At 38.2% G+C, this 288,358-nt stretch overlaps 3 protein-coding genes across 11 annotated transcripts; 1 reads left to right on the top strand and 2 right to left on the bottom strand.

Moving 5' to 3' along the window:
* Positions 1 to 40,492: 40,492 nt before the first annotated feature.
* Positions 40,493 to 55,062, bottom strand: PSAT1 (phosphoserine aminotransferase 1). The gene is made up of 9 exons (XM_054287837.1): positions 54,965 to 55,062; positions 52,774 to 52,834; positions 51,896 to 51,965; positions 50,573 to 50,778; positions 48,956 to 49,128; positions 47,752 to 47,921; positions 44,009 to 44,137; positions 41,373 to 41,510; positions 40,493 to 40,754 (listed from the first exon to the last, which is right to left on the bottom strand). The coding sequence occupies exons 1-9, from the start codon at positions 55,031 to 55,033 to the stop codon at positions 40,649 to 40,651; spliced, it is 1,122 nt and encodes a 373-aa protein (XP_054143812.1). The 5' UTR covers positions 55,034 to 55,062; the 3' UTR covers positions 40,493 to 40,648.
* Positions 55,063 to 59,997: 4,935 nt separating this feature from the next.
* Positions 59,998 to 112,662, bottom strand: CEP78 (centrosomal protein 78). Of its 9 annotated transcripts, XM_054288634.1 has the most exons (20): positions 112,304 to 112,662; positions 110,199 to 110,285; positions 109,324 to 109,466; positions 94,871 to 95,012; positions 82,174 to 82,450; positions 81,786 to 81,961; positions 81,099 to 81,171; positions 80,475 to 80,578; positions 79,541 to 79,715; positions 77,634 to 77,747; positions 77,318 to 77,382; positions 74,525 to 74,633; positions 73,902 to 73,919; positions 72,806 to 72,941; positions 71,837 to 71,882; positions 70,657 to 70,803; positions 65,947 to 66,024; positions 64,065 to 64,231; positions 62,098 to 62,251; positions 59,998 to 60,821 (listed from the first exon to the last, which is right to left on the bottom strand). In XM_054288634.1, exons 5-20 carry the CDS (start codon positions 82,424 to 82,426, stop codon positions 60,294 to 60,296), a joined length of 2,343 nt encoding a protein of 780 aa, XP_054144609.1. In that variant the 5' UTR covers positions 82,427 to 82,450; positions 94,871 to 95,012; positions 109,324 to 109,466; positions 110,199 to 110,285; positions 112,304 to 112,662; the 3' UTR covers positions 59,998 to 60,293. The 9 variants fall into 9 exon arrangements, with proteins under 9 accessions (XP_054144609.1, XP_054144668.1, XP_054144618.1 ...); XM_054288693.1 differs by lacking the exon at positions 73,902 to 73,919; XM_054288643.1 differs by lacking the exons at positions 110,199 to 110,285; positions 112,304 to 112,662 and having other exon boundaries at positions 109,324 to 109,822.
* A 594-nt stretch (positions 112,663 to 113,256) lies between these two features.
* On the top strand, positions 113,257 to 226,340 carry LOC128940157 (guanine nucleotide-binding protein G(q) subunit alpha-like). Its single transcript, XM_054281464.1, has 7 exons — positions 113,257 to 113,780; positions 152,847 to 153,031; positions 191,854 to 192,008; positions 204,885 to 205,013; positions 205,953 to 206,082; positions 218,460 to 218,613; positions 222,197 to 226,340. Exons 1-7 carry the CDS (start codon positions 113,645 to 113,647, stop codon positions 222,385 to 222,387), a joined length of 1,080 nt encoding a protein of 359 aa, XP_054137439.1. The 5' UTR covers positions 113,257 to 113,644; the 3' UTR covers positions 222,388 to 226,340.
* The last annotated feature ends 62,018 nt before the right edge of the window (positions 226,341 to 288,358 follow it).

Genomic DNA, 288,358 nt, shown 5'->3' on the forward strand with positions numbered 1-288,358 from the left:
TAAAGTGAATAACAGCACGTATCTTTTATATTGACAAAAGTGAGGAGGAGTTTTTTAATTGCTTTGGTTTAGACAAGTCATTTACAAACAAAAAGCAAAGCTGGCAAATGCACAGTGCCCTGTTAGAAGGAGACAGAGGGAAGTTAACACCTATCAGTGTTAATTAGTAGTTGGCATATTTACACTATACTGTATTTACTATTGCCACTTTTTTCATCCTTGCAATAGATACATATGCAGGTAGCAGAGAAGTGAACACTGGTTTAAACCAGTGTCCTCTTCCTTGTGGTGACTACAAGCATGCAGCCAGGGAGAAGTAAGAAAAGGACCAGTATATCCCTGTGTCTCATTCTACCACATATTTTTTGGTCACTACATGCCTCCACATGAAACAATTTTTTTAATACAATTGGAAATAAGCAGCACAGTTTCAGAGACCAAAAAGCAGAATATTACATTGTGCCAGGAGCATTCTCAGTTCTGACGCTTTTCTTACAGTTAGACCTACATGTAAATCTCTCAAGACCCTCTTACTCCACAGATAAAGTAAAATTGCAATGTTTTTTATTGAATGGGCTTTGGAAAGCTACATATCAGGAGAAACTGTAAATCATCTCTGCAATTTAAGAATTTGGCTTCATTCTCAGACTTGACTTGATACTATACAATTGCTTGCAAGACCTTAATTTCTGGACTTGATTTCTTAAACACAGAACTTTTCACTCAGACTTGTTAGCATAAGCCAAGAATTCTTCTATCTCTGTCAGAAATGCACTCACAGACCTGAATTTGAGGGCAAGGTAAATGGAGGGATAATTTCTTCAACTGAACAAAATAGCTCTGCCTGGACTAATGCTTTTTAACATCTGCAAAGTGAGGCCAAACTTCAATAGCTGACAGAGCATTGTGTTGAAAGAGGTGACAGGGCAACAATTTAATTTTTATTGAACCGTGTTTCAAAAAATCAGTATGGGCACAAATTATAAGCTAGTACTCACAGTGAAAATAGATCACCAGGTTTCCAGCACAATTAGCACCTACCACATTCTTCTCCAGATACAACTGAAATATTACAGGTGACATTCAGCAGCAGTTTTTCTTCAGTGTCTAGTATGTGATATAAAGAATGTATCACAGGTTTTTTAAACCTCTGCTCAGGCAAGAAACAATACAAAACAAAACCACAGCCTTTCTCAAGCTGCCTACCAACATCTCCGTATCAGCTGGGCAAAGTAAGAGCAGCTTTAGGGACACTTTAATATTCAGTATCCATGCTTATTCACATATTGCATGTTCTTCTGATCCCATGATCATGTGGCAAATTACTCTCTTTACTGTCACCCCTGTTATTGTGGGGAACAGAACTGCCTCATGTTTCCTGGCTCATTTCATATAGATATCAAATGAAATATTTTTCAAGTAGGGACTGCTGAAGAAATCATTTGCACCTTTATTAAAAGTTAACAAAAGCTGCCAGCACAGGAATGCACATATGTAACTAACTTTGTACGTGGTCAGTAAAAACAAGTACTTGAACCCCTCACAGCTCATAGTGTTTCACTACAATATGTATTTGTGTAAAGATGCCTTTTTTTCTTTTAAGGCATCTTCTCATAGGTTGTTGACCAGAACGGAGAAATGGAGTCACTTCACAGAACCTTTAGATGGATTTTCTTGATTTCTATTTCCATTCTCTTAGATTTCCACATATGCTACTCAAAAGAAAATCTGAATTCAGTAATAAAATTAGGTATTAAATGTTGAGTTAAATTTGAATATGTTTAATTATTCTGATCCATTGGAAACTTAAAATCTATTACTCATGAAACAGACCACAAGATTTAAGACAGAATTGTATTCCTGATGGGCTTTAATCCATAAAACTAAAGACAGAGAAACAGTGATTTGACCAGTGATACTTCCACCTCAGGCTGAGCTGGCTAGCCTTTATTTTAGCCCAGTCTTCACAGCATCAGTTTTGTGTAACATTTTTAAGAGATTTCTGGTAGAGCTCGTTAGAAAAATTATTTTGGACATAAGTTCTTCATTTTGATGGCTGAGCAATAAATCACTATTGTTACACTGCCAGTGTTTATGAAGTTTTTATTAACATTAGAGTCCATTTAAAAGTAAAATTTCATCTTGGTGAGAGAAGAAAATTTGCTGTAATCTCTGCATTTGTCATGAAAACCTCAGAAGGGAAACAACCTTTTCTAAATAGATGTTCTTTCATTCTACGCCAGCTACAGAAGGTGCTAACAAAAGAAAAACAGCAGTTGAATACGTACGAAATACCAGACTCCAGGGCAGCCCAGGACACAGTTGAGGCAGCAGGAGATTGCAACTAGCTTCTCTTCTGAGCTCATGGATAGTTTTCAAATATCAAGGGCTTTGATCTGGATTGTTCTATCTCTTGAAAGACTACATTTTACCACCTCTGTTCTTCATAATTTTCAGTCTCATCACAAAATATAATTCTCTGGATACTTACTTAGATCTGTAAATTATATGTAGTACAGTGGGTGGTAGAGGAAAGTTGCATTCTTTGCACATTGTACCCTAAAAGGCACAAGACAGGCTAAAGTCTACCAGGATATATATGACTGACTTTTATCAGCTCAGAAGCTGAGCACTCACTGTCATTAGTGGTACAGGATCCTTAGAGCAAAGAGAAATTCTTCTTTTGCAAATAAGGAGCCTTAAGCAGAGGGAGTGTAAGTGATTTCCCCAGGTCACAGGGAATCCATGACACTCTGCCAAGAGCTCTCTCTGAGCCTCCTCAGATTTCAGTTCAGGGCACTGAGGTTCTTCCACCTAATGGCCACCTCTCTGGGACACTTGCAGTCTTTCTCACTTTTAATTCGTATGTGGCTAGTTAAGAAAAAGGCTAAGGGATTTTTCAGACAACTAAATCTGCAACATACCTAGAGTCCTTTCAAAAAGCATGCTTTGAATGGAATGGACAGCTACATCAGAAGATATATGCTATGATGAGTTGAAGAATGCAGGGCTCAGATGATTCATTTGTCATCATAATCACCTCTGGAAACAGAGGGGAAAGGGTATTTTATTTTTAAATTTAATCTAGGTAATATCTAGTGCAGCTGAAGAATGTTTGCATTGTCTTCCACTACATGTGTGAGTAGAAGAAAATGAATGTGAGGTTTCTCATGTTTTCTGTGTGACAGAAAAAGACAGAATCAAAAAATGGTTTTGAATCTATATACAGGAGACCATTTATCACAGGACTTATATTTTGAAATTGATTTAGAAGAGCAAATGCTGACTGGAGCTTTTCCCTAAAAAAAAATCTAATTTTGAGATTTGAAGGAAAACCTGGTTCAGAAGGATAGAAGAGAAACAAGCAGATTCCCTGTTCCTTTCTGCTCCTGAACAGATCAATATCAGCAATTACTATTCATTCTGACAGCTTTCACAGAACTCTCAGCCTCATGTTTCAAAATCACGAACTACACATAGCTATGAAACTTACTTGAATTAGTCCAAAACCTAAAAACAGACAGGAATAGAGGACCTTGACAGGTGTGGCACAGCACTGAATAAAGAAGTCCTAAAAGGAGTTTAAAATAAATAAATAAATAAAAATTTAAAAATTAAAAGTTTTTAAAAGTGAAATTGGGGAAATAAATGGAGCAATTATTTACCAAAAATACTTTTCTCTACCTTTTATTTACCTAACTATAACCAAGAGCTCAGAGCTATGCTGGCTACTTAACATGTGTGAGGAGCCAATTTATTCGTCTCAACCCGGGCTGTCTGCGGGGGACGGGTTGCACGTGTGCCACGTCGCGGAGACAGCCGGGAGAAGGAGGAGGAAAGCCTTGTCTCTGGGGGTGCCTTTGCCTGGCACCATTTCATGTCCCACGGGGGACAGGCAGTCAGCAAGGGAACCCCGAAGGCTCTGTACCCAGGGACGCTCTCCCGCCAGACGGCAGAAGGTCTCTGCCCGCGGGCTGCGCTGGCACACCGGCCTGGGCCATGCTCTCCTGTCCGCAGGCGGATCTGGGGAGGAGTGGGGCGCATGAAAAGGAACCGCACCCGAAGCTCCGGGGGCTGTTCTGTCCCTTGCCTTTGGACTCTCTTGGGAGGGCTTTTCGAACTCGCTTTTGGAGTCCTGCCTCGCTGGCCCTCGCGTCTGTGCCGCCGCCCTGAGTCCCTGTCCAGGCCCGGCCCGCTTCGTCCCAGCGCCCTGTCCCTGCGTCCGGCCCTGCCGCCTCCGAGCCTGACCAGGCCGCTCCTGGCCGCCACCCTGCCCGATCCCTCCCCTCGTGTCCCGCCGCCCTGCCCGGGCTCCTGCCCGATCCCTCCCCTCGTGTCCCGCCGCCCTGCCCCGGCTCCTGCCCGATCCCTCCCCTCGTGTCCCGCCTGCAGGGGCCGTGCCCAGGCCGGCAGCTGCACAGCGCCGCCTCATCGGGGACATGGCCGCACCTCCGGGGCTAACGCCCTCTGTGCCCTCTGCTCCTCTCGCCCTCTCTCTCTACAGCCCCGTTCCTTTGCTATTTTTCTTCCTCTTGCTCTGCCTTCTCTAGGCCTCTTAAGTAGGGTAACTCCGTTTTCTTTTTGTTTGTTTGTCTGTCTGGGTTTTGGTTTTTTTGGTGAGGTTGTTTGTTTTTGTTTGTTTGTTTGTTACCAATAAACGGTTCTCAGACACAAGGTTTGCCTCGTTTTGCTTAATTTCGTTCCTGACCATCTATTTTTAAAAGAACTTCTTGTGGTTCCTCACAGTGGAATGCGACAACTTGCTACTTATTCTACTGTAAAGTAATGTCAAGTGATACAATTCAATTTGAACTCACACAGCATGACCATCAAGGCAAGAATACTTACAGAAGAAGCAGTTACAAAATAAACAGTTACCTGATGCTGAAATTATGGTAATTTAATCTAATCTAATTTTGGGAGATTGCTAAACTTGTGTTCTTGCTCAGCAATATTTCTTATAGGAAACTGGCAGAAATATGCTTATATAATTAGCAAGTTATACCAGACTTTCCTTGCTCAGTCCACCCATGCACCCTCTACCCTGGTTTGAGCCCTTTCACAATTAATTTCAGCCCCTTTTGCTTCCATATACATCCACTGCCATTTGAACCTTGTGGTTCTCAAAACCCCTGTCTGCAAAATCAATTTTAACCCATCCTGGATGCAGAAGAGCTATTACTTGAAGGGAGTTTTATGCCCTATTTCCCTGCTCACCAATGTGAAGACATCTGCACTCCTCTGACTGTTCTCATTCCCACCAGCCAGCCTCAGCTGCCAGGGAAAAACCTGTCCACTTTGGGAACAGAAAGGGAAACCATTCTCCAGCCAACCACTCTTTATCATTGTGTTAGTAACCATGTCCCCATCTGTCCTCCATGTCCATCTGCTGTCCTCTGTCTTACACTGGGCTTGGACGGTCCTTGGTGAATGCATAGCCCTTGGTGACTATATTTTTGTCATACTTCCAAAAAACTGGTTAGACTAAGCCTTGATCCATGCATAACAGATAATTTAAGAGAAAGAGAAGGAAGAATATTGTTATACAAAGACCCTTGTCCCCTGCACACCATAGTATGGTCCCAGAAAGGCCACCAGCTGTCTGCTCCTGTTCTGAGAAGGGAGCTGAAAACAGGATCTCGTCTATCCCATTCCACCTGAGCACCAAACTAAGGACCCATAGCCACTTGGTGGGATGTAAGTCAAATGGATTTTAGGGATCCTGAAGGCTGCCAAGGTGGGGCAGCAAAATGACTGGCCAAAATACATGAGTGAAAAGAAAGAGAATATTTTGAATGAAAACAGTGTGGGATCCATAGAAGATTTCATATTTTCCCAGGGGAGGTGGTAGGTAGGAGGGAGGGATTGTGTTTGATTTTTTTATGGATCAGTAAATGTGGCAAAAGCAAGGACCTATGTTGTACCTATAGCCAACAAGTATCAGTGTGCTGGAAGTGTTTAGATTTATGGGTATTTTTTTATGCCTATTTCAGTAATGGTGTGTAAGTCTTTAGATAAATGAATTTATAAGACCCTGATACCACAGTTTTAACAATATTTTGTGTTTCAGCCCTTTCAGCATACCCACAGGACAGAGTAACATTTGCAGGACAGTGACCATGAACTATTGGAAATTCTCAGGATAACACCCTAATTTCCATGATTAAAAAAAAATCTGTCATTCTAAAGAGATGAACCAGAAAAAAATAAAATACTTTTTCTCTCCATCAATTTATTCTGATAAAGTTTCTAATTTATTCTAATATTCTGTTACTATTTCTGAAATCTGTAAATATCACAAAATGTGCAAAGACAATCATGTGAAATGCAAAAACCACAGGCAGAGCGTTGTATTGCTCAACCCATTGGAATCTGTCACTGAACAAAGGAACCCAAAAAAAAGAAAAAGAAAAAACCCACTGTGTTGGAGGAAAAAATGTTCATGCAGATGCACAAACCAATAAAAGCAAGGAAGTTCTGAATCCAGGTCACTGTGGAGTCCTAAACACAGGCCTATTGTGTTTTGATGCAGCAGAAGCCCATATGGTCTTCCATTAGAGGGTCTCAAAGCAATGGGCAATGTTACCATACCATATGTGCTGATTTGAACTACTGTGATGATTTATGTTAGTGAGCATAAGGAATTTTTTTGCCTTCCCATTTTTTTTCTTATTCTTGTTCTGTTAGCAGAAGCCTACAAATGGACAACCTTGTCATTGGGGGTTTCCAGCAATAATACTAAATATTTCTCTGAAAAAAATGACCAAAAAAGTATAAGGCCAACAGAGCAGGACTTCATGTTTAAAAGCGAGTTCTCTAACCTGGAACTACAATTTTCCACCAAATGAAAGATCCCAGTTTCTACTTCAGTTTCACACTGCTTCAAATCAATTCCCTGCTAGGAAGCTACAAAAAGGCAGTGGCCAAAAATGAACCTTATGGAAATTTACCTCTCAGAATCTGAGCCCTACAATGCAGGTTTGTTTCTCAATTTCGCCTTCTAAAACAAAGCAACTGGAAAGATAATCAAACATTAAAAGTATCAGTGAATTAAAAAAAAAAATCTTGCTTTCTGGGAGAAAGAAACAGTAATGTAGCTAAACAAAGCAATAAAAAAGCCAGCATCATCTCTCTTTTTATCCAAAGTACAAACCAGAGCTATCCATGACTTTTCTACCGTGGATCGGTTCTGTCTATAAAAGTCACCACACAACACCCAACAAACATGCCATTCATCCTGTTCTGCTGAGTATTGCATACTCTGATGAAAGATCATAAAAAAGACAAAACAGTCCACTAAACAGAGGAGCAGATTTCTTTCTCCTTTCCATGCTGTTACAGCTCTAACTACCCCATCCCACCAAATGCCATTGTCAAGTGTAACCGCTTAGTGAAGACACTGGTTGTAATCTATAGACTGAACCAGCTGAATAATTAATTCAGCTGACAATTGTTGCTTTTCCATATTTATAAAATATCAAGACAAAAATGGCATAGAAGGAAATTTCAACAGCACAAAGATAGGAGATATTCAATCCCTTATATAATCCTGGGCAGCTGCCAGCCAGCCAGCCATAGCAATTGCTCTCCTCCAACTCAATGCAACCCTCCCACTTAATTTTCCCTACACCTTTTTCTAAATCTCAGAAAAACACCAGGTGCTCCAATATCAGATGGTGCTCTGAGCTGTTGATTTAAGAACGTGGAGGGGGAAAATTGAGATAACTCACCCAGTTATATGTACATGGCTTTGTGCATAGACATGCATATGGACTGTATGGGCAAACACACTGACAAGAGGTTGTGGTAGTTTTACAGATTCTTTCTTTATCATCAGCACATTTGCAATTGCCTATACACCATGGGAATTAAATCAGAAATCAAATAAGCTGTTCATATATTTTATAGAATTGACTAGCTAAAGCAAGGCACATTCTGCCAAAAAGCCAGTTGCAAGAAGGATCCACACAATCAACCCAAGGAAAACCCATGGGGGTTTCTGTTAGGGCCAGATGAAGTGAACTGGGCAAAGCAGAACAGACAAGCCAGAAAATATGTGGTTGTCCTGAAACATATGCAAAAAGAAGTGCTTAGGGCCAAAGTGCTGGCTAGAAAGTCAGCTTGCTTACCACAGGCAGAAAAGCAGACTCATCTCATCCAGGAAATGTAAATAATGTAAATCATGTCATTCCACTAAGTTACACTGAATCTACCAAAAAGTGCTCTTAACAGAATCATTAATCCTTGTGTTTTGAAGCTGTTTAAATCCTTAATCTATTGACTTCCAAGTCCCAGATCTCAGGAAGGACAGAGCTCTGTTTGGTGTGAGGGGATGGCAGGGCTGGATGAATGCAGTGTATTCAACAGAAACAGCAGAGCATCCTTCTCCTGGAGTGAAGTCCCTCCCACGGTAAATAACAATCAGTTATATACTTCATCTCTATCTCCACGCAAGTGATGTCCCTTATGGGTCCATGCTGATGCTGTTGCCTTTTCCAACCTAGAAATGAAACTCAAGATAATTTTAATATGGGAGCTAATATAAAAGTGGATCTTTATTGAAGGCCTTCAGGGGCAGTTATGGAAAGGTGCCCACAGAAGCCCGCCCACATAAGGTGAATACAGTTTTTATATGTTTAGCAAATTAGCATAATTGACAAAAAAGCACAAGTTAGGGGGACAAATGATGATGGAATTTCCCCCCAGGTCAAGCTCCTTCTCTGGAGCCCCCCACCTTGGCGCTAGCTCTACTTTGTTAATGAAGATGTTTCTTGAAGAGTTGTTCTCAGCCTTGGTCCCAGGAAGAGAGGGAGAGCTAGGATAGGGGTTTTGTATCTCCCAGGTCTTGGAGCTCTGGAATTTGTTTTGTCTTTCTGCCTAGGAAAAAGTCATGGAAAATTACTGAGAAAAATAGCCACTAATACAATAGGCTACAGACCTACAAATACATGTGTGAAGAATACAGAAAACAATACATATAAAAGGAAAAAGGGCAAACCAAAACAGCATCAGCACCAGTGTTATTTAAAGTCTTCATTAATGATGTAAATGAAGGTATCTAGTACACCCTCAGCAAATTTGCTGGGGACACCAAGCCAAGTGCTGATGTTGCCTGAAATACAAATGCCATCCAGAGGGACCTGGAGCGGATCAAGAAGTGAATCCATGGCAACCTCATGAGGTTTAACAAGACCAAGTGCGATGTGCTGCACCTGGGTTGGACCAACCCCTGGTTCTAACACAGGCTGGGGGAAGAACAGATGCAGAGCAGCCCTGGGGAGAAGGACTTGGGGGTTCTGGGGGAGGAGAGGCTGGACATGACCCAGCCATGGGCACTCCCAGCCCAGAGAGCCAAACGTGTCCTGGGCTGCATCCAGAGCAGCGTGGGCAGCAGGGCCAGGGAGGGGATTCTGCCCCTCTGCTCTGCTCTGCTGAGAGCCCACCTGCAGGGCTGCATCAGCTCTGGGGTCCCAGCACAGCAAGGACATGGAACTGATGGAGAAAGCCCAGAGGAGTGCCACAAAAAGAATTAGAGGAACTGAATACTTTTCCTGTGAAGAAAGGCTGAGAGAATTAGGACTGTTCATCCTGGAGAAGACTTTGGGGTGACATAGTTGCAGCTTTCTAGTACCTGAAGGGAGATGCAGGAAACATGAAGAGAGACTCTTTACAAGAGTATGTAGTGACAGGATAAGGGGTGATGGCTTCAAACTGAAAGTCGGTAGGTTCAGGTCAGATATTAGGAAAAACTTTTTTACTGTGAGGGTAGTGAGGCACCGGAGCAGGTTTCCCCAAGAAGTTGTGGATGCCCCATCCCTGTGAGTGTTCAAGGCCAGACTGAGCACTAAGCCACATGGTCTACTGGGAGGAGTCCCTGTTCATGTCAGGGACAATGGAACTAGATGGTCTTTAAGGTCCCTTCTAACCCAAGCCATTCTATTTTTCTAAGGTTCTATGATTCCATGACTCATTGAGCAAGTCCTTGACTTGGCAACCAAATAGATAGGGGATGGATGGATGGATGGATGGATGGATGGATGGATGGATGGATGGATGTCAATTGTCCACCAAGCTTCTCCATCACTTCTGTCTTCCATAGAACATGGGGGAGAAAAATAACACAGAGAAAAATATTGTGGGTAAAAATAAATGCAACTTAATAAAGCAAAAACAAAGATTATGCACAGAAGCAACGGAAAAGCAAAGTTTTGTTCTTTATTTCCCATCAGCAGACAATGCCCAGTTGCCTTCCAGGAAGTAGGGCTTCCAGATGCATAGTGGTGGCAGTAAAAGACAAATGTATTAATAACAAATGCCTGCTCCCCTCTTCTCTCTTTCTCTTAGTTTATATTGCCAAGCACATGCCATATGGTATGGAATATCCTTTTGGTCAGTTTGGGTCAGCTGCTTTGGCTGCATTCTCCTAACATCTTGCCCATCCTCACTGCTGAGTGGAGAAATGTTGGAAAGCCAGCAGTGATGCTGTGACAGCACTGCTCAGCAGTAGCTAAAACACTGGTGTGCTATCAACACCTTTCTGACCGCCCGTGCAAAGCATGGCACTACAAGGGCTGCTGTGGGGAAAATTAGCTTCATCTCAGCCAGAGCCAATACAGTGGATCAGTCCAGCCGCAGATTACTTCTTTCATTCATTTTTGCATTACGACAGAATGCCTCACAGGAAAGCCTAAATAACTCCATTTTATCAGTTCTTAAAATAGAGTCAAATGTCATGCAGAACTTAATGAACTTGGAAAAGAACAGTAATCAAGCTGCAAAAAAATCTGATTTATTAATCCCTTTTTATTTGATCCTAATCACTGTGTGCTATAGGCGGTCAGTAGACACAGGATTGGAAGATAAATAAATGCACCCTGGCAGCTGCCTCAGCTGCCACTGCAAGTGCTTTCTGACACATAATTGGAAAACAAATGGAAGATTAGCTTAATAATATTCATTAGCATCTAGCGAAACCAAGAGCGTTTCATGTTCAAAGCATGTTGGGCTTTTTAGATGAGTTTAAGAAAATTCTGTATTTCCACCCTTCAGTTATGAGAAGACTGGGGGATGGGGAAAGAAAGGGAGGGAGGAGAGGTGGGGGAGAGAGGGGGAGAGAGAGCTTGCACAGGGTTAACTCCTTTCTTTCTTGTCCATGCTATTTATTGATGTGGGTTTTTTCCACAAGTCTTTCTGCTAATCTTCAGGGCAGGAATAGTTAACAGAAAAGCAGGGCCTCCTTTCAGGCATTGTTGTTTTTCCATGCTCCCCTTCTTTTTTTTTTTTTTTCCTCAAATTATCCTAAGTAAGGATTTTAATGATATTCAGAAATCACGGCTGTCTTGCTGAATCGCTGTAGGACTGACCTCCCTTGACAGTTCTTAAATTATTCAGCTATCAAGGGCCTGCTAAACATTAAATTAAGCATCCTCTCTCCCCTGTCCTAAACCATTAAGTTATGCAAATGCACAGATAATGGGGCATATGACAGCTGGAGGCATTAATCAGGCAGCTCTGTCTCTGGGCTGTTGTTATGTAGAAACCGCATCTGCCAACAGACAGAAGAGACACAATTAGACCTCACTTAATGGAATAAGAAGAAACTACCGAGCTCTCTACACTCCTGTTAGGTTGTAGACCTGGGAGGGAATAAGGCACTTGGGAAATCTCACTCGCTCTCTGTTTCTCTTGCTCTCCTTTTTTTTAATACCTGTTCTTCCAATTGAAATGAAAAATTACCTGTAATTGTTATCATTTGCAAACAAAGCCTGTCAGAAGACCCACCCGCTGTTTACAATGGATGTTTTTCTTGTTCCTTGCTAAGGTTCTTTGGGGAATTTTCCTTCATTTGTTTTTTTAACTAATGCTCTGTCTTTTGCTGGAGGAGGGTGGAGGGGGGAAGGAAGCAAATAAATGGGTCTCCCTTTACACCATTCAAATTACTGCTTTGAAAATGAACTGGCATGCTCAATCATAGCGAAAAAGCATATTGCTGAGGCATGACTCAGTTTGCCATTTTTACATATGTGATGATTTCTTTCTTATTACTTGCTAATTATTGGAGACCAGTCTTTGCAGGCAGATTTTTCTGGCACTTTTTAACACATTTTCCCCCACAAAATTTCTTCTCCGTCTAATGAGGTGGGTGGGGGTGGTGCCCAGAAGTTTTGGGATGTCTTATGAGTTTCTTAAAGCAGTTTGGAAAATAGTCTAAATAATTTGATGCAGCTTACTTTAAGAATGGCTTTAAAAATCCTTGTTCAAAATTTGGGCTGTGATTAAACATGGATCAAAAAATACTGAGTTAGTGGGTAAGTGTGCACACATGACTCACTCTGTTAGAAAGGAACCTCTTTCCTATAGAGACTAACCTTATGTAATCTGCTGGAATTTCTGAAAGCCTTCATTATGAATAAAGTATATGATGGAATTTTCTTACTACAAAGATCTTTCACCCATGGTAAACTCTTCCCTCCTCTCTGAAAGAATACCGACTAAAACAACTTCATTAAATCCTTTAGACAAAATCTTTAATATAGGTATTTTCTCATGGAGAAGTGTCTTGGTTTGAAAAAACGAGTGTCTACTAAGGAAGGCAGGAGCCTCTCTTGAAATGGAAATGTAAACCCCCTCCCTCCGAATTATTATAGTTTTGAAATTAAGGGGCTCTTAGGCAAAGATATGGGAGCAGGAATAACAGTTCTTTATTAGGAAAATAAAAATAAAAATGCAGTAATAGAAAACAACACTGACAGAGTTAGAATACAAACTGACACCCTGTTGGTCAAGATGTTGGTAGCAATCCAATTAAATGGTGGCCGCAGTCTTTTTGGAGCAACAGATGTGGCTCTGTTGAAGCAGTGAGCCTGTAGAAGGGTGTAGTTTTTTTCTGAAGGTTCAGTCATGGTGCAGATGAGCCTGGTCTTCCTCTGGGAATCCAGTGGGAAAAGGCTGCCTGTGGTATTCCAAATCTCAGATTATATCCAAGTAGGAATGCTTGGCTCCCCCCACCCTGGGTGGAGCATCTCCCAATGGGATGATGTCATTTTATCAGTCATGCAGTGAGACTCAATGGCCCATAAACAGCAGATATCTCCTCGGAGAGAGGATGGGTCATGGAAGAGATAAAGAAAACCACTCCACCTGGCTTTAACAGCTGACCTACTCACAGAAGATAACTGCCCCACCTGGTTCTAACAGATGGCAATGGAATACACACCCCCAGTCACATCTTGCATCACAACCTTAGATAAGACGCTGATTCCCATTTTAATTCCCATTATGTGTTAACTTATTTAATAAAAGCAAAGAAATCAATCTTTACTGTTATCAACTTTGATTTTAGAAAGCAGTGACTTTTTTCTGGGACTAATGTGAAGATTAAAATTTATTGAAGTAGTGGAACAGGTTAGTGAGCATACATCAGATTGCATACTGCAACTCAAATAAGCCCAATATGTGCTGCATGCAATTAGTAACACAGATCTTTTTCTGCCCAGCTGCCATGATCAGAACTTCTGCCAAAGGTTTTACAAGCCAAACGGCTACCTGAACATATTGGTTGAACATCTAAAATTGATCTCTAACCCCAAACAAAAAATAGTCACTACCTCTTTCACTACTGAAAGCCTGAGACCTTATGAGCTTAACTGTCACCTACAGGTGAACAAAGCAAGAACCCTATATCTAAGGAGGAAGAGAACAAATCTCAGAATCCCAAAACACCAGGTCTTCCTTAGGAATCCACTTTGGGGGCAAAAAGGAAGCACTAGGATAAAAATTATAGATGGTCACAGCTGCCAGATTTCCACATTTAAAAGAAGAGAGAATGATAGAAAATGGAAGTTGCTTCTCTTATTCTGTGACTGCGTCTCTGACAAGCAGCTGGAGATCTAAGACCTTAAAACAGCACACCAAGAACCAGTACTAAATTAATAATGTGATTCTCTAATTACTTCCATTAATTTTGTTTTTTCTGTTCTTTTTATCTCAGGAGTACTGGGAATTTGGGCCAATATACTTCATCTCTATCTCCACTTTTTATGCAGAGGACAATTTTTCCTACCGGTCCAACAACCTTCAAGGTAGGAAAAAAAGAAGCCAGGTAGAACATAACACCACCAAATCTTATTACTTTCATTTTAATTTTTGACAATCATGGTATTTCAGACGTTACTTCAGCTGCCCAGATTGTTTGATGTGTTTGCTCCCAGCGATCATGTAGACACAGGTATCATTTCTCTTGTTTACAAAGTGCTCCCAGAGATCTGGATTATGAAGCTCTTTATAAATTTCTCAGCACCAAAAATTACATGCTAGCTTCATGTTCATTTGTTCATTATTGAGATGTTGGATGGCTTCTGATTTGGGTTTGCAAGTCTTTATTGAGGTATTTTACTTTGAAGTCAAGTGTGTGGTGGTTTGACAGGAAATGGGATTTCTGGGATGGTGTGGTCAGGCCAATGGGTGCTCAGATTTTAATATTGGGGCCTGGTTTGGCCATTGGGACATTGGATCCGCCTCCGAGAATGCAGGATCAAAAGCAGGGCTCCCCCCCCATGGCAGGTTCTCTTTGGATTTCTGGGGAAGGCAGCAGGTGAGACCTCACCTGCCCAGCTCTCCACCGCTGGGCGGGGGACGGGAAAGCCACTGGGCCTGGGAGAAGGGGGCCTGACCCTGAGGGGCCCAAGGGTGGAAGCATCGAAGAACTACTGAGAGGTATTCCCCCTCCCCCCTTCTGGGAGACTGAGACAGAGAGAGAGACATAGCCGTGCCTGGGAGTTACCTTGAAACCTGATAAACATGTGCAGCAGCAGGCAACACGGCTGAGAAGGAGGAAAGGGGGGGGGGGGGGGGGGGGAAGGAGGCAGTGATGTGTCCAGCCATTGCTTGTGGGAGCTTTTAACCCCTTTGTGGACAATGAAAACTTTACAGAACATTAACCCTTCCTAGAGGAGAGATAAGAGTAGAGGATGAAGAAGGAAATGGGCAAGTGATGAAGGTCTGGGCCAGAGAGAGAGATGTTGGAGGAATGGAGAAGATGGAGCGGCATTTTTTGCTGGACTCTTTCTTGTACAGCCATGGACTGTTTCCTTGTGATACAGAGACTGCTTCCAGGGGGAGGCAAGGCCTCAGAACCAGGAGGGTTCAGTGTGGGTACCCCTCAGCCCCAGGGGGTGCAAAAAATGTGGGGGGGACAGGAGTCCCAAAGTTGAAACTGTGCCTTTTTTGGAATGAGACAAGGCATCCTTAAAAGAGGAACCCTAGAAGCAGCTCTGGTCCATGTGCAGTGGTGAGAGCACTGGACATGGAAGGAAGATGTCACGATGGCAAATGATCTCAGGGTGGTGCCACATGTGACAGGAAGCCCATGGCACAAGAAGGACTCCTTCTCCTCCTGATGAACTGAGGATTGATTGTTTGAAGGGTGGTGCCAGACTAAGAGTTGTTGATTTGGGGAATGTATTATATTGGAGAGTTGGGGAGGAGGAAATGTATTTGTGAAGTTTTCATTTTCTTTGTGGTTTTTTTTTTTCCCTTCTCTTGTAGTTTGGTTATTTTCTTGTAGTTTGGTTAATAAAGTCTTCTTTATTTCTAAGTGAGAGCCTGCTTTGCTTATTCCTGGACACATCTTACAGCAGAAACCAGGGAGAGGGTATTTTCATGGGGGCACGGGTATTGTGCCAGTGTCAAACCATGACAAAGTGATACACAATTAACATCTTAACTTTTCTATAAGGCTAGAAGTATTGTGCCAAATCAACAATATGTGTATAAATTATTATGCACAAATTCTATATCTATAAATTGCATAAATTTCTGAATCCTTCACTGGAGAGGATGGGACAGATGCAGATAATCAAACCCACTGTTTGTCCCATATTGTATGCTTTGAGGCATTTAACTACTTTCTAGTTCCAGTTCTGAAATTGTGCTGACTATGAAGCAGCATGCCATTAACAGTAAATAAAGTTATTTTTGAAATTCCTCCCTGCCAATGCATACTAAGTTTTCAGTTGTATTTTTCAGAAGAAGCTAAATAAAGGTATCTAACCAATCTGAGTGCTTGTTCTGCGTTATGACAAGATAGATATGGCATTGTAATTAAATGCCTCTATAAAAATGCCTGAATAAGGCATATGTATAGAGCACTTACAACTGTTCCAAAATTTATCTAAGGTAGTCTTGGCCTATGGTACTACTTACAGTCTAACTACAAACTTATAAAGAGATATTCGCCTTTTCTGGCCACTGGTTATATTTTGACAAACATATGTGGGGATAATTTCCTGTGTGATCCTGTGTAGCAGGTGAACTGTAAAAAGACATAAATATATATTGAATTCTATTAGAAGAGACTGAGCATATCAAGAGATAAAAAACTTCATGATGCAGAAAACTTTTTCTTGCATGATGGCATCATACAGAAACTAGAGATCACAGCATACACTGGTGTTTTAAGTAAGAAAGTACATGCACATGGTTGTTGTTACTGCTCTAATTGGTGGGTCTCAATTTAGTAAAATGTAATAAGATATTAAATAGGTTGCAGTAGCCATTCATGTTCATTCCTGTAATCACCTTGCTGTTTGTTTGTTTCTGGCAGAGTTGCAACCATACAGGCTGCTTTAGAAAGGAGCGTGGCAGCACTGTCTTCACAGTCTCTCTTAGGGGAAAGTGTGTGTTCAGCAACACTTCCTTAAGTGAGACAACAGTGGAGAGAGCAGCACTGAAATTGTTGATTTGTGGAACAGCTATCTCAATCTTGTTCAAGAAAGCTTGTCCTGAAATGTTATTTTAAATTGATTTCTAAGCACCATAATTGATAAGCACCACTACAATAAGGTATTCTGCCAGCATTTAAACACTTGGCGTTTTTAGTATTTGGAATCCAAAAAAAAACTACTGCCGTCTACATATGTGTTTTACACCATATATGTAGGTACATTTATTTTGAGATTAACTGGGAGCTAAAAATGTGCAAGAGCAGTCCTATGCTGAATTTCTAAATTTGAAAAGAGAATTTGCAACATGTTCTTCGTCTTGAATGTGCAAGTGCTTTTTCATATATGCTGAGTGGTAATATATCAAGCTAGGCCTGAATATGCAGATTACTTTTTGAATGTAAGCTGACTATAAAGTTGACTTTTGAATGTATGTTGACTATGCATACATACATGCAAATAAACTCTTTGTTTTGTAATTTATCCATCCATCCAATGCCTATTACAGTGTAATTACTGGACTGTTGTTTATATTTGCCCCTCCTTCAGAGACAATTTTTTGCTACTTTATTACCTGGGACATAGCCCAGACTGGGATGTTTCTCTGAAATTTAGTGCTAACTTTCAGAAATTCAAACCTTCTCTCACAGCTTTTCCACCAATTTCATGACAATAAGACTGTACCTAGTGTAGTAATTTAACACAAAATTACATTGGTTTAGCCTATTAAGGCAGTAAACAACAGCTTTCACTACTATACAGTGAGAAACAGTCACAAATAGGTCGCAATTTAAGTCATCTACATCAGCAGAATTACTATATTGGTCATTCATGCTAAGCTTATTTCTGATATTAGCTGTTTTTTACTCACTGGCTCCAAAGCATAACCTGATAATTTCCTGCTCTGATGCTTTCCTTGATTGCTTTGACTGATTACCTTTTTCTCTATTCAGTACAACTTTTCTCCTCAAAATTAAGAACTGTCCCTGTGTCTTTACTTATTTCATATGTTTTCAGGTCTGGAACATTATAGTTTTCGAGCTGCACTTATTTTCTACTGAAGGATATTTTATACATGTCAGCATTTCATACAGATTGCCATCTCTATTAGCAATCTCTGGTATGTTTGGATTTTATTGTTCTGAAAGGAAATACATGCTTTTGCACACGTTGTTTGTCTGTGGACACCATTAGACCTTACTTACTGTTGCTCAGACACTGTATTTTCTTTTCAGGTCTGCTTTTTGTTTGGCTTTACAAAAAGCCAGTTGTTGAAATCCTGGTCTCTGATGACTTCTGCCTACACTTTGATAAAGGATTTTCTCACTGTCACTTACCAGTTCCCTGAATTTCCCTTGCCACTGCTCGCCTTTGTCCTCACCTTTATACATTCTGTCAAGGCTTGTCTTTCCAAAGCTATAGGGACAGGCCACGTTTCTCCATTCACTCTCCTTTGGGAGTCAGCCTCCACCTGAGTACTCATGGCCCACCTGCTTCCAAAGGCATCCAAAGATCAAGCAGATCTGCAGTTTACTGTCCAGAGAAATACAGTATTGGGCAGTTGCCTGTCTGGACAGGAGGAACAAAATTACCACTTGTGCTCATGGCCTATACACACAGGAAAATACTGCTGGCAGGTTTGCCTCAAGACTTCCTCAGTGTGAGTGCTTCCTGGACACTCACCAGCAGAATCCTCATCACATCAACAGATGCATCCTTCTCAAACTTGTCTCTGGTTGCCTCTGATTATTCTGCTTTTCACTGCCATCAGTCAACAGAAATGAATGCAAATCCACTGGTCTTCCACAAACTGATGATCCTTCATCAGTCATTCAGATCCACCCCAATAGATCAAGCAAGACCAGCTTCTTATCAGGCAAGAAATTTGGCCCTTTAATTAACAAAACTTTGCTGTACCTAATTTCACCATGACAAGGGAGTTTTTTTCCATCTTATGCAGAGTATCATGGCACCGTCTCTTTTGTACTCACTCCTCACACTGCACTACAGTGAGAACTCTAACCCTGCACATCCTGGGCTACAGGGGACTTTCAAAACAGTCTGTCAGTCTGCTAAAAGTGTAATTTTCTAAGATGCGATCCATGAATCTTTTAGTAGTTTGCATTTGAATTTACACAGAATTCTTTTCTGGGTTTCCATGTTTTCTATGAGACTTTTACAAATTTGTTAAACCATCCATTGGTCATTCACTTTCTATTTTCACCTGGGTGATTGATTTTTATAATGTCCCAGGCAGCGGGAGATTTCCAGTAAACACAAACTGGCTCACATGATTTATTTCACTCCCTTCCACCAGACCCCTTACTCATTGCTTTCCTCAGATTGTTTTATTTCTGATAATATTAGACATTGAGATATCCCCCCCCCAATTTTTTTTAGTCTGTGTTCCATAATCACTGTAATCTATTATCTATATAGTTTGTATGTACAAGGAGATATAAGATATTCACAGAATAAGATTTATGAGATAAAAGATAGCTTCTTTGTATTTTGTATAAAATCTGTCAGATATACACTTCTATTATGTATCTCATATATAATACATTTTTATGTCTTGACACCCATGTTCATTATAGATATCAGCACTTCCTGAGTGGAGAGAAGCTGAACTCTGAGCCCTCCGGCCTCCCTAAGTCCGGGGGCATACTGAAAATGATAATAATCCATGGTTTGTTTTGCCATATTACTTAATTAATCCAGCAGCTCTTGAATTGCATTCTTCTTTCACTGGATATTAAACCAACTTGTCAATTGTAATTGCAGAACTCCTTTTGCCTTTTTTATCTCATTCAGGCCAGTCCTACTGAGTCCATCTTTTCTTGCATGATATTGCTTTAGTTCAGTCATTTTTAGTCCAAAGGAAATATATGCTATAGAGAATTGAAATAAAAAGAAAATGGCCGGCAAGTGCATGAAATAATACTTGTAATCCATACATAAAATCAATTCATATTTCAAAATATTTTCATTATAAAGCTGTATCTGTTAGAAACATAATAAAACTTGTACAGATTGTTCTAATACATCAGTAGTCAATAACTTCAAGTTTTTAGGAAGTTTCCACTCTGATGTGTTAAAGACGCATGAGTCTGTTAAAATGGAATGCCACTTGCGCAGGAAAACAAGTACTTCCAAGGAATACCAGGTAACATTCAGTACTTGTAAAGTTGCTTCTTTCTCTGTGTACAAGCACACAAAGTTACTTTTAAAAATTAGTTGCATAACTTTCTTGTCATCATTTAGTTTTTGCCTTCCCTCTTCTATTGATGCTGAACAGGAAAACATATGCAGATACAAAGGAAACACAAGCAAAGCATTAACAAATTAGGGTAAATTAATGACATTAGATCCATCACTACTTGAACCACAGGAATACCCACCTGGACATGGATATTCCTGGCCTTCAGAGAGACATAACCTTTGTGTCATAATTTGTGTTATTTTGACCACCACATATTCTAGAATCAAGACCTGTGAGTAGCTCCCTTTAGTACACAGAACTTCAACCTTTATCATAACTGTGAGTGAGATCAGGCTCAAACAAGCAGATGTGTAGTCACATAGTTTTGCCAGCTAGAGTCTGTAAGTGAGCATTATCCTTTTTTGTCCTTTTTACAGAACAGTCCCCATTTTCATTCCTTCTTGAAAGATGTGGTCTTCACAAATCTTTTCAAGTATCTACATGTCTGATGTTTAACACCAGTAATTTTTTTTCATTTCCCAGGGAGCTGAAACCTAAAAACTACTGAATCAATGCTAACATGTGATCTGCTCATCTTGTTTATCTCTCTGCGCATTAGTTGTATTTATTTTCTCAAGCATATTTAATGTGCAGTCTTGGTGGAGAATTATGTATTTCTAAATGATGCAATATTGCTGACAGAATTTAAATGACGGAATCACTGATATTGATGTGACAACCTTAATGTCTCTCTGTTTATTATTATGAAATATCTTTGCTACAATGCAGAAAGTAGTATTCCTAATGCCCTCTTCACTCTACATGATTATTTCTGCTGCCCTAAAATAAAATCTTAATTCATTCTGGATAGTGACAGTGATCTTGACAATCAGTAACACTCATCCTCAGTGTGATATCCATTCACTGACTATTCCTTTCGTTCCCCTTTCTATGAAGCAAAATTCCAGACTAGGCAGATACCTCCAGTACTCACTTGAGTCATCCGCATGGACCGCAGGCAGGCAGGGTGCCCCAGCCACGCAGGAAGCATGCTGCCACAAGGCACTAAAGATACTGTTACAGACAAGAAAAGGAAACCTAAACATCATAAAAGGGAGAAACTGAAGTGCTTATGTTACCCAAAGTGAGTTTTTTAGCATTTCTTAAGTGTTGTCTTAGCTAGAGCTCAGCAGAGCTCAGCATCATCATCTCATGTAGGCAGGAAGGCAGGTGGGAACTGTCTACAGTTACCTTTTCTTAAAATTTCTCACTGGTGCAATGGTTTTCTTGTAGTTCTGCCTGCCTGTTTATGGCTAAGATTTTTAGATGCACAGAACTCAGCTGTCTAAAATTCCAGCAGATTGTGCTATGCTAATCACTATTGCCAGCAAAGATCTAATGCAGAACTGACATAGCAGTTGCTTCATTTTAGAAAATGGACTGTAGAGAGAGTAGTACTGGCTCTGCCACTTACCCCAAGTAGCTATTCCCAGACTGCTTGAGAGCTCATTTTGCTGTATATGTTAAAGGTATGGGCTCTGGTTATGCACTGTTTCAGCAACAGTAAATAAATAAATAATAATAATAATAATAAATATCTCCAACAGATCCACCATCAATTTACAATCAATATTGTTCTTGTTTAAGGAACAATTCCCGATGCTGCCTCTCTTACCCAGCTGCGGATTCCCCACCCCTGGAAGTATTCCGGATCTTGAATGGGCCTCTGACCAGTCTTGCTCATGACAGGAGGGTTGGAAAAAAATTATCTTCATGTCCCTTCCAGGCCAAACCATTCAATGACTCTATGATTTTATAATCCTATGATTCTGCTAGAGTACAGTGAATTTCTCTGCACTAAAAAAAATTTAATTTTAGTTTGTTTTGTTGATCTAATAGTCACAGAGATGCTGCATTTGTGTAGTCCAAACTCAGCCACAGACTTACACTAAACATCTGGCTTGCATTTTCTTTTCAATAGCATAGAAGTTAGCCACGTTTCAAGAGGTTTTAATTGTCCAGTAGAGTAGTCCTTTACTTTATTTCTGTATATTTCTTGTCACTATGAATTGCTTTCATGTGTAGAAGTAAGACAGCTCTTTGATTCAGTTTGGAAATGTTGATTTCCTGGTTACAATTAATAACAAGACAAAACAGGGTGGGTGATTATGGATCTGAAAGAAGGATGTAAAATCATCCAGAACTGAACTGGTATCTAGAGTACGGAGTGCTACTGACGAATCTACCCAAATCATCACCCCCTGAATTTAATTTTACCTTGAAGTCCTTGGAATTATTTTTACACAATTTTACTATACCAAAATGTAAAGATGAATTAGTGTTATCATTTTAAAATGCCATAAGCAGATGTAAAGCACAAAAGCAGTATTACAAGGCGGGGGGGTAACCAACTTGGTAAAGCCCACATAGAAAACAACTCCTACCATTCAGAAGTTTGTCCACATTATCACTTTTTTGACTTATCATATCCAGCTCTTTTCCACCATCTCTAAGTCAATTGATAGGATTCACTGCCAGTCAGTTTTGTTTTCTTTACTATATTGCTGCAATGAAAAGTCCATCCTGTAACTCTTGGTTGCGCAGTGTAAGAAGTCTCAGTTCAACTCTCAGCAAGTAGGAAACCATAGAAGCAATCAGAAAAATGAGCTGACCTTCAATCTCAGCAGACAGACCTCGTGTGTACGAAACGAGGAAAATAAATTCAGGATGGGCTTCTTCAGAGATATGGCTAGCTCACACTGGCAAAGCCAGGCATGTTGTTGTGCTTCTGCTGCAGGGAAAGAGGGCTTAGCTTTCCCAGGTACCAAACATCCAACATTCCTCAGCTCTGCTCTCGCTGCAAACTACAGAAGACTGTAAAAGTTGTGCAGTCATGGCTGGCTAATTGTTTTATGCCAAGAGGCTTTAAAAGACAACTGCTTTGAAAATCTTTATCATATCAGCTCTTTGCTAAGCGTTCTCAAACAAAAGAAAGCACTGCAAACACTACATGCTCATGGCAAATGGTGCTCATTTAAAAAAAAATAAGTGCGTCTTCCTTCAAATATTAGTGGCACAATCTGCAGGGGAAATATAACTTTTATGTGATTCAATGTAATTTTTCTATTGGCAAACATACCTCAATGTCAGCTGTAGGCAGAGACAAGGGAAGTCTATCCATGATATCAGTTCCAGAAATAGGCTAAGAAATTATCACATTTGAAGCAATTAATAAAGGAAAAAGATGTAGGGTGAACTATTTCTCAACAAATAATGTTAGGGGGCAATTTAGAAAGCAATATGATATATGATAAAAATATTATTTTAAATCAAACACACTACTTGTAAATCACTCTACCCATTTTTTTCCCAAAGTTTAGCTTTTAAACACATTTCTGCATCTATCTTAACCAAGTCTTTGTCTCCCTCCTGTGTTCAGACTGTTATTAACATGACTTTGACAGAAACAAAGATCTCTTTCAAATATTTACAGTCACTGCTTTAAAATAATTCTTTTTTAACTCAAGTCATATGTAAAGCCACTTTCATCTGAGAAGTTAATATTTCTCAGATGAAGTAAATACTTCACAGATAAAGGCAAATTCACATCTGATAAAAACAGGTCAGAAAAAATGGCAAACAACTTAACAAAATAAATTCATCCCTTTGCAATTTATGATTGATTATTTTCCCCCCTGCTAAGATACTGCACCAAAATTTCTTGGTACTTGCAATATACTAATTTTCAAAAACTTGTCCAAGACCTCTAAACCTTTCTTTTAACTGTCAGACTGCTGAATTTACATGGTGTCATCAAGCAATGACTTTCAAAAGCATTAACATCAGAAGGGGGAGAAATGATTAATGCATAGATGAAACATATCATTAAATCTTAAACTAATCAATTATTAAATTCTGCAATATCTAAGTAAAGTTGCTTGTTTTTATTTCCAAAGGGATTATATGGAGCTAAGGTGGATATATCATACATTTTTGATGCACACACACATCTATGCTTCACTCATTAAGTAGTGTGAGACTGCTTTAAAATAAATATACTGCTACATGGGAAAGACCCTTAAACATGTCATATAAAATCTACCCATTGATTTTTCCTTTATTTCCCCTTTATTTTCCTTTTTCTCATATTTTCAACAGCCAGGACAGCTGTCTTTGTGAAATCAGTATGTATGAACTAGTATGTATGTAGTTTGTTGCTGTATTTTTATATTTTCTAGTGCTGAATGTGTTCCCCTTTCTAAGAGAATCTATAGAGCAGAGTCTTTCTCTTTTGCTGTAAGAGAACAAGTTCCCAAGTCAAATCACATTATTTGGAAGGCACTGCATCTGATATTTGAATATTTGAACCTCCAGGGCAGTAGGAAAAGAGTTTCCAAATAATAAACACCGTTTCATACAAACCTTTAGAAATTTGTAGAAGAATGCTCCAAATATTTAAAAAAAAAAAAAAAAAAAAAAGATGATACACATGAACAACTACTGTCCATGTATTTGGTGTAAAAAGATGTTTAAGAAAAGCCATAATTTCAATCTATTGGAAGTGTCGGATAAACCCACAACATGACACCTGTCTAGTTACTTGTCTCTTACTTGCTGTAAATCTATTCCATCAGCAATGGCTTTTAGTCTTCCATTTCTCTTTGCTGCTATGTGTCTATCTCTTTCCAAAAGAAGAATGAAGACCTTAGGCCAAACCTTTTACTCATATCTGCTTTAGCCACACTCATGCACCTCAAAGTCGAGCCTAGTAGATTCCTTTCCAATAAACTGAGGCTGATGATCCAATTTTAAAAGTATTTAAAGCATTAAAAAATACCTTTTAAAATTAAAATTACTTTTGTAGCCCTTTTGTCAAGCTTGGATATATTTGTTATCATTTCTGTTCCCACTTCTTGACTGCCCATGAGATGACAAAAAACTTCTAGATAATTCTTGGTTTGGTTTGGTAAAATAAGAAGGAACTGAACAAAAAGGTCTTTAGGCAAAGAATCTTTTATTTTAACCACCAGACTGTAAATAATTTGCTATAACATAGCCAATAATTATCTAAAACTTGCACACTCTTGTTATTATTGTGAATTACTTAGCATACATTAAATCATTGCAAACCTTTTGGGGATTGTACTCTAAAATGCTACCTCATGCTTACATTTTTGACCCAAAGGAGAAGTCAAAATTTTTCCCCTGTGTCTAACTCTCAGTTGGTCTTCCAGAAAATATTAGCAGTTTTCAAATCCTTCTATTTTTTTCAGTCACTGGAATTCTCTCTTATTCAGCAATCTGTGATCTGATTTTCTATAAACCTCTACCTTCACTGACTTCTACAGAACGGTACACATCTCTCTGAAGTTGTAACCCATCACCCTGGTATGTTATCACCATTCCTGTTTCAAGGAGAAATGAAATAGTTGTTAGTTTTATGGCTTTGAAAATCCCTCCAATAGGGGAATAGAGAGTACATTGAAATGTTTCTCACTATAACCTTTTCTCACCTAGCTGAAGAGAAAGGCAGTGTAGTAGAGCTAGAGTAAGTCCTGTTCACAGAGATTTTTCAGCACTTATCTTCTATAGCATACCTGCATTTAAATATATTTTGTCTCCCTGAATCTTTGCTTTCCCCCTTTTCCATTTTCTACAATTCAGAAGGTAAACACAACCACAATAATGTGTAAATTGGATTTGTAACCCATCCCGAGAGGGTGAACACTAAGTAGGTCACAAGAACACAGATACTGATGGGGTGAAGAAGAGCTCCTGTGCTTCTGTCACACACCTCTTCTAATGCAATGTGATAGAATGATCTTAGACAAAATGTTGAGTCAAGTAGGTTTTTCTTTGGCCTTCGGAGATGATTTTGCTTAAGTGTTGACGTACTTAATCCATCACTCAATAATAGTCTTGAGTAGTAACATTACTGAAAATTAGCTTTGAAATAAGCAGTAATATGAGTGCTTTGTTTGGCAATAGATGTTGCACAAATTCAGCTGCAGTTAGACCAGCCAAGGTTTCAATTACTGCAGACGCCTTGGTGGAAAGAGGACCAGCATGTGGGCAGTAATTTTCATTGTTTGCTTTACTCCTGTATCCTTTGATAGCCAGCTGGTGATGGATGGGAGCAGTGTAATGATGCAGACTCTCTCCTCTGAAAGCCGTTTTGTACAGCAATCCAGATACTAATAAAACCCCATGAAATACCACATTTTTACGAACTGCTAAAGTGATATGACTGTTATATGTTGATAATGATGAATTGAAGGAGTAATTGGCAATAATTTATTACCCTTTTCCTTGTGAGGAAATTACTCATACAGCTAAATTATACCAGTATATTATGAAAATGAAGTCATTCTCTTCCCAGGCAACTCCTCTTACAGCTAGAAGCCATGTCTGCTATTTTTACATCTTTCACTACTGTTCAGTTCTGAACTCCATGCAAAAAGAACTGCTCTTTTTCTTCTTTTTGTGGTACACAGAATGCTGTGATCTAGACAAGGATCACAGGATTAAAATCTTTTAACAGAAATAATAGCTCCAGAATAATTTTGTAGCCTAAGGAGATGGAAAGAAAATATTTCTTTATACAGCATATAATGATACAGTCTAATTTCCTGAACAAGTAACTGATTCAAGATAGTAAAGCAACAAATATCCTACTGAGGAAAAAAGTTCAAAATTAATTAAAGAGGCAGAAAGAAATTATCTGAATAATTAAAAAGTCATCTCTAGTTGTTCAAAGCGAGATAAGCATACAGGAATATCTCTTTAGTTCTCATCTCTGAAAACAGATCAAAGATTACCTCCTTGGGATGAGAAAGAAATTCATTAGATCCTTAGTCATTCAGTGGAATCATTCACTTCAACAAAATTTGTCTTCGGTCAAGTTTGTAATTGCAGAGATGTAATAAATACACAAATAGCATGGAACATCTTTCAAAGAGCCAAAGGAAAGCTTTTGAGAGCCACATTGACAGTGGCATGAGGTCTCCTGAGCATTCTTTTTTATAGGAAATGTTTAATTGCTTTTTATTGAGCAGAACCTTTCCTTCTGCTTGTAAAAGAAATTATTGCTTTCTGCCTCTGGTTCAGTCAGAGGAAGTTAATAGTCCCAGTTTCCTCTGGCAAAAGACACAGTTAATGACTGGAAGACTATCATAAACAGGGTTTATTGCCCAAATTACAATCCAGTTCCTAACCAGCCTTCTCATTTCAAATTGCCCTCCTGGTATTTTGGTGATTTTGTGTCTTATCTGGTACACAGATAATAAGTTCTCTGATATTTTAAAACTTTACGTGCTTCTTTTTCTTCTTTTAAATTTTCTTTTAATTGTATTCACATTGCTGGAAATTGTTAAGTTCAGTGTGAAAGGTATATTTATTGACTTCACAACACCAAAGTGCTTCTCAACAGAAGTGATTCTTCAGTGTGCAACAAGACCTGTGTCCAAATACAAAAAAGAAATTATTCCTTCTCTGCCCTGAAGCTGCTCCTTCTGGTGTAATATTTAAGGGCAATTATTAGGGCATGTATAAAAAATACGATTGTATAGGAAAATATTTGTGAAATCTTTAAGGTAAAAAAGTTAATAGAATACTACACATGTGATAATTATTCTTACTATGACATCATAAATGTACAGAGATTTGCAGTTAAACTAAAATCCCTGCTTTATAGTGCTATCAAAGAAGTCAAACATATTGACTAGGTGTAGCTGGTACTATGGTTGGAACATATTGTGAAATGACAAGACATAAAGAAAAATTAAGGCAGATTTTCTGTAATTTACCAATTTAGCAATGAGAAGTGTTATACAAAAAAATGCTAAAAATTGTGTTTCTTTGAAGGGGATTTCAGAAAGGAAGATTTTGGGATTGCACACTAGAGAATTTCTTTGCTATTACACCTCATACCAAGGTGTCAGATTTTCTAAATAGATAGATACATCCAAGACAGACATTTACTCAGAGTGAAATACAGTAGCAAGAAATGTAAAAGCCACCTTCCTGCCAGGACAAAGACATAATTACAAACACTGCATAAACCTAATCAATAAGTTGTATTGTCACAGATTGTCACAGAAATAACAAAAGTCTACAAAGAAAATAGGTTTGAAATGTGATCAAGTCTCACCATGAACTCTAAAAGCCATTACTGCATTTATATCAAACAAGTCTCTAGAATTTTACATTATTAAAAAATAAAAAACCAAAACAAACAGGATAGAGGGAAAAAATCTTAAATTGTGAGAGAAAACAGTGATTATTTTAATTATATCACCCACTCCCTAAACTTCTGAAGCATCTGAAGACTTCCAGCGCTATCATGGCACTTCAATGATGCTGTCCTTTATATTTCAGACTGGTGATCTTTTAAATTTAAGTGTTGTGTAACCATCAGCATTGCAATTCTGAAAATATTTACTATCATTGCATCAGGATTTTTACATCTTATATTGGCATTTTTATACTCTAAACAAAAATAACTATATAACTTTTAATTTTTCATTGAAAATGAAGTGTCTGTAAAGGATTTCAAGACTGACAGGAAAAAACCCATCTATGTAGAATAGAGATAACATCTAGCTTGCTTATGGCTAAGGATTCATTCAAGGGTATATCTATGTCTCTGTAAGAGGTGTTTAAACAGGCACAATAAAGATAGTAAATATTTTGAACAATCAGGCTAATTTATTAGAACACCTAATTAATATTAATAGAGCATTTCAACGTCACTAACTGTAGCATACTACAGGATTGAATTAGAAATCAACAGTAGCAACTGACAGAGGAGTGTGTAACCAGGGCATAAATGGAGAGTCTTCCAAATACTGCTTATTTTTTTAGCTATAGTAGAGATGGTAAAAATGTATTTATTATTTCTAAAAAGCAAAGAGTGCTTTGAAGCACAGAATTTTGTTTAAGTCCAGTTTCAGCCTCACTATATTCTTTCCTTACTGTGTCAGTATTCTCTTTGGCTCAGAAGCTATTCTGTGCAGGGGAGATACAGAATAATAATGCAGAAGACTGCAGCTGATGACCAATCCCCTAACATTTTTATTTTGTGTTATAGCTGTGATATATAATCAGTGATTTCCTGAGTCTGGTACCACACCAGAGAGTCATGGACCATAGTGCATGTACAGAGTCTCCAGAAAAGCTGTCCCACTCCCTGGTTTCTGCCTGGGAATTGGAAGCTCTTCCACAACATCAGCAACAGCTGCAGCACAAACATACTACAAGAGTTACATCAATCTGTGAGAAAAAGCCACTCTAAATTAACCCTGCTGAGCAGTGCCACTTTCAAGAGAGCTGTCCTTCAAATAAAAGCCATCAGACATTAAATTTGTCACTCTGTGTCTTTCAGCAATCAAGTGCCATCATTTCACTTTGACAGCAGAGAGAGGAATTAATCTCTATGAAAAATATCAAACAGACATACCTTGAGTAGTCCATGAAAGTGAAGTTGAGGGCTGGGTTGTTTTCTGCAGCAGGTACTTATTTCAACAATTCCAGCAAATGGAGAGAAAAAGGATATCGGAGCCTTACAACAGTAACGGAATGGCCACTTCTACAGCATTTCTACTCCAACATGTCCATTTTAAGACTCTCAGTCTATATTTCAACCTAACTAAATCCTAAAAGCCTTCTCTGAGTGACAAGTAGACAATCAGAGGACTCAGAAATCATAGCCTCACATGGGAAGAAGCATGATACAAAGATAGCACCTTGCAGAGCACCCCTCAGGACAAAACTGCACCCTGATTTTTTCAGATCCCACAGTCTGCATAACACTTTTACAGCCCCATCTTATGTCTGCCCTACTCACAAAAAATGTCCCAGCACTCCACGCACCTACAATGCAGGCAATCTGATGATTGTCTCATAGCACAAACCTGCAAAACAGGAGATAAATAACATGAGGTTGTGGGAAAATAGGAGAAGAATAACCTGGGATTGGTCTCTCTCAGAGGAGATAATCCCTAGAACGGATTAGTTCTACATACTCTGGCACTTGAGCTCCCTCCTCTCATCCGGGACACAACAGATTGGCATTATGGTAAACTCAGTAGCCTGTAGCTCTGTTGGTAAGAAAGGCAGAATGTGTGTCACAGCTCCTACACTCTACAATTGCTTTATGCATACCTGTTATGGGACCTTTATTTTTTAAGTGAAACAAAATCCAAACAGATTAATCTGATTTATCAGCCTTATAGCTACCATATGTTGGATAAGAAGATAATTGGTTTGGAGTTCTAAGAGTCATAAAGATCTAATTTATATCCACTTATTCCTGAACTAAAAGGATATATGTGGTAAGACAGTATAAAGTATGGTCTAATGGACTATTAAGAGAAGCATGCTAAAACTGTGTGGCAGACAGCCTTTACTTTTTATCACTAAACACTTCATTAATGACCAATTAAAGAATCCCCCTGAATTAGCTCATTTGGTGCTAGAGGTAAGTTTTTAAACAATATTTCAGAAAACTAAGTTGTTACCATGCAGCATATTGGAAAACATGGTGCATCAGAAAGATGCGCACACTATTAATAACATGTCAATAAAGTCCATTATCATCCACCCAGTTACAGTACCAGCAGTACTGAACATTACCTTGGGAAAATCAGATCTGGAACATTAAACACTCCCCTTAGTGACAGGAGTGGTGCAGCTGCAGCTAACAGGGACACCACAGAGCAGGCTGTTGCTATCTCTCATAAGGAAGGAACTGAAATAACTTTCAGTGACTGCAACAAAATACACTGTCTTGTCTAAAGCCTTGCTTCACTGAAACACTTACAGATATCTTACATCAATGCCCATATGCTCAGTCTCAAGACTTCGGGTGATTTCATGGCATATTTTCAATTATTGTCCAAGGAAAAAAAGCACAAGATGGGCATCACAGTTTCAATGCAGGACACAGAGATTCATCCCCCTCTCTACAAAACAGCAGTCACAGCCATAAAAAGCCCTCAGCTGTGAAGCTGAGCTATCTGCCCTTTGGCCAGTTTATCCCCAGTTGTCACAGATAAGGAAATAATTAAGAGAACAAAGTAAAAAATGCATGTATCAGCAAAAGAATAATCAGGTCATTTGCTCTACAGCTCTTGCTAAAAGTGCAGCGCTACAGTCTTCTGAAGAGCAGTTTTTCCCTACAGGAGCATCCCACAGCCTGCTGCTACCTGAGCCGTGAAGAGACTGGTCCAAAGCATGCGGCTGGAGCCTGTCTCTCACCCCTTGACTGATGGCAGATTCACTCTGTCTTTATACAGCACTATGATGAAATATACCTAAATTTTTGGCATTTAAAGCAGCACCTCCCCAAGAGCATTGAACTTGAGAGCACCTGGCTGACCAATCAGCAGCAGGAATGGCATTTGCTTACACTGGCACCCAACTTCTCACCCACTCCACTCATTCCTTCTCTTTTGCACTTCATATCAGTCTCCATGTTCCCACACTGCAGCCACCTAGCCTTGTATCTCCTGCACAATTTTGATCTATCTCCCTGCAAAGGGAACACTCTCTGGGGACCTAAGCCACCAATGTGACTTCTGAAAAATTCATAGCATGCCCAAGTTTAGGGAAGGAGCTTCAGCATTTTGTTGCAAGGACTTTTACAACTCCTGCACCAGAATATGAGAAGTTGCCATACCATGTCAGTTAAGTAACACTGGTCATCTCTTCTTTTTCCTTACTGGCAACAGATCTACTTTCTTTCTGGAATTCAGAAACAGCTTAAGAATTCCTCTCATCTTTGCTACTATTTCCAGCTCAGTTTCTGAGACTCCTATCTTCTCTTGCTCAAAATATTGTCCTAAGTGTGAATTGTAACTACCTCTGTCTTAAATATAACTACCTCTGTCTTAAATACCTGTTATTGAATAATGTTTTTTGTAATAGGATAATAAAACACTGCACCATATTTTGTCATAGGCAGCACAGCTGTAATTTATAGTGTGTTTTATGCTCATTGTCCCTCAAACAATAGAAACTGCTTTTCATTCTCCTTTACCCTAGCATGGGACATAGTGTGTGTCCAGCCAAGTTCAGATTGTGTTGCTCTCTCTTCATTAGTCCTCATGTATTCCACTCACTATAACCAAAAGTGGCAGCGGCAGTGTTGAGAGCAGCTGCAAGGTTTCTGGGATCCTTGTTATGGCTGTGATGAACTGCAAAGTATCCTGCAATAAACTGTAATCACTAGCACACCATCTTCAGCCAGCTAACCTGCCTGACCGAATGTGTGAATGGGGAAAGAGATTCAAGGAGTGCCATGACTCAGAACATGCCTGGAGTAGGACATACCAAGGCCCACTGCTAGTGAGGTCTCTGTCTTCTCCACTAGAACTTCACATCTTGTTGCTAAAACTTACAATCTAGTATCAGTTCTCTTTAATAGCAATGTAAAATAGATGTAATCCAAATAATTTAAATGAGCATAAGTAATGGAATGAGGGACATAAAATTCATTTTTATCCTACATTTTCACAGTAATTATTTTTCTTCAGAGAATAATCACCACTTTCTAGAACTGAGCTTTTAATAGTATTGCAGTAATTTAATATAGGGACTGTAATTTTTGAGACTTCATTTTAGACAACATAATACTCCTTTCAGATTTTAAAAAAAATTTATAAGGTAAGCTTCACTCTAAGAACAAACTCCAAGCAATGCCCACACTCAGCAGTCTGGGACATTTTAGCTCCTTTATAGCGCAGGTTTTGAGATGGGTTGCTAGATTAATATATTCTGTAAAAAACAGCCTAAAGATAATCCAAACGTAGTCAGACATGTAACAACCAATTCTGTAACTGCCATTTGAATACTTAAATGAAAGAAATTGCTCTTTCATAGTTTCATGCTGCAGTACCAGGAGCTCATGGTTTCTCAGGGATGTACAGCAAATTGTCCACCAATTGCCTGTGGTGATTGGAATCTTTTCCATTAGTGAGCCACATGGGTAAACTGAGAAAAGAGATTCAGGCCTTGCAAGTCACATCAGAGCTGTGGCCATCTCTGGTGATGCCCTGATTCAAGTAAAGCACTACTTATCTGGATCTTCACTCTTGTGCAACTTATGAACTCTCTTCTGTGTTCCTGGACCTCCGCTCTACACAGAGCTGAATTGGGCTAAGCTATTAATTGTCCACAAAAGAAGATTTCTTCCCAACCTGAACTATGATTTGCTCCAAAACATTTAAGTTTGAAATGTGCACTAAGCCTTGAAATGTGCATTTTCTGACACTTTTTGACCTTGCCTGGAATTGAATTTTCCAAATTCACTCATACCGAAGCACTGATCATTTGCTTTATACTGAGTAGGGCTCCATCCCAATGTCTTTCACACAGACAGGCACACGGAGTGTTTGCAAGCACTTGAGCAGAGAGCAAGAAGAGGCATGATACTGTAAATCAGTGACCCCCTTCTGCTCTTGTGGATCTTAACCATGAGTATCTCCTGAGACAGAGAACTTCCCAGCCTTTCACAGATTTCTTTCACAATTTTCTAAATGGTTAGCCTGTTTCTTTGGTTTAACCTGACTGAGATCAGACTGATATAGAAGGTTATTCTTTGTGTGAAAAGACATTACAAGGAGCCTTTCAGATTCTCTGGGGGTTAACACAGAGGATAATGGGTATCAACACTCCAGACTGTTTATGCTGTCGTCTAGCATCTTCCTCTGTGAATACCATTTTATTATTTACGACATATACTTCTGGCTCAGTCTTATTCCAGAACTAAACTGCTTTAAAAGATGCTTTTTTGCAAAATATCCTTCCTTTCACAGACATGTGAGAGACACACAAAGTGTGTGCTGCTTCATATCTCATCCACAGATATCTGATCCTTTAAGTAAATTCCTCAATGCTTTCCATTCTGCATTGACCATTCTTAATATAATAAGCTCTGTATTTCCTACAATCAGGAATGAGAATATTAAGTGAATTGCCTAAACAAAGGTTTTAGGAAAGTGAGAACTGGAAGCAAATATACTGAGCACAAGAGTTTTCCACTGCTGTTTGTTTTCCTTCAGTAAGGATTTAGCAACGCTCAGCAACATTTTAGCTCAATATTTAAAAGCATTATTTCAGTATTGCAGAGTAATACTGAATTGGCAATTCTATGCTGCGAACTTCCCCTATTATTCATTTTTCCCATTCCGAACATCAATTGTCACACAAACATCTATCATTTTGCCAGGTTTCACACTGATTGTGGTATGAATCTTGAACTGAGATTTACACTAGCATTTCTCCAAAGTAAAATGTTTGCTTCATCACAGAGTGGTTTGTGTTGTAAGGCGCCTTCAAAGATAGTCTATTCCAACTCCTATCCCTAGTCCTACTCCTTCCACTAGAATAGGTTGTTCAGAGCTCCATCCAAACCTGAACACTTGAACTTCTTCCAGGGATGGGAGATCCACAGCTTCTCTGGGCAGCCTGTTCTAGTGCCTCACCACCCTCACCATAAAAAATTCTTCTTTATGTTCTATCTAAACCTAGCATTTTCAGTTTAAAGTTTAAAACAGTTATCCCCTTGTCCTCTAAGTACAGATCGTTATAAAAAGTCTTGCTCCGTATTTGTTATAAGCTCTCTTTATATACTGAAAGACCACAGTAAGGTCTCCCCAAATCTCTTCAGCATCAATGGAATAACTGTGGAACTATTTCCATATTGGATAAATAAGACACATTTAAGGGTATATATAAAATCATGGGAATCAGCACGATCAGAACACAAACTAAAACATCACAAAACAAGGGTATCTAATATTCATCTATACATGGTATATTTTAAAATTTAAAGGATCTGTGGTTGAGTTTTGAATGCATTTCCTTGCATGTGTATCACTGAATGGATACGACTGGAAGGCATCAGGGTAGATCATGTTTCAACCTTCCTGCTCAAACAGGGTCATCCTAGAGTACAAGGCACAGAATTGTGTCCTGATAATTCTTGAACGTTTCCAGTGGAGGAGACCCCACGACCTCTGTGTGCAATCTGTTCTAGTGATCAGTCAAGTTCTTCTTTATAGTCGAAGGAAAGGTCCTGTGCATCCATTTGTGCTCATTGCCTTCTGTCCTATTGCTCAGCACCACCAAGCAGAGCCTGAATCCACCCTCTTGACACTCTCCCTTCAGATACTGATTGACATTGATCAGGTCCCACTCAGTCATCTCCCCTCTGGGCTGAACAGGCGCAGCTCCCTCAGCCTTTCCTTGTAAGAGGCATGCTCCAGTCCCCTTGTCACCTTTGCTGCCATCCACTGAACTTGCTTCAGAAGCTCCATGTCTTTGTTGTGCTGAGAAGCTCAGAAGTGGACACAGCACTCCAAACGTGTCTAACCAGGGCTGAGCAGAAGAGCAGGATGATCTCCCTTGACCTGCTGGCACTGTTCTTCCTTGGACACACCAGGACACCATTGGCCTTTTTGGCCACAAGGGCAAAATTTGGGGTTTTTTTCCATTCAGGAGCAGTTCAGAGCATCTACCAACCAGCACTCAGATGTCAAATCAATCAAAACTTGGCAGAGAGCTACCATCAGCATTCCAGATGTGGTTGTCTTCTCTGTGTCAAATGTAGTAGGGACAGAAATAATATTCTGGCTTTACACATACAAATGTGTGAACTTTGCATGAAAAAGCTAAAGGTTTGATGTTAATACAGTGGATTATTTTTCACTTACTAAAATGCACACTCTACTGCCACTTAAAGATTCTGACTAGGGCTGTCAAACAAGCAATTTGATTTCAAAGTAATGCTGTAATTAAAACTACTGCTGGTGGGCATCTGGAACACAATGGGACTGCTTCTCTCATCATAACAGAGACGTAAAGAAGTAATTGAACAGAGAATTTTGTTCATCTGCAGCTATCGCTACAATACGGATCAAGTAAATTATACATTGGGGATACATTGTGTGCTTGTACAGGGGAAGTGAGAGTGTAGTTCAATCCTTCATTTAACTGACACAAGAAGTATGTTCTGCCTTTCTTCCCCATCTAGCCAGGTTTTTGCTACAGCCCTTATGGTTATAGAGCCCCAAAATAAGCAGTATTCCTCCCAGGTGAAGAGGGTAGGGAAGCAAGGCAGAGGGCCATCTCTCCAAAGTGGTACACCAATAGGTGACAAAATAATAACTTAAAGTTGTACTATATTCTTATTGTTTTTCTTCTGTTTCTATTCCTCTCCTTTAAATTTACACAAACTAGCTCTAAGCCTTGCAATATATCCTCCTATTCACCAGCAGCCACCCAGATATACCCTACTCATATCCCACCACTAACGTCCGACGCTTCCTTCAGAAGTCACAGAGCACATAGCTCTGGTGTCAGCGTCACCCTTTCTCTTGCCACACCTGAGGACACTTCACAGCACCATAGCAATGTCCTGTCTTGCACCAAATTACTTCATATCACCAGACAGGTTTAGGAAACTGAAGACAAGCTTCCATGATGTACCAAACAAGAAGAGGTACCGTGTAGGTGGCTTAGTGAAATACCTCCACAGACAAAATAATCTATTTCAGTACTGGGAGACTAAAGCTGACAATACAACTCATATTACTGTCACATGTACTGTGACATCAGGCAAAGCACAAAAAAATCACAACTGAGTCAAGTACTAACATTTCTAACACTAAGGCCAAAGGGTATGTCTTCACAATAAAAATGTGCCCAAAAGCAGCATGATTGGGGCTGTCCTGGAAAGAAAGAAAAGCCATAAGCCAGTGTGACCCTATCATACTGGCAGGCCACTAGCAGCTCAGAGGCTTTCCAGCTTTTTTAATTCTTTAGGTCTGGTTTGCCAAGCTTCAAAACTTAGCACCAGAGTGTGAAACTTCCATATTGTTTCAATTCCAAAGACTACTGCTTACTCTATGGAAGAATATTTACTAAGTTTTACAGTAGAGAGTTTGTTACTACCATCCCTAATTCTAGCAATACGTCTCCCAAATCTCTTCAGATTACATCATGGAACTACAATATAGAATTATATCCAGATTGGTTTGTTACATTAAAAATTCTAAGCAGTTTAATGGCAATTTCTCTTATAATAGTTTAGCTATTTCTCATGTGATTTCTTTACATCTCTTTTGTAATTAATCCATTTACCAAAATATACAATTTTTTCTTTTTATGCATAGTGTAAAGGTACGAGATATAAATTCAAATTTTCTCAGATTTCAGAAGATGTACAGCTTTTGGTTTCCTTACATCAAAAGCACATTTATTCTTCAGCTACTTACAGAAAAATAAATCTATCCTTGCATCTCTTTGATCACTCTCCTCCAACCATTCAGTAATCCATCAGTAATTATAACTTCTTACTTTCTTTAGTCTAAAAGAGTGTTATTTATCACAGATTGTCATGAGTCCTGGTTTTAAATTATCAAGAGTCCAATTGCTGACTGGAATGGGGAATCTTCTTTCTAATTAAATGGACTGATTTAATGTAAAAACTTACAACACTTTAATTAGGTATATCATTATTACGTACAAAAAAGATCCTCCTCATTTTATTTTCTACCCAGACAAGGAAATACAGTGAAAATTAAGCATATACCAATATAGTGCCAGACCTAGTAACACTTTCAGCATACCTTTGCAACTACTAATACATCAGTATATGATGTCTTTAATTCCTGTTTCATTCCAAAGACTTACTTGAATGTCAGGAATAGGCTTTTTTTACATCCAAACATTCCTGGGTATATTGAAAAATATTAAGTTACGAGTTGAAAAGAAAAAAATGGGATTCATTTAAACAGAAACAGGAAAATATAGAGCACCAGCTTACAGAAGAGCAGGACTCCCGCACACTGCTGCATGTATGAATCATTTCTCTCCACTGGAATTGCTAGTTAAACAAGGATGTGGCAATCCAGACTTCCAGTTCTTACTGAAGTCTTGCCTGGCTTACAGATGTTAACTACCATAGGAAGTTCTTATTGTAAACAACTGACAGGAATCTCTGGGACATTATACCCTCCTGAAGGACAGTCGACACCTGGACTAAAGCATCTCTCACTGAACACTGCAGATACAGAGGGAGCATGCAGCTTTCTCCTTTTAGGCCACGTCTGGGAAAGACAATGGCCAGAGACTTTTTTACTACAAAGGAGAATGCTAGAACGTGCTTTTGTGAAATCAAACACAAGAGCTAGGAGATAGAGATGATTCATTAGAAAAGGAATTCAAAGAATTGTTCATTGAAGAACCTGCCTTATGATTCCCTCTCCATTTGGGCCAACTCAGGTGAGACCAGTATTTTCTTTATTTTTTAACACCTTTTAATGTCTTCAGAGTATTCATATCACACCAAAAGAGCCCTGCTTCCAAACACTGGAATTACTAACCCAGTTTGTAAGTGCTGATGAGAAAAAAAGACCAGGAGTCTCAGCAACAGGTTGCTGAAATTCCTCCTACAAATCTGATATGGGAGAATCAGGATTTAGCTGTCCAGAAGGGCTCAAAACCCCAAATACAGACAAACGGCTTGGAAGGCTGGAATTGCGATATGGATAAGTCTGAAACAAACCTCAAGTAAATAATTTATTCAGAACATGCTTCTGTATTCCCTGTATGCCCCTCACTTGATATTCAATCTACCATTGTCTGCTTAATGCAGTCTTCACTCTGTATTTTATTTCTACAAGATTTTTGCCTTACTGAGTTAAAAAAATTGACAAGATGCTAGGCACAATTCAGAAGCAGCAAGAAGTTCCTTGTCAGACTCATGAATCAGCTGCACAAATCAGCGCAAGCTTTTCTTGTAAACACACACAAAAGCATGCTTGCTAAGAGGAATGCAAGTCTACTATAAAATGCAAAGGTTGGCCATTTTTTAGAAAGAGATAAGCCAGAGTTACAGCTGGAAGCAAGTACAAAAAACTCAGAAAAAGAAATTTATGAAATTAAAAAGCTTAATATGGAATCCAAATTAGATATTTGTAATTGGCAGAGCAAAAAGGGTTCTTTAAGCATTCATAATAATACTTTTGTTTCTGTGGCTCCTATAGGAAAGACTCTTCTTGCACAGAAATAAAACATACAGGAGGGAAGCTTGCTTTATAGGGAAAAGGAGTATACCAGAATCTAAAATTCTAACACACATTAGTCTTGATTTTCATCCTGAAAATGAAAAAAAATCAAGAAGTTTCAAACACAAAGGTACTTCACATCATGGCATGATTAGATTTTATTTTTTTCATATAATTTACTTACTTTGAGTAAGACTAAGTTGACAGAAATCTCCAAATAGTAGTCTTAAAATGATGATTTTTCACATAGGAATGTAACTCAACCCTAGCACATTCCATCGACTTGTTCTGAGATTCCATCAACAAAGGGATAGTACATCATTATCATTAATAAATTGTTACCACTGTACTGACGTTACACAAAAATTAAAAAAAAAAAGAAATCCCCATTGTGTGCCAAAGAGTTTAGTCTGAAACCAGCTGTAGCAATACTAAACACTCTGACAATAGCAGATAGCTTCTACACAAGTTAAAAGAGGAGATTAAAGTCAATATATGGACATTGGCAGTAAAGTCACAAGCTGAGATAAAAGAATAACTCAAGGGTTCTACAAGAGGAGATCCTCTGAAAATCTTTGTATAACCACAGTGATCTCTCTAGCCCAGGGTATCAAAGTGTGCAATAAGCTACAAGGACCAAGTGAGAAAGTGGGACCAAAATTACACGACAGTGTCAGGAAAAGGCAGAGAAGACTATTATTTACTCCAGCTGGACAAAGTTCCACGTAAAAAAGGCTACACAACTGAAAGAATGAAAAGGTAGAACAAACACTGGAGCAAGTAGAGAGGAAAAACACTTAAGAAGTCTGCTGCACTTTGGGCTCAAAGTCAGTGCACAGAAAGTCACAGGCGCATTGAGTGGAATACAGCAATCCAGTCTGGCACTAGGTTAACAAATTAAAAGAAACTTTTTTGCAGCAGCAAATATGCATGCCCAAAAGTAACAATAACAACCTAGGAGTTTAATATACAAAATGCATAGAGAAATAAAAAACATCTTAGAAATTTATTTAATCAGACTCATGAATCTTAGGTTTAAACTAATAAATGCTAGTAGGAAAAAAGGCCCAGTCCTGCAGACCTTAACCACAACTAATTGCAATGGTTATGAAAGTACTTGTAGCATTGGAGCAGTAGTCGAAAGGCCAGATTCTCAAGTTAGGCATGCTAGTGTTAACTCCTAAGTACTACTGGTGTTACACTGTTGGAATATACCCCATAAATCAATTAGATGTCCCTAGAGGCTGTGTCAGTTTACCTTCATTATGCAGTCAGAGAGTATTTGTAAAGCATTACAGAGAGCTTATGACAAATTTAGCTTCCAGAATTTTACTAAAAAGGAGGCATTGCTGAAGTCACTTGTAACTAGAATTGAGAAAGACTCAGATCCATACCATCTTAAAATGTTATTCATGTTTTAACCACACATTTTCAAATTTTGCCATCAATCATGATCAGTCTGGGGATCCTCAGCAAAGCCAAAGTTGCCACATCACTGCAAGACTGGGCCTCTGTTCCATTCAGTTAATTAATATTGTTACAGGAGCTAAAAGAAAATAAAACTTGTGCGCTACAGCTGTGCAGTACCATAGTCATGTTAAAACCCTTTAGCTTTTATTTCATAGATGTGCAGCATGGCTCTAACCCATGGGCATTTATGACTGATGCATCTGCATGAAGCTTCTCATGAATGTTGCAAGCTTCTGAACATCTTCTACAGTCACTGCATTATATAAAGAGGCACGGATTCCTCCCACAGACCTGAATTGCAAATAGGAGAGAAAAAAAAAAAAAAAGAACCAGAAAAGTTTTGTATATTCTAAAAAAAGACATTAGTAGCAGTCATAGAAATTTAAATCTATTCCTACTCTAAAATTATAAAATTCACATTTATGTGCATGGGAAGCAATATTTAATTCTTCAAGGCAGGCTTGCAGTCTAGAGAAGCTTAGTATTTATTAGTTATTTACTGCTCCAAAGCTGTAGCCCAATAACATCAAAAAACTAATCCCACAAACACTACTGAACATTGGAAAGAAATCTTGCAACCAGGCAGACAAGCCATCTGAGACATTTTATACACTGATACAATCTGACCTCAAAAGATATCTTTGGCATCTGCACAGAGACAGATTTGCAGAAGAGAGCAGAATTAACGATAAAGCTCTCTGAAGCCCCCCCTTCACCTAAGCAGTAGCTGAGCCACCAGCAATCTCTGATTACAATCTCTAGACTGCTCATCTCAAGTGTCGCCAAACCAGTACAAGGAGCAGCTTACGCGTGAGAGAGGCTGGTAAGTCAATGCACAATGCCTGATGCTGTACCACTGCAGTAACAGATTGCTTTGCACAGTACAGAGACTACTTGACTAATACTTACCGATGTCCTTTCAGAGATATCATGTTAAGTTCCACAGCCTTCTCAAGGAATTTCTTTTCCAGGGCTTCATCGCCCTTGACACTGCCAATGCGGAAAGGTACATTCATTCTGCTTCGGCTCTTTCTCTCCACTGGACATCTAGAAAGGTTGCAGAACGTAATGCTTAACCCACTTTGTGCTAAATTTGTATTTCAGCTATATGCAGTTTGAGAAATGAATAATCACACCTGTTTAAAACCACAATCGATCCTTCACAATCAAAACTGTCATTACTTTCTGTGAAAGACAGCAACCTTCCTTTTTTAACCAAGTACAATAATGGAAGTGGTAAAGTGGAAGGCTTATTAACCCTTCCTGACACACTCAGAATTGTGCCAGAGGAATGGACACAAGGCTTGTACACAGACAAAATTAAATTTTAAATAAATAAATAAAAATTAATAAACAGTTACTTTGGCTAGGTGAGGTAATTACAGGGAATTTTGACTAAATCTAAAGCAGTTTCTTCTCTTCCTCTTCGAAGATTGACTTCTCAACTAGCCAAAAGTGCTGCCAGAATTACACTCAGCAAAACAGAACTAAAGGAAATACAAGAACACAGCATAAAAAAATTTTCACAGATATTAGAAACTTCTGTTAGTGACTTCAGTGCACCTTCTAAATTAACATTACTCAAAATCATGAAGCAAAAAAGAGGTATCTCTAGAACAAATCTTGCAGTGCATACATGGCCACAGCATTACAGGAGATGCATCACAACTCCTTAATTTCCTAAAAATTTATCTGAAGTGGAAAACTCAAGATCTGTGTAATTTCTCTTCAACTATTTTGTGAAGCTAAGAAATAACAGGGGAGGAAAAGAAGATTTAAATATCTTTTTTAGTGTTTCTGCTTATAAAGGAGATTTGAAGCCTTCAGGTTTATTTTTTTCTAAGTCTGATGATGTAGATTCTTGCAGACATTCAATATAAATGAGTGTTCAAAAACTGCAGGTGGATTTCATACCTATTATTATGCTAATTGGAAATAGCATAGTGAGAGAGAATGAGTATCATTCTTTTTAGTTCCTCTCTTATTCCTTTGTCCAGATGTCTCCATGATGAAAAGAAAAGAAAAATCCATCGTAACACCTGCTGGTGCAAATCTTCTACTTCAGGTTCAACCAGGAAAAAAATGTTCAAAAAGGTCTATGCTTCTGAGCACTCCTATATCGGAATTACTGCAGCCATGCTTTAGTTTTAGAATATACAGTTGCTGCTAGGCAATCTGATGTAATTCAGTGCACAGACATTGAAAAACAAACTACAAATGGCATAGAGCACTTCATGGAAGAAAGGTTCCATTTGCTAAATGGCTTGTCACATGGCTTACTCAGGGAAGCACACCACAGATTAAGTGCCACGTTACAGCTGGGAAGGCAGCTTCAAATTAAACCTTCCTTTAAGTTATAGACACAATTTAAAAATTCACAGTCTTAACTGTATTGCTTAGGAAGATGCATACAGCTCAGTTAGTGAAGCTTGTTCTGCTTTCCCAACTGACTATTTACCATCCAATTTGCATTGCATTTCCCACTCATTGCCTTACAGACCAACTTGCCAGATACAGATTTTTGTTTGTCACAAAATGTTTTTTTCAAGGCTTCATTTGCTTACTGACGTCTGTGAAAAACTCCCAGGATTTCCCTGGAGTAGGATCACAATCCTGATAATGGTGATACTAAAGGGAAAGCTGTTTTCATTAACTAAATTAATAAGAAGAGTGTATTAAATATTATGATGAAACTTTATCCCTGACAATTATGACTGCAGACAGCTTTAATTTAAAATCCAAATTTAATTTGCGCTATCCTAACTTGGACTTGAGAGTAAATTAGGTCCCCACACTGTTGCTTTTACCCTGAAGGTGAAAGAAAATATTTTGCAGTTTCATGGTCAATTAGTAGTCTGAACTTGGCAAATAATAAAATTATTACAGTACCAGCTTTTAACTATGCACAGGTTCTATGAGCTCAAAAGTACCTTGCGATTCTATGCAAAAGTCAAAAGGGTTAAATCTGCTTTGGAAAGCCAGCAAAAATAACTGAAGAAAATCAACTGTGCATAAAGTACATAAGGAAAATGTATTCCATTTTGAGGTCTGATCTTTCTATTTTACTTCAGGAAGTGTTTCAGAACTTAACATAATTAGCAATAAAAATGTTCTGCTTACCAGAGGCAAAGCAGAGTCTTTGACTCCTGGAAGGTGGTAGGCAAAATACAAGGCAAAGGGGTCTCTACAATTTCTTACAGGCAATTTTCTCTGTTTTGGTCTACATGCCACCAAGAGATTCCATAAGCATACAAACCAGCATCTGCCTATCTGTTCTTTGTATACTCTTCTCCCACACTCCTGTTTTATTCAGTTTAGAATATGTTTTTAGTAGGGTTCACTACTAATCAACATGATAAGTTGAAATAACTTCCTACTGGAATGAGACATCCTTGGACAGTTACCAAGCGAATGGTTCGCTCAAATGGTATCTCTAGGAGTCCTCAAAAAAGGTGACTTCAAAAATACAATTAAACTCTCAAAATTTATGAATGTTTGGTTATGTAGCAAATATTGAAGCAAAGAGGAAAAGCATAGGAACTTACGAATAAAATCCATTAGATTTGTCTATAATATCATAAATCATCCGTGACTTGATTAAACTGTGTTTATCCATAGCTGCAGCTCCACCATTATTCTTTATCCATTCCAGTACCAATCCCATGATATAAATACTGCAAAAGGAAAGAACATTTTTCAGTGAAATTATTCAAACAGGAAAAAAATAAGTCTTGTCTAATAGTTCACAAAATCTTTCAGTAACACAATGCCGTGTTTGATTTAAGGGCACTTAAGACTAACAAATCAAAACCTAGACTATTTTACAAGTTATGACAACTCAGATAATGTTTTCTGTACACAAGATAAAATATCCTGAAATTCAAATGTCACACATATCTGTTGGACACATTTTAATCCTTTGCACCATAGAAGGACATGCTTTCAGAAAGCAGGCTTTCTGCAGCCCAGCAGGGCTCCCAAAGACACCCCCAGACACGCTACATGCGCTGCCAATTCATTGCCTACACAACTGCCTCTCAGGTCCTGCCCAGAAGGACTACACAACTGCCTAGTGGGAGCCAGATTTAGCAAAAAAGTTAATAGCATTTGCCCTGCAGCTGCTCTAGCAAAAATGCAGGAGTAAATCTCAAATACATGTACATTAATATGCCAGAAATGTAACCATATTTTCACAAATGTTAAAAATAAGAACTCTAATCCCATTTCTGTCTACAAAGACCTTTTGCCCACATGAACAGTGAAGTTTGGTGAAACAAATTATGACGTATCACACTTGACCGTTACCAGTCAAGTTCTTAGTAGAGATCTGGAAGCCTACTGGCATCACATGGCTTGAGACCAAGAATTTCAATGCTAGTCACTAAGTGCAACACAAAAAATCCTTAATGCCTTTTGCCTTTGTGCTTTTGCTACAAACAGCTTGTTCAAGTTCAGACATTTCCCACGACTGCAACAATTTACATAAAAACCTGCTCACAAGTTTTTATGGCCTATATCCAACAAGTTCATTCTTATGAATCCCTTCATTATTGATTCCAAGGGAGTGCTCAGAGAACATTACCTTAGAAGTTTCCCTAACACATATCTAGTAGGAGGCTGTTTAAAATTTTGCTGCTTTTTATTTCTAAAGGGATGCCAGTACCAAATCCTTGAACAGTTCCAAAAAGCTGCAGAATAACCAAGATTACAGACTGCCATTTATAGGAAGTACCTTACTGCACTGAGAGCACAATCTTGCCACATTTATGACAGGACACTATCAACTATTCCAGTGTAAATCATTTAAGTGAAGCATAGACTATGCCCTTGGCAAATATACAGAGCCACATTCACATCTTGCCCTCACTTCCTTGAGCAAAACTTTTTGGACAAGTGAACTCCTGGAAGCCAGCCTTAGAATCATTCACAAAACCCCAGACAGCTGAAACCCTTTAACCTTCTTTTACATCAATCAAAATAACGTTTCTGGAACAACTTTAAGCACAAAATGCATTTCAGAGCTTGCAAATGAGATTTTTATAGCAAATTCATCGTTAATTTTAGCTAAACAGATTAGGGTCAAAGAGTCAACTATGTAGTGCCATGAGGTTAAAGCCATTAGCATCACCTTAATTTAATTTAACATTTTACTGAAATAGCTTTTGCAAATTCAGTTAATATTTCCTGCCTGTTTGCCAGCAAACCATTAACAAGTGCAAGGAAAAGAGTACAGAAAAAGAGAACTAAGAAGCTTTGCCAGTTCCTTAAACTGGAACAGGCAGCTAGGGCCAAGCCAAACAGATGTGCATCCTGCCAACATTTCAGTCTGCTACATTCTGGATTCTGGAGCGTACTCCAATGTGAGTCTGTAGCATGAAGTGAAATTCGGCAAGACGGCGATGAGAAAGGAGAAACTGTTAGTTCAACTTCATTTTCAGCTCCCTTTACCACCCACTACTCTGTTAAGGCTAGTGTCAGATACTGAGTAACAACTAAAGCAGCACTTTCTTTTCAGAGGTTCTTTGCAACGGCTAAAATAAGGCTGCAGAATTTGATTTGTTTTGCTTTTCAAATCAGAGAAACAACACTGTGTCCAAGTACTGAGATTAAGCAGAACTTCAGTTTTTCAAATGGAAATAGCTTTGTACTTGGAAAACATGAATGGCTGGATTTAAAACCTGGCATATTCAAGTATACAGTGTCCAAAAACAGTATGTGTGACTTGGCAGTCAGGCACATAATCGATCATGAAATAGAGGTTTCATCAAGCACTGGAAAAGACATACATCCTGCCTATGCTACAAAGCTACATTGAGCAGACCAAAATCTGGAAATATTGAATAGCTAATTCTTACTGGTGTACCCAGCCAACAGGGCAGACAGGCTGCCAGTAAGAATGCACAATTACAGCACTACATACTGTAGAGTATGCACACAACTTGGGGGAACAAGTTCGGCACTGTAACATCTGGCGTAAACAAATGTTCACAAGATTTAGTGTTCTGTTGAGAGAGATAGCTGCTCCTATGTCATGGCAATGGTACACTGCAGTGACAATCAGCAGATTCAGAGATACCTAAATTGAGTAAAATTTGAAGTGATACTAATTGTAATGATGGAATTAACTTACAGGGTTTATGTATGAGAATCACAGAACTTTGGGCCTGTGCAGTAAGTGCATTTAACTTGTGTTGGAGATCACTGCAACCTAACTTTGCCATTCTGGAACATGCAAACAAACTATAAGAGCTGAGACTAATTATCAGTATAAAATTTCATTATGAAACTATCCTGAAAAGGGAATCTTTATTTTCAAAGTAATTTTAAAAGCTTCTGGGGAAAAAATGATAATTAGACAGAAGATTTTCTTTAAATACTCATTTCAGAGGATGCTGGCATAAAAACTCTTCAGGATAAGAACGGGTAGATACTACTAGCTCAACAGCTAAGCATGCTAGTAGCAAAGCATCACTTCACTAGTTATCAGAAGCTACAAGATAGCTACAATTTAAAAAAGCATGGTATAGTCTGATCTGCTTCTTGCATAATGAAATCATCAACCACACGGCAATTTTATGATTTTGATTGCTAGCAATGTTTATAAAGCTAGATAAATTTTATCTTTGGATGTCAAACCAAACACTGAGATGGTGTCAAAGAATTATGCAAAACTTTACAAGAGTAAAAGCAAAGCAGCTATTAAAATGGCTTTTAAAAAGTTCTTATACAGTTTCATTTCAAAACCAACAGTAGTGAAATATGTAGAAAGGACAAGAAATATTTTAAAATATTAAAAGAATACATATTCTTGTAATATCATATACTATTTAAAACTTTAATCACAGTATTATTTACCATTTTCCAGTAAAGAAAGTCAGTGGGGATCTGGAGGTTCAAATGCTCAGAACAATGTCAAGAAGAAATTAAATCAAGCTATATTTGGATCAAGAAGCAAGTCTAAGTGCCAAATTACCTCCTTGCAACTGACTAGTGCTGTGCTCGTGTAAACTAGAACTACATCCCGAAACTTCTACAATGGAGCTATGACATATAATATTAACTTTGAAAAAGGCTACATCTTCTGTGGCTGAGTCGCAGCAGGCAATGCAAAGCCTACTAGTCCCACAGCTGGACATTTCCCATGTTCTCACAGGAATCACGTGAAACACTCCAAGGTATCAGTGGCTTGAGGGCAAACACAGAACTTTGGAAGCTTTTCTGGACAAGAGCGGCAGGTGGCAGTGAGGCAGCTTTCTGATAAAGGATATCACACAGCAGGGCGAGTTACCTGTAGCATGGTGGAGTGTTATACAATGAGCTATTTGCTGCCTGTGTTTTGTAATCCAGTACAACAGGGCATTCCTTCAGTGCAAATCCCAGCAAGTCCTCACGTACTATTACAACAGTAACTCCAGCACAGCCAACATTCTTCTGAGCACCAGCGAAAATCACACCAAACTTTAAAAGGAAGAAGAAAAGAACTTGGTACATGCATTCACTTGTAGATCTCATTACTGAGTAATACCCCAGGCACACTAGTCAGCTGAACAGAGAATGTGTTGAAAATTAGCAAGTTATACGTTAAAAGAAGAGTTAGCAGAAGTTCTGATTTGAAAGTGCACTTACACCTACTCAACTGAGGAAGATAATCACAAATTTCACAACAGTTTGCTAAATGTTTATTTAATAGCTGCAAATAATTCTCAAGGCAGCCTGTTGCAATTTCACACTACTCCAAGCAATTTACTAAAAACAAATTCCTACACAGTTCACACTATTTTCAATCCATCTGGAGTTTCAGAACAATCATCATAAAATTCACCTGTACAAAGAGGCAGATCAGGAAAGGCCAAGTTGAATGCATTAACAACTACTCCATTTTGCTACACACAGGTAAGAAAGGTCAAACATGCTGTTTCATTAGTCAGTAACACTTCTACAAATAGTATACTTTACAAACATAGTAACTGCCTATGTTCTGTTCCTCTACTATCTGTGAAACAGACACCATAATCATGAGGCAGAGGAAGCTTTAGGAGCTTAAAAGAGGTTACAGATTTTTCATGACAGAGGCAGGATTCAAAAACTTATTAACAGTACCCTGCTGTAGCCATACATTATCTGCAGGGTAAATATTATTTAGAAAACATTTATTTTAGCAGTTATTTTCTTTTAGCAGGTACTTTCTTCATCAGTGAAGATCACACAGGAGATAAATAATCTTGGGCAACTATTTACATGAACAATGTCAATGTAGATCAGTATGTTTTTATGAGAAAAAGGAAAACAGACATTGAAATCTCAAACCTGAAATGTCAACACTTCTATCTATCATCAGACACTCAATTAACAAAGCACAACTTCTTTAATTTCACCGCTCAGCATCTCTAGCTGAGATGCCGAGACATTCAAATCCAGACATTCCAAAGTGCTTCACTATATGCATTAAATTTTGAAAATGCTTTGTGCAGTCACTATGTCCAATTGTTTACCTTGGAAACATCCACAGGTTTGGACAGGAAGTTTGATGACATATCACAAACCAAGACTGCTCCTTTGACATCAGGTACAAAGTCAAACTCCACACCATGAACAGTTTCATTAGCACAATAATACACATAAGATGCATCCGGATTAAGATTCCAAGTGCTTGGGTCAGGAATGCCTAAGAACCAAAAAAGAAACCCAGAGGTCACAAGTAACTTTCTTGGCATGCAGTTTTACCTGAACATGAAACTTAAGTGTAAACCAAGAACAATTTTACCATATAGACTATTAATCATGTTGTTCCCAGGAAGATAACGTATCTGCAGAGTCAATACACCAGTCCATTCCCAAAATTCCCTGGTGAGACATCATTAAGTTTGCAAAACTTTTTGATTTTCACCCCTTATTCTTCAAATTATTTTCCTCCCATTGCAATTGCAGACTACAAACTACTGGCCTAGGGATTCAAAACAGCATTTCAGAGGAATTCAGACACTAAGTCCAAGAATCTTCCTGCTGCCTCTGGAACCACTGAAACACCCAAATTCTCACTGACAAAGTTCTCTAAAATTCTGTTTCTGTGCAATCCCAGAAGCATTTAAGTCTTGCCCAAGCTCAACAAACACAAGGTCACCCACCTTCCTCCCATTTTAAGCTTTGCAACTGATTTACAAAGCTAAGATCTCCTCTGTCAACAGGCAATATACAGGCATGTCCTGACAGCACAGAACAGGTTTGGCATAAACCTGTTGCTCTCCCTTTCTTTTCTCCTCCAGGACCTGATGGGAGGTGGAGGGAAAGGTGGGAGACGGTACCATTGCCTCCATCATTATTTACTGGCTCTCCTCTTATCTACAGCCATGAAACGATGAATTACACTCCCCCAGACCAGAAAGTTGTAGCTTCAATTCCTTCCTGTGCCTCACAGAATATAAACTTACTTTCCAAGTTAGTACCCTAATTGCCAGTTAATACACTAACTTGTATGGGAATATTCTTTGTCTTCTTGCCACTCTTTTTAGTTCAAGTGCTGTAATTTGGACCAGAGGGAAGAAAAGTGAGCAAAAGTAGCAGGAATAGAAACTAGAACTCCTGTATTCCTGCTCCAAGAATTATTTATGTATATTTACTGACACATTGGTGGGAAAGATAATAATTTAGGAATCCTTAAAAGTGGGTAAGAGAATTCAGGTCTCCCATGTCCTGGGTCAACAAAGTTAAAATCTCAGACCTGCTTCTGAATTTTAGAGCATTCTTGTTACTGAGTGTTCATGAAATTGAAATATCTCACAATATCCCTGTGAATAGCTTAAGAACTCAGTTAAATATTAAAAAAAGACCTGAGTGAGCCCAGACAATTTCCCTACTTAGACACTTTTGTCTTGACACTTATTTTCTGGCATCTGCTCAGCCTCACTTCACCATTTTTTTCTGGTGGAAAATGTTAAGCTATTAAATAAATCTCCCAGTGTTGAACAAAGAGGGGCATGGCAGACATTCTTTCAAGTGCTGGGCAGTCAACTCTAGTTAACATTCAACAGCCCAACAGCAACATTGGATCCATTTTTAGAGCGATTCTAAAAGCTACGCATTCACATGGACAGATGCAATCATCAACTTACTTGTATAGGCTCCTAGTTTGGGATGAACAATATTTACTTTGGCATACTTCTCTGCTTCTTTAGCTGCTTTTGCTGACCAGCCTCCAGTAACCACATAATCTGCCTGTCTTGCCTCCTTTAAACCAATAAGGTTAAGCGGGACTGCACTGAACTGAGCAGATCCACCTCCTTGAAGGAAAATAACTTTGTAGTTGTCCGGTATATTTCTGCATTAAAGAAATAACCATTTATGTTATTCCCAGGTTACACAGGATGCATACAACTTGATATTATGCATTTAACTGTAACTGAGGAACAATGCTGCCATTTTAGAAGACTCTTTGCCTAGAGGTTAGATCAATCCCACTAACTTACCTCAGCACTGGTCTTGAGAAACAGCTTGTTTAATAAATATGAAATATTTAATAAATATGAAATATTTAAATATTTAAAAGTACATGCTATGAATTTTAGTGATTCCTGAAAAAAAGCTTCCAGCCCTGGCACTGCATGAAACAAACTCACTCCTGAGTAGCTGTACACACAGGCTTGAGAGATATTCCATCACAATTAATGCTGACTTTTAATTTATCTATTGGAAGCTTCATGACTTTTCTGTCATGAAGTCACCAAAGTGCTTACAGTAGCACTCAGCTCTGAGACCCTTCAATTTGGAAGTGCAACAGTACAGTGAAGTATACATGCAGAGCAAGTGCAATAAAGAGTTGCTCATACAATCACAAAAATTAGATATCCAAATTATTCATTAAAATCCCTTTGTCAATGATTCTGGCTGGACTGAGGGTCAAGCATTTGTGTTAAATGGCCGACATTATTAACTACTATGAGAACAGTAATTCTAAACCATTATATATTCATTTCAATTTTTTAAAAATGTGTCATGCTACGAGTAGGAAAAGGGCTCTTGCTTGGTGATTCTAACACTGATCCACAGAGCTTTGTTAATAAAACAGGACTTATGGACAATGTTCAGATCACACTTATACCACCAGAGAACTGATTTTTATTGTTTGCACTTATTTCTTTTAGTTCATGTCCTTCATTAATTCTATGAAGGTGACAAAAATCAAAATTTCAAAACAAACTCAGCTAGACATGTAAAACACATCATAACCTAATTAAAATCCATTGTCACATTCAAAAACATAAGCATCAAATTTACATATAAGAAGATGGATGTCCTCCTCAAAGTTATTACTCTGCAACACACTCATGAAAAATGCCACCAAAGGGGTGCTTTCAAGAACAGGTCTCCATATTAGACATTAGTGATGCAACTAGCACACGCATAACATAAAAATAAGCAGAAAGTAATTCACTTACAGCAATTCGCGCATGAGATTTTCAGTTGTATTTAGAATTTTTGTGAAATCTGAAGACCGATGGCTCATTTCTTAGGTGGAATAGAGAGAAGAAATAACATGAAGACGGTAATACATTAATTTGATTTTAAAATCGTGTTAAGCTTTAAACCTTTTACACTACAGACCCAAAATGTCTGAAGGTTGTCCTTCCCAGTTCCTACTCTCTTTAAGTACATAAAAACTACTAAATACCCACAGAAGACTCATACCTGCAGTCTTGTCCAGATACAGGCAAATCCCATTCATCGACACTTGGCACCCATATGACCTTATTACCAATAGGAACAACCATATGTGTGGGTAAAAAAATAGTCTCTAGAAAGATTTCATTCTTCCTCATGCTAAGAACCGTCTCTGCTGCTAATGCTGTAAGAAGTATATAATAAAGCACAGGAAGAGTACAGGTTTTGTTCTCTTACCTTTAGCAAGGCTTCTTCACACAATAAAGCTAATTAAACATTAAGGACAATTACACAGTAATTCCTTCTAAATCCATAGGCTGTCTTCCACGTGTAAGTGTACAATTTAAACATTAATCTGAATTGTGCAGAGACAGCTGCACGTTCTACTTTTAGCAACTAATAATATGCTCACCACCTTGATGCATAAATCTTTTGTGCAACTGAGGCTGAAAAGCCAGCCAGCAGGAGAGCACTGCTTTCCTAATGGGGAGGATGCTATACATCTACGTGGTATCTATACACCTATATGGTATCTATACACATCTGTACAGATACACAGGTATTAGAGACTGAGCCAAAAAGACCAGGAAGTCTTATTAAACAATTCAGCTAAACAACAAAATAATGAAAAATGTAGATTTTTTTTAAGTCTTACCAAGAACACTTATACCAAGTCCTTTGTAGTCCACCAATTCTTTCTGTGCTTCTAATAGCACCTATCAAAATAAAAAAATCCAGAAATAAATTAAGGGAATTTTCCACTATCTGGAGTGTCTGATGCATCATGCCTATGCCAGCTAGCCCATATTGCAATAACCTGACACTTGTCAAGTGCGAGTAACAGAAGTATAGTTACCAATACAATTTTGCTGTACCTCCTAGCAGCTTAAGGCTTTTCATAAGATAGCAAATTCATATAATATGCTTGTTGTGGAGACCATGTTGTAAGTTATTATTTCAAATTCTACATTTCCAGATTTGTGAATGATTTCTAGCAGTTGAATGGAACTCTTGGAACTCTTACATCTAATGTTTGCATACATACTCTTTCTAAGCATGCATCCTAAACACCCACTCCCACCACTCCATCCTGTGTCCTTTCACTTGACTTGAGCAAATAGGACAACCAAAGTACTGAAGAAAACATAACAAGAAAGATCAGCTTGGGGAATTGGATATCTCAAACTGAGCCAGCATGACAATGACTGGTTTCACCAAACGAAGTTCCATACTTTCTGAAGACAAGCCTCCATCTTATTAAGAGTTAAGAAAGAAATTAAGCAAAATTTTGAGACAACAAAAAAAACCAGGTCACCAGCCAAGCAGTGCTTCAGCCATTCTTTTTTTTTTTCTGCCTTCTCCCCTAGCTTTTAAATATGAACAAAGTAGCATGAGATTCTAACCGCTGGATTTGCAGCTTCTGATTTTGGTAAATTCTTGTCTGAGAGCCAGAACAGTCTTGGCTGCTCTTAAAGGAAGCAGGAGAAGACGGAGCCCCAGTAGAACCAAACAAATGCTGCACACATGCACCCTGACAAGAAACTGCACACTCTAGGCAATTTCAGGAATAAGAAATCTACCTTGCTGACCCGGTATCTGCATGGCCTGTCAACTGTAACAGCTGGCTACCAAAAGGTCAACTAAAAGATTCTGAAGTTTTAACCACCACATTTTACAAGCAAACTTATCCATGCCAGAGAAGGAAGGAAAAAAAGTAAGGGAGAACACACAGACTGCTAGAGTAGTGCTGGCTAAACTGCTTGATAAAATCCAATTCTGTCAGTAACACTCTTAATCTGAAAACCTGCACATGCCTCACAACAGACATCTATGACACACATTATAGTCTATGAATTGCTCCGTTTTTTGCTTTACTGAGTCTGCGTGCTTCATGGGCAGCATCAGCCCACAATCAAGAGGAATAAATCATCGAGGTGATACAACAGTCCACACAAGAGCACTGCATTTTCAAGAGGGTAAACAGATTAATAATAGGGAGCTCAGCTGTGCCCACCTGCACTCCTCCAAACTTAAATCCAGTTTTTAATCATCTCTGTCAGAGAGCTGGGTATGGAGGCAGTGCTGTGAGAGCCCCTTTGGAATCTAGAACTTGACACAGAACAACAAATTTCTTCGCAACAAAAATTTTTGCAACCTTATCCAGAAAGGGCATTTCCTCGAGAAAAGAGATGGGAGGGAAAAGAAACACAAACAAAAACAAGAAAGTTGCTCCGCAGCAAATCTGTTAATCTAAAGAATTTTTTAAAAGAATTAACACATAAAATAACAAAGAATATTATGAAGGATACTAAGAGAAGAACAACAACAAAAACTCCACAGCAGATAATCCTTAAACTGAGAGTGAGGTACATACAGTTCGGCAGAAACCACCCCTCTCCATATGAAACTGTATAATCCATGGCTGCTGATGCAACTTTCCAGAGGGTTGAGTGTACATTATAACTTCTTATAAAAAGGCGTCTCAGGGAATTACCATGCTATTTATCAACTGACAAATTTCACGCTCCACAGAACGATCTTTGCGCGCTTAGGTCCTACTTCCCATCCCAAAACTAACGATATAGGTGCTGGTGCCATATCATCCAGCACTAAAAAAACCCCAAAAACAAAACCCTAGAGAGTATTCGAAGAACCACACTCGAGCTCGTTTGCAAAAATCCGAGTTTATCAGGGAAGCTCGTTGTAGAATGGAAGACAAGAGGTTTTGGCGCTGCGCGGGTAAACTCCGGTAATTACATTTATCCTCCTATCCCTCGCTTTGCAGCCGGAGACCCGCGGGGAGCCGGGGGAACGAGGACACCCAGCCCCGCCGTGCCCCTACTCACGGAGCGCGGCAGCTTCGCCGGCCCGGCGCCGAAGTTCGCGACCTGCCGCCCGCCCTCCGTCGCTGCCATGCTGCCACTCCTCCTCCGTCTGCCGCGGCCGTGCCACGAGCCCCTCCGCTATAAACCCGCGGCCGCCGGGGCAGGCACTTTCCACCCCTGTCCCGGCCGCCCATTGGCAGCGCTGCCGCGGCGAGGCGGTGTGAGGGGAGGGGAGGCGGTGTGAGGGGAGGGGAGGCGGTGCGAGGGCCGGGCCGGGCCGGGCGGGGAGGACTAGGGGGCGCCCGTGGCGCTCCGCGGGGTCCCCACAGTGGCGCGCCCCCCGCGGGCAGCGCAGCGAGCCCTGGCTGATGCAGCCGCCCACGCTGGGTGGGCGTGCGGACAGACAGACACAAAGACACAGACACACACACAGAGAAACACACACACGCACACACACGGTGAATGCACATCCTACTGTAACTTCCTGCCTATGCTTTTCCCCCACGCGGGTGCTGTAGCAGCGCTGGGATGCTTGTTGCCCCAAAGCACTCTGGGTGAATGCGTGAGGACTTAAAAAGCAGCGACCCACAGTTACAGTGAATTTTTGGAGATCCATATTTCATATTTCATATGAAATTACAAGAGGCAACGGACAGAACCTGATGTACAGAAGTTCCACCTTCCTTACCTTAAGAACTTAATTGTACAAGTGACCATGCACTAGAACACATTGCCCAGAGAGGTTGTGGAGTCTCCCTCACTGGAGACACTTAATCACCCAGGTACAATCCTGTGCAATGTATTCTAGTATGTCCCTGATAAAGCTGTGAAGCTGGAGATCACTCACTTTATCCAACCAGACTGTTTCTGTGATTCGTCTTGAAAGAGATGGGTTTACAGTACCCAGATCTATTATTTTGTGTGAACTACTTGCCTTGTAGAGGAGGAGGATCCTAGCCTTCTATAAGCCAACAAGTGTCCGCATGTTGAGCAGTTTCCCCAGAAAGTCTGTTGCAGGCAAATTGCTATTTGAATTTCATCAGAGAGTAAAAACAGGAGAGCTGTGAAACTTGATCACCTTCACATAATGGATAGCATAGCTTGGACTTGCCTTGAAGTTTGCCAAATCCTAGGTTAATATCCCTGAGTACTAAAGCATTCCTCCCTCAGGTATCTATGGAACAGATCTGCAGCATCTTGATTATTTGAAAATACAGAAGTAATACAACTGAACTGTTGTAATTGAGAGAAAGAGACTTTTAACTCATTCTGTTTTCCAATTGTTTCAGGCAGAGATATTCTGCCCAGGTCAGTTTTCAAAGTTATTTTAAAGGCAGTAGCAGTAAACCAATTTTGACAAAGCAAGCCATGAAGTATGACTGAAAAGAGATGGGCATTGCAGAGCCCCATAATTTCTAAGTATCTTGGGCAAGATTCACAATTCTCATATGTAGCTGTATAAAGCACAGCTCTTAAACACATCAGATTGCCCAGTCCTTTCCTGTAACGCTGGCCCTATTTTAGTCTCATGGGTGTTCACCAAGCTAATCATCAACATTAATCATCTGTAGAGAAAACTGCAAGTATCGATGTGTGTTATTTTGTGAATTCTGAGATGTATATAAAATACTATCTTTCATTACCAATTTTTTCACTGAAGAAATACTGACTATGTGAATTTGTTCCTTTTCCTGTCAAGCCAGGTGATACCTGGAACCACAAAAAGAATTTATAGACCACAGCCTGATCTGGTATTTAGTTGAAAGATTTTCATCTTAAGGAAGTTGTTTTGTTCAAAAAATTGTAAACAGAAACATTGGTATTAGAGCAAAGATAACTTTCATTTCAATGATAGCTACAGCTTAAGAAAAATCTATCAAAATTGCTTTCAGACACCAGAATTCTTAAGAGATAATAGCAAACTTCACAGACGACACAGGCTGGATACATTATCTTAAAACACCAAGGTATTTTTAAAGTATGTCTCACACCACAATACCAAGAACAACTCTGTTAATTCTTAGTTATAATTAAACAGAAACTGCTACTGAGATGTGTAACAACATAGATGTGACTAAAATTTTAGTTATTTTTACTAGTATCTGTAGGTAGAAGCAAGATCAAAAGATACAGGTGTCTCATATAGGCTTTTTTCAGTATTAAACCTGAAGTACCTGTGTAGGCCCAGACAGGCAATTTAAAACTCCAGTTTGGCTAGGAAAATGGTATCCAAGGTAGTAAGGAGTAGTGGAAGCAGTCAGAAATAGTGTAGGTTGGGCATTCAGGTCAGGAAGCCTGCCTACTACTACAGAAAGTGCTTCAACATCCTGCCAGATCACTCTTGAATCCTAACTGTGTGGCACAAGGGAAATTAAAACTTTGGAGTTAAAAATGTACTTCAAATGCTGACACAAAGAGCTAGAACATGAAAATAGAAACATGGCAAGCTACTGCTGGTATCAGCTCAGAGCACAGGTGGAAATACCAGTATTGGAGTTTTCAGTTCACAGAAGTCTTATCCTGACCAGAAGGGTCAAAAATAGCAGCTCCCACGAGATCAGAGGACAACTCCACTGGAAGCCTTGTCACCGGGAAGCTTTAGAAAACCCTCTACGTACCGTGCATTGATGGGAAGTATATAAAATCGGAAAGAATGTATAAATGTGAAATTTTTGCTGTGGACAAGGAATCATTATGCTTTTGCAGATGGAAAGAATAAAGAGAAACAGTACAGGTCTCATTACAGTTTTGTTTGTATTGGATTGAGATTTCTCCTATTTTAGTATTTTGCCAGCAGCAATTAAGATTTCATGTTTCAATTACATCAAAACCCATGAATTCCATCATGGAATCATACCAATATTCATAGTCACTCAATATAAGCTTTCAAAACCATGATTTCCAGGAATGCTTCTGATTTCTACCATTTGACTGAGAATTTCAAGTGCCACAATTTCAAGTGCCATCAGTCTGTGCAGATGAACCTGGATTTGTGTAATTAACACAAAAGCAAAGAGAGCAGTATTTATTATGATGCATAACTGGAAAAACAAGACAGATTAAAAGCGTAAATAAGTCTTCAGAGTTTTCAGTGAACTTTTATTAAGTTCATTGTGACTTCATGTTATGCTGGACAGCAAAACCTTGATCAACTACTGCTGGAAAAGAATCAGCTCGCTCAAGGAGAGCATACGTACACGAGTTCTCTGTCTGGTACCACAAATGGACGTCATTATTAAAAGATAAATAATGCTGACTACATAGCAACCTGGCAAGCGTTTCAGGAGGCAGTTGGCATGTCTGGTCCAGCAAACTAGTGAGATGAGCAAATTTTGGTGAAACCTTACACTTTGATGGTTCAAACAATGGTTTGGGGCTATTTATTTTGTTTTTCAGAGATCGAAGTCCTGAACTGTGAAGAGTAGGTCTTCAGAAGACTAAGTGAAAAGAGAAAAAATATTGAGCTTTATGAGTAAACAGTAACATGTTCTCTAGCAAATAGTTGGCCTATTGATTTCAAGCTTTTAGGTCAAACAAGAACCCAGACAATTATGTAAAACATTAACTAATAGCAAGAGAATGAAACTGTTTCTATTCCAAAACACAGGGTAGAAAATGGTTTCCTAAAAATTTAAAATAAAAATATTTTTACTTTTTATTAGAATACTTTATTGTTAAATATATATAGAATACATATGTTTATATGTGTAAAATACTTTTTGTAAATGACTTTTTAAATTGTTAGAAAAACCTTGGAAGTTCTGATGTATTCATGACAACCTCAAAAAGAATACTTCTCCCCAGGCAGCTTCAATCCACTGTCTCTGCCAATTTCAGATCCAATTATATATAAAGTATGCAGTACAGATTCTTACAGTGAGAATGCAATACCATAGCAGCAGTAACATGAAGAATCCTTCATGTTTCTGATTTGACAGGAAAAAAAAACATTAAGTTAAAAAAAAAGGTTAATCCACTGAAAAAAAAGTATGCCCATCTAAATTGCAAACTGCCAGGTCCATTTTTACTTTAAAAGATGATTTTTGATGCAATTCACACTTTAAATGCAAATATTGAAAAGCAAGTATGAGACAGAGTAGAGATCCATTCTGAATTAGGTGAAGTGTCTAGGAGAGGTAAAAAGTCTGTGAGGCCAAAGCTGAAGGAAAAGTCGGATGCCGGAGACAGCAAGACGACAGAGAAAGAAAAACAGAAATGACCACAAGGTCAATTTGCCCCCGACCTAGGAATTCCTTTGATAAAGAAGAACTGGCGATAAATGTGACGCGGAATGCATATGTATGAACCTATTGTGAAACTGTATGCATATGCATTTGGAAAAATATGTGAAAAATAACAGATTAATATATTACCTTCTAATAATCCGAAATGACAAAGTCTGTACAAAGAACATACTTTCATTGTGCAATTACTTGTGCAATACTGCAATAGCTAAGGTAATCTTGTGCTATTTGCTCTGTAGGATGGAATTTGAGGATTCATGGGTTTTTTCATATTTGTCACGCAACTGGAGTCAGTAACTTCTACAGATCCTATGTGTTCCAGAAATTACATAGCAGATGACTGAGTAAAAAATAGTTACGGGCTGCTTTTTCTCCCAGTTCAGGCTAAATCATCCTGTCTAGTTCCTGTATGTAATAAGTATATTCTAGTTCAGAAGCAGCAAACCAGCTGCCTGTGCACAAGGACAAGAACAAGATGCCGGGACTAAATCCCAGAGTTTTAAAACAGTGATAATTCTCTTAGTTTTACATTCTCACATTTCTCTAGGTCCTGAGAGCAATCTGTGTTAAGACTACACATCCTCCAGAGGCCCCTTCCAGCATGTGCTATTCTATGACCTGCAGTCATAGCACTAATGATGGCTGTATTTAAAGGCTTCCTATAGCAATGTTTCTGGGCTCATTTTTGACTCTGAAACTTCCGCTAATTTTCGGAATGTCATACTCACACACTGTTATGCAGGAATTGATGTTTGCCCCAAAACCATTTCTGCACTCCCACTGAAATACACTGAAAATAAACACTAGGAAAAAACTGTACTCAAATTAACTTTATTATCTCAAAAATCTGTGATAATGAAATCTGTATGTCGAGTCCCTCATGCGTAGTACAAACTCATGGGTACCATTTTAGTTGCATCACATGTTTTCAAAACTAAAAATCTAGTGACAAAGAATGTAAGCATGAAACAGGAATACTGAGCAGTATGCAATGCTTTAAAAAGTCCAAGTCTACAAAACTTTACAAAAAATTCACTAATTATACTGAGACATCCAAAACATAATCTTGCAAGTGCAAAGAACAGCTCAAACATTTTAGAACCACTTCAAATGCTGTTAACACTTGGTATACTTTCCTGTATTTCAGAGACAGATCCTACAGTATCAGTTCCAGAGCTAACATTTACTATCTGCAGTCTACTTTTGTCTCCTCTCACTCCGTTACTTGGAGCTGCTGTTTCATTTGCTAGAGGAATGTGTTTCTTAGAGGAATAATTTTTGCTTTTTTCACAAGGAATACCATTTGATATTCTGCTATCATCACTTCTAATTTGTACACTGGAATCAGCAAAGGAATGCAGACTGGTAGCCAACTGCCTTGCTGAGTGATGTCCTTTTGCTTGTTCATTTTGTTTGACTCTTCTCTCAGATAATACTGGAGTACTACTTCGAGGCTTATTCTCTTTATTTTGGTTAATTGTTTGAGCTTCATTTTCCCTCCACAAACCTGGCTGGTACTGCTGTCCAGCAGCCTGAAGTTCTCTTTTTTCTTTAAGTGATGAAAAGGCATTATTCACAATCATCTGGGATTGAAATGTGCCAGGAAGAGGAAGTTGGATGTCTCCACCTCTGCTCTGAAATAAAAGATTCCAATGAAAAGACAGGCAACTAGAGGAGAGGGACAAGGAAAAAAAAAAAAAGCCAGTTTTGCAACTGCCACATATACTGGAGTCTGCAGAGCAAAATAGAGTCTTTACCTAATACAGGTAAGAGACAGAGTAATAGCAATTGAATGATCTTTATCACCTTTCAAAACAGATTTCTGAAGATTGCTAGGGTGATAATGACAGAGAGTAGGCACATTACAGTTTCACATCTAGCTTCAAATCTATACCAGAGATGCATCAGTTACACAAAAGCAGCCAAAACTTAATCACATCTATCATCCCAAAACACCTGCAATTCTTTATGTTTACTAGCAATTCACAGAAGTGTAGTCTCAACACTCCATACCACAACACCTAGCTGTTACAAGAACCCAAACTTGTAAATCACCAGTATTGGGAGGCAAGAAAAAGAGTCTTCAAACGGCAAAACTGGAAATTCTCTCCACACTGTTAAAACAACCCCCAAATTTTTAACATTACATTTAAGGATCTCATGTGTTCTTGAGAAAATTAAAATAGAGTGGAAGACTTTGGATATAAGAAACACACTGGAATGCAGAGTGATTCTTGGTACAACAGTTTTATTCAACTTGGACATAGCTATAGGCCTCCAGTATCTAAATTTTTAACAGCCTTTAAAAAAGCCTGGGGTTTTTTTTCTTTCTTACAGGAATTTTAATATCTCCTTTGAAAAATCCTCAAGGTTTACTATTAATTCACAGAGTAGAAGGTCAAACTTTATGCAATATTTACAAATATTACAAATTTATAGTTGCCTGAAGCTCATGCCATGGCCACAGAGAAATCTGTCAGGACCAGACATATACACTATAATTACTTACAAGAAAATTTATGATTTTCAGTAGGTACATTGTATAGCCTCTCCTATAAGACCAGGGTTCTTCAAAACACTATACTTCATTACTAAATGTTTCTAAGAAACCTTATCATGGTATTTTCCAATTTGAATGGATGCATTCCACTACTGGAACTTCCTATTTCAGACAAGGAAACAACAGAATTACCACCAAAGTTTAATACGTTACAAAGTACTGCAGTTCATGCTCCAAGTGGTAAACACTTTAAAAGCTTACTTTAATCACTGAATTATTATGATCTGTATAAATGCAGCTACAGCAAAGGGTTGCAGTAATAACTTCATGAATCAGGGGGATTAACAGCGAAAAAGTACATTAAAGAGTATAAAGTAGAATTGCCTCTAGCATTCCTTATAAAGACTTACTTTGTTATTCTCGGTATGTTCCTGTCTTTCTTCTTCAAAAGACTTCTCCTGTGCCACGTTCACAGGCTTACTGAGAGTAGCATTCATTTGTGGATGCCCCAAAATACCAAAATCTGATTGGTCTATCCCAGCTAATACAGCAAGCTGTCCAAGCCTGTAAGGTAAATGTTTAATATAAAATCACACAAACTATTCTTACTTTTTGAAAGGCTAAACATTCAAAACCAGAAGCAGAATCTGTTAAAGCTTTGAACATAGTTTTCTATTACTTTAAGTGAAGCTCAGAGTATCTTAACTTAGACAAAAACAAGCAGCGGAAGGTATTTTCTTGTCTTTGCACAAATTAGCCTGCAGAATCAAAACAAGTGTTACAAGGCTGAGAATGAAGTTCTCTAGTTAGCACTGAACTCAGAGCAGCATACTGGCAATGAGATTCCATGTCAGGCAGAACAAAGATTAAAACTCTGTCCATTCAAGCAGAAATTGATGCACATCTCCAAATCGCATAATCTCTTAACATGTCAAGGACAAGCTTCACAAATACAATGATATTGGGTCACCTGCCACCTTGTAAGTTGGCCAAACCAATCACATGTGGGTTTTCAGCCTCAGTAAAAAGCTGCAGTCATTAACTGATAGCATAGCATATGATAAAAAGAAGCTTACTGAGAAGAGCATTCTTTATGACTGGGATCCTGTAATGCTCAATGAAGCTCCTTATTTACTATGAATAGACATAGGGCTGATATAAAGAAACTTTTTTCATGCAGTGAAATTGTATTTTTCCCTTCCTGAGAAATCTGAAACTCCTGTAGTAATGGCAACTCTACAAACTAATTGTCACAAAAATTAAAACACAGCCTCAGGGTGAACTTTACTAAGTCAGAATCATTGAATCATGGAATAATTAAGGTTGAAAATCATTGAATCATTAAGGCTGAAAAAGACCTCTTAATATTATCAAGTCCTGCCATTAATCTAACACTGCTAGGTTCATCACTAAACCATGGTCCCCTAAGCACCACATCAAGATGTTTTCTGGACACTTGAAGGGGTGGCCATTTCACCACATCCTTGAGCAGCCTATTCCAATGTCTGACGACACTCTCAGGGAAGAAATCTTTTTTATGTCCCTTCTAAACCTCACCTGGCGTAACTTGAGGCCATTGTCACCTAGTTATATCACTACAATTTGCAAGTGGGAAATAGGGAGGGCAAATAAAGTCTTCTGTGATCTTCTCTGAATCCACAAAGTAGACTACAACGCATATTCATATCATTCCATTCTTGTGGATGAGACTGCCATGCTTGGTCATACAAACTTTACAAGCTGGGTTCAAGCTGAAATTCTTTGAAAAATGGGAAGGATGAACCATCCCCTGACAAATTGCAAATACAGTGGTAATACAAACTTCAATCAATTTTCTGTAGCAGTAGTAGTAGTAGTACTACTACTACTACTATTACTACTAGTAGTAACAATAAATACAGACTTAAAATACAAAGGCTGGAAATACAAATCCCATGTAGATTTCCATACTTCAATTTGTGAATGGAGAGCACAAGGTAACAGGACACTCTCTGAAGGCAGTTCAACTGCATTTTGAGCCTTTCATATGGTGGGAATGTTAAGAGCCACAGGTGATTCACTAAAGACCTGGAAATAGGCTTTAATAGAAGCTTTCTACTCTTTTGGAATAGGCTTCTTGAAAGCCTTTCCTGAAGACAGATGCATGAACTTAGCTGAACAGTACTTAGATCATGCCTTTGCCACTAGGAAAAGACTAAACAATAGGTAATTTATTTAAACATTGGTCATTTATTTTAAAAATGGCTAATTTATTTTCCTTTGCTCTCTCAGACTACACACCTAGAAATCTGGCAGGGTAGCAGGCAGCATACTTCATTGTGAGGATAATTTTGAAAAAATTTCAGGAAAAACAGCAAGACTAAAAGTGACAACCTACCCAGCATCTTTAAGGAGGTCTAAAAAAGCATGAAACTTTTGAAAAGAGTTCTCAATGCTGCCTAGAACACCTTCATCTTCCAAAATCATGTTGGTTACTGACTGTGCATGAAGAACCTCGGATAGGGAGATATTTAGACTCCTTAATCTTGCATTTTCAATTTCCAGCTATGCAGGGAAAAAAAAAAAAAAAAGAAATTTCTTTCATTTTCAGTTTAAAAGACCCCAAAATATCAAACCTCACCTGTGCGCCTAAACAGCAGCATCATAACTGATGTAACAAGATGCAGAGTTTGCTGTACCACACACTTTCAGGGCACTGTTGCATGAGCTCTGTGCAGGTCTGCTTATCCACAGTTCTATGCTTCCATAGATATTCCTGCAGGCACTCAAAGCCACTGGCTTAGCACTGTCTTCAATATGCACAGAATGTTACGGATCAAGTACAAGCGGAAAAATTTAGCTTCCATATTGTTTTACTTTGTATGTATTATATGACATGTTAACACCAAAGAATTTATTTTACCATTAAAAACTTTAAGGAAGGCCAATGCCCGCCTTATATTCACCCCTCTATATTGGGAGTATTATGCATACTACTGTTAACTCTCCCCTGCACTGTGCATCCCAAAACTGAAAGTTTAAGATTATTCAATCTTTCTCTACAACGACCAGTAATCAAATTGATGATGAAACTGAAAACTGCATGATCACTACAGGATATACACCATTTTGTGTTCGAGGGAAGCATTAACTCACTCATTGAAAATTACAGCTATGCAATCAAGTACTAACACAGGCTTTCTGTCTTGTATTTTTTATGAGAGGATGAAAAAATTACAGACTGTCTAGTGCACTGTAGGTGATAAATAAGCAACAAAATAAACACTTTTAGAGATTAATGCTACTCGTTTTAGTCCATCTCCTGGTTCAAGGTGCTAAATCCAACCAGCCTACCCTTGACAGAGGAAGATTTCTTGTAGGGGGTGTTCAGCCTAAAAAGCATTTAAGGATCTAAACAACAGACAGGTAGCAGAGCCCAATGGTGCACATCATATTACAGGAAGATGGAGATAGTCACACAAGAGGGCTACAATCTGTCTTTCAGAAGTGGGGAGTTCTTTGTGGGTATCTGCTGCGGGGTATCATCTGTTGCTAATATTTCAAAGGGTATCACCGCTTTCACTTCCCCCAAATCACATGTAAGGACCAAATCCCTTTGCTTACACTACCTTACACTCAACTACATTACGAAAAATTCTGTTTATTCAGAATTTATTCAGAATTCATGCAGAAGAGTATTTTTAGGTCAGCAACAGCAGAGGGGAAACAGACCTCACAATTCAACTGTGATAAGTTGTTCAGTTTTGTCAAAGCTGAACTGCACTTCACAACAAGTGACATGCAGAAAACCATCCAATATGGTTAATGCCTGCAGAAGTAAAACTTAAAAACCAAAGGTACAGAATAAACCAAACTGAACAACAGTTGCGACACACAGCTTTCAGCACAAATCATGGTTAGTGAGCTGGGAGACAAAGAACTATCTATGTGTACATACTGCAAATAGATTTAATCACTTTCTTGAGAAAAGCAAGTATCAGGATGTCCCAGACCATAAGTGTTTCAGAAAATTAATAAAACACATTGAAAGAGTAGCTTGAGCTGGAGTTCAAGGCTCTGGAACAGAATCAGTAGAACAAACATTACTAAACACAGATTTCATCACTGCCCTTAAGAACAGTAAACGGTCCACGTGACTTTGAACTGAAAATCTGGAAGTTACCACATTAGCAGTCATTGATAATTACGCCTAAGCAAGTGCATTCTCTGAGCAGTGCCTCCTTTAAAAGTAAATATCGTCAATAGTTAAGTATCTTTACCTCTAGTAATCGTTCCTCAGCCTTTACTCTAGCTTTCTGTTCTTCCTTTAGTTTTTCCATGCATTCTTCCAGCTCCAACTATCAAAACATAGATAAACTATAATGAAATTTATCTCAAAATGTCAGATTAACATGCAATAAGAAAAAACTTAACAGCTAGCAAATGGTATTCCAAACATACCTTCTTCAAAAATACAAGACAGAGGCCTACCAGTAGACCATCTAGGATGCAAAATATTAAGACAGAGAAGTAGAAGTAAGTGTTATTCACTTAACAGATTTGTAAGACTGCAACAGATCACATGAAATTACAGTCCAAGTCTTTTTGGTCTATGACATAACCATCAAGAACATATGTTCTTCTCTACTTACCCTTCATTTTTTCAAGCATCATCTTTAACTAAATATATCTATATCATAAAGCTCAAATTGGGCTCTAACAAGAAATCCTTAGCAGCCATATCTAGATTTTCCAACTATACTCTTTAGCCAGGATTTTATTCCTTCCTTTATCCCTTCTTATAATTATAAGAATACAAAATTCTGAAGAACTGTACTCTAAGTAGTCAGAATACAAAATTCTGAAAAGAACTGTACTCTTTCTAATTGGTTTCATTAGCTCTTCAATAAAAAGCTTTTCACAATTCTAAGGTTAGTGTTGAGTTAACAAGAATAGAAACAAATCCAAAACACCTAATAAAATATATTCTAGTCTTATTCATAAGATGCCTGAACTTATATTTTAATTAAAATCTCAATTTCAGTAAGAGTAGTCAAGATTTGCAATACCACATTTTCTTGCATCCCAGCTGAGCATTATTGTCTTTAACTACAGCATTTGAACTAGAAAAACAAGCAAGAATTTTTGTTCTTGTACACCTTAACAATCTTCTGATTTAAAAGGTGAAAACTGTTCGAATTATCACACTATTCTATTTTTCAGAGATTAGACTATACAAATTAACAGTATACAAAACTTCTCCCTTTCACTTTGTGTACAAGCACATATATGTAAAAGGACACTGCATTTTGTATGCACCATATCAACCAGTTCTAAGGAGAATCAAAGATTCAAGTAGTACTGAAATAGTTTGTTTACTAGTAAAACTTTTCCAATGCATACTACTGCACTTCATGTAAGTAACCAAGTGGGAAAATTAGTGTGCAACAGAATGCATAGTAAAAATAAACCTTCTACAAATGCGAAGGTGTTGTAAGTTGCAAGGTACTTTTGCAACTGGTTCCAAGACGCAGGTTCTACAACCACTCCAAGTGACGACTACGGGTCTGTCACTATTCCAGGGAAGCCCACTCCTAAAATCCCTAGACTAGTATCAACCAAGCAAACGCTGCAAGTAGAAAGCTAGTCATATTTTCATCATACTCCTATTTGAGCATCAAAGCAGATTTAGCACTATGTCTAATCTGCAGGCACAGGGTGGGGGGCAAATATCTAAGGAGAACCATCCACAAATATCATAATCTTACTGCCATCTGTCTTTGAAGATATGGAAATAATGGGAGCTACAAAACCTCTACATACACAGAAGCACAGCACAGAAAGTAGAAACCGTAATGTTCTGCACTGAAAACTTGGCAGTCCCCCAGCCTAGCTTTGAAGACCAGTATTAGCTATCACAGACTGAAGAATTCTTACCTTTCCATTTATAGTGCATGTGCACATGTATAATCATTCATATTTTGAAGTTTCTAGGATGTAGGCTAGAACTCTACTTTAGAAACCATAGCTCTCTAGTATTTTTGTTGTGGATGAATTTTAGATAATTTTAAAGATGAAAGCACTGACCTTTTTCTTCAAATTGTTGGTTTGTAATGCTAAAGGTCAATGGCTTAAGCAGTAATCAAATTATTACAATTTTTTAAACAGAAATGTAGATGTTTTGCAGTGATGTTTAAACTTGATTTATCACACTCATTTATCACACTCTATATGTACATAGTATTTCATGGTTATAGACTGAGTTCATAACAAAACTGAACACTGCAATTGCATCTCCTCATAAGCAGTAGCAAAGCCAGCATTTAAGGAAACTGATTTGTCACCATTATGTTACAACTATATGTACATTTTAATCTGTCATTTGCTTTCAAGAAATTCACTAGTTTACACACCCCCCTAGTCTCTGTGAAGGAAAAAAATATTAAAATTGATATCAGAGAGGTAAATGTACATCCAAGCTACAAGACTAAGCCTTCAAGTATTACAGCCCAGAAGGATAATACTGATGGACTTTAAGATGAAACTGAACATCAAAAATACAGGTAGTCCTTAGAATTACCATAAGCAGTATGTCTGTTCAACACTAGACAGAGGTATAAAACTGAAGTTTAAAAAATTATATTTTAAAAAATTTAGTAACTGATCAGCCATGTTCTTTTATTTAACTGCATCATACTTTAAAAAAAAAAACAGTTACAGTGTAATCTCTACTTCTTTGCAATTCACAAAGTAGTGAGATGTAGAAAGAGTTGCCCTGATAACTAATTAAGGGTAAAGTTCACCATTTAAATCCCTAGTTAAAATTTAAAAGTATGGGAGTTACCTCAACTACATACTTCATCAAAACCAACTGTGACATTTGATTCCCTCTAGTGGAAGGAGAGAGTATTTATCAATTATCAATTCTCATTTTTCATTTAAGCAGATACTAGGCTTTCACTAGCCAAGGCTTTTTTCTTTTTTTAATGAAAACACAACTAAGTACTACTACTAGTTATATTAAGTAGTATGCCTAAAGCCCCTTTTTCTGCAGAAGGATGTAGAGAAGTTCTCCAAAACTTGCATACTTAAGTGAAAGTCTGGTCCTTCAGTCACATCAAGAGATGCCTGGAGAGCTTTTTGTTGATAAAGCAGCAGTTTAAGGAACTCCCACCCCTTACTGTTTATTCCTACTCTGCATTCCCATTGTTGCTCTAACACAACTGGTAGTCCCATTAACTGAAAGGTCTGCTACCACCAAATACACTGGACTACTTTTCAGTTGGATTAGTTCCTCAAGGCATGTCCCCTCACAAGCCACTGCACAGTAACAGCTGTTTAATGACAGTCTCATGATCAGACAAATGTTAAAAAAGGCACAAGAGAAAAAGATTGAAGCCAGAAATGAAAAGGCTAAGAGACAGAGGGAAAAGAGACAATTCAGCGAGGCCAATTTGATAGTTTGATTCTGCTGTAATGTGAAACCTGCTTCTTGTGAATGTAACAAAAACAACGGGTGAGGCACAGAATCAGGCGCAGATTGCTTAACTGGTGCTATCTGATAAGCAACCATGGCCTAAAAAAGTATTTTGGTTTTCAAATTCAGAAAGTCATGAAAATCTGGACCTTTACAAGCACACAAAAATCAAAACTTGGGTAGGTTGCCAAAATTTGTGGGTTTCTCTCCAAGGAAGTTGAAATTAATCATAAATTGTCTCTTCCTTATAGCTGCCTTACATGTAGTACTACAGCTAACACCTATGTGTTAGCTGTGGTATGGTCAATATGACATCCTAGTGGTCAGTATGACAGCCCTTCCCCAGAGCACAAAACACTGCGTGTCTCTGCTGTGCCTTATGAATATAATATTCTTCCCTCTCCAAAAAGCAAGAATAAATACATCAAAAGCTTTCTGCAAGCACAGTAGTTCCTACATACAGGTTTTTGGAGCAATTTACGCATGACATAGAATTCTATGATTTCAGACAAAGTGCTCTTGGTAAGAGTGTTGAAGCCACCACACAGCACAATGTCAATACATTGCACACTAACAGCAAAAGTTGCTATAAAACTAATTTCCAGCAACATGTGAAAACCTTGAACAAGAGTTCAAGGGAGAAGAAGGTCTAAAGAAAAAGTATACATCAGCTGAAAAGGCTGGTAGTTATTCATGCAGTATTTGTACAGTCCTTTTGCTTTCCACAACTCTATCCCACCCGAAACATTCCCACTATTAATAAACCTACAGCAAGTTAACTTCACTCCTCATACACAAAGACAGGTATACAGTCCAATATTTACACATACAAACAGCATATTCACCCAGCGTGGTGCTCTGACAACGACCTACAAATCCAGACTGACTGTATATCTTATTTACAGAAGTAGTCATTGCTTTCTCTGAACAGAATTAAAATCTCAACACTTTAGAAACAGTTAACTCATTTATTCTGCCTGAGGGTGTTCCCTTATAATAGTGCTAGATTACCTCAGCAGCATTACAGAGCCACTGATATACACCTTTTCTGCACCCCTTTCTTTTATAAGATTCCCAATCAAGATATTTGCACAAATAGTCTGTTTCACTACCAGCTAAGTTTTTTAAGTATCAAAGAAGTAGAAGGAATAATAAAAAGCAGATGAAAAAAGTTTACTAGGTTCAATTATAAAATGAAATTCAAACATTTTCAGCTATTTCTGTAATTATTTTTAAACAACAGTCATTTCAATATTTTAGCTCTTAGAAATAACACTAAATTACTTTTATAAAGGAAATACTTGAAAGAAAATACTACAGGCAATAACATCAAAAGATCTGTGCACTATGATGCAAGATTGGAACAGAGAAATTACACATACTGCAGTTGTATTAAGTTATTCTGAAATCCTCCTCCAAAACTGGTTGTTTTATTACAATTTTCTGAATAAAACATAGTTTAATTTATATAATTTGCCTTTACGGAGTCTAAGGCACTGAACATGCTTCTTACCTGTAACTGTTGATATTGTGCTACATCAGTCTTATCATCTAATGATTTCAACAAACCATTCTGCTGGATAACATCCTCTAAATCTTCTGTGTCTTCAGTTTCAGATGTAGAAGCACGTTCTAGTGTCACTTTCACAGGTACAGCTGTCTAGTTACACCAGAAAAGAAAACCATGCCCACTCATAGCATTACAATGTTTAGCAAAAATCAAGATTAAATCATATCAAAAGCTTAATTTAAATACAGTTGTTTCCCAGAGTCCTTTACAATGTATACACATTGCCCAGCCATAAATCTATGAAATAAATTTGCATAAAACAATATTAAAGAAAACAATCCTATGTGTGCCTATGTTGAGTATTTGTGGTGAAGATTTAGCAGCAGAGTCAGCCCCTGCAAGGCACAGCCAGGACTGCCACACACAGGACACAGCCAACCTCAGCTGACCCTTTGCAAGGCATAAAATGCCAGACAGGCACAAGAGGTGGGAACAAAAAGTGTGAGAAAAAGTAGAGGGAACATCAGGCTGGGAGCAGGAAGACGTGTTCCATGGTGGAGCCAATACCCTCATTCCAGCCAGGGAAGACCTGTGTCAGAGCAGAGGGATGGGTCAAAAGAACTGCTGCCCACAGGCATCCTATGATACCCATGTTTTCCCAAAGGGCTGCAGTCCATGGGAAGCCTACACCAGAGCAGAGGATAACTGGTGGCTTCTGCAGCCATCAGATCCTTCTGTGATGGAAATGAGATACAAAGGAGAAGGAAGAAAGATGGGGTTTTTCTTCTCCTGGTAGAGCAGCTCAAGCTCACAGAGAGGTGCAAAAACAAGCATATAATCCAAATCCAAGTCAGGAAAGATGGTGCAGAAAGCGTTCAAAGAAAAATGCTGTTGGTTATTCCTATTGCCTATGGAGGGATTGTGCCTATACTTCAACTCAGCTAGCTCCTAAGACTAAGAACCCAAAAGATACAGAGATAGAAATTGAAGTAAACTAACTATCAAAGAAGATTCAACCAAAGGCTGATGTAAACTACTTTTTTTTATACACCTATGAGTGATAATCTTTAAAAGTATGTTCCAGTCTTAGCTTTCAGACAATGAGAATGTGTTGAGAACATTTTCCTCTTTTTTTCAGGCAGCTACCCACTAAAATAAAACCAGTGTGTGAGAGAAACAGTACCTGAATCTTCAATGGCAATTCCCCAGCACAATCCGCTGCCCTGCCTCTGAAGTTCAGAAAAAAAAAAAAAATCAAAACCATACTTTTGAGGAAAGTTTATAATGCTCCAAACACAAAATTCTAGGACAGGTGAAGCAGAAAGAGTAAATAAACAGCATCAGACACTGCACTATATCCCTTTAATCCTCATTACATTCTCATTTTGATTAGTACTCCCTAGTTAATAATGATTTAGAGCAACACTACTGGATGCTAACATTAATATCTTCAATAGGCATCTTGCTTAGTTAATTATTTTGAACTAAAGTCAATAGGAGAATTTGGTGTTCAGTATTTTGAAAAACAAACTTAATTACCACAGCTGCAATATAGCATTAAGAAATATTTTTGTTTAAATAATTATATAGTCTCCATTTTGAGAGGACAAGATCTAGGGAATGGATTTATAAAACAAAAACAAACAAGAATTGTTTCAAAAGACAGCTTTCATGTGTAAGTTTTATTCAGTTCTATTTTAATTTACCGCTCTCAGATGATCACAATAATTATGCTGGTATTGAGTGGGGTGAAGCAGAAAAAAGAGGCAGGAAAATACCTAAGCACCGTGGACTGGAGCTCAAACCAACTATACTAAAAGTTTAGAATGCTAAACGTGCCTTTTCAGCTATGATACATTTGATAAATCATAATTAACAAAAGAACAAGCACAGAAGGTAGATTTGGTTGTGGTGGGGTTTTTTGCTGCATATGAGTGGCTATCATGTATTTTGGTGTATTTTAAATCCTTACTAGAGAAGAATTTATGTAAAATCCTCAAAATTTATATAAACAGAAAAAACTCTGACAACAGTTACAACATTCTGTGTGTAACTTTCAAATCATATTTTAAAATGCTAACATTGCTCTCTACTGTATTTATCATGCAAATTTTATGGTTTAGTATTTTCTCTTGTACTATGAAAACCTCACCTGTATCTCTTTGCACGTTCTGCAGTCCGCCAAGGAAGGAAGCCCTTTGTGCCTGGTGGTAGAGGTTTTGGTGAGTAACTCTCTCTCACAGTAGAATTTTTCTTCCCAGGACTTACAGATTTTTTAGATGATAATCCTGAATTGAAGAGCAAGACCAGAAGAAAAGATAATTCATGATACCTTATTATTCACATGCAAATTCACAGCTTACTGTTCATAAAATTTTCTATGTGATAAATAAGGACTGTAGGAAATATGCCATTCAGTCTAATTTTGCTAAAAAAAAAAAAAACTTGATCCAAAACCTTGAGATTATAAAATGGTATACTTAACTGCTGTTAGGTTGATGCAAGACAAGCTGGTTTTCAAAAAAGGAGGCAAAGCTTTGTAGCAGAAGAGCTTAGAGGGTTTTAGACCATCCACCACAGACAGTAAAGGCATCTATGTGTTTCAAATTGCCCTCTAGTGGCTTTAGAGTGAAGAACATTAATTTATTTATGGGCAAAATAATTAAAAATAAAGCTGATACTCATGCAGATCACTTGTACAGGACACCAGCAATCTCTTCCTTTCAGAGCAATAATAAGAAAAAGTAGGGTTTACTGGTCTGGTATTTTGCTGTTTAAATCATACAGCATCAAAGTAGACTGAGAAAGAAACCTAATGTGGATCATCATTAGAATATCTACCAGGAGTAATTAAACTTTTTATCAGGGCAAGAGGAGCCTCCCATTCTCTCTAAGCCAGAAACCGGTAAGTCTTGAAAACTAATCATCTTATATTTCCTACAGTTAAACTAGTGAGAACCCAGATTATTGTTTTTCTGAGATCAGTACAATAACTGATTTTGTAATGGTTTAGAAATGCATCACTTTGTTAATAGGATTCAAAATCTCAACTCATTCTGAACATAATAAACTGGATAGTTTTCACCTTGACTTTGTCCTTCTCTTAAAAAAAACAATCCCAAAGCACATAAAAACCCCACACACAACAAACAAGCCCCAAAACAGAAAAAAAGACAAAAAATCACAAAATCCTTCACAACCACATTTGCCAGGCATTTTTTCCTCCCACTACCACCCAGATCACTTACCTCTCTGCTTCCAGATAACTAGAGTGAAGACAAGAGACAGTGAAATGTATTACAGTGAAATTTTTAGTAGTTTACTGAAAAATGTTGAGTATCATGAGTATGAGTACTTAATTATAAATATTCAAGATACCTATGTTATTTTAAACATACTATTTATAATACGTTTACATGAAGTTAAAAAATGTCTTAGAACACTTTGTACATCAGTTAAAAAATGCATGTTTGCTTGTTCTGGCAGAGGATAGCCTGCTACAAAAAGGTTACAACAGCAGGAGAACTAGACAACTTACAACTGCCAAGCTTTGCAGAAGTGAAAGCTTGTAGAGATACAGAATAAATATGTGCAATGCTTCCACACATTTTAAAGTCAGCATATCCTACTATTTTTCCAGCCATGTTTCTAGCAGCACTAGAAACAAGAGTGAGTTTCCTACAGATAGCAACGATAACAGAAGATGCATTATATCATTAAGAAGAAACAATTTTTTTTCTATTTGGAGACAAATGTTCTGTAAAACATTAATATGTAGACCCATCATACTTTTTTTTAATTTAAGCTCTTAAGCATTAAGATAAAATTTTCTAGACAAAATGTACTATAGGCAGAAAAAACAAAGAATTACCAATCCGAATAGTAGCTTTTCCTTTCCGACCGCTTCCTAGGACAATAGTTCTTTTCTTTGGCTTAGTTTTCAAAGCATCTTTGGAAGACGGAGACATCAGCCACTTAAACTAGAATTTGGTTTATTTTTTAAAGAAAAAGAAATCTGTTTAGCAACTGACAGTTGAAGAGGTGCTTATTTAAAATTAGTTTGTCAGATCTAGAGAACACTGTACTTACAGGAAACTTTATAAGCTGTAAAATCAAGAAAAAACAGAACTCTCACAAGGTCCAAATTTAAGCAGATGATAGTGTACATTACCAGAAAGTGTTCCCAAAACATCACTACAATATCCCATCCAGTATTATCCTTTCTCCTGTGGAAAACATTCTCCTTCTATAGCAAAAATCTCTCAGCATCAACCCTATAAAGAGGCAACTCTGGCCTTTGCACTTCATTCTCAGATAACTGGCTTGATAGGAATGACTGGCTCAGACCAAAGCTCTCCAGAGTAACAAAAGCTTCCCCAATGCAATTTTGTATTACTGATAAAGTCAGTATTTTAAAAAACACAAAGTTTATTATTATCTGCCTGTAATGAAAATTAATCCTTACAAAGTAAAAGCCCCAAAGTAAAATTAAAAGACAGTGATGATCGAAGGCCACGGCTGTACTTCAAATTTCACTTCCTTACAGCAAGAGTTCTATTCCTAAAGGCTCCCCTTGCCCTGATAAAAAGTTTAATTACTCCTGGCAGATATTCTAAAATTACTCTGCTAAAATTACTTACTTTTCAGTGTGCATCACTAACACAAAGTCTAGTGCTGGAGCAGTCATTGAATAAAATACAGATGACACTAACACAAAGCTTGTCTCAAATGGCCCTAAATCCCACAGCAGAGTACTAGAAACAGTATGCCAGAGCTATTCCCATCCAAAGCATTAGAATGATTAAAATGCCATTACTGTGCTCTAAGTTTAATTCAAATTCATCATTGTCAAGAAGATCTTTTTCTTTTCACATTGGATACAATTAAACCTTGTATATATTTTGCTGTGTCTCCAGGTGGGTTTGGTCCCTGCACAAGCGAATTGATCATTTTAAACTAAAACCCACCCAGAAAGTGTAAAATTAATTTGCAAGCTTCTAAGAGCAAAAGTAATTTTAATTTTGTTTTGCCTGACACCTAAAAGAGCAGCGTTACTAGGTTAAATCAAAAGTTCATCTAGCACATAGCCTGTCTCATCTCTGCTCTTGCTGTAAACCATCTAAGCATCCAAGTATAAAAACAGCAAAATATAAAACCAGTGCTCTGAAAGTATCCTGTTTTGTAGACACCTTCAATGGATTTTCCCTTGAGCTATTTATAGTCTCTCAGAAACCACACAAACCTTCATCACCTATTACACTTGGACATACTTATGATTACATATCTACGATTTCACCACTACACAGTGCTGCTAGAATATATAGCTTTTGTTTTAGCAAAGGCATCAATTAGCAGTAGACAATTACTCTCGCAAACCTCAAAAAAAGGTCCAGAACAGAATCAACTACATGCTACTGAAAAACAAACACCCACTTTTTACACAAAGCAGGATGGAAGGAAAGACAGATGTGACTAGCAGAAGAAGCAAAGCTATGTAATAAGCCAATGGAAGTATTTCTTCATCCGTGTTGTTCATGAAGTATAAAGAATTACTAGCAGTGCTAATAAAACTTAAGATACCACATTAACTGGTTGAACATAAAACTAAAGTCTTGAGTCAAGTAATCTTTTAGTATATGGGAGATTTCCCAGAGTTGCTTCTTTCCATGGTCTGGCTTTCCAATTATCTTTAGCATTTCCAGGTAGATGCTATTTTCACGTGATTCCTGTGATATTTTCTACATTTTAATCCCATCTGCCAAGCAGAAAGAGTACTTCTTCACAACCAACTTCAACTTCTCAAAACACGTCTTCTAGAGATTGAAGTGGGGAACTGTAATAATCCTCCAGAAATTCTGTACACAAACTTTCAGTTAATTTGACAGTCTCTACACATCAACAGCTCTGTCTTTATTTAGTCTTTTCAAAAACCAGAAGAGCATTAAATTCCAACACAAGAACTGGGATTGCTGGGACTTCTTTGAGAACTGAATCACATTTCTGTATATTTGAACAGTATACCTAATGATAAACGGTCTAGATATTCAGTTTATGTGCATTACTGTGAACTCTCTGTGGACAGTTAGACCAAGATGAATGGGGGTAATGTACTTAAACTGAACTCTGTTTTCATAGATGGTCTGCATTGAAAGAACAGGCTTGAGCAACTTTAAAAATTTTGGGTTATGGAAGTTAGAGACAAGAAATAAGTTCTAAAATAAATTAAGTGCTAAATTCCAAATTGTGGTTTCCTTTACTTTTTAGTTAGAATTTATTATTACCATGTTGACAAGGCCATATGTTGTAGAAAGCCCTCCAGCAGTCCTGGAGCAACATTTAATTAATATTCTATGGCAATACCCAAATACACACACATTTCCATTTTTCTTTCCATTAAATGGATATCCAGGTTTTATTACGTGCGACAGTTTTAATTCCATAAGAAATCATACATGGAAAGAAATACAGAAACATGTTCATTATAGTGGTTTTAGGTTTCCCCCTAGAGAGTGGTTTTTTTTTCATTTGTACTGAGTCAAACTTCTGTTTAGAACCAGAATAGCTGTTTCAGATTCATTCTGAAAAAAGTCATCCTTTAAAAAAATAAATGCAATGGAAGCTACAAAGAAAATCCCAAATTCACTCCAAAATGTGTAAAACACACCTCTGAGTCAGCACTGCTTCCATTCTTGAGAACTCTTTCAATTATCTTTTTCATTAGACCATGACCTAGAATGAATTAAAACACGGTTTTAAGAATTTTCTGTAAGAGACAATGCTTTTTGTGAACAAACAGATCATTGACTAGTAAGTAGATATTACCTATCCTGGTTGTTTTCTTATGTTAAAAATGTTTAGCAAATTATCGTGGCATGTTCTTTTTTTCTTGAAAGTAGTTTACCTTTCCCCATATAGTTAATGAAGAAGAAAAAAAAACCAACAACCACACGAAGAGAATAAATACAGACACAGATACATACCAATTAATGGATTCTTTCTTACGTCAAGTACCACTAATGTTGTGTTAGTTTGAAGAGCATCTAATAATGACCTTGCTCCTTCATTGGATATTCCACACTGCTGCAAATCAAGCGCTAAAATGTTTAAGGAGGGGAAAAAAAAATCAGTAGAAGTAGTATAGCATTTAGTTAGTAATTTAATTTAATAGTTAATATCTAAAAAAATTAATCCTGCTGAAAACCTCCATTTCATAGAAAATGAAGCATGAGAACTGAGGACATGATGATAACAGTCATCAAAAAAGTGTAAAAACCGGAGCATTGCTTTCAAAGATCACAACTAGCACTTTTCAACATTAAGAAACAGCTGTTAACATCTGCAGAGGAGGTAATATGAACCACTCTACAACCACTGTGAGCAACCTGTGGCAGTGTTCAGTCATCCTCAAAGTAAGAGGGTTTCATCATGTTGAGAAAAAACCTCCAGTGTTTTCATCTCTACCCACTCCATCTTGCCTTGTCCACAGGTACCACTGGAGAGAGTCTGTCTCCATTTCCTTTACATCCTCCTTTCAGATATTTGGACACCTTTATTCTACTCTGAGCCTTCTCTTCTCCAAGCCAGAGTCCTAGCTTTCTCAGCCTTTCCTGAAATCGGAGCTGGTTTAGTCCCTTCATCTTAGAGGCAATTCACTGGACTCTCTCCAGTAGCTCCAGATCCCTCCTGTACTGCACATTCCATGGCCTCACTTGTGCTGAGTAAAGAGGAAGAATCACCTCCCTCAACCTGCTAAAAAAGTCTTTGCTTAATGCATCCCAAACACTAATGGCTCTCTCTGCCACAAAGGAACTTCACTGTTTCATGGACAGCTTACTGTCCACCAGGATCTGCAGCGCCCTTTCTGCAAAGCTGCTTTTCAGCCACACAGTCCCTGCATCTTCTAGTGCACAGATTATTCCTGTCCAAGTGAAGGACTTTGCATTTCCTTTTCTTAAACACCATGAAGTTCCCATCAGCTCATTTATCCAGACAGCAGAGGTCCCTCTAGATGGCAGCACATCCTTGCCTTTCTAGGGATCCAAGATATACTGTAGTTTCCTGAGTCCTTCTTCCCAGACTTCTTGAAAATAGGCAAGACATTAGCTATCCTCCTCCAGTCCTCAGGCACACTCTCCCAAATCACCATGATCTTTCAAAGGCTACTGAGAGTGACCTCAAAATTACATCAGCCAGCTCCCTCAGCACTTGTGAACGCATCCCATTAGGGCCTATGGATGGCTGTTTGTCCAGTTTAAGTATTCTCTAATCTGATCCTCTTACATCAGGATGGATGTTATCTGTAGACCTGCCTCAAACTAGAAAACAAAACTATAAAACAGGTATTTTATTCCACACACAGAATGCTATGATTTACACCAGCACTATTAGTAATTTTGTAAAATTACTAGGTATAGCAATACATATATTGCAGAACAAATTCATTCTCAAAGATACTGACAGACAATACTAAATAACACAACAGTATTCAGATACTTCAAAAGAGGAAGAGAAATTTCTTTGGGAAAAAAAAAGAGTACTCTTCCCAAGCTACACAGTAAGCTACTCCTCTGGCTGCAACTGTTATAACTGATAATTTTAAGTCTTCTGCCTGCCACTACTATATTTTAAGAGATGCAGTAGTGAGATATAGAGATAGTAGAAAAGATATTAGTAGAGATAAAGAGATATGGAGATCCTGCTGAAATCCTTACAGCAACTAGTAACATAGTAACAAGCAGATATGCGGTATATCGGGAATTTGCTGGTATAGACCAAGTTCCACATTATATGGAATATCTCATTACATATACATTAGTATGTCTATAGTTACTACGTAAGGAAACTCCTGAATTACTCTGCTGCTCATTAGTAAAAGACTTAGTAATACCTTTTAGCCAAAGGTCCTCTCCTAGACAGTCCGCAAAGGCACTTGCTCCTCTATCTCCAACAAGCATGTTGCAGTTAAAAGTAATCCGCCTCAAACCTGTCATATATTCAAGGTCAGGTCTCCTGTAACGTAGGCTGTCAGCCCAAGCTTGATCATGTCTTCTTATTGCCTGGTGCTTTGCAAACAAAGAAGCTGTTAACAAGTGAAATGGCAAAGCCATAATTGAGGACAGGATGACAAGTTACCTTTTTCTGTAAACCATGTTCAATGGCTTGAATGTTGGTATAAGAAATATATGCTGGTATAAGTACACCATTCCTGAGTTCAAGAAACATAACTAATTTTTAAACCTGTTAAGTCGTAATTGTTGTGAGTGCCCAGTTTGCAATGCAAATTATTAAACTTGCTACAAATTATTTTATCACCTTCTTTTGACAGACACTTTCAAGGTACATGGAATAGGAAATAAATACATACTATGAAAATTTTGTGCTTTCACAGAAATCACAATTAACACTAATTAAAACACAGTACCAGGCAGAAATCTCCTGATCATTTAATCAGCAGCTTCTGAATTGTAAACTTGATTATTCTTACTCAGAATACTTGAGACATTTTTCAAAATTATTGACAATGAAAGAAACACCCTGAAAACAGGTGTCAGATGTTTACAGGCCTAGTCCTTATTTAAAGAAAATACTTTATTATTTATGTTTTTTTCTAAGAAATAGCAAATTTAAATTCCACACCAGTAAACTAAACTACTTTTGTCATACAAATTCACACCTTTCATAAGAACATACACTTAATTTTGGTATTCACACAAGCTCCTCATGAAGTGCTTTAACTGATTTTGGACTTTAAAGCAGAAGTAAAAAATTAAATTTATTAAGTTCTTACTAACACTCTATTCTAAGAAAGTTCATTAAATTACCTTTAATAAATTTGCTATATGTTCTGCCCCTCGCCACGTGAGGCTACATGCTGTGAAGTTAAGAAATCTGATAGTAGCTGTATTCTTTATACTCTGACAGATTGCTGAAGAAAACAAAAGCACACATGTTATCTACACACAGCATTTCCACATTATCAGAACATGCTTTTTCATCAGCCTATTAAGAGACAGCTTTAAGAGCCAAAAGCTTTGACAAAGAACTAGTGTTGAAATACAGACTATATTTTCAATACAATTAATGTGTTCTAAATTCATACATTTCTAGTGCAAATGTTCAGCAAAGAATATCTGAACAAGTTAGAAAATATTTGATTTCAATTTACTTATAGAAGCTTAAACAAATCAGGAAAGGGTAAAGAAATACAAATGCTGTTTTAGATAAAAGTATAAACAGCACTATAAAGTAGCATATATATTTACTAGCCTGAAGTGAAGAAATTCAAGTCTTTAAATGCTACTGAGTTATGTAGAATAAAGTAAAGATTGTTCTTATAATCTCCATAGACAAATTTATAACAGGAATGGAAATACTGAAAATTTTGCGTACCTATTTGGAAACGTAAAAGAGAAAAGTATATTTACAGGTTTTGATTCTGAACTTACTTTCCAACCCTCCATCTCCAATTGGACAGTGGGCTAAAGAGACATTTTCCAGAGATGAAGCTGTGGCCAAGCCCTGAAGAATAAAACAAACAACGTTGTTACCTGGTTGAAAAGATGAAAGAAAAAAAAAAAAAAAAAGACCAAACCATTCATCCTCTGTTCCTTACAAGAAACTCTAGGGGATTCAAACAAAGGTCAAAACCAGCAAACATTCACCTTCAGTTTAAGTGTGTTCATTTCTTTAGCTTGCAGAGGAAGCTTGCCTGTGGGCAACCAGCAGCAACCCCCCCCCCAGAAGTCAGTCATGTGCAAACTGGAGCTTTCCAGTAACACATCTGAGGATCACTTTCTATCTCCTTGGTGTCCCACAAATTCCCTTCTACCACATACATGCACAGTGGTTTCAGTCATAAGTCTCTGTCGTACACCTCAAGCACATGGCAGAGATGTTGCTAAGATCTTTCTAGTAAGCCTTGTGTTTCTGAGACATTCAGTTAAGACCAGGTTATGCTGAAAGTCTCAGCAGAATCATTCTTTATGTATATGTAAAGACTACATAAGATATCTTTGCATGTATTGTCTGCAACAAATACATGTAAAGATTAGTTGCTACTATTCTCTGTTCTGGGCAATTTGTATATTTTGTACTATATGTACTATGTATTTGTACAACTATTATATTCCCACCTTTTTTAAAAGTGCTAGATCTCTTTCCCTCAGAAGCAAACCCTGCAGTTCTAAATGTTTTAGTACATCTGATATACTGAGACAGCCTTTCACAGCTTTGCATAGTTGGCCAGTCAAGTCTTTTGGCAGAGTTGCTGGAATTCTCCTTCTAAAGTAAGTTTTGTATCTTTCAACACCTAGTGAAAAATAAAAACCATACATCAGTAAAATCCAGTCTGTATTGGCTTAAAAGCAATTATAATCATACCTTCCTTGTTTTTTGTACTTTCTTAAATTATAGCAATTCCTTAGGCATAAGAATTCCTCCCTCCATGTATTCAATCATGCAGATGTTTTATGCAACAAGTTTTAACATGCATACATCAACATACTTATCTTTTATACAGACCTGATTCTTCAAGACCATGTTGATGTAAACTTCTTATTTTAATAGAAGCCAAAGTCTTATTATGCCTGAGAGCATCCAGAAGTGGTGCCCAATCAGTAGCTTTGATGTGATCCACAATGAGATCAATAGCATCACGAGTCACGTTAGCCTTCACAGCTTTCAGAGGGAGAGAGCCTTGAAGTTCACAAAGATGTTCATAATGTGAGAAGAAATCCAGCATGCACTGTCTTCTTAATTTGACAGACTCAATCATTTCTTTTATGTGCTAAATTTCTCTCTAAAACAAGAAAGAGGAAAAAAGCCATAAACTTTTTTTTCAATATATAACTGTCATGCATCACAGTGCCAATTCAACACACATATTCAAAACATGAAAATGTTCCTGGATATTCTCCAGCATTTACTAATCTTTAATGTGTAGCTAAAAACCTTATGTCTTATGATGCTTACTACCTGCGCAAATAAAGTTGCATGAGTAAAGGGCTAAGGAAAAAATTCCAAACACCAAAAAACAACTCATCTGTATTTTTATTCTCCTCACTCTAACAGGTATAACAAGAACACAAAAGCCCAGATCTTTAAGTACTGACTATTGTAGAGATCTTGCTTTCATTTTAAGATTTAACTTTGTAGCATCAAGGTCTGCCCAAAAGCCTTGGACACTCCCTGACCCACCATCAAGGAAACATACAGAGCCAGTTGTGAACTTCTCTGCTACTTCAGTTAAGTCTAAATTATCATCATACATAATAAAATTTGATTTCCTAAATATCTTTGCTATTGCATACCGGATATACATATCCCAGTAAAATTCACTAAGCACTTTTCAGGCATAAGGTTTTGTTATACTTTAGTACCCACAGAGAATAACACTACTAACTTCCAAACAGAATCTCTAAATACTGCTATGACATAGCTATTAAGAGTTAAGTAATTCTACTGTCTCAATAGGGACACTTGTCAGAATATTTAGAAGATACATCTATTTATTTATTTATTTATTTATTCTCAGGACAACATTAAGTATTCCACACACGATATCACACATTGCAAACTTTTTTTCTTATTGTCACAGACTAGAAAGCTTTAACCAATCTTCTCAAATATTCTGTATGTCAAATTAAGACAAGTTATACTGGACACATGAGGACAGCCATTTGTAAAAGCATAATTTAGAAAAGTAATATATTGTTAGCATCTAAATGACTGGAAATATAGTAAGATATTAATTCTAATAATACAGTTCCTCCACACACTTTTACCTTTTCTTAGGTCTGATTTACTAGCATTTAATGACCACACTGTGGCCACAGGAACAAAAATTACTGAATTATAATCTTACACTTTGGGTTGGGAAAATGACCATCAGGTTTAAGGCACCAATGGCTTCTGGTAATGTATAAATGTGCAAAATATTAGCCTTTTTTTCTCCAGAGCTTAAACAATATTCTTTTCATGGAGGCTTTCACTGCAACATCTTAACACCCCACCCCTAACTGAAGAAAGGAGCTCCTGGCCCTACCACTGAAGTTTAACCCACTTGTAGGAAGAGACAAAAAGAATAAACTAATCAGACCCAAAAGCTTTCCAAAAGGAAAACTATATAAATTTGAACTCTTCTGCACTGAAGGTGCAACCAACCTGATACCACCTTTGACTTGAGTGGTTCTTAGAATGTATACAGACGATACTTATCTACTCAATACGGATCCAAGAAATCACACTAGCTGGCCAAAAATTACGAGAAATATACAGCGCACAGTAAAACTGAAAAATCCAGCTCCGTGTAAGGAGTTTTCTGGAACCTGTGAGTTTGTAGCGATTAAAATAACCCGCTGGCTAAATGTACACAGGGCGGGCAAACGGCACCCAGGAGCACTGCCAGCAACAGCCACGGCCAACGCCGACCTGCGGGGCACACGGGGAGGCCGAGCCGCGCTCACCCTGGGCGGGCGCGCCTTGCCAAGCGCGGCCTGGGGCCCTGCCGGGGCCAAGCACCCGTCACTGGACCTGGTGCACAACTGCGTTTAAGGATGTAACACGGCACCCAGCGACAGACAGCTACGGTTAGCACCGGGGTAATAACAGCGGGGCTTTTACGCTACACCGACTCAAGACCGACACCGATTCAGGGAATCACTTCAGACCGCACACCACTGAGCGGGCATCACCAGGGGGCTGGGCTGTCCGCCACCACCTCGAGGGCTCTCGCCAGAGGCGGCCCAGAACAGACATCAGCAGGGTCGCTCCCGCGCCCACAACAGCCCCGCCATCCCCGGCCCTGACGGCCCCATCTTCCCGGAACCGACTACGGCTCGCTCCGCGGGCCCCCCGCTCCGCCTCCGCGCCGCGGGCCCGCCGTTACCGCTGTTAGGCGCCGCTAATCGGCGCTGCGCACCGTTACCCGCCGTCACCCGGCACTGCGCAGCGTTACCCGCCGTCACCGGGCAGTGCGCACCGCTACCCGCCGTCACCGGGCGCTGCGCACCGTTACCTGCCGTCACCGGGCACTGCGCACCGCTACCCGTTGTTACCCGGCAGTGAGCGCCGTTCCCGCACCCCGCGCCTGGGCCCGGCGCCGTTGGAGCGGCCGCCGCGTGGCGCGCGAGCCTGGCCCCCGATTGGCCGCCGCCCCGCCGCCCTCCCGCCCGCGTTCAAAATGGCCGCGCCCGGCCGTCGCGACGGCGGGGGTGTTACGTAGCAACAGTACCGCGCAAGAGAGTACCGCTTCCCTTTCCTGAAGAAAAACAAACAAAAACAGAAACAAAGACAGAAAAAAAAAACCCTAACAAAAAAAAAAAAAAAAAAACCAAAACAAAAAACCAAACAAAAAAAACAAACAAAAACCCAAAAACCCAAAAAAACCCAAGAAACAAAACCAAACACAAACAAAAAAAAACCACCTAAACCCCAAACTCATAAAACAAACCAAAAGCCAATGAAGCAGTGCTAGAAGAAAGCAGGCACTGCTTCAGCTTTCCGTCAGCAAAGCACGCGATGTAGGAGCTCCACAGGTAGGGAAACGTTTTGATATACAGCAGTAGCCACAGCCAGGCGGCCTGAGCCGTCCAACAGGGTAACAAACTCGTATTTCACAGCCGTGTTTCCCATTAGGTTGCTAGGTTACACAGAGTTTTCATTAACATTCAGTACAGTGCATTATACGGTGTGACATTTAGGGCAGAATAACTCAAAATGGAGTCCAGGTGCTGCTCCTAGGACTTGCAGCTCATTCACGGATAGGGACACCAGCTAATTAGGAAAAATTTTTACTGTAGGTTGATGACTAAGAGCAACTTGGTTATTTAAAAGATTGTGCTTGTAATCTGCTCGTAGGCAGCGGGATTTAAACTCTTAAGGTGAGCAAGCTCCAGAGAGCTTTCCACAGAAACTAGACAGGATGCTAGGACATTCAGAGGACACTGTGTTTACGCAGATGCAATGTTACTCGCTGTCTCTGACTGACATCAGAAGCAACTGAAGCACCTTAATAGCTATCAAGTGTACCAGAACAAGACTTATTTCAGTAAGTCTGACATCACCATCTGTACAAATGTTTCACTGTGACATTTGAGGAATTCAATGTAAAAGACAACAAACATAGGACCATTATCAGTGAAATGGCAAAACCAATGTTTCCATAACTGTATGACAAAATATTTCCTGTGCTTGCCATAAATCTTGGTGTCACAGACTAAACTCAAGCAAAATTAAATTAATATATTTTCAAGAATCTTTACTTTTAAAGGTTTATTGTTCATGCTACTTAGTTACACAGATATCTCCAAAACTGAAATTCAAATTCTTGCTGAGAAACTGCTTCAAGTTGCTCCCTACCAACCTTGGTTTTCTTTAAAAAATACTGTTAAGTGTCCATTTCCTCAGCATTTGATTCAGTGCTTTAGATTTGTTTTCTATTTGCAACTCTATTTTTTTTTGTTTGAGTTACGTTTGGGTGGGGGTTTTGGGGCGATTAGTTTTTTTTGGTTGGTTGGTTGGTTTTGGTTTTGTTAGCTTGGGGGTAGGGGGGTGGTTTTGTTTGAGGGTTTTTTTTTTGTTGTTGTTTGGATTGGGTTGGGGGCTTTTTGCTACACAGAATTTTGGTATACATGACACAGAGCTTTTGGTACACCTTCCAAAAGGGAGGATTATCAAAAGTGTTCTGTGTATATCAATCATTGAGTAGGCCCTAAACACAGGCTTTGTGTGGTACTTGTGATGATGTCTCCTTCTGCATTCTGGTCTCCCACGTGTGGGCCTTGCAAAAAGCCCACAGACTTGTTGCAGAACACACCCAGTGCAGGTAGCTTGAAGTCCTGCACTGGCTGCAGGTTGTGCCCTAGCTGGTGGGAAACAGCTGCAGCCCCAAACAACGAGCTTTGAAGGCACACTGACCTCCTGCCTAACAAAGGGCACAGTCCTGGAATGCCAGCCATCACCCAGAGCCTCTGCAGGGCACAGTGAACAGGGAGAAGAGCCCATGTACTACATAATTTTTACTGTTGTTTTATGTTTTCTCTCTGGCTAGAGATCTCATTTATTTTGGAATATATCCTATGTATTGCATTTGCAACTATAATCACTACTTTCTTTTGCAGTCAAAGGCAGTTCCCTTTGCTGTTTTAGAGCTTCAAAAGCATAAAGTAATTTGGTGAGATACCAGATGTCTCTGGAGAGAACAGTCCCAAACAGACCAAATTCTGTCACTTTGGCAAATGATGTCTTCTTCGCCAGTCATCATTTTGCTGAATTTGTTTAAGTGATTTTTGTTCTCACTGTTTTCTTCCTGTATCCTTCTAGGCCATATGCTATTGCGAATTTTTTTGTTAATGTATAATTTGATTTTTTTATCTGATTCAACAGTACAAGCATTTCTCAGTCTCAGACCATAACCAATGTTATCTTTCTTGGAGACATCTGGAGACAAAAAGGGGCTGTGCACTCTACCCTGTTAGTGGGTGGGCAGCAGATGTTTTCTCTTGACTTTATGAGGATGTCTGGAAGGTATCCTACTTGATTGGTGTTCTTCCACATTATCACTTACTGCCTAGTAAGGATGTGTTAAAGGAACCACTTCACACTGTCCTTTCTCTTTTTTTTTAACTCCCCTATCTAGCCTTTTAAAGTCTTCTTCCAAGCTGGCTTTAAATAGCTGTCTGATTCCAAAACAAAATAACTAAAAATTATTTTCCTCTGTTCTGCAGAATGCCAGTGGGGTTGAATGCTAAGTGCAAAAAAGGAATAAAACAAAATTTCCAGAAATATTTGACAAGTTTAAAAAGTTGCTGACAGGGCAGCTCTGTATAGCTTTTGTCCAGAAGCCTGCGAGGGTCCTTTGTTCCTAGATAGCAAGGTTCATCAAGCAAAGCTGTATTGGAAGAGCCCATAAATCTGCTTAAAGCATGGAGGAAATAGTTATTTCATTCTGGCATTATTAGATAGCTTTATCATATTTTATTGGAAGCTCATAGTTGCATAAGTACCCAGTGCTCCTTATTATTTGCATTATACCGTAACAGGACTTGACCCTTCAACACACACTAAATGTGACAAACTGGCAGAATTTCAATGTCTACTTCAGGGCAACCTAAAAGCACATCAAGTTAAAAATAAAAGTCATTGTTTTCACACGAAGGGATCCAAAAAGGTATGAAACTCGGTTTGAAGACAGAACTTTTTCTGGTAATCCTCAATTGTACAAAACCTCTTGCAACATGGACTGGGCACTAGAAATTGAAGCAATGGTAAGAAAATATGCTTCAAAAAACCTGAAAGGAAAGAGGAAACTTGGCCAAGATGGAAGTAGAAAATACTTTATGGACCAAGGAGGGAAAAAGTGCTGAATATTCCTTGTCTTAGAAATCTTGAGTTGGACAAGATTTGGGGCATAGGCATAGATTCAGTTCTTGTCTCCCAGCAGAATCTGATGATTCCCTCCATTCCATGTATTAGCACTTCTTTTCGTAGCCTTGGAAGCTCCACATCCACGTAACAATGACAGAAATGCAAAGCAGGACTTGTTCAGTGGAAATCGATCTTTTTTTTGTATTTATCTACCACTGGCTTGGCTTGTGTTCTCAAAAGATTGTTGTTTCTTTCACTGTCAGATATGTACAGAAAACCTTTGCTCTCCTTTTGTCTCTTCTTGTTATTCACTATCTCCCTTTTTCCTACTTTAAATTTATTTTCTCTTTTTGAAAATTGCTGTTTAACTATATCAACAATCTAGATACAAAAGTCTTTGAAAAGAAATGATTACTCCTCCAAAAGTTGCACTGAAAATTATCTAGATGAATTCTGAAAGTCATAACTGTAACAAGATGCAACACTGAAAAACTCACCTAGAAATGCAATTCCCTAAAGTTAGGAGATAAGTAAATACTGAGTATGGAGGATATAGAAAGGCAGCATGAACAAAAATAACAACATTATGGACCATTGCAATAATATATATTCAATAAAATATCATACATACAATATATATCATTGTATAGAGAAGAAAATATATAACATGTATAATTATATACAATTGTGCACATAAGCATATAAATTAAATATGTAATATAACATATGTGAAAGAACATCTTTTTTTCCTTCTGAAGTTAAGCTGAAAGGTCTTATGTGCAGGAAAAGAACACGCTTTTAGCTAACTGTCCTTGATCCTAAATTTTCTCCTATATTGGGAACAATTTCAGCAGTTTCATTGCACAAAGTTTGTCATTTGCTTCTGATTCACTACACAGATCTGCACAGTCTCAACTGCCAGAGTAAGTAACAGCAACAGTAGTAATTACTATACACTAATTTTGAAATATATACTAACTTTCAGAAACAATGCTGAGAAAGGATAGAAAACATGAGTTTTCATTAAGGTAGCTGTCAGATATTATAAAATCATAGTATGGTCTAGGTTGGAAGGTACCTTAAACATCATCTAGTTCTAGCCCCCCTGCCTAGGGACATCTTTCACTAGATTTGCTTGCTCAGAGCTCCATCCAGCCTAGCCTTGAAAACTTCCACAGGGATGGGGCATTTGCATCATCTCTGGGCAACCTGCCTCAGTGCTTCACCACCCTCAGTAAAGGATTTTTTACTAATATCCAATCTAAACCTGCTCTCTTTCAGTCTAAAGCCATCCCCCCTTGTCCTGTCAGTATATGCTCTTGTAAATAGTTTCTCTCCATCTTTCTTGTAGGCTCCCTTCAGGTACTGGAAGGCTGCGATTAAGTCACCCCAAAGTCTTCTCTTCTTCAGGATGAACAGTCACAATTCTCTCAGCCTTTCCTCACAGGAGAGGTGCTCTATCCCTCTGATCAACCTGGTGGCCTCTCCTGGACTCTCTCCAATAGGTCCATGTCTTTCCTGTGCTGGGACCTCAGAGCTGGATGCAGGGTTCCAGGTGGGCTCTTAGCAGAGCAGAGCAGAGGGGCAGAATCCCCTCCCTGGCCCTGCTGCCCACGCTGCTCTGATGCAGCCCAGGACACGTTTGGCTCTCTGGGCTGGGGGTGCCCATGGCTGGGTCATGTCTAACTTCCCATCCACCAGCAACTCTAAGTCCTTCTCCCCAGGGCTGCTCTCCATCTGTTCATCCCACAACCTGTGCTGCAACCAGGGGCTGCTCCAAAACAGGTGCAGAACCTTGCACTTGGTCTTGTTAAATCTCATGGGATTGCTATGGGTCCAATTCTCAAGCTTGTCCAGGTCCTTCTGGATGGCACCTTCAGATGTAGCAACAGCACCCCTCCCCTTGGTGTCATCAGCAAATTTGCTGAGGAAACACTCAATCCCTTTGTCTATGTCATTAATGAAGATCTTAAATAACGCTGCCCCAATAAGGACTGGTGAGGGACACCACTTGTAACACAGGACTCTGAGCCATTGAGCACTACCCTTTGGATGTGACCATCCAACCCTAAAAGGCTGCCCTCAGGGACAAAGATGTGGAATAGAGCTGTCAAATCATTATGGAATTAATCTATAGAGCACAAAAACTATCAATCCCCAGGAGTAAAAAATGATGCAAGGAAGGCAGGAGACTGGCATGGTTGAGCAGGAAACTGCTGGTCAAAGTAAAGGAAATGCAGACAGTAGGAACAAGAATAGGTGACCTTGGAAGCATATAGAGATAAAATTCAGTTGTGTAGGGATGGAGTGAGGAAGGCCAAGGCAAAGCTGGAACTGAACCTATCAAGGGATGAAAAGAATAACAAGAGGTCTCCTACAGATATATTAAGCAAAACACAAAGGCCAGAGACCCTGATAAACAATGGAAAACTAGTATCAAGGGATGAGGAGAAGACTGAAGTAATCAACAGGATTTTTCTTTCAGTCCTCAATGGCAACGTCTTTTCTCACATCTCTCAAGTGGATGTACAGCAGGATAAGGACTGAGGGAGCAAAGTCCCTCCCACTGTAAATAAAGATCACGTTTGTGACCATCTGAGGAACCTGAATGTATATAAATCCATGGAACCTGATGAGATACATTCCAGAGTTCTGAGCAATTTCACTGATGTAGTTGCCAAGTCATTCTCCATGCTGTTTGAAAAGTCATGACCATCATGTGAGGTCCCAGGGGACTGGAAAAGGGGAAACATTGTACCCATCTTTATAAAGGGCAGAAACAAGAACCCTGGTAACTATCACCCTGTCAGCCCCTCCTCTGTGCCTGGGAAGATCCTGGAACAGATCCTCCTGGAAGCTGCACTAAGGCACAGGGAGAACAGGGAGATGACTCGAGACACCCAGCATGACTTCATCATCAAAGACCAGTCTTCCTGACCAAGCTAGTGGTATATGATGGAGTCGTTACATCAGTGGACAGGGGAAAGGCTACAGATGCCATTTATCCGGACTTCTGTTAAGCTTTTGACACAGTCCTGCCAACATCCTTCTCTCTAAATGGAAGAGAGATGTATTTGGTGACTGGACTGTTAAAAGGATAAGTGGTTGGATGGTCACATCCAGAGGGTAGTGGTCAACAGCTCTTTTAAGAGATAGATATACCAATGACTTATAAAAAGAAATATGTTTTTTATCTGCTGGTTAAATGTATGTAACAATATACTCAATCACATAGAATAAAATAGGTATATATAAAAATATATACTTTCAAATAGAATTTTAAAGGAGGAATATTGTCTGTCCTCATTCAAGATTTGTTACATTAACAAATAAGATTATGTTGCAAGGGGATTCTAAAGCCTGAAGAACACCAAGTTTTTGAAGTAAAACATCTCCCAGGCACTTTAAGGAAGCAAGACACCCAGAGAGCTACTGTAATTGGCACTGCTGCTGAACAGCCAGGTATCCCCTCTGAATGCTGTGGCCTTTGACCAGAAGAAGACCAACCAGAGGCAACTATCAGCACAGGCAGAAAATGTTCTAATATGACTTCCATTGCCAGACCTGGAGTTGCCAGAGCTATGCTGGGTACGATTGGACCAAGTCAGGAAATGGAATTAATTAATTAACTATTTAGTGCATAATTACAATAATACTTTTAGTTCTCCTGTTCACCATTCCATCATTACTAGTTTAATTACTTTCGAAATTTTACTCAATATATATTTGTCATGATTTAGGAATGGTTTTCCCCTATTTAGTGTTCCCACTGAAGCAGTCAAAACCATGCACTGCTCACTCACTACCCTTCTCCTCCACCTCCCTGTGTGGGTGGCTGGAGAGAATTGGAAGTTCAAAGGGTAAAGATCACTGGCTGAGATAAGTACCATTTACTGGAAACAGCAAATGAAACAGGAAAACAAACAATAACAGCAACAATATTAATAATAGTGTATGAGAGACAAACCATTCAAACATGATTGCTCACCACACAACAATACCCCACTACCACCAAGCCACCCAAAACAGAAGGGCCCCTTCCATCTGAAAAAATTATGTGAGGCGGTACAGAATAATTTTCATGCCCTAGCCATTCTTCCTCCTGGCATGAAGGACTTGGGGGTGCTGGTGAATGAGGAGTTGGACATGACCCAGCAATGCGCACTTGCACCCAGAGCAAGCAGCCATGTCCACCCCTTCCAACCGAAACCATTTTATGATTTGCAAAAATTAACCCTGTCCTGGCCAGAACCAGGACAATATTGAATTCTTATTTTCTGCTAACAGCACATGCCCATGCAACATTAAATGACCTTGCTCTGACTCAGAATTTTTTGCATACTTTCTGAGATTTCCTGTCAGGGTAATCCATTGACCATTTTATACTTCTAGATACAACATTCCATCAAAAAGAGAACTAAAAGATCACTAAATTGAGCTGGTCCTTCTGATTTCTACTTGCAAAGCAGCTGCTCCACCACATGACTGTTTCAGTCACCCAGTCTCTGAGTTTTCCCTAAGTCCACAAGATACTTCTTGCCATGGAAAAAACTGCAATGGAAATTGTACCTGCAGCCCACAGGCTCATTTAAATTTAGAACAAATAGGATGGATTCTGACCTATTTTCAGCAACCTTTTGGTGAATGTCAGCATTCAAATGGCATTTTCAGCAGCTAAAGCACAACTAGCTGATAATCAATGACAATTCCTAGAACTCCCTTTTGAGCTTGAAGTTTGAGTTAAGCATTATAAAAGCATCTAATCATGTCTTAGTGTATTTTGCATTCTGAGTAAAATAATTTTTTGGTGCCAAATTTTCCTATGCTTCCTCATTCAAAAATAATAAGCTCCCATGAACACCTATTTTGTTGAAAGAAATACCTCTTCTGTGGTAGTCTTCATCTTTGGCCTATACTTTATGAAAAGCCATTTGTTTGAGTTCAGTGGTAGTGGTTTTTCAGAAAGAAGAAAAAGACAAAATGACAACAAAAATGGTTTTTAATATGGAATCACTTTTCTTCATATAATACATATAATAACAAATTTTCTGGTTATTAGCTCTCTTCCAGGGAAGATTTACCTTCTTTTTATTTACAGAGGATTTTAATACTGTGCTCGATGCTGTTCTAGAGGTCATACAATATTCATCTAACATTTCTTAACTATTAAAAGAGCCTGAAATAACACTGTTTTGGCAAGATGAGGCAGTTGGGGTGAAGTAAAAAAACTATAGCAAAATTTTAATATTATTGTTTAAAAGCCTTGGAGGAGTGAAGTTTTTCAGAAGTAAGAGCTGGCATTATTCTATAGAATCCAAACTAAAAACTGAACAAAAACTAGATAAGGAGACTTTGTCTATTACAGTAAGAAAACTCACTTGATTCACTAAAGGTTCTGCACTACTGCTTGAACTTTCTCAAGATGATAGTCATATAGAAAATTGGAAGACTGGGAATTTAGAAATTAACCAAAATGTATATATGGTTGATAGCATTTAGAAAACAACAAGAAAAACATCCAATTTTCCCAGAAAAGTAATATTTTTTTCAAAATTGTAGGCAAGGAAAAACCCATTTTCACAGTAGTGATATATTAAATTACCAAAACATTTGTCCAGCTCAGAAAAAAAAGTACTCTGGCACCCAGCCAATCTTAGGGTCATTTGGAAAGTGTTAAAGGACAAAATCCAGCATCACATTCAGTTCACATGGAGGTAGGAGGAGACATAGAATGAAGAAGTGAGAGAATAGATATAGAAGACTAGGAGTATAGAAATGTAGGAGTAGGACTAAATAGAATAAAGTGTCTTTGTTTTAAGCTGGTATTTATTTGATGGTCCTTAAGAATTGCCTAAACAAGTAAGGGGTTTTTTTTCCCTTGGATTTCACTGCCAATAATATCACAGTCTGGAAGTAGATTGTTCTTTTCTCACTCATTTTTCCCCCTGTTCTGCTCAACGTCATTTCATGGCCTTTTCTCCCTGCTTTCAGCTTATTCAGCTTGAACACCCAGTTTCATTTTTCTCTAGAGAAGTCATACATAAATCTTTGTACCGACAGAGAAAAATATCAAAGAGGAATCCAGTCCAGTGCAATCCCTAGTAAAATAGAAGCTGGGCAGAGAATGGATCAAGGCTAGCCCTGCCATGAAGGACTTGGGGGTGCTGGTGAATGAGGAGCTGGACATGACCCAGCAATGCGCACTTGCAGCACAGAGCAGGCAGCCATGTCCACCCCTTCCAATCCAAACCATTTTATGATTCTGTAATTCTAGGAAAGGCATTTCTGTGTGTTCTCCACCATGTGTTAACTGCTGAATATAAATCCACTGTATGAAAAACCTTTTGGTGTATTTTATGTAATGTTATTAATAGATCAGTTTCTTTACATTATTGAGCACCAATATGTAGCAAATTCAGATCTCCAGCTTGCTAGGAGAACCAGCACAACACTGCAGATATAAACTATACTGACATTGTTTCTGATGCATTTTAAAGTTTAACGACATGGCGATGCTGGAATTTTTAGTCATTATTTAAATTATTTAGTTGTTGGATATAGTGCCAGCTCATTTGACACTACCACATTAAAAGTCTAACAAAGGCTCAAGTTTTAGTCCACTTGGCCCCCATGCTGTACATGTTGTATTGACCTTGACTAACTGCTGGACACCCATCCTACACAGGTGCTCTTTCACTACTCTTACACACAACGAGGGAAGATAAAATAAGACAGAAAAGCTCATAGGCTGAGATAAAGACAGAGTTACAGCTTACTGATGATTATCATAGGTAAAAGAGACTCATCTTGAGAAAGATTAATTTTCTTGGTGGTAAAACTCAAAGACACTTACCTACCCCTTTTCTTCCCAGCTTCAACTTCACTCCTTCATCCTCAGCTCCCCTTCCTCCTCCCACGTCAAGTTGCATGAGGCAACACCAGTGCCTGTATTTGGGAAAATGTAAGTCATACAGGATTCTCAGTCTTTGAAGTTTCTGAAAAGTAAGAACAACTCCAAAAATATAGTTTCTAATTGGCCATTGTTCTGGTTCTGGCCAAGACAGGATTAAATTTTGTGGTAGCTAGGAGGAGCATGGCTAAGACAAAAAGGTTATTCTCTATGACCTGATATAATTGACAGGGCAGGGTAAAGGGACTCTCTTCTGGCAAGATGGGGTTTCTTCCAGTTGAGAAAATGTAGCAGAAGCCACCTTGTGTTAATTGTCATGGGGTCTGCAGTGAGCATTTTTGCATGTGAATCACACTGTTTTGTATACTTCTATTATTAATATTGCTGCAGTGACTGTTTGTTCTCTTATCTCATTGCTGTAAATTGTTCTTAACCCATGATCTTTGCCTTTTGTGCCTCCAGTTGGATGAAAGGAAAAGGGAGAAGCATATGTTTTTCTTTTTTTTAGTGGGAATATTAAACGGGGGAATACCACCTCTAAGCCAGAACTGCCATATACCTTTAAAGATAACTTAATATCTGTATAACAGAGGCAAATGGATATCTGCTGGAACAGCATCACCAGGGACAGTATAGAGCAATTGGTAGTGAAAGTCAATACTGCCCACTCTATTACTAGCCAGGTCAGAGGAGCAAAGCAAATTTAGAAACAGAGTGAATGAAACATATACAAATTAATGCAGTAGCAGGCTGATTTGTTATATAAAATCTTTTTGGACAATGAGTTACATACAATTGCCATCACGGTTGTAAAAGATCATGTTACCCCAAAAAGTACAAGAAGAGAATATCCTGCACTGAGTAGTAAATAGAATCTCTATTATTTTCTCAAGGGATGATTTCATTAATTAAAAAAAAAAGAAAAAAAAAAAGAAAAAAAAAAGAGTGAGAGAAAGCTAGAGCTGGGAAGATGCATGTAGAGATGTGCAAGTATGCAATCCTGAGAAAATTGGGAAAGAGCAGTAAGGCAGGAATGAATCAAAGCACCTGAAAAGTGGTTTGAATGCAATGGCTCTTGTCACAAGTAGGTAGATAGCAACATGAAATCATTCCACTGTCACAACATGACATCATTGTGAAGACTACACTGATGCTGTCTGACCCAAGATCAAATGTTCTCCTCTGACTTGTTTCAAAAACTCCAAAGGAAGGCATACTTGTTTGGAACCATATTTCCTTAAAAATCTTCCATCATATTTCAGTCTTTCTTTGCAGGTAGGTTTTCTTTCTAACTTTAGCTTTAAAGTTAATGAAACAAATTGACAGACTAGCAGTCAATTTTGTGGAAAATCAGTAGCTTCAATATGGAGGATGATGCATTTTTTTCAGGGAGGTAATAATAACTGTTAAACTTTTAATTTTTTCTCATGTCTGGTAATAAGAGATGCTTTTTTTTACTCAAATTGATCAAAGTTATTATCCATATTGATGATGCTACTGTAATTACTGTAGAGAGAAAATGCCTTTCTCTACTACCAAAATAGGAATGCAAGCACTGAACTAAGTCAGTGCACTCAACTGTGTTCATACATTTTCCTGACCAGCAGAAAAATGTTGATTTGGGGTTTTAGACAATGTCTGGCTAATATTGGGTAGCTAATATTGAGTAGCTAATATTGGGTAGCTAATTCTATTGATCGAAGTAACTGTCTAGGTTCCAAGAAGATAAATACAAATTAAAAGCTGTGATAAAATACCTTGGAAAAGGATTCTAAAGAAGACAGGGACCTGGGGCACAGAGTCTGTTGAATTCATGTGCCCCCTACATGGTGAATAAATAGCCCACGAGCAGACACATTAAGCTGGAACATCAAAAAAGTCCCTGACCAGTCAAGCAGCTAGATACTAGATTCTGCTTCCAGCAGTGGAACCAAAAATGGTTTCCTGTAAATTTGAACTCCACGTGTTTATGAAGGTGGTTATATTGAATTCCCAAAAGGATTGCACAAAGCTTAGTAATTTGCTTTGGGAGTGGAAAGTGTGTGTTCAAATCCCGGGTCAGAGTCTGCAGCTAGTAGCTCTTTTCTCAGCATTTTTTTTTCTTTTTATAAGTAAGAACATGGGATGTGTATCTTCCAACAAAGGCATGCACATAGCCTATGACTCCGTGTTAGATTTTATATTAAAACATTGGCATTTCCTGGCAAGCAGGAGAATGCCTGTTATCACGAAAGAATTACATCGACTTTGTACAGAAATCTGGCTGATCCAAAAATTAGAAGGAGGAGGGGCATGGCCTCACTTTGTCAGTCTAGAAAGTGAATTAATAACAGAATCATCAAAACTTTGGTCTCAGAGAAGATGCATATGAACCTGGAGAAGGCTGTTTTGCAATGGTTTCAAGAGTAAAGGATAAGAAGGAGGAGCCTCTTGCTAGCCCGGTCTGTGTTGGTAAGCTCGCCATGACTGATGTCGATCTGGCGGCTCCGCTCTGCGCGGGGAGGGGGGAGCAGCATCTACCCTTGCCGCCCCCATTGTCCCCTACACTGGTGGGGTGGGCAGGAGAGCTGCCACCGCCGTCTGTGCCCGCCGCGGCTCTGGTGACAGCAGCGGAGACAGTGGCAGGGCCGCCACAGCCCCCGAGCGGCCCGACGGGGCAGAGACGGGCCAAGGCTCGGCCGGCGAGCTGCAGCGCCGCGGGAGCAGGCCCCGGCCGGCCCTCAGCCCCGGTGACACCCCGCGGAACAGCATGCGCTGGAAGTGAGCGCGGTGCTTCCCACACAGATAGCTAGCTCCTCGGAAAATGAAACCGAGGGCAAAGCTGCTGCAGCCACTCTAGTGAGAAGGAAAAGGGGGAAAGCAGCCCAAGAGGCCATGGAAACACCCGACTCAGTAGCAAAACATATCAGATCTAAATAGGAGGAGTCAGAAAGGGAAGAGTCTGCCATACAAGCACCTTTAGGCTGAGCTGTTGGGAATCAAAAGGGTAATTTTCATAAAAACACTGTTTTCTCTGGTAGAACTGCAACAGTGGAAAGCCTCACTTGGACGATAAAGAGACAATCCAGAGAAGCTAGCTAATCTTGTTAATGGGGCTGTCAAGACACAAAACCCAGATTGGAGTGATCTGAATGTAATGCTAGACACATTATTAGATGAAACAGAAAAAGAGATGGTTGATAAGGCTGTTATATCTTCTACAGAGACTCTAATTACAGCTGGAAATCTTCAACGGCCAGTTAACAATAGTTTTTCTTTTAACTGACCAAGGGTGGGACCCTTATGTGGCAGAATAAATGGCAAAGTTAAAATGTTATCAGAATTGGATAGTACTTGGCCTAAAATATGCCATTCCTAAAGCAGTGACTTGGTCGAAATTATATGAAGGCACAAAAAATAAACAAACAAACAAAACCAAACAACCAACCAAAACAAAACAAAAAAAACCAAACAAACAAACCAAAAAAAAAAAAAAACAAACCCAAACCAGAAATAAAACCCTTACAGACTTCTTGAGTAGGCTTAAAGAGGCTGCATGAAAACACACAAATCTGGACCTCAAGGCACCTGCAGAGCAAACCCACCTGGCTTATTTGTTTATAGGCCAATCTGCAGATGGCATAAAGAATAAGCTGTCAAAGATGGGTGAGATGCGTGACATAGGTAAATTGTTGAATACAGCCTGGAGGATACATCAAAATAGAGATTCAACAGACAGGAATAGATGCCAGCAGAACAGAAGGGGTGATCAGGGAAAGTCATCTAATGTGTTGAAAAGGAGTACTCTTCCTCTAGACAAAGGGTACTCCCAATACCTGAATTAGCTGTGAATGGGAACTGATGTGGACTGAAGGGACTATCCCGCCCAGCACAATCTTTGGTTATAGTTAAGCTGGGGAAAGAGGATGTTGAATTTTGGTAAATACAGTGGAACATATTCTGTGTTAAATACTTTAAAAGGGAAACTGAGTCAAGGTACTTTAAATGGGATTTGTGCCACAGGGCCTCCACAGGGTCAGTGAAACAAGGCCTTTCTTCTGTGTCTCTTTCTCGGCTGTTTTGATGGCCTGGAAAGGCTCGGGGAGGCCTTGGGACAGCCCGCGCTCCAAAGGATGAAAAGAGTCTTCAGGTTTTTTCTCGGTCTTCAGTGTTTATTAGTTTTTATCTACAAGATTTTCTCTCGGCCCGACAGAGGTCTGCACAGCATGTCAGCCATGGACACACTGACTGCCCTCGGGCAGTATCTTTAAACCCAAAACTACATATAAGATATTTACCTATTTTCCCCAATACTTTTCACCCTTATTGACAAGTGCACTTTTAGTAAGAACCAATCCCAAAGTGCCACCACCACCACAGAAGATGGAGGCCAAGAAGAAGAAGAAGGAGGACAGGACACGCCCCAATTCCTCCATCTTACTTCTCTAGACCCCCCTGTACCGAAATTCTGAAACCTGTGTTTCACTCTATAATTAACCTATCCCTTCACCATTTATCCCAGTGTGATCCTCCCATCCTCATACAGGTGTCGTCTCCTGTGCAGGATCAAAGTCCAGCCACCAGACACTTCTGGCAACATTCCAGGACCTCCGAGCCCCCCAAGGGTTTTCTCGGTGTCTCTGCACATCAGGGCTGATGTGCTGAGATCCCACACTTCTGACCTTCAAAATTTAAGTTAGGAAACTGGGTGGCTTACCAATTCCTCTATAAGCCAAAAAGCCAAACACCTCAAAGCCATTAATAGGTACGTATTTACTGTAGAAATTAGAAGCAGAAATCACATTTTCCAAAGAAGGTGGGAGTGAAAGTTATAATTCCTAAAACTAAATTTGTCAAAGCAGCTATTTTCTTACAGGAAAATTATGGCAAAATTCCCAAATCCCAAAATTCCCATCTTCATCTTCAAAGAAGTTGAAGATGCTGTCATTCTAATAGTGTGGGCCAATGATTTTCCCAGGACATGCAAAAGAGCTGAGCCTGTATTACACTCAAATTAGGGTCTACAATGGCAAGGCAGAAACAGCACCCTTTGAAGTTAGAAGGCCATAGGGGATTAGAATCTATAACTAAGAAGTTTGTTAAATTTGGGTTATTAGTGGAATATGAATCCAGATACAACACGTCCATTCTTCCAGTAAAGAAGGCTGATGGTAAGAGTTATTGATTAGTGCAGGATTTAAGAGAAATTAACAAAATAACAGAAGATATATATCCAGTTGTGGCAAACCCCTACATTCTTTTGACCATGCTGACAGATGATTTAAGGGTGGTTCACTGTTTAGATCACAAGGATGCCTTTCCCTGTATTCCTGTGCATAAGAATAGCCAAGAACTGTTTGCTTTTGAGTGAGATAATCCTGAGACAGGGAGGAAAACCCAGCTCACTTAGATGGTTCTACCCCAGGGTTTCAAAAACAGCCCAACAATATTTGGAAACCAGCTCGCAAAGGAACTGGAGGACTGGAGAAGACAGGAACCAGGAGGAGTTATTCTTTAATATGTTGATGATATCTGAATTGCAGCTAGAACACAAGCTGACTGCATCCAACTCAGTGTAAGTCTTTTGAACTTTCTGGAACTAAGTGAGTATAGAGTCTTGCAAGAGAAGGCATAGGTTGCCAGGGAAACAGTAGTCTCCTTGGGGCTAGAAATATTCCATGGACATCAACAACTCAGCAGAGAACAAAAAGAAGACACTTCCAGAGCTCCACACTGTGAGAGAGATGCAAGCCTTCCTGGTAATGGTAGATTGGTTCTGCTTATTGATACCAAATTATGTACTACTGGTAAAACCTCTGAATGGAGCCCTTAAGGCAGCTGAAAAGGGAACCATCATGTGGACAGAGAACACAAGGGCTGCAGCAGCTGAAACGTTCCTTGATGTCAGCCCCAGCTCTGGGGCTGCCAGAATTAAGTAAACCTTTTTGAATTCTTCACATATGAGTGACTGAATATTGCTCTGAGGATACTGGTGCAAAACCCTGGAGATCAACAAAAGGCTGTGGCCTACTTTTCAAAACAGCTAGACAAGGTTAGTCAGGAGTGGCCTGGGTGTTTGAAAGGTGTGGCAGCTACTGTCATCCTGATACAAGAAGCCCACAAAGCCACCCTTGGGCACAAATTCAAGTATGTGTCCCACACAGTGATCACTGTACTGGAACATAAGGGAGGACACTGCCTATCTCCTAGCAGAATGCTTAAGTATCACTCAGTGTTGTTGGAATAGGATGATGTTACCCTAAAAACAACATCTGTTGTAAATCCTGAAATGTTTTGTTATATACATTAATTTACATCATGCCTGAGCATGACTGTTCACAGATAATAGAAGAGGCCTATTCCAGCAGACCAGACCTGAAGGACGTGCCTCTGGAGAATCCAGACTGGGAACTGCATACAGAATGGAAGTAGCTTCATGAGAAATGGTAAGCAAATGACAGCTACACAGTAACAACCATGGGTAAGGTGACTGAAGATCTGATTTAACTCCTTACACTGACAAGAGCTCTAGAACTCAGGGAAAGAAGGTGAATATATGGACTGATTCCAAACATGTCTTTAGTGTTGTCTATGCCCATGGACCCCTTTGAAAGGAGAGAGGGCTATAACTCCTCAAGGTAATGAAATTAAGTGTGAATTAAGAGTATTTGGAAGCCTTCAAAGGTAGCTATTATGCATTGCAGAGGTCATCAAAAAAGGAAAACAAGTCCCCAAATGGGAAATTGCTTTGCTGATGAAACTGTGACTCAGGGTTGGCCCAACAATTTGTATGGGACTTTAGTCCAAAATGTATCCAAAGCTCCCAATAAGAACAATTACTGGATTTATACTCAATTGCTGCCTTTCAATGAGAGTAGTAACTGGCCACTGATTGGTGTTTTAATGGAAGCAAACTGTACCAAAAGGTGGTAACAAGTCAGTAAGACTCTTCTGCCTCCTATACCCCTGAGCAGTTTAATAGATCACAGGAACGATACAGTTCCTTGTGCAGTTAAAAACGCCATAGGAAAGACCATTCTCCCTTCATACTGCCATAAGACTAGATTCATGGAAAAAATAAGCCCAAGAACTGTGAGGAAAAATGGAATTGACATCACGGAGACTAGTTCTACCACTTAGGACAGAGTGGTATTGGATATGTGACAATAAGGCCTGGAAAATCCTGCCCAGAGATAAAGCTCAGGTTTGTGCCCTTGGGCTGTAAATCCAAATATAACAATATCTGATCTATTTGAAAATCCAGATGGGACGAGGAAAAGATTTGTTAGTCCCAACATTGAATGTCATTGAATGTCTCCATGATATAATCAGAACTCTCATTCCCTCTTTCAGAATAATCAAGCTGGAGAGGGCAGTTATAAACATCTTAGCCATTACTGAATATATTTAATGGCAGACTCTAGATGCAATTTCCGTCTTACAGGAAGAAATCCATGGTATGTCTTGTGTTTGTGCAGAACACAATGGCTCTCATTTCATACTGGCTGCACAATTATGTGCTATTTATGTGCTATTATTAATACCACTGTTCTTATGCGGACCAGATGGTAACCTCATGGTTACCAAACTGGGCCTGGATAAAAGAATTGTTCATAATAGCTGTAGTTATAATTGACATCTGTATAATCACAATAACTAGTGGGATAGCCAGCTGTGTAAACTGGTGCTGTGGTTACATACAGAGTAGAGACTAGACAAGATAGTCTTGTTAGTCTCTAAAAAAGTGCGGAAATAACGCCATATTGATTTTTGCTATTTTTTCTTTTATATATTCTCTATATTCTTTACACAAATATTTGTAGCTCTATAGTCTACTTTTGTAACTTAACTTGAGTATTTTCCTAGGGAGAAGGACAAAACACATTCCAAGACCCCAATGCTATCCTTAGAAACCAAGACTGAGACCAGCTCTTCAAGACATATTTTTTACAGAGCTTAGGCCTCATCTGAGGGGGACGATTTAGAAGATACCAGAGCACAGGGGCATGACTTCACCAGGCACGCATCTAATTGGGGATTCTTGCATTATGCAGGGTGTGCATCTTCAGCATTTTCCAGCTGGTGAATTGGGTACCTGAGGATCCTTATATAAAGGATAACCCCTTTTGATCTCCCTGTGTCTGGCTCATATTTCTAGGACCAGAGAAAAAGGCATCAGTAGGTGCTAAATAGATACCAAAAAAATGGAGAGACAGAAGCAAAATAGATCCCAAATATTCACTAAGGAAACAATGTCCTGAATGAAACAAGTCATATTTGTTTAGTAACAAGGGAACTGATAACTCATGGTGACCTTTCACTAATAGTGGTGCATGTAAATTTGGAATGAGTTACACTCTTATGGGGAGTGTGGCTGATATTTTCTCCAAACTGAGTTCTACTCCTTTCTGTGCGGTCTATGTGAATAGATGGAAGGATTTGATATAGCAGAGGGAAGAAAACATACCTGTAGAGAGAAATTCTGTGGTTGAAATACCTGTATTAGCACACAGGGCTTTGCATATGATTTTTTCTTACAACTACTATCCACTAGGACTGGAATCCCAATGGTCTGGACACTAAATAGAATTACAGAAAAAAAGGATATATACTCTTAAACTGTTTATGCTTGTAGTCTATCCATATGCATGACAAAACAGATGTGGTACTAAAGCATAAAAATATGCAACATGAACAAAGCAGTCAAATAAAAGGATGGAGACAAAATGGGAATGTAACAGATTAAACAAACAGTAGGAGCTACATTTTATAACATAGAATTCTAGCAACAAATAATACTCTCAGCTCACTGCTAGAACTGGCTCTTCTCAGCATGGTCAGCTGTTTGAAATATTGTATCCAATGTAAGCCTCCAAGTAGGACTTGATAAATCTTTTGTTAAGACCATGGAGCTGTTTTATTCAATTCATAAAGGAAAAGACAGAGCAAAAGTAATCATTAAAGTGAAAGAAGATTAATTGAGCATGTAAACAGCAGGAAAAAAGAATTAAAACTGCAGTTAAATTGAACATCCCTTGATCACAGAATCAGTTAGATTAATCAATAATCTGAGATTATCAAATCCAGCCTTTGACCAGACACTACCCTGTCAAGTAGATCATGGCACAAAGTGCCCCATCCAGTCTTCTCTTAAACACCTCCAGGGATGGATGACTCCATAGCCTCTCCAGGCAGCTTGATCCAGTGCTTAACAGCTCTTTCTGTGAAGAAGTTCTTTCTAATGTCCAGCCTGAACCTCCCTGGTCCCTGCTTCAGACTGTCCTCTCATCCTAATTGCCTGGGGTCGACCTCACTTGGCTACAGCTTCCTTTCAGGTAGTTTTACGAGCTGATAAGGTCACCCCAAGTCTCCTTTTCTCCAGGCTAAGTAACCCCAGATCCCTCAGCTGCTCCTCAAATCACTTACCTCTAGACTCTTCACCAGCTTCATTGCCCTTTTCTAGACAATGTAGGGAACAGAAAAATGGTGAACGATCTGAGGGTAAAAACAAATGTCTTCATGAATCTTGGAGTGCTGTCTCTCTAATGAGACCATGAAGTGGCATCAAAAATCAATCACTTTGGTTTACTGGTTTATTTTCTCATAAACTATCACAAAGGAGCAATGTGATCCTTGAAAAGAGTGCAGGTAGATACTGTACTGGGATCCTTATGGAAGACATTAAACCTGAGGAGCTGGTAATCTTGCAAAGGCCACATTTCTCCTATTGGAACTTGCACTTGAGAATGCCATGTTATTAATACGATTTGTAAATTACAACATATATTTGGGAAAGGTAAACTGTATAGGGATCAAGGGATGGAATGCATTGATCCTGACTGGGAGACAGCTGTACACTGCAACTAACATGGGATGGCACAGGCAGCTGCCTGCGGGCAGCTCCTGCTCAGCACTGCCATGATATCTCCTGCATGGACTTGCCCTTAAACAGACCTGTTTTCTTGTAAGGAAATTATAGATGATATCAAATGACCGAAAGGGTGAGTTTCTTTCCCCAGACAGGATCTGCTCTGTGCAGTGTGCCATGGGAAAATCCACTGGGGCACTGTTCAATGCTTCATGGAGTGCCTATCACCTGAGGAGATGTAAGATGTTGCTATCTCTACCCCTCTTCTCAGCCTGTCTTTTTGAAGTAACTTTATTAAGCCACTTGTGGTTGGGGTTGTTGGGCCTTTCTCACCAAAATTTAGCAAGACCCCTGCACCAGCTCATTTTCACCTCACCCCACACCTCTAAGTGGAACAGATGGTATTTGGTGTTACCAGGCCAAAGAAATAGAGGTTACTTTAACTACTTTCTGGAAATCATAATGGTAAAAAAGAAAGATTATTTCATTAGAAGAATTTTGAACTCCATAGGGAAAATCAAGGAGAAGTACCAATACATATATGATACACTAGAGAGAATTTTGACTTTTTTTTTTGTTACAATGCTACCACCTTAATGTCATCTATAATGAGACTAGCAGAGACTCTTTATGAGAATGGGTATAACAAGACTTGAAATAATCAGTACATTAATATTTTTCAGTTGTTAAAATAATGAAAGCACATAACTCCAAATAAAGCTCAGCCTTTGTGCAAAGACCGGATTTTTTTTCTGGAAAAAATTAAGTGTTATTTAACAAAGAAATACTAATAAACAGATAAAAAGTGCTTTGATCATGAGCACTGATGATGAACTCATAAACTATACATTACAGACAAATCTGGCCATTATGAGATTAAACACTTTCAGTGAAAAGTATTTGTTATGTCAATCAGTACATCGCTCAGAATTTTAGTTCTTAAAGTACTCTTTATAACTTGCAATGGAAATAATGTAAAAGAACTCAAAAATTAGATTTAAAAGTAGTAATTCATTAAAAATTGCAGTGGGAGTCCCCAAATCACTTATCTGAATAAATAATAGCTTTTTGAAAGCTTTCTGGAAAAGTAAATTAAATTAATAATTTGTATGAATATGCCAATATTTAATAAGTTCTATGATCCACCAATTTCATGTAAAGGGAACAAGATTAAGCGTATGCATATACAAACACTAAATCATATCTTTGCACAGGAAACTTGGAAAACTATTGTATATGAAGGTATACATTGTCATGCACATTATGCTGTGAATGCCAAAAACCTTAAGAGTTCTAACAACTTGGGTTCTCTCCACTGTTAATAGAACATTATCAGAAACTTAAAATAGTACTTCTGTGTTGTTAAATTTCTCTTCTATCTGACTGATATTTTACCCATCAAAACAAAATTCAGGTTTTCCATCTTTTTGGATGGAAAGAACAGTAGGGGGAGCTCAAAGCTTTTTTTCTTTTCTTGTAAATCTCAGATTTATGACTAGTTTCTTAGCAGAAGCAGGTGTTAATGACAAAAGTTTTCCCTCACAAATACAAGAGATTTGAATATCCTATATAATTCAAAATACATCTATTACTCTCAGTATTCAAACTAAAATTTAACCACTGATTTTTCTGAAAATTTCCTAGTCTCTTCAAAGTCTCAGTTCTGTTAAACACTCTTTATTTTGGAGTAAAAAAAATTATCTTCTTTCAATCAAAACAAAACCAAAATTTCAGAGGATTTTTATTTAGATTCTATGTAAGGCAATGCAAACCCACAATTCAAAATACAACCAGATTAGTAAGCAGTCCCATAGAAATACAGTACCCTGACAGCTTGCTTCACAATTATACCCACACCAGGGTAATGCATGTATTTTATCCAAAGTGGTATTTAAACAATCTTAGAACTCTATCAAATTCTCTATATGTCCAAACCAGAATTTTCTAAGTGTTGAAAAGTCTCTCTTCTCTGTCTCTTAGGACAAATGAAACAAACGTTATCCTTTTCCCTACTAATGAATTTCTGTAATTCCCTTAAATATTATTATAGATTCACCAATCTTCCTTAAAAGTATAGAGCACTATCTAAATTCCATGTTAACTGCAGGGGAATAATAACAGTAATCTACTATTAGCTCTACATCACAGGCACAAGAGTTATTTCTATTTCTGCCCAAATTCAAATTCACGAGTCATCCCATACTGATTGAAGAAACATACTATCTGGCTATCTGAGGTTATAGGTATAACTGAATTTATATAACTGTAATTATAGTTATACAATTCAACCCACATTTTTACTTCAGTTTGTAACTGAGTGCTTTGATTCCTGCTCACTACTTCCTAAAGTATTAAATGGAAGCCAATTATTTTGCTGTCTTCCAACTCAATTTTCTCCATTACTTTAAATACTTCTGTGGAAATACTACTTCTGTCAAGTATTTGTGATGGCTTTATATAAGACTTAATGAGGACCATTTTTTTAAAGTACCACAAGCTTTTCTAATAGATTTTCATACAGAGAAAGAAAGATACTTCCCTTATTACTGTACTTCCACTTAGAGGAAAACACTGATTACCTGCTGTCTTAAGATCCTTCTCTGCATTCACTTTAAAACCATAAATACTTGAAACAATCTCATGATGGGCTTCTGCTATAATGTTTTTAAATTATATATATCAATAAAAATAATTTAATTGCTCATCTGAAAACACAATTGACTGGGTCATAATTTTTATCCTTATGTCACTTATCGCTCATGCATTTGCTTATGATTTTCATTAGAAAATCTGGTAGTAATGTGCAAAATATATTGATGCTCCTATTAATATAAGACATGAATCATATACAAAATACAGAATTTATTCCTAAAGCATCTAAATTCTTGCATTTAATTTGTGTATAAATTGCATATTGAAAAGATAATTTTATGAACTACTACTACTACATGCAAGTGGATCATTATTTTCTGTTCATCTCCACTGGAAAAATAATTTTTCAGTTTACATACTAAAGTTTGGTACAAGATTGTGGGAAGTATTCAAGAATGCTTTGATTTTGGATTAGTCTTCCATTTTAAAATTATGGGCAATGAGATAGTTATCCGTGGTCCTTCTAGTGACGTACTTTGGATTGCAAGAAAATAACCTCCTCTGACGCACTCTTTGGATGATGGAAAGATTTATAAATAATAATTTTCCATGAAATACCAAAAGAACTACCTCTGTCTGGGTGATGTGTAACTCTTGCCTCCCTGTCCTGTGACATAGTGAGAACTAAGATGGGAATGAGGGCGTATCAGTTTATGCTTTCCAGTGGTTAGACTATTCTGAAGTTTTGGTTTTTTCCTTACAAACTGGAGGAGTCACACAATTACAATGTGAATGTTAAATATCTTAAAGGAAGCTCACTGTCTGACACTACTGTGTATGATAATGAAAAACAATTCCATTGTTTTTCAATGGTGCAATTCCATTGAAAATGATGGAGTTACTATGCTATGAAACTTATATGAAATCAGAATTAGGAAGCATATATCCAAGAATAGACTGTAGGGTAAGAGTAAAAGCTAGAATAGAATGTTTGAAGTCTTAGATAAATAATCCAAACATACAATACCATTAACCTAGCAGAGCATGAGAAGCCCTACTGATGGCAAATGAACTAGACATTATACAAAGTCTCTCTAGGTTAATAAATAGGTGTGATTATATTTATGAATAACTTACTTTGGACTTGCACAAAAATAAAAAACCCATAAAGAATGAAAGCCGCCTTGTTAAAAATTCAATGACATGAAAGAAAAATGTGCTTGAATGTGACATAATAAATGCACATGAAAGGTATTTTGACAGAAGCAATAGTATTACTATGATGCCAAAATATGAATTTATAATTTATGTCACGGAGGTGGAAGACTAGTATCCTCCATACTATATCCTGGGCTGAACACTTCATCACTGGCCTTGCTGAAACTTTTGGGAGGAGATTTTAACCTCTATAACTCTCAAATAATAAAAATACAAATAAGCCCGGATCCATAATTGGCATCCATTTCATGGTAAAAGCAATAGAATAGGACAAAAGTAATCAGAGAAACAGCTGGTGCCAATACTGAAGACTTAAGTATTCATTTTCGGTGAGTGGCCATATTGCAGTACTGTCAGCTCATACTCCACCAATTTATTAATGTAATTTGTGTCATGTCAAGCGTGATGAGATTTTTTGCTTTGTTTTGGGTTTTTGGTTTTTTTCAAGGTTGAAATTTATGATCCTGTTCCAACAGACTTGTGCAGAACAATACAGGAACAACTGGCTCATGCTAGTGATCCAGCAGCTAATTCCCACAGAAGTGGTGGCCTGGATCACACTGTGCCGACTAGATGCTTCCCATGAGCAGGATTGAAGGGTCAACTGAAACTTTGTGAAAGACAATGCAAATCCTTAAACTAACAGCAAACTCTGGGAAAATACCCAGTCAAGCAACCAAGCAAGGAACCAACCAACAAACCCTAACGACCAAGAAAATTCGCACCCAACACAATATACCAGGATCAGTTCTGCACGCAGTTAAATCATGCAGCTGGCAGCCTGTCCTGCTGGAGCGGGCGAGGAGCACTGCAGACAGGATGCTGGCTCCTGGTGCAGGTGCCTGCGGGTCGCTGCTCTGCACAACACCCCTCTTCTGCTGCCTGCCGGGGCAAAATAATATTAAGAGATGAGTCTGAAGAACAAACGTATCTTCTATAAAAAAATACTTGAGCTTTTTCAGATAGGTCATTCATAAGAACCTCGACATACAAACAGGTAGAAGGAAGGAAGTTTCTAAAATTCCACATAAATCAGGTGAAAAAACAGGGGATTAACTCTTCCCTAGTCCTTAGTCTATACCTTAGCACCTTGGCGGGCACCTTTTGCTTTGAAATAAGTAACACTGAGAAACATTCAGAAGATAATTTGTCAAAACTGCACACACTGGAACAAATGGATATCTGTTGAAGAAAATTGCAAAAACTGGATGTTATTCATTAAACAGCAGAGAACAGCTGATAATTTTTGGTGGTTTTTTCCCCCTTTATAAAAACAACCAACCAGAAACCAACCAACTAACCAAAACAAAAGCCAAAAAAACCAACTCACCCCCCCCCCCAGAAACCCAACCAAACAGAGGAAAAAAAAAACCACCAACAAAAGGAGAGCCCCAACCCAAACAAAACCAGCAAACAAAAAGCTGATTAGGAAGGCATACTGGAAGGATAATTTGCTCAACTTAGACATACTGACAGCCTCTATATTTACTGGAAACATTCACAAACAAGACTGGGATGTACTTCTGCATAGCACTGTAAAAATGTCTTCTTAATGCACAGTGGCAACCAAAAAGCACTCACAAGATATCCCATTGGTTAAGATGGGAGGCTTACTCATTATGAAAATCCTATGATGTTGCTATTCACAATCTTCTCTGTTTTACTGTCATGTGAGTACCAAGTTCAGGTACCATTTGGAACCTGTCAAAACATCACAGAAAACCTTTCTTAGGCAGAAAAGACAGAGGAAAGTGACAATAAATATCTTTAGGCATATGGAAGGAAGAAATTGAAAACTGGGATAGATTAGTGCAAAGAATGTTATGGACATGGTTAAACATAGTGGTAGTTTCCAAATCTTTAGTGTCTTATGAGTAAGAATACCTAAGACACAAGGTGTTTTATACCATATTTTCTCCCTCTGTCAGTCTCACTTTTCATTTCCTGTAGCTGTAAGCAACATCAAAATGTCTCACAGGCAATGGGTTGCTATGACATGCACTGGAGACTAGTTGGATAGAGGAATATGAGATTAGTGCTATAGGGAGGCTTATCAGGAAGTATCTATCTAGGATTAGGGAACAGTATGGATATCTATGGTATCTATGGATAATAATTATGTGCATAGGCAATAAAGATTTCTGTCATTTACTGATAGTTGTTATTAGGATAAAATATTTATAAAGGATGTTTCACATTTCAAAACAAAAGGCAACCATTATGGAATTGAGGTCTGGAAAGAAATTTCCTCATAGGTTTTTTTATCATGTAATTATCCATAATGGGATTCTTCTGACTTCCACTAAGTCATGAAGCAAATGAGTAAAACAGTGTATAATGGCTATCTGCTGATGCCATACTCAGGACTAGATGGCTCATTCATTAAAAATCTGAAGTTATTTATTCTGTAAATATTTGAAATTCAGTTATGTCAATAGAAGTGGTACATGCAGATTACAGTTTTGGTCTTTAGGGTGTCTTGTCTCATTAAAAATGCAAAATTAAATTACAGTTCTGCATTTGAGATATACACTGTGTTCATGCCTTTTATACTGAGCATATAAAAGTATAGTTAAAAAAGTTTAGTCCAGCTTCTTCTACTGCAGACTATTACAGTTTTTATTAGAACAGTGTGCCCTCAGTTTTGGAGAGGATACTGATTCAGTTTACCTAAAGGTTGGAAACTCATTGACCTGTTCCTAACCTTTATTCAAGATGTGATTCCTGGAGATGATTGCTGTGGATTTGGGCACAATGTACAAAACATCCAGCAAGTATTTCTTGTGAGCTTTACCACACTCACCGTCACTCTTTTGGACTCTAGCATTTCTAAGAAAACCCTAGTATTTATCTAAAAAACTCTAATAATTATTTTCTTGAAGTAACCTCCCCCTCTTTTTTGTTACTTGTTGTCCCTGTAATTCAGTGTTGGCACTTTAGAAATCTTAATTTCATGTAATATTAATATATCTGGGACCAGTACACAATACAGGTGAATACATAGATACAATTGTATACACACAGGTTTTAAAAGAGAGAATATGCTTTGAGTGAAATCTAATCTATTCTTAGTAGCTGAAACTACCCAATTTTGACTTAAAGTCATTGACTGGAATTAAAAAAAAAAAAGATTCCAAGTTGTACCAATCATTTTATACACTATATATACCAGTACAGTATATATCTACATGAAAATGATGCATTTTTAAAATATGTAATGGTTTTTTTTATGCTCTAAAAAATTGATTGAATGTGTTATTTTCTTGATTGGTTTATTATCTTTATTTTTAATTCTATCATCGTCTTACTCTTTACAGCAGACCTTACTTAAATAATTTTGTCGGTACATATGGAAGCTTTTAGGAAAGAGCATATGTTTTCCAAAACAGATGTCAGCAGGTGCTGGTGAGGTATCAGACATGGAGCTAGAAGATAGAAAATGATGTGCCTTTCTACCCATTACCTAGGCTAGTACCAGATTTACAGCCGATTTGGCAGCATTCCTAGATACAAGTAGGTTAAAATCGAGGTGGCCAAAGGAAGTGCAGGTGTGGGAATTCCGTGAGGCGTTTATGAATTCACAAAAAGCAGAAGGTGCATCAGTGCGTTCTGCTCGACTGTATGCCATCACCCTGAGCGCTACCGAAAGCTACATGGGGACAGCTTTCCAGGGACTGGGCCTGCGGCAGGGGCTGGGGCGTAGGGCGAACAGAACTCACCGCAGCCCAGTATCGGCCACACTGGTGGCGTTCCGTGGGGTGTCCCAGGCTTTGCTTTCCCAGCAAGGAGTCGGGGCTAAACCTTCCGGGTGCCTGACGGTGTGCGTGTATCCCGCTCTGCTTTCCCATTCCGGCCAAAGGTGGAAAAGGAATTATTTTCGGCTCCTTACTTCTTCCTTCCTTTCAGCCGGCCACATTTTCCGCCCGTCCCTGCCAACCCAACTCATCTGTCCTACGATGGGAACCGAATAAAAATGTGTGCCCACGACTAAAAACAAAGGAAGCGAAAGCAAACAAGGCGTTAGGGAAGGCGCTGCCCGGCAGAACAAACCGGTGCAGGCACAGCTCCTCGCAGCCATTTGGAGTGAGAATCCGTTCAGTCTCTTCCCGCACCTCCGGCCCTCCTCCTCGGCCGCCGCAGGGCGGGCGGCGCGGCCCTGGGGGGCGGCACAGCGCGGGCGGGGGCTCGGCTGCCCCGGCCGCTCGCCCCCACCGCGCAGCGGGGCGGAGAGAGAGCGGGAGCGGCGGCGGGAGACGGGCCGCCATATTCCTGCCGCACCACGCCCGCGGCGCCCAACCATTTAAAAGCCGGTCGAGCTCGACCCTTGCTAGTGCACTCGTTTCCCTTTTCGCTGCTCCGTCGGCAACGCGGGCAGGGTCGAACCGAACGGAGCCGAACACCGGCAGCTCTCTGACAGCGAGCTCCGCTTTCCCTCACCACCACCCCCGCCTCCTTCCTGGAAGGGCGAGCGGCCGAGGCGGCGGGAAGGAGGAGCGGCCGCGGGGAAGCTCTTCCTGCCGGGCAGCGGCGGTCTCGCCCACCCCGCAGGAGCTGGGCTCCCGCTCTGGGGGCGGAGAGCGGCGGGGAGATGTGTGCGTGTGCGGGGCGGGGGAGGGATTAGTGGGCATTAGCGCTTCCACGGGGGTGGGGTGGTCGCGTCGGGGGTGTCGGCGGCCGCCAGGGACACTCGGGGACCGCGTAGGCTGCGGGCGGCGGCGAGGGAAGGGAAGCAGCGGGACGAGGGGCGGCTCGGCTGGGTAGCGCTGCTGCTGCTGCCGCGGTGGATGTTTCCATGTTGTTCGGTGCATGATTTAGAGGAGAGGAGGAGTTGGCAGCGGCGGGTGTCAGCGGCAGAGAGCGGGGATCCGCGCCGCCAGCGGCCCTGCCTTTCTTCTTGCCCCTCAGTGATATCGAGGCTGCTCTGCCTGCGTGCTTGCCCTGCGGCGGCCCCCGGGCCCTCAGAGAGCGCCTGTGCCCCCCGGGGCCGGAGCGGCGGCGGGGTGCGTGTGTGCGTGCGGGTTTAGGGGGGGTGGGGGCTGTGTCTGAACCAGTTAGGAAGAATGACTCTGGAGTCCATCATGGCGTGCTGCCTGAGCGAGGAAGCCAAGGAAGCCCGGCGGATCAACGACGAGATCGAGCGGCAGCTGCGTCGGGACAAGCGGGACGCCCGCCGCGAGCTGAAGCTGCTGCTGCTGGGTGAGTGCGGGGCTTCCTCCTCCCGCCTCGGGCCGCCGCCGGCGCGCACGCCCCAGGTGCCGCCGGGCTCCAGCCCGGGCATCGCCGCCGGCGCGGTCCGTGCCGGGCGCAGGTACCCAGCGGCGGGGACGGGGCGGCAGCGGCAATGCCTGCGGTGTCTCTGGGCGCTCGTCGCCCCCGCCGCGGGGAGCCGCAGGCCGAGCCCCCGCCGCGGGGAATGGGGCGTGTGTGCCCGCCCGGGGGCATCGTCGGCGGGTGGGTTCGGTGTGGAACGGGAAGAGGCCTTCCAAAATGGAGAGGGAACGGATGGCGGGTGAGAGAGGGGGCTGCGGGACGAGGGGCAAATGTCGTTGTGTGTGGGAGAGCGATGGTAGCGAAGCAGATTAAGGAAGGGGTTCGCAAGGGGAGTCGCTGTGCAGGTCGATGCTGGCGGGTGTGATATCTGCATTGTTCCGTGGGCTTCGGGAAGGTTGTTAGCTTACCGGTTAAATTTTTAATTGTGATTTTTATTTCTTGAGGTAAAGTTGGATAAGGGGCTTGTGCTCAGCTTGCATACCGGTTTCTATAAAGAAAAGGGAGCCGCAAAGGCCCAGATGCACATGGCAAGCTGAGGGGTTATCTGAAGTGTGCTGAATGATTACAGGATCTTTAGTACCGTTGGCATCCACCCACTGGATGGTGGAAATAAAATCAGCTGCATCGTTTCTCCTTAATTAAAATAGGTTGCTATTTTAGACCTGCAAGTGTGTGGAGGTGGCATTTATCTAATAGAAATTTGGCTTATCTTAAAATAAGGCTTTTGAATTAAAATATGCCTGCCTGTGTCCAGTGTGATGCACTGTGTCGTGTAGCTCTCTGGTAATAGTTCCTGCCTGGACTCGTAGGCCTTTGTGTTCTAGCACTACTGTCTGGTGTGTGGATGAGTGAGTGTGTTCTAAATGGATGTGGGATATTTACGGGGAAGATGTTTCTCTTGGGCCACGTATATGGAAGTAGTGGTTGATACTGGGGAAATAAACTGCCTATTCAGTGAGGTAAGGCAAGTTGGAAGGAAAAGTTTTGATATGTTTTAGTGCTTCCATATGAATATGCTGTTTCCTGAAGGTTATCTTCTGGATGTAGAGAAGGTTGGGATTTCTAACTGATCTGGGAGAGAAGTAGTGGACATGGATGCAGCACTCACAGTAATAATGTTCTGTTGGGTTTTGGTCTGATTTTGGTTTATGGCAGCATCTGGTGTGATTTCCAAGATTCACAAAGAAGATTAAATAGGTTGCCCTTGCTTAATATTATGGATGTCTAAGTATGATTAATGATAGACACTTGCTTCAGGATAGGCAGTTTATGCATTTGACCTATTTCTCAGGTCCAGATTTTTTCTGCGTGTTCTGGATTTCTCTTACAGTAGTGCTAGAGGCTTCTCCCAGATTTTGAGAAATGTATGAAATCCATTGAATGAGACTGAATGTACTACCTAGAATATATTCCACTGAATATATTACCTAGAGAAGAAATTCAGAGATTCACTTCTGCAGTTAGGAACGCTGAACTTGAGCTGCTTTGCAAGGTCTTCCCACCACTAACATGAAGTATTGGCGTAGTTGGTGGTAGACTGGAGTCCAGTTACGGCATCACTTTGGACCAGGTGATGTGTGGTGACTTGCAGAAGAATGGGGGAGAAGCCACCCCATAGAAGGAACTGGGGAAAACTCTGTGGAGTTCCAGTATAAAAGACTTCTGCTTTCATCATCAGTGCCTGCTAACAGTTCCAGCAGGCTTGTGAAAGTAGAGGCATGATATAGAGAGATCTGGAGGGATGAACTTCTGGGTGCATGTACTTAACAGGACATCCATATACCTGGGTAATAAAACTAGTACAGAAATTGTTACTGTGCACGCATTTTTTGTCTTTTGTTTTGTCAGCCTCTGTCATATGTTTGACTGAAAGGAGTATGTGTGCATTTGGATCAACACTTAATGATCTTGTCTTGTGAAATGCTGTGTGTAGTGAAGGACTCTTGGTGTCTTCGTATTTTGTAGACTCCAGTTTCAATTTCTGAAAGAAATTTAGGGAAACTTCTTTCATTAGTAGGTTTATCTTAAGTACCTTAGAGCAGGTTCTTTTTAGTCACTTTCATTGCTTCTGGGCATAAGCAAATGCTCAGTTACTAAGTTTGTTGTTTGTTTAGGTCATTCACTTGGTTATGAGACAGATAAAACAGTTTTCAAATGAAAATATATTCATTAAAAATGGTGAGGCTGGTAGCAGGAAAACCATCTGAACATGTTTAAAGTTATCTGATTTTTTAAATACTGAATAGATGTTTACTGTCCCATTACATCTCTTTCCCCCTCATTATTAGCGAGAAAATCACTAGTACAGCTTAACTCAAACATGTTCACTTATGCTTACATAAAATTTTCTTCCTTTTTTTTTTTTTTCCTTGAAGTGCCAATTTCTCAGTCCCACTCTCTCAATGGGTCTGAAAAACATAAGTGTGTTAAGGTTTTTAAATACGGGACTAAGGAATAACCTTTGACTTTTGAAGACAGTATTAGTGCAGTTTAAACTGAACCTTGTTAAGTGGCTATGCGTGTTCTTCAGACTAGTTGCAAGTCCAAAGTGAAAGGTATTATCAACCTCTAAAGGCACAAACAAGTGTGTCTGTGCTAGGTTGTTTTATTATTACACTTGCTTTAAAATTAGATGTACACACATAAAAATGCACATAGGTAGCAAAGAAAAAATTAATCTTTTTGCTTCAGAGGAAAAGGATTTTTTCCCCTCCTTAACTTGTGAAAGACACAGTCCCTTCATGGTTTTCTCCTTCTTGCCTTCTTAGTTTTCTCCAAATTGTTACTGTGTCACGCACGCAGACACACACACACACTGCTTAATGTGCTCATGATATCTTTTTACTTTTCATGAAATGAAAGAGCTCAAAGTTGGAAGTAATTTGTGTAAAACTCACTGTGTGCTAAGATTAATTTTAGGTTTTAGTTTAAAAATAAACACTCTTTGATTAAACATTAAAATATCAATTTTACATAATTTTTTGTACATCATTATTTGATTTTTTTTAATGTATTAGAATAGGACAAAGTATTTTTTACAATTGTAATTGTGGAAAGCCAGAATCCGTAAATATGCAGTGAAGCATATTACTTAGTAGTTTCAGCTAGCACAACTTGCCTATAGTTTTTTGAGACACTTTGGAACAAATTCAGTCTTCCACTGAATTTGGTTTTAATCTGTATTTTAACTCTTCTGGATGTCATTATTGATGAACACTTTGTAAAATGCTGTGATTGTTCTCCAGAGCTTACAGTTGTGAATATCCATCTGTTGTTTGCTGTTATCTGTAAAAAACACATTGTTTTTATAATTAGGGGAGAAAATGAAGAGGTGTTCTGATGTTTTATATTTGCCTGTGCCAATGTGTTCTGCGTGCTATTATTTTAAGCATTTATGTATGTATTTATATTAAAGTAGTAAGAACTATATACTTACGGATAAATTTTTTTGGTCATACTTCTGTATGTAATTTTTTTCCTGCCATCCATGTAAATGGGACTCAGAAAGCAGCATTTGAGCCTACATGACAGGTTGTAGCCATAAACCATCAGTCCTAGATGTTGTCTGCCTGTAGACTGTATACATTAATATTGTATTCTATTTTCTCACTGAGAAATGCCTTGAGTATCTAAGAAAATAATGTAGGTGTTGTGCTAGCTATGCCTGTGTGTCTGTAAACCCTGGCCAGATAAGCTACTGGAGATGTGTGTGACAGTGCTGTTTTCTTCAGCATATTGGTTGGTATTGTGTCATGTGCAAAGCATGTTTTTATAAGAGTTAGGTACTTCTTATATTGAAGATAGCAAATATGTCAGTTAAGAAACTTGCCTTGATGCAAGTGTCCTTCTGTTCTCCGTGCTGTAGCACGGAAACTAGATGGACAATAAGCCATTTAAATTGGCATCAACAGCAGTCAATCTTATGCTTAAAGATGCTTTTGAACACAAGGTGACTATATGTATTATTTCTTAAAGCTGTGTCAGCTGAATTAGATGTTGAACATGCAGAACGTGTTCACAGAGGCAGACTTTGTGTAGATATGTTTAAGGGGAAATGGATCATTAAGTCAACAATGGCACACTCGTGTTCCTATAACTTCTTCAGCTGGAGAAACAAGCTTCCTTATTTTTCTTGTAACTTGTATTTTTATCAGTCTGCCCTGCTCACACTGAACTCTTTCAAATAATTTTAGGTAATTGACACAGTACATATTTACTACTGAAAAATGAACAAATAATTAACTTACCTCTTCATACATATTGTAACTAGATAGGTAAATATCTTTTGTTTAGCAGAAGTTTTTTCAAAGGAAATACAATTTCATTCTAGATGTTTAACCCCTTGATGTATTCTCATATACACACCCATGTCCATATATAAGAACATTTTTTTGTGGGGTAGGAAAACAGAAATCACCATTTGGATATCAGTGTGATAATGTGAAGAACATGTATTTAGAAAATATTTAAGAACATTTATTTTTGGTGTGCCACAAAGGGATACCTTGTGTTCAGCCATTAAAGAGGGGGTTTGTTGCTCTTTTGTTTTTACTACTCAATAAGTGATCTACGCCCACCAAAGTTAATAGGAGCTAGTGGAGGGTCTGAAGAGTTAAAGAATTTAGACTAATTTAGCTTCATTTATATTTATTTATATTTATTTATAGAGCCAAGTGGCCCCTAATTTGTATGTTACACTGGCAAACAATGTTGAATAAATGTGGGATGAAACAATACATGCTGAGCAGAGAAATCATTGGAGAATGGGCATTTGAGTGTGTGCTGCAAAATGAAGAAATAATAATTCTCGTCATTTAGTTGCTTCAGATTAATTTTGTTGTTGTGCGGTAACAGCAATTTCATAGAGGAAAGCATTACCTTGCAATCTCTGAAAAACGAATCACAGAGAGATGTGAAATAAAGTAAGATAGATGTCCGATTAGTGGTGATTAGCTTTGTTGCAGGATAGAATGCCATCAGCACAATATCTTTTTCTATGAACTTCCTTAAGCTGAATGGTAAAAGACTGAAGAAAATCTGTTCTTGTACACAAATGCTGTGTATGAACAGCTGTTACTGATGAAATTATGGAAGTTTTTCAGTATTCACCTTTTATTTACTGTAATTATCACACCTGGCAAGAACAAAGAGCAGGAAAGCAGGAGAAAACAAAGGAAGAATTAGCATATAGGAAACACTAGGAAGCCATACACTTGGTGTTGGCCAAAAAGTAGGAAGCATGCTACAGGTTTTAAATATTAACAACCCTGTGCAAAGAAGTTAGATGTGTTAAAACTGGGTAAGAGAAGTCCAAGAGATACCAATGTTTTAGAATTTAAAAGTTTTGAAAGTCTCCTGTTCCTGGAGAGTTCCAGGAACAGCACAAATGTTTTTTCAGGCTAAACTGAAGTTTAAATCTGAAGTCTTCTGTAAGCACATTGTTCCCTCAATAAGTAGTGCTGATACTGAGGCTAAACTGAACTGTGATTTTCTACAGATTTTTGTCCTTTGTAAGTTTTCAAAGGACAAATGGCAGGGAATAATTAAACTGCCTAATTTGTACACTCTACTTACTGTTTATCAGTAGCAGAGAGTTTTATCCCAGAACCCTGATAGAGATGCAGTTGCCAACAGAAAAGTACTGTTGTCCATTTCATTCTGCGCTTGAGAAGGCAGTGTGGCTGTTCCAGGAACAAAAATAAACCCTAACCAGCAAGACTCCTCCTTTGTCAATATGTTAAGGCAGAATCATCTGACAGACTACTGTAATGAACTGCATGATTTACATGTGCCCCACCGTATTGATTCAGCTCATCTTTCTGTGGAAAGCAGGTGATGTGCAATACATGTGTTGCTTGAATAGGCAAGAGAGCATTCGAAAGTTGATGGAAGTGGAAGCAACTAGTGATTCAGTAAATTGAAAAGATAAAGGCTATATCACTATTGCCTCAGCACAGCTGAGCTGTGTATTGACTGCTTCATCTGGGAGCTTTGCTATTTGTAATTTAGATTGATCTGTGTGTGGAAGAAGCATCTGATAGGAGTGAATGAGACTAGCTAGTTTTGACTAGTGTCAGAGTCGGAGTCTGTTTGCCTTAGAGTACATGGATGAGATTTCTACCATAGGTCCTGTTCCCACTGATATCTGTATCTTTTGTTTTGTATCTAGGAGAATGCCATTGTGGTCCTTATTGAAGTACTTTAGTACTCTGTCCCAGCTGTCAAAGGTCTGTTGAAGGAGGATTTGTTTTTCCCAAAGGAAATTGTGGAAAGGACAGTTAAAATTTGATATATGTTATATATTTCTCCTTTCTACCCCCAATTTTGTCTTCTCTAAAGAGCTGAGTGCAGTTAGACCCTTAAGTCTTTTGAATTAACCGAAAGATACAGCTCAGATCTTAAGTATCACCAAATGTGGATCTGAATAGTGTTTGCCCAGATAATGTTAGCTGCCTTTAAGTTAATTCAAGGTAAGAGCACAGATTTCTGTTCTGTAGGAACTTAGTGTATCTGGATGTGAAAGAAAGACAACCTGTTAGAGATTCTTTGAGTATACAAGAATCAAGATAGAAATTACTCATTTAGTTACAATATAGCCAATGAAATCAACCAAAGGGATCCTCTTCTTGATCCTACTTTTATAAACTAAGGGATAATGTAGTAAACGTGTTTTAGGTGCACTTTGAAATTATACAGTAGGAAAAAATAATTGTAATAGTACTTATTCTTATGGCACAAAATACACATTGCTATCTAGTTTTGTTAGTGTGTCTGTCACTGTCCCTGAGCTATATGCTCACTAGACACTTGCATAACTTCTTGGTCCTTGGCTAATTCATTGCTCTAATGATAATCTTTGTCAAGAATCCTTATACTGAATGAGAATATTTCTGTGAATTAAGGAAAATTTCTTTGATTTCCTTGTTCTATGAACCGATCACAGGAGAGTTTTTAACTCCAAGTCTTCAATGTTAATGTTCATTATCTTGCTTAAATTAGAGAATGTTGAAAAAGAATCCTGAAAGGTATTCCAGCCCACAATTCTATGTGAACAGCATCATCCAGAAAGTCAAACTGAAGGTTTCTGAAGCAGCTGGTAACTCAGAACACCAGAAAAATGCAAAAGACATAGAGGTTGGAAAAGATGCCAGCATTCTTTATGTTTTTGGGAGCTGGTCAGGCTTGGGAAATTGGTGATCAAGTATGGAACTTTCATTTTGCTCTGATAATGCATTTGCAAAGCACTGTGAGTGCCTCTTAGTCTAACAGACCAGAGTAGCAAAAGCAATTGAAATTAAATGTGCTGAAAAATAAAGGCACCATCCACCTATCTTGAATAGAATCTTACACAGCTGTTCAGATACTTGGAGGATCTGATGCTTGTGTTTTTGGAGTGTGCTATCTAGATGGTGTTTAAGTGAAATATTTATGTTGATGGTTAAAACCTTTCAAAGATAGTTTGCAAAAAGGAGAAATAAAAACAAATGAAAAACAAACCCAAACTACTCCTTTGTAAAATTTGTTTTAACTCAGTTAATCTTTTAGGAGGGAGAATAATGATTCTTACAATACTTCTCACTTATATTTCAGTTTGATTGTTTTTAAAAAGAAAATAATAGTAACATGGAAACAGACACTGTGTAGTTATGCTGGGGAGGAAAGACCAGAGAATAAAGGACATATTCTTTCACCTATATTTGAATAACTTGTAAATTCTGTTTTCCTTCTTTTAATTTCTTGTTTGTGTGTTAATGGAACCTGATGCTTAGAAGTGCTTTCATACATAGCTTTCATACATAGCATACAATCTTCATGCTACTCGAATCTCTCCTGTCCTGTGATTCCCTGTTTTCTTGAGGGTGGTTCTGATGTATGCACCTGGTCATCTTCAACGGTGGTGGGATTAGTAATTAATCCCAGAGTGCAGGCCACCAAGCAGCTTTCTGACTGACTTAGCCCATTATTAAAAGAGAGGTTTAGAGATCAAAATCTGTTTATCTCATTACTATTCCTCCAATCCATTAAGTCCTTTAAGAGACTTTGTTATGGAGGTTTGATCTGGGAAGTTACAGGTGTTGCATGTCATCGAGAAAGGATTTTGTACAAAACCCCGTGACAAACATTTGAGAAACTTTTTTTGGTCCCGGCAAGTAGGGGAAACATCTCTGGCAACATTAAAACTCAAGGCAAAACTCTGTGTATAATTTAGGCTTTAGATCATGGAACAGGTAGTTTTTAAACATTTATTGAAATGTAAAGATGATGTGGAGGTGTTCATTATAGAGTCAGCCAACAAGGTGTGCAAAGGACTAACTGCCTGACTGATCTTTTGGCCTTCTGTGATGGAGTAACTGCATCAGTGGACAAAGAAAGAGTTAGAGATGTCATCTGTCTAGCCTTCTGTAAGGCCTTTGATACAGCGTCCCCTCCCAACATTCTTACTGTTAAATTGAAGTGGGGGAAATTGGATGGATAGACTCTTTGATGAGTAAAGAATTTACATGATGGCTGCATTCAAGGAGTATGGTCAATGATTTAATATCCAAGTGGAAGCAGTAATGAGTGGTGTCCCTAAAGGAATCATACTGTTTAATACTTTCATATGACATAAGCAGTGGGAAGTTGCACCCTGAGCAGATTTCAAGGTGACACCAGTCTGAGAGGTACAGTTGATACAGGAGGTGAGTGGGCCCATTGGAACCTCAACAAGGTTCAGCAGGGGCAATTCCAAGGTCCTGGGTGCGTTGTCCATGGCTTGGGACAACCCTTAATGTCAGTAGAGCGTGAGAGATGAATGGATTGAGAGTAGCCCTCTGCGGGAAGACTTGGGTACTAGTGAATGAAATCTTGCACTTGGAACCTGGAAAGCCAGGCCTACATCAGAAGTCTCCCCGGTGGTTAAGGGAGGTGATTCTTGTCTGCTGGGACCTGGAATCCATTAATCTCTGTGCTCCTCAGCAGAAGAAGGACAGGGACCTTTTAGAGTAAAAAGAACTTAGAAAAGAGCCACAAAAATGATCAGCGGGATGAAGCACCTCTCCTGTGAAGAGAGTCTGAGATGGTGTGGGTTTTTCAGCCAGGAGAAAAGAAGATGCCAGAGAGACCATGATGAGCAACTTTTCAGTATACCAGGAGTGTGTATATAAGAAAGCTGTAGAAAGACTTTTTACATGGGACTGTCAGTAAGAGGACAAGGAGAAATGGGTTTGAGCTGAAAGTGAGTAGATTGAGATTGGACTCATGGAAGAAATCTTTACAGGAGGCAGGTGAGACGCTGGAACAGGCTGCTCAGAGAAGCTGTGGATGCCCTATCCTTGGAAGTGTACAAGGCCATGCTGGAGGGGTCTTTGAGCAACCTGGTGTGGTGGGTGGCATAGATGATTTTTGAAGGTACCTTCCAACCCTAACCGCTCTGCGATGCTATGATTGGACTGCTGTGGTAATAAATGATTTCCTGAAGTTAAAGCTGTTTTACATCTTCCTAATTGATAGCTGTAAGAAATAATGCTTTATACATGTATTTTTCCCCCTCTGAAAACACAAAATGCACCTAAATATACTGTTGTTTTTCTTGGTAGAAGAGAATATGGAGAGAAAATAACATGAGGGTTTTTTTTTTTCATACTGCGTTCAGTATCCTCTTGGTCTTTGTTTATCTCAGCATTGAATTGGTAAATAAATTAAAGGGGATAATAAACATTTACTCTCAGTGATGCAAAGATGGGTTGCATTTAGGTGACTCTCCTGGTTTAGCAGCTTATTTCATAGAAAAGCAGAACAGACAATTTAGGAGTAAATTTGCTTTCATCTAAATGTAAGACTGGGTATTTTCTGCAAATGGAACAAAGATTCACTGGAATTACTGTATTTCATTAAATTGCCTAACAGCATGTTTCATAGAATCACAGAACACTTTGAGTGGGAAGGATCTTAAAGTTCCAGCCCCCTGCCGTCAGCTGGGACTGTGCACTAGACGAGGTTTCTCAGTGCCCCATACAGCCTGGCCTTGAACACTGCCAGGGTTGGAGCATTCGCAGCTTCTCTGGGCAACCTGTGTCAGTGCCCCGTCGCCTCCACAGTCAGCATTAGTAAAATGGCTTGTCTTACATTCCTTAACTTGGATTTTAATGCCTTTGGTGTTCATAGAAATCCAGAAACATTCTCTGCCCAGAACAGTTTTTGTTCTCTTGGGGTTTATTTACTTAATTGCATTCATCCTCTTTTGTTACCTGCAAGGCAAGATAACAGTGAATTCGGATTTGCTTTGATTTTGTTCTGTGTTTGGCTCCACAACATAATTATACACTCCTATTAATTATTAGGCTTAATTAGGGTTAAGAACTAGACTCATGGTAGTCTCTGAAGATTTTGGCCTTTGAACCAAAACTACAGAAACAACATGAGCAGAATTTGCTAATTGCTTAATTGTGGCTCTATTTCCTACACCAAATGCAAACCCCCGATGCTGAACAGTGAAGCTAGTATGTATGCCTTTAAATTGTTTTCTCAGAGAAATTTATGACACATTCTCGGGGTAATCACATTTTTGTGCTTTTTTTTGTTTATTTGTTTTGTAAGCTAACAACCACGTTAGTTTTATTAGTGCGTTTTTTATTTGGTTGTTCTCAGAAAATACCTTGTCTGAATGTTTTGATTTATGGACTTTTTTGGTCTACAGTTTCATGTAGTAAAGTGAGAAGGATAGATTTAAATACTTACATTGCATTTTTCATCTATGGAATTTTCTCATTAAATAATATAAAAGCAGTAAAGCAGGAGGAGATTGTCTTTTTGTTGTTTAAAATGACAAAATATGGTGGGATTTCTTTAACTGGTAATTATGCAAAATTACTATATATGACTATGATCTGTCAGGCTGCTAGGACATAGTCTTTTGTTAGAATAGCTTAAAAGGGGGGAAACTACCATGAAATTACTTTGTAATGCTTTTGCTTTATATTTTAGTTATTTTCAAGTTGTGACACTATTTACTGGAATAATCTGTAGCTGCAGAAACATGTGATCACCTTCTTACCTGTTTGTTTTGTCTTGTTTACATGATACCAAGCTACTTCTGGTTAGTGACATGGAATTTTCTTACACCTTGCCGTTTCTTTGCAGTTTTTTTTAGGTGTACAGAGAATCAAAACTCTGCAGAAGTAGTCAAAACAGAGCTATAAGACAGAGAAATGTTTATTTGTTAACTGAGTTCAGTCTTATTTAAAACAGTTATTTCCGCCTACAAATCTAGACTGTAGTTTCGGTATAGTGACGTTAATTGTATATATCACTGTACTCAATAACTCTGGCTTTTTTGTAGGTTTAGAAAGGTTTATTTTTGTGGGTATACATGATGAGATTTTCTTTTTTGAGTGTGGGTGTCTTTAAGGTGATACGTGTTTTTTTTGAACCAAAATGCATGGTTGCACAAAACACTAGCGGCCTGTCTGATAAGCTCTTTCTTAATATATTGTGGATTTTATTTTCTGACAATAGATAAAGCATAAGAAGTAAAGTAACTGGACTACTCATTTTTTTAAGTTCATCATAACCATGAACATTTCATTTTTTATCCACTTTGATGACAGAAAGAAAATACTCCAGTATCTTGGGGTTCAGTCTGGATGGTTCCATAGTTCAGTTCTAACTTTGTAAATGTAGAGTGGATTTTATCATCCTGTAACTGTTTTTGTAGCTGGTTTTTGAGTTCTTTCCAATTCAAGGTCAGTACTAAAGTAGAGATCGTGAGAATTGAACACTGATATGTATATACTTGTTGTTACCATATTTCTAGAGTTCCATACCTTCTGGGTGGTTTTCTCACATGCAGCTCTTCACAGCAGTGTTGTTCCTGCTTCTCCATCAGGACCCCTCCAAGACTCTCCCTGACCAGCCAAGCCACCCCCTTTTATCCCAGTTATCCTCATTAGCCACAGCTGCCACCCTATTAAGGACATCACAGCTGCAGCCCATTTAGAACAACTAGGACTGGGGCAAGGCCACTTATACAATACATATATTTTACTAAGACTCATAGGCCATGTATACAATACATAGATTTTACTGTGGCTCAAAGGCCACCTATACAATACGTACTAAGATTCAATGGCCACCTATACTTTCTATTACAAGTATATGAGTACTGCTAGGTGGAGTACCATTGTTGAGGTGTGTTCAAGGAGTGTAACAGCCTACTGAGCCATGACATTAAACTATTCATGTTTAGATGACTGCTGTAATTTAAATGCTTTTCTAAATAATTGCTTTTTAGGGTGGGTTTAGTAATTGTTTAACAAGTTTATATTTAACAGTATTTGGATACACAGTATTTGCCTCTTTCTGTTTTACAGATTATTCTGATACAGCTTTTAGCATCATATCATCGTCATTGTTTACCACTTCACAGCTTTTGCATCACCTAGAAGTACTGGCAGTAACGATTCTATGTTTTTATTTTATCTCATGGGTGAAGATTTTTAAGGTTTTTTTAAGTTTTAATATTGTTGGGATCTTGTTTGGCAGACGGCTGTCTGCTGAGGACTTTTGCCTGTGTAGCTTATTACTTAACTGTTTAAGCAGTTGTTACTGAATGCACGCAGTGTTGGTGTATTGTATGATCAGTTACTTAGCAGATGCTTAGTTCTTCAAAACCACTGACTTGGACAGCAAACCATCCAAATACTGTAACTCCATCAGTCTTGGTATGCAATCTCTCCTCTTCCCTCACCTGTTTTTCATCCTTTGGGCTTTTTTGGGTGACAATTCGAGAGTTTCAAGTCAGTATGCCTTCCTAGCCAGTCCTTCTAAAACCTTTGGACTGTCTGACTGCCATTCTGACTTGAATAAATCCTCTGTGTTGTTCATCTTCAGTGGGCACTCTTTCATTATTGCAAATGTGGTCTGTGCTTCCCTAAAAGGAAAAAAAAAAGAAAATTACATAAGTGTTTTTCTGTGTTAATAAATATTAAGTATTCTACAGCAACAGTTTCATAAGGAACCAGTGTGGCTTGTCATTAAGAAAAAGTGGGGTTTTATGTGGAGCCCCAGAGGTCATAATTTGACTTTTTCTCTTAAAAAGGGTTGAGATTTCCCATGTTTTTGGCTTACCTATTTCAATTTTCTTCTTTTACTTCCGCTCTTATCCAGGCTAGTTTTATTGTTTTTCTTTTTTCTTTGCATAATTGTGGCTATCTAGGCTACTTCATGAAATGTTCTGAAATGACTCCCAGTTGTTCCTGTTTTAAATCTAAATCCAGTAACTTACACTTGCAATTCTGTCAGGTTTTTGCTAAAGTAGCTCTCATGAACACAATGTGCTTATAATGTGCCTTTACTACTGGTTTTGAAATTTGTTCATTTACACATAGCAGATGGTGTACAGTCATAATCATATGCTCCTGCAGTTGCTTTTGACTGTGGTTCTGACACATGCCCCTTTTCTTAAGAGGTATTTCTGTATGGTGCTTTTCTGGTTTAGGAATCACAATTTTTAAACTTGCAGAAATACCAAGGTAGTTTGCTTGAGACCTTTAGTGTCAGTTACATGGCCTTAGAAGGTTATACTTTTCCATCTTCATGAAAGCACTGGAGGAACTCCACTTGCTTGCCCTTACCTGAGACTGTCGTCTGCTATGCCATCAGTTTTTGTTTCAATTTTTATCTATTACAATTAAACCAAAAATATGAAGATCTCTAGCTGCCAGACAATTCTGAAGTGTAAAATAAAGCCAGCCACTCTAAACTTCAACTTGGTAAATTCTTTCTTTAGTTATACTTCCTTCTTCAAATCAACATCTATATATCAGCAATTCTGTGGGTTTGTCGCCTATCTAGAATATTTTGCCTTTTGAACAAACAGTTCTACCTCTCAATTTTATTTGCTTATTCATTTAATTTTAATCCTTCTTCAATTTTTCTGCTAAATAATTGCACTCTGCTCCCCATCCTTCCCTTCACTTTCAGCAGTGCAAGGATACTCTGACCTCTCTGGCCAACCTGCCTTTCAGAATGCTTTTCTTCTTCTTAGAATGGAAATTGCCCAAATTTTGCAACTTCCCTCTTCCACAGAAATCCAGGGACTAGTCTCCTGCCCAGAAGTCTGTCGTGTATTCTTTTCCCGTCCAGTAGTTTACCTCCAGGTTTTTCTGTTTCATTCTAGTATAGCACAGTAATATTTAAACTTGTTAGGTGTCAGGATGACAAATGTTAGGTGTTTAGGTATTTATAATTTACAAGATTCAGAGTAATTACTCGGATGGAGCGTACTTCAACATACTTCCATATTGCTGTCATTACATCTATTAAGTAATGTTCAACAATCCCTTTGAGCTATTTGCAGGGTCTTGCTTGCATCCAAATAGAGTGTGATGACATAAGAATCCCAGTGGTCTGTGCCTACATCTCAGTGCCTGCTGGCTTCTCCTGTGTACTGCATGCACAGTGGTCATGGCTCATCCATCTTGGGAGCACTGTCTGACTGTACAGACTGCACACCAGTGCTTTTGTGTAAGGGTCAATGCTTGGCGAATGCTGGTAGCAGCTGCTTAGCTCTTGTGTGAAATATGAAAACAGCTTTATGTTGTACCTTTAGGAATGCTGGCTCTAGAGGCCTGCTGTAAGAAGTTCTGCATCTTCTGCAGAGGAATCAGATTTATCCTGGGAAAGTGAGTACTTCTTGATATCAAGAAAGAACTGGGTGTTCCAGGACTCAACCACGGTTGGAATAGTCTGGGATACTTACCGGGTACTTTCCTCCACTTACCCTCATCTAGATTGGCAGACTTTCATAAATAGATCTAATCTTGAGAATTTGAGAATATAAAAATATAAATATAAAAATGAGAACTTGAGGCCTATAGGATATAAGACCACTGTTTACCTGTGGGACTTTGTTTTCTTGTGTACCTATAGAGCTCTGAAAGGTCTTACATAATTTTCAGATGTGCATTAACACAGCTGAAGCATGGTCAGGCCTTGACACTGTACTGACGCAGATGCAGCCCAAACACTCTGGGGAAAACGTTTCCTTATCAAGTAGAGAGAGCACTTAGCCCTCTTTGCCTCTTGCTTGTTGAGCAATGAGTCTGAGGTTAAGCTCACCATTACAAGAGAGATAGGTGTGGAACTTCTGGAGGGGTTCAAGCAAGGAGTGTCTAAGGTAATGAAGAGACTTGAGTACTCCGCTGTAAGGACATGCTGAGAGAGCTAGGACTGTGCAGCCAGGAGAGGAGAAGACTCAGGGAGGGGTCTTACCAATTTATATAAGTACCCAAAGGGAACTTGCAAAGTGGACAGAGCCTGGCTCTTTTCAGTGGTGCCCAGTGATAGGGCAAGAGGCAATGGACAGAGGCTGAAACACAGGAGATTCTGAACATCAGGAAATACTTTTTCACTGTGAGGATGACTGAGCGTTGTCACCAGTTGCCCAGGGTGGTTGTAGTGTGTGCTTTCTATTAAAAAAACATGGTCCTGGGCAGCGTGTTGTGACCCTGCTTGAGATCCTTTCTGACCTCAACCAGTTTTTGTTTCTGTGAAATACAGTAACTATGCTGCAGCACTGGATCAGCTGAGTCACCAGGTGACCCTGACCTTTAATCATACAATGGGGGTGAAATCCTATGGGATTTATATTTCATTATGCTACACTTGCTTATCAGTGCTTGTAAGTGTACAAAGAATCATTTGGTAAGTAGTCCTGGACCACTGTGACTAGTTACCTGAGGGGGAATCAGTGAAATTCTGAACCACTAGTTTGTGGATCAGAATTCTTGCAGTGGCAGTATGCCAGCATGCTTTTCCCAGAACAGCCACCTGTGCAGCTTAAGTCAGTCTGAGAAGACAGCAAGATAGCTCATTACCCTCAATTGTGGGCTAATATAGGGCTGTCTTTCAGCTGATCCCTGAATAGCTACAGGACTGACACAGGCTGTAGCTTCAAGCTGTTGATTGTCGGCTGGGCAGCCTCTGATCCTGATCCAGTCTCAGTGCTCCTGGTAATGTCACATCAGTATGCATCATTATATAGGGTAGTTATGGTTTTAGGGGTTTGGCATGTTATTATAAACTAAGTAGACACAGTAGGATTGAAACCCTCCAAGTTGTAAAAACACACTTTGGCAACATCCTGAGACCATGTTGTAAACTAGGTGCATGATGCTCACTGTGCATGTAAGCCCAGGTCAGTGCCAGCATATCATGGTAAGCGGCACATGGATGCAATCACAAACTGTTGTTTTGGTGATACTCAAAAAGATGGTCTGTCTGTTGTCAGCAAATTCTTTTTGTAGAAGACAAAATTATTTCTGGATAAAGTAGCAGAAAAAAAAATAGTCTCTTCTCCTACCCTCAAAATACTGGTAGTATTATGCTGCAAAGTTAAAAGATTATTTGCAGAGGTGAATGTTAATTCTCGGTGTGTACATTCATGAGAGAAAGAAATGGATAAGACTTGTGATTCTCTACAAAGGTACTGTGCACCAAATATGTGTATTCTAAAATACATATAAATAACTTTTTGAAATAATCAGCCTGTTCAGTCAAGGTTGACAAGATTGTAAGGAAGAAGTGCATGTACTGCCAGTCTAAAGCCCTGCTATGCTTAGGCTGGGTACTGGAATAGCAGAGCAACCAGCACCTGCCTTGGCTCTTGCCAGAGCTTTACTGTCTAAGCGGACAGGACTTGGCTCTTTAGTATGTGTGTGCCTGCTGGAGGGCCTGGTGGCTTCCCATAGGGGAATTTTGGGAATGGTGGGGCAGGATAGAGACTTTTAAGCAGAGAGGCACCTGCTTCCAAAGTGAGCCCTGCTCCATCCTTATTTCTTTCTTTAAGAATGCTCCTCCTAGCTAGTGTTTGAAGATGAGCCTGTACCCTGCAGTTGAGTGATGTGGTACATCGCATCTCCAGTGTCCCATCTCTATATCTGCTGTCTTGGTGTCCACTGATGACTGTGATATCTGGGACAGTGAATCATGAGGAGGCTGTGAAGCACACCTTAGCTGTCTGCCTTGGCTGTGCTGCAGGGAGGAATGGGCATGGTGTTATGGTAAAACATCTCATTCAGTACAATTAGGGAGACGTGAGACATTTGTCAGGTTGCACTGGAGTTGGAACCTTGGCCCCATCCATAGCTCTCTGTTTTAAAGACTGGTGCTCAGTGATCCTATAGAAACTCGGCACTGTTTTTTGTGAGGAGGACTGGACCTTAGCAAATGAGCGTGTAGTTGTGCTTGGATCTTTGCTGTTACTTTCTATAAATGTTACTTTTGATGTTACCTTTTGGAAATCAACTCTTGGGTTTATTTTCCTCTTGTTGTAACACTGTGTAGTATTGGGAATTTGTTTGTTTGATGTTGGATTTTGGTTGTTTTTGGAGCTCTCAACCTGTTGGATTTCTTTGAATCTTAACCTGTAAAATCAAATGATGGCAAGTTGTTTTCCAGGCTCTCCTGAGGTAATGCCAGTAATGAGTCAGCTGTTTGGGAGTACACTATTTTTTTCTCTTTGTGAAAACCAATAAATGGAAAGAAGGGAAAAGCCATTTGAATGCTGGATTATCTTTTCCCTTATCCTTAACAGCCTGCTTTAAATGTACAAAAACCTTTGCCTCCTACAAAGATTTGTCTTTTAGTCTTACCCACTTGCCCTCAGAATAAGGTATATTTAAAATAAAAAAAAATCAAAACCAAAAAATAAGGAAAAAACCCCCACATCCTTAGAAAAAACAAACAAATCCCAGAAAACAAAACAAACCAGCCCTCTTCCGTGTTATGGAGCTACCTTGAAATATATCAAGTTTGCAGTTGTAAATGAAATTCACAGTTTTGCAATTGTAAATTAATTGTAAATAAAAAATAGGCCTTCCTGCCATTCTTCCTTTGGACTTGCCTTTTTAATAAATCTGCTTTCACAGAGAGGGGAAAATGATTTTCTGATGAAGTTCTTTTGAGGCAGAAAATCTTCCTGAACAGCTTGTAATGCAAATTGTGAAGTTTATTGCTTCCACAGTGATCTGTTTCTCAATTTCAGGCCGTCCTTTAGCAAGCAAGGTAGATTATTTTTCAGTCCCTCAGCAAGCAAGGTTTTTTCTGATTCTATGTTGTGACATGAAAGTCACCTAGGAGTATTTCTTCTTTTTCTTAAATTAATGGTATCTCTGTAATTAAGTGTTTTGAGCTGCTTGTTCTGCCCAGTAATCTCTTTGTAATTATAGTGTTATGAATTACATGTCAGAATTATACTGGAAATGACACCAAGCTTTATTCCGGGATCAATTAATGAATCCGTATCATCATTTCTCAAACAAAATCATGATTCAGACTGATCTAGGGTTGGGTTTGGTTGAGTTTTTTTCTTTTTTTCTTTTAGTTTACTTTGTAATGCTTCTGATGCTGTAAATTACCTGGGAATGACAGCATGTTGCCAATTTTGCTGGTTTTCTGCCATTCACTTGAATAATTACTATAGTTTGATCATAATGCATGATTCTTTCTTAAATGATAAAGCTTTAATTCAGGGCTTCGTGGATCATTATCTTACCTTCACACAATAGGTTTTCTTTTTAGAAAAGTGTCATACTGAAACTAAATTTTAAAGTAAGGAAAGTAGAAAGGCAGTAGCTGTTACTTTCATAGGTGATACTGCTTCCCCCTCTAGCATATCGCCCAGTTTATACTCTGAGATAGAAAAGAGACTGAGGTACCAGAGAGGTGGATTTTAGTTTACATTGGACTGGAAATGTTTGCCTAGGAGTAGTAAGTTTTTCATGTCTTAGCCAATACTGCCTTAATGTCTGAACTAAACTTCATATTTTAATATCTTGGGAATATCTTGTTACAATTCCATAAAAAGTGACTATTTATAGAAGTTCCTTTTTGTTCTTTCTATCGTGTACAACCAGGTACTTATGTTTCTGATGGCACCAGTAGTTAACTTTTTGAGAAACCTTACTGTAAAATGTATTTTAATGTTCTCTTTTATTTAGTCTAACCCATGTAGTCATACTGGTAATTGGAAGTAATTTTGACTAATATTTTTGAATGTGTACACGAAAGATCCTGTCACTCTACTAAACATCTGTTTAAGAGCATTGAAATTCATTAATTTATTTGCAGTACATCTAGCTTCTTTAGTCACTGGTTTTTCAAACTGCAACTTTTGACATGCTTGGATCACCTGATGGTTTATGTTCATCTTCATCATGCCATACTGTCTAGGTGAAGAATCTGTGAGGGATTGCAGGTTTCCTGGAGAGAACTGTGACCTCTGCTAGCAAGCACTGAAGTACTCATCAATCTTTTGACCTGATTTAGAAGCCCCGAGAGAACTGGGTGAATGAGTAAGCATGTGCCTAATTAGCTAGAACTGGCAGGATCAGAAGCTGAGATTAACTTTTGATCAAGGGTGAGAACGTGATCACTTTCCTTCCTTCATCTGACAATACATCCTGCTTTTCAACACATAGATGCGTGATACATGGTAGTGTAGTTGGACAGCAGGTTATCTTTCTTGAGAGGTTAAAACTGGGAGTTTGAACTGATTTTGCCAAACAAGAGAAGGTAATTAAAGTTCTTCTGTGTAGTCTTCTAGTATGTCTGTGACTAAGCTAAGCAGAAAGCTGTTTGAAGTAGGAAGGGTTGTTTTCTCCTGTAGTTGTATTTTGAAGCAGAGAAAATGTCCTCACACTATGTGAGGCTTGCTCTGGACTCCTCAGGTGAGCCCCCTGGGGCTCTTGCCATACTGTAAAACCTAGGAGGTAAGGAACTCTGGAAGCATAAGTACAGTGCCAAAATGAAACATGAAAGATAGTAATTAACAAAATTGCAATCTTTAAAGTACTTGCTAATAGATTCTTTATATTGTCTTTGGTTTTATTAAGCAAGAATAAATAAGCAGGAGATGCATGAGAACAGCAGTAGGTACTTGTTGCTTCTGTTGTGTACAGCAGTACTATTGAGGAGTCATTTCGTTGTTCATGGGTTTTTGGATCCTGACTGATAAATAACATTTTAAGATCCAGAAAAGCTTATATTATATGGACAGATTTCTGCTGAACTGAACAGCATCCTAGCTAAAATCAATGCATGTGCTTTGACTGGACACATCATATCATTGTTAAGTTCCATGAAATAAGGCTGCTGTCACCAGAGTGGCTTCAGCAAGTGGATCAAAGTTGTGCTGGAGAGAAACCAAGGGTGTTCCAGATAGGAGTTTTCTTGTTTATACACTACTGTCTTATTGGATGGTACCCTCACAAGAGTATTTGTAATAAGAGGGAATAGCCACATAGCACTGCAGATTTTCAAAATATTGCCCACCTACTAGCTAATCAGTCACTCTGTCACCTCCATAGGATTCATAATTACTATCCCTGTGGTGATAGGTGGGGGAGTGCAGAGAAAGGCCATTCCTGAGTTAGCAAATACTGTGAATGAGAGTGGATCTCTAGGATAAAGCAGTAGGTGTGGAGAACCCAATGTCCAAGGGTTTGTTTTTTTTACTTTAGCCAGGTCTAATCTGATCTGAGGGACTAAATGCCTGTTTGTAGTTGGAATGATTAGTTGTGGTCCTTAACTTCAATTTTTGCTTGCTTTGTTCTAAAGAAATCCATGTTCTCACCTGGGGATACTTTGATAGCAGTGGGAAAGAACACAGTCCGTGAAGGAGTTGAGGAAGTTTAAGCTAGGTTCAGAAGAGCACTTTTGAAATAAACACTAGTATATGTCCACCCGCAGGGACACGGGACACTCTGGCAGATAGTTTCAGGTAGGAGCTTCACTATGTCTACAGGTTAGTTGTTTAGCCTGAAGAGAAGAAGACACAGGGGGTTTCTGCAGCTACCCAAAAGTGGTTGTAGCAAGGTGGGGATTAATCTTCCAAGTAACAAGTAATAGACAAGAGGAAATGTCTTCAAGTTGTGCTGGAGGAGATTTAGATGGGGTGTCAGTAAAAATTTATACATGGGAAGAGTTGTCAAATACTAGAACAGGATGCTCAGGGAAGCAATCAAGTCAGCATCCTTGGACAGTGCTTAGGAATGTGGTTTAGTGGTGGACCTGGCAGTGTTGGGTTAATGGTTGGACTTGGTGATCTTCAAGGTCTTTTCCAACCTAAATGATTCTATACTTCTGTAATTTTCAGAGCTGCTAAGTGCACTTCAACTGAACAGAGATTTGTGCTTGCAAAGCGTCTCCCAATAGCATTTTATATACATGAATCTCGTCTTAGGAATTGGCTGTTACTTTGCATGAAAGTGATGGAACTCGCATTTCACTTTGCCCTGTAATTGCTGAGCGATAATGAAATATTAATTCTTTGAAGTAGATTGATTTATGTTGAGAAACATCTTCTGATTAAGTCTGATTTTCATGAAGAACATGAGCTACTTACTCTCTTTTTCTGTGTTTCAGTGCCAGAAGTAATTAGTCCATTATGTGGAAAAACTTGGATTAAGTTGTCCTCTTTATAGTCTTTTTTGTTCTAAATTGTCTGAACCATTAATGACATTTCACTCCTCCTTTGCTTTGCTTTCGATGTTGGACCCTGCAGTAAGTTTAAATTGCAACATAACTAATTGATCAGAGAAGTGTTTATTCTTTGGTTAGGCAGTATCTTTGTTAACATCTAAATTATCAGTCCTTTTTGTTTGATTTGACTTCTTGTTTCAGCTAATGATAGCAGCTACTGTCAATTCATACCAATATTCTTCAACAGAAGCATCAGAAAAATAGATTTTGACAGATGTTTTTGATCTTAAAAACAAGGAATTGAGCAGGGGAAAATACAATCCTTCTAGGCTGCTTTTTTCGGGAAGCAAAAGAATAGCTATCCTTCTGTCTCTCTTTGCATGTGTAAGTCTATTCAGGCAATCTTTAAAATAATTTTGACCTATAGATTTTATGTAGCTACACAACAGAGCCATTAGAATGAGAAGTTTGATGCTGGCTTTCCCGTATGTTGGTTTTGTATCTACAAAATTATTCCATATGGAACTTTTTCATGCTTTAAGCTGAGCTAGATGCCTTTAACTTGATGTACAGTTATCTTTCACACATTCCTCAGGAGATTTTTGGCTACCAGTAAAATTGGGAAATAAAATTTTAATTTAGTAAAGAGACAGGAAATTTATTTGTATAAATTTGCTTTTTGAAAAGCTTATTTCCTTTCAAAGATGATCAGTTCAAGCAAACAAATCATAGTGTAATTATATGATGCATTAGATTCTACCTGAAATTGCTGGTAAAATATATGAAAAGATACATCTATTCATGTAGCATTATGTTAGCAATCCTTCCTTGCAAAAGTCAAATCAGTATGTTTGTTTAATAACTGGTTCATGGTAGTACAGTCTTAAATAATATGTACAGTATTGCATATGAATCAATAGCCATGTGTCAGTAGTTGACTTAAAGGACCTGTCTCCTTGTCCTAGGAAGTTACCTTGGTGATGCAGTGGCTTTCACTAGTTGCAGTCTGAAACCCAGTGCTATAAGTGCCTTCCAACATAAAGTTTGTATATTGTTCTTCTACAGAAATAGAAATTGTTGCATTTCAGTCTTGGTAAGTCAGAAAATACCTGTGCAAGGGAAGAGAAGAATTTAAGGTACTTAATTTTGGCTTTAGGCCACAGCATTTAGGGCTTTGAAGATGTAAAACTTTCATTTTAAATTTCACATGCCTTCCAGAGTTTAGCAAATACTAGATTGTCTGCAATCATGTGTTGTTTGAGAGCAAAAGTTTTTGGGTTATTGGAAGTCGATACACAGTGTAATGTACAAGTCCTTGCATCTGGGCTCACTTCTTCCCAGGTTGCTGTCACAGTATCTATCTTTTACTGAAGATAGCCTAACACAACTTCTTGTGGAGAGTATGGAGTCAAAAAGGAATGTGTGTGATCATGGAATGCCTGTAAGCAGAGTTTTGAATAAATCCAAATGGCAGGGTGGAGGTGTAGTCAGAATGGAGCATCTTCTCTGCATTGAGATTATTCTTGATACTGCATTTGGTTTTAAAAATCTTAAGTATGCAAAGCAACAACAAAGGTAACATTTTAGTAACTGATTTGAAATGGATAGCTCATCTAGAAAAATGGTATGTGGATTTTTTTTCTAAGTCTCACTAAAATCTGGCATGCAGATGAGATTTATAGGAAGGCAAAAAGCCTCAAGAAAAATAGTGCTGAAATTGGTGCTTGTTGGTTAGGTACCAGTAGTCTTTAAAAGTAATTAAGAAACAGATCATTAATAACTGGTCTGTTTGATTGTTTAGTGAATAGAATAAGTGCTTTTTTTTTTGTTACGAGAATTAACAACAGTAACATAAACACATGCATAAGGAACTGTTCAGAGGACTAGTACATCACACACAGCAGCTGTGACCACACTGTGCTGAAATGTTCTCATTCAGGTAAATATATGTTTCACCTCTTTGTTGAGAAGGAATGGGATCATGACCTGTATGCCTAGTTGTGTGACATAATGAAATAGCTTGCCAAAGAATTGTTTCTCAAGTAGAAGTCAAAAAGCAGATTAATAATAAACTTGTAACAGCAGAGCTGCAATAGAATAGAATCAGAGAATTAGTAAAAATTTAAGTCTTCTTCTACTTTCATCTGATACTTTAGTTTAAAAATGAATTAGTTTCTATAAAGTTATATACATCATTCTTCAAATACATTTTCTTCATTTGTTAATATAGTATAATATAGGTGAAGTCACTTTTTAGGACAGTGTTTAAAGGTATTTAATCTTCTCATGAGCTGTGTAGTGCAGCAAGATTTACTGAAATAAAAAAGGACTAACAAATCAGTTTGGTAACACTTGACATTTCCCCGTAACTGCACTACCCATGCAGAAACCATGTGGAACAGCTAATACATGGTAACTGGTCACACCATGGTAACTCTCTTCTTAGACTCTCTCTGATCTTAAGAAACATTTTAGGTACTTTGGTTAAGTGATAGGCAGAGAATTTTGGAAAGCATTTGATATTCTTTATTCCTATTCCTTGTTTTTCAAGAATACTTATAAAATTATTAAAGTGGATATGCAGTATACTTTATGTCTACTCTCAGTTTTTTACCCTCATTCATATTAATAAGGCCATACTTTGCAGTAATCTGTTGGGACTACTTAAAGAGTAAGGATGGCAGAAAAAATCCTTAATAAGGATCACAGGAAAAAAGAGCAGGGGAGGGGTATGATTAACCTTTCCTGAGGTCATTATTACTTTCTTTAATTTCTTTTTCCTAACTCTTCAGTAACTTAATTTCTTTGAAAAATGATGGGTTTTTCTTTACTACTGTCATGAGAGGAGTCAGTATATAGAAGAAAATAATGCTTGCAAAACTGGGGAGAGGTCGTAAGTTGCTTAGGGGTTTTCCCCTGCAAATACCCTGAACATACCTTTAGTCCTCTTAGTTGCAACAAGGTTTGCTCTTTTTTTTGAAGTTCTGGTAGTTGAAATTTAGTTATTGACTGTAAGCTGCATAGTAAAAATCCATATTTTTATGCTAATAGTGTGCATTTTCTCTTGTTTTCTGCTGCAAAGAGATTGCAGGAACAATTTTGCACTCACAACTCAAGTTTCTCTTTTTGTTATGTTCATACTTCGGACATTTCTTAGTAAAGTGTAGGAATCCCTCTCTGAATTTTCTGACTTACCAAATTTTTGTTGGGGAAAGAAAGAATTTGGCAGTTTGAAGTGAAGGTACATGATACTTACACAGAAGTGCTAGTTGTTGAAAACTGGCGCAGAAGCCTTTATTTCTTCATCTTTAGAAATAAAGAAAGCTGTTAAGATGGCGTGAGAAAACTTGACCAACAAAACAAGTGGTCTCTGATGGTCTCTTTCTTTCTGACAGTCAAGAAAGATTCATGTTTATCTGGGCAGAAACATTCATCTTAGATTTTGTATCAGGGAATAACACAGGGCATCTGGGATACACTGGTCTGTTGTCTAAAACACATTTCCATAGCTTTGTGCTTTGTCACCCATGGTGAGAAGGTAGTCTTTAACTGCATATTTTAGTCAACGAAATTGCTTTATCTGAGTTGATAAACCTAGAGTTTGGTAGATAACATTTTCCCAGAACTGCAACAATATAAAGACCATCCCCAAAACACTTCAATTGTCTTTTATGACACTTGTTCCCATGTGGCAGAGATTAGAGGACCAGCATCCTTCCTCGTTTTATAAATGTCAGAATGCTTACATGATTTTGGAGATCATGTTAAAAGAGACAATTGACTTCCTCATGGCAAACACTTTTGAAGTGTTTTAGATAATTTGTAATTAGTGTGAGGTGTTGATTATACTGGATGTGTACATGTAATTCAGCAGCCTGGGAGGGTGCAGTGGTTACCCTTTTACTAATGCTCAAAGGCTTCCAGTGGTGGATGGATCTGTAGGGTAAGACACACACTGAAGCAGCTGGGCTCTCTTTCTCTCTCTCTTTCTCTCTCTCTTTCTCTCTCTCTTTCTCTCTCTCTTTCTCTCTCTCTTTCTCTCTCTCTTTCTCTCTCTCTTTCTCTCTCTCTTTCTCTCTCTCTTTCTCTCTCTTCTCTCTTTCTTGACAAATGAGACAGTTGGAGTCAGCAAAATATCCCAAAACCTGACAAATGACCAGAGGAAAAAAGGATAGTTCAGAACTTCCTGGTTATCACATTGTCTTCTGCTTCCCATTGTCTTGAAAATAAGTGTTGCAAAGCGTGGACTAAGGGTTGGCTGCTGTGCTGCAGGTGTCATCCTTGTCCTTTTTTACACACCTCTTGCTCCTCAGTGTGACAGCAGCCAAATGGCTCTATGTTGCTTGTACTTGAAGGCTGGGGAAGGAGCTTAAAACTCTCCAGAAATAAATTCTGCACCATGACCTCTATAGGGAACTGCCTTGTCAGCTTCTAGTCAGTGGTGGAGGAAGGGCACTTACCTGGTACTCCCTCCCTAAGGGCCAGGCTGCGCCTGACTGGGGAGGGCTGGCTGGCAGTTCCCACTGTCATGTCCCAGGCAGAAATTATTTTGGCCACACACAGCTCTCCTCTGCTGGCACACACAGTGCAGAAACCTGCGGGATGAGGCTGGACAGCTGCTGGAGGGTTTGGGTGAAGGCATGCACCTTTGTGCTTGGTGGTGATTTTGCAAATTTTGCACACCACTAGGGAAAGCTGTGTGGAGGGACCCCACACAGATGGTTAGAAATTGTGATTTTAGTGGAGAAAGATGGTGTCTGTCTCTATTCTTTGTTTTGAAAATTTTTAGCGTTTTCAGCATTTGTACTCTCCATACAATCAACTTTATTTCACAAGATTCAAGGCCTTTAGAGCAATAGGAGTGTTATGACATGGGGATTTTTAAGGAATATCTAAAAGGTGTGGACTATTTTCTAGTCATGTAAACTATTGCATGTTGTTTCGTTCTGCCTGCCTTTCTTTCTCCTAGAACAAGCCTTATAACAAAGAGAACATTTTTAATATCTTCTTGGATTTCCCAGAATTTTTCATTATAGATTTTCATACAGTCCAGCCCTATACAAAAGGGATCAAAGAGTACATTTTATCAAAAAAAGTCTTAAAAAAATTGCAAAATTGACTGCGTAAGTCCAAAAGAAGTTGGGGGGGATGTTTTGTTTTGTTTTTTATTGTTGCTCTAAGGGTATATAAAGAATGACGCAAAAGGAGAAGTAAATACGGAGGTGCCAAATATAATCACCTTTCAGCATCATTCCGTTGTGGTTGTTGTGAGTAAGTTCTTGTTTAGCTTTGAATGGTTAACTCTGTGGTTTGTGGTGACAGCTGGATATGCCCTTGCTTGTTTTGTTGTGGGGTTTTTTAGTTGAACTGAATTGGTAATTAAAAAAAAAAAAAAAAGTTGACTTGGTGAATAGCATTTTATTAGCCTAAAACATAAAGATTTGGACTCAAATACTTCTTATTTGACTATTGTGCGAAGGATTGACGTGTTAAATAAATGTTTACTTCCTGGAAGTAAAAGTTTCCTCTAGAAAGAAAAATAATGGCTAATAGAAACTAGTTCTTCACTCTGCCACCTCGTGTCTGTATGAACTGTACTTGTGTTACAGTTCTTTGCCCTGACAGTTAAATTTATTTCTGCTTTGGTGTACTAAATAAGAACAGGAACAGATTCATAGTGTTATCATGCTCTTGAGTATCTTTTGCCATAGCACTGAAAGTGGCTAGAAGTGTATTCAATGTAATCTTTTTTGAAACCAGATGGCAGTACAACAAGTGAAAACCAGAATTACATAAATGTTCATAAAACAAGAACCTGTCACCATAGAAAGCCCAATTACTGAGGGTATTAAGTGAATTTAGAACTTTCTCTCAGATGAACCAGGATTTATAATGCAAGTAACTTACTTAAATGCAAATGAACAGCATGTGGATTTTAATTATTTAAACAGAAAACCACATGTAATTTCAGAAGAGGTCAGAGTGATGAGGCACTCAAGGAGAGAAAGGAGGTGACATTTCCTAAGTTACATATCCATGTGTAGGTGGTACAGCTATTGGCTAGAATAGCTGATGTTTGAGTAAAACAATAGTTGTTTCATTGAATTCAGATGCCATCTAGTTAATGGATTTCTGGAGATTTCTTCTAAGAATGTAAGAGTATCCAGCAAAACAATGCTTTCCTGTGACATAATTTTAACTGAATTCTGTGTGTTATTATCTTATGGGTTTTATTACCTTTATAAGTAAAAAGTAGTTATTTATTAATCTATGCAGTCTTTGTTTATAGTACATGTGTAAAGTGAATAAAAATACAAAAAATCTAAAAAATTTCAGAGTAGGTAATAATCTGGTATATAATCAGATTATGTAATCAGGTCTAAATAAATATGTAGCTTCAGCAACAAGGTTATTATAAGGAGGATCTCTTGAGGAGAACAAGAGTAGTGTAGCTGTCTGTTTTGGCATGTCAGAGATGTGACTGGAAACTCTTCCTTTGAGCTGCTGAAGTTGCTCAGCTGAGCAGGGCAGTGGCATGGGAGCTGGGCCCTGTCTGGGCAGTCTGAAGGGGCACAAGCCATGAGTGCTCTCTCTGTGATGCTGTGGTACTCCAGAGTGGTGCCACCTGACATTCCCTGCTGGAGAAGCAGAACATTGAAATGTCACACAGTTCAGCCATACCAAAGCAATGCTTTAAGCAGTATGCATGCTGGGACACTGTGCTGTTAAAAATGCAAATGCAAAATGATGGCACCAGATACTTTGACCGTAAAATCTGCCTGCTTGTCCCTGTTCTTACTGATTGTGACAGTCCATGTTCTTACTGACCCAGTAGTAGTTTTCATCTGTCACTTCAGGCAAGCATAAAGTTTATTTAGATTTTTCATCTATTTGCTTGAGCAAATGCAGCATCTGAAAAGAATACTGCATTTGTCATGTACTAAGCATGGAAATACCTATATGATGTAGTGTGTATGTGTAAAGCTAGCAAGGATGTCCTCTCAGAACTTAGCTATTCGATTTACCTTTTTTTTTTCTTAACAAAAAGCAGGGATTTTTTGTGGGGGGGTGGAGAATCTAATTATAATTTTTTTAATTATAAAATTGTTCCTTGCTAATATTACCCTTGACCTGATTTCTTAAATTCAGAGTGCCAGTGGTATATTTATGTCTTTAGAGCCTCCGTCACTTTATGTGTGTATGTATGCACATGAAAGTATGTGCATAGATGGTATTTATATTCAAATATGCAAGGAACATGATTAAAACGTGATTTGTTCATTCTTTACTTTTTCAGTATTATTCCAAACTTCCTAGATTTGAAATGTTTCAAGTAAGAGCTACAATAACATAGCAGTTCTGTCACTCCTATCCAGCTAATGAGCTGACTTGCCCAGGTCCCCTCTCCTTGTAGGAGGAAAAAGTGTACAAGGGGTCTACCTTCATTTTGGAGGAGCTGCTTAATTAGTGTACGGCTTCTTGGAATACCTTAGAAGACATAAAATATGAGAAGACAGCATAAAAACTCAAAAACTAGTGACTCTCCAGGGGAAGTAGCAGCTCAAAAACACTCTCAAGTTAAGGATGGTCTGCCGTAAGCTGCAGGAAATGTGCCACAATATCTGGAACTGTGCTTTCCTCTGGGTGGATTTACAATGGCCTCAGAGCCTGCCTGGATTTCACAGTCTATGTGCACAGCCCTGCCGGTGTGCACCAAGGAAGACGTAGAAGTTGGGAGCAACACTGTGAATGTAGGAACAAGCGGAATGCCAACCCAACATTTGAGCCTCTCACTGTATTTGTGGGATGAAAATAAAAATAGAATCATATGTTTTTACTTGGATAGCTGCTGTGCCAGAGCTTCTTATCATGGTTGTCAGCCTTGCTGGGCTGTGTGTGCACCTTGGGGGTGAAGAGAAGAAGGAACACTGCCTGTAGTAAGGGACAGGTCTTTTGGGGACGAAGTCTTTCCAGTGGCTGCTAAATAGCCTCTGAGAAACTTGCACATGGAAGGAGGCTGGCAAGATGAACAGCCCTGGGCTCCAAAGGCCTTGTCCATGGGGTGAAGGACAGCCAGGAGGAGCTTTGCCTTGTAGGGCATGGCAAAAGTTCTTCCCAGGGCTACTCACAGCTCCTGATTTGGAAGCAGTCTCTGCACTGGACTTGCCTTTGTGCTCCCCAGTTCACCTCCTTTTTAGGTCTCCCAGCAGTCAATGTCTGCTGAAGCTGCCTGCCCATTCTATTTTCTGTTAGTAGGTTTCTTTGTTCCTTATAAAAGGCCTGAGCCCCCCCCACCCCACCCTCCTTCCAGTTTAATGCTAGGATCAGCTGTAATGACAGTGATATCCCAAATGGAGTAACTGAGTTGGTGGCATGTGGAGTGAAGTGGGTGCTCATTCAGTGAGAGGGCCTGAAACCGGGTGTGGGTGGATTTCAGTTACCACAACCTCTTCAGTCTCCCTGGGGAAGGAGGAGCAACGCCTTCACAGTAGCATGAGAGGAAGGGGTTAAATGCTAGAGAGAGATATTTGCTGTAAAACTTTCGCTTATACCATTAAGTATTTCCTTTATGATGCTCTCAAGATGTGTTTCCCGGGGAAACCAGGAAGATACACAATGTGTAATATACACTTGTGAGGTGTAATATTAAAAAAAACTTACTAATTACCCCAGCTGATTCCTTACTGCAGTCAGTTCAGGGCTCTACTTTCAAGACCCTGCACTTTCTTTGTGCTTATTTGTAGTTTAACTAAAGAAAAAATTACTTCATCATTTTAGTGCTGGGGGTATATTTGAGGCTTGAAAGAAACCTCTGTCTCTCTAGTACTGCCTGTGAATGGACGAGGGAAGCTGTCTTGACAGGTATGCGCATACCAACATGTGATACATAGTTCCTTTATGTTTCTAGTGTAAGTTTTATAGTGACACCCGTAAGCTGACTCTTGTTTAATGAGGTCTTCAGCATCAGCTGTCTTGTTACCATGCTAGCGCAGAGGTCATTGAGAGCTCTGCAGCATGAGCAGCAAAGAAGCAGAAGCAGAGGAGACCAAGAGAACAGCTTAAATGTCTTCCTCAGGAGTACATAACCTAACACAGAAAGACCCCAAATAGCTCTGTGGGAAAAATATTCTTCTCTTCATGTGTAAGAAGAACCAGCAGGATTAGCTTTTCTTTCTTTCTTTTAAATCATCTCAATCCATATGAAAATGTTCTTTCTTTGGCATGAATGAAGAACTTATAAAAAAGTGGAAAAGCAAAGGGGTTTTCTGTTCATTCATTTGTGGTTTTCTTCTGTAAGGAGTGCTTCATGATCTCTAGACTAAAGCTTGGAACTGGGGTGACTATCATTCTTGGAAGCAGTGGCCAGCCATTCTTGAAGAAAAAATGTACCAAAATGCTACAAAACAGTTGCTGTTCTTAGTTTCTGATTTCAGATAACAAGATTTGGCATCAGCAGTGTTACTTGACCTAAGTATTGGATTATAACAAATATGCTATTATTCATGTGACTTGTTTTCAGTAAATTTATATTTATACTAGTTTTGTTATAGCAAAGCAATTTACTTGTATGCATTTCCACTTGTAAGGAAGAAATGCTGCACTGTGTACTTTCAGCTCTGGGATGGAGCCTTTTTGTATGAAGGGTAGGTCAAAAGTTTACATCAGGCTTTCAAAGTAGAGCTCACAGGCATAGAATAGAATAAATATTATTTTTAAAAAAACCTTTGGAAAGGGTGTTTTCATGTTTTTGGACTTAGTTGTCCAAAAACATATTGTTATGCTAACATAATGTTAGCATAACATAGTGTTAAACAAATTACATAATATACTGTTTTATATTGATGTTTCAGATGGATGCAAATGCACATCTAATATACTCTGAGTTCTGCAGTACTTCTTTAAAGCACAGATTAGAGAACAGGTCACAGAATTTCTAGCTATACCTTACGAAAGCAGAACATGCAAACTATAAGGCTTTGTGTGTTTGATAAATACAGCTGTTGTTTTGTTGATATGTTCTTGTACATGATAATTATGTTTCCAGATAGAACATGCCAATAGAGAAATATTCACCTTTTGCAGTTTTCTGTATGGTGGAAGAATGGTAGCCCTTGGCATGGGGGAAACATGGATGGCCAAACCCTGTTGCATTATCTTAGACATGAAGACCACTTTTTCTGAAGACATAGCGTTTGAAGTAGTTAAGATATTTGCCTTCCATAATAAAACTAATGGAAAACTATTGCAATTTAGAATGCTACCAGTATTTATCCTTGCTTTTGATTAATCATAGTGATTTATACTGTCCCTGAAACAGAGTCTCTCAGAGTTGGTAGGAATCAGAGTTGTGTTTACCTGTTCATAATCCCTCCGACTAACAGAATGTGAAAGAAATTTGAAAGATTTAATTATTAATTAAATAAATTTTATGTATCTTCCTTAATAAAAGTTTAGAGCTAACTCAAGACTTTTCTTGGAATGCAGGAAAATTTTAATCTTGTACTGAAATTCCTGGAGAATACTACTCCTGGAGCCCTGCAGGACATGTAGTGTTGTATGGCCTCTCTCAGCCTCCATCATTTTTAGTCCTGCTTAGGTGTAGAGGTGATGAACTGTAGGTGTAATATGAAGGAAACATAAAAGATTTAAACCCTAAACCCTGTCTCTATCAAATTAGTAGTTAAGCTAGTTTTCACAGAAAATCAGATGGTGCTCAGCGTATTATTACCATTTTAATAAATAGCTTACAGAAAACATACATGTTAATTTATGAATAGTTGTGTATTGTACTGATCTCAAAGAAGATAATAAATGATCAATCTTGATTTGCTTGTGCCTTGGAATCTACTGGAGTCTGCTTTCCAACACCCTCATATAAACATTCATTTGAAATTAATCACACATGTTTGCAAATGCCGATTTTGCCTTTCTTCTGTGCTAGGGAGGTAAGAGTTTGTATGATACCTGCTTTTATGAATGCTGATGTTTGCTTCTGGTTTTGTTTGTAACATTTCCATTGAAGAGCAGCAGCCAACAGACTGACTTTAAACAGTTTGCTGTTCAGTTGAGTTGTGAGTAGCATCAAGAAAATATTTTTGAGGTTGAAATTTGATTTGTGATGCTTTTTCTGCACAGATGAGTTCTTTAGGCAGAATTTGTCGAAGGTACTCCAAACTGTATAAAATGGAAAATAAGCACAGACTGGAAAGAGTTGATTCTCTTTAGGGAATCTGTGGTTTATCAGAGGGATCCTTTCAAGAGAAGGGAAGAGAAGGTCACACAAGGTGGGATCCTATCCTGCTTTGAACCCATTTACAAAGCTGTGCAAATTCTTGAGGAATTACTTGACCTCTGTGAAGGCACCTAGTTTGTCTCTTCTCTTGCGTACTTGCTTCTGAATTACACCTGAACCATAATAAGATACGTCTAAAATGGTGACAATTATCTGTTTGTAGCTATAAAAGATAAGGAGGAGGTTCTGTTTTGTTGGGTGGGGACTTAGGTGTTGGTGGTATTTTTTGTTGTTGATTTGTCTGGTTGTTTTGATTTTGGTGGGGGGGGTCTTGCTGGTTTGGGTTTTTTTGGTTGGATGGGTAGGATTGGGGTTTTTCTGAATTGAAGGTGTGGAGAAGAGAATGCTGACTTTCAGCTGCATAATAGTAGTGTAGTTTTGCTGTGTAATTTTGATTATCTGGCACAAAGCTGTATTTGATTAACTGCATTTCCTGTAAAAGAGTTGGAGGTTCTGGTTCACAAAAGCTTGAATTAACATTAATTAAGAAGCTACAGAACATCAGCTGAATTTTGTGTTTCAATTCTATCTTCCGTTTCCTTCAGTAATTCAGTATCTGTCTTAGGCTTTATTGTAGTAGTCACTTGGACTATTTTGAGTGCATCACTTGTACAATGAGGATGGGTATTTTGTTTCTCTAAGTTTGTGGCTGCACTAGAATGACTAACTTTATTATAGTCTCAAAAACAACCAGATCAAATTTGTAAGAGGATTTTTCTTCTGTAGAAAGCACTCAAACTAGCTGTCCACATAATGGCAGGTATTCTTTCCCCTTTTTTAAGGAAGATGATCAATAGAATTTCAATCACGTAGGTAAGAAAATGATGGAACAACTTAATAATATTTTAATGGATAACATTTGCTTAGTTTTTCATAAATATTTAAGACATTCAAGATTATTCTCGAAACAAATTGCTCTACATGAATTTAGATGTTTCATATTCCTTATTTGAGGTAATTATGTACTTCATGGGGTACTTCATAAAATTCTATCCATCCTTTTTTGGAATAAATATTTTCTCATCTTGCTCTTTTTTGTTGTTCCATTAGTAATTCATGAAATAATATTGTGTAGAATATTGACAGTAATCTTAATGAAATGTTTATTAATTATGAAAATGATACAGAGGAGATAATTCAGTGAATAGTGAAATGATTATATGCTTACTCTTTTTTAAAAAGCAAGTGGAATATGCAAATGTGCCTTTTAAGCAAAACAAGTAAGAAGATTGTGTAGTGATTTTAAATTAAAGATATTCTGTCAGTGGAGCAAACACTTAGCAATAGAATAATATGTACCCCTCTCCCATTTTTTCTAGGTGGTTCTTAACTTCAACCTGTGTGCTGTTAAGTCTCAAAATGCCATCACTGGGGTTCTCGCTTTTTTTGGCTTTTTGTAGTTATTCTGTTCAGTTTTTAATGTAACTGCAAAACATTGTGCTATTGATATAGGAACAGACTTCAGGAAACCTTAGTTCTCTTTCTGGCTTTTTTTTTGACTGAAATTTGAGATGGTTTCCTGTTTTATAGGCTTTTCTGTAACTCTAAATGAAATGCCATTGAAATGTTTCCTAACATCAAGCAACTCTTGTGAGGTTTAATCTCTTAATGTCAGTTAATAAGTTGGATAATCATACAAGGAAGATATTTTCATTTTGTGAAAAATATTAATATGCCTACTGTATCCATTATCAGCACTGGTAATTCCTTACAAGAATTCTGTTTATGTCTCTGGATGAGTTGTCACTGAAATTCTTTGGTGTTTCTATGACCAAGGTGAAAATGGTCAGTTTCAGTTATTAACTTGTAGCAGTGTAAATTGGTTGTTGGTGTAGGTTGGTACTTGTGTATCTTTCAAGAGGTATGATACAGTGATACAATGTCATTGAGGTAATGCTTTTTAAGCAATAGAGAAAAAAGTTCATAGAGTACTAGCAGTCTTCACTTAAAAAGGACTGCCTGATCAATAGCTGTACCAGCTTGAAGCAGGTCAACTCAGTTGTGGCAACTGTTGACAGAGGTGATGGCCAAGGATCTCTTCGTATGATGTCAGGATGAGAGCGCAGGCTGCCTGGGCGCATGACCACATCAGGTGGACTGAGCTGTTTGTATGGGGGACCCCTCGTTTCACTAGCCTTGCTGCCTTCTTTTGATGGAGAAGTGATACTCCAGTTCCCTCCAGAGCTTGGACAGATACATGTTGCAGGGTGAGGTGGCGAATTTCACTTCTACCTCAGGGAGTTGTGCTACAGTCTTACCAACTGAATGTCCCTCCCAGCAGCGGCCTCCAGCTGTGAGCCTGAAAGCTGCTCTTCTGAGTGGTAGGACAGACTGGCTTCTCTGCCTCAGTTCCCTGGAGGATCTTCATGTGTTCCATACTACATTTTAACTGATTTGTCACCTACAAAGCCAAGCTGGTCCAAGACCTGAATTCTGCACAGTTTCATGTTTTCATTTACCCATACTTGGTTTCAGTGGAAATGTGATTCCACTGCTAGAGCAGCAACAGACCAAACCATATTTTTTGTTTTCTCTAACGCTGAATTAGTGGTAGCATAGAGGACATTAAACTTTCTTCCAAGTGAAGTACAACTTTAAGTGAAATCAAGTATTTTTCTTTTCATGCATTGCCTCTCTATTACTGTTTTAGCTCTTACTCATCCTAGGAATTACTCTGCTACTTAGTATCTGATGAGGTTTATTGCTCCCATTTTCTGTAAATCTGTGAGGCAATGTACAACCGACTGCTTTGTCTGAGTACATGTTTGATGAAACTGTGGTTATAGTATGGTTCTGCTCATCTGTGTAGGATGTTGATTTCACCCTTACCCATGAATCTCCACTTTCCAGGTACTTGTAGGCTTTCTTTCTGCATCTAAGCTCCAAGACGAAAGCCAGTTTCCTGCAAATGTACACACTGTTGTTTTGACAGTTCCTAATAAGTGTGTGTGTACAGTGACTAACAGGGTAGTGGGTTTCAATGGCGTTCTCCTTCCTTACATGTTAAGAATGTCCTCTTCTCTCTAATTTAATATAAAATTTCAAAACAGTAAAATAGCAGGGGTTTTTTGCCCTTTCATAGGTCAAACTTGGGGGAAAAAACACTATCAGGTGTAGTTTAGCAGTCTTTCTGTTTAAGAGATGTCAGTGTGAATTTTGCTTAGAGAATGGTATGTTTGTTATTTTAGTTAAAAAACAGCCTTGTATTTGATCTGAAGATACTATACCTAAGATTTTTTTAAAGTTGCAATGCAGAGAAATGCAAAAACAAATACAGGACAACCATACAAAGGAAAGGCTTGTCATTCTAGACTTCTACAGTTGTTTTTCTTTTAAATTAGTCTCCTGTATCTTTTTTGTCAGTCACCACAAGTTCTGAAACCTCTCTGCCAGTAGGTGCATTGTCACCTATGTTTAAAGGTTTTCCATAAGTTTTGCAGAGCAAAGAATGTTGTATTTCAACATTCTGTATCTTGATTTTTGCAGGAAGTATGCCAGGAGAAATAAATTGTATGTGATATGTATATATCTGGGTGCAAGTGCATGCATAAGGATCTACTCTGCATTTAAGCAATCTGGCTTCTTTCCTGATTCTGCTTGTGGATGTAATATTGCTAGAAGTACTTTCAGATCTCTGCTTGTAAAATTCTTGATGATACAGTAATTGTTGTAGTTATTAACATTTCAAGAAATGTTAATAATGAAAACCAAAGAGGTTTTCAGAAACTTTCAGTTTTTAAGGTGCTAAGCTCTTAAAAATTTTGATAATCCTCTATGCCATGATTGAAGAGTTCATCACTATTACAGACATTTCTTTATTATTTTTAGACGACAGTTAATCTTTTTTCATTTATTAGGTTGATTTTATCTGAGAAGAAGTTTAGAAGTCAGATGATGAACCAAGCTGTGTGCTTGAGTCAAGAATGTGGGGTTTTACTCTGTCACAATATTCAGTTCTCACCTAAGTACTAGACAAGGAGTTATATTAGGACTGGAGAGGGGATGGGGAGGGAAAGGTTGAAAGTAATATTTTTTAAAAGATGAGGGTGTGTGGCGGTGGTATTCTGATTATGATTGAGTTTTAGGTACATTGTGTGGCCTCAGCAGTCTTCTGACAGATGAGAAGGTACCGTATATTTGGCTTCAGGGAACTGTCTTGACCAATGTAAAGGTGCTGTGGTAGCCGGCAGAAAATTGGTCTCAGTATAGTTTTATCCCCCATTGGTCCATTCTGCTGATCCACTGCACTGCTGTTTCACCTTTGCTCTTGTCTTGTATCCACTGGAGGTATAAGTAGAATGATGGTAGCAGAAGCAGTGGCTAACAGAGCCCGTAAGGTATTCATATCCTCTCAGAAGAATATGTAGATTTTTTTCTTATGTAATTTCAGGTTTTCTTTTCACCCTGTGAAACAGGCCCACTCAAGGGTCCTGTTCATGCTGTTACGCAGTGTTGTTTTTGTTTATTATGGTAAATGGTAAAATTTTTAGACTGTATTGCCATGATGTATTTTTTAGCTTGTTCTGTAATGAATGGTTGAGGCTGTAAAAGGCACAATTGATCCCAGTCAGTGTCTTGATGTCTAGGGATATGATCTAGCAGCCTTTTGTTACCTAAATGGAGCCTACAAGAAAGCTGGAGAGGGACTTTTATGAGGGCATGTAGTGATTGGAGAAGGAGAAATGGCTTTAAACTTAAAGAGAGTAGATTTACATGAGATACTGGAAGAAATTCTTTACATGTGAAGGTGGTAGGGCACTGGCACAGGTTGCTCAGAGAACCTGTTGATGCCCTATCCCTGGCAGTATTCAAGGCTAAGTTAGATGGGGTCTGAGTAAACTGGTCTAATGGAAGATGTCCCTGCTTATGGCAAGGGGGTCTTGTGATTAGATGATCTCTAAGGTCCTTTCTAACTCAAACCATTCTGATTCTGTAGTAGGTAACATCATGTTTGATTTTCTGGGAATGTGTGCGTAAAGAAAACCTGCATTAGAAGTTTGTTATATGTGTGCAGGAAATTGGAGTGATGGTTTAAAAATTATGCTTGTGGTAAGGGCAGAAGATATTGGAGGCTTAGGTTTTGCAGTGTGTGCTATCTCAGAAATAGTTAAGGGTTACTTCTATAAACTCCACTGCTGTGAAACACACTTTTTTGATAATACACCAAAAACATTATCTAAGAGGCCTATAAAGCTACCTTTGTTCTGGACTTGAGTATTAGGGCACAAGGCATGAAAGCTTTACAGAAATTATTAAAATAAAGACGAGGCTGAAAGTCTGAAAACCACAGCACTGAGCAATGCATTTTGTTTTCTGCAGAGCTGAGCAGCTGGGTGAACACAGGGCTTATGTAGCTGTGCAGGTTCAACTCCTCCTCTTAAGCAAACACAGGGATAATATAGATAAGCTCTTGTAGTCATAGATGAGCTTGTTGAATTGGAGAAAAGGAAAAATGTTGTGTGTTGTAATCTCTGTGAAGTTTCCAACAGAGATCTTAACATTAAGTTAACAAATAGTCATATTTCATATCAATAAATTACTTTTACTACAAAGTATAAAAAGACATGAAAAAGATTTAGTGGAAGGAATGACTACTTATTGATAAATATGAATCAAATTTTAATTAACAGTGATTTCATATGGTTCTGAGATTGAGGTTTGTTCGGCTCTGATTGTTCCAATACTAGCTTAAAACCAAAAAAAAGCTGCAACCCAACCATATCCCCTCAAACAAACAAATTAAAAACCAAACAAGCAAATACAATGAAACTGAAAACCCAAAAAAACCGACACCCCTGAAAAGAAAAACCAAAAAACCAAAATACATGTATCTGTTGCTTGTAATACCAGATTACTGTAATGTCCTGAGAGTTAGCCTAGGAAGATTGGTTTTCTTCCTTTCAGAACTTTTGTGATGAAATGTCTCATGATGTTAGAGTTTTGTACAATTACATCTTAAGAACAAAATATTTTCAAATACCAAGTCATATATAATATGTATATTTTGGAGTGCCATTTTTCTCATTAGTTTAGTTGTTAAATCAAAGTGCAAATTTTAATTCAGTTCTTCAGTAGCTACTGATGTTGCTGTTTGACCTTGAACTGGTCGTTGTAGCTACCTTCCAAGCACCACTTGACACTGTTAAGCTCTGCAGTAAGCTAGCTGTTAGCATTGTGCAAGAAAAGTCGTGTTTGTGTTCACTGGGTAAAGCATATCCTTCTTATTTGTCTTGCAGGCACGGGAGAGAGTGGCAAAAGCACATTTATCAAGCAGATGAGAATCATTCATGGATCAGGTTACTCTGATGAAGACAAAAGGGGCTTTACAAAACTGGTGTACCAGAATATATTTACAGCAATGCAGGCCATGATCAAGGCCATGGATACCCTCAAAATCCCATACAAGTGTGAAAATAACAAGGTGAGATTTATGTTTATTTCTGTAGCTGAAGTTTTTCCTCTTTTTTATTTTCGGAAATGTACTGAAGGTCTCAGAAAAATGACACATCAGAGAAGTGATACTGAAAGCTCCGAAGAAAAGGGCTTTTCCTGTCCTGCCTTTTTGTCTACTTTTACAACACAAATATGCTTTTAAACAAGAGATCTCTCTTAAGATGCCTGGGGGGCATTGTCACAGAACAGAGGTTTAATGACAGGCTGCCATTTGACTTCACTAACTCTTGTCCTTTTCTATGAGAGCACAGTTAAACCATTCTTGTGATGTACTGCTTAAGGATTGCTATTACATTACAAGTGGAAAAAATTCAAATTATTAGACAAATAGGTGAAGATATCTATTTGTGTGTGAATGGATTGTTAAATTAAAATTTTCTGCACAAGACCTTAAAACAGTCAGAGTCTTCTTAGATTGATGCTGTTACTGTAGTTTAAAAGGACAAAATACATTGAAAGTGTTTCTAAGGTTCATCTCTAACTACCTTTTAACATTTTCTAACAGTTTTAACTTTTTTTTTAATAGTCAGATTTTAATAGTATGGTAACTACAATAGTTTGTCTCAGTCTGTGACTAGGAATGAAATGCTTGCTATTTACTTAAAATATATGGTAAGCCACAGAATTACATGTCTATATCTCCCAACATCATGAAGTCACAGAATAGGTCAAATTGGAAGGGACCACTGTGCATAATCTGGTCCAATCTCTCCCTGCTCAACCAGGCACTGTTTGATAAGCTCCCTGAGAACTTGTTTGTATTTTTACTGTTGATCCATTATCAGTAACGTTGTCAAAAGGAGAATTTAAGATCCGTGACAAAGTGGATGGCTCACCTTTCTTTCCATCTTTGGAAAGAATGTTTAGAATATTTGTGAATGTGAAAGAATATTTAATGATTGTCTAGTAGTCCTGAATAAAAGTAGTATTTTTTTTGATAAATTACTCAAAAGTTCTTTTATTCTATTTTTTTTTTCATTAATAGAAAATATCAAAGGGCAGCAACATTTACAATTAAAAAAAGCATCCATTAACTGGGAAAGAGAAAATGAGATAAACTTGGTTAATACTAGAATCTTTTGTGTCTAAATATATGAAGTTTAATTTTTAGAACTGAACTGCTATATGTGTTTTACAACAGCTGACTTATAAGTAGGGAAGATAAAGCTTATTAGCAGGCTAATGATGAGTTGTTTTTTCATTTGCATTTGTTGAAGTCATCACACATGATCATCATTTTGTTGGTGATGTAATGTTGCAATAACAAGAGTCTTGCAGGAAAGTGACTTGATGCAGTAGGAAGTCAGGAGGATCCCATCTGTCAGAATCAATATTGTTAACCTTCTTTAATGGTGGGTAGGGTTTTTCATGCACGTGAAAAAGATTGAAAAATTTGTATTTGGTGAGACTCCTGACTGTTAAATTTCATAGTCTAGCTGCCTGCTGGTGCTGTCTGTTTTCCCATCATCTTTTATAAATCACAATCAAATGTCTAATTAGTTTTAAAACTGCGTTTTCATTTTCATTTCAGTCTTTTGGCTCCATGTTTTTGCTGTGTGCAAAGCATGAAACATACTGGCCTGAAAAGTTAGTTGATTGTAAAGCACATTTTTTCTTCAAAATTGGTGTTGACTGTCACTTAGCCTTAATATCTGGAAATACCTAATGATAGATTAGGATTCTTTTTTCATTGTATTATATTACAGAGTATAGGTTCTGTAATTATTTTTTAGATATGCTGACTTTTTCTAGTGTGTTTATATGGCTGAGTGAGTCAGGTAGGTTTTCCATAGCTGTATACGCATGGCCAGAGCTGTTCACTTTCTCTACATAAAAATTACTTTGCTTAAAGTAGGGGTCTCTGCTCAGCTACTTCACAAGCATTCCCATCAGTTTCTAATAGGGCTACTTGCAGACTAAAATAAAAGTCACCAGTTACCAGGCTCTCAAGGCAATTCCTGTACAAATTCCTTCAGGAATGTAGGAAAACCCAAATGTGCTACAGCTTTGTGCCTAAATAGACATGATTATGGTCTACTACGCTTTGTATTTGTATACAAGGTCACTTCACTTCAAAGCACTGAACACCAGTCAACAAATAAATCTGCTCCTTCATTTATTTACAAGCTGTTGAAAACATACTCATTAGTCTAGCAATCTAGAAAACACAGGAAGGGAAAACACAGGAAATTCAAATTCCTATTAATTTGAATCTCCTCTCAGGAAATCCCATCTTTGGAGAGAATATCTCAAAGTTTGAGTAACAGAATATTTTTAGCACAGTAGCTGTTGTACACTGTAGTTTAGAAAATTGCATGTCTAGTTGGTATTGATGTGGTTGGGCCTGAAGAAAAAATTACCCTTTTTTTGGGTCAAGTTCTTCATGCTCTGCAATAGACTTTGGGGCTACAGTATAAATGGTTTTCTCTTACTGCACCAATTTTCATACCTTTAACTGTGATTTATTAAATTTGGAGTATTTTGAATCTCTGAATGCTGCTGGAATTTGAAGTGTCCTTAGCAGTCAGTTAAGTAAGCAGCTGTTTTCTTTGTGTGGTGTACAGCATCACAACATTTACATTGGACTATTTTAGTATAATCAACATAGGTGAGTTCTAAATTTCACAGGTCAGTTCTTGTGAGATTATATTTGTCTTCATAGTCACAAATGTAACTTAAAAGGCAGAGAGTGAAATGCATTGTTCTATATTATAATAACCTAGACTGTTTTGAAAGATTTATTATCAGAGTAAAGCCAATTGAGAAATATAATTGTGTTTAGAAGCTAATATCTCGGTACTGATGTTATAGCATTATATCATGAAAGGCATTCATTTTTATGAGTTTAAACTTCTGAATGTGAGCTCTTCTGAGGTTTAAGATAATGGGTGAGTGTGGTCTCCACTTTTAGTAATTTGTCTGTCATGGGAAATAGTTGCTTATAGACTTTTTTAGTTTCCCTTTGAGTAAATTTTACTGTGCTTCCATTAATTCTTTTTCAACTAGATGTTGTTGTATGGCTTTTGAATTTTAGGGTAAGAAGTATTTTATGAAATAAGGTAAGTGTAAGTTTTTAGAGAAATGTTCAGAAGCAATTCTGAAAATTGCCTGTCTTTTGCAAAGTTTTGTTTGTACAAACAAACTGGTGCAACCACAGGTGTACATTTAATATACAAATTTATATTAAAAAAAATACAGGCTTATGCTTTTTGCAGTTTGTATTTTAAGACAAATGCATCTACTACCATACTAAGCACCAAATACTATGGTTGTCCTATACTTTTCCATTTTAATGTAACTTTCAACAGAAAAGTTGTTACTATTTTCCAGCAGACAGTATCAGGAAGGCGTCACTCCATGGCGATTAACAGGCAGGAAACCTTACTTGAATCCCATTCCCATAATTTCCTGTGAGACTTCTTAAATATTCATAACACTGAAACTAATGTGAGTCACTGTAGTCTTCAAGAACAGGCTGCAGGAAAGTTTTTCAAGAAGCTGGAAACATAAAAGCAAGTTTTGTGGTAGACATTTGCTGTTAAGTTTTTAAGAGTGTTTTCTGATTAATTTTTGTCTGTATTTGTGCCTGTTTCCCTTGGGAAATGTTTTGCAGTCAAAATGAGCAGATATCGGAAATGCTTTCAAAGTTCAAAATCTTATTAGCATTATCTTCAAGTCCATAATTGTTTTGTTAGCTTGGTTTTTTCCATGTCAGACAGATCCACTGGAGAAAGCTAAATAAAATTACAGGCAGAAGTGGGACAGTAGGAGCAGAAATGGAATGAGATTGCATAAGTTTTTGTCTTGGGTAAACATTTGGGAATGTTAAGTGGTGAAATCCCATGGTGAAATTTGATGTTGAACAAACATAGTTTGGAGGAAAGGACTTACTGTAGACACCTCACCTGAAACAGGGTGTGAAGGACTGAATCTAGAGCAGTAGTTTGTAAACTGGGAGGAAAGTCTTTCAGTTTAGAGGGGGGTTTTATTTAACAAAAAAGTAAGAATTATGTTCTTGGGATAGTGACATAAAATGCTTAATGCTTTAGAATGGATATAATCAAATGGCTCTTCCAGCAGATGAAGAAACCTGTATGGTTCTTGTTTAGTTTTAACAATGTTTAGTGCTTGGTTAGTATTTAGGTTCTCTGAGGTGTTTCTCCAAGCACTCAAAACCAAAAAGTAAAATTACCCAATAAATAGCAAGTCTTGCAGAAGAGTTAAAATCTTCTAAGACCAGGAGGCTCCATAGGCATTACTTTAGCAGGAATTCGATAGCTGCAGTCAGATAATGTGCAAGAGCGTATAGAAGATTTAAAATATCGTGGTCATTGAACTACATGTATTCAGACAAAGGAACTGAAGACAGCTTACTGTTTTTTCACTGGAAGCCGTAATATGAGGGAAAGCCCACTTCCCTGATAGCTGTGTTTCCTCCCATGGGGATATTGATCCATGAACTTTAGGGCTTCCAATAAAGCCACAAGTAGTTTCTTCCTGAGTGCTTAGTAAGGAAGCTTTGTGAGGATTTCAGTGATCTTAAATAGATAGCAGCCACTCTTCAGCTGCCTTTCTCATCTTTTTATCAGTCTCCTGTCAGTCATTTGGTTTTCTCATTCTTGGCCGCTCTTTCTGGCACCTCCTCAGTCTTCTACAGGAGATAGGCTAAGCTTGTCTAATACTTATCTCTAAATTAATTTCAGATGGAAGTATTTTTGATAAATTTTCCTCTGAAAATTTATAAGAATATTTCTTTCTCACAATAACCTTTTTTGGGGGGAATTCAGATCCTGTTGTGTTCTGGTTTTATTATGTAAAATTACTAAAAGTTACTTGTTTCTTCATTGTAATTCCTAGTAATACACAAGATGCTTGAAATAAGGTTTATTGCAATCAATTAATAGTTCTTCAGATTAAATGGACAATCTATTTCTCCAGATTTTGTCAGTCCCTTGTTCAGTGTGCTCTTCCTATAAGGTAAAAATTACAGTGCAAGCAGGTTTTGTCTTACAATAAAATTCAGCCTTGGCTTGACAAAAGAGTAGTTAAAAAAATCCACAAAAAAATCAAAACACAAACCACCCTTCCCTCCTTCTTCCCCCTAGCCCCCTTTTTTTTGTTTCTGAAGTTTAATTTGTTTTGTGTTGTTGAATGTATTGCCTAGTAAACGTATTCACATTGACCTCTACTTTTTCTGAAAGATTATTTTGCTTTTTTTTCTCCCTGGTTAAATTAGGATTCAAGTCTGCACATGAGGAGGTGATTACATATTTACACTTCATCAATCCAGTCACATGCCTACCTGTTTTTAGGCTATGGGCTCATGTAGCTCCACTCTTAGATTTTGTATTCACTTTGGGTGATTGCATAAAGGTGAGTAATGAGGCAAGAATCCAGGGTTTTGCTTCTGGAAGAGTAGGTTGGCAGAGGAAAATCAAAGCATGACATTAGTCATGTTACGTTTTAATTTTTATCTAACAGTTACATAACAAACAGACAATCACAAGGCTATGGTTGTGTGCTTCATCTTTGTCAAGAAAGTGTAGAGCTCTTGACTGTAGATTGTGATTGATGTAGATTATGAGCAAGTCACTTCTGTGAACAGTTTCAAATATTACGGGAAAAGCTAAATGTTGAGTTGTAGGGATGAGAATTACGAACATTTCTCTAACTGTCATGTCTCTCCTCATTAGTCTTGAGATACATATGAGTTTCTGAGACAAATGATACTATGGAAAAGCTGAGACAATTAAAGTAGTAGTTAAAGTTGTTTCTGATGATGACTTACCATTTTTCTTAATATTAACTTCTAGCCAGTGTTAAAATTTGGATTACTGTTTAGTTGTTAATCTTCTAAGCCAATTTGGAGATACAGTGTACTAATAGGTCAGTCATAAACCCATGGAATTGAGTAAAACTGATTTTGGCACAGAATATTTTTGAAACACTTCTAATATATGTTTTTAATATTCCTTTGACCCTTTGCATATTTTAAAGCTGCTTTTATTCAAAGTCTTAATTGAAAAAGGATTTCTTTAAAGCTGAAATATAACCCTAAAACTTAATAGATTTGCTTTAGTTATTTTTCTCTTTTTCTTTCTTTTATTTTCTTTGTCACACTTAAATACTACCTTGATCTTTGAAAAGGTGAAAGGGTTATGATGAACAATTGAAAATGAAGCCATTCAAAACAGTGCAAAAACATATCAGATACTGTAAGTTCTGCTGTAGCCAGTAGTCTACAAATAAGAAAGGCACAGGAGAAAATGAAATGTAGTGGCATTTTTCAAAAATAATTTATAGATATTTTTATTTAGCTGCGTAGTAGGAATTTGGGGGAGAAAATAACCTTAAAACTTAGTCTTTGTTTTGAAAAAGATGGAATTTTTTCCAACCACTTGCCACTTTGCAAGGAGCTTTTAAAAACTCTTACATAAAAACAAGTTAAGTGGCAGTTTGATAATGAGCCATGGAGGAGCTGTTGGTGTTGAACTGAGACATCAGTAAAACACATGAAAGTATGTCTAGGACGTGTATCTACAGTTACATTTGCAGTATAAAATTGATTTTTATTGAAGAAAGTTGGAGTTGCTTATATCTGATTCAAGCTTGCTCATAAGGGAAGGTGTTTAAGACTGTGTATGAAAAGATTGAGTAATGCTTGTATGGACACATCTCCTCAGAGGCTGCAGAGGATCTTGCACACTGAGATAACCGAAGCTTTCCTGAAGGAGAACACAGACCATGCAGGTGGTATTTAAAGTATGGTCAGGAAGATTCTAAGGACGCTTCTGTGATGTTGAGGCGATATGTCTTTTTGCAGACTTATTATTTTTGAAGCTCTTTTCAGAATTTTTATAATGATACTGTGTTGTGTATAGTTCACTTACTTCTTGAAAATCCCATCCTATGAAAAATGTCTTAACACCAGTCAGCATTTTTCCAAGCTGAGTTGTGGAAGTTTTTAATTTCAACTGTGGGATATTCTAGTACTTCTGATAGGGAAAAGAAATTGTGTGACATTATTATTATTATTAGACTCATTGTGAAAGGCCCTGTTTTAAATAAGTTCTTTTTCTGGGGCAGCTTTTATAAACAAAACCATCCTAAACAGAGAGCAGCATGACAGTAAAGCCCTGTAGCTCATGCCCTTCTTGTGTGATAAACAATGACTTGCATTGGCTGCTGTTGCTATAGTGGTGTACTCTGTCACTGCATTGCAAAATGTTTTAAATAGCAGCTCCTTGCTGTAGAAAACGACTCAAATTTTCCTCATGTCTTTCAGGAAAAAAGTGTACCTTTTCAAGAAGTAGTTTTTTGAGGATTAATGATTGGTAGGAGCTATAGCTTGCTCACTCACTAGCTTTGTTGTTTCCTGATTCCAGTATGGTGTGTAAGTTCTTCCTGGCATGTTTCTGCCTATCTGTCCCTTTTTGGACACTTGTCAGCTTTTGTGGTCTTCCTGTAGAGCTTCCTGTGCACTGCTGTGTGATAATACCATATGAATCAGCACTGTGGGTAGTGTTTTGCCTGTCTGAAAAATAAGGAACCTCCAACAGTAATGATTTTAATTTTTCTATTTTGAAGTCAGTACTGTCTAGAGTTACTTTCTTAGGGCACACTGGGATGAATTTCTGTGATCCAGCAGATCTTTTTTGATTTATCATCTACTGGCTAGAATATGCAGTAGAAAACAACCTTTTATGAATGCATCCCAAGCAGGTGTTGTAAATGTCTGGATGTACTGAAACAGACAGAATCCTTGCCAACATAAAATGCAATCAAATTCTGGCTTTGCTAGATTTTAGTGCAATTTTTCAATGTGTCCTTCATTACTGGTCTAAACACAAGAATTAGATTTTATGAGTTCTTTCCTCTTTGGAAAGGGATGAAAATTAGATTTCTCATATGAGGTTACTAGAATGAGAGGAAATTTAAATAAATATGCCTTGGGGAGAGGTGTTGGTAGAGAGGTGGGCAAAGGGAGGAGTATAGTTGATATGTAAGCTGAGTTGTCAGGATGCTGCTTTGTAAAGAAAGAGTCCCTGAAGAGAGTTTGTTTAGTAATGCTTTTCCAGTGTTCAGATGGTCTCATTAAGTCATTAATCTTTGAACATGATACAATTATTTCTCAACAGGTTATCAAGTAAGGTATTTCCTTAGACAACTGTTTCTATCTTCTTGTGTTAAGGTTTGTGGGATTTTTTTTTTCTTTCACTTTGCATATTCTCAGATTTTGTGCAATTGTATTTGGCAGAAGAGTGTGAGGGAGAGTACTAAATGAGAACTCTCACACTGCTGTGCCTTGTGCCTGGTTCCCATATTCTTTTTGAGCTTTCAGACTTCTTAGAATTCAGTGAGTTTTCAGGACAGTCTTAGTTTTCTTTAGCAGCACAAGTAATGGAAGTAATCACATGAATCAGTATTTAACACAGTTGGAAAAATGGCTGATATGACAGTGAAACACAGGCTTCCTGATATAGTTGCATTTTCCAGCACCTGCCTTGCAGATACAGATTTATACCAGCTGCAGAGTTCCAGGGAATTTTACTACAGTTCTTGTTAAAAATAAGTATTCCCAAGTGGCTGAGGAATCAAACAAAAAACAATGCCATAATTTTGGGTCTGCAGTTGGCAGCATTGCATGAAATACATAACATCCCTTCTGTACAGTACAAGAAAAGAAGAGACAGTAACTATCCCATCCTTAAAATGAGCAGAAATGTAATGCATGCTTTCACTAGGAAGTAATTTTATAGTAGAAATTGGAGTTCATAGATGATTTGAAAGGCTGAGTAAAAATACTCTTAACTAGAACCCTACTGCATGCAAAAATCAGACATGTATTCATGCCCATCTCCTAATTATGCTTCACTCCATCAACAGATGAGTCTCATGAAAGAAGCAATGATAAATCTCCACTGTAACAGTGTGTTACAAGTGCCGTCACTGTTCCCAAGTATAAATAAAATCAATAAGTGAGCTAAGTATTCACCTCTGCACTTCATACTTTTTTTTTTCTTCAGCACAACCAATTATAGAATAGGGGAAAGGCTCATGTCCCTTAAAATACTACTTCTGTGGTAATATTGCCATTCTGAGTGTTAGTCTCTACTGTCTTTCGTCTTACAACATCTTGTTATATGGAGACTTGTATTCAATAGAGATCAGTGGTTATGCCTGAAGTACTAATAGCTAGACATTAAAATGAAGACCAGTGTTGGAAAAAGTGTTCAGTGCTATTGTGGGGAGATTCTTCAAAGGCAGAGCTTTTCCTCCCTCCTTTCCAGTATTAACTGTGGTTCTGTCCAGTACCAGAATCTCTGCCCTTCGCCCTGCTTGCAGTAGCAGTCTTGCTCTGAGCAGTCCCAGGACAAACCCACATCCAGTTTGCAGCACAGATTCATAAATGGAGAGCAGCAGTAAGAATGCTTAGCATGTGCTGCCTTCAATCACCATGAACTGTCAGTCTCTTTGAAGTTCTCTCTCACACCTGGTGACCTGCAGTAAGCTGTAGGGGTCCTTTCTTTGGTCCATGTCACTTTCAGTGGCTTATATGGCCCTGAAAATGTCAGTCTTACCACAAGCAGCATAGCTAAGAGTCTAAATATGGATCTTGGATGGTATCCCACAGCATTTAAATTAACATTAATGTTGGTTAATTCAAAGATAGGAAACTTCAAGCAAACTAGTTTGAGTAAGGTTTTTCTTACATATTTTCTTCCCCTTTCTGACCTCTGAATGAAACAAAACTCTTTCCTCCCTTTATGACATCATTTTACCAAAGTATTAGTCACTGCTAGTTTGGTGTTGCTTCACAACCTGTATCACTGCAGAACTGAATGCTGGAATCATGTTTGTGGCTCAGTGCCTTGGGCAGCTACACACACATACAGAAGTACATGCTCTACAGTCTTGAGAGCTGGTTCAGAAAATGGACTGCAGTGGTTTTGGATACTTGTTCCTTATGGCCAACCTCAGGATCTGCACACTAACCTCTGCTCCCCTAGAGTGTTCAGTATTCGTGTATAGAGATGTGATTTGATAAAGTAGAGAAAGCATAGCATTGTCTGCCAGATCCACTAGCTGCTGCTGAAAGTTAGGTCAGCATGGAGGATGTTCTAGCTTAACTTGGAGTAGTGCCTGAAGCTAAAAGCATCAACTGTCAGGAGGGTATAAGGATGATTTAGCCCTATCTTATGCATAAGTCTTTCTTTTGAATCTCTTCCTCCCCACACCTCACCTCCCCCAAACTCTCAATTAAGTATTGCTTGGCTGATTTTCTAAGTTTGACCTCAGACCTCATGTGCAACTGTAGAACATGCTAGAAAATGTCACAAAGTCCATACCAGATCCTTTTGGAGGTAATTTTTAATATATGCTTATACTGGTTATATGATCATGCAGTTAATTGATGCAGGTAGTGTCTTCCACTGATTAAAACAAGAAACACCCTGAGCTGAACTAAGTGATCTACATGAAACTAATGTAAGCAACTCAGATTTTGCTGTCAGGTTTCATTTCTTGCCAACCTGATTTGTTTGTTGAAGATTTATTTGCATTTTAACTTACAGAGGTTGATATTATTCACTTATCAGAAAAATCAAGATGGAAGGTATTTTTGCTGGTAAAAAAATGTGTGTGTTCATCTTTATTTTGAGATTAAAAGTGTGAACTGTTGCCTGTCAAGAAATTTTTCTCCCTTCATTAGTTTCTGAATGTGAATTTCACACATTGTCAGGGGTTTTGTTCTGCTTTTCAGTGTTCATATTTTTAATGGTGGGAAAGTTACTTTTAAGAAGTGAAATTCTCTATTGTGGATATGAAGCAGCAGTGATTTAACTACCATTTAACATGTAAGTAAAGCAATTTATAAAGAAATTACCTTCAAATTTTTTCTTAATTTTAATATTGGCTGTGTAACAAGCAGGAAAAAGACAATCTAGCTTCAAGGAGCACAGTTTAAGATGAGCTCCAGTACATTTCTTTTAATGGGACAAAGCTAATGCTGCCTCTTCTCGCATCAGTTTTTTAAAACAGTTAAAACCAAAATCTACTCCTTGTTAAAACATGTCTGGCACCATTTTGAAGCATTTTTTTTTTGATATGTTAGTAGTTGTACTAGCATTGTCTGAACATAAGGAGGGGCTTTTGATATCTAAGCTACTAATTCTGCTTTCACTGACTCCCTTTTACTTACTATTTTTTAGCGTTAATAAATCTGTCCTCTACTGTGAGAAGTTGTAACAAAATTAATCCTAATATTGGAAATTGCAGGATTGTGCATAGTCAGTTTGTAGTGAATAATGCTTTCTCATGCTTTCTGTCACCACCCTGTTTTTGCTTGCGTTACCACCTCTGATCTTTTTAATCTAATACACACTTGCTTTTTGACCTTTCTACTATCACTGTTTCAATTACATGAAAAGAGAAGGATAGGTATTTACAACTGAGTAGAAGTCGGAAATAACAATTAGGAAGGCAAAGCTTATTTTCCTCTCTTCCAGCTCTTCTAGTGAAATGCTGTTAACATAAGTGATTCCTGCCTAGTAGATGAACAGTGAAAGCACAGTTGAGATTTCTGAAAGATACTTCTTAATTGCATTGCCAGCCTCAGACTCCAGAGTCTGACTCAGCGAAGCAGTGTTTTCCTCCTCCCCCTCTGTCTTGTCAGTGTGAGTTCACTGTTGGTGGGGCATATGACTGCCATACAGATAGTGCACTTGAACAATCCCTGTCTGTAGTCCATAGGGCAGCTGATTTGGGTGTACTGACATTGGGGTGCACACAGCAAGCTAACGAAGCCCCTTCCAGTACCAAAAAAAAAAAACTTGGCTCATTAAACACCAGCTTAGATCTACACTTCGATCTACACTTTGATCTACAGTTACTTTCTTGTTATTTATTTGACCAGTACCCCACTACCACTGCAGAGCAGCAGGCTGAACCAGTGCCATGTGTTTTACATGCATTTAGCAGGAATATGGGTAGTTTACCCATGGAAACCTATTTGCCTCTGTATACAGATTGCCAGTAGAAGGAGTTATTCTAGGCAGTTAAACAGTATTTAGGCTTTTATTCAGGAGCCACAGTACCTGTATTTCAGATTACACAGAGATGGCAGAAAGCTTCTCCACAAACTTTCTTCAGCAAAGTAATGAAGATTAAAGATGTAATTGAAATTATAACCAAAAATATGTTCTTTCCATTTTTTTATTCTACAAGGCATTCCCTCTTGGCATCAAATATCCTTCAAAGCACATTTCACAAGTCTAGTGGAAGTATTCATGTAAAAACTTTTGGAAAAAAAGCAAGTATTCAAAGAAATCTTTTGCATATTTTAGTAAAAAATGCATTTGATCTGGCCCAGAAGTATTTATCTTTCACAAGGGTACTTATAACTTGTGTTAATTGTCATGAGTCCAGTGGTTGTCCTCTTAATCATGTTGATAAGTACTTGCTCAGACTAATACCAGGTTATTCATGGAAGGCTTCATAAGCATGAGCAAAGGTTCATAATTTGGTCAGTGTATTTGCAATGTCAAGAGGCAAGTCTCTGGCTGACTGCCTTCCTCTCCCAAAGTATGGGATTTAACAAATTTCTTCTCAGGGGGCTACTGCATCTTTTCTATGTTGGTTGTAAAGGCTACAAAATGTGATATGCAGAGTCCTGCCAGTAATAAAATTCCTGTTCAAGAAAATGGAAGATTTATTTCTATGCTTTGTATTTATTATATAGGACCCAGTTAAAATTTAGTTTTAGACTGTTCTTTAGTAAATTTTGGTGAGTAGCATGAGCAGAATTTTTGAGAGACACAGTTTTACTTTTTTCTGAAGATTTTCTTTGTTAAGAGCCTGACAAACAAATGTTAATATTACTGAATACCTTATGAAATGAAAAATATGGGGAAAACATCCAGAGAAAGATTGCAATAGTAAGTAACTGAAATTCAGTTACTATTGTTTTTGTTAGTGGAATATTCTGTGGGGTTTTTTTACTTGATTAATTTAATACTGTTTTCCCTTAGTCATATAAATCTATTATGTCCTTGTGCTACCTTAGTCACTCTTTCTGCTTAGCTCTGCTATCTGTGGGGGTGGTGAAAAAAAATTACACCTCAAATTATACTGCCTGAACTAATAAATTTTAGACCTCTTCTGAAGATCTAACTGCTGAAATACTGTTTCCTTTTTAACTAAGGGGTTAAGAAAAAAAGTAAAAAGGAGGTGCTTACTAATGGGATGAAGGTGTTTTCAGTCTGCATAGATAGCAACTCTTTATGGCAATCCTTCTCCAGAAATACATTGTACGTTGGAGTTTGGAGCAACCCTCAGCTCCTTGGGTTTAGGTTTGGATGCTTGATGGCAAGCAAACTAGGAATACATGATGTTACTTAGGGCAGAGTTGGTTGTGTTACTCATAAGTCACTGTCCAGCTAGCTGTGTTCTTTTTAGTCTGCTTTGTTCATTACCTTTCCCTCTCCTAACTGTGAAATAAATATTTATTGTAGACCTTGAGTGAAGCAAATCTATAATGATGAGTAAATTTTTTCATTTCAGTATGTTGTTGTGTTTGAGGTTTTTTTCTGTTGTTGCTCCTGAGGCGGTAGCTGAATAAACGAGAGGAATTTGCTGGTTACCTGGCAAAGTCACACATTTTTTGGTAGTTTATGTAAATACCATGTCATTGTTATTAATCTGTCAGTTGACTGTTTTCTTTGGAGACTTTTCATTCCTATTCCACTTACCAAGGAGACTAAACATAATGTACCAGAGTTAAGTAAAATGAAGATTTAAAAAAAAACCACACAAAAAAAGAACAAAACACAACCCTCCCCATCAACCAACCAAACACAAATCTACAATTTGCAATACTTCTTGTTTTAAAGTTTTGGTAACACATACTGAATATCTTCAGGGAAAGGGAAGGTAGTATTTTCTTAGTTATTCTTATATGTCTTAAAGGTCCTGGACTGGAATTTCTGGAGCTCCCTTTTGCATTAAACTGATTACAAGGTGGTGGCATTGTAACTCCTGCTCAGGGTAGAAGGAAGAGGAGCCTTTATTTATGAAAGCCTCTGTGTGTCTATTTCCCTTGATAACTGTCTCAGGCTGCATTTAAATTTACTTCCTCCTTAGGAGCTTGAGTCTAGAAGAACAACAGTTCTGCATTTTGTAACTTCCCTTAAGCCCTTGCAGCAGAACAAAATTGGCATAGTATTTTAATTGTGTCACTAATGCTGAAAAAAAAAATGAGGAGGCTGATCATAAACTTATTGAAGTTATGAACAGCAGCACAAGCAATTTAGCTTTCTGGCCAGTAACTCAGGAGGACAGCACTGTTTTAATGTGCATGTGAGTCATGCTTGTTATCTCTGTAAATACAAAAGGAAAAGGCAAGGAAAGTAGTAATACTTTACTTAGAGTTTAAGTTATTAATGAAATAGGCTTGAAAACTGAAGCAAAACCAGCATATCACGGGAGTTAGGAAAGTGGCTGATAGTTCTTATGAAGCAAGCAGGTTTTCATCTTGCTACATGAGCAGTTATATAAATTGTGAGATACAGTGTCATGCAGGGGTTGGAGGCAGGGGCCATTTTATTGTTCCTCTGATTGTATTACTTGTAGAACTTAGCAAGTCAGTGCAGCTATGTCTGCCTAACATGTTGCTAGTGTCAATGAAACTGCTTTGCTTCTTGATACTTGCCCCTCTGTAAACGCAGTAGACAGATGCTTTATCAGTTACCTCCTTAGTTCATAAACATCTGCCTTTCTGTAGGCTCTGCATGTGCTGTGTTTAAGATTCAAATAAACCTCTGGACACCAGGTTCTTCTCATTTCAGTGAGAAGTGGAGAACCCTATAGAACCAGAAGCAGTGTTTTGAATTCAGGCTCTGGTATTTGTGATGCTGTTGTGAGAGGCCCTAAAGAGGAGAACACAGTGAGCTGTGTGAGCATCAGGTGTGACACAGCACTGAACAGCTTCACTGCTGCAGGTTTTTTTTTTTTACCTCTTAGCTTGACAACAACATGAATCATGGCAAACAGTTAGGCAGAGGTCAGAAAATGTTCCATACAGGTGACCAGGCAATTGTTAGGCTATAGAAACATAGCTGTGTTTGTTACTATACAAATAAGATGGCTTGTCATGTAATCTCCTGCTAGGGTAAGGTTTGTCTCAGTGCGTCTGGAGAACTGTTCTGTCCTTCAATTACCTTGTTTTGCTAACTGATTAATAGTGCTCTTAGTTTTATGATGTTTGGCTTTATTATACAGACATTCATGTGCAGTTTAAAAAGAGAACGTTATACTGTAGTTCGTTCAGAAAAAGTTCCAAGCTATTTGAAAAACTGGTTTTAAGCTCTATGTCAATGATTATATGTCCTCTGATAAACATTTTTGTGAGAATTTTTTTTCAGAGCTGCTTTAATTGTTTTGATTGAAGTAATTTTCAAACAGCCTGGATAAAGCATGCCAACCCTAAATTATCTATGCTAAAATAACTTTATGTTAACTCATTTCACTATTAAATAAAAAAATCTAACATCCTGGATGATGACCAGTTAAAAGCTTAGAGAAAGCACCATTGGCTGTATAAAAAAGACAATAATACAATAAGGTTAGAACCAGATTGATGTAAAAAACAATGTTGGCTACACAGGAAAATTTCTTACAAAAATCTTTGTATGTCTAGGCATCTATTGTTTGTAGTAGTGCTTAGGAACTTACTGGTAAATATTCAGGAAATAAGAGGGAAAAAACCCATTAGTTGATGTTAATAAAAGCATGATATTTGGGAGAAAAGTTCCAAAAATGTTAATGCCTGCACAATTCAGAAGCTGTGTGCACTGAACTCACTCCTTCAGTTCAGAGTCTTATGAAAATAAGTTCAGTGTGTTTGAAATGCTGCTTGAGGACCGAAAGAGAGAATGATAGCTATAATTAGAAATCCCATAGGAGTTTTTGGGCTTGTACTGTACAGTACTGTAACTTTGTACACCAATGTCACTAGAAGTTGTCTCCCATGTCCTGTCCCCAGGACACGCTTTTGGAAGCTGGAGTGTTTATGGGTAGTACGGGATCTAAGACAAACTCTTAGGGTGGCACCTTACAAGATCTTTGTTGGAAATACTTGGAGCAATGGAAAATATGTAAAAGAATGGAAGGGAAGGAGTCATACAGGAGAAGAGTAGAGATTGAAAAAATATGGTTATTAATTGTATAGCAACATATGATCCTGCCATTTATCACTGATAGTCTTCTCAAAATGATAGTAAAAAAGTTAATACCAGGTACAGAATGTAGTTCTCAGGTTTGGCTCAACTTTGTTTGATTTGTTTGATTCTGGTGTGGCTTTTTGGTGGGGAGCTGGTTGATTGCTTTTTTTTTTGTTTCCTTTTTCTTGGTGTGTTTTTTGTTTTTTAGATTTTGGGTAGGGGGCGCGGTTTGAGAGGGGAGGGTATTTTTGGGGGTTTTTGCCAGGGTCTCCTAGTTCTTCTGTGAGACTTTTAATGTTCTGCTTTCAACCTGACAAGGTGTTGCTATTGCATATTTCGCTTTTGTTGATGGCAGACTTAATGTGTTTCCAGAGACTTCAAAACAAGAATGGTTAGTCTGTACATAGTTTTGGAATCAAGACATTTCTCTCATTTTTCTTTTGATGGCGGAATATATACTTCCACAGTAAGGAAGGATTCTGTTAAGAAAATAATTCTGCACCTGCTGCCAGAATAAGATAATTCCAAACTGTGTTGTTGTAACAGGTTCCTCTGTCCCATTTCATGTGCTGAATTACCAAAACCAATCAATTACTTTAGATTTTCTTCCTTACCTACAGCCCCCTTTTCCCCCGTCAAAACTAGTTTTGCTTAGTTTAGATTCAGTTTAGCCCTTCTGCCCTTTCATATGAGGGTTTTAATTTTAATTATTAATGTATACCTGGTTTTATTCTTCCACTGATGCTTCAGAAAATTAAATCTCACAGTTTATTTTAGGATTGTAAAACTTGCAGCTTTCCAGTGTTCAGAAGTTTTAGATCATACCTAATATGTTATATAATATGATATATGCTTCACTTCATGTTATTATATTTAACTGTACCGGTTTAGTGTCTGCTTTCAGCAGGAATAACAAGTGACTGGAACTGTAAAAAGAAAGTCTTCATAGGATTGCCTAATTTTGTACGGTTCAGAAAGACTAATGTGTACTATTGACATTTAGGAACTGTCAAGCACTGTCAAAACTGATAAGCACTAAGTTGCATAGCAGTTTTTCTGTGTTTCTGAAATTGTGATACAATGCAACAAACATCAAAGGAGCAATACCCTTTGTAATATGTTTTTTCACTTTGATTTAACTTATTTTCAGTTTTTGAATATAACTGCTGAAATGGCTACGTATTTCTAAGTGCAAAGCCATACAGTTTTTATCATGAATGTGAAAATAGGGAAGTATTTGAAGCAAATTTTGAAGATGACTAGAAATAATCAATGCTTTAAATGGTCATTGCTTGGAGCAAAAAAAACCCAAACACGTTTTATCTCTTCCAAGAAATCCAAATTTCATAGTAAAGAAACAGCAAACACTCGCAGTTTCAACAGCAGAGCATGTTCACTCAAAAAATGTAATGCAGGAAAACAAAAGTAGCAATATTTGTAACATTGAATCCTGTCCCATTTATGTTACTTCAGTATATATACACACACACACTGCTTTTTGCTGAGCTTCAATTAAGTTTTGAGTACTTACAGAAAAAGCCATAAATAGGGAAACTGATTCTGTTATTACTGGTTTTGGTATTGTTTTCTCAGGAAAGAGAACATTGGTCAGGATGCCACATGATGAATCATTATTCTCCTTAGATTTGAAAAAATTAACATCACTAGTAAATCCAAAATTTACACTTTTTTTCCTGAAAGTGAGCTAATTCTGTAGCAATACTTACAAAATTGTTACATGGTGCTGAACATGTTTTTATAGCTGTGTTGTACACATACCTGAGTACTAATACTTGGAGTTACTTTTGGTTTTGAAGACTTGCAGGGGATCAGCAATACTTCTGTAACTTCACAGACCTGGGAAACGAGTCTGTTTGGCAGTTTTGATAGTTATTTGGTGAGAACATTTAGATAACCTCCTTTTTCCGGGTTAGATTCTTTGGAGTGATCTGCTGTAGGATCAGATGAGCAAACTTTTTTTTTTCTCAGATAACTTGTCTAATTTCAGAATCTTGATTGGATAAAGATACCTTTGTGTTTGCTGCCCTTACTTGGGGCAGTAGGTCCATTGTATCATATGTCATTATAACTCTTACTGGAGCATATTTTTAATGCTTCTTTTATGTATATTTTTAACATACAAAAGAGGGATTCATATTTCCAAGTTTTCTGTTATTCAGAAAAAGAAAGATCTTGTACCCTAGATACTCCTTCCTTTAGATAATTTGCAGGTATTGGAAAAATCGGTATTTTAGAAGGCTTCATGTGGTTTCATACATTAAAGCTCCTTTCTCCTAATTTATTAAGAAATTTTCTTTAACAAACTTCATTGATCATGAGAACAATTTTATACTTACCTTGTAATGCCCAGAAAAGTCCCATTTATCCTTCTGCCTCAGATGTTTTCCTGCTTGCCTGCCTCCCTTGAAGGTCTCTAATGCTTTATGGTTATACTTTGCTTTGTTTTACCTTTTTCAGTTTTTTTCAGTTCACATGTGATTGCAATTTGTCCTTTAGACCCTTTTTTCTGGGCCTGGATGGGATTCATATTATCATCTGTGGGACTGATGAGGCAGTATAATGTCAGCCATAGGATGCCTATCCTGCCAACAGCCTTGGGGATCATAATTTATGTGGCAACTGCATTTCAGGGGAAAAAAAATATTCCTTCACATTTTTACATAATGCCCTTGAGTTTTATGCCTGAAAGTTCTTGGGGAATGCATTATTGAATGCGTTATTCTTACTCTTTAGACAGGAGGATCTGGAGGAATGGAAATGGTTTTGTTTTCTCACAGATCAGAGGCTAGAAGGCAACCCATCAGCATCCTAGAAAATTCTAGTTATTTCTTTTCCTGTTTTTCACATGGAGTTTTGTATTCTGGTTTCATAAACTAGCTGAGTATGGTTTTTGACAAAGGAGAACAAAAGACAACTCATTAACTCTTAACTTGTTACAAATATTCATTGAATATTTACAAGAAAACAAATGTTCATGTGATTAGTTCATCTTTTCTGAAACTCTCATTGTCTCCCAAAGAATTATCTGTCAGATTACAGTGAGTAAAAAACTTAAAAGGAAACTTTGTGTTGGCGAAGTTAGTGGAAAGTTTGTTTCAGCCTTAATTATAAAAAAGCTGCTTTGTGTGGTTCTTTTCTTTGTTCCATTTTGCGTCTTTTCTGGTTTTGATTGGGTTTTGTGTTTTTTGTTTTATTCTGCTCCTTGTCCAGGCTAACAAATTCTTCTGTGTTATTTGCAAATAAATTTGGAGGGAAGACCTTAGGGCGTGAGGATTGGAGTGAGGACAGGGACATGGGAGAGAGGGAGTGTCAGACCCAACAGATTAGTCAAAAAAGAAGTCAAATGCACCTAATTTTGTATAATGGTAGCCAGAACTGGCATCTTTTTGTGCTCAAAAATCTCGAGAAGTTTTTTTCAAGCCACCTCTTTCATGGCATCCCCCCACTGCCCTCTTTTTTTCTCTTTAAGTAAAAAAATTTCTATCAGACTTGCATCCTCCAAGTCAAGGCTTGACATGTATGCAGGAGCGTGCAGACTTGGAAGACAGAATAAAACTTGATCTCTCAAAATTATTTTTCTTTTCTGATGATCTTGCTGATTATCTAGCTTGGAGCCAGAAAATAGTTAATTGGGAGCACTTTTCTTACTGGCTTGCAGGAAAGTAGGGAGGAGTTCTGCTCTTTAAAAGGGAGTTTTTAGTGGAGCTTCTCCATACTGTTGTATGTAGTCTAGACTAGCAAAAGTGCCTTGGATTGTTTATGTTTCGCACTTCAATTGTATCTCCTATTTAAGAGTTTTTCAAAGGGATTACATTATGCAGGAATACAAAGCTACTGAAAGAGTAAACCGAAAAATGTGCAAAGAGTTCTGTAAGGAAGTCCAAGCTAACATTACTACTTTTAGCTTCCCACTGAGAATATCTGTCCATGCTTATGGAGAAGCTGTGTCTGTTTGAAAACTTAGTTCTGTAAATTTTTCATTATCCACCTCTTAATTTTTTTCTTCTCAAGTAGTGAAGGGCCTTCCTGCCTCCTTTTGAGACAAAAAATCTAACTGGAGAACAGACCAGAATTAAGAAAACTACCTATATGCATGCTATTTCATATTATTCCCTTAGTGAAATAACCCAAAATACATAGTAAACAGGTTAGATAACTTAATTAATTATTCTAATTTAAATTCAACTGTTAATGATACTGAAAACTGAAGATGAAATATCATTATCTCAGACACTCTGTGACAGACACACTTCTGCCAATGATTTCAAGATGCATGTTACTAAATATGAGGCTGTAAAAATAACACTTACCCACAAACTTGCAGACTAATTATGCTTAAAAGAGTTCTATATGGAAGACCTTGAAGTGTGTGAAAAACTTTGAATTCAGTGTTCTCTTAAGATGATGCCATCCATGCCTTTTTCAGTGGGTTTAAATTCTTATTACATATTGCAGCCTTCAAGAGATGACTGATGTGCAATTTGAATGGATTTACTTGCTTTAAGGTAATGTCAGGCTTTATAGTTCAAATTAGCTAGTTGTTATAGATGTATTAAGCACATTACAATCAATATATATGGACACAGCATGTTCACTTTCCAGATTATTTTCTACAAATTTGATTTTCTCCTTATTTGCATAGAACATATATTTTCTGTTGATTTTCTGTTTCTGAGGCCTGTAGCTGTTGTCCTCTTAATTTATGGATCCAAAAGTAGTGATGATCTCTTGTCAACATTTTTTAATTTCTCTTGCTATAGATAAATGATGAGAAGCAAAACTTACACTACACTTACTTTCTAGCTCTAAAAAGAAATATATTTTATAACAAAGCAGATATATTTTTACCTGTTTACAATTTCAGTTATATTTAACACTGTCCTCACACTTTAAAGAGGTTAATACAACTAGGAACTTGTTTCCTGTATTTGCTCCTTTCTATATATTTCATGTTTTCTCAAAAAAATATTTTTTTAATATCTCTAAAATGTTTTTTCTTTGTGATGCAATATTCTGCTGAAGTCGTGCTATTTTATGAAATTTCTTAGTGTTCTACTTAGCATTCCACCCAAGAAGAGTCTGAAAATTTGAGAGTAGCTGCATTTTTACACATCTTTCCAGTTTAATGATTTTATGAAGTTATCCAAGATCCATTTTTATCCGTTGCTTTATATACTTTTTCTCAGCCTAATATGAAGTCAGTCGTAAATACTATAAATATTAACTGTGTTGAATACCAGCCTCTTATTTAGCATATATTTCATACCTAGGAGAAATTAGGTGTCAACAGCAGAATGGATTGCCTAACTGAAAAGATTTACATTACATGTAATGACATCTCTTTAACTTCAGATACATGGTAGTTACTTCATATATACAGAATGACTGTGAACCCATAGAATCCATTTGACAGAAGAGATTCTGGATTCATACCAATGGCATGTCTCCCATTTATTGGCTTGAAGTAATATTCATCAAAAGGTGGTGCTTGTTTGATGATGTAATACAAGGTGTTGGGTAAGAGGCTGGTGAAGATCAGAAAATCCTGGCAAAGCCACAGTGGTTTCAGTGAATCTACACTGATTCAAACCAATTGCAATCCATGCTCAAAAATTGCAGATAACTATTATTCTTTCATTGTCTCAAGTTTCAATAGAATTGCAGCTTCTCAATGAAAAGAAACCTTATAATTTAAAAATGTATTTTTCTATTTAGCATTTTTTTTCATTGTTAGAATATATATATAATGCTAATGTTTTTATCATAACAGATGTTGTAATGCATATAAACAGTATAGCACTACTGTGTATTTATTTCATCCAAACTGCCTCAGAGTGACTTAAATGCCCCTTGTGATTCATAGTGTGGTGAAAGAAGTCACTGTTGCCACCAAAGGCTTGCTTTCTAGCAACGTGGTTCCAGAGTTAAACCTCTGTTTTGCAGTTTAGGTGCAGGGCTAGAATGTTCTCTCTTGAAAAGATTTTACTATATTCAGAACTCACAAAATAGGATTATCTAATAAGGAAAGAAGCAGTATTGGAAAAACAAGTAGTGTGACGAGAAACTTCAGGTCATCCAGCAGTAGATGTTTTCAGTTGTATTTTATTTTAGTAAGGTACACATATGTGGTCAAATCTAAATACTGCTGAATGGTTGCAGAAAGCAACAAATCACATAATCACCTTCTTTCTTTATTGTGTAATGTGTCATAAAAGGTGTATATGGCATAAAAGGTGTATAGGAGCAGGACCTCTTTCAGCTGCAGAATTTGTTAGAGTGTCTGGCTATGAACACTTGTATTTAATTTTCTTCAATAAATAACGTGGAAGAAAGAATGAGAGTTTTAAGTTTCTCATACTGATTATTAAAAAAAGGGGGAAATTTTTTCTTGAATCATTGTTTTGATTCTAGTCAAACCCATTCTATTGAACTATAACTTAAGGTCTAATCTTTTAATAAAATGAACCAATGAATCACCATTTAAAGATTTCAGTTTTTCAAAAATTTTTATAGAAGTGGAAAAAATATGTAAGTGTTCTTGGTTTAGTGAAAAAGGAGCAATATTGATATAACTCTGGGTCTCACTTCAAGAGCTGCAAGGACAATAACAGATTTATTTACATACAGGAAGTCTCAGCCTCCATCAGCTTTAGAAAAAGTTTAATGTTAGGCATACAGGAAAGGATGTGTGATAAGTATCTTCATTCAGATATTGTTGTAGTATACATATTAGAAATCAGAATACTTAAGAAATTTGGCAAAGGATTATGCATTTTGAATACATTTCTGTTCAAATACATTTCAGTCTGTATTCAAATACTGTAAAATATTTTATGTCAGCAGAGCAGTTACATTTCTTAAAAAACTCTAGGTTTTAGCTGTTGCCCTTTAAAAGGCAGCATTTCATTTCATTCATTTCATTCAGAGTAAATCCAAATTGAGGATATCTACACCACAGAAGTTTCTTGGTATTTACCTCATTTGTCTTCCATACAGTCACTTTTGCATCTTTCTTCTCAGTTGCTCTTGGGGGGCAAGGATTGCTGTGATGGAGGTAACTGCATTACACCAGATGTTCCTTGTTACCCACTCCTCTCATAATTTTCCACAGTGAAACAGTTAAGGGTGCTTTGTGTCATTTGCCACCTGTATTTGGAAACTGCCTCCATGGTTCTTCCTGTCTGGTGGATTCTTCTTGCAGAAAATATTAATTCAGTAGTTTGTACAGTCCCATGAGTGATGAATCAAAATGATCTAGTTTGCTACAATTTCATGAACATTTATTTTAATGTGGATGTCTAGAGAAATGAATCTACCTTTAAAATTGCAATACCTCACCTTATTCTCAAGAGACCAAAATCACTCAGAAGCCTTTTCCAATATCTCATTCCTGGGCCAAGAAAATGAGAAAATAATAACTAACAATCTCCACATGCTATCTGTGAACATCTCAAATGTCCCACACTCTAGGTTCAAACTAGGGCAGAGCTCACAGATGAGCATGAGGTCCATATGAAAACCAAGTCTTCATTCTTCCCTCTTTTTTTTCTGTCATCAGCCTGATCTGAATGAGGGACTGATTACTGAATTAGTATGTCTACACTTCATTTAGTTTTTACAAGTGTTTACATGTTAACATAGGCAGGAAAGGAAAATGAAGGAGCCTCCTATTTTATTCTTAAAATAGATTTATGAAAAATTAGAGTCCAGTATTGTATTTCTCACTGTTCAAAAAAGTATGCAAAGAAATTTTTTAAAAGAGGACAAAATATGTTCCATAAGCAATAGCCTAAATTAATTTCAAAATTAATCAGTGAGTATAGCTGCAACAAGCCTAGCACATACAGTTACATTACAGTTGCAATGTAACTATATATATATATGTATATATCTGTATAATGTATCAAAGAGGAAACCCAAAGCAATTATTTTAAATTCAGTTCCTCAAGAACTGCGTGATAAATGTATGCAGTATTGGAATCCAGTAAATGTGATTCATTAACAGCTCTCATACTGCTGAAAGAGTGAATTCAATTTAAATATCTCGCTTTTATGTCCAGAAAGTAAAGTGGCTGTTCCCATCCACAGTAAAAATTTAGTACAGAATTACAGAAGTTATTTGCCTTTAGGTTCAGTAGACAATACCTCTTCTTTTGTTTGTTTGATCTTCCTTTTATGTGATAAACTGATATTCTGGAATGTAAAAGCTAGTTTACTTTCAAGCTTTCTGAAAGGACTCAGAACAGTTTAACATCTTTAAAGGAAGTTAAGGCATAAATGTCTGGTTCCTGAGCTGTGCTCCAGCAGAAGTTGAGAGAGTGTTGGTTTTGCAGTGCAGTAGCAAGTAATGCGTTATTTGTTGTTGGGTGTTTCCTCAAAGGGAGCTAGTTTATTAGCTTATCTACAAGGCCTTCATCAAACAAAAGAGTTAAAAATTGCAGACAGAGCTGTCAATCAGAGCTGTTCATATACAATTATTTGTGCATATCTGTTAAGTTTTAAAAGCTTAGTATGGGATAAAAATAAAGTAATGATTAGTGGAAGGTTATCTGAGGAAACAATTAAGGGGAACGTGGTTTGGGTGAAGAAGGTAAACAGTACTGGTGAGGGTGCGGTGGTAACAAGTTCATGAGTGTGTTCATGGTTTGTTTGCTGGAATTTTTGCTCTACAGCTTTCACTTTTGCTGGTTTGTCTACTTAATAGTTCCTGATTTCATAGGGTTGCTGTCTGGTTCCAAAACTGCCAGAAGTCTATCTTCCCCCAGCAGCATACCATTGCATTAACACAATTGCATATGCTTGATAGTTTTTTATGTCAAAGTCTTCTTCTTGCCAGCTAAGTCATGTTAGTGATAGCTGAGACATTAATCTTTAGGATGATACAGGCAAGGTAATCTATTCTGAATGAGTGATTTCAGGTTTTAATTAAAGACAATGGTTTTTCTCTCTGTATTGATCAGAAGAGTGATAGCATAGATTTTAGTTAGAAGATGGAGAAGGCCCTTTCACCCATCTCACATGATACCAATGAAAGCAATTTTTATATCAAAGGGTTTTGCTTGGCTCTTTTTTATCTTTCTTTTTTTTTTTTCTAATCACCCTCTTTATAAATATGCATTTTTCAGGTAAGTCAATAGATACAGTTCACTGTAAGGTCTTGATTCAAGGCACTGGAGCTGCTTTCTCTTTGCCTTTTGGAGAAACTCCAGTGCAGAGTTGAGAAATGTCAGTCTCAGGTCCTCTTTCACGCTATTTCCTCTAGTCACTGTTTTCTAACGTAGTTCCATGTTTTCATTTGCACTAAGAATTTGGAACTATTTCCAGCCACACCATTTTAAAGTAGTGAAGCACATATGCTGTGTCTGGCATTTATTCACACTATCAAGTCTTGCTCTTCTACTTCTCCTTAGGTCTGTTCTGTTCCTCTGTGTTCAGCAATTCCCAAAGCCTTGTTTTCTCTTCCAGAGTTACTGTTGCAGTACTGGCTTTGCTGTTGATACAGATTGTACCAAAAACCCCCTAGGATTCAGATAGGCTCATTCAGGTAAATGTTGTCCAGAGTAACTGATTTCAAAAGTGCGTGACTTCTGAAAATTAAAAATTAGGGTTCATACAAACCTAGAAGGATCAGTCTGTTTTAAATTTGGAGAATAGACTACAATATTATAGCTTGAACAGAAAGTTTTATTTCCTGTGGTATACCTAACACAGTGACTTGTTAGAATTGTAGATGTGAATTACCTTTTTGTAAAATATGTTCCTGTAGTACTTTTGTGTAAAAGGTTTCTGCAATTTCTTTTAGGTTGTAGTGACTTACTGGTTTCTCACACAGTCATATTAATGTGTGTGGTGTTTGCATATGATTGTAACCAAAGTGATGATGCTTATGTCTAAGGATCAGCTGAATGGACTATTTGTCATCTCTCTGGCAAGCAGTTTTGTAAGTTTTTTTAGAATTAAGTATACATGTTTAGTTATTAGGAAAAGTAGAGATTTAGGATGCAAAGTATTGTTGTCAAAGTTTAGGTGTTGAGATGGGAACTGTAGTGGTGACTTGTTTTGGAGTTTAGGATTGGCGTCAGCCTTCTTTGAAATGTGATCAAAAGGCAATGGAAGCAGGAATTAAAAAAGGGAGATTTCTTCTCGATCATAAATTTTCTTTTCTTCTATCAGCCTTCTTGGTTTATTTATGGTTATAACCTTCTCCAGATTCTTCAGTTTCAGCTTTTCTTTTGCAGCCTGACTCTGACAACATACTTTAGGGATTACCAAATATAGTACACAGTCAAATTCAGTCCCTGGTATTCGGCAAATACAATTCAGAATTTAATTATGAAAGTATGGAATCACTGGGCATGCCCAGCTTCTTCTGCTCTCTAGAAGCTGTTAGGCATCTCCATTGTTACACAGTTTTGGAGGAACAGCTGCACCTGCTTTGTTTGATGCCATTTGCCTATGGATCACAAGCTCATAGCAGGCTGTGACTGTGACACTTGGATGAGTAATTGTGTTCCTCTGAGTTCTTGTTCTGCTGACACTTGTTCCAACATCTTTATTTATTTATTCATGTTGGGAGGAAAGACCAGCATTATTATGGACAAGGGCTCTTGATGAAAAAGGCTACTTACATCATCTGTCTTCAGGTTTTTTGGGGGGTGTGTGTCTAAGGTTCAACAGTTGTTTTTCTGTTGGTATGGGTAATGCTGATACATCACTTGAACATTTAATACTGGGCTGTCCTTATGTGTAATAAGATGCTTTAGGTGATTGAACATGAAAGAAGGCAATATGTGGTGCCTTTACCGTGAAAATAATAGTAAAAAATCTATAGCCATATGGTTAGAGCTGTGTTTCTCTGGTATTCTTACTAAATAAGAAATTCTTTACCTCACCCACTGAATCTCTGTATGAAAGTGGGGAGACCAGTATAGCAGCCTCAGTTTAAATATTCTAGGAGTATTTTTAATATTTCCCTGACTTCAGGGTACACAGTCTTCCTTTTATAATTGTAATTCTATGATCTTCTGAGAGTAGGAGGTGACACTGCCCACAGGATACCGTCTTTAAAAATGTCATTTCCTTTCCTGTCTCTTCTTCCTTGTTGCCATTATTTTGGGTTGGCTTTTTTTATTTAATCACTTGGCTGATTTTGCTCTTTTGGGCTTTTTTTGTGGCACATGAAACAGGAAAATGCACTCAGGAGCTGTACCTTGTATGAACAGAAGTAAGACTTGCTGTAAATTAAGGCCGTGGATTTCACAGTAATGCTCACAGAAAAATTGCCAGGCATTTTGAACATACCAAACCTGTCATTAGGCAATACAGCCTTTCAAACTACTTACTATGTATGGTTGATGTATTTCCAGTATGGTCTGATCCAAGTTAAGGAATAGGATAAATACACCACTTACAGATCTCTGTAAGACCCTGATGGAGTTTGCCTAATTTATTGGGTTCTTGTAGGAGTAGTGATTTCTGCAGTGCTTATTCAGTAACAATTACAGGAGTTATTTGCCTTTAGATTTCAGTGGACAGAAGATGAAGCTGCAAAACAGCTTAAAAGTTAGAGAACTATATCTTGATGTTTATTTCCTTTCTTCTGCCTCCCTGTTCGCCTTTTTTTCTTGACATGGAAGTATTAGTGTCAGACCAAATACGTTGCCATTGATCCTGTGAGTTGTAAAGGTGAAGAAGGATGCGCGTATTTGAAGGTTGATAATGATTGAGCACTTCATTTATTTATTTTTCCCTGATTAAAGGCTTTGCTTACAGTTACAGCAATGGAGTTGCAAGGAGACATAATAGAATTTGCGGATTCCTGTTAGATAGTAAATTATGTGGGAGAAAAACAAGTAGTGATGCATCTCTGAAAGCACGGAGACACCAACCACAAATGCATATAAACACAGTTTGATGATACTGCTTATCAAATCCTTGGTCTTTATTGGGTCAGAGTTGAATTGTAATTAGACTTGTGTTTGCTTGTCAACAGTCTATATTTTAACAAACCTAGTTAACTTTTTTCTTTGCTAAGGTGTTTTCCAAGTGGGTTGTCAGAGCTGAGGCAGTATTTGGGACCTCTCAGCACTATGCAATACTTGTAATAATTGTGGTGCAGGAGACTGGAGTGGCTTCTGCAGACCAGCAGCCACAGAAGGGTGCACAGGCAGAGCTTCTTCTTCTTGTCCAAACTGTTTTATTCTTTATGAGATTTTTTCCCTCTGTTAAACTTGACTCATGTGCTGACCCTCTGGGGGAAACACTCTGGACACTTGCAGCTTTCTGCTGCTTAAACTGAAAAGAGTGTGGCCTAACAAGTGCAAAAGAATTGCTGACCTCACAATGCGAACTTCTTTCCTTAATAGTATGGAATGATTTTACTGTTCAGTGATTAGTGTTTTAGGAAAAGGTAAATGTGATTGCTGATCCAAATTTACATTTGGATAAATACTTCTCTTTGTGGTGAATTACTGGGACCTCTGTATATACTAGTAACTTTCTCTATCATAGCTCCCCTAAATAAGGAAGTATTTTCTGTACTCTGAAAATCTGAATTTTGAAAAAGAATAGGACTGAATTTTTCATCAAAGAAGAGGACTGATTACTGTATGGAAAAGAATCTTACAACAGAATTTGATATTCTGTTTTCTAAGGGATTTTTGTTGTGTTTTTTGTTGTGTTTTGCGCTGGTTTGAAAGCAAACCAGTGGGGGATCCCAAGTCAGAAATAAAATTTAATAGGAAAATTAAAATAAATGCAATAATATAGAAACACTGAGAGAGTCAGAATACAACCTGACACCCTGTTAGTCAGGGTGCTGGTAGAAGTCCTATTAAATGGTGGCTGCAGTCCTTTTGGAGTAACAAATGTGATTTTGTTGAAGCAGTGTTCCTGTAGAAGGGTCTCATCTTCCTCTGAAGGTCCAGTGGTGGTGTAGATGGGTCTAGTATTCCCCTGGGAATCCAGTGGGAAAAGGCTGACTGTGATGTTCCAAATACCAGATTTTTATCCAGGTAGGAATGCTTGGCTCCTCCCCCTGGGTGGAGCATCTCCCAATGGGATGATGTCATTTTATCAGTCATGCAGTGAGACTCAATGGCCCATTAGCAGAAGATATCTTCCTGGAGAGAGGATGGGTCCTGGAAGAGATAAAGAACACTGCTCCACCTGGTTTTAAGATATGGTAATAGAATACATGCTTCTGGGTACATCTTGCATTGCAACCTAAGACAGCTTTTAAAGCCACATTCTAAAATTTAAAACAATTCAATGTGGAGCAATTTAACAGCTACAACAACGAATGTGCTATCAAAGGAAGTCACTGAAATGAAGATGCAGGGGAAACAGCACTGAAATCTTTGGAAAACATAAGTTCTGTGGTTCCTTTGTCCTATCACACAAATAAGACAAAGTTTAGTATTTTCTTAGAACTGTAGTGTGAATTTTCTAGCTTTCCATCAATTGGTTTTTAAACAATTAAACATAAAGCCACCCGTGTGACATCACTGTAGTGAATTCTTCATCTAATGTAAATCCACTATAATCCACAGCCAGTCAATTTTGGTTAAAACCCAGTTTTGATGGTATGACAGATTGCAACTGAGAGTACTTTTATATAATAGGAGGTGCTCTAACATTGTTATGTTGATGCCTGAACCAATATATAACTGCATTTAGATCATAAAATTCAAACTTTATTACAAGAAGCATTCCATGTTACATTCCATGGTTACCAGGTTAACATGCATCACCAAGTGTTCTCTCTATATCTATTCAGTGTTGACCTTTTTAACTAAATCTGTAATTTAAATCATTTGAATATATATTATTAAGAGCGTGAAAGTAGTAGTGTGAAGAAAAGCTCACCAGTGTACCAAGAAAGTGGCAGAGCCATGTCCTTATCATGTATTCTCCAGCTTTCTAGCCTTTTAAACTTTTACCCTCCTCTGATAGCATTTCCATGTTAGGATTTGTGATGACAATTGTGGAAGAGTGTTTTGTCCTCTGCATGTCTCCTGCTGCTTTGTATGTATGATTGCAGAGATTGTTGAAGGACATCAGTCAGTGGTCACATACCTAGATGCGCAAACTGCCAGGTGCTGTGACGTGGGCTGTCAAGTCAGTCACCATCAATGCAAATTTGAGTGATTGTGGGGCTGTGGTGCTTTGCAGATTTAGTAAACAACACTTCTGAAGAAGGTGTTGGGTGGCTGCAAAACCAGCATAAAGCTTACTCTGATTCCTCCCCTCCAGCAGTGCTCTCTTTTATTTGATTAATAATGTCCTGACCTACCTGCAAAAATGCAAAAGTGTTCCTAGTTGGAGATGTGTTCTGCAGGTGGGGGATTGCATTAAATCAATGTACTATAATTATCCACTGAAGCTAAATGGTATTAATATTTAATCCAATTTGTGATTCATTTTATGGCAGAAGTCTGAAACAAAATACTTATTTACCCTGTCTAAAAAGTAATTAGGGTTATTTTCATATTGATAGATTAAAGCCACTGAAGAAAAAAATTTTAATGATAGCATCAGGTAATAACTTTAAGCAAGAGGGCTTTGCTACCTTTTTAAACAAAATCCTGCCTTTTTTCTTACGGTGAATTAAGTATTTTGTTTTAAAGACTAATTGCAGGGGTTTTTTGTTAACCATTCAGTTCAGTCTTACTATCAGCATTTGAATTAATACTGCAATTACAACTAGAAATGTTTCTTTGTGTGTGTGTTGTAGTTGCCTGCTGATTTCCTAAGTAGCTGCCTGTCTTTGATAATACTTGTGAACGGGGTAGATAAGGCCTATTAATAAACGTTCTTTCTGGATAGCAGGATATAACTCAAACAGCATGTTTTTTCTACATCAACAGCTTCCCTAAATTAACTTGATTAATTTGTTTTGAAAATTTTCTGGGAAACTGCCTTGGACATTTCTGAAACTAACAAACAACAATAACGGACAGAATTGAGGGTAAATTTAGATATTTGTGGCTAAGTAGAACCTGTTGACTCCAGGAGACGCGATGTGATGTCTGGATGTGACTGTTTACTTCATCATTCATGTTCACTTTTAGATTTTCATCTCGTTGCTTAGAGAATCTCCAGAGTATATTGAAGAGCAGGCTTAGGTGACTGAATTCAGAAACCTTGCTATACTAGTAATGAGGACAGTTTTTCTCAATAGACTGTTTGTGATTTCACACCTGTGTTATTCACCCCTCACTTCTTCCAGATGAAATTTAATCAAAATTAATTCAAAAAAGCCCTCAATTTTGTTTACCTTCACATAGATGTCATTCTTATTGAAAGCACAGGCTTTCAAATAAGCCATGTAGGTTATTAAAAATGTACTATTAGGACACTAACAGAACCCTTCAAAAATCTATTTCCTCTCATGTGATGACTGATGGTACCTTTATAAAGAACATGCCTTATTTCTCCTGAGAATCTCATCCAATTGTGCTTTGGTGGATAAATAACCTGTCCAAATGGTTGTTTAAAAGGCCACTGTGACCTCTCACTGTAAATATTAAATAGTTAATAAGCTGAGTTAATAATTGAAAAATACATATGAATCAATTTTACACACGCCGGGCAGCAAAGTGAGTAGCTTTTCAAGCTCTTAAAAATAGAAAAATTGTTTCAATATTTTCAGTCTTGTAAAGATGTGTTTTATTGGTTATTTCTTCCTCCTTCCCAAAGATATAAGTTGGCAGCATATTTCAGGACTGGTGTTTGCTTGAAGCCTTGAAAGAGGAGTCAGCAGTGTTTTGCCGTCCTCCTTTAAATAAGGTCTTCTTGGCATCTGATACCAGCCAGCACAAATACAGTCCATTTCTAGGAACGGAGAAGATAGTACCTAATTTATAAGGAAGCTATCACTTTTTTAGGTCACACATGGCATAAAACTTTATTTTAATTTTCCCTCAAGGCATTTTTCAAATAGTTACTCATCACTATGGTATAATATGTCTGTGGTTTCTCTAGAGAAAATATTGTTGGCTTGCTGTCTTTAACATCTTGGGGTTAAATTGATTCTTGTATGACCCTGTTCTAAACAACAGCTTTTCATCTGAGATTACATTTTGCACCCTTACTTCAGTCTTGCCAACTCATTGGTCTAAACATCTAGGGATTAATGAGCACACTCAAAATAAGTAGGTGATAGGGTGTCATGTATCTTTGCATGCCTAGGATAAGTCTGAAGCTCACTTTCAGAGTTTACTTCCAAGAAGTGAGGTAATTGTTTAGAAGGGCAATCTTCTTGGTTGGACAGCACACAAATGCAATCATTTAAGTTAGTCGCAATTTTTACAGAGGAAAATTCCTGCTGGAATCATTCATTATTTTGAAAGGGACCCTCCCAGTTCTCTGATATTTCTAGAAATACCAGTTTGAAATAACTGCCTCTGCTCTTATGTATTAGTCAGTAGAGGGCACTCTGCTTCTTTGAAGATAAAAAAAGTGTGACTTAAAATTATGGAGGCAAAATGCTTTTCTTTTGTGTGTTTTTTTTTTTTTAACTTATCACATCTGACAATTTTAATTAGTATTAGTTGTATAGAGGATTATTTTTCCACGTAGTACTTTCTCTCCTGAATTGAAATTCAGATGCGATTGCACATTTCCTTGTCCTGGTTTAATCCCAGTCTAGTGCTGCATACTACACAGGCACTTGATTGCTACATCCATGGTGGGGAGAAGATTCAGAGAAAAAAATATTAAACCTCATGGGCTGAGCTGAGAGCAGTTTAATAATTGAATCAAAATAAAACATCATAATAATAGGAATGAAAAGGAGAGCAAGAGAGGAACAAAACCCAAGAGAAACATGACATGCCCAGAACAACTGCTCAGCACCTGCTGAATGATGCCTAGCCCGTTGCCCAGCAGTGATCAGTGCCTCTCAGCCGCCTTTCCTTGGTTCACATACTGACCGTGACATTCTGTGGTATGGAATATCACCTTGATCGCTCAGATCACCTGTCCTGGCAGTGCTGCCTCTTAAGTTCTTGTGCACCTGCTGGCTGACAGAGTATGGGGAATTTGGCTTAGAGTAAACATACTTAACAGCAAGTAAAACATCAGTGTGTCATCAACTTTATTGTCATACTAAATCCAAAACTGTACCAGCTGCTAAGAGGAAAACTATCCCAGCCGAAACCCGACATTCCCTTAAAAGGAGCTTGCTGTTTGTTTCCCTGTGCCCTAGGTTCACCATAGGTTCTTCTCTAGGTCTGAAATGCAGTGTAATTCCTGCAGTTTCTTTGTGTAAGCAAGTAGATGCTTAACTGTCTGAATCAACTGGCCGTGACATCTGTGAAGAGGTGCATCGTCTTCTCAGTTCTAGGTGTTTGAATCCATGAGACCAAGCAAGGCTGTTACTGCTTGTACTCTTAAAAAAGTCTGTAGTGCAGGACCAAGGCACAGGAGTGAGGCTTGTGGGAGATCTGTTCAATGGTACGCTTGTTAAGTGAGAATTCTAGTACTGGAACATTGTCCTTCTATTTTACTTCTTTTTAATGCACTTAGTTGTGTACTGCAGTGATTAACTGAGGTAGCAGATTCTTGGAGGCTTGTGAAGTACAGCCAGTTATTTTGCTTGCAGATGGAAAGAAAATTTCAGCATGTCCATGTTTCCACTACATTTTCTTCCATAGCTTAACCACTATACAAAAATCGGGCTGAAAAGTGTACCATTTGCAAGACTTATCGAGCACTGTTCTTTAAAAACAGTGAAGCATATGATAAACATCTAAAAACTGAGATATTTATGAAGTAGGAGAAATGTTTTGTTATATGTTGTGTGTACAATAATTATTTGTAGGATTATAGCACAATAATTGTTGGATGATCTCAGCTGAAAAATTGTCCTTGGGAGAAAAAAAAAAGACAAAGAGCACACCAAAAAATAGGAAAAAATACTTACAACATTGATATCTTTCTGAAAATATTATTGTAGATATATAGAATAGCCTGGAAAAGATCATCTAGTTTCAATTCCCCCTGCTGTGGACAAGGACATCTTCCACTAGACCAGGTTGCTTAGAGCTCCATGCTTGAATGTGTTTTTGTAAACATTCAAGGATTACTTGGTGTTAATACTATATTTTTATAGATGGAGCAGTAATTTAGATAATTTCTTTTAACTACAAAAAAGGAGAGGAGAGCTTGTTGCCAGTACTTGCCTATGCTTGTTCAAATCTGAAACGGTTTTTGTTAGTTTCTGTCATTGAAGATTTGAATTAAATTTGTAAATAGGTTTCATTGCTAGAAGATGATTTTACTTGTTTTCCTTGTCAGTTATTAATTGTGAGGACTTGATGAGATTGTAATTTGTTGCTAGTGACTATGTCTAAAAGAAAAAGATTTGGTTTAGTTTTATGTTCAGATTATCAGTGTTAGAATTCAAATGCTAAAATTAAATTTTAAAAATGTCAGAACATTATCAGGTATATTCCATGGTATCCTTGGGAATCTTAAGGATTTATCTGAATCAAAGTGTTAATCCCAAAATTTCATCAGCTCCTGAAAACCTTTGAAAAATTGTTAGTAAAAGTAATACTTGGAAAACAAGTCAAAATGTGACTTTAATGAGACTGTTTACTATTTAAACCCAGTAGTAACTTAGCAAAAATAACTTTTTGCTAGTTGCTTTGGATCTCTCTTTACTTATATGGACTGTATTTTACTCATTGCTCTGTTTTCTTTAAAAAGGAATTTGGCAAAGCCTGGAGAATAAGTTGAACTTGTGAATAAATGTCATAGACTCCTAATCAAGTAGTTAAATATATATATAAATTAAACGTGTAATTGAAGCTATTGTTTACAATTAGAATAAAATTGCACATGTGGGGTTTGTTTGGGTTTTTTGAAGTATTTTAGAAGTGAATGTAAACAAGTAGGGTGTTTAGGCAGACTTGACTAATTTCAAGGCAGAATACCTCATCTCCTGCCAACACAAAACCAGCTCTTTGGAGGTGAATTACTAAAGGAGTGGAAAGGATGTGGCAGTTGGTTGATCCATAGAGATATTTCAGAAAGTCAGCTGTAGAATTTCCCCAGCTCTACAAAGCAAAAGTGTTTTCCATAGAATAAAGCTGTTTCTTTTTCTAGGATCCTCAACAGCAAAAATGACACATTTTTACAGCACACATCAGGAAAATATTCACTAGCTGCAAAACTTTAGGACCAGTGTGTGAAAATTTCATATAAGGTGCTACATTTAGTACCTGCAGGAGGTATGAAAGTGCCTAATTTATAACCTGTTGCAAATGTAACATGCCACACACACAAATGTAAATATTAGTTATTATTTTTTTTGTGATAGGTTTTTGCAACCTGCTGTTCAGTTTTGCACTGATGTCATCTTCCAGCTTAGCTCTATAGTTACGCCAGTATTTGAAGAGTGTAACACCCTATGCAGTCATTGGCAAGCAAAGTTGTAGCATTTAAAAGTTGTAATGCTTAATGATCTCACCTTCTAAGAAAGAAAGTAGGCAAATGTCTTGAGGATCTGGAGAATTAGAGGTCTGGAGAGTTAGAGGTATGAAACTTTTGAAACAGAGGATAAAAGAGCCTCTAATTTTTGTTTATTAAATCTTCATGTTTTAGTTTATAGGTGGAACGCGAGAGTGAAAAAGATAAAAGGATGATTAATATTTAAAATCTGAAGGTGAAATTTCTCTTTTGCCTCTGTCATCACTACAGTTGAGGAGGTTATTGTATTATCTCTGTGGCGTTTTAAGTCTTGTGTAGCAGAGAGAGGAAGTGAGATGTTCCCCCTCTCTTCAAATAACAGGTATTTTTTGTTTCAGATTTTTTTTTTTCATATTCCAGCAGCACAGGGAATAAAAGATGACTAGAAATTACTGTAATGTTTTTCATTAAAGGTAGTCAAATAATTTCAAGTATTAGAATACTTTTCAATTTCTTTTTGCTTTTGAAAACAAGAGTTACATCTGTATTTTACATCAAGCCTCAAGTCTCTGAAGTGCCAATATATCTGAAATGGTATTATATCCCTGGTGAATTGCTTTATATACCAGACACAGACAAAACATTGGAAATACTTTGGTAATTAAGATTTCCTTGGAGGTGAAAAAATGCCCCACAATACTACATTATGTTAGTAATTTTTGCAGATGTAAGATTTTTGGGTTGTTCCGCAGAAATGGCGTACAATTTCCTGCCTTCGTGGAAGAGTTTACTTCCTTCATGGAACTATTTACCTGCACAGTTTACATCTGCTTATTCCATACCTTAATTCTTGGGGATGTTTTGCAAATAACAAATTTGGTCATAGAGTCATAAAAATATGATTTAATTATGAGAAGTCATGAGAATTGTGTAATACTTAGAGTGCAAGTTGTATGCACTGTTTTCATTCCCCTGTTTGTGTAGTATTTTAAACATTTGAGTAGCCCTGTAATGGCATTCCTAAGGTGACCATAGATCCATGTCCCAGGCTGGTTTACAGAGGCTCTGTGTAGGTTTCTTTGAAAATCTGATGGATTTCAGTTCACCCAGCTGAGATGTCATCCTTTTACTACGAGGAAACAAAGAAGCTCTTATACACCCTTATTTCTCCCTTTGTGCCTTCATTGTTGTTTATATCTTCATGTTGCAAGTGGAGCCATGGTGAGGAAGATGCTGCTCTAACAGGTTTTGTGAGGGTTTGGCAGCCTTATATGTAAATTACCGTATAGCACATACTGACTGTCTGACAGCTGCAGCATTCTCAGTCTTTAAGTGTTACAGTAGACATCGATTGTTCAATTTACCAGAAAGTGTTGGGATCATCCAAAGTTGCTGTGCCATTTTTATTCTCTAGCTGGGGTTTTAGAATGTGGTGATTATCCTGCTCTGCTCTGCACTATCCTTTGAATGGCCTTCTTTTGAGTCTAATGTGTGGTTTTGAGTGCCGGAATACACAAATATTAAACTATTAGGGAGTGTCCAAAGGAGGGCCATGAGGATGGTGAAGGGCCTTGAGGGGAAGCTGTGTGAGGAGTGCCTGTAGTTGCTTGGTCTGTTCAGCCTGGAGAACAAGAGACTAAGGGGAGACCTCATTGCAGTTACAACTTCCTAGTGAGAGGAAGAGGAGGGGCAGGCACTGAACTCTTCTCTGTGGTGACAGTGACAGCACCTGAGGGAATGGCATGAAACTGCAACCCGGGAGTTTTACACTGGATATTCTGAAGATTACACTGATTTAATAAAAAAAAGGCAAACCAAAGAAAGATGACTGATTTAGTTCCTCCTATAGCTGGAAAAGTGAAATACATTTTTGGCATTAAATATTTTTATTTACTCAGTTTATTTAGCTAACTGTTATTGTTGTCATAATCACTGTAGTAGTTCAGGAAAATATATACAGCATTTTGGTAAAATCTAGTTTAATTTAAATGCACACAAGTAGCCAAAGGAAAAAAGTGCTTCACAGTAGTGAAATGCCAACTCACTGGTCTTATGCAAATCTAACCACCATTAACATAGTCCTACAAACCAAAGAACAGAGAAAATATGAACGTTTTTCTTAGTAATAGTGCTGAGTTACTAGAACTTTCTCAGCTCTTTTGAAGTAGATTCTGTAGGACCAAGTGTCTCCTAGTGGCTTGGAAATTATTTTGCATTGGGAAAATGGAAATTATTTTCCATTACTTTCCCATTACTGTAAAAATAAGAGATGATAATAAAGATAATAAGTAGAAGACTGAGGTGATGAAGCCTAAAAACAAAAAACCCCACACTTTTGTAAGTATATAACGGATTGTGGCAAAAAGAGTATTGCCAGGAAAACCAGCATAAAGCTGTAATACAATTGAAGCTCAGAATCAGTTTTTAACCCTGCTCATAGTTTTCTGAGGGGAATAAAGAGCGAGAAAACATGGTTCCTATTTCAGTATCTTCTCAAGTGGTGATATCATGATTACAAAATTCCAGTTTCCATATTCTGAAATCTTGCTTTAAATACTTGTAGAAACCCATGAATAAGATCCTAAATGTATGAGACATGGTTTTCCAAAAATAATTGATTAAGTGTTTACAAGATTTCTGGTAAATAAAAGGAGAAATTCTTATATTCCCAGAAGGCCATGGAAAATGTTGTCTGCTGTTGTCAAAAGTGTAGTGAACTGAACAGCCATCTACACCATCTAGATGTTGGTGAAACAACTGAGTTGAACTATGAGTAGCCAGATCTTAATGACCAGTTTGAATTTGGTGGTACTTACAGAATCCTTCTGTTTTGTCCGTTATTTTTATTTTTTCTTTGTTTTAATGTTGTGGTAACAATTGCTGGTGTCCCAAAAGAAAGAAGTCTAAGAAGATGCAATTTTCCCGAGAGCAACTTCACTCCCTGTGACGTTAGCTTAAAAGTTACCTCCTTTTTGCATCTTCACAATCATCTTCATGATATTTGATTTTTCAAATTTAAATTCGTGTTGGTGATATAACCAATGTGAAGAATTATAAATCTTGTTCATTGTATATGAGCTGACTGCAAACATAGAAAATGAGGTACATTTTTACTGTTTTGTTTGCTTTGAATTAGGTTCATGCACTATTAGTTCGAGAAGTTGATGTAGAGAAGGTGTCAAGTTTTGAGAACCCATATGTAGATGCAATAAGAAGCTTGTGGAATGACCCTGGAATTCAGGAGTGTTACGATAGACGACGGGAATATCAATTATCAGATTCAACTAAATAGTAAGTACATGGTAGCTATGAACATCTATATATAATTTTCTGTTTCTAACAAAGTAATTTTTACTTTTTAGCTTGTTGCATTATATGTCTGTGTGCATGTTTGTATGTATATGCAGCACAAGCATAGTTGAATATAAATTGAATTAAGGAGTGGTATATATCTATTTTAGGATTATATCTGTGCTTATTTTACAGAATGATAGTCTGTGATCATACAAAGTCTTAAATTAACATTCAAACTAGGGATGATTAATTTGGGGGGAAATTTTTGTTAAACCTAGTCAACTTACTCTCTTCCAACATATAATCACAAATGCAAGATATGCAAAAATAATTTAATGTAGTGTGACAGTAGTGAATACTGGGAAGTGCAGCCAAAGTAGACCTCCATACAATTTCTAAAAATTGAAATATCCAATAACTTCTATTTTCCAGATTTTCTGGTTTTCCTCTCTGGCATTTGCAGTCTTAGTGGTGAGGTAAACAGTACTAAACAAAGAGATTTGTTTTATACTGTCTTTTAGAACTGTCTTTCTATTATGGAAACAAATTCTAAACTTTAAAATGGCTGCCAGGAAGAAATCAGGAAAGCACTTCAAGTTAAATTGTTTGTTCTAGAGCAACAATAAATAAAAATGCGTATGTGACTAAAAAATATCTGAAATGTTACCCTTTTCTTGGGACTAGGATCTGATTAGAAAAACATGTGAAATTTGTCATTGGAATCTGATGTCTGCCAGAAGGTTTACTCCATGAATCTTAGTTATTTTTTAGTGATGTGGCATACAGCTCAGGTGAAATTTCTCATTTGCTGTCAAAGAAACAGATGATGGCCTTTTGATGTTGACCTGTGCTACGGAACACAGCTTGGTTTGTTGTTAAAGCCGTGGCAAAAACCTCCACAGGTTCTACCTTGATTTCTGTATTAGCTATGAAAAAAAATTATTCCAGTGACATAATTCCAGTCTCCATTTGTCATGTGTATGTGAATGGAAGCCTCTCACTTAGGAAAGCCCAATGAAACTTCCATTAAGCTCATTGTAGCAGGACATTAGACGTGACAGGTGTGGAATGACGTTTATCTGCATAGTAGTCTAAGCATCCCTATCTAGTACCGCACTTTATAAGGGAATTAGTCAAGACGAACTTACTAGGATCTTGCTGATAGAATTTAGGCAGCTGAAGACTATGGATGCATGACATAAGTCTCCTCAGATCCATTGCAATGTTATCACCACACCATGACTTCCCTTTGCCCTGAGCGTAGGGCTTCTGTTGTCCTGTGCAGTTCTCTGTCCTGGTTACCTTCCCAACCCATCATTTTTGCACATACATTTTTGTGTAGAGTGGTGCAAAGTGCAATGGCATCTCTCTTGTATTGTTCAGATTCTCACTGTCCCCAAACATACCATACTGTGTTTTGGTTTTAGGTGGTAAGGAAACAAATATAATATTGCATAAAGAGAAAAATTTCAGGATGCATAAACAGTGATAAGAATATTTTAGAGACACGTTACTAACAACATATTTTCAGGTTGTTTCTGTACTGAAATGAGTGGCAGGGTTAACTAGAAGGTGAAGCATTTCATATTTTGAATTTCTTGTGTTTGTAGGTCCTAACCTTGTTTCCACAACAGATGAGATACTGGTTTTAAAGTTGAAGTAACTGTATGTATTTTGTGTGCTCTACCTTAGAGGCTAAAATCAGGATTACTCTCCTAAGTAGGAAACAATGATCTGATGCTACTTCAGATCAGATTGTGCTGAATACCATAGTTTCGATCTACGTTTAATAAATTGGCACTGTAGTGGCTCTTTTGGGTACTATTAAAAATAATAGGGAATAATCATTAAGTAGCTATTAAAAAAATCTTCTAGTACATTGTCTTGCGAAAGGTACATGTACGAGTTGATTGGTTATTTCTTAAGCTCAGCATGTTTAGCAGTCTACCATGAGTTTGTGCAGATTTGGTGACTTTATTGTAGTTCATACTATGGATTTCAGCAAAATCTTTTAAATTAGACTTGTTAATCACTGTATATGAGTATTTAGAAAAGCCTCTATGTATACTTATGCTTGCAAGTAGAATTTTTTCTGGGTGTGGAGGTCCACTATAAAAAATCAGCAGACACAAAAGAAATGTTGTTTCAAAAATACAGTATGTGTGTTTAGCATTAAAACACCCAAACAAATTCATTAACACTACAAATGTCACAAAGCAAGGAAACAAATTGGTTTAAAGCTACTACTGGGATTCACAAGGCAGTAAGACAGACAAAAGCAGTTGATGCTCATTGTCTTCTAACTTGATGTATAAACCAGAATAGTTTGTTGTTCACCAGCTCTCATGTTAGCATATATGTGCCAGTATCTGGTAAATGTATGTGTCAATGTCAGATGTGTTCTTCATTCATCCCTTGCACAAGTCTCTCATCTTCTCAGTAGTTTTCCACTGTTTTTGTAGTAGTAGTAGCAGTAGTAGTAGTAATAGTATTTTCAGTCTGGTGCCTATATTGCTCTTTTCTGCCATCAGTCTTCAACAAGGTTGAGTGCTGAGTGCTGCCCTTGGGTCACAGAAGGCCAAGGCAGTGATACAGGCAGGGCCAGAGTAGCTGGAAAGCTGCCCAGCAGAAGATGATCTCTGGGTGCTGCTTGACAGCAGATGAACATGAGCCATCTTCTGGCTGACAATGCCAATGGCATCCTGGCTTGAATCATAAATCGTGTGGTCATCAGGACCACATCTTATTTCTTGTATCAGAAGGACTGTGGAAGGGTTTGTCCCCCTGCAGTCAGCACTGCTGAGGCCACACCTCAAATCTTGTGCCCAGTTCTGGCCCCCTTACTGCAGGACAGACGCTGAGGGACTGGAGCATGTCCAGAGAAGGGGCACAGACCTGGTGAAGGGTCTGGAGCACAAGTCCTGTGAGGAGCAGCTGAAGGAGCTGGGGGTCTTTAGCCTGGAGTAAAGGGGGCTCAGGTGTAAACTTACCACCCTCTACAACTGCCTTGAAAGGAGGAGGTAACCATCTGGGGTCAGACACTTTTCCAGGTAACAAGAGATAGGCCTCAAGTTGCACCAGCTGAGGTTCATTTTTCTGAGCATTAAGAATAATTTGGTCTTGGAAAGAATTGTTAAGTATTGAAACAGACTGTTCAGGAAGTGGTGGAGTCACCATCCTAGAGTTGTTCAAGAAGTAATTGGATGTTGTACTTAGTGCTATAGTCTAAGTGATGAGGTGGTGATAGATAAGTGTTGGACTTAATGATGTTTGAGGTCTTTTGCAATCTAAATTATTCTCTTACTACACATAGTCTTTTTCCTGTTATTTTACTGTTTCTAAATTACGTTTCAGGTTTCTATTATATCCTGTATATCATACTACTTTCACTTTCTGCCATCTTTTGACCCGTTTTGTCATTCCTTGTCATTGTTAGCTTCATTTTTGATGTACTCTAGAAGAATACATTCAATGTATGTTTACTAGAAGAGGTGGGGGTAGTGTCTAAGAAAGAAAATTTTCTGCATTATGGGAGTCGATTTGAACTTCTTGGAGGCTTAACAAATTAATTCTATTCTCTTTCCTGACCATTGAATGCTCCAAAGCTTGGATGTTTGTGTTGTTTTAAAATCAACTTTTAGACTTCTCTGTAGTAAAGTCAAGAGCACCTGAGGTATGTAGAGGTTATTTGCTTTCCATGTGCATTACCTGGTGACTTAGCCACTTAATTACCATCAAATTAGTTCCCTTTAAGATGCTGCCTCACATTGTGAGACAGATGTAAACTAACATGGAGAATTGCTTTTAGTAGTAGCTATGTGAGATAAGATGAGAGAATTCAGAATATGCTGTACCAGCTGCCTAGACCTTAATCCAAATGTAAAAAGGTTACCATTAAACAGTTTGATTGTATCATACTTTTTCAAAGCCTAAGGAAAGGAGAGCAAATAGTCTTCTGTGTTAGAGAATTTGAGTTGCAATTGGAATTTTTGAAAATTTTTCACCATTTTTCTCCAGTATGACACTAAGGATTTACCATTCATTAACAAAATGTAGGAAGTATCAAGACCTAGAAAGTGTCCCAGAGCCTTGTTTGGCTCAGATTTTTAATTTCATCTTTTTCTAGCCACATGAAATTGAAGTGTTTGGCTGCTGTGTACCTCCAGCTAAGGACTTCCTAATTGCTACAAGCACTGAGAATGTCTGTTTAGTTTCCCTTCCGTGGCTATGTTTTCTAACACTTCAGAGAATTAAGTATAATTTTCCCATTAGTGTGTTAGCTATGCCAGTGGATATCTATAGCAGATTTTGTTATTATATAATCTACTGCTTCTTTAGTCATGCATGCCATTGCATTCTCATGCATGTATAGTCTTTCAGGCTTTTTTTTCTGGACAGTTAGTATAGAAATGCAGATTCCCATACTTTACTGTGTAATAGCTCAAGTGTGTGAATATGAGGTCATTTACCACATATCACTGATTTTTAACTGGAAAGAAAGATATGAAACCTAGTGATGTCTGCTCAGTAAAGTACACCTTTTGTAAAACTTGTTGCAGGAGGTGTAAGGCTTTGGTCATCTAGAAATTTTTCTATGACACTACTCCATTTAGGTTTGAAGTATTTTCAAAACTTTGGGTAAAAAATTCATTTATATCTGTCATCTAAAAGTATCGTCTTCCTTCTGTGTTACTTTTCTGAAACAGGTAAATTTCAGTGGAACTAGCCCCCATTAAATACAACGTGCTTTGGGGTACACGGGGGGGCAAGAGCAGCCCATGAATATTAAGTTTTTACTAATGCAGTTTATTCCATTTCTTGGCATTGCCTTTAGCAATAATTTTTTAATTTCATAAAGGCGTAGGGCACTCTTAGAGCATGATGGGTCTCTCAGAACTAGTAATAATGTCTGAAATTGGGACCTACTATGAAGTTGAACTGATAGCAAGTTCTGAACAACTGTCTGGGATATTTGTGTGGCAGTCATTAGATTGTAGTGACAAATATAGTCATATAGTGATAATTTAAAAGATGCATAAGTACATTATTATTTAATAAACTGCTTATTAGTACTTGCTTACTTTCATTTGTAAAAATATACCTGAAGGTCCTAAACCTGTACTTGAGGGCAATTTGTGTTGTAGAATTGTAGATTCTGCTTTTGTGTATTCAGAGTTCACACAGCCTTACGTACGGTTTAGAGTAAAGTAGAAACAGCAAATAAAAATGAAAGTCTTGAATTCAAAGATCAAGTACTAGCAGCAGAACTATGATATAATCCTATCTTATGCTTTAGATATAGTCCCAAAAATAAAAGCAATGTCTGAGGAAAGATGGGAGGTGCATACCAAAGTACTGCTTCCCATACAAAAACTGCAGGTTATACAACACAACTTGGGAAATTCAAAAAGGAAAGGGGGACCATGTAAAGCAGTATACAGTATGTGTTTATTTCAGGATATTTTTTTTGATGCAGCACCAAACATGTTCTTAATGACTGTATAATTTTTACACCACAGTTCATAAAAAGAAAAATTTGCATGAGTATTTGTTTCCTTTGTGACTAATCTTTTTAGCCTTTGTTAAGGTTGGCTTTTAGTGAGTTAGGAAATTGAGGAAGACAACTAGGTAGGGCTTAGGTGGAATATGGATTAAAAAACTGCTGTGCCAATGTCTTCCTACCTCACTTCAAACTGTAGATTAGGATAAGATAGTTCTGGAAACTGGCAATTTACTTCAACTTTTCATCAATGGTGTAGAGTCTTAGAAACACAAACCTCTACAGACGTTCTGAGAACACAGCCAGTACTTGTTTACATTTAGTTTTGTACGCTGAAAATCAATTCTATTTACTGGACTGCTGCCTCTCAGTATAGAGAACACTTGTGTCAATTATTCTGGCAGCTCGGTGATGCAGGAAAAATCCTGCTACAGCAGCTTTAGCATTTTGCATATCTGCTGTTGAAAGTCAAGCCAGTTGTATGTTTTCTCTAAGAAGCAAAAAAAAAAGGCTATTGTTTTTCAGCACATGGTCCAAATTAGTGCTAGGGGTTTTAGGAGAGTGGCCTCATCAACTGGCTCAAAGTTTTGCAGCACAAACTAAAAAAAATCCAACCCCACCCCAAAACTACACCAAACTCCAGTAATAGTATGTAGTATAGCTCCACTCCACTCCAAAACAGGCAGGCTCCAAAGGACAGAGATATATCAAATCTTGTTTAATATCTTGCCAAATTATCCATTGTCATAGACTTCAGTTAGGTTTCTGTTTTCTCTTGCACTGCTATCTGTGTATGAAATAGAGCGTTTCAAGAGGGTCATACCCATGAACTATCTTAATATTAAGGACAAAATGGTTTTTTGCATTAAACCTCTGAACTTTGGGGTTGAAAAGATGTAAATGTTTATTGTTACTATCATACCAAAATCTCTCTTGTCATTGAATGCAATGAAAAAACATTTGTATGTGAAATATTTCTGGTAAGGCTTGTTTTTATAGCTGTGATTATACTGAAATCATCAACAAACTCTTCCCTGTACTCTCATTCTCACCATAAACATGTGTTGGCTGGATGGGTGATAACAAATCATCTTTACTGGTTTTATACTGACCTTTCTATCAGTGTCAGTAATTACTTCTATCTCAATGTTTGGTTTTACTTAGAGGTTTATAACATAACGTTTCCGGTATGGTGCCAGTCAGATCCTTTCTCCTCAGCAGTGTGTTACAGATGCATTCTGCTCTCCAGAGACTTCTGTGCTCAAAGTGTCTCTCAGACTTCTAAGCCCAGGGTTTGATAGTGTGCCTGTGAGTGTTAATTCAGCACCTTGCTACAATAGTTTTGCCTGTTGAGTTTAGGAAAAGTTATTAGACAGTACTGATGAGCAGACTAGTCTCATTTTTAACCTCAGATAGGGAAATTATGTTAGAGATGGATTGAAGGCTGTATCCTTTCTACCTTTGTCTGTCCATGCCTTACTGCCTGCATGTGATCAAGTAGGCTATACACTAGTATAGAACTAGAACAAAGTTTAATGTTACAGAAATTCGTCCTATGAATTCCTTAGAAAATGCTTCTTTATCACCTTTGGAATTACTTGGAAAAATCTGACCTCAAAGATGGTGGTAAGTAGTAGCTCATAGCTAGAGGAGGGTGTTTATTTGAAGTGTCTGCCCCAAGTTGAAGGTGCTCCAAGATCTTGATTTCTGAAAGTAAATTCAAGTAAGTTTTGATAGTCTGTCTTCATTAGGTGGTGTAGCCCTAGAAAAGTAAGGCTCAGTATTGAGCTGCCTGTTCATGGTGACTGGAGTTATACTCAGTTTATTAAAGAACTTTACTGGTTAAAACAACTGTGGTCTGCTTATTAAGCTTAAGAGTCTCACTTCCTTGCTCAGTTTCCATATGGGAAATACATGTAGGAAAGTACAGAGTCAGTCTATTCCCATAATCCTATTCCTGCTGTTTACCTGGAAATGTAGACCCACAGTACCTTTGATATGTGCTTTCTTTCAACAGCGTTGTTAGCACGTCCATAGCTTGGTAGCTTCGCTGAAGCTGGCTGCAGGCTTAGACCTTGTCATAGGTGATGTAAAGTGCATTAAAAATAATTACTTAGCTCTTGGTGCTGACTGGGAAACAAAAGTCTTCCTCTGCTTCTAGTCAGCGTGCAGATCACGGGTGTGTTGCTAGATGCTGGCAGCTTGTCCTGACGTCAAGGGAGGTCCACTGCCAGCAGCTCATTACATACTTGTTGCCTCGATAATGCACCTTCTGCCTGTCACTATAGCAACCCCTGGAAAATTACCTCAGCACCACTAAAATTCATGTTTATTAAAACGAATTACGGATATAATTAACTTTAGAAACTTGGTCTGTATCGTAAATTTACTCAGAACCATGTATTTTCTCATTTTATCTCCTTTCTATAATGCCTAGCTGAGTAGGTGCTGTTTGGGTGAGGGACCATATAGCTACAGTGTGACTCATCAAAACAAGATTTCTCAGTAGATCGTGAAAATGAACTCTGAGTACCATGTAGCTGAGACCTAAATGTCTTGCACAGTTGCCACTACCTGTACAACTGATTTTTCTGTGGTAATGCTGGTGGTTACTCAGTGTTGAACTAGACCTCAGGATGGCTTCCAGAGTGTTTCCAATAACCATATTGTTATTATGACTTCAAAGTTTGAAGCCAATAAACTGAAAAAATACTTGGTCTGTGCAATTACTGGCTACTGTCCTTTTTTGTAGGATTGTATCTATGTCAAGTCTTCTGGTTTGTTTGCTAGAGTGCGTGTAAAGTCAGTTGAAGTATACATTGGAGAGTTAAGTGCATTGGTAAGACTGATTTGCAGTATGTGTTATTCCATTTTGAATTGAGCATCTACCCTAAAACACACTGTGCATTTCTCTTATTTGTTTAAATTTCTTGTTCGTATGTAGGATTTGTTTCCTCAGGAGGGCAATATAGTTGTCAGTACTTTAGGGCTGCATTAGCTAAGTGCTTTAGAACCACAGTGAATCAGTTTAGTAGTAAGCAGATACATACAAAAGCCCATCAAATTTTCATTTACTCCTCATCCATCTGCATTAAAAAACTCAACACAGTTCACATGGCTGTGGCTTCACAAGTTTTCTTCTGGTTGCAGATAAACCAGTGAAGAAAATAAATCCACCCTGCTTTCTTGCTGGAGTTTATGGACGTGCCACATCCTAGGACATATCCATCAAATAAACCATAATCAGAACAATTTCAGTAGTGTTTCTTCACTGTTCCAAATAATATTGACAGAGATGTGTTATCAAGCTATTGCACAAGTTAAAGAACTGGCAGCTGGGGATGGGCAGAGGAGCAGCTAGAATGGTCTGGAGCCAACAGAGTTGAAAGCAGAAGACAATTGGCATTAGCTAGCACTTTTGATGTTTTAATTTAAAGTTGCTGCCTCATAAAGTAATTAAAAAACAAATAAATCATTCGTTTGATAAGCTGTAGAATGTTTAAAGCTCATGTGTGCAATGCTGCACTTCCCTGGTGATCAGGGAATTTCTTTAAGCCCCAGCTTTCATGAGGGTAAAAACATGGCAAATATCCAATTCTTTTGGTACAGAGAAGATTTAAAAGTAAAAGTCTTTATTGTGACAGTAAATAAACCATGATAAGCCAAATAATAAAATCTCAATGCTACAGGAACAGTTAGAATAGTAGCAAGTGGAAAATGTGTGTGCTGCTGGTATGTCTTTAAATATTAATTGTCTTCTCTTTTTATGTAGTCAGCTGCATTCACTTACATATTTCCTCTCAGCATTTTGAAATAGTGACTCAGCTCAACAATCAGTTGTTCAGAATAATCAGACTGTCACCCCAGCCCTTCTAATGAAATGCAAAAATCCATTTTTGTGCTTCATAATGAGAAAGTGCCTTGGGTTTTCTCTGTGTAGTACTGTGGATGTAGAGATGTAGTGTTTTGCAATTAATGCACAAGTTATGATAATGTAGTGAAGTTATGTGTGTTGATATGCTCTCATTGGTATTGTAGGAAGATTGCACCTGACTGAAAAGAGACATTTTATTTCTGTCATATCAAAAATCTTCAGACAATGTTATAAAACAGTGAAAAAAAGGGAACAGAAAGACCCTGATGTCAATCCCAATGATAGATGTTCTTGCTTAAAGAAAATAGGTGTTTTTTAAAAATTCCTTCTTTATTTTAGAGGTTATGTAAATTTTAAAAGAGACATGCCGCATTTTTAGTGAATTTAGAAGATCTTGAAGACAACTTTGTGTTGTTGCTGCTGGCAGAGCTTTCAGTTTGATTTTCAGATTTTCATGTTTAATCCCCCTGGAGTTGATAGCAGGACACCAAGTTACATATCTTCATGGGGTAACAGGAAGTGTAATTGTCTGCAGAACTATCAGTAACAGAAAATACCGGTTCCTTTGCTTCAGAGCAACAGTGCAAAACTTAATTTAAATCTGAATTTCAGTACAAGTAATTTTTCAGCATAAGTTAAAAGAGTCTGTTAAAATAAAATGTAAAGAAACTCCAAAAAACTCAGAAAAAACTCAAACAAAACCAAAACCAGAACAAACAAACAAAACAACCACCAAAAAACCAAACAGAAAAACCACAAATCAAAACTAAATCAATTTTTTTTCTCTCCAGGAAGAATTTAATTGACAATTTGCAGTATGGTCACAGCATTAAAATAGCAATGATAAAAGACTTCAATTTGTAAAACTAAAACCTGTGATATTTTTATTTAAATAAATTGATACAATAATACATTAATTTATTAAGTTTTAAGTTCGAAGAAAAGGGGATAAGGTCTAAATATTACTGGAAAACAACAACAACAACAACAAAAGTAGGGTGTTTTCTAAATGGCTTTTGTTAGCCTGTATATTCTATTTATGATTGTAAAAAAGATTTTCTTCTTTTAGAGTTTTGGTGCACCCTTCTGTTTTGATTTTTTTTTTTCCTGTGAGATACTCCTACTGGTTTTGACACTAATTCCTTGATTCTGGCTTTGAATGTATAATTCAGGACAGTTCTTAGAGAGTCCAACACTCTTTATTCTGTTAAGTGAAGCAATCCAGGATATTAAGTAAGACTCTAGATATTAAGTAAGACTCTGTAAGTATGCATAAGGACTCTTCTGTGGACTGTGTAGACTCTGTAGGGGGCTACAGGTGAAAGAGGAAATGACCTGGTTTTGGTTACTGAGTGAGCAGAACTTGAGCATAAAAGATGAGGACAAGGAAAAGGTTTTTTAAGGATAAGTTAGTGTTTCTAAAACTTTGGACAAAAAATCCCCAAAAAACCTCATCTGCTTGTTTATTGATTTCTAGAAACATGAATGAGATGTTACAATTTAATAGTATCTATCCCTTTGATTTATTACCTTTCTAAAATGAGCCAGATGTGCATTACCAGATAGTAACATGTCCACTGTGCAAAGATGCAGTAACCAGGCTCATCTTGGAGACCGCTTGCCAAAGGAAAGCAACAAGACAGTTGTGTAAATGGGCACAATGGGCCACCTGCCAATTTATTCAGTTAAAATTCTCTTGCCCTTATGAATACCACTGTAGCATGTAATGACTGGCAATGCTTCTTTATGTCCCTCCAAAATTTCATCACAAAATGAAGCTAATTATTCTGTGGGTGGGAGGGAATAAGAATCTAATTGAGTCTGTCACTTTCTTATGGTAATAGTTACGGATTTCATTCACTTTTTTTTTTCCTTTTCTTCCAACAAATTGGTGGTGAGCTTGTTCCTGCTGCTTTTTGTGTAAAAAAACCCTGATGGCAGATCCAGTGCTCAGACTCTCAAGCCCTTTTCTCTCTGCCAGAAGCCAATTAGCATTCTCAGAAAATATTTTCAGACTAGTACCTTCTGGATTAACTGAGATAGTGTTCAATTTATCTTTCTCACATTGGTATTTACTATTGAATTGATACTCCATTAATAAAACATAGTGAAGGAAATCTGATAATTTTATAATTAAGCCAATAATAATTTGGCTCTTCCCAAAGCTAACAAATTCTTCTGTATTTTTACTGTAAGGTAGGAATTAAACTTGTTTGTTTCTGTCATTGTTCCAGATAACTTCTCATTATTTTATTAAAAAGTAATCCAGAACCTCTAGAAGAAGTCGGATTATTTCTTGTGTGGGTTTATTTAAAAAGAGTGTCTTCACTAGTTACTACAAGGAAAAGAACATGTTCAGAAGTTGGTGACACTTCATCATCATTTAATAAATTACAAAACCATTGCTCTCATCCCCTATAATGAATGAGGGGATCCCTACATTAGTTTATCTTCTTAGTGACTAACTGTAGGGTTACTGTTCTGCTGTGAACTAGCCAAATGTCAAAGAGCTTGGTTTCCTGCAGCAGTCCTTCTGCCACATGTCCACCCTGGGGAGGGCATAAGCTTCATGGTGTACTGACTTCATTCGATGTCTAGCTCCTGGACACACACATGGGTACCTTCCTTTTTTTGGAGGATGTTTTTCATGACAGCTAATTAAAACCTTCTGTAAACTAGTGCTTTATGGTTGAAACTCATCATTAACCAATAAGCAGAATAGGTCTATGTTATAGTTACTGAACATTTACAAGCAATTTTATACAATTTTGGGTTATTTGTTAGCCAGCTGGAGTGTGTTTCAAGTACTGCAGACTTACCAACCTAATCAGAAGTTTCAGTGTGAATGTAGGAGTTCAGGTGGCAAAGATGCCACTAATTAGTTTGTGCTGCCTTCTGGTAACAAGATCTGGAGAGTGTTTTGATTGTCAGTGGTTGGTCTTTTCAATTTTTAATTTAGTCTCAAAACAGTGCTCTTTATCTTCCTGTCATTTTATAACTGGTAATGCTCTATTACCAGTCAGTCACACCAGACTCCTGTAGACCACTATCTATTCTATAGCAGTCCGTTGTTTTTTGGAAGGTTCATTCAGTCTTATGGAGTTGATATTCATACAGACTGAATATCAAGAAATATGTTACAGATTCAAAGCAATTTTATGTTTTTCACACTTTGTACAATACTATGCCTCTGAATTTCCTAGAATGATGTAATTGACAACTTTGGTGAATTTACATGTGAAAGCCAAGAAAAGTTATATGAGATTAAGAAAAAAACATAATAATTTTGCTAACTTTCTTGTAGAATTAGCTTGCAAGTGGTGATGGAGTACCTTTTTATGTTTTATCCCCTCTTTTCTGCCGATAATGCTTTTTTTTTTTCCTGTTGTACTTCTCCCTACCCCACACCCCACTTCCTTCCCAAGCTTTCCTTTCTCTTTTCTTCAGTGGGATGATGGTGTCACTGTCTAGCATTCCTGTTGTTTCTCCCTGTTTATAGCTATCTTAATGACTTGGACCGCATAGCAGATTCCACCTATCTGCCAACCCAGCAGGATGTGCTCAGAGTTAGAGTCCCAACAACAGGGATCATTGAATATCCATTCGACTTACAAAGCGTCATTTTCAGGTAGGAAAAAAGTTTTGGCACCCACTTGCTTTGCTTCTTTTGTTTCCTTTTACATTAGCAGTGTCAAGTAAGGATATTCATTTAAACTACATAGAAAGCAATTATTATGGTATTAACATTTGAGCTTGGTGAGTTTATTCTTATATAATTGTCCATATGTATTCAGTAGCTCATGTTAAAAATGTCAAAGGGATCAAAGCCAATTAGGTTTGTTATTTTTGAGAGTAGTTTTTACTGATAAAAAATCTGTAATTAATCTTTTCAGTAATATATATTGAAGTTTCACTATGCATGATAATCTGAAAGTCCAACTATGTGCCCTTGTCATTCATGTAAATCATGGAATAAAAGGTCACCATTTGTTAGTTGATTTTTAGAGAGATACCACCCTAATTTAGTGCAAGTACAATTGTTTAAAAATAACCAAGGAATTGTAATAATGAGTTAGACACCTCTGTTTACACTGAGACATGGGATGAAATGGAAATACACTGCAAGCAAACATGAGTTTTGATTTTGGCTGTCAAAGCCTTTATTAGATAAGTATGGTTTTCTATTTGTCTGCTTAAAATGGGGTAGCTTTGACAAGTTATGGATTTTGATTCTGTTATGGGGAGGAGAGAATGGTGGTCCACCATCTGTTTTGTGTTTGTTGCTGAATACATGGGGCATGCATTGCCAAATCTTTGCTCATGAGACCTTTATATCTCATAATTCTGAGGGGTTTGGGGTTCACAGTAGTTCAAATACAGAAAACCCATCAGCAAGTATGATTAACATGCTTATAACAGATTCTATTAAATATCAGTGGGAAAAAAGCCATTAAGAAAACCTAGCCAAACTGTGTTTTAAACTAAATTCTTGTATTTTGCTGTGTTTGTAGTTGGGTCTTTGTCTGTTAAAGTGTTCATGGATTTGATGTGGTTGTTAATTTTGCAGAATGGTGGATGTAGGAGGCCAACGATCAGAAAGAAGAAAATGGATACATTGCTTTGAAAATGTCACATCTATCATGTTCCTAGTAGCCCTTAGTGAATATGATCAAGTGCTTGTGGAGTCAGATAATGAGGTAAGCAACTGTCAGCAAAACCCATGAGTTCAAAAAAAAATAGTTTTACTAGTCCAGTCCCAGGTGTTTTCTAAATGCATCTACAAGCAATCATACACAAAAGGCACCCAGAGGAGAAGCACTTCAGGGATCAAAGGGGAGGAAGGGTTCAATCTTCAAGTATGGCTGAGTGGATCTTAGTATGGCTGAGTGGATCTGCTCCATGAAGGATTCAAAGAAGTCTCTATTTTGTGTTGAAGAGGAATACGGTTGACCACAGAGAAATGTTTGTTCAGTTACTGTTATGAGCAGAGGCACAATAATAGGTGGCGTAAATGAAGACAAAATTTATCAATTCCTAAGGAACAGCCCCAGGGTAGCAAACTCCATTCCTTTGACTTAAAACCCAAGGTGTATATTGTATTTTTGTTTCAAAAAACCAAGAGAAGTAAGCAAATGGGTGTGCTGACGGTTCAAAGCACACTATCCGTTATTTTGAATACAGTCTTGAATGAAAAGTAAGGATGATTTTTTATGTTGAAGGTATTTTTCTATCCTGAGGGCTTTTTAAAGTTACTTAATGAACTTTTACAAATTTTAGTAATTAGCACTGTTCTGTGAAAATCTTTCAGCACATACTTTAAAAAGTTAGATGAAAAAAGGAGAACATCAGACAATATCTTCTTCATGGCTGGATACAACTTTCACTGTTTAAAACGGTTGTTGACATAAAGTAAAACAGGTGTCCCTGGACAATCACATTTTGTATATTGAGCTTTCTTTAGGATTTTTTTTTTTTAGGCCTTGGAGCTCTGGAAATTTTTACATTTGCAGTGTTTTCATAAAAAAAACCCTGTTTTACATTAAGTGTATAATTACCTGTGTCATTCAAGGCTGAATTTCCAGAAATTATCATGTAGTCTGCACCACCTTCATCTCCTATGATTTATAGGAAATACAAGCTAGACACATGTAGTTAAAAAAGAGAAAACTGTCAGACTTGGTATGTTTCAAGTTAAACTGGAAGTGTCTGGTTCTGTCTTTTTCTGTTTGCATTATTCTTTTGTAGCCACAAAGTCAACACACCAATACTAAGCATTTTAATTATACAAAGGAAAGCAGAATTTATTGGAAATTGCATAATGTAAAATTAGTTATGATACTTTTCAAACACCATTCTAACTATCCAAAATAAGCTTCATGGAAATCAAAACTTTCTTGCAGGTGGTTTTTACACCTCACTACTGAACTATTGATGTTTTTAACAACAGAGGAAAACTTCTGAACCTTTTTGACTTGTAGTTTAAAATATATTCATGTCTTGAATTCAAATCAGTTTTTGTTTTCAAGTTACACATACATAGCCTAGTAGGCTTTCCAGCACACTTGGGCCTGTGTTACTCTAACTCTGGAAAGGATCTAGACAGTCTTAGAGCTGAGCACCAATCTGGGCAGCTCAAGTTGTGGCTTTCAGCAAACTTGTCACCTGTCTGTCTAGATTTTCTTGGTATGCCAGGACACTGCCTTCTTCCCTTCTTTCTCTCTCCTCTGTATCTCTAAACATTGCAGTCCCAGAATTAATGGAAGAATGAGTTTATTTATTCCACACAAAGCAAAGCATAGTTTATCTGAATGTGGGTGTGGCAGAAATATGGCTTTAAATGTTTGTTGACACCTTGAATTAGGAAATTCAACCCACAAAGCTATTTTTGCTCTTCACTGAGGTGTGACAACCTCACTAGGGAAGACAGTGGTTTAACTTGAAGACTTTGGTAACCAGCCAAGAGATACTTTTCACGCTTAGCTTTAAATTGTGGAGCAGTACTGAAATTTTAGCACCAAAGTGGAGGGAGTGTGTGTGAATGTTCTACTTTCTTAATATGTATGCCATCAGTGCGATACTAGAATGGAATCTAATAATTCTTTGGTCTATGTTGCTCATATTGAAATTAAAATATCTGACTTGACAATTTACAGTGTTCTGCTATTTCCTTTCCATTGCTTTCATGGCCTGATTAAACTATGATTTTTGTACGGCGGCCTACTTTCTTTTTCTAATTAGTCCATTGCATATTGCCTTAGGTCTCATTTCCTGTAGTACATTTTTACAGAGAAAAGTGTAGTGTTTAATCATTTATGTCATCCTTTTTAGTTAATACAGTTTTTCATTAATATAATTTTAATGAGTAAATAGAAATATTTTAAAAGGACTATTTTCTATTTGGGGGGGCGAAGGGGGTGTTGGTGGTTATATGAGCTTTCTCATTAGGAAATAAAGGCTCTTGATTTTTATTTGAAAATGTAATGCCTGATGGATAGTCAGTTGTAAATCTGTTTGTTTCCTTGTTTATCTTATTCAAGAGAAATACATTTGGATTATAAATCAGATGAGGTTACACTTAGTTGGGAGTCTTTGTTAGTGTCTCTCACTGGATATATGTGAGGTAGTGCTGGAAAATGTTTCTATTTTCATGCCCTTGCTGGAATTTAGAATTAAAAGTTCTGAGGAATGTAACTCTTGTGTAAGTGGACATACACAGAAAATAAGACAAGAGTGCAGAGTGCCTGTTATCCAGAGAGGTGCAGGATGACTTCTAAATGACACACCCGTGAAATTGCCCTCCCCTGACAAATACCTGAAGAGTTGTGAGCTTCAGTCCTGAAGACAAGCACACCTGGCTGTCCACCTGTATTTGTATGATGTCTCTAACAGGTGATACTCAGACCCAATGGCATCTCTTTTAAGTGTGTTTCTAGATTGTAGATAACTTGATTTTGGTATGAAATACAAAACAGGAAGAGTCAGTAAGGATGGTATATTTTAACACATCCTGCAAAAATTTCAGTTGATGTACAGTCATGAAATATTTCTAACACACACAAAGGAGAGATAGCTAACTGTTCCAAAATCTGCCCTTAATAAAATAGAGTCTGTCTAGACTCATAGCTGAAAATGAAGACAAAACATGAACCAGAGGACATAATATACTAATTACATTAATAGTACTGTAAATTAAGTAAATATTTTATCAGTCTGATGTGATGTGACAAAGGACAGCATGTTATAAATTAAATTATTAGATGTTTGACCTTTTCAGTTTTTCAGAAAACTCCAAGGGGATTTATGGTGAGATAAAAAATTAGGAATCATCTCTCCGTTAAATGGATTTATGATCTATTATGTCTTGTGGGTCACATTGTAGCTCTGAATTATGCCAGCAAATTTGGTGAAATTGGCCGTTTTATCAAATGGCACAGTTTAGAACTTTTTCTTATGTTTAAAATCAACTTATTTGTTTGAATAAAGTGGGGGTTTTTTTAGATTTCCAGAATATGCTGTGTTTGAATATTTGTTAGAGATAGCTTCTTTCAACATGTCAAGTCTCAGTGTCTCAGTGCAATAATTAGAAAAATGAATTCCAGCTTTGTAAGACAACCATAACCACTTGCAGTTCTGGAAGAACTAGAGACATAACAGTATATCTGTAAAATGAAGTTCTATAAAAAAGTGAGTTCATTATCTTTGCACATCTAATTAAGTACTTTAAAACAGCAAAATAGAGAACAGTGTTTATTGAAGCTTGTAGATATTTATTAGTGCATTAAAAGTCTTCAGGTGTATAAGATTTCATATAGTTTGTATAGCTCTGTGGTAGTTATGTGTACATTTTTATAGGGTTCTCAGATCAAAACCAGAAAAGACAGAATATAATTTCCTCTGTTCAGATAAATTAATTCATTAATAGGCTAAGTGAAAATTGGACATTTTCTAAACTATCAAAAAGTAAATGCTGTCTTTCCTGAGGTATTTTCAGAAGTTGCAAAGCAACAGAGGCATTGGACAGCATGAAGTATGCATTGATAAAAGATGATTTTTTAATGTAAGTCATTATGAGTATTCTGAACATTGCCCAAAATATATTTGGGGGAAATGCCGGTTTAGATTATTCTCATCAGAGATAATACATTTTGATTAAATTGAAAAATGTGAAATTCTTACAGGATTGGAGAGAAATTGTGAATCTCCATGCTAAGAGGAAATTGTTGTTAAGTAGAGTACTCTACCTTTTAAAAAATAGCTTTTGTTTTAAAGCCCTTTTTGAAGTTTATACTGCATCTTAAGAAATTACATTTGATTTAGCCAAAGACCAAATTGGTAATTTTAATATCATGCCATCTAAAATTTATCTTAAAACAGTAGCACCTTCCCGTCCCTTTTATCATCAAACTGTCACTCAGTTTTCATTGAAGTTTTATTAAAAGTACCATTTGATTATAATCCATGTATTTACAGATTTTATCTCAGATTACAGTTCTTTTGGAAAAGGATTGTAATGTATGTAGCAGGCAGGAATGGCTTAAGAATTCTGAGATTTTAAAATTCTAGGAAAATTGATTTTTTAGCTTAAGAAATCCTGGACACATTATCCTAGAGGTCTTTTCCAACCAAAACCATTCTATGACTCTGTGCCTTCAAGCTGTGTCTAATATTGCCATTACTTCCTGCCTGTTCTCCTTTCACACATCTTAAGGTGTTTTCTAGGATCTGTCTCTTCTGAGAGCTTGGCAAATGCTGTATTGTTCAATGGACATTAAAAAAAATGATGCCATAAAGATAATTTCTCCATCTTTTGTCCACGGGCTTTCACTTTCTTACAATGTGGTTTGTCTACTTTAAGGACCTGCATTGTCTAACCTGGTATCATAACCAGATTGAATCTTTTTTGTTCCAGTCTTGATCAGTCCCTTTTGAAATATTCTAACAGATTTTTGCATGAGGTACAGTTATCTTCATTCAGAACTGAAGGAGTTCCTCAGAAACTTGTCTAAACCTTCTCCGTTGTGCTGCAGTGTGATGTACAGTGGTGTAGCAGCCAGGTGTGTGAAGACTACTGTTTGCACTGGTTGAGAATTCTGCTGCTGTAACTTTATGCTCTCTCATTCTGTCTTCAGCATGCCATTGTTTTACAGCTTTTTATCCTGAGCTTACAGACTTCCAAAGCAGTGGCTGTTACTTAAAAAGTGCATCCTCTGTCAAGTCTTCCAGGTTTCTGAAAGCTAGAATAGCAGGTTCATTTATCAATACCAGATGTTTACGTGGCATTAGCAGTAAGAAGGCATAATTTTGTAATTTGAGATGTGAACAGAACCAGTAGGTCTGGAGGTGGCTTGAGCAACATTTCCAATAGCCATTGCAGATGTCTTTCAGGAGTTCAGAGGGGTCTCAGACAAATTAGAACATCTATATCTCTGGAATATGAAGGAGCCATGTGACTGAGTCTTTCGTGGAAGCAGCATGGAGCTAAATACTTAAGGAAGAAGGTTTCTCTTAAAAATGTTTTGTCCAAAACGTTACCAACAGGGGATTATTGAAGTGATTTAGTAGTCTGTAAATACAGTGGCGGTCAGTAAAACTGTTTCTGATTTGTTGTTCCTATATCATGAAGGCTGAAAGCAGAATTGTTTGTTTAGAGAGGTAGGATCTCCATCCTAAAGAGAGATGTTCAAAGCTTATCTGAACACAGCCACGAGTAAAATTATACGATGACAAATTTTTTCCTGGCAGAAGCAAGGAGTTGTACCTGATGACTTCCATGTACAGATCCACTCCAATGAAATTTCTTCTTTGATTTTAGAAAAAAATTTGTATGACATGTGAAAGGAGCAGTTTCTTCTTTGTTTCCTTGGTGAGCATCTTTGTAGTCATGTCATAAGTTTTTCTTTAATACCCCTGAAGAACCCTACTTTATTTGACAGAGGATATCTGCATTAATGTAGTTAACTTCACAATACTTAATTTACACTGAAGAACTGTCTTGCAGTTTTATCAGATGAAGGCAGAACAGGATATTACGAAAATTAGGTCTTCAGTATCTCAGCCACAACTACAAATTGAAATGGAACGAACTTTGTAGAGGGGTTTTCTGCAATGTTTTTGTGCTCCAAGTAACTGAATAAAGGCTCTGTTCTTTTGATTGATGGAAAAATTTGTTGTTTGTAAAATGCCCCACAGAGAAAGGATCAATATTGCTTGGTTTGTTAAAAAATATCACAGTTAAAATCTAATTTATTAAAATTTATTAAATTTGTATTAAAATATTGACATGAAACATAGGGCTTACAGCTTAACTTTTAAATCCGAACAAAAGTACATCTGCAAAACAGATGAGCCTAGATGGAACTTGTGTAGCGTAAATTTGTGTAATACATTAACAGGTGACAAATTGCTACCATGTTCCAGTCACACTTTGTTCTGAGGTGTGCAAAAATAAGAAATAGCATGAGACTGCACAGTTCAGAGTATGTTTACTCTTCAAAGAGGCAATTATCTGAACAACATATTTCATTTTTTCATCAGAGCTCTCATGCTGTTCACATCTGAGCATGCTTCCACTTCTCTTCCAGCACTGTGTTACTTATTCTCAGTCAGTCATACATGGCTTAGCGTGAAGGCTGAAAGAAAACAATACTGAGATCAGAGGACTTCAGTCTTTCTACATCATAAATAAATGTAATGCTTCATTTGGCTGGTTTTTTCATCAACAGCCAACAATCCAGAACAATTGAAAATGTGGCAGTGGGATAATACAAACTCCTTTAGTTAGAACTAAAATCCTCAAATAGTTTTCATACTACCTTATTTATTTTTTCCCATGGGAAATCAAATCTCCAGAATTGATTGGTTATTTGGAAACTTGAGAAAATAGCACATTAACTACCTGTGTCAAACCCCATTGCTCGATGTATTGTATCTCTTAATACCTGTCCACACAAATGCATATTTATTTTTGGCTTGTGGATAAAGAACCTTTTGAATATAAACTATCAGTGCTGGGAAAGATTTTCATTAGGAAGAGTCAGAGCCTCTCTGTTGTTGAAGTGGATGGTTCATAATGGAAGTTGGGAGCTTGGATGATCATGAACCGGCATACAGAGGCTGCCAGAAATATTGCTTGTAAATGGTGCTACTGGCAAAGATGTGACTGGGGTTTTTTTTCAGGAACAATTTGATTTTAAAATGTTTTTACTTATTTTTCTCAAATATATGTAGGTATTATGAAAATAGCCAATTTTGGCATTAGTGTTTTGTGATGAAAAATAATTTAGGAGCCATTTTTGCATTTAAAAAATACTTGACAGCAATACTTGAAGCATGTTTTATGAGTACTTTATAGACCATTTTTGCTTTGGACAGTATGTTTGGTTTTTGATGGTTGTCGAACATGTTGATTTAATGGATTTCAACTGTCACTTGCTTCATCTGTGTCTCTGCTGGGTACATAAAATTGCCATGTACTTTCAAGTGCAGTGTTGCAAATTCAGTTTTTTGGAGAGTTGAGAGTTCCTCTTCCAGGTGATTTAAAAATACAATTCTTATCTACAGAGACTTCTTTCCAGTCCTCTACCAGAAGCTGGTTTTTTCAGTCTGCTTTACAGAAATATTGAAGACAGTGAACAAAATAAAGGAATTATTCCTGAGCTCTGTTTGGAATGGCCTATGACTGCATTTGTGTTACTCATCAAAATATTTGTGTTGCAGTTTTTACTAAGATGATTAGTTACAGCAGTAGAGCTATGAGATTATACTTCATACTGGTGGCAAAAATGCAAAGTACTTCCAATTTTGATACTGTATTTACTTTTTTACACAGTGGAGGACTCTGCACTTACCTCGCACTTCCTCATTTCCTCTACTATTTACCAGATTTTGCAAAGCAGCTTCATTAAATATTTAGCCAAGGAATATGCTGTAGGTCTTTCTGTAGAGCTTGACATTGCTTCTATGAAAATAATTGCTGGGGATCTTAGTTGGATAATAGAGACATTCCAAGTTAATACAGAGTTGTACATAAAAACCATGCAAGTTTTTGTCAACCAAAATAATAGAGTCCATGACAGTGACAATAACCTTCAGAAACACTAACTTCTGCTTTTTCTGAAGCTCTCATGTGTCATTATCTCGTTTTCTACCTTTATCATCTCTGAATGCCCTCTGATTCATATAAGCATTTTTGCCAGCATACAGAAGTTGCATGCACAGAACAAGTAGTTTACTGAAAAATGCTTGTTCGTTTACCTCCTTGCCACCTTGTCTCTCACTGCATTCCAAGAAAATGTAGTTCCTCAGAATATGTGAAATCCTAATTTTTCTAATAGACACTGTTTGAATTGCTAACATTTTTTAAAGAGAAAAGTAATTACTACGGTTTTCGTTCAGTGTGTGAATTACAGTACGCCCACTAGATGCCACTCTAGATAGTCATAAAGACAATAATGGGTGAAACTCCACTAGTGCTTCTCTGTTGTTTCAGATTAATATTTTACTAAGTGTTTTCTGTCAAAGCACTGCTTGTTAGCTGGAAAATGCTGCTTTCCCTTCACTGAGTACTAGCTGATACAGCTTTTAAATGCTGTTTTAGCACTCTTGCAGGTATTCTTCAGGATCTGATAGTTGAGTGCTTATAAATTGCCTCCATTTTGTTATTTCTCTAATTGTAGGAGTAATTGCATTTTTCCAGAGCAACAGATAGCAAAGAGACATCCAAACAAGAAATCCATCATTTTAATAGGAAAATTGAAAGTGTACATATAAAAATAAAATTGGAATTAAGTATACTCCTTTTTAATCCATTAAAATTTAAGGAAGAGTAGGTTTGCATTTGGATAAAAATGTGGGGAAACATGGTTTATACTTCTGCTTGTATTTGTATTAATGTTTAATGGTTGTACAAAAACTTTCCAGTGTAAAATCTTTTATATAAGAAGTACATGACAGAAAGAAATTCCGTTTTATTTTTCTTTCATAGAAACATATTTCTAGTCATAAAATTGGACAGTCATGTAGCTCATTAGTAAGTACAGTGTTTTTTCTTGATATTTATTTAAATATTAGGATAACTTTGTCCAAGATTATGTAACCTGTTTATAGTTAACAAATTCACTATTGGAGTATGTCTACTGTATTTCTTACTCAGTTTCATAATGATATTTTTACCTTGGACTGACAACTTCGTCAGGTTGTATGGAGGATGGAGAATTTTACACTGGCATCTGTATATCCTTACAAGAAAAATAGAGGAACAGCTGGTGATATCAATATGTTTTTATGTAATTTGGGATTGACAGCAGACAAAAGCTGATCAGGGGAAGTTGCCCAGCCCAGCAGATCTTTAGGGATGGTGAAAACAGTAATCCTGCTGCTAATTTTCCATGTGCCAAGCCAGAGAGGCCGTGATGAGCTGTTGCTGCTGTTGAACAGAGGTTGCTGTTGAAGGTTGGCCTCACTGCAGACATTGGCTGTCAGCTACTGAAAAAGCCTTGAGCCACATCCAGCTGCACATTTCTGTACATTACTTATTCTAGTTTCTATCTGCAGCATTTTTTGTTGAAGTTGAAATAAGATTTTTCTGGAAACAATTTGGTGAGATAGAGCTGCTCATAAAAGGAGATTAAGTACTTGGACAACCTAGTAAATATTGCCTGCCCCACATTGTTGCTGGTTTTTGGTTTTTGTTTGTTGTGGTTTTGGTTTTTTTAGGAGTTTTGTTTGTTTGTTTGTGTGGTTTGGTTTTGAAGAGCCATACTGTAATGCTTGGTTTGACAAAGCTTCCTTCATGTTGCATCTGACAGAAGTTCACATCTCCAGTGCTAGTCTCTTTCCATACTCCTTGTAATCGTATCCCTACTATCAGGGAAAATACTGTAACATAAAACTATCTTTTACAGATCAATAGTGCATCCTGTTAAAGAAAGGTTTTTTCAGAAACCAGTTCAACCATATGATCTTGTGATTAATTAAACTGCTAAAAAATAATTATGGCACATATATTCAATAAAGGAAAAGAGTAAGCACTGAAAGGAGTGAGCTGTCATTAGAAACAGAAAACCAGTTTAAGACAAATTTTAGAAGATAATAAATTCCTCCAGTATTGGAGGAATTTAGTCTGGCATAAAAATTGTTTTTATGTGCTGTGACAACCATAGAAGTTGAATTGCCCTTAGTAATTGGATAAACAGAGAGATGAAAGACAGCAGGACGTTAATCAGAGATTGAGAAGTCAAAAATCAATCACTTCAAATTTTTTCTTAATCAGTCAATCACAGTAAATTAATGAAACCATTATTGCATTTTAATCTGTTATGGCAAACTGCATTTCTCTATATGGGCAGATAAAATTTACTTGAAAATCTCTAGGCCGTATTTCAATTCCTACAAAACATCTGCAGACTACAGATATAAATGACAACACATCAAAATGTCAGTTTACTGTCTGTCCTTAACACAGTTTGCTTCGATTTCCCTTTGAAATAATTTGCATTCTATTCTATTCTAGTCTAGTCTAGTCTAGTCTATTCTATTCTATTCTAATTTCATGGTCACCTAATCTGCTGGGAAAAGCATGAAGGGCCCACAGCCAATGTGCTGTGAGGACCCGAGCTTGTTTAGTCTAGTGAAGAAGACACAAGTACTTGCCAACAAGTATTTCTGGAGTTACATGGAGCTAAACTTTTTGAGGTGGACTATATAACAGATATAACTATACTAGGTAGTTCTCATTGCCTTTTCTTAAGGCCTTATTAAGAGAAGAATTCTGCATATAATGTTGAGAAGAAAATAGCACCTTATTAACAGTTTGTCTAAGGAGTTATGTTTTATGCTCAGCTGTGTTGACATTAGAGGTTCTTTCCTTTCAGAGTGAAATCCTGGCAATGTTGAAATCAATATGAGTCATGAGATCTGACTGCATGAAAGCAAATGTTTTATTAGTCTGCATTAGTTTCTCAATATATGAATTCAACTATTTCTTTTCATGCACTACAGCAACATGCAATAAAGTTTAACAGACCAAATCATCAGCTTTTAGTACAACGTTGAATTAGTTTACTATTTGTTTTTTTGTTTTATGTTTGGTTTGGGTTTTTCATGTTCCCATTCTTGTTTATGTTGGCCTCTCTAAAATGCAAATTAGTGGGAGTAAATATACACTTACGGCAAAATTTTCTGAGTTATCTAACAGATTGTTGTATGGCTCAGTAACAGCAGCATCTGCAGGATTCATGTTCTTATCATCCTCTGGAGGCCCATTTGGTGGTGAAACAACCTTTCAGGGGACTGCAGCTTTAAATTATAATAATAGTAAAAGGAGTAAGTTAGTTCCTGTCTTACAAACCATATTTGCTCTGGCTCTGTATTAACCACATGGAGTCAGCCTAACAGTTCAGAACGAATCGAATTGTAGCATTATTTTACAATGACAAAAGTTTTACAAATAGAAATAACTGTAGGCTTTTCTGGTATTTCAGTTATAATGCAAAGTGGTTTCAGGAGCAGCTAAAGAGTTAAAGGCTAATCCAATGGCATTGTTACCAAAAATCAGTAAAAATTAATGTAGACCCAATGCAGCATTCAGAAGCAGAAATTCTTTATTTGGCCAGATGCACAAAGGGGTAGCTCCTCCAAATACTGTGTGTGCTGAGTACAGAACATTTTCTCTTTATATACTGTATTTTACATACATACATATTAATTTTCCCAGAATAAACATACATACGATCATAATTTCCCCAAAATCCTTGACATGTGGTCCCTTCCCTCTGTACATGCATTCTTTTGTCCTGTGGTTCTCTTTGGTGGTACCTGCTGGTCAGCAACCCCAAAGTCATACCTGACTGCCTGGTGAACTGGTAAAAGTTAACATAACTGGGCTGGCTGGTTGCTTTCTAATTTTTCTTCCTACAGAATAAGCATTGTGTTCTTCCATAGGCTAGTGGGTTCTGAACAATAAGCATTGTATTAGGTCCAGGTGCCAGTAATTCTTCATCTGGCAACAATGCTAGAAACAAAGGTAATAATTTACAATTTTTTAAAATTCAATGTCATAAACCTTTGATGTTGACAAAATATATTGTTTTTAATAAAATATATCGGTTTTTAATTTACTTGCAATTATTTTAACCTGATCTCTAAGAATTGTTGAACTCTGTATTCAAAATTTGGGAAAGGCAAGTAAAATAAATAATGTGCTTAAACTTTGAATTGGTTGTCTTGTGTTGTTATATATGTCTCTAGCATGAATGACTTGTATTTCAATAACCACCAGTGTGTTGGCTGATTGTAACTGTGCATATTCAGGTTTAGCAAATGTTCTTGTTGCAACTTTCAAGTTCGTGACTAGTGTTTTAAAGAATACTTATGGCTTAACTAGCTGAATTTGCAAAAGGAAGATGCCTGAAGGTTTCATTTACTGTTTGCTCTTTACTTTTAATTTAATTAATTGGATCATAGGAAAGTGCAAAACAAGAAATGGATTCTTTTGCCAAATGGAGTGAAAATGCATGAATTTATTTTGAAAAAAAATAATCTCATGACCACCAAATTCTGCTCTCTTTTATTCCAGAATCGAATGGAAGAAAGCAAAGCACTCTTTAGGACAATTATCACATATCCATGGTTCCAGAACTCTTCAGTTATTCTGTTCTTAAATAAAAAAGATCTACTAGAGGAGAAAATTATGTACTCCCATCTAGTTGATTATTTTCCAGAGTATGACGGTAAGTATAATGACATGCTGTGTTTACACTATAGTACTGGCAAATTGTGCTAGCTTGACCAAATACTAGACAGATAGATACTTTGGTATATTCCTTTAAAAATACTAAAAAATTGTAAAAAGTGATTGAAGTTTTGTGGAATTTTTAGGCTGCTAAGATTTTGATTTGTACTGTAATGACTTGTGGGTAGGATGGCAGAACCTCTATTGAGAAACTGTTGACTTTAGATGATATTGTTGTATTAGTAGTAAACCACTTTCTGTCATTTTCAAAAGTTAGGGTGAGAGTTTAAATTGAAATACAAGAGTTAAAAATAAATAGAAACATATTCCTTAATTGTACATATAGTTTTTATATTTTTGGTGCTTTGAGGTTTGCTTTTATATAAGATTGAATACTGAAGGGGAAATGTTGTGAGCTCTCTGTAACATTCAGAGAAACAAGCAACCACCCCTTCCACCCTTTTATTGTACTTTTTAAAATTGTTCTTTAATTTTACATTGATTATGTGGAGTTAATGTGTTTGTCCATAAAAAAAATTGTGGGCTGTATAAGTGTTTCTATTAAAGCTGTACTTTCAGGAAGTTCTTATGAGGGGAAAAGCTGCGTATTTTGAGGTAACTGAGTGGAGGAGGCCTTGGTAACAGAGAAAAATCAAACTCATATAATAAGAGGTTTAAAGAACTAAATGTTCCTTTTTTTTTAAAGAGAGAATCGATTTTGTCCCACCAGGAAGGAATAGCTGATTGGGAAGCTGAGAAGAAGATTAAAACTCTCATGTTCAAATATGGAAAGTACTAATGGGAAAAATGTACTTCTTGTTTTCTGTTAAAGAGGAAGAGAACAGAAAAAGCCTGCAGGATCAGATCATATTATTTATGAGTCAGTGTAAATTTAGTTTCATAGTAATGTAGAGAAGAGAACTGGCAGTTGAATAGAAATATGTTTGTTCTTTTGAATTTACTTTGTGTTACAGGTTCCCTAGACAACATCCCAAAGGTGAGTAGACCCTACAGTCTACTCTGTTACCTCCTCTCAAATGTTGACAAAGCCTTTGTAAAATGCTTTTCCAGGGGAAAAAAAAAAATGAATTCAAACAGTTTGTAAAAACTTTGTTTCTCTTCTCCTTTTTCATTGATGAGGGGAAAAAAACCTTTTTGGACTATCAAGGATGTGGTAGTGAAGACCTGCAAGTCTTTGAGAATCTTTTGTATCCTAATTCTGTAGGTCTTGCAGGACCTAACTCCAGAGACAATTTGATGTGATTACAATTTGATGTGTTTACTTCTTACGGCAGGGTGGAGTCTGTGGCTGCAGAGGTGGTCCCCTCTTCTATCCCAGTGTATTGGGGATGTGGGAAGCGGGAGATCTGAGGAAGGTTTCAGAAATAGGTATTTTTAGCTGGATTGCTTCTCTCATCTTCAGAAGGGAGAAAGTAGCCTAGGGATGAGAACTGCTGGCCAGGGTGGCAAATTGGACAGATTAAATTAAGGAGTTCTGCTGCACAGTGCATTAGTAAGAGCTTTGAAAGGGAGGCCGAGCCATGCTGCTAGGTCGGTGTGTCATATGAAGACACACTTTGTATGCTAGTACTTGACAACTAACTCACAGGCTGGGAGAGGGGGAGAGGGCAAACACAAAAAGAGGCTGTAGTTGGTAGGAAAATAAGAGAAAAATACTGTTGTAGCACTTGTTACATAGATCTTCATGGTATCATATAGAGCCATTCATTGAAAACTGCTGATTAGGGAGAGCAGTGAGCAAGAAAGCTACTAACTCATAGTTAGTAGCTTTTCTAGCTTTTCTAGATAGTTCTTTTCTAGGTTTCTTAGACCAGAACCACTTTGCCATCTAAATTTGACATTAACTCATTCAGTTTTTTTAAGTTCCTGAGGTCATACACATACTTCTCTATGCTGAAGTCAGCTAAAAGTTTAAATAACGTAAGATTAGACATGTGCAGATTTGGGTATATCTCTGAATAGGCCAATAGGTCTTGAGAAAACAGTGTGTGTACCTACTCTGAAACTGTTTAACAAAATTCTGTTAGAAACTGTCTAGAAAACTAAGTGCTTTATTTTGATGAAATCATTGTCTTTGGAAGCCCAAGAATTTTCTTCATAAATACTCACATATATATGTGCTATTGTGAGACTTAATATTGCTGCTCTTTGTCTATGATAGAGTCTGGTGTCCAAGCTAAAGGCTAGAGCCAGTTGTGTTTTAGAAGCTGTAGAGGTGTTCGACACTGTCCAACTGTCCAGTGTCCTCTGTCCTGCCTCAGAAAACTTATTATCTGTTTATATTCCTAAATCTCAGAAAATATGTCATCTATGTATGTATGTGCATATTTGTACATCTGTTCATGTGCATACAGCCATTTATTGCCAAAGCTTATTCTTCCTCCACATAGATTTGCAGCACACCAGAAAGTATGTGCTTTCTCTTTTATATATTCCCGTCCTAAATTTTAGTTGCACAAATTGGAAGTGTTACAAATTTTAAGCTTGAAGTATTAAAATAAGATCTGTTACCCAGTTGGTGAAATGTGTGGACATGTGTTGGGCACCAAACTATAGATTTTATGATTACTGAAGGACGGAGCTACAAATAACACCTGGATGCTGGTATTTGTATTGCTGTGTAACAACAGAACTAATGAAGAGAATAGGAGGAAACGGCACAGAAAATCTATGTTCTGTAGAAGCCCACATTTCAGAAACACAAGAGCAAGGGAACAATGACTTGGTGGCAGTACTAGAATAATTGAACAGGATTTACCAGCTTGTGGCTTATGTTCTTGCTTCTGCACTGCTCTTTTGACTGTGAACTTGAATGAATCCTCACTGTTGCAGGCTGGAAGTAATTACTTTACCTTCTGAGATCTTTTAAGCTGAAAATGTAGTTTGGTTAGATTGACTCTGTCCTTCTGAGAGTTACAACTTTAATTTAGATATGATAGGATCATTAGCATACATAATTTAGATACCAACTAAAGTACTAGATACTTTAAATTGTTAGAACATGAGCTTTTTACAGGCAACAGTTTCAGCTGGAGAGCAGCTGTGTATTTTATTATCACTTAAAGTAAATTAAGGTCTATTGATGACAATGTCAGATCCAGTTCAGGATATGATTTCTCTATGCTTCCTACTCAAATCCATATAGAACTAGTAAACTTGCAGTGCTGAAATAACTGAAGTAAAATTTAAATATAGTAGGTTTAGACTGAACATTCACCATTTCTACTAACTTTTAAAAGATTTAATTATATAGCTAATTTTTTAAAATTTTCATTCTATGCATTTATAAATCACCTGTTCTAAAACAGGTGATTTATCTTGGTAAAGAAAGAAGATAGTCAGCAGTGAAAGACCAGCTCTGACGTGATGAACATCTAAAATTTCTTTCCATCTTTATTTTTAATAGTTCCTACCGCAAGGAATGCAGCCAGTGTATGATAATACTGATTAGTAAAAGGTTCCCCATCTTCTTTTAGGTGGGGATCACAGACTAAGCCTTCCTTATTTTCTTTTAAAGAAGTGGAATACAAAGTTGACTGAAAACTGAACTTCTCTTACAGGACCACAGCGGGATGCACAGGCAGCACGAGAGTTCATCCTGAAGATGTTCGTAGACCTGAATCCAGACAGTGACAAAATTATCTACTCTCACTTCACATGTGCTACAGACACAGAGAACATCCGCTTCGTCTTTGCTGCTGTCAAGGACACAATCCTACAGTTAAACCTGAAGGAGTACAACCTGGTCTAACTGTACCTGGGGCATCCTCCAAAACCAACTTTCCATGATTGAAGATATACAAGAGGGACTGTATTATAATCTGTGAAAACAATTTGCATAATACTAATTTATTGCCGGCCTGGACTCTGTGAATGTCCACAGAGTTTGTAGTTAATATTATGATTTTATTTAAAGTATATGGAGGAAAAACAAAAGATGCTGAAGTACATTCACAGCACATTTCCTCATTTTTTAGGTAAAACCATGTGACTCAATGTGTTTCAAATTCTCAGTCGTACATTTACAAAGGATAGCAGTTTTTTGCTATTGAAGCAAAATCAAGCTGATTTCCTCTTTGCCTAACCCTTTCTCTTCCCCTTCTTTCCTACTCCACTTATCTTTTAAAAGGTACAATGGCCTTTTTTTCCCCCCCCAGTTGCATTCCTGGATGAAATATTTTCTGTTGAATGATTCAGTCAGGAAAACACTATCATCACTGTTTAAGTCATCAGTATGACTTAAATTTTACAGTATGTACTTTGAAGGATCAAAAAGTATTGATACTGTGATTTTTAAATTCTTTACATGGGTATCTTCATTCTGTCTTCACTTCTGAGACTAGAATATTTGGATTGCAAAACAGAATTACAGTTGTCTAAGGATAATAAATGTAACCATAGTTTTACAGTTAAGAAAGGTGCACAGAAGACAGTAATGAAGTAATTAAGACACAATCTGGGATGTACATGGAATATGTTAGAACCTCTTTTTAATTGCCATGTGCCATTTTTTTCTCTCTTCTTTTATTCACAAATGCCAAATAGAAAAGTCGTAGACACTACATTTTCCTCAGTGGCTGCAGCCTGAAACAATGTTTTTCTCAGTTGTGTGGGGTGTTTTCTCTTATGTTAGAGCTTTTTTAAGTGTTTGTTTTCCACAGTAGAAAAATTATTTTTATTGTACAAAATTCATGTTGCCAAATCTGGCTTTTTATAAAAGCAATGCGCTTGAAATATAAGATACTGATTGAAATGCCAAATGGATGGGTTGGGAACTGACCTGATTGAATCAACTGCCAAATGATTAACACACACAGTTTAAGCTCATGTGTTCCCTTTTTTATAAAGTGTACCATTTTCTAATGCCAAAACCAACATGTAAGTGAATATTCTATAAGGTGTACCGTGCACCCGCATGTAGTCTAGTAATTTAAAGACAATTTAGATCTCTCATTTTGTAAGTTATGACATGAGATTGTTTTCTGTAATAATGTCAAGGCACCTTCAGTTGTATTACAAGAAGTTATTGATGAGAGATCACGTTCAGGAACTTTTTCTGATGAGGTTGATTGTTAATTGATTCACAGGCATTTGATAGGCTTTCATGCAAAATAGCCTTTCTCAATGTTCTTTAGAAGAGATTTATAAATGTAAATGAAGCAGTGACAAAATCATTCTTGAAATTTAAATGTGCAATTTTTAACAAACAAAAGTGCAGCACATATTGATGAGCCTTTATTCCGCAGCTTAGGTTGAAGGTTTTTTGACCAGGTGCATGATTTCTAGCAACAAAACTCTGTATAGAGTTCAGACATGTAATTGGATTGATTATCTATGATGCCAGCTGGCACTGGAGTGCACTTAACACAAAAATGGCTGCCACATAGCAGCAGATGGGAGGTAGAAAAAAGAATGGTTTATCAGTTGATTTCCAAAGTTAACAATGAGATATTTTTCATCTTTAACCCTCCCAAATTCAAAAGAACGATAATAAGAACAGTTACTATTTTTTGCTCCCTCTTAAAACACCTTGTAATTTAAAACTGGTTGTAGGTATAGTGCAATTATGAATGCTATAATCATTGTACATACATATATATATATATATATATATATGGCAGCATCCATATTGGCTTTGTAATCATTAATTTTTTGGCAAATTGAATGTGCTGTATTGATATGTATCTATGTAATTGTATTGTATGTCTTATAGCTAATTCACATTTTAAATAATGTTATTTTATTTACTTTTTTAAGAGAGAAGAATGTAAATTTTGTCAGTTTATTTCTGACTAGGGATTCGTTGTTGTTTTTATTTACAAAACAAAATACTGTAGTACAGAGCGGTACTAGAATCGTGCTGTATAAAATCATTTGCACATTCCTGAGTAGAAGTAAATTGGAGACACCGAGACAGAGATGATTCACATTTAAAACAATGCTCAAATCTTATCAGGGCTTTATACAGCTGTAGAAAAAAATCCTATTACAAGAACTTATGCTATTATATCTCATATTGGAACATAAACTTTAAATAGAAATTTCAGGTTTTATTTGAGTGATTCGCATTAGGTTATTTTCACTTTTCTGATAGTTGTATTGGAAAAGTAAATTCAGAGATATTTCAAACCATTGTACCATAAGTACTAATGCATATATATGCTGTTGCCCTACAAATACCATGATAAAATGCGAAACATCAGATCAGTCTTTCAGAAACTGTGGAAACCTTAGGTATAAAAACAACAACCAAAAAGTCACTATTGTTAACGATTTTAGGGAGTTAAAGTGTTTTATTTAATGAAGCTAAAGCAGGTAGATGTAGATTATAAAAAGTGACACTGACATTCTGAATAGGGGATCAGAACAGTGATTCTTTCTTACATACAGCTTAACAAAATTGGTCCTGATCATGCTATAAATGCAACAGAGCTTCTGTTTTCACAGTTCCACTGTTGATAATATCCCTTTTTTTAACCTGGGAATACATTGCCCTCACTGGGTTCAGTGCTATAAATGGAACTGTGGCGAAAAAAGGAAGGGGCAAAAAAAAAAAAAGAGGGGAAAAGAAAAAAAAAAAAACCAAAAGAAGAAAAATACAAACACAACCAAACAAAAAGCTTAGACAGTGGTGTCTAACAAAAGTTTGGGGTTTTAAAATTTGTTTGGTTTTTTTTTCTTATGGGATATTGGGTGGGGGAGAAGGAAATGTGGTTCCAAGTTTTGTATAAAAACGAAACAAAAGTTTACTCATGCTTTGTAGTTATATTGTGATTGCAGAAGTTTTCAAGAGTGTGTGCCACTGGGCTATTTTCTGGTATTTTTTAGGTAAGTTGAACCTGTGGCAATGTTTAGATCATTTGAGCATGTTCTGGGAAAAAAAAATATTCGGCATGCCGAGGCAAGCTTTACATGAATCACCTAACACAGCATTGCAGTATGACAGTTTACAAAACATTTTCTTTTTAAATAACACAGCTGTTCCCACTTGTAGTATATTCCATTGTGGTGGTGGTGGTGGTGTTGCTGTTATTTTAATTGGTGGTTTCTACTATGCCTTATAGTGCTTAAGTCCAGAAGTTTGTGCCTCTAACATGAAGCTGAAGGCAAAAACATCAAGACAGAAACCCTTTTAACTTTGCCAAAATGATGTGTTTTCTTTGAATGTTATAAATGGGGGAGGAGGGAAGGAAAATGTCTTGGGAACCTGTGTATTCTAAATGTTCACTAGCACAAGAAAGCTGTAATATGTGTTTTACAGAAACCTGGAACTTGCCTTTTTCACAAATTAACTGTCACTGTCCTTACAGATGTAGGATGATGCAGCTATAAGGGCAGTTTACTTTTTTATAATTCAGTCTCTTTTGATTGTCAAGGTGTATGGACTGTACTTTTTAATCATACTGCCACATGATTGTGAATCACTTTTTAAAGTTTGAAAATGGAGAAGAGACTTTTAATGCTGGATAACAGTCAGAATTGACTGCATGATTTGCAAAAACTATATATGGGGGAAAAGGGCTGCATATAGATTTTGTTAGACTCCCAGCCTTGAGTTGTAAGGTGCAGAAGACTTTCAGATTACTCAACCTCATGACCCTTTCCTTGTTAAACAGTCTTCACAAAAGAATGAAATATTAGGAGAAAATAAGTACATGTTAACCCACATGAAAAAAATAAAATTTAGACATTTAATTTATTACATGTGCTGCTATTCTTGGAGATCTGTGCATAGTTATCCTGCAGACTATTACATTAGTGAACTAAGTGTTCACAGCATATTAACAAGGCCTACACATGACCTACCTCTAGTTAAGAGATTAGTAAAGTAGCTATGTTTTGGAGAGACTGACATAAGTAATTTAGAAAATTTAAATGTCCTGGTATTTAATTAACCATGGTATTTTAGAAATTGATGCTTTTACAAATGCGGTCCCTCTTTTGACATAAACCGTAAGTTCTAGCATTTAATAGACATTAAACAACTAAAGCCTTACCGGCTTGTTAGTTTAGTAGAAGTCTTGCAAAACAATAGCTTTAGTTTGAGAAGTGGAGCTACTGATATTTCCTCTGTTTTGCCTTCTGGTTATCTGTAGCATTTTGAGTTCTGTCAGTCAAACAAGAAATTTTTCTATCTAGTCAATACATTGGGGTCACAATTTAGATGATAAAAGAATTTTACTCTAGGTTTATCTTGAGCTTTTTCACAGTAGTCATACTGCAGGTAAGAAAGGAAGAGAGATTTTGAAAACAGTGTCAAAAGATATATTAAGTTTTATGTAAATTATTTGAAGGTTTTTTTGCTCTCAGAGTACAGTTTAAACTGGTTTCCTCGTTTACCATGCTGCAGGAAATCCTTATTTGACCAGTTCTTAATAATTTTTTTCTTTTAAGGAAGGGATGTCAGATGCATTTTTAAACTTAAGAGTATTTAAAATAATATTTGCTGTTCTTAAAGTGTCACATAAATGCACGTATTGTGTGTTGCTTGAGGGATGGAAATAGTTTTTTTTGAAAAACTAATATTGTACAGTTTCTGCCCCTCAAAAATGTTGATGGTTAAAAAGACAGTATTTTTTGCCATATCTTCATACTATAGCATCTTCATTCCTTGAAATTTAGTTTTTCTGGAATATTTGGACTTATTGTTCTCCCAAAATGATTCTTATTTGGTAAATGCTGGAGACATGTATTACTCCAAAATTACTTTTTAATTATACATGCTTCATCATCAGTGTCTAAATATTAAATTTCCAGAGTATCTTTGTTACAGCCAGATGTTCAAAACATTTAGGGTTTGTTACAGCGGAGAAGGTAATTCGACAGTATTATAAAAGTTTTGGAGTGTTTTTGGCTTGTGTACAATGGAAACTCAGAAGCATGGGAGAAAAGAAATAAAACCTATGTCTTAGGAAAAGAAAGCTCATGCTTTGCAGACAGGAAATTTTCTTAAGGCATTTTGGATGATTGCTGTACTACTGCAAGAGTAGTGTGTTTCTTAGATCTTTTTGTTCACCTATGTCATGACAGCCGTAACAGAAAGAGGCCCATGTGCTACTTTTCAGGAGTTTGACTCATACCTGGTCAACAATCAGTGGATCTGAGATCATCATTACTGAAGAAATAGTATTTCAGGCAAGTTGCAAAAATTAGTTGGTTCTGTTAAGTGAACAAAACAGTTGAGGTAAGAATCCTTACCTCCAACGGAGTGCAAACCGTTTGCCTAAGCAAAGACAAGAGTGAATGGTTCCTCGTTTTTCTTTCCAGTTGCAGAATGTATGGGAGAAGGACCAGTCACTAGGAAAGAATTTATTTTATGTTTGTGTCTCAGTGAAGATAATGTCAACAAACTACAGTGTCATTGTGACCCTTAGATATGTGCAATAGATGAAGAAGCCTGTATCTGTGTGATAAGTTGTGCATACTTGCGATTAAAATCTTACATCAGATGCTGTGATCATCTCACCCAGCACTTTGTAGGATACTGTCCCAAACATCTAGGAGTTCCAGAATATTTTAAAAATGCCACAAATGCACAATTGTCAGATCCTTAGGAGCACATCTGGTATCAGTATCTGATATGAAGGCACCAGACCCCCTCTCACAGCTCATTACTTTTAAAAGGAGCTACCCTCCAATACCTCTGATCCTGGTTTTCTTCCGCTCAGAGCTTTCTCTCTCCCTTATGTCAGCCCTGCTGCTTTGTCAATGAACTGGGTGGAAAAACAACCACCTTATTTTTGATCTTCTTGCTTGGCTGCTGTATTAGTCTAACTTTCAGGGGTGTCAGCCAGTTTGGCTGACCAAGAAGTTCCAAGAAGTGCTAAGTTGACCAAATGGAAGGGGTAGAATTGTGTGGCCCAAAGGCTTAGAAATGAGGAAAAAAGGGAGTAACACATTCCTCCCTGAAAACCTCATCCTAGTGCTGTAGTTTCTAAACCCTTCATTTTATGCACTATAAGCTATTCTGGCTTGGAAGTGTTGCACTTTTTATTTTTAAAGGCCTTGATTGCATACTTATTCTTAAAAACAAAAAAAAAGGAAACTGCAAAACAAGGAAAACTCTTTCTTGTTCCCCTTTAAGAATCACAAATTTCTGTGTACATAGACTAAATGAAACTCTAGTCAGACTGATGACTGATGCCAAGAAATCAAACTTAGTGTTAAGGATAGAAAAATACAAAAATTGGACTTTTATTCATACCACCAAAAAAACCCTCAAAACATAGCTAAAAAAAAAAAAAAACAACAAAACAAAAAAAACCCCAAACAAACCAAAACTTGTTCTTTTCCAGTAAGCTCGAAAAAGATGTTTTCTATCTTATTTAAAATGCTCTGTTGCTGGGCATGATATTCAAGGTTTACTGTGTCTTGTCCAAGGCACCTCTTTCTCCATTCACATTTATTTAATATCACACGTTATTGCTTCCTCTTCCACACTCATTAATTGCCATCTAAAGAAAATACAGTATTGCTTTATGTATGCGCACTCTGGAATACTTTCTGATCCTTGTGAATTAAATGTAAATTGGTCTGGTAAAATTCAACAACTGCTGATGTGGAACACACAGCTGAAGAGGAACACACTTTACTGCTTAATCTTCTTCCTCCTGCCATTTTGTTTTGATTATTTTTTGATATCTTTCCTTTATCCTGTTTGCCACAAAGAGAGGGTTTCTTGACATACCAGATTCAATTCTGGTAGCCATTGCAGAGTTGATCATACTGGCTGCATTAAAAGACAAATCGTGAATAAGAACAGCTTCAGAAGGTTCCTGTAATCAGGGGAAGAAACAATTAGCCTTTTGGACATGTATTTCAGAAAACTGTAACACCATAGTTGGAATACAATCATTTGAACAATGAAGTTGGCAAAGATGGCCCAAATTTTGCCATTTTAATATGTCATTTTGCATTGTCAGTAGAGAGCTGTTTGCTAAGATGTTGCTGAAAATTTGCCCTTTTTCCTGCAGTCCTGTATGAGGTGGTTAATGCAATGATCAGGCTGGCACTCAACTGAAGAAATGCATTAATTCGACAATAAGTTCAAATGTATTCTTGCAGAGACTATTGCAAAAAATTACTTTATATCATGCTAACAACAACAAAAAAAATACTTGCATGCATGCAGTAAATATTTAAGATATTGCACTTTTATACATTTATTTTGAAGAGGAATCACTCTCTCCCTAAAAATAAAATTCCATTTATCTCACAATGAAGTATCTGGAGTCTCTTAACAACTGTCAATTACGTGTGCACACAAGTGTGATTATTGTATACTAGAGGTTAATTAATCTGTTGTCACGTGCTGCAGAATACTTGGTTTATTTCAAATGCTGATTTTGGCAAAGCCAAGTAATGTTTTTATTAGTATCTTGGTGACTACTTTTCTCATGTTTTTAGAAGAACACTCACAGTTGCTGATAAGACCTGATTTATTTTAGCTCAAGAAATTAACTGATTTACTGTTATTATCAAAGTTTTTTATTCAAAAAACTTTGAATAAAAATTTTATTTAGAACTTCACTGTTTCATCTCACTTTGCTGAAGTTAAGCAACCTGAGTGTAATTGAGAGGCAAAAAGCTAGATATCAATGTAGTCAAATTTGATACTTCCCTTGCATAATAATCTTCTAATGTACAAATCAATTACATTACTATAATTTAGCTGATGGAGCTATTCCTCTTGAATTGCAACGAGCTGTGGTGGTACTAAAAAGAAATCAGTTGTCCTTATCTTATATACATAATCATAATATTCGGATTCTTTACGAGATGTTGGAAGAGTTCAAATAATATTATGACTAATACATGTAAAAACAACTTAACTGATTTTCAGTATTATTTAATGGTCTAGAAATTGTTGGAATCTCTTGTAAGAAGTTATAGAACTGGTGCTACAAGTGAAAGATTTCTGTAGTTATGGATTAAATAATTCTCTTTTGATACATATTCACACTTATACATGCTGATTTTATTTCTGCTAATATGAAATAAAAGCAACTCCACTCTAGATAGCAAAACATAGTCCTCATTAAAAACCAGAAGGGCAAAGCATTACATAGCTAGAAGGTAAATACAGGGCTTAATCTAGATGATAGTGTACAATGTAAATGAGCACGTCAAATTTCCTAAGCAGAGAAAAGTTTATGTAAACTGAGAAATAATTTGTGAGTTATTTAGTTGACTGTTCACTTGTTCAAGCTTAATAGAAAAAGCAATTTGCCTTTGAGATACTTTACTAGCATCTCTCTTCTTTAAACATTTTGCAGGTCAAAGCAAAGTGGGTTAAAAGCTTATTCTCCCTTACTCTGATGTTCTAGAGTTAAGAAATACACACTCACACTCACAATACATACATTTTGGGATGTTTAAACTGATGCCTCCGAATTGCAGCAGAGGGGGATAGTGAAATGCTGCAAGGCATGGAAGGCAAACCTTATGCCCCCAGTCATGCAGATGAAAATGATTTTGCCAGTTGATCTGCAAAATACACATAATTTAATTATTTCATTTGTCTTCTCAGTAGAAAATATTATGGCTTCAGTACCCTAGCAGTCATTTTAATTCTAACTGAAGAGTTCTTAATTAACAACTGTTCAGTTTTTTCTAATGGAAATAGGGATAATTGTTGTCTTACCCTAGGCTACAAAAACAGCTTCACACCTTTACTGAACTCTTGGTCATTCAATGTTTGATTTGCTGTCTTGGAGAGCCACAAGTATGACCTTTATTTAGCCTTCTGTTGCACAGCAGGCAAAAAGACAGGTCCTAACCACAATAAATTAATGAAAGGGCAGACAAATTTATCTGCTGCAGATTCATTTTCTGCAATCTATTCATACTGGCTTAGTCTTTGCTTTTAATAATTCTGACCAACACAGTTTAGGAGAAAATAGTTTCCCTTGTCTGCCTGGAGGTATTTTGAGTAAAACTTTGATTCCACTCACATATATACATGGAAAAGAAATCTGCTTCTCAGAAGCCTCAGAAGAGGCTTCTTTTACAGCTAATTATCTGATATTTCCAAACATTAACTTGGTAATTGGAGGTCTGTAAGTGATAGAGGGTGAAGCATTAAAAGAAAGTGTGTATTTCCCTCACTTAGGCTGAGAAGCATTATTTAAAATGCTTATGGGTCCATGGAAATTTCTATTCAGTGCACAGCGATCACCTTGGCCTGCTGTGTCACCTGTGAATCCAGGGCCCTAAAGAAAAGTCACAGCAGAAAATCATGGTGTCAGATGTTCCTGTGTTCAAAGCAAGAGTAGATGTGCTGCTGCTTTTGTGGAACAAACTTTCTCTACAACAGAGAAACCTGTTTTCTTCCTTCTTCCTATCATTTCTATACATGAAAAAACAACCAAACAACAACAAAAAACCAAAACCACCACACCCAACCACAAAAACCAACCCTAACAAACAAAACCTCCCAAAGGAGCTGGGAAGGCTTATGACACACACACATTCCAGACAACAGTTTTCAGCCATATTGTTTGAACCTCTGAGTGCCCAGGTCTACAAATATGACCACTGGCTGTTGATGTGGAGCCTGTAACTACATCAAGCCTGTAACGTCAGGCAGGGTTTGATATGTGGTATGAAATATGTGGCTACTGTTCTGTAAGAAGATGCCTTTCCCAAGTGGCAAGAGAAGTAATAGGTAATGACAGATGGCCATCGACCATGTACTAAGATCTATGGTGAGAACAGGCAAGACCCTGGAATGTGAAGAATTCCACAGACCAAGTTTACTGGTAAAGGAGGGAGGGGACTTTCTTGTGGCAGAAAACTATTACACTTGGACCAAAAATACACTGGGAAAACAGCAGCGTGGCATATGTCATACCACTTAATAAAAGTTCCTTTGAAAATAAAAATTGTAAAGTCTGAGGTATTTTGCCGAGACTTCAAGGCTGTCATTAAATAAAACACAAGTTGAGAATATATCTGTGCATATACTACCTAGCAGTAAATTTGGGAGCTGTGACATTTGGAAAAATGGCATATATAAATGACATAAAGAATGCAACACTAAGCCAATGGCAGGCCGCACAATTTTACTTCTTTCATCATAGACAAGTACAAATGCTTTTAAGTACATTTTTCTATTTGTACAGGCACATTTCTATTGGCATAGCAAGCATTTCCAGGCATTTTGTGATGTCTGAGAGTGCCACAGTCTTACAGATAATGCTTACTTATGTAAAGAATTTTCAAGAAGTTATTGTAAAACCATTGTAATTTCGTAGTTGTCAATGAAAACTAAAAGGTGTATTTTGTTTGATTTTTTTTTTTGTGTTAAATTAAACAAGTTTATTTTAAAGGTGTTTTCTACAAGAGCCTACTTTCTCAATATTTTACATCAAAGTATAGCTATGGTTTTGCTACTGGCTGAAGAGGATTCGGTTTCACAAACTTCAATGATAATGGGGAAATTATGCATGCTGTGGTCGAGAGACCAAAAAAGTACCTTGTGAGAGCCAGGGGCCTCACCTGACTCTGCCTCCTTGCCCTGTCCCCAGGAGAACGGGAGCCAAGAGAAAGTGGGCCAGAAGCTTCCTGGCTGGGCCGGTGCCAGGCAGAGGGGAAAATCCAGAGCCGCCCGTGCGGTGCCGCCCGCGGGGAGCGCGGCTGGCCGGAGGCACCGGCGGCTCTGCGAGGGGATCCCGGGCACGCCGGGCACCGGAGCCGGGCTCTGCGCCCCGACCGCCCTCCCAGCCCGCGCTGCTCCCGCACGGCAGCCAGCCCCTCGCCCCTCGCACTGCACCAGCGGCCCCAGCCCCGTCTGGGCCAGGCGGGAGCACCGCAGCCCCGCGCTGCCTCCGCGCCTCCGTGCCGGGCGTCGCGCAGCATCACCAACAATTCACACCAGCTCGTGTCCCCCGCAGGCACACACACCCCGCTGCTCTGCAAAGCGACTCCCGCCTCTGGGGAGCTGCCACCATCCGTGCGCTGCTGTCTCCACTGAAACATCCGCGGCGATCGTCTGGCTGCAGGTACTGCCCTGTGACACAAGGTGATAGCAGGGCTTGGAAGGGCTGCTGCAGGTGCTGGGGTCATCCTCTCACTGTTGGCATCCTCTCATCAGTCCAAGGGTGTCCTTTATTTCCCTGGATGGGAATTGTCCCTCTCCTTGCAAGAAGCTGGGGTCGCTTACTCATACTTGCACAGTAGACAATATCAACCACCTATCCATGTACCCGTTGTATGTATGTATGCATGCTTGTGTGTGTGTATTTATGTATGTATCTCTTCAGAAAGTTCATACAATTTAGAATCAGGATCATTTAGGTTGGTAAAACCCTTTAGATCACCAAGTCCAACCAGTGAGTGCAGCTGCCATGTTGACCACTAACCCATGTCTCCCTAACTAGCCAGATCTACTCAGCTTTTAAATTTCTCCAGGGATGGTGACTCAGCCACTTTATGGGGCAGACTGTTCCAGTGCCTGACAACCCTTGAAGTGAAGAAGTTTTCCTAATACTCAGTCTTAATCTCCCATGGCACAACTTGAGATCATTTCCTCTTGTCCTGCTGCTTATTACGTGGGAGACTGACCCCACTGCACCACAGCCTTCTGTCAGGCAGCTGTAGAGAGCCATAAGGTCTCTCCTGAGCCTCCTCTTCAGACTGAAAAATCCCAATACCTGGTATTTATTACTGGCGAGAAAGGAGAGTTCCTGGAAGCAATTTATGTACCTGATACCTTGAAGAAGCCAGTTTACAATAGCTTGGGAAAATTTTAAGTGATGTATGGAATAAAAAAGCACAGTGTTCTGCAAAGAAAAATCACAACTTTTAAGACAGTTACTAGATTAATAATGAAGATTCAGTAATAAGACAGATACTGCTGTATGTTCATTTTTACTCAGTAGCAAAGGGAAGTGAAAGGCTGTACAACACAGAAAAAAAATCCAGTCATAAATAATCAGAATTCAAGGGCAGGGAGTACAACAGTTAAAGGGAAGTTTAAATACCAAAGGATGAGGTAGCACCAAAAAGACAGATATTTTAAGTACATTAGAATAATATTAGCAATGCCATAGGTCCTTCTTGGTTTTACCCAAATGGTAACACATAAATATGAAGAAGTTAGGAAGCAGGCATTCCATATGCCTATGTCTGGTATATGTCTGAAAGGAATATAGCAAGGTGCTGTCAAGTGAGTATGATTGAATACTTTCTAATACATTTGTCCCTAAGGATAATTGTGAAAAATATTGAGTAGAAATTAAACCAGGCCCACATAACCTGCAGCCAAAAATTCAAAAAAGTTATTTTTTCATTTAATGTAAAATTTTAATAAATTAGGAGCTCCAAGAGAAACCCCAGAATGGTGGAACCATGGTGCTGTTGAGCTACAATGAGATGTAGTTTAACTAATTAAACACTGCCAACAATGAGCATAAGTAAACACCCTGATAAATTTTCAAATATATTTGCTTGAATGTTTACTGAGTGCTTTATGATAAACTGAACAACAGTGATTATACTCAAGCTTCCTGTTCCAGCTCTGTCATGTTTGTGATGGGATCCTGTGGAATTGCTCTCCTGCTTTCTATGTACAGTCAGTGGACTTCAGGGAGTAAAACCAGTCCAGTCAAACAGACTTTTGTGGGAGGCTGTTGTGGGAGGAGTTATTTTTGGTGAAGTTTAAACTACTGAAAAGAAAATAGAAAAGTGCAAAACTTCATTATATTTGCTAGCAGAAAAAACACGTATTATTCCCCAGACAATATTTAATCCAATATATTTCTAAGCTCCTCTGAACCTGCCGTTGCTAATATATTTTTACAAGCATTATAAAATACTTAAATCTCATAGAAGACTGCTCCTAAGGCATCACTCTAACAGGAGATGGTGGGTTTAAACTCTGCAGATACAGAACCATTTATGCAACATTAATCTTAATTAGTGGTTTTAATAATAAAATGTTGGACCTCTTTCCTCATACCTCAGTATTGCAGACTTTTAATTATTGTGCAATAAACTGCTTTATTCCCCAACACCATAAATCTTTACAAAACAAAACATGAGTAAATATTAACATCAGCATGCACATGTGGATTTACTAGGGAAAATTATCCTATGTGACCAAACATTTAGGATTTCTGAGAGGTTCTGGACTTATCCTCTCACAAGAATGATTATGGGAAAAATGCTTCCTCATTTGGTCATCCATAATGTCTTTTTTACTTCTCTCAGGAGAGATAAGGTACACCAGCAGTTTTATTTTGCTCTCATAATTTCTTGTTTGTTTGCAGCATTAGGATAGTGGATAACTTCACATTGCCAGATGAGATTAACCTACCATGAATTAGACCAGCAAAATCTGGCCATGATAAGTCTCAGACATCTGTTAGAAAGAAGCTTAAGCTGTGGCTGGTTGTTTTCAAAGTATTCCTACTGCAAGGACAAGTTTTGCCTTTGAGAATTAGACTGCCTTCTGATTTTTATACAATTCATTATTCACATTCTAAGTGCTACTTTAATTCATATCCTTTAACCCAGGTATTTCTGTTGAAGGGTAAGAATATGTTAAATAGTGTGCACTTGGAAGGTGGTTGAATCTGGGATATTTTTTCACTGCACCAGTATTTGGGGTCATTGAATGTATCAAACTAGTTTGGGCCAGTAAGTTTCTCTGAATCTGTTCCTTTTAAGGAGTACAGCTACTGTGAGTTACTAAGCAATGACATGCACAAAGTGCACAAAGTGAGCAAGAAAATAAAAAAGTCAGTTGAAGTAAAACTTTATCAAAGTGTAAAATAGCAAAACAATAGAATAGCAAAACAAATAGAAAATAAACCACCACCCTAAAGAGAAAGACACGGCGTTAAAGCAAAATTAAGTGTATTTTAATCTCCTAGTTTTGGAAAATGTATAACAATTGAGATCTGTTTCTGTCTGAATGTCTGTGTCCTACATAACTCTTTGTTCCTAAGAAAAGTGGACAGAAAGCATTGCAAAAAAAAAAAAAAAGTGTATCCATTTTTCACAGGTTAAAATGACCATGCTCTATGAAGGCTCAGAAAAAATAAGAGATTTCTCATTTTTCAGTACTTCTTGAGTGAATGACATGAGGATTTTTTATGGTCTTCTACCACTACTCTCATTCATAGTAGGTATGAAAATATATATAGAATGTAGAAATAGGAAAATGTATCTGTAATTTAGGAGTAAAACAAAAATATTATTGGTATCAAGTATTCTGCCTTGAAGTCCCTTCTCCATATCAACAATACCCAGAAAGCTGCTGTGAGCCATCAAAAAAACCCCAAACATTTAAAAATAGAAAAACTGGTTACTTCCCCATTGAACCTACATTAACACATTTTTGTTCATGTTTTTTTCTAAAACATCATCTTCCCCAATCCTATACTCACCTTTTTTAATCAACCAGCTACTTCCATGTAAAGCACATCATGAATACAAGCCTATGAAGCATATAAACATTTCCTTCTGCTTCCTACCTCTACTCAAAATATCACTTCTCTTCCTAGAAGTTGCTACAGAGCCCTGCTTCATGGCCTTTTTGTTTGGTACCCTCCTGATTTAAAGATGTTCATCTTCAAGGAATCATAACAACAATGAAAACCTGACAAGAAGAAGAGAGCAGTAAATTATTGTGTATGCCTCTGCCCTTGAGTAACAATACGCAAGCAGAAGAAGGAGGGGACTACCTGTAGCTGTTTTATGATGTTGTTACAAGATATTCACTGAAAATTACTTCTGACCATTCTCCATGAGGCCAAACTAACTCTCACTTAGCTTAACAAAAAGGGGTGATTTACAACTTTTCCCAACTGCATGCGGGCACAGCTTTTGAGCTAGTTTTCAGCAATATAGGCATGTGAAACAGTGAGATGTTTGAGTTATAAGGATTTTTACATCATATCAGATTTTTAAAAATTTCAAATCTACCCCTATAAAAGCATAATTTTTTTCATTTTAGCTGACAGTAGAATTTTCATCCGTGATGGTATAATAAAATTTTATACTGTAATTAGGTCTCAACAAAAACTGTACTGACACCAATCATTTACCTACTCCTTTGTTTTTGGCAGTCTTATCAAGATTGTTGTGAGTTCATATGCCTGAACGTCTGAGAGTGGGCATGACTCACTAATGGTGGATCAGCCAGAGGAGTTAAAAGGAAAAGAGCTTGATGCTTATATCTGGTCTAAGAAATACAACTGGCTGACGGATATTTTGGGTGGCAGTATTTCTCTTCAGCTGCAGTGTGCTGGTATTGGCTGGGATAGGGCTAATTCTCTTCACAGGGGCTGGTATGGGGCTATGTTTTAGATTTGTGCTGAACACAGGTTGATTATATAGAGATGTTTTTGTTATTGCTGAGCAGGGCTTACACACAGCCTTTTCTGCTTTTCATGCTGCCACACAGGGGAGGAGACTGGAAGTGCATGGGAGGCTGGGAGGAGACATATCAGGGACAGGTGGCCCGAAATGACCAAAGGGATATTCCAGACCACTTGACATCATGGTCAGTGCATAAAGTGGGGAAAGAAGGAGAAATGGAAGGACATTTGGAGTGATGGCATTTATTTTCCCAAGTCACCATTATGTATGATAGGGCCCTGCTCTCCTGGAGATGGCTGAACACCTGCCTGCCCATGGGATGCAGTGAATTAATTTCTTGTTTTGCTTTGCTTGTGTGCACAGTTTTCACTCTCCCTGTTAACTGTTTTCATCTCAACCTGTGAATTTTCTGACGTTTACCCTCCCAATTCTCTCCCAGTCCTACTGGTGGGGGAGTGAGAGGCTTGGCTTCTGGCTAGTGTTAAATGAATGACCCTAACCCTAACCCTAACCCTAACCCTAACCATGTCATGCATCAAGAGAGATGGAGCAGAATTTTGACTTGAAAAGTCCCACAGGAGAAAATATTGGCAGCCTTATAGTCTGCACAATTATATTACTCATATACAGAATAACCAAACTGTAAATAGTGCAAGCTTATTGAAGAAAGTAATAAGTAAGCTGGAAAAAAAGACAATTAGTGATTGGAAGAAAGCTTAAGCATATCACATAAATATTTGCTCCAAGAATAAATTGCCCAGAGGATTACCTACATTGTACTGACTTGCTCTTAGATAAAGAAATATATGAACCCGAGCATTATATGTTGGGAAATATTGCCTGAAAGTGTTAAACAAGTGTGCAGATATGACATTTGGAGATCTGTTCTAGTGGTGAGCATGGAAGTGCTGGGTTAAATGGTTAGACTAGCTTCCATTAGAGGTCTTTTCCACCAGTTTCCATTTACAGTTCTATGAGTCTGTGAAAGTTATCCAGCCTGTTAAAAGGTACTATGAATAAAGCTGATAAAGGTAGGACATATACAGAAAAATAAATTTTGATCTTGATTCCTTTCCTTAGAGAGCCAACCCTAATGTGGGAACAGAGATATGATGTAAATTTTCCAAGTGATTAGCATAGTGGGAACTGTACTGCTGTGTACATCTTTCTGTTGTTCCAACAACAGAAACCTAATTCTGACACTTATCTCAAACTGTATGCACAGGTCATCAAATGCTATTAAACAAGGTAAATATTTACTTGCAGTAGCAATGAGTAATGTCATTCAGAGAACAGTCACATTTGTATGAAATTCCATGATCAGCAAACTCAGAGATCCTGACTTCTTTAAAACCTGCCATACCATTATATCAGGAAAATGTTCTAAAAACTTACTATGAATAAAAACTACAAAAATATTTCACTTTTAAATTTTGAAGCAACTATTATATAATTACTTACTCCTGCATATTTGCAAAGTTGGAGACAGTTGTTTTCCATCAAGCTAGAAATACTAAGCTTAGATTTTAAAAATATTTTATATTCAGGATATAAACACAAATGCCTATGGAGAAAAAAAATCACCTTTTGCTTGTTCAAATATTTGTTCATATTTCTATTTTCTAATGGTTTCACCTATCCCAGTTGCACAAATCAAAAGCTTGTTCCTTATTATTAAAAGTGCCCAAAACTCTAGAAGTTCAAAAGTTCAAGTATCATTAGAAGGTTTGTTTTCTTTAGAATAAACCAGCAGAGAAAAACTCGATGAGGGAAGACAAAGTAAAGTAACAATCTCTAAGGAAACTTTGAATGCATACATGGAGAAAAGAAAAATTGAGGGGGGGAAAAACCCTATAACAGTTTAATTTTTAATGCATACAGTGTAATTACAAACCTGAGTATCTAGCTTCTATGCAATAAATGTTTCTCCCCATCACAAAAAAAAAAAAAAAAAGTATTTTCTGCACCTGAAATAACATTGAAAAGAGTGAAAAGATATTTTAAAAATATGTTTTTATTTTACTGAACTTCAGTACATTTAGAAGGTCATAAAGACTGCATTCTCCATTGTTTGCAAGCCTGTAAATGAGCCTCAGACTCTGGAACATGGAGTATCACATACTGCTACATTAGCAAGTGTGTCCTTAAAGAGCAATGGAATTATGGAATTCATTCTAGCCTGAGAACAGAAAGGGCTAAACCTGAAATAAATTACTGAAGCCATGAAATCTTTAACCTGAAGGAGTTCCCACCTCAACCACCCTCAGCACAGAGGTATATTTCCAATTGAAGCACAAGTCACCATGCAGATCTCTGTGGCTACAGTAGTTAAGCAGCTTGCTTGAAGTACCATGTCCTCAAAGGAGACATATAGTTGTACAAATAGTAATTGTTCTAAATCAGTGATTTATGTATTAAGGAACATCAAACCTGCCTTTTGTAATGCTGCTGCTAATTGCTGGACACCTGAGGAGCCCCTGTCATTGCACTGCATCTGCCCTGAATGCTGCTTTGCTACACCCGCAGGCAAGACCTGGGTGTGAGCAAAATTCCCAGACTGTATGCCTTAAAAACCACAAAACAGTAAGGAATGAAATACAGCTAAGTCCAACAAAGCCCTTCAACATGAAAACTGGCCGACACCAATGGCAGGCCCATCCCCCACCTTTCAGCTTGCAGACAGCTTGGGGACCCAGAGCCCTGCTGCGACAGGCACCCTCCCATCCCTCCTCCCCTTCCCCTTCCCTTCCCTGGTGCCTGGGTGGTTTTTCTGAGAGGAGCCAAAGGCCAGCCCGCAGTGCCAGGGCACTCTGAGGACGCCGTGGTGTCAGGGGTGGTTGTGCTGAGGCCTAGCAGCCGGTGTCTGTAGGCCTGGTCCCTCCCACATCCCGTACCCAGCCCGTGCCTTCTGCCACCAGCTCTGTTCCACTGCTGCTCACCCCGGCGAGGTGTCGGTGAGGGCTCTAGTGCAGATGAAGTTGACAGCTTTAAGCCTTTCTAGCCACTGCTATAAAGCTCAGCACAGATGCCAAACACACATCCAGTAGAATTCCTGCTGCTCTGGAACAGAGTGTGGGTGGAAATGAAGCAGTGGCTGAAAGAAAACCAGATACTTGGAACTATCTGATACAAAATCCTAAACTAGGGGGAAGCAGCCTCAGTCAGGAAAGGTTTGCTTTTCTGTGGCAGCTGCCTGTGCCCCCACAGCTTGATGCAAAAGGTCTCAGGAGTCAAAGCTTCCAGTTTGGAGCTGCTTCTCTGCTCTAAGCAGCACCAGAGAAGTTTGTGAGCACAGTGAGCTGGCAGGACTCTGTGCTAGTGCTCACACTCCTTCGCTACAGACTCTGCCTTCAGCTCTGAGGCTTGGTGTCATGAATGAGGCACCTCACCAAATAACCAACCAGGCTTCTGACAGAAAGTTGTCAGGAAGACTGAACATAACTGTAGATTGGGAACTAAGTTTAAACAGGCTTCTCTCAGTGTTGGATTACAAAACTTCTTGTTTTGTGTTCTGTTTCTATTTTTTCTTACTGAAATAGCTGTGAAACCCACTTTCTCCAGCTACATGCAGCAGTGAATGTTGTGCTTAATTGGAGAAATTGTTATGTTGAACTGTTGGCTGTTTGAACAGAAAGCAGAAGATATAAATAATACTTGCAGTTTCAGGCCAAGCTTAATTTTGTAGCTTTTTGAACAAGAAATAACAGAATCTCAGTGTGATTTTAGTAAAAGATATAGAAAGCAAATGGAAAAGACAGAATCTAGTAGGCAAGTCATAAGGAGCTGCTAGAAACTGTGTATAGCTTCATAAGAGATGAGATAAAAATTTTGACTGGGGATGGTGTCCTTAGGAAACTGCTGCCTTCCTGTGTACAGCTTGGTTAACACCACTGAGCCACGGTGGGGTGAGCCCCAGATTGAGCAACCTGGATAGTCTTGGCTTTGGAGTGTGGATTTTGCCAACCCTGGAGTTATTTAGATGAAAATATTTTTCAGAGTGTACTAGTTCTGGCTGAGCTGGAGTTAATTTTCCCACAGCAGCCCTCACAGTGCTTTGCATTGGTGTCTGGAAAGGTGTTGATAACATGGCAGTGTTTTGGCTACTGCTGAGCAGCACAGGCACAGCATCAGCCACGTCTCTACCCTGTGCCCCATCAGCAGGCTGGGGTGCTCCTGGCAGGGGACACAACTCGGCCAGCTGACCCAAACTGACCAAAGGGAACTCCATCCCATGTGATGTCTCTCAGGTATAAAACTAAGGGAAAGAGGAGAAAGGGGGATGCTTTTTATTTACAGTCTTTGCCTTCTGGAGAAACCTCTATATGTGCTGGTGCTCTGCTCCCCAGGAGGTGGCCAGACATCACTCACTGATGGAAAGTAAGGAATAATTTTTTCCCCCTTTGCTTGTAATCACACAGTTTTCACTTCTGTTTTAGCAAACTGCCTTATTTCAACCTACAAGTCATTTTCCATCTGATTTTCCCTCCCCTGCCCAGCTGAGAAGGGGAAGTGATAGGTCATCTTGATAAGCACCTGGCATCCAGCAAAGGTCAACCACACACAACTATTGGGAAAAAATTTGGTTACCTTAAGACTCAGATCTGATGGAGCAGTTAGGGTGAAATCCTGTGTCCCTGTTACCTGTGGTGTAAAATGAGAATTGGTTTGTTTTGAGAGTGAACCTCTCCATTACAATGTTTGGGACCAAGTTTAAATTTTAAACAACTGTAATGCTACAACTTTAAAGGGCCAGACCGTTTGACTGCTCTCTGGGTTTGTCCACTGGTTCTTCTTTCATTCTATTCAGCTTCTCCTTCTTTAAAAAGTTTTATTTGTTTGTAGTAGTGCAAATCCATCAGAGAAAACTTTAGACAGAGGAAGAATATTAGTATTTACTATTAATATTCATTAGTATTTAAAAGTAGGTAAATTTTAGCTAATATTAGTATTTAATCAGCAGCTGAGAAGCTGCTGATTCAGAGAGAAAAAGAAGAAAGGAGGATGAGGTCAGTCTTCATAATAGGTAGTTAAGATTAATATGTGGGGGGTTAGGGGGTATTTATGTTTTTTTTTTTAAATAGCCCTGATTTTTTTTTCTGGAAATCCCTAATCTTACTGGTAGACTCTTCAAACTCTTTGCCTGCTATCTTTTCTGATATAAAGTCTGCACTTTAGCCTTTTTTGAGCAGAAATAAATAATACTGCTAGGAAAAAAACTGTTGGAGAATAATAGAAAATCTGTGGTCTCTGGTCCAAATATCTACATAAAAATTGGATGGTGTGCAGTACGAAGGCATAGCAGTTGTGCCTTGATCCCACTCAGCCTCTTAGGAGACTGTCTTCATGTACTCATCACTCTTTCTCTACATAAGATCCTGTTTGGTTCATCTCCCAGAGCTGTGCATGACTGGTGGTGTTTGGGTTCTTCTCTTGTCCTCTTTCGACCTTTTTTAACCTTTTCAAGCTCAGTAATATTTTGGCTCAATGGAAGTTTTATATGAGGTGTCCCTGCCTCTGAAGAGAGGGTTTCAGTCAACTTCCAGATTCTTGCTGCTGCACTGCTATGTTATTTTGGGCAGTGTTTTTATTCACCCAGTCATAGAACAGCAGTCATTGAGGTAGGAAGGAACCTCGGGGATTGCATCAGCTATGCCCCTTCTCAAAGGACGGTCACCTGGAGCAGGCTACTCAGAACTGAGTCCTGTTCAGTTTTGAGCATCCTCCAAAGATAAAGAATACCTCCCTGGACAGAATAGTTGTGTATTAAGTCACCTTCACGTTAAATAATGAGGGGTTTTCTATGTTTAATCTCTAATATTCCAGTGTATGTCCATTGCCTCCTGTCCTTTCAGTGGACAACAGTAGAGGACTTTAACCCTGTCTTATTTGCACTCACTATCAGATATTTTGGCACACTGATATTATTGATTTGTAAGAAGAAGTAAACAGAACTATGGTAAATTATCCTCCCTGTGGTCAGCAGCACAAAATGCTAATATAAGATCCAACTAATGAAGGATAGTCTCAGACTACTTGTGGTTCAGAGGTAAATCATGAGTAATGCATGGCAGATTTTTCTTTTGTTTTTGTAATTTCAGTTAAGAGTCTAAGTTTCACAAAGATGAGAGAACTTGGGATGGTAAATTGCTCAGGTCCTCCAGAAGCACATAGCCTCCAGCCTCCATGAAAGAAAGGAAAAAAAAAAAAAAAGGAAAAAACATTGTGCTGGCAAACTTCAATTTTTAATTATTTTTAATTGAGTGCTTGCTCTATTAATGTATCTATGTCTATAATGTGACACAAGAAAATTTGTAAGCAGTTTTGAGCAAGTGCTGATAGATTAGTGTTCAGACTAGTCCTTGAAATGATCTTTTAATAGAGCTCAAAGTACGTTAATACTGAGTGCTGCCAATCTGCATCTTGATAGTATACCTTGTGGTTTGTCTTTGTCCCGTGTATCATGGAGCTGTCACAGCTGAGGACAGGACATTGGAGGTTCACATGGCCACAGCCCATTCCAATGGAATGGGAATCACCTTTATCCAGGGTGAGAGAGCCAGCGTGGCTGGTCCCGACTGGCTGCACTTCACTGGCCAAGAGCTGTCTGCATCCCCAGCGGCCTCGGCTGGGGGAGTTGTGTCACCAGAGTTGCCTGTGGCTGTGGGGCCTCCAGGCCAGCTCTTGGCCACCACTTACTAAGGTAAGTACAGCAAGGGTAAAGAGAAAGTTGCAGTCATGCAGTGAGGTCTCCCCTCAGTGTCCTCCAGACAGAACAGACCAAGTGGCCTTATCTGCTCCTCACACAGCTTCCCTCAAGGCCCTTCACCATCTTCATAGTTCTCCCTTAGACACTTTCTAACAGCTTAAGCTGAAAGGTGCCTGATGCACCCCAGGACAGGGTTGGCCCTCCTGGCTGCCAGGGCACTGCTGACCCACCATGTTCAACCTGCCAGGACCCCCAGGTTCATTTCTGTGGGATTTCACTCCAGCCACTCATTCCCCAGTCTGTCCTCACTGCTGCAACTCCAATCTTGCCTCTATACCATGGCCTCTGTACCTCTGTATAGATCAAATTTCTCTTTCTTTTGTAGTCAACAATTACTGACGTGATCTTGCCAAAAGAAATAAAAACAATGTATAAAGTTTAAATTTTAAACATGAAGGATAATTTTGAAATGAACAAAACTGTCACAAAGTGGAGGAGCATTGCTGTGCTTTAACAAGCATGTACTCTGGCCTACCTACCCTCCACATGCTTGTTCCAGTGTTCCTGACAGAATTATTAAAGGAAGTTGTTCCTGAAAAGTTTTTGGTTTTGTTTCTATTTAAAGCCCACCCAAGTGCACATGTACACACATGTGTCTGGACTGTCTGTGACCTACCTTTTCTGTTTTTTAATAAAATTATTAAAGAAATACTTTTAGCGCTGATATTTTCAACAGCAGCAGACTCTTGGGGGTGAGGACAGTAGCTTTTGCTCATTAAGCATGTGAAATGCTTTACAAAGCCTCATATATTCCTACATGAGGAAACTTTAGGGGATTTGATCAGAGATTGTAACTTTTGGTGACAATGCTGATTTTGCTCCCATGCTTTCCTTCAGGATGTTTGGAATTACTTAGAATGATGGAATTAAGACTAACTTTGTCCTGCGCTTCTATAGGATGAAAGACTTGAATGAGACACGGAATTTTATTAAACTGTTCTCACTAAAGAATTCTGTATTATATTTTTTGATAAGACTCTTATAATTTAAAGGCTTATTTGAAGATACATTGTCATTTCCACCTTTACACTTAGTAGGAAAAATATCATTGAAGTAGCAAGTTATGTAGGTGTCATGTCAGAAGCAGACATTCAGATATATGCATAACAATAGTCCATATGAACTTATAAATAATTTTTTAAAGTATTTTTTCTTCTCTACAGAATTTTTGAGTTATTATTAAATATGTTTGGAGCCTCTCCCTCTCTAATTTAACTTTGGGAATGGAGAATCTCATATTCTGAATCATATTCCCTGCCATCAGCAGGGAAAAATTCTCCAGAATATGCTTTTAACATGTGTGATTTTAGAATGCATGAGACCTGTTTCCCTGGTAACCAGTGTGGAAGATGGTTCTGAACCCTACAGAATATGAATGGCATATCTGGAATAGCTGCTGGGTTTAAGGGGGATGCTTTTTTCAGTTTTTGCTCCCCAACCTCATCTTCCAGGCCAAATTTGTTTCTTTATATATCTGTGGAAAGATAGCATTTTTTTTTTGTTGATTAGTAAAAAGTCACAGATAACACTTCAAAACATTGCCTGGCACAGATATTAGGAATGCTTGCTTATTGGTAAATGGGCAAGAGAAGTGAAAACACATTTTATTTTTGGATTACATCCCTACTGGAAAAAAATAACTTCTTATGAGTAATAGAGATTAAATCTCCTTTGGTTTTTCCACAGTTCTTGTCACTGCCTTGTAGTAGTGGAAATGGTCATGGATTTGTTTTCATGTAGCTATGTGCATTAGGTTGTGAAGCTATTTTCAGCATTTATTATACTACCTCAATAGAAGTGGTTAACAGAATGAGCATGGTAGTCCTCCAAAAGTGCTGAATTATCAGAAAGATTTTCTTCCTGACAACCCATAAAAAATTCCTTTCTGCTGCTTTTCTCTTCTTTCAAGAGAAAATTCTGACAATTTTTCTGTTTCTTTTAATTAAAACCCTATGGTTTTTTTATAACCTTATGTATTTTCAGTAATTCAGGTTTATTTATTTGAAAGCCATTTTTGTTATATCCACATTTGCACACTAGCTCCATTTAGTTCTGCATATCAAACTCTTATTCCTACAATTACAGAAATATGTTTTCTTCTTTCAGTGGTACAAGCCTACCAGCTACAGTACAAACTATTGCAGATCCTGTGTTAAGGTGGTTTAGTTGTTCATGCAACAGTGAATCTCCTGATTTAATCACTAAATGTTGCTATCTTTATTCTCCTAAATATTTCTGCCCTTTTTTCTTCTGTAGAGAGTCAGAAATGTGGCCTGACAGAGGCTTAAGCAGAGGCTTGAGGGCATTGAGTTTTGCAGAGCTGGTAAGTCACCTAAAGCTCAAACATGATCCTTTTCAGGACCCTTTTCCAGTGGCCATGCCTAACTGGACGAACAGGTTATACTTACCCATGTGGCAGTCAGTATTTGGAGGCAGAGTTAAAAAATGAATGCTTGAAGTGGCTGGGAGGAGGATAATTGTATGGCACTCACGGAAGTATTTGCATGCCACCTTTTGTCTGTGACCTGCTCGGCAGAATACATAATGCCGTATTGTGGCAGCAATGATTCAACAGATAATTTCCTGAAATTACATCCGCTAAATGCATTCTGAGAAAATGCTTATCAGAAATGTCACTGAAGAGTAAAATACAATTTGCCTATGTTTTGGAGGGTATGTTTTAAATTTTTTTAAGCACAAATAATGTTTTTAAACTTGCTAGTAATAACAGAATCCCAAGAACTTGTTGGTATATAGCCATTTTTCAAAGACTCCTGTTCTCCCATGATGCTAGAATGGACATCTTTAAAATATGATTATGTATTTCTAGATATATAATGCATCCCTATTTATCTGTTCTATTATCTATACTTTCTGTATTACCATCTTTTTATTACCTTTTTAGCACTTTCTGTTATTCCTAATGTAACAACTGTGCTTTGTTTTCTAAAGATGCACCAGGTCTTAAAAGGTACATTCCAATTTGTGTGTCCATTTGTTTTCCAGCCATTTTAATTAGAAAGATACTCAGTCCAAGTCTGACTGCATATGCTGTTCCATCCTGAATTTCAATTATCTTTAGTTTAATATCTCAGAAATATGCATATTGACTGGAATACTCAATATTCAAGCTCTTTTTTGAAAGCCTAACCTCTTCTTAACATGCTTTTAAATGATGCTCTGTCAAGATGTGCTTCAAAAGCCTAGTTTCATTTTAGCTAATGAGCCCTGGAGAGTTTTATGGGAATGGAGTAACAAAACACTGTGTATTGTGGGATTTGCACAGACCCAGTATTCAGGGTTTATGTCAAGAGGCACAGCAAGGCACATAAGGAGCCGCTGGAAGGAAAAATACAAGAGGAAGACTGTGTACTCTACTTAACATCAGATGGGAAGCACAAAACTTGTAAATCATCTTGTATTCAGGGTTATAAAAGGCCATGGGGTAAAGCAGGATGGGTCTGGTTTTTACCTATGTATTTCATACTACCTTGTGAATCATATCAATAGCCCATTTTCTTTTGCTATAGGTTGACATAGAGTAGATAACTCGAATATTAATAAAATACTAACCTAACAATTCTTTAAAAATTAAATTGGTTACATTCAGTGAAGAACTGCATGAATGAAAGGAACAGGAGAGCTCAAAAGTATCAAGTGGCTCAAAGGCTGGTGCCATTGGCAGAATTTTGGATTCTTTGATCATGGGGCAACTTTCACGGCATCTGGCCTGCTGGAACTGGATGGGCTCCATCTCTCTGTTAAGGGCAGAAGGATTTTAGCTCATGAACTGGCAGAGCTCATTGAGAGGGCTTTAAACTAGGTTTGAAGAGGGAAGGGCATGCAGTTGGGCTGTCTGGAAGCAGGCCCAAGGGTGGTGAGCCAGAGTTAGGGGTGAGATCAGCAGCCCAGCTGAGGAGCATGTGCACTAATGCACACAGCATGGGCAACAAGCAAGAAGAGCTGGAGGCCGTGGTGAAACAGCAAAGCTCTGATGTAATCACCATGACAGAAACGTGATGGGAGGACTCACACGGCTGGAACACTGCACTGGTGGCTGCAAGCTCTTCAGAAGAGACAGGAAAGGAGAAGAGGTGGAGAGGTGGCCCTTTATATTAGGGAGGCTCTTGATGGCATGGGCATTGAAACTAATGACAATGAGGTTGAGTGCCTATGGGTAAGAATTAAGGGGAAGGGCAACAAAACAAGGCTGGCATCCTACTGGGAGTCTGTTATTGTCCACCCAGCCAGGAAGAAGAGGTGGATAACACATTGTACAAGCAGATGAAGGATGTTTCAGGATCACCAACCCTTATTCTTGTAGGTGACTTTAACCTACCAGACATCCCCTGAGAAGTCAACATAGCAGAGGAGGGGCAGTCTAGGAGGTTCTTAGAGCGTGTGGAAGAACAACTTCTTGACACAGCTGGTGATTGAGCCCACCAGGGGAGGGACTACACTTGACCCGCTGTTGCAAACAGAGATGGGCTGGTAGGAGATGTGGTGGCTGCAGGCTGTTTGAGTCATAGTGATTATGAAACAGAAGTTTTCAATATTTGGCAAGAAAAGAATGGGCTTATGCACTGGACTTCCAGAGGGCAGATTTTAGCCTATTCAAGAGACTTGTTTGAAGAGATCCTTGGGAAGCAGTCCTTAAGAACAAAGGAGTCCAGGAAAGGTGGGTGTGCTTCAAAACAGAAATCTTGAGGGCACAGGACCAGACAGTCCTGATGTACCAAAAGATGAGCTGATCAGGCAAATGTTCAGCCTGGATAGACAAGGAGCTTTGGAGGAACTAAGGAAAAAAAGGTGTGTATCACCTTTGAAAGTAGGGTCAGGTGTCTCAGGAAATGTTTAGGGCAGATGCTAGGGCATGTGAAAAAAAGTTAGAGAGGCAAAAGTCCAGTCCCAACTTCGGTGAAGGACAATAAAAAATACTTTTATAAATACATTAATGGCAAAAGAACAATCTCCATTAAGGAGATTGTAAGGACAACCTCCATTCTCTATTAGATGAAGGAGGCAACTTAGTACCTAAAGATGAGAAAAATGCAGAGGTACTGAACACTTTCTTTGCCTCAGTTTTCAACAGAAAGACGTGTCCTCAGGACAACTGTCCTCCTGGGTTGATGGATGTGTCAGGGAGCAGAATGGTCCTCCTGTTATCCAGGAGGAGGCAGTCAGAGAACTACTGAGCTGCTTGGATGTTCATAAATCCACGGGACTGAATGGGATCCATCCCAGGGTGATGAGGGAGCTGGCAGATGAGCTTGTGAAGCCATTCTCCACCATTTACCAGCAGCCCTGGCTCACTGGGGAGGTTCCAGATGACTGGAAACTTGCCAAAGTGACGCCCATTCACGGAAAGGGTGGGAAGGAGGATCCTGGTTATTATAGACCGGTTAGCCTGACCTCAGTGCGCGGTAAGGTAATGGAGCAGTTTACACTGAGTGTCATTATGCAGGATGGCCAGGGTATCAGACCCAGCCAGCAGGGGTTTAGGAGGGGAAGGTCGTGTTTGACCACACTTTTTTATGACCAGGTACCCCCTTGGTAGATGCAGGAAAGGCTGTTGGTGTTGTGTACCTGGATTTCAGCAAGGCCTTTGACACTGTCTCCCAGAGCACACTCCTGGGAAAGCTGGCAGCCCATGGCTTGGACAGGAGCACTCTGTGCTGGGTTAGGAACTGGCTGCATGGCCGGGCCCAGAGAGTGATGGTGAGCAGCGCTGCATCCAGCTGGGGCCAGTCACCAGTGGTGTCCCTCAGGGGTCGGTGCTGAGGCCAGTTCTGTTCAGTATTTTTACTGATGACATGGATGATGGGATTGAGTCTTTCATTAGTAAATTTGCAGATGACACTAAGCTGGGAGTGTGAGTTGATCTGTTGTGGAGGGTAGGAGGGCTCTGCAGAGAGACCTGGACAGGGTGGATAGATGGGCCAAGTCCAATGAGATGACGTGTAACAAGTCCAAGTGCCAAGTCCTGCGTTTTGGCCACAATAACCCCTGCAGCATTACAGGCTGGGGATGGTGTGGCTGGACAGTGCCCAGAAAAGGACCTGGGGCACTGGTGACATCAGGCTGAACATGAGCCAGCAGTGTGCCCTGGGGGCCAAGAAGGGCAATGGCTCCTGGCTGTATCAGGAACAGTGTGGCCAGCAGGAGCAGGGAGGTCACCCTTCCCCTGTACTGGCACTGGTGAGGCCACACCTCGAGTGCTGTGTCCTGTTCTGATCCCTCAGTTTGGGAAGGACCTTGAGACGCTTGAGCGCATCCAGAGGAGGCAACGAGGCTGGAGAGGGGCTGGGAACACAAACCCTGTGAGGAATGACTGAGGGGGCTGGGGTGGCTCAGCCTGGAGAAAAGGAGACTCACAGGTGACCTTATCACTCTCTACAATCTCCTGAAAGGTGGCTGTAGCCAGGTGGGGTTGGCCTCTTCTCCCAGGCAACCACTGACAGAATGAGAGGTCACAGTCTAAAGCTACACCAAGGGAAGTTTAGATTGTATGTAAAAAAAGATTCTTCACTGAAAGCATGATTGGGCAGTGGAATAGTGTGCCCAGGGAGATGGTAGAGTCACCATCCCTGCACATGTTTAAAAAAGGCTGGATGTGGCATTCAGTGCTGTGGTTTAGTTGATTAAGAGGTGCTACGTGATAGGTTGAACCCTATGATCTTAAAGTCTTTTTTGACCTGGTTCATTCTGTGAATCTGTCAATTCCAGCTTGCATTATAGATTATGACCTCTTCAAACTTAGCTCCATCTGCCCTTGGTGCTTGTGGGACTTAGGAAAAAATACCTTCCTTTAAAAACTGCAATTGGGGGGGGTGGGGGTGATGAGGGGCTGTTTATTTCACAGCATTGTTTCATAATTCTTACAGTCACATGGTGTTTTTTCTTTAATTCGAGCTAGAGGGCACTGCTATTATGTGATAGGGCTGTTTATTTTGAATTTATAAAATTTTGGCCAGAAATTAAATGTAGTTTAGGTAATCTTCCTCTGAAATATAAGGGTTCCACTGGCAGTGAAAAAAGTTAGTGGTGGGATTTTTGGATGGGTTTTTAAAACTGAATTGTATTTGCATTGTGCTTTTGCTGACTTCTGAAAGATGACACAACAGAACTGCCTTCCTGATGGTCATGGTGTACCTTGTAACATCAGCACTTTGCTAGAACAAATTCCTCCCAAAATTTGTTTGGCATATGTTCCATCATATTTTTTATCATATTTCATATTTCTTTCCAGTAAAGCAATACAACACCAAAATTAGAGAAATAAAAAAAAATGTTGAAAGAATGGCTGTATTATCTTTTTTACATACAAAAATAGAAAGTATTACTTATTCCTTGTCTAATAAACTGCTTCAGTCTTCTTCTGACGGTCACATTACCTGGAAAGAAGAGCTGTGCCAGCAATGTCCTCAAAAGGGGCTGTTGAACATATCAGGCTTGAACAAGGGACTGATGGCAGCTTTGAAAGGAAATCCCCAAAGGATGATGCAAATACAAAAAAAAAAGTCATCGAGCAAGAATTGATGATAGTAATAAAAATTTTAGAAAAATAGCCGTGATATAAAATGATACGTACCATACTGCACTTTCCTAAGTTACCTGGGTTTTGCTTGCTCTTACTGGTAATATTAGGAGAGCCCTGCAGCTGGGTCATTGTTCATTAATGTGATGGTATGGTGTGCTACAGTAGTGACATACAGTGTGATGAGGTGGTCAGTCACAGCGTTTTCTTGCTTTGCTACATCTGAAGATATGACATTCAGAGAAAATCTTCCCTCTTTGTGTTGACATATTTTTGACACCTAGTGGTACAAAGCATAAATTACTGAAGGTTTATTAATGGGAATACTACTTTACCAGCAGTAACTGCTTAGTAAAGAAATTAAGCAAATAGTAAACTCAGACAGAATGGAGTCAATTGTTAAACTTTAAAAAAAATTACAGTCAATGTTTTAAAAAGAAATTATAACAGGTATTATTTTGCTCCTCTACCATCCTCCAGTTGGGGAAGAGCAAGAAAAGGCTGTCCATGTCCCTCTTATTTTAAAGCTCTCTAGGACAGGAATGGATTAATTCAGCCACATCACACTGATGCTGAATAACAGGAATATAGAGAAACTGAAAGGTATTGTGGGAAAGAGGCTGTGCAGCCACAAGAAATTTTTCTGTTGAGTATTAATGAAATTGGTAAGGATGACTGAAAGTTTCAGAAGGATACTGTAAGAATAAGCAGTGAAATAGCAGGTAAAGTTAATTGTAGATCAGTATAAAATCATGCAAATGGAGAATAAACATTGTTATGGTTTAGGCCTGACAAAGCCAGAGCCCCCATAAATATACCTTTTACCTGATATCTGCTGTGAGATGTGGCCAGGAAATAAGCAAAGCAGGCTCCAACTTAAACATAAAGAGAAGTTTATTAACTAAACTACACACACAATTACTAGACTACACACACAATTACTAAACTACACACACAAAGAGAATGAAAACTACACAGAAACACTTCCTTATCCTCCTCCCACCAAATTCCCAAACACATTTACATTTCCAAAAAAATTATCCACACTCGGTCTGGCACCACCCTTTAGAAAAAAATCAAATCTTCAGCTCATAAGGGATAGACGGAGTCCTTCCTTGTGCCACGGACTTCTTGTCACAATCAGCAATCCGCCCGGTATCTTGCTATCTCGTGACATCTCCTTTCCATGCCAAGGTGCTCTCACCACCAGGCATGGGATGGGGCAGGGGCCTGCCTTCAGGGCCTTTTAAGGATGCCTCGTCTCGTTCCAAGCAGAGCACAGTCTTATCTCTGGGACCTTTGTCCCCCCCATTTCTTCTATACCCCCTGGGGCTGAGGGGTCTCAAAACCAAACTCTCTTGACGTCGAGCCTCCGCTTCCCCCTGCACTGCAGCCTCTGCATCACCAGGAAAGAGTCCATGGATATACAACAAAAAAGAGTCCAGCAAAAATTGCCACTCCATCTTCCTCCATTCCTTCAACATCTCTCTTCTCCCTTTGCCAGACCCCCCTTACTGGCCTGGTTTCTTCCTTCATCTTCCACTCCTATCCCTTTCCCAGGAAAGGCAATGTTCTGCGAAGCCTTCATTCTCCACAAGGGTTAAAAGCTCTCCCAGGCGGCCGGACTGCCCGCTGCCCCCCCCCTTTCTCCTCCCAGCCGTGCTGCCTGCCGGCACATGATATCAAGTTTCAAGATATACAGTTCGAGCACGGGCTGCATTCTCTCCATCCCAAATGGGGGGAGGGGGGGTGGATAAACAGGTCGCTCAAGGGTCCGACACCCTTCCTCCGAACCCGGGCCTACCGTAGATGGGCCACGTGGCTTTCCCCTCCCCCAGCCCAGCCAGCAACTGGGCCGGGGGAGAGACTCCTTCACGCCGGAAATCCCAAGAGGGCTCTGTAGGAAAAGAGCCCTGCTTTTAACCCCTTGGGTTCGTAGTCTCAAGAGGTGGATCCAAATGTCGCACTGGTCAAACCAGGTGCTCATCTTAAATTCCAACCACCCATTGGTAACAACAGCAAAACAACATATCCCAGATGTCCCATTTCCGGTCAAACCACGACAAACATATAGCACATGCTCTCCCTCTTTCTTTCAATTGCTTACAGTGCAGATAAAACAATGATGTCACTTCATAAATCTAAGTTTTGTCAGCACGTTTTTGACATTTTGGTACCTCAAGTATATCTCAGAGGTAAACAGAACTGATAAAACTTCAACATGAGCCTAAGGCATGATCAAGTTTTAGAGTGTTTTCCACCTGAGAACTGAAATTACCTGGTTAGAAATCATCAGTAGAGGAAAATACAGCAGAAGGTAAATATGTGTTGTCCTTTGTTGACTTTCTTGAGCTCACCACGCTTCTCTGTCCTTTCCCCTCCCATCATGGTTTAACCAAGCCTCAGCCAGCTGCTCACTCACTCCCCTGCAGCAGGATGAAGTGAACCAGCAGAGTAACAGCTGCAAAACTCATGAGCTAAGGGTAGTTTAATAGGTAAAGCAAAAACTGTCCACACAACCAAAGCAAAACAAGAAATTAATTTACCACTTGCCATGGACAGGCAGGTGTTCAGACATGCCCAGGAATGCAGGGCACAATCAAACATAACAGTGACTTTGAAAGACAAGCACGATCATTTCTACTTCCCTCATCTCTACAGGCTGGCCATGATGCCATACGATCTGGGATATCTCTTTTGTCACTTGGAGGGACCTGTTCTGGCTGTGTCTCCTCTCACATCCTTGTGCATTCCCAGCCTTCTCGCTGGTGGGCTGGAGTGAGGAGTAGAAAATGTCTTGCCCTGAATAAACCACCCTGTGTTATCAGGACTGTTTCCAGCTCAAATCCAAAGTGCAGACCCACAGTAGCTACTCTGAAGAAAATTAACTCCTTCCCAGCCAAAACCAGCACATCTTCTTAACAGGGCCAAGAAGGAAACATGGTGAAAAAAATTCATGGATCAAGATAAAGACATTTACCAATTACCATTATGGGCAAAAAAGGAGTTGACTTTGGGAAATTAATTGCCACTCAATGGGATACCCTGTAGGGAGAATCAAGACAGAAAAATAATCTGTAGAATTTATGAATTTATTCACTGAAGCACTATATGAACAAAATACAGTCGATAGCTTACTTTTCATTCAAAAAATATGATTGCATATGACTGATATGAATACAAAAATAATTATCAGACTTCTCATTATTTACATTGGTTTATGTTCTTTTTTATCATTAGGATTATAGAGAAGAAGCATAAAAAACTGGTAAATTAAAATTCTTTTATTTTTTGTCACAGAACACATGGTGTCAACAAAAACGAATTTTGGACTTCATAGACTGGAGGAACTAAGATTATTCTTTCACACATAAGAAACTATTTTGAGGGTTAGTTAATAATTTGTAAAACACCTTTGGGTCCTCAAGAAGGCAACAGCTACAGAAGCAGCTAATATGATTGAGAATATACTTCATCTTGATTCAGACATGTATACTTTGATGAAAAGCTATGACCATCAGAATCTATCTGAGGGAGTCTATTCTGCACTCTCTCTTACTGAATTTCATGTTTGAATTTGGGTTTTCTTCTTCTCATTAAAAAAATATACGAAGACTTAATAAACAACAAAGTTTTTCTTATTCTGAGCACTGAGAACTGAGCTGGATGCATTTCCATAACACACTATTATGCCAAAATGTTGTTCTTGATGATAGCTGTGCTGGCAGTGTCTTCTGATTCTGGAGATTATAATGCTATTTTACGCTTGTTGGAGAGAAGCAAAATGTAGTGTTCTGGCTCTTTATCAGAGGTAACGAAGCACTAAGTGATAAGAAGAGTTTGGCAAGGCCAGCTTCAGTGACACGGAGAAAGCAAAATCCCTTTTGCTTACACACAGAGAAACCCCTGAGAGACAACATGAAAATATCCAGGCATCACTCCAACCACTTTGCAGAAGACTACTATATTTTGATCTTTCATTAGGTACTGAATATAATGCAAAGTACTGTTAGCCTTGTAATTGTCGTACATTAATGGATCTTAGTCCTGTAATGAAAAACAGTTGTCAACAACAGTAATGAACAGAGCAATTGTGATTCTGCTGTCATAATGTGACAAGGAAGAAATCACTATGCGTGGTCCCCCACTTTACACCGTGCCTGCCTTTTCCATGGCATGACTTGTTTTCTCTGAAGTATTTGTTTTCCTATGGCATTTTATCAATTTTGTCTATCTGTTTGCATTTTTATTTTTCTTGTATTCAGGTTTGTGCTTTGACCAAGTCAGCGCCCATGAATTCTCTGGCTGCTGAATATCTGCCTTTAGAGCTTTTGTAGCAGAGAACAGATTGTTCCATGCTCTGTCTCTTTGTGAGTGTAACATATCTGAAAATCTGTAACTCCTGTATGGGTAGAATATCAAAAGGACTTGTTAACCTTCAGAAATAAAAGCAATTTACAGAAGGTATTGAATGAGGTTTCTTATTGCTGTTTTCAGCTGTAGTTATTTATTTTCCACAACAGATGCTGAAATGAGAGGGTAAGAGGGTTTTTTCATGGATGAAGTAGTTATGTACTATAGTCATGCTTGACCTTTAACTGAGAAAGCAATTTTTACTTAATTTCAGGTTGTGTGTTCTTTGGGATATTTTTTCTAGACCTCAACTTAAAATTAAAAGGTGTCATAGCATGTTTTGGGTACATTTTAGTGAAAATCCTGCAGATGTTTAGGAATTTACAGTTCATAAATAGTATAAGGCATGATTATACTACCCTCTAAACTCTACAGTTCTGGAAGGGCTGTTTGATTGGGGTTTTTTTCCTCCTTTTTTTTTTCTTTGTTTGCATTTGATTGTTTGTTTATTTGATTGTTGTTATAACCACTCCAAAATTTCCTGCTAGACGTGAACTCATTGAGGGGGTTTGGTGGAGGAATTATTATTAATATTCTATATATTCTACATTTTTTCAGTACCATAGAATAGGAATTGGTAAATTGAGTGTTGGTTGAATAGCCCTTTAAAGTACAACATAATTTAGAATCTGAGGGTAGTGCTTTTGTGTGACAGCTTGTATTAAATACTTTTACAAACACTTCTTGTGAGAATACAGATTTCTAAAAAGCAAGTTGAAAGTTAATGGCTTCTTTGAGAAACAATGCTTGAGTAACTGTGACTACTAATATAAGTAAATGAAAGATGAACTGTACAAATGAGGCACAGAGAAACGAAAAATCATTTGACAGCAAGTCATTGACAAGTGAAATAGTGAAAGCCCTTTCTCACTGTACTGGATTTTTTTATCAAAGTCAAATTGTAGGAAATTAAATTTCAAACATTGTAGACAAAAAAATCAGTTGATGATGGAGGAAGTGAAACTATACTATTCTGCTTGTATATGTCAATCTTAAAAGGATCATTTTCAGATATATTCTTGGGTGTTTGTTTCTGCCAGCCAGTCATAGCTTGTTGAATAACATTAGTTTTTGCTGTTGCTACTCATATAAAGATACTAGGGTTGCAAGAGAGATTTTAAAATACTAGTTCAACAAAACTTTTCCCTCATCTTCCAAACTAAAATATAGCCTATATTGCAGGAAAATCACTCTTTCCCCTCTCCACTTTAGGTGACATTAGAAATTTCAATTTATTTGCATTGAAGAAAAGAAATCTAAAATTCTAAATGTGTACATTTAGCCAACTATGAAGAGGTTTTTATATAACTGTCTAGGATGGGGATCATAGAAAAGGAATTCAGCCCTGTTGTTGTGGGTTGGTTTGGTTTATAAATGCACATGGGAAATGACAGGGCGTATGTCTGCAATTAACAATTCTTTTCAGCAGTCTGAACAATTGTTTTTTTCCTAGGGAGTAAAACAGAATACTGTGAAAAATGCATTTCTCCAAAATTTTTCTGACTTTCAGTAAATGATAATCTAGTGTCCTTTAGTCTTGCAAAGTTGCACCAGCATGACTGTGTCAGCAGAGCTAATTTTTTTTTTCTTTTAAGAAAGTACTGCAATGCCAAATTAATATTATGGGATAGGTAAACAGCTTATGTCAGAAAAGGGGAATGCAAAAAAGACAAGTATAGCAAGATCAAATTTGGGAAGTACACAGGGAACCCATGTAGTGTGGATGAATGGAAAACATAGCAAAGAGGCATTGGTGGATTTCCTTGCATGTAGGCATTTGAAGTTTTGGAAAATTATATAACACAGTCATTTCTTCTCTTCATTATTTTAAACCTTAGGAGAGAAACCATTTCTTATAGCAGATGCTTTATTTTAAAAGTAATCTGATCATAACAATTCTATTTTGTGCTTTTAAAAGCATTTTTACTTGCAATTAAATTTAGCTAAAAGACACAATACTTTTTAAAGTGATTTTCATTGGGCTGGCACTAATTCAGGTGATAAAGGGATGGAATTTATGGACAGTCTAGATGTATTTTAGAAGTTTGTTTTATAGAGACTCTAATTCAAAGCATTCCAAAATATATTATGCCCTGCTTCATAATAAATGTTTAGTTATTGGCCAATGCACAAAGTATGGGTCTAGGCACTCCTAAACAGAGGTTTAGGATTTTCCAAGGAAATGAGACTCATGTGAACAGACTAATTGTATCTGTCTTTGGACCTTTTGTGTGATTTTAGCTGATCTCCACAAAGAGTGAAATTCTTCACTTCAGAGACTTTAGGGCTGCTGGATGGTTATAAATAAGAGAAAGGAGAAAGCTTCTCAAATTGCAATGAAAGCAAAGAGTCAGCAGAGGAGAGGCTCTTTTCAAAGCACCAGAAGAAGGAGCTGTGTTCATTCAGTCACGAAATGTAGCATGTAGCACCATATCCTTAGAGACTTGGGCACACAACATCAGATCTTCTGCTTCCTTCCAGAAAGGGCATAGCTTTTCTTGTTCTTTTTTTGTTTTATAAGCTCTTATATTGAGAGAGAACATTGGTCTCCTTCCAGAGCAAAGTGATTCAGTATCCACTTTGGGGGCTTAAGTTTGTTCGCTGCTTTACATGACCAAGTATAAAATGCCATGCAAGCGAGTTAATAGGACTCTACATGGAAGTCAGGAAGGAAATTTTCCACTTCTTAAATGGCAACCTTCCCTGCCACACAAACAATACACACGTGCCTAGCTGGGACATGTTTGTGGGTATTAGAATATGCGGGACTTGTTAAAGACGTGTTGGGAGTCTTTTTTTGCTGATTTTATGTTGATTTCGTTTTGGTTAGGGTTTTGTTTTTTTTTTTTAATGGTCCTGTTCACCAGAATGCTTTAGTGTATTTAAAAATTACCAGAGTCTTAATGACACTGTTTCCAGTAATGCCACTGCTTCAAATGAAGAAGTTCTTTTCTGGCGTGTCATAGTAAAATTGTGTGTTTATAAGACATAATACTAGTTAGTAATTATTATTAAGGGACCTGTAGGAGTCTGTACAGTTTGTAAATACACAGACCATTTCCTTTTACTTTAAAGACTTCAAGTTTCTGTACTATGCCATGTTGTTGACAAGACTGAGTACTATTTCATCTTATTGCTGCCAATACTGGAGAGGTTGTTTGCGTCACTGTTTGCATTACTCCACTGAATGTAAATAAATATGACAGGCTGGGTTTAGAGTTGCTTTTTACTTCTTCTTTGGTAAATTCAGAGTAATGGGCTTCTAGTAGTCCTCCTTCCTAAATAGTTTCTGGATACATCCAGATGCAAAAGCAATAGTAACAGGAGTTTTCTTTTTTCTTAGCATCTAAGTTCCAACTACCTATTTACTTGTTTTCTAGTGGAATTGCTGAATTAATTTGTTCTTCAAAACATGTGACTGTTGGTTAGAAACCTGTAGGTATTTGTCTGCCTTATAAAATATCAGAGCTACCAAAAATGTTAGAGTTTCCCTCCTCACTTACGAATTAATTCCAAGTTTTGTGTCATCTTCATGTTATTTTGTTCGAGGGATAGGCCTGTTTTGCTTTATTTTGTGGAGTTTTTTTGGTTCTTTGGGCTTTATACTGCTCTTTAAGTAAAATATTATGTTACATACATTTTCATTTTGCTTTGGTTCTTTTGCACTAGGGGAGACGGTTTAGCTTACCAGAAACAGAGTTAACCCTTCGAGTTATTTCAACTAATTATAACAGACTTTTGGATGCTTCTGGGAAAAAATAACATAAAAAACTGTAAGTGGAACAATATCACAAGGGGAAGAGCAGAAAGGAGGAAAATGTAGGTCTTAAAAAGTGTATACTTGTACAGTTTCTCACAGAATGGTAGAAAGACTGTGTATATATATAGGATTTTGAAGAAAGCTTGAGCTGAACTGGCTTACTTGAGTCTCTAAACTAAGTTGCCTTTGTGATAGTGATGATTTTTGATTTCTTACATGTCCATATCTTTGAGGTAGGTTACTTTTTTAGAAGGAGCATATTTTCTCAAAAAATACTATGAAGGGCACCCATACTTTAGACTGGGCTGTTTTTAAGAAAAGTAAATATTGGTGAATACTGAGGCAATGGGCGAAAAATGGGGGTTTTTTTCCTGGTCAATATCACCTATATATTCATAAATACAAACATTTGAGCAGAGGTACACCCATAAATCTGCCAAAATCAGCTCTGAGGTACTCCCCAGAGCTGATACTTTGTTAGCCTTTCTCCACAAAATGTCATATCTATATCTCCTGGATTATATATCCTGGATATAGATATATATTTTTCACTTTATATGGCCTTTCATCTAAAATGTTTTGACTTTATAGTTGCTATTTCTATGTAGCATTTAACATAACACACAAAGTTACACAAGCACACAGCACATAGTAACCCAAGGCTTGGGTTTACTGCATTAGGAATGACTGCGAGGAAGCCCTTCAGCCAGCAGTGGATTTATTGCAAATTGTTCTACTCTTACTTTGCCGTGTTATTAGGGGCGTAAATAGTACATATAGAGAAGATGTGGTCTGATAATGAAAAAGGGGGACAGTGGTGATGGAAAAAATCATTAATGATGCAGAGCTTGTAAGTGAGGATTCCAGAATTACTGCTGTACTTGGAAGTGGAGGATTGCATGTAACGGTTCACATTGGAAGGATATGTACAAGTGGTGAATATTTTCTGGCTTTTCAGAACAGACTTCAATGTACTGCAGACCAAATATCCTTTCTCTTCCCCATGCTCCTTCCTTTGTAGTAAGTGAATACTTGTGTTGCTGCCTTTGTTGCTGCACAAGAATTATTTATTGGCAAAGGGAAGCTTGAAAAACAAGTCTCCTAAGGGTGCAGAAGATGGAGCAGAGTCCAATTATTCTCTGAGCTGTGGCTTGAGGAGATTTAAAGTGTCAAAGCTTTGCTGTAGAGACTAAAATAAAGACACTGTACAGAGACAGCTGTGGCTGAATATATTTTTTCACACAGCTTCTCCATCAGAACTTGATGCTTCTGCATCAGAATCTGGATGGAAGCATATGCCCCTGGTTCTGTTGCCTGGGTTCAATCTGGCAAATTCACATCTGTAGTAGTCACAACAAAATCAACCAGAGTACATCTCTCAGAGACCTTTGTCAGCAGAATAAGAAAAAAAAATCTAATCAGATGGGAAGAAAAAATTTCAAAACATAATTTAAAAATGATTCATCAAAGACTCTAAGAAAATAAAGTTTAAAACAACAAAAGACAAAAGTCCGTGTTTTTAGACTTGGCATGAGGAGTCAGAGGTTGAATCAGTTCTGAGAAGAAGATTCTCGTATATGTGTGTTGCACTGGAGAGTTTTGATACCTGTACACAATTGGCTGTATGAAACACATGCTCTCTGTGTGAAAGCCATGTGACTGCTATCACTATCAACTTTTTCCAGGTCATTAGGTTTTCTTGCACAGTCTTGCTTGCATACTTCAGCTTTAAGATAGAAATGAGTGAATATGTACAGTTGAAAAATCTTTTTTCTTAGAAGAGAAACATACTATTTTACAGATATTTAGAGTAATATGTGAACAACTCCTTCCAATGGAAGATCTGAGGATTTTATTTTAATGGAAAGTTTAATGGGCATTTCTCTAAAGGAAAATTGGCAAATTTCTATTTTACAGCAATTAAATCCCTCAGTGAGTAAGAAACAAAGAAATTAATTGCATATGAAAAGACCAATTAGTAGCAACTCAGCCAAAATCATTTATATCAGCATCTGGTGTCATGTTAAAAATGAAAAGGCCACTTCAGAAAAGAGAACCAGCTGGAAAGCTCCTCTAGGCCTGCTCTTTCCTTAGTGCTAGAGCCTGTGACACATTTTATGGATTTATGATCTGCCAACAAAATTATTGTCTGAAGTGAATTTTCCACAATGAAAAAAAAATCTGGCAAATTCAGACAGTGTTCAGAAAAAATTCAGAAAGTGTTTTTAGTGTTAGTCTATTTCCTATCAAATGCCATTGTTTTCCAATCCTGTATGTGTATTGAAATATGATGTACACCATTCTTTTCATCTATTTGATTTAGATATTCTTACAACATGTGAAGAGACTCTAAATGCCGTTATATTGATGTTGGTCAGCAAATCTGAGCATGTCTTGGAAGGATACAGAGCATTTTGCAGGGCAAAAAAGTGAAACTCTCACACTGGATTTCTCTTTGTATTTTGTGGGGTTTTTTTGCTTCATTTAGAGTTTTTTTTTTGTTTGTTTCGTTTGCTTTGGGTTTTGTTTGTGATGGGGTATCTTTGTGTGGATTTTTGTTTGTTTGTTTTTGTTTGCTTCTTGTTCGTTTGTTTGGGGATTTTTTTGCAAGCCATTTCCACATCTTGTTTGACTGGGAGATTAATTCAGAGGCATGAAGACATGCCTGCTTGCTGCCTAGAGGCCGCACTGCCAACACAGAAATGAAGTCCCTCTACTCTAGCAGTGATCATGGTGCTATTTGCAAGGGCTCTGAGTAGGTGCTGTGGTCAGTAGCTGTCAAGTAGAGTCTACAAAGGCCCTGTTTGCTTGCAAAAAAAAAATGGATTTCAATGGCTTTGACATTTACAGCAGTGTTTATCAAGTCATCTATAGATCAGCAAGAATAGAGTAAGTTAACGAAAGACAGAATTTGATGTGCAAACCTTATTCACTGTGCTTCATCAAATTGTATTGGTAGCACTCACTGGTGAATATTGGCTTTGAGGAGAATGTGTGGTAGACCTGTAGGGAAAAAACCTGCAGAGCTGAGAGTAGCACCTCATCACAGGAAAAAGAAGCTTCAACAAAATTTTGTATCCTTTAAACAAAAGATCTTCCCTTCTGTCTCTTGATTCTTAACACCTTTACTGATAATTTGCACTGGTATTTCCAGATAGAACACATTCTATCTGGATGCCAGATACAGTGAAGAAATCCCGAATTATTTTTTCAATTCTTGTTGTACCGTGAAAAACTGTATTTCTTAGAAGTAAAAAGAAATAGTATGTTATACACACAACATTAAATTAGTATATTGTGACATTAAAGAGTATATCTTACAGTTTTCACGTATTTATATAATGCTATTTAAAAATGGATGGGAAAAGTGCTCTAATTTGCCCCTAGACTAGCATGTACAAGATATTTAATTGAAGAAACAGAATAAACTAAAGATAGGCAATTCACATCAAAGAGGAAAAAGATCACATCATAAAACCATAGAATCACACAGTAGCTTGGGTTGGAATCTGCCTTAAAGTCTAGCATCCAGTTCCACCCTCCATGTCATGGAGTTGCCTCCCTGCCACCCCCTGTAGCAGGTGCCCAGGGCCCCATCCAACCTGGCCTTCAAAGAGGACGTGAAAAGCTGTAATAACACAGGCTTTCAGGAACTGCCTTCAGGTCAGATTTTGTCTCTGCAATGTACTACTTTGAACAGGTTTGGTAAAACAAAAGTTCTAGATACTAGAAATTTGGAAGAAAATTCATTTTTACTTGGTAATTAAAATAATTTTGCTGGGTTTTTTTCCACTTGGTTATTTTGTTTCTTAAACAAACAGGTCTGTCCCTCTGAATTCCTCTCTCAATTTTATTCTCTGTCTTGGAACATAAGTATATCTGAGTGGCAGATATATTATTATGAAGGAAGTCAGAATTAATTTACACAGAAATTTCTGAGAATTAATTATAGGCATTATAGTAAAAAGCAGAGTGATTGTATGTTTTTTGGCTGGTATGTTTCTCTCCTGCTCTGTTTTTTATGGGTTTGTGCTGCTGCTTTTTCTTCTTTTATTCTTCTATTGCTTAGTTGTTGAAAAAAAAAAATTAAGCAAATCTGAAAATTTTAATGTCTTAGAGAATTTTTGTAATTTGCAAGTTTCTGAATAGGTTCCCTAAGATACTTTGTGTGAAATTTCTTGAATATTGACAAGCACTGTTTTAAAACAGAAATATAAGTGTAAGTGTCCAAAGAAAGAACTGCATTCTCAAGACTTTCTTGGGAGAGGAGCTCAAGTAATATTAACCATTATGGCATTATTAGTGGTAGAGAACAGATGCAAACTTCACACTCACACTACTTATTCATTCACATTGTGGCAGCGTAAACACACTGACCATCTTCCAAGCCTTCTGCCACATGTGCTAGAGGACAGCTATCCTGTCAGAATTCCACATAAACACTTGTACTGGCCCACCACTGTCTGAGGTACTTCAGCACTTCACTTATGTGCTAAAACCATTTGCACTACCATGAGTTCAAGCTATGCTCTGGAAAAAAAACAAAGAAAAGAGAAAAACCCAAACCAAAACAACAACAACAACAACCAAACAAACAAAAACCCACAAAAAGCAAAAAAACCAAAACCAAAACAAAACAAAAACCCAAGAACAACAACAAAAAAGGACAAATAACCTAAAAAAGGACAAAACCACGAAAAGACAAAAACTAACCCCCCCCCCCCACACACACATTTATGGGATAAGCAGTTGATGGCTAATGGAATAAAAGAAAGTGAGCTTCCTTAATCTGGGTGACCTCCACAGATCTCTTCCGACCTCAACCATTCTGTAGCTCAGTGATCCCTAGAGGGATGGGGATAGACAGACCACAGAGAGGGCACAGTCCCTGGGGCAGCGTGGGAAGATGTAGTCTGGGAGGTAGACAGTGGGAAAAAAAAGGCCCATAGGAGATCTACAGCTTTAGTGAGTTTTTGAGCAGATATCTGAGAGGTCTTGTTGGTAGCTGGAGTCCTGACCTTCTTCATAGCTGTGAGCCATGAGATCATGAGGCCTGTGTTAATTAAGAGCACAGCAAAGCCAGGAATATCTAGCATTGAGTTTGTTAGTCTGAAAGAGACTTTACAGAGATTTACCAAAACACCAGGCCTTTCCCTTGCTTTCTTTCATTTCTTTTCCTTCTACTTAAGGGGAAATTTTTGTCTTATGAGTAGAACCTAGGTAATTAAGGGCTACAGATGCAGTGGAATAACAAAAAGAAAACTGAAAGTTAAGAGCTTCTTTCTGCTTTACCTGTAGAAAAATAAAATTGATTATTAGTAGAAAGACTAGAGTGACAGCATTCTTTATTTTCTTTTTTCCCCCAAAGTCGCAGTAGAGGAACTAAGGGATTTTTCAATTATACCTCCTTTGACCACAGGATACATTACAGCATTCTTGCGCAAAAAAAACCTATTTGGGATAAGGGATCAGAAACCAAAATATAAAGCCATAGGAAGCTCAAATGGAACAGGGACAAATAGTGAGCTGGAGAGTGGAGTAGGAACTCTTTAAGTAAAACTTAGTATTATATGAGTTAGTATTTTATTCCCAGTTGTCCTCTGTTAAATTCATGTTTATTTCCTTTTCACGAAATTTCAAAATATTGTGAGTTGGAAGGAACTCACCAGGATCATTGAGTCCAATTCTGCAGTGAATGGCCTGTACAGGCATGGAACCCATAACCTTGGTGTTCTTACCACCACGCTTTGATGCTGGATATATGCATGCAATTTCCCTGCTCAATTTCCCTGGCTTCTGCTCTGTGTTCCTGTTAGCAACAAATCAAATTAAATAAATGGAACATAGCACACATTACCCTGAATTTCAAGAGATAACATTTCTTAGAAGTCTCTCAAAAGCTGACAGCAATTCTTTTGTTATACCATGTCAATAAGCCCCAAGATTGCCTGGCACAAAAATGCATTATAATTTAACATAAGGACTAGAGAGATGTTGCTGCAAATTTCTGGTCTAATTTCCTGTACAACACAGACCATAGGACTTCGTTTCATCCCAGCTTGTCTGTTTTTCTAAAAGCTATGCTCTAATTAAAAATAAAATGAGAGTCGCTATAATAGTAAATTCATTTCTGTTCCTGGTAAAATATTCCAGTGATAGGTTATTCGCATAGGAATGGATGGAAAGTTTGCCGTGTTCTTTTCCATGCCAAGGTTCCACTTTTGATGTGTGGAAATTGTTACATATTTGTTGGTTATCTTGAGAAGTCATCTGTTACTTTCTGTTCTACACTTTGTGTGATTAAGTTACTCATGCTTATTCTCTTTGATCCCTTAAAAGTTTCAGTTCTCATGAAGACATACATTAGGCATGGCTCCAGCCCTTTACACAGGATCAGTTCCAAGCTTCTTCATGGTGAAGGATGAAAATCAAGAGCCAGACTAGCTAAACTAGCTTTTTCCCAATTTCCACTGGCAATACCAAGCCGAGCCTGGCTCCATCCTCTTGACACTCTCCCTTCAAATACTGATGAGGTCCCCTCTCAGCCATCTCTGCTTGAGGCTGAGCAGGCCCAGCTCCCTCAGCCTTTCCTCCCAGGAGAGATGCTCCTGTCCCCCCATCATCTTTGTCACCTCCACTGGACCAGCTGCAGCAGCTCTGTGTCTCTGGTTCTGAGCAGCCAGAACTGGACACAGCGCTCCAGTTGTGCCTCACCAGGGCTGAGTAGAGGGGCAGGATCACCTCCCTGACCTGCTGGCACTGCTCTTCCCAATGCACCCCAGGACACCATTGCCCTTCCTGGCCACCAGGACACACTGCTGGCTCATGGACAGCTTGCTGTCCACCAGGAACCCCAGGCCCTTTTCCTCAGAGCTGCTTCCCAGCAGATCAGCTCCCAGCCTGTGCTGGTGCCCGGGGTTCTTCCTCCCCAGGTGCAGGACCCTGCATTTGCCTTTGTTAAATTTCAGATAGTTCTTCTCTGCCCCTCTCTCCACTCTATCAAGGCCCTTCTGAAGGGCAGCATGGCTCTCTGGCCACTGCTCCCACCTTTCTATCAAAAAATAGTCCTACCTTAGGCAGGTTGTGTAAACCGTATTTACTAAAAGGCTGTGGATTTTTCTATTTTACTACTACCACAGCTCTCAGTTGAAAAGTTCTATGATGGCGTCTTCTCATTCTTAAAGCAAAACTGAATCAGTGATAAGTAATAAATGAACCATGAAACACAGCCAACTGTCCTGCAGAATTCTTTAGAAGGCATTTGTATGGCATTTTCATTTTTATGAAATGCATTTCATAAAATTTCATTTCATTTTTAGCAGCATTCACCATTTTTTTCTTTTAATATCTAAGGTAGTAGAGGCAAAGAGGATAAAAAGAGAGTCTGGGCTGTAGATATCAAATCTTACAGGTGCAGAGTATTCACAGATTGAAAATAAAATTATATACTCTAAAAATACTGATCAACATGGTATTCTGCTATTCAAATATGGTACTGTTCTCATAAATGGAATCAACTTTTTGGTTTAAAATTGGATGTCATTCATTTTGATGACATCTGTAGTAAGTCATTTTAAAAGAAAAAAGTGTCATACATTACTAGGTAAATACAGGTTTTTAAGCAATAAATTGTAAGTAATGACCTCTATCACAAGAAATATATTACTCACACTAATACGCAAAACGAAAGACGTAAAGTTTACTATGTGAACTCAGAGAACAGCATAGAAAACATAAAAAGTTCAGCATAGAAAACATAAAAAGTTGTCATGTATGTTCCTTGTGAAGTGTTTTTTAACCATTTTTCTGGAAAGGTATGCAGCACCAGAACACAGGCTCATTTCTTTCACACAGATGAGTCACAACAAAATTAGAAAACCCACATCTAGTATTTGTAATGCCTTTGACAAAACTGATTTGCATGACAAATAAATATTCATTCACTCTCCATCTCCTGTCCCAGTGTATATGGAATGTTTGGGAAAAAATGCCAACAGGAATATATCAGAACTTACAAGCTAAAATTTTGGGGAGTTGGTTTTTCCATTTGTTTTTTATCACTTTAAAAGTAACAGTTATCTACAGGGTAGAGGCAAATGGGTTTTCTTACATTCCTTGTTGACATAATTCAGTACTGAGCAGGCATTTAGGATGCATTTAAGATGCATCTTCTGTCTTGGCATATCGGTCATGTCAGGGCAATCCCAAGAACAAACACAGGCTGGAAGGTGAATAATGGAGAGCAGCCCTGCCAAGAAGGACTTGGGAGTGCTGGTGGATGAGAGGCTGGACATGACCCAGCCATGGGCACTCCCAGCCCAGAAAGCCAGTTGTGTCCTGGGCTGCATCCAGAGCAGCGTGGGCAGCAGGGCCAGGGAGGGGATTCTGCCCCTCTGCTCTGCTCTGCTGAGAGCCCACCTGCAGGGCTGCATCAGCTCTGGGGTCCCCTACATAAGGAAGACTTCAACCTGTTAAGCAGAGGGCAGGAAGATGATTCAAGAGCTGGAGCAGCTCTCCTCAGAAGACAGGCTTTGACAGTTGCAGTTATTCAGCTTGAAGAAAAGAAGGCTCAAGGGAGACATTAGAGCACTACCTAAAGAGTCTCTGCAGGAAGACTGGACCGTCCTGGTTCAGGGCAAATTTTGGAGACAGCCTCCCAAAGGGGCTCCTCTAGGAGAGCAGATTCAATTGCCCCCTCCCCCCAACGGGTCTGGGAGAAAATAACTCCTTAGAGAAAAGTGGAAAAAACCTGTTTATTAAACAATAAAACCTAAACAATATTAAACAATAAAACCCCTTGCTGCTCCCAAAGAGATGACAAACTGAGAAAGTCCCTCCCTCGGCTGCAGCTCAGCTCACTCAGTCTCTGGTCAGTCCCTCAGGCGCTGGAAATGCCGTGGCCCAGGCCCGGCCTGGTGGGCCACAGGTGCAGCTGCCAGTGCTCTGCTGGGTGTACAGTCCAGAGCAGGTTTAAACAGGTCTAAAGAAAAGGGGAAAAAAACCCCACAGTCCAGGGAACTTCTTTGCCTCAGCTAGCTAAACTAACTAAAAGCAAAGGAGAGCTCTGTCCCACTGTCTGTCGATCCACAGACAACACAATCCAGGAGCCAGAATATGAAGGAGTGAGTGCAGTGTCTGAAAACAGACTGCATGCTTTTTCTCTCCCCCCTTCACTCTCTGTAACAAGTCTTAAAGGTGGAAAACTTGTTATTCAGTGTTATGTTTGCTTAATTATTTTATCAAAAAAACCCTAAATAATATTTAAGGTAGCAGCAATTTTAATTGAATAGTTTAGAAAATATATAAATAAGGGATAATTTGGTTCAAATAATAGAGCATAAGCAAAAACAACTGCGGAATACGGAGGGCAGGGTTCTTGACTCTTGCTACTTCACGTATAGTCTTGCTAAGTGAAAGTCACTCCTTATATGCCATGTGTCAATGCCATCTCCTCCTATTTTCGGTTCGTCACTTTTCTGTCTCCGCTCTCATTACTACTTTTATTACGCATGCGCTACTACTCGGTTTGGTGGTGGCACAAGTCTTTGGGGGTCGTCACTGATGAAGGCCCTGTAGTCTTCTTCGCTGTCTTTTAATTCACTTTTGGGTTACACATGCGCACTAAGCTAGTACAATGTAAGCTAAAACTAACGTATCACTGCATCTACATATCAAGGCAATAAATCTCTTATAATTAGCATTTTCTGGGACCTAACCGGGTTCTTGGTCATTTTTAGTAACTGTATCTTCAGCTTCTTTCTTGTGGTCTTTGAAAACATCTGGGAAGGGGGGGTGGAGCCTCTCCTCTCCCTCTCTTCTTTGGCATTACAACTTTTTAACTATTTATTATTCTCAAATATTAATTACTGTATCAATACTAATTACTGTTTCAATTTTTATTAGCACGAATCCTACTTATTTATCACATTCAGCATAAACAGAACAAGGCGATTAAGGATAAAAGCATCATATAGTCAGCCTAGGACATGGACAAAGACTTCTGGCAATGTCATATAGGGATAGGACAAGGGGGCATGGCTTCATACTGGAAAAGGGTGGGATTACATTTTATATTTAGATTTTAGGAAGAAATACTTTACCGTGAGCATGGTAAGGCATGCCATGGCACAGATTGTCCAAGGAATCTGTGATTGCCCCATTCCTGGCAGTGTTCAAGGCAAGGTTGGATGGGGCTCTGAGCAACCCAGTCTGGTGGAAGGTGTCCTTGCCCATCACAGGAAAGCTGGAACCAGGTCATATTTAAGGTCCCTTCCAATGCAGGTTATTGCATGGCTCTATGTTTCTATGATTCTGTGATTCTATGATTTGCTTAGAGATTGTCACTACTTAGCAAGCCAATGACAGTTTATATAATTTCTTTCCTTTTGTCTTTCAGTGGTTAAAACCAAAATGCGGAGTGGTCTGCTTCCCCATGTTTCAACATATGAGAGAAAAGGCTTTTGTGCCTGTGGATTTTAAGAAGCTCAGAGTAATGAAGAGGAAATAAGGAAATTGCTTTCATGAACATGTGAAGTTAACTTCTTAAGTAAAATTCTTTGGGTCTATTCAGTACTTAAACTGATAAATTAGTGAATTAAACAGAAGCTGATAATGCAAAATATTCAGAGCTGGAGGAGAGATGTTTCAACAGAAGTCTAGCAAAGGATTCTTCTTATCCGTGTTTGAGAATACAGAGATATTTTTTAATATAGAAAGATAATAATGACATTTGTGTTTTACATTCATCGTCACTTTCTTTTCTTCTAGGTACTGAAACAAATAGCATATCTGGTACCCTACATAGGTTGAAGGCAAAAGGAGAAATTATTCCTGACTCGTATGTATCCAAAGCCATATTTACTTGAGCTGTGCTATGAGGTATCTGAAGTGTGTTTAGAATGTAGTCTCTCAGGGCAGGGTCAGGCTATATTTGGCAGCATTCACTTTCTGTACAACATGATATACCCTTACAATCCTACATAAGATAACATCCAAGGAATTCACTTATCAAGGAAATTAGACAGCTGAGTAGCTTGGCACACTGGGAAAGCATCCACTTTCAAGGACATTGTCCTTAAAACTAATCCTTATTAATGGATGAACATCAAAAAACTTGGAGTTCATTTTAGTTTAGATAGCAATGGCAGCTATCTAAATTGTGTCTACAGATACAAATTGGAAATATGGCAAAGCAGATTGTTAGATATTGTTAGATATACAGAATTTTCCGTGCTCAAACCATTTTAGAAATTCAAGTCATTAGTTACTTTAAAGTGATGGAAAATTTATTATTTTTGAAAGGAAGATGGGGAAAGTTTGGAAGAATCAGTTTAACATGCAGTGCAGTACAACTGTTAACACTCAAGTGTGAAATGTTAATCTCATAAACTAAGATATGTTTTGGGGAATCATCTAACATCCATTCAGATTATTTTCAGTTGAGGCCTAAATATTTTTGAAGATGTATTTTCACATATCTTTGTACACTGAATTAAGAGAAGTATTTAATAGGTGGTTGTGGGAATACCCATGCTAGTGTTGTCGCTGAAATCCAAAATGCTGGACTTGAAATTTCTGCAATAAAAATCCAAGAGGTTCCACCCTGAAAGTATCTGGGTTGGAAGATGACTGAGGAGACAATAACACCGCAGAAGATACAGCTCCGGACCAGTGTCAACAATCTGCAAGACTTACAACAACTTTTGGGAGAAATCAATTGGGTCAGACCTGTTTTGGGAATCACCAATGATGAACTAAGTCCACTTTTCGATTTACTGAGAGGAAGCTGCGATATCACCTCTCCAAAAACCTAACACCTGAAGCTCGTGCAGCCCTCGACAAGGTCAGGGAAGCTCTTCAAAGAAGACAAGCTCATCACTGGATTCCGGAAAAGCCTTTCTTTTTCGCAATTTTAGGAGAAAAAATGCAACTTTGTGGTCTCATTTTCCAGTGGAACCCTCCTGAGACAGATCCTTCGTTGATAATAGAATGGACTTTTCTTCCCTACAGGTTTCCAAAGACTATTTTCACAGTTTTAGAAATGATAGCACAAATTGTAATTAAGGCCAGAACCAGATTGCTAACTTTAGCAGGTCAAGAATTTGCAATTATCTATTTGCCAAAGATTATCTTAATTGGGCAATGCAAAATTCTGATGATTTACAGTATGCATTGTTGGACTTCCCAGGTGTTTGTTCTGTTCACTACCCAGCTCCCAAATTATTGCAAGCAAAATTTAGTTTTAGGGAGAAACCTAAATTAAGTGAAGAACCTTTAAATGCAGTAACTCTCTTCACTGATGGCTCTGGCAAAAGTCACAAATCAGTCGTAACTTGGTTGAACCAAAAAAACTAATGTTTGGGAGTTAGACATTCAAATAGTAGAAGGGTCTCTACGGGTGCAGGAATTAAGTGGGTTCCAGCCAAAAACGTCAAACCATATCACACCCCAGAACGTGCTGACGAGTCCAGAACTGAGGAAGCAAGTATGCAGATGTGCGCCGAGCAGAGGGATCCTGGGTCACGCCTGACGTTCCTTGTGCATTGGTGGAACCTGCAAACTCTGATTTTGTGCTAATGCTATTTATAAGTGTGTCAATTGTATGTCAAGTGTTTGTTTTGTAGAGCTGATTTTTGGGCAAAAGTTTGTGGTTTTGTTTTTGTTAAGTTATAGATCCCCTCTGTTGGATTTTCAAAGTCAAATTTTATCTTAAGGCTAAAAGCAAAGTTTTAAAATTGGTCTATATGTGAGGATTTTGCCAAAATTTAGCTCACGAACAGAATGGAGCAAAATCAAATTGTCTGTTAGTGTTGGTGGGTTTTAATTGTTTTTTTTGTGCAGATTTGCCTGTGGAACAACTGAAAACAAATGTTTGGGTGACCTTAGCCAAGGCTGCCGGTTCAGATACTATATGTTTGTCTGATTTGGAACCAGAAAAGCCTTTCTCAACCTGTCTGGTTGGTGTGCCAGTAAAAGAGTTACCTTTGGTCAAAAAGCAATTCAATGGAAAGCCAGGTGAAATTGACAATGGGAAGGATCCCACATTGAACTGGAACATTTGGGCCAAAAAACTTCCCAGAGCAGTATCTGAACCCCAAGAACCGGAAATCCTTGGTTCTTTAACAATGGACTTTTGCTTTACCTTCACAGCTAGTGGCTGGTGAGAAGGTGACTCTCCAAAGTACAATGTTACTCCCCATTATTTTGCATGCAGAAATTTAAGTTTTTGGTGTAATTTTTCAAACAGTTGGGATGTGCTTTCTGAGGCTGACCAATATCCACAACAATTGCCTAAGGGATATTGGTTCATTTGTGGAGAAAGGGCTTGGCAAGGCATTCCAGTACACCTTGAAGGTGGCCCATGTAGCATTGGGATGCTCACTGCAATTGTGCCCACAGCCAAAGCAGTTATGAAAAAGAAACCAAGGAGAAGATCTGCTAATCCTTATGATGAGAACTGCAGAAGTGATTTCATGCCTTGGAAGGCTGCAAAAAGGCTTTCAGCAGGTTGGTTTTTACCCCAACTGGCTTCAGCAATGGCATTGAAACAATTAGATCGGGTTGGATGCTGGCTGAGCAAAAAAGCTAATGCCACATCCTCTGCAATTAGTGATATGTTGACTGATGTTGATAGTGTTAAACATGCTACCCTTCAAAACAGAGCAGCAATTGGTTTTCTTTTACTGTCACAAGGACATGGTTGAGAGGAATTTGAAGGATTGTGTTGTATGAACCTGTCAGATCATTCTGAATCCATCCACAAAAGCATACAAAAGCTGAAAGATTTGACAGCCCAAATTAAAGAAGATGGTGGGTCCTAGTTGGATATTTGTTCCAAAAATGGAGCTTTGCTCCTTGGCTAAGGCAACTTTGCAAGATAGGTCTCTATGTATTGGGTGTTTTGGTAGTGATATTGGTAGTAATGCCCTGCATACTTCAGTGTGTGCGGCGAATGACGAACAAAATGGTCAAAGAAGTTTTTGTCATACAAGAGAGAGAATTAGGAAGCGGAATCACAGAAAGTGCTCGAAATCTCACAGAGATGGTAGATAAAGGTATAGAAAGGGAGGAGGGTTTTGAATTAAGACCCTGGAATCGACAAGAGTTTTTTGAACAATGACTTGTAACTATTGTCAGACGTGATTCATACCCTTTCCACTGACTGGGCCATCACAGCATTAAGTTGCTGTGTTGTAATACAGCAATGCTTAGTGTCAGCAAGGACAGGCCTTAAGCAGACAGTAAGCAAAAAATATTACAGTAGGGCTATGAAACGCAAGTAATAAACAATACGGTTATGAAGGTTCCTTTTTGGGTCAACAGAGAGGGGGAATTGTGGGAATCCATAAAATCAGAGGGTTTTAGGAAGGTGGTAAAAAGACAGGCCTCAGATACAGCGGAATTGTGAACAGTGCTAAAACAGCAGAAAAAATATCTAAGCTGTAGACAAGACATGAGAAATAGAACAACAGAGCTGTGTAGTTTGGCTTTCTAAGTTGCAACAAGTTTATCTAGCAGATATTAAGAAGGTTAAGTTTATGAATAGGATTCTATTCATTGTCTCTTATAAATGGGCATTGTATTTGAGAATAAGCAATTATTGTTTTAACCAAAGCTACGTGTTCTTATGGTGATTGGATAGAATTACTGTCAATATGCTTTTGCTTTGTGTAATTGGCTAAGATGGCTATATGAGATGTTGTAACATTAAGTTTTTTGGCCTGCTTCCTGGATAGCGAGCTGTTTGCATAGCTCTATTGTCATAAGCACGTAATGAGACTCATGCTGAAAAATAAATAGCTCAAGATGCTTTTCACAGCAGCCCTGTCTCGTTTGCGTCTGTATACAAACTGCTGGTGTCACCTGGTGTCTGGGCATTCTACTGAACAGAACATGTACACTTGCAGTAGAAGGCGCTGAGAAGGCTGAGATACCCCTGAGATGCCTTTCTTTGCATCAGTCTTCACTGGTCAGCCCACAGGTATCCCTGGCTGAAGAAAGCAGGGGAAAATTCTGGATGATCTCTACTTGATGAAGCTGTTATACATCTTAGTGCACACACTCAAAACCATGTCCATAATCCAAAACCTTCTCTGCAATAGGTTTTTTACTGTAAGTACACTAGCAAGGCTGCAAGAGAGTTAATTCTTGAGAGGTGGTGTGACCTGTGAAATACCTTTGACATGTCCATCTCTATTCTAAGAAGAATGCCAAAAACTTTGCAGAAAGTTTTAGGTAAATGTTATGCTGTTCTAAAGTACTGGGTGATAATGAAGATGCAGCATTGTGTCCTGAAAGGAATCAGTGGAACTGTATTATATTTGCCTCTTTTTCTCCTGTGGTATATTGCAAAAGCTTAAGGTGGCCAGAAATTTAATTTTCTTCAGATGCTCTTAACATGGATTCTCCAAGGATATGGTGTATTTCTTGTTATTTTCAATTTTGATGTTCATAAGTGTCTTAAAAATGAGACAGTATGTAATGTCATGTCATATGGCTGCTGATGGCAAGAGATGTCATGTATTTTCTTTATTCAGATCAGGATTGCTTGTGTCAGAAGTAATGAAGACAGAAGTAAAAATCACCAGGGATGGGAAACTCTGTATAGAGACCAACTGAGACAATTTCATTCCAGGACAGTAATTAGTTTTCAAGGAGAGCTCCTTTTATTGACACTCTTAATCCTTCAACGGTGCAGAGACAAAACTGCTCCTCTGTCTAGAGCTGTTTGAGAATAGATAACCAATAGCTCTTGGTTTCCCATGTATATTTTCTTTCTATGACACAGTCCTGGGAAAGAGAGACGTTTATCTTTCAAGTTTCTCCTGGTTCCATGGTACAGTCTAAATCAATTGAATGTCTCCAACTGCCTGTAATGCAGAACCTCTACGCAGTAATTTAAGAAGATGGAGATAGAATGCATTAATGAATTCCTGAAATTTTGGTGTAAATATCTGAAATAGTTATTTGCAATTATTGACTGCATAACTGCTTTTCACAATGTATTCTTATTCTCTACAGTTGAAAAATTTTCTCTTTCCAAGAGGTTGAGATATTTGCTGATAGAACTACAGAAATAATTGAGAGGAAGTTAATCTTGCAGTATCAGTGTTGACTCCTGCAGAAATTTGATATGTTAATAGGTGGAAAGGTCTGTGGTTTTGACAGAAAAGAGGAAATCTAGAGAATTTGCACCAAACTGTAGAAGTTAGACATCCACACTCATCCACATTCTTGTCCTTTTCTATTTTTTTCCTTTTTTTGTCTGTGTATGTGTGTATACATGGCTTCACCTGGCTAAAGAACCTCTTTATTACTTCAGTAGCTCTTACTTATATAATAATCACATATTTAAAAGCTTCTTAATGTCACTTTTGTCCTACACCAGCTAGTTTCCACTGTGAAAATAACACCCAGAAGTATGAAATTTTATGCAAGCTCTGTCCAACTCTTTGTTTTTTCTAAATAATATTTTAATTTGTTGCCTTGCCAGAAGATCATTCTTTTTTGTCTTTATTCTTGCATTTTGTTTTATTTTCCTTTCCTGACTCTGAATTCACTAATTGAATCTCTTCCTGGAGAATTGGAATTGGAAGAAATTTCCAATAGTGGAGTACCCAGAGTGACCCTCCTGAAAGTGTTCTCCCACTTGGAAAGTTTGCTCCACACACAGGGCTGTACATGCAGGCTTTTGGACCTGTGAACCTTGTTACTTTCAAGGAAGGAAATCAAGGCATGGACGAATTTCCTACTCTTAGCCAGCTGCATTTTTAGCGTTGGTTTCAATTTGATATGAATGTTATCTAATCACAGGGGTTTTTTCTCCCTGAATTTGCTTCCTTCCTTTCAGGAATCTACACATATTGTACCTTCAGAGACCTATTCATGTTTTTCCTGATTCACTATGAATCTGAAAGAATTCCATTACAGTCAGTGGTGGGATACAAGTACAAACCGAGTCAAAAATACACTAGTAAATTTCTCCCTGATTTGAGCACATACTTAGTGAATATTGTTATTTGAAAACGTTTTCTTTTCTTCATACAATTTTTCTTTAATGGACTGTGACTAATTAAAATGAGGCTTTTCTATTGTTATGTAAGGCCAGAATAAATGTAATAAGTATTGTCTAGTTTCTTAAACAAGAAATATTCTGTGATCACACTGTGCATGACTGCCTTCATTCCTTGTACGTTTTAAAGGCATTGACATATATCAGCCAAAGTTACAAAGGAGAGACACGTTAAAGGTAATTAAGTTCTGGCAGATTTTGTGATAAAATTATTGCAAGTGTATTGGTGAAGGAAAAGGAAGTGACAAGAACAAAACAGACATAGTTTTTGCATGCCTAGACCTATTTCTCTGATTTAACTTTTGAAAAAATTATAGACATTAATTCCTATCTCCACTAAACTTGGTTCCATTTTCTCATGGTATACTGTAAGAAAACCAGAAGCTAGGCAGAGGATTAGCTGTTAAATTCTGTGACTAGAAATCAGTCTCCATTCCAGGGTTAGATAATTAGAATAATTTATTCAGGAAAAGAGACAGTTACTGTTATGGATATGTACTAATATGTTATAACAGTATGAAAATTCCATTTAATTCATTTTTTTAAGCACTGCAAGAAAACAAAAAAATAGAAAAATAATCCCTTTAATTTTTCATGTCTGTTGACTCAGCAATGCTATGTTACTGCATTGCTTACTATATATGATTATTCCTACGTTGTTATTTTTTGCTAGGTTTTGAAAGAGCATGGATTGAAGTCTATTACTGCTGAACTTTGCTAAGGCCATTCTAACTAGAACAAAAGTAAGAATAAGGATTATCAGAATGCGTAACTTTTTAACATGTTTTTCTTCTGGTTTTCTGGAAGTCATCCGTAAAGAGCAAATGCAAAAGGAATGGAAGATAAAGTTATATCTCTAGAAAGCTTTAATAAAAATAGAATATAGACATATGAAATTGATTCTTTTTATCATCATTGTCTAATATAAGTGATCAAATTCAATTATAGACTTTGGCATCACAGACACAAATATTCCTGAATAGAACCTTCTCAAGTAGTTGACATCTTCTTGACATATCATGTTGTAGTGTGTTTGTTAAGTTTACTGTATTACTCCCTCATTTTTCTATTTTTCCCCCATTTTATGTAAATGGTTCTGCCCTTCCCAGTTTTCCCGCCACTTGTACTGACTGTCCATTAAGTTATATAATTCCTCCTCCCCCTTATCTCCTTATATGTAGACTTTTTCTCCTCCCTGGGCCCAGTCAATCACCCCCCACTCCTCCCAGGTTTCCAGAATCTTCTTCTCTCTGGGGGTTGTGGTTGGCTGTGGTCCCGGGGCCCCTCCCTTACTTTGTATCCATTGGCTTCTCCCTTATGTCAGTTATGTTAAGTTCATCCCTTCACCCTTCCCTACTGGTTCTCTGTAAACCCCTCCTGTGTACACCCACCCCCTTTATAACCTTGTTCCACCCTCCATTCCTGGTCTCTCCCTGGTTGTCATCTTGGGCTTCACGTTAAACCTGACTTGACCCCATCGAGAGTCCAGCTCCTTATTCCTCGTCGCGTTGGCAGCGAGATCGGTCCACAGGCGAGCACAGCCTGAGGCCCTCAGACGCCGAGGGGTGCTCACATTGGATTGCAGCTGGGTGTTGGCCTACCCTCTGCTAGCCGGACACTGACCACCCAGGCCAGGTACACCTCGCCGCAATATTACTACTTGAAATTGCTGAAATGGGCTCAACTGGAATCAGAGAACAGACTATCTGGCAATGTCAGAGATGTTTCTGAGGGTAAAGACTATGGAACAAAATAAATATTCCTCAAATATTTATGCACAACATGAATAGATAGTATTAATGTAAAATGGCACAAGTAATATATCGTGACCTTTCAATAAAACACTTTTTCTCTCCTTGTGAAAACTGCATGCTCTTGAGAAAAGATGTGGCATTTCTACAGCATCTGACATCTGTCAGATTCTGCACCTGGGATGGGGCAACCCTGGATGGCCAGACTGTGGAAGGAGAATCTGGAAAGCAGTGCTATGGAAACAAACCTGGGGGTTCTGCTCAGTTGAAGTTGAACATGGGTCAGCAGTGCCCTGGCAGCCAGGAGGGCCAACCCTGTCCTGGGGTGCATCAGGCACAGCATCACAGCTGGGCAAGGGAGGGGATTGTCCTGCTCTGCTCTGAGCTGGGGCAGCCTCAACTCCAGTGCTGGGGGCTGGTTTGGGGGCCACAATATAACACATTAAACTGTTAGAGGGCATTTACAGGAGGGCGACAAGGATGGTGAAGGGCCTTGAGGGAAGCTGTGTGAGGAACAACTGAGGTCACTTGGTCTGTTCAGCCTGGAGGAGACTGAGGACAGATCTTACTGCAGTTACAACTTCCATGGGAGGGGAAGAGGAGGGGCAGACACTCATCTCTCCTCTATGGTGACCAGGGAATGGCCTGAAGTTGTGACAATGGCCTGAAGGGGAGGTTTAGGTTGGCTATTAGGAATTCCCCAGAGGGTGGTTGGGCACTGGAACAGGTCCCTGGAGAAACAGTCACAGCATCAGCCTGACAGAGCTCAGGAAGTGTTTGGACAATGTCATCAGGCTCATGGTGTAAGTCTTCAGGCTGTCCTTTGCAGAACTAGGAGCTGGACTTCAATGATCCTTGTGGGTCCTTTCTGACTCAGGATACTCTATGATTCTATCTTTTATCCATTTCTATGATAATCTGCTAAAATCCTTACTTCTGAGCAGATCTGTACTAAAGAAGGAGTCTTTTTTTTTTTTTTTAATATGAGTTATTTAGCAGTTGAAATAGTATTAACTGATGTGTAGTCACAGTAACACTTGATACCTCCACATTTCCACTATTGCAAAAACACAGTGGCAGCAGAGTAAAAACTAACCTAATTCAAGCAGAATATCCTGTAAGAATGCCAGTGTTTGTCATTGGTCAATGATAGGAAACATCCTTTTTGTGCTTTTTCAGTACTATTGCTGACTAGACAGGTGTGGAGGGTTGATTTTGGCAGGATACCAGGTGACCACCAAACCTCTCTACTGTTCCACAGCTGAACAGGGGAGGGAAAATCAGATGAAAAACAACTCATAAGTTGAGATAAGGCAGTTTATTAAAGCAAAAGCGAAGTTTGCTTGCACATAATCAAAGCAAAAAAATAATTATTTTCCATTATTTGCCATCAAGAAGTTATGTTCAGTGTTCAGCCCCTTCCCGGGATGCAGGGCTCCAGCATGAGTAGAGGTTGCTCCAGAAGGCAAATATTGTAAATAACAAATATCTCCCTTTCTCCTCCTTCCCTTAGTTTTATATCTGAGAGACATCACATGGGATGGAGTTCCCTTTGGTCAGTTTGGGTCAGCTGGCCGAGTTGTGTCCCCTGCCAGGAGCACCCCAGCCTGCTGATGGGGCACAGGGTAGAGACGTGGCTGATGCTGTGCCACCCTTTTACACCCTCCATTCAACAGCTGTAAAGACTAAGGGCTCTCCTGAGCCTCTCCAGGATAAACAACCCCCAGCTCCTTCAGCCATTCCTCACAGGATTTGTGTGTCAGACACTTCCCCAGCTCTGCTGCCCTTCTCTGGACACTCTCTACCCGCTCAGTCCTGCAGTGAGGGGTCCAGAACTGAGCACAGGATTTAAGGTGTGGCATTGTCAGTGCCGGATACAGGGCAATGATCCCTTCCCTGGTCCTGCTGGCCACACTGTTCCTGGTGCAGGCCAGGATGCCACTGGACTTCTTGGCCAGCTGGGCACACAATGGCTCATATTCGGCCACTGTCAACAAGCATCCCAGGTCCTTTTCTTCTGGACAGCTTCCCAGCCACTCTGCCTCCAGCCTTTAGCACTGCTTGAGGTTCTATTTAATATTCCGTTTCCCAGGAAATAGGATAGAGGTGCAAGGTATCAAACCAGATACAATTTATTTTCAAGCATGGAGATTCAGACCCTCCAAAAGAGAAGCTTTATTGAAATAATATCATTACATGTAACAGGTGGAGATAAAATGTATTCATATATCTTCAAAAAATTATTTTTCACTTACAGTGTTATCCATTTGTTGCCTGACAAACATTTGTTTTTACTATGAGTTGTATTAAATATGCTCATTCACCTGGCGTTTCTCCCTCTTTCTTGTCACTTTCACAAAACAGGGGAAGGCTGCTTTTACCCAGTGGTATTACTGATTGAAGTGAAAAAAAAATACTCAAGATGTCTCCTGATTATTTTTTTTCTTTTTTATATAATTTTTTAATGAAAACAGATTAAGAACAGGTCCTTGCAGTGGCACCTCTTATTCATCATCAATTGCCCTTTTATTACAGAAATAAATTTGATTCCCACTGGACAGTAATGTAACACATTTTAAAGAGAGTAATAGATTTTTAGTATTCAATTGAAGTTAGCTAGAGATTTTGAGGTTTTTCTGTTAAATGATTTTGCCACTATCTTTATTATACATGATCAGTTTTCCTTCCAGGACCATAGCTTTTGAGGATTTTGGTCTAGTTTGGTTTCTCACATGCTTTTTATTTTTAATGGGACAAGTATATTCTCCTACTTCTGTATATTCAAAACTATTTACCCTTATTTTGTCTTCTGCACCATGCACCATGTCATGGAAAAGTAGAGGTCTACAAAAAAATAAAAAATCAGCCTGAAGCAAGGCAACTTTGGCATGGATACATGGAGTATCAAAATTTTATAGCACCGTACATGTAACTCTTGCTGTTCCTGCTTATACTCTTTTTACAGAGAACATGTTATATTCTACGTATTTCAATTAAGAGTGAATTCTGGAATTAATTTGTGAGTTGTATTTCATTAACAAAAATTTCTGCCAAAAAGCGACACTAACATGTGCTTGTGCTGTTTTGTATTTTCCCTCTTTGTTCCTTGGTTTGCTCTCTAATGATTATGGATTTACTTGGAACCCTCTCTGTTCTTTCTGTAGAGCAGCTACTGCTCATGTGTTTACAGTTGCATATTTCCATTGTGTCTCTTGGGCTAACTTCTTAGTGGTGAGACTCCTATAAAATTCCAATCTTGATGTAAATTTTCAGGATGTTTTCACTCCTTTCATGATACACAGTTGGAAATGTTGGAATCCATAAGGTTAGAGGATTTTTAAGAAATGGTTAAAAAAAAATATGTAGGCCTTAGATTGGAGTTTTGTTAGCATTGCAGAAAAGTTTCCCATGCAAGCAGAAAAGTTTCCCAAGCAGTAGACGTGACAAATAACAATAGGCCTCTGTAGAATTGGCTTTAGAATGGCAACAAGGTTATTTAATGTATATCTTTAGAAGATTAGCATGAATAGAACTCTGTTCTTTGTCTCTTATGAACTAGTCTTTGTTTTAGCTACCATTATGTATGTTTTATAAGATTGGATAGAATGCTTGTCAATATGTGTTTTCTGTGTGTGATTGGCTGAAGAATGTAGACTGAGATGATTTTATGTATTGCTGTATGAGCCCTCCTGGAGGAGACATTTTGGGGTGGATCAGTGAGCTGTCATGTCTCCTTTTTGTATTATGAGACTGATGTGCTGGAAATAAAAGCAAAAATCTCTTCACTGGTCTGTTTACAATGTTGTCCATACTGGACATTTTGCCGCGGCCTAGTGGGCTCTTTTTTAAAGACGTGGGTTCCTGACACAATTAGACTTATAGCTACCCATCCCCCGACAGGAAATGCCAAAAGATATTTGTTAAATGTAAATTTGTGTTATTACGAAGTGCTGACAAGATTTAATAACCCTTTTCTAGACTTCTTAGTTTTGAGATTCTACAAAACTAGCAAAAAGCCTGCAAGCCTTGAGGGATATCTTATCTCATTCAGTAACCCTTTAGAGTATTTAACAAGGGGGGAGGAGGGACATTTAAGCATTTTATCAGGCTAGCCTGAAGAGCTAGAGCTATAGCTACAGTAATAGCTAGAGCTATTGATTGAAAGTCCACCTACTCGCAATAATCCTCAAAAACCCTTCAGTGGGAGAGATACAACAATGTAAAAAAAAGAATTGGTTAACAGAATTGGTTCTTATATACTGCAGGAACTGTGAATACAGCTCAGGTGTTTAATTTTCCAATGGTTTAGAGATTTTCAGTTCAGTTGCAATTATTTGTCTTGACCATGAATGCAATACAGAAAATCTGTAATTTAGATGTAACTTTTACCAAAGTCTGATAATCAATTTTATTTAAAACTAGATCTAAAACAATCAATTTCCAGTTATAATCCTATTTTACACTGATCTTTTCTAGCCTGCCAACACAATTTTTTAGAAAAAGAATTTCTTTCAATCATTACAGTAGTCAGGCTGAAACATCTGGTATTGCACTGGTCTTGGAATGAATGCTTCTTGTTAGTAGTAAATCATCACAAACACAAGAACACAAACACAAGCAATCAAACAAAGCCCTGTGACACCCACCTGTTGGTTAAAATGCTGATATTTCCCAGTATTAAAAAAACACAGGACTCTCTGGCTGTCCAGTTTGAAGGACTTACTGCTGCTTCTAAGAACACTTTAGAATGTGTTTAGTGTTAATCCCCTCTTCTATCAGATCCTGGCTGGGTTATTGTAGGCTGTCTCCTAGTGTTAGGCATACTCATTTATCCTGAGAAGTGCATTTTAAGGAACATAAAAATTCCTGTATCTTGCTTTCGTATCATGTTATCTACTATAATCCACACCATAAGCATTTTCTATTAGTAACATGCCTGTTTACTGAGAATGAGGAAGATATGCCCACAGCTTTATACTACAATCACTTTGTGCCTTAAATAATGCTTCACTTCATTGTAAGACTTTGCTTTTCTTTGAATTATAGCATGAGACTAGCTGTCTGTGTCAAATTCCTTTTGTTATATTCTGTCAAATTGATGGTTAATCCTGACATTATGTGGTACTTGGCCACATAAGGTGACTGCGGTTTGCAGATGTAGATGCTTATGAAATAATTCTTCTCACAAGACCCTGATAACAAAGCTAGTTTTGCAGATGCAATTACAATGAAGCCAGAATAAACCCCATTCAAAATTATGTGCATGTGCCTTTCCATGACATTGCCCTTTATGTTCTCTACAAAATGATGTCTGTTCTGTGTCTTCAGTAAATTGAAGGAACAGTAATTCATAAACAAAATTATTTTGCACATCTTTCCACTGGTAAGGCTGAAAATACAGAGAAAGTGTATGGTCAGGACACAGGGTCTCTAGCCTTTCTAATCAGTGCTGATATAAGAGATGGTTTTGTTACTGCTGAGCAGGTTTTACACAGTGCGGGGGCCTTTTCTGCTTTCCATACCCTCACACTGGCAGGGCAGTTGGTAGGCTGGGAGAAGACACAGCCAGGACAGGAGGCCCCAGCTGACCAAGGGGATGTTCCAAACATACAATGCCATGTCACTATCTAAATATGCGGGGGAAAGGAGGAAGGGGCAGTTGCTTGGAGTGATGGCATTTATCTTCCCAGGTCACTGTAACGTAGGACTCTGCCCTCCTGGGGATGGCTGAACCCCTGTCTGCCCACAGGAAGCAGAGAATTAATTCCTTGGTTTACTTTTCTTGTGTGCATGGCTCTTTCTTTTCCTATTAATCTGTCTTTCTCTCAACCTGTAAGTTTTCTACTTTTTACCTTTCCAATTTTCTCCCCAGTCCCCCTGGTGGGAAGTGAGTGAGTGGCTGTATGGTGCGCACCTCTTATGTAAATTCGGTATTTCACACCATTTTGTTCACACATGCACAGCCGGCCCTTTGGGACTCTCCTCTAGGAGGTAAGTTGTTGGCAGAGGGGATGGATTGAGCAGGAGTCTCAAGGCAGAAAAATAAGTTGGCTCTGCACAGTGCCATCCCAGCTCTGCAGGACACTCTCTTCTAAGCACAACTGTCCTGTTACAACAGTCAGAATGCTTGAGAAACAACATGGTTATGCCCAGTCCTCCACAAACCCAGGAATTCACTGCTCCAGACCCAGACCAAATCTGTATGCAGCACTACCATTTGAGTTCTCAATAAAGAGGTAGGCAAGAATGCTTATTTCATTTTTACATTGGATCAAAGTTAAAAGGTTTTTATATCTATCAGTGTACTGGGAAAAGTGGAGGCCAGTTGAATTTACTGTAACCAATCTATATTCCACCTGCTAAATAATTTATTAAAATATGAATTAATTTTAGAACAATTCTTTTGATGACCCCTAGGGGTATTGGCAAACATTAGTATTTACCAGTTCAACAGTTACAGACGACAATGCTTCCAATCACAGAATGGTTTGGTTTGGAAGGGCCTTAAAAAATCCTCTAGTTCAACATCCTACTATGGCAGCACTTTCTACTAGAGCCTCATCCAGCATGACCTTAAACACTTCCAGCGACAAGGTATCCACAGATTCTCTGGGCAACCTGTTCCAGTGTCTCACCACCCTCAAAATAAAACATTTCTCCCTTATATCCAAGCTAAATCTACCCACTTTCAGCATAACGCCATTGGTCCTTGTCCTTCCTCTACAGACCCCTGAAAAAAGTCTGTTCACTGGACTCACTCCAGCAGGTCTTTCTTGTACTGGGGATTCCAGACCTGTATGGAGTATACCAGGATAGGATCTCAAGAGATCTCTCTAAATCTGTTGGCCACACTGGTCAGTTGGATGTAGTTGTCTTTCTGGGCTGCAAGCACATGCTCCTGGCTCATACTTAGTTTGACATCCTCCAGTATCCCCAGTAGTCCTCTCCTCAGGACTGCCCTGTGTTTTGTCCCCCAGTCTATGTTAATGTAGGGGACTGCTCCAACCCAGGTGCAGGGCCTCACACTTGCCATTGTTGAAATTTGAGAGGTTCAAACATTCAATTGCTGCAGTGCCGGATTTCTTCTGCCCGACCGGCTCCCAGCACTGACAGCACGGGCGGGCTGCCCCCAGAAAGCTGTCCAGTCCAGGGTGCAGCTGCAGGGTACGGCAGCTCTACGGCACAGGTGGACTGCAGACTGCGCCGAGGGCAGGGACAAGGATCAGGGAGAGGCCCTCTGTATGGCTGTCATAGAAGTTTACCCCCAAAGGCTCAGGAACAGTAAAGAGAAACTCCGTTCCATACACCAACTTATAAGGGGGAGGAGGTCCCAGGGGAAGATACAATCTTTGACCAATTGGGAGAAATTGGGGGTGGAACACAAGGCGGGGAATACAATATTTAAACCAATAGGGGACTTCAGGGGAGGAGAATAACTTAAACAAACCAATGGGGTTTTGAAGGATACAAAATTGATAGGGAAGTTTCTAGAGAAAGGGGCAGGCTTGGGGAGGGATTGACATTCAATAGGGGGAGGAACAGGGAACAGAGGGGCAGGTCTTTGGGGAGATGGACAGCTAGGGCAAAACCAACAACACTAGGGGGAAAGGAACAATCCATCAGTAATAAAATATGCTGTAACAGTACGAAATAGGAAAGATTATAAAACTGACTGCTAGAAATGCATTACAATCAAAAAACACACTGCCACATTCAATAGCAGTCATTTACTTGAAAACTAAATGCATTCAAGGATTGAAACTGCTTGATTTCTCCTAGGTTCCTTTGTGATGCCTAGCCTCATTGATGGGAAGAATATAATAAGAAAGGGAGAAATGTGCTGCACTGAGTGCCAATAGCAATCCTTTCTTACAGTTGTGCAATAATTTAATTGACTAGATGATGAAAGAATAAAGTGACATTGCTGGAAAGACAAGTTGAGGCAATCAAGGAATTCTGGAAAGATTCAGGAAGCTGGACTAGGATGGGGGAAGCAGCTTTAAACTTTCTTTAAACAGCTTTAAAGAAAGTAGGTTTAGACTTGATAAAAGAAAGAAATTGCTGAATAGTTTGTGCAACTCCTATGCCTGGTCTTCAAGGACAGGCTGGAGGATGTCTGAGCAGCTGGGTCAGTTGGAAGATGTTCCTGTCCATGGTAGGGGTGTTGAAGCTAACACGTCTTTAAATTCCCACACATTTTTTATGATTCTGTGAATTCAGGAATTCTACAAGAGACAGAGGGAATAGCATCTCTTAGACTCATGTAAGCAGTAATGACCATGCCTAATTACAGCAACAAACATGACTTAGAGAAGTTAATAATAGAATTGTTTCATTTTGAAAATACCCTTAACATCATCACATCTAACCTTTAACCTAACACTACCAAGTCCGCCACTAAACCATGTCTCAAGGTGCCACTTCGGCACAACATTCAAACACCTGCAGGGATGGTGACTCAACAACTGCTCTGGGCAGCCTGTGCTCTGAAAACACTTTCAGTTAATATTTTTTTCCTTATATCCAATGTTTATGTCCCTGGGTACAAATTAAGGCAACTTTGTCTCGTCCTGTCACTTTTTACTTGGAAGAAGAGGCCAACCCCCACCTCACTACAGCCTCCATTCAAAGGGATGTAGAGTGCAATAAGGAAGGTATCCCCTGAGCCTCCTTTCTTCCAGGCTAGACAGCCTGGTAGAAAGCTAGATTTGTGCTCAGACCCTTCACCCCTCACAGGATTTGTGCTCCAGACCCTTCACCTGCTCTGTTCCCCTTCTCTGGACACGCTCACTGTCCTTCCTGTACCGAGTGAGGGGCCCAAAACTAAGCACGGGATTCAAGGTGTGGCCTTCACAATGTCGAGCACGCTGTCAACCCCTTTCCTGGCCCTGTCATCCACACTACAGGCCAGAATGCCACTGGCCTTGGCGACCTGGGCACATGCTGGCTCATAAAGAAGAGATGGTTTCCCTCTGACTTTATTAGTTATACCTGTCTCTATGCTGAGGTACTTCTCAGTGGTATACAACAAATTTTAAGCTGGAGAGATGAAACTAACTAATTTTAGGCATTCTAAACATTGTTCCTCCCAATTCTGA

This window comes from Melozone crissalis, unplaced genomic scaffold (genome assembly GCF_028551555.1).
Source record: "Melozone crissalis strain CALT ecotype California unplaced genomic scaffold, PUWL_Pcris_2 ptg000005l_1, whole genome shotgun sequence".
In the NCBI taxonomy this organism is placed as follows: domain Eukaryota; kingdom Metazoa; phylum Chordata; class Aves; order Passeriformes; family Passerellidae; genus Melozone; species Melozone crissalis.

Coding starts and splice junctions, on each gene's coding strand:
- PSAT1 (XM_054287837.1), bottom strand. CDS start 55,033: ATGGCAGCGACGGAGGGCGGGCGGCAGGTCGCGAACTTCGGCGCCGGG. Junction 49,129..50,572: donor CAAACTAGGAGCCTATACAA/GTAAGTTGATGA, acceptor TTTGGTTCTTAG/GCATTCCTGACCCAAGCACT. Junction 47,922..48,955: donor AACCTGTGGATGTTTCCAAG/GTAAACAATTGG, acceptor TTCCTTTTAAAG/TTTGGTGTGATTTTCGCTGG.
- CEP78 (XM_054288634.1), bottom strand. CDS start 82,426: ATGATTGAGTCTGTCAAATTAAGAAGACAGTGCATGCTGGATTTCTTC. Junction 81,172..81,785: donor ATCTAGCACTTTTAAAAAAG/GTGGGAATATAA, acceptor TTTATTCTTCAG/GGCTTGGCCACAGCTTCATC. Junction 70,804..71,836: donor AATTGCCATTGAAGATTCAG/GTACTGTTTCTC, acceptor TGGTGTAACTAG/ACAGCTGTACCTGTGAAAGT.
- LOC128940157 (XM_054281464.1), top strand. CDS start 113,645: ATGACTCTGGAGTCCATCATGGCGTGCTGCCTGAGCGAGGAAGCCAAG. Junction 205,014..205,952: donor TTACAAAGCGTCATTTTCAG/GTAGGAAAAAAG, acceptor TTAATTTTGCAG/AATGGTGGATGTAGGAGGCC. Junction 218,614..222,196: donor TTATTTTCCAGAGTATGACG/GTAAGTATAATG, acceptor CTTCTCTTACAG/GACCACAGCGGGATGCACAG.